Below are 274,369 nucleotides of genomic sequence, written 5' to 3' on the forward strand. Positions count from 1 at the left end.
AGTTTGTAAGTTTAGTCAGGTATCTCAAGGACTAAACTGAGGAGAGGAGGTGGAAACCGGGAAGAGGAGAAGCTAAAAAACATTTTGTTCTGCCTCCAGATGGGAAAACATTAACTTTAACTCCAGGTATCATGCACTGACAGATAGGGCTGCCGGCATAATTTGCAGTTTAAAAAACGTAAATTCGGCTCTAACAGTTATCCAAGAGTGTCTTTCTGCGGCCCCTAGCAACTTGTGCCTGTGCCACTGGTCCATGCAAGCTGTGCCCTGTACTTTGCATTGGGCTGCACTAAAGACAATCGATTAGTACAGGAAATGACAATGCCTTGCATAAATGGTCCATAAGCAAGGGGTTTTCCAGGCAATGCTCCCTCTAATCACTTGAGCATGCACAACATTTTTAACACACATGGAATTTTGTATAAAAACATATTATGTAGTAATGATAAGAACCCACATCTGTCTGCACAAAATCATTTTACCGATCATAAAACCTGTTTTAGAAGTCTGCTCTCACTCTGTTATAATCATGTGAAAACCTACCAGATCATGTGAAAAGTTGGGGACCTTTTTAGAAAACCTGACTGACTGCATTTCATTTAAATGCCATCAATTGTAGTTTGTGCAACCCAGCAATTTGCATTGATTCAAACTGTTGCATATTAATTGAGCAGGAATAGTAACCTTAGAGTAACCTTTGTATAGCACATTATAGTGGTAGCAATGCCATTGCTAGGGGGGTTTCCAGTCACTCTGAAACCACAGGGCCTCAAAAATCTTTGTTTATTTGTTTACATTTAAAAAATGAACATTTCCCACAGGCCCTAAGTGTTTCGTGACCTTAAGGCACTTGGTCATGGGCTTGCAATAGGCTTGCTATATTAGTGGGGCCCCGTGGTTTCTTTCAGAGTTCCCTCGGAAACCCCTCAACAACGTTAATGCTATTGGTTTATTCCGACTCCAAAGCTGAGGGTCTGAGTCTGTGCACCTGGACTACTGCTATATTGGTTAGTGTATTTACATCAGTTATTTGTGGCACCCTTTCTATTTGTGATTTCTATCTATCACATTATAGTGGTCATTTAACATACCACTGAGTGCAAGTGCCTCCTGAAGCCAGTCAGTCTGGGGTGTCCCGAGCCCACCACCATGCAAATGTCAAACTCAACGTTACCACGCCCCCCCAAGTATATGGCCAAAATTGTGGGTTGGGGGGAGCAGGCCTGGGTCATTGGAGCTGGCCAGGTTTTTTTTTTATACCGGGGTCCAGCTGGCCCAGTTCGACCCTGCCTGATGCTCCCTAACTTGCGCTTCTGATGTGCAAATTAGGTGGGGTGGGGGTTGTCGTCCGCCTTTCTTGGATTAAATGCTGCCTAACGCAAACAAAGATTAATTTAAGGTGTATGCCACAAGTCTTTGAGCTCAGAGACCTGTAATATGCTTATAAAGAATAATCAGGTCCCATGCAAGAAAACAATCCCAATCTTGACAGTCTACCCTGATAGTTTATATCCTAAATCCCTCTAACCAGTTTAGTTGCACATCTCCAGCTCATTTATATCCCCTTACCAGGGACCTGGTTAGGAAGTGTCACAGTCTGCAGCAAGTTCAGGATCTGCAGCAAGTTCAGGACCAAGGAGAGCATCAGCACACCAAGCGGGCTGGCATTCTAGGAGCAATAAAAGTCAGGTCCCAGGGTGCAAGCAGCAAATTTAAATAGGCATGGTGCCAAGTAGAAAAAAAATATGACACTGGGCAATTTTTTGCACTTGAATTTTGTATATATGAGATGAATCTTTGCATTTCGTCTTTTGGAAGCTTTTGATGCAATTTTCATCTGCTCATTCACAAAATATGTGTATTATTTCTATTTTTCCTAAACATTTCCCTCATCTCTTGCTGTTCTATATGATTACAGAATGATTTGCACTGCTTTATAATATCAAATTAAAATGTGCTCATTAAAAGTGAGCTCTTTTTTCTTACACCAGAGCTTGCACAAGGATTTAAAGGTTAAACTAGTTGAATCTGCTGGAATAACATTTGAACTAAGAAAACTGTGCTAAAACACTCTAAATGTAAAAAGTAAAAAAAAATTATAATGTGTAGTTGAAACATGGGTTAAAGGGGAGTTTTTTATTTGCAGAGTGAGTATTAAAAGTCTGAAAAGATTCAGCTCTGTGGTTGCTCTCTCGGGTTTTCAGCTATTCGTTCACTGACAACCAGAGTGGCTCGGCTGCACATGGGAATACTATTAAGTAATAATAATAATAATGTTGGGAAAATGGCTTTATAGGAAGAATTTACTGTACCCGAATGAAAGGTGAAATTCACAGTAAGTGGCTAAACATGCTGATTAAAATGAGAACGGCTAGGAATTCTGGAAGTTGTACTGTTGCTATAGCTACAAACTGACAGCTACAGTGGGAGATTCCTTCTAAGCCCACTGAAATGTTGTCTTTAACAGAGGGCTCATAAAATCTTCTTGGGCTAACTAGCGATAGGTCATAGGTTTTCAGATCCCTTTATCTCAGAGGGAGTCCCTGCATATAGTGCCTCTTCAATACCCTGTATAGCAACACTATATTATTTACTGTAAATTGAAATGTACATTTGTGCAGCACAGCTTGTGTATTACAGTGTTAAAAGCAAACACAGCAATGGAGGATGGTGCTTAAAAAACAGATATATGTTGGGAGACAGTGGTTTTTAGTGATATAGTAAACTGCTTATGAATAACAGGAGTAGAGCCTTATGTAACAGTACAAATCAATAACAATGCAGCAATATGTGTTATGCAGTACTGGTGCCAATCCACAGCCTCTGGCATCTTAACTTCTTGATGGAAATACAGTATATAGTATAGTATATATGTATATATATATATATTCACTACAATAATTGCTACAAATTAGTGTTCCCTGTACTGGAATCAGCCACTGGGGTTATGCTCGTTATAACCTCACTACTCCCCTCTCTGGTCTGTCATAATTCTTGTCTATCTAGTGGAGCTTTAGAACCTTAAGCCCTAACCCTGCAGTGACCATTCCTTACTCACAGGGGGGAGCGCAATGCCCTGAGTTATGGAAAGACATAAATATAATATAACTATTTGTGTGATATAATTATCACAGGCTGCTAACTTACAGTAAGTTGCCAAAAAAGACCCTGGATAATTGTAATTTGCCTGGAGTTAAACGGGTAAAAGTTTTAGGACGGTACTAGGATGTAGAAAAGGGTGGAAAAGTAAGAGGGAATTTGAACTGAAAGCAATAAGGTAGAGTAAGTAAAACCAGAGTCAGAAGTTAGGTTGGACTGATTACCATGATGGCGGTATTGCAACTGCTGAGTCAAATCATGGCCCACACTGCCAAGCACAGTTATTAATGGATCTAGGAACAACTGGTCACTCACCTCCTTCCTTCCCAGTAAGATGCTAGCAGGTTGCATGCAGAGGCAGTTGGGAAGGAAGATGACAAGGAGCTAGCATGGGGCATGAACATAGGAAGGTGGAGGATGAGTTTTATAGGTGAAAAACACCCAGAAAATTATTCAGGGTTGTTTTATAACCCAGATTTTGATTTGGATAGTCTTAGGTGGAAATGTGTGGCTGTAATATGAATAGTTGTGCCAAATGATGTCAGTTCAGTCAACACTACAGTGGGAACACAAAAATATTGTCCTGTAAATGCACGGTGTGACTACAGAGAGGGTTTAGCCTTTTACAAATACATGAGGGGTACACAGAATCCCTGTCTTATCAGCACTGGCAGACAGGGTTCCACTAGCTCATCAGGAACAAGAAAGAGGTATGTTGGCAGCAAGTGCATGTTGGAGCATTTTGTTTAAGCACAAGTGCTTAAAGGCCAAAGGGTCCCAAGCCCAGGGAATTTTGAAAAAAATGGAGAACATTTAATAAATTAAATGTTTGCATGGCTTGAGAGTTTCTCTAACCTGGTAAAAAACAAGTTTTTTTAATTCGATTTTAAGATTTCTCTGTCAGGGAGAGCAGTGTTAGGTTGGCTTTCAAAAATCTATGCTCAGCTATGGAACACCTGGACATAATCAGGAAAACATGTAACAAAGAGGTCCAATAGGACACTTTTAGAAAATCTCAACCGAGAACCTTTGACTATCCTCCTTGGCAAGGCTACCAAAGAAGAAGGTTGGAAACTTTCGGCTGATCATCTTTCCTATCTAAAGGGGGTCTGCAAATGATGATATAGACTAAGAACAGGCAAGGGTTTCCTATGTCTAATTTGATGATGCAGTAAGGCAATTAGGACCTTGTTAGCAAAGTTTGACATTGGGAATTTCGTTTTGTCAGTACACCCCCAACTGCTTACTCTGAGCTGCTTGCCCATAGCCTGCTCTATATTATGCACCCACTTTGAAGCCTTTCATTAATTCTTGGAGCAGGTGCTTAGAGAGGAAGCTGGAAAAAAAGGTACATTATTTGGATGACTTCCTTTGCACAAGGGGAACCAACTTGTGTGGTGTGAACTTACAGGTTTTGCTAGCAGTGTTACAATGCATTGTGATATAAAAACAGATGTGGTTGTATCGATCAATATGGTCATAGACTGACAGAAAGGGGGCCTTGATATCACTGTAAACACTGTAAACAGACTTCCCAGCACTGATATGGCTTAGTCAAAGCCTACTGTTTTTTAAAGTAAGGTGTTCAAATTTAACTACAGATGCAAGAAGATTCTCCAGTTTATCTTGATTAGTTTACTTCTCACTAAGGCTCATTTATCTGCTCTGGGCAGATTTGTAGAGCAACTCATGGCAACTTTGTTCTCATATTCTACCAGCTGCAGGTTGAAGAAAAGTTAATCGCTCAATCTTGGGGTCACTGTCCAGGTGAATATTTGACTGTTTTTGGTAAATAAGCCTCAGTAACTCAGCAATCTATATAAAATGATATTCTAATGACGTTCTGCTGTTGGAATCAGTGTTCCACATGTGTAAGCATTCAGTTTCTAATGGCAGTTAGTAACGTAAGTGACCTAACAAGGGCAATGAAATATACATTCAAATAGCATTTGCTCAGAAGTAGCTGAAATAGATATAATTTTAGACATTTAAGTCATCCGCTCTCCTGCTATCGCCACAGATGTAGGCTAAAAAGTTACCATGATGCCCAACCAAATTTGGGCATCAAATCTGCTGTAGGGCAGGCAAATGTGCTCAAGTCTGTGCTAGGGCAAGCAGCTGGAGGAAGTTCTTTTCTTTGGTTCTTCAAACACAACTCTTTGAGAGCATTTAAAGTGGTCTCCCTATTGCTTTTAAGGTGATACAACTTTTATAACGTAAATCCTCATTTTGCTCTCTTTTTACAAAATTATGGAGAATCACAGATTTTCCTAGACAAAGGAATGCCATTGACTCAAAAGTAGTCACAATGCATAACCAACAGGCTTAGGAAAAAACATTGTAAAGGAGCAACTTAAGATTTTGCCTCTTATAGTGCCTCTCATATTTTGTTTAAAGTACTGGGTAACAATTAGATCCTTGACATGACCCAATATTTCAGTGATAATACAGAGCGGTGTTAGTTCTGGGGGGCATGCTCCTCCTTTTCTCAGCATACAGTAGTATAGCTAGTAACTTGGTAACACGTCTGCCTCCTGCATAGGGAATAAAAACTTGTACTGCTCATTCTTCTGCAATCCTTGGTTTCCCATCCCTTTGAAAAAAAATTGAATTCTGTAAAGTTCTTGATGCAACACCTGCTAGGATCTTAACTTGAGAAACCATTGGCTCAGCTTAAAATTTCTATTCAAGTGTCTGGGGGTAATCAAATTACTTTACGCATGAAAAATGACTCAAATATTGACTGGACTAAGTATTTTCCCCTTTCCATAATTATTCTAAGTTGGAATGGATCATTTGAAATAAATATACCTGCCGAATCAATGCCTTTCAAGGAAAAAAGACAAGCAGAATGTATTAATTATGAATAATTTTCAATGCTTTGCTGGCTCTGTGTATTAGTAGATGTTCTCCATAAATACATGTATAATGCAAAGCTCCATTTATATTTCAGCCATGTATTTCCATCAGTGAAATGTAAGAACACTCATACTGGCATATTTCAAGATAGCTACAATGAATGATTCATTTAACAAGAGAAAGACATTTGATTTATCAGAAGGGCATGGGTGTTTCCTGTATATTTAAACAGTAGGTCACCTTGCATAGAGATCCCTCAGAGACCACCTGGCAGTAAAAGGGTTAATTAAAATCAAGTAACAGTGCTAATGAACTGAGCTTGGTTAACTCCAGTTTAGTGGAAATAACAAAGCAAAAAAAAAAAACCGTAGCATCTGCCTCCCTGTTTTATTCCTGCATGAAAGATCTTATAATGTATCCAATGCCGATGTCTATTTTTAACCACCATCCTATTGCATGCTTCCCCCAGCGTCTGTCTTCCCATCCATGTGTCTGTGCCTTATAGCACTTTCTCTTAGTGCATTGCCTTGGATCATATAATATGAATGCTCCTTAGCAGCAGCTTACCAGCTTGCAACACATATTCTGTCACTGTGGGTATAGGCAGGAGATTTTAGGTCTTTCGTTTCTGTTTCTTTCCATCTATCCCTCTCTTTCTGATCTTTTCTGCCTCTTCCTGAAATCTCCCACATTGCTATCCTTTTCCCTTCTTGCTTGCCTAATTTGCCATTCACTCTTTCTTCTGCCTTGTGCCTCTATTCTTCCTTTTCCCTGTGTCCCTACTCCCTGCCTGCCTGTTTTATCTGCCTGATTTCTCTCACTCTCCCTCTTTCTTCATTTCGGTACAGTAGCATTCTTTTCATAAACAAGCACAGAGCCCTCTCTGTGCTTTTTCTCTGTGCCCCTGTTTCCTCTTCCACTTTAATCAATAGACACACCAGCATGAGAGTTGCTCAGATGAATGACTCCTTGTGAATCTCAGCCTAGACTTCTCTTTCTGCGACTGTGCTGCACAGAGCTTGAAATCCTTCTCTACTACCCTTTCTAATATTCCTCTCCCAGAGGCAAGGACTCTGTCATGTTGTCCGGTGGAATATGCCAGTTTGTGGGTCTCAGAATACACCTTCTTACCATCCTCTTCCTGATTCTCTTGCGAGGAATCCAGGCTGAAGGTAAGACAATCTATGGCATCAATGTAAATACTCAGATTACCTTATCGTTTATCTGCTTTACAATGGACGAACTGTGTCTAATTGTCTAGAATTTGCCCTATTTAAGATTGATACTGCATTTCATAATATGGTATTGCGCGGCAATCAGTTAGTGCTGGTTCTATTTTTATACAGAGAGGCTTAGAATGTATGTGCATGTTTGAGTTAACTCTGCATAGCACTGTATTTCTCAAAGACGTAGTAACATTTCATTTGTCTAGGGAAATAAGTGTTTTCTTATAGTGTAGATTCTGACATCAGATTCAGATAATGGGTCATGGCAGAGTTTGTTCGTATTCACTTAAGGATTGTTTTATTGTGACCTCAACACAATAAGGCAGAGCAAGAAACAATATCTGATCCCCATGCACCTGGAGCACTATTGGAGCCAAAAACGCAACGACTATGAAAGTTAATCTTTCAGCACAATTCAGTGGTTAGTCTTGTTGGCATGGGCACTGCTGTGGTGTTTTGGTTATTTGATCTGTTCTTCTGTAACATGTGAAGACAAAACCTTACGGATAATTGTTGGTCATATCTCCCTCCATGAGGACATTCTAGTGCACATGTCTCTGTTGAAACACTGCTTGAAATGAATGTCCAGCTATGAGAACATGTTCTTATAGAGATGGTTGGTACCTAATGAAAGGGTAGTATAGAAAAAAATGCACAAGCATTAAGAGTTGTGTCTATATTTTTGTTTGTAGAACATTTTTATTGCCTCTACCGACAATTTATCCACTTTTGTACTGAAGTGGGTTATTAAATAGATTATACCCCCCCTTCAATGAATCTCAGCAATTTTGTATGGAAGTAAGTCAGTTAGTATAGTATTGCCCCATTCTGTTCTACAGAGAAAAGCTATAGAGCCAAATGCTATCACACTGCATGTCGATCTCTGATGGTCTGTATAACAAGTGGCACTGGATTTATATGGATTTATAACTCCATTATTTTATAATGGATTTGTAAAGATCTGTAAAGCATTATACCCTGCGGGGGTGAGATACACATGTGACAGTGGGGATATTAAATTGCAATCTGCACTGCTCTTTTGATAAAGTTAATATGTGATAAATAAGCTTATGCAGATACTTTAAAAAGTGGATTCCTACGATGTAGTACAATGCTATACCCAAGTTCAGAACTGCATATTAACACTAGCAATAAAAGCTGCCACAAACAGATAAATAACTTTCAATCAGATTGCACATAATTTATTTGCCAAAGGTTACAGCAGACAAACTTTTTTTGTTGCAACATTTCATTTGTTTTAGTGGCTAGTTGTATGCTTCTGATTAGCATTCTGCTTTCTAGGCTTTAACTATGGACCTATTGGGTCTACAGACCCTTATGAACTGTTGGTTTATCTGGCATCATCCTAAAAAAATGAGTTCCATTAGGAAATGTGCGGCTTCTCATATGTTACCAGCAGAGCTCTGTGTCTCTACTGAAAGCAAGGTGCAAGATCTGTAGTACTGTGATTGTTAGTTTAACAAGAACTACATGAAAATGTATTGCCGAGTGCTTTCAGAAGTAAATGGAGCAACATGCCAAAACATCAGTGTTTGTACACTCTACGTTTATTAATTGCACAAACATTTCTGGCCCATTTGGCTTTAACCTAACAATGTTGAAATATAAAACAAAGACCTTTTCAATCTGGTTACGTTAGCAGATAAATCTCTTCTTTGTGAAGAAAGGCAACTGGCATCCATTCTAGCCACAGGCTGTAATGTTAATAAGGGGCATTGATTTCCTGTGAAAGTTATCAATTTGATATATTAAAATGGATTGCTGGGAGGATGCAGAAGGATTAACTGATGTGTGACATTCTCATGCTGGCTGTCTTCACTGCTTCCTACTATCCAGATAGGCTGGCTCTGAAAACAACCCAGTGGTTAAGTTACTATTCAATACATGGTAAAAGTCATACAATCAAACGGATAAAACCTGCACCCAACTAAGTATAACTATAAGTAATGAGTTAAATCCAATACTACTCTGACCAACAATAAAGTGCACTCACTGTAACCACCCTTTGGTCACTTTGCCATTGAAGGTTCAAGCCGGCTTTGTTTTATGTGTTTTTGTTTTACTTATTATGCAATAAACTGTTATTTGGCTGATGATACAGTTAAATATTAGGGATGGGCTAATTTGACCCATTTTGTTTTGCCGAAAAATTTGCCGGCGGTGAAATGTCATTAAAGTCTATGGGCGTCAACATTTTTTTTTTTACCGCATGGTGCCATACAAGTCTATGGGCATCATTTCTGCGGCGAAACAAGGTGAAAGAATTCGCCCATCCCTATTAAATATTATAAACAGGTGCAATCTGGAAAGAAAGTAGAGGTTAAAGTATATGGATGATATTGTAAATTAAGAAATGCGGTGGAACAAGAAGTTAGGTACAACCTCACAGGGTATAAAAGATTCCTACACTTTAGGATGGAACTGCTTTGTGGCAGGTTGTTGTTTCTCCTACTTAATGTAACTGACTGTGTCGCAGTGTGACCTGGATTTTACTATTGAGTGCTGTTCTTAGATCTACCAGGCAGCTGTTATCTTGTGTTAGGGAGCTGCTATCTGGTTACCTTCCCATTGTTCTGTTGTTTGGCTGCTGGGGGGGGGTGATATCACTCCAACTTGCAGTACAGAGTGATTGAAGTTTATCAGAGCACAAGTCACATGATTGGGGGCAGCTGGAAACTGACAAAATGTCTAGCCCCATGTCAGATTTCAAAATTAAATATAAAAAAATATGTTTTCTCTTTTGAGAATTGGATTTCAGTGCAGAAGTCTGCTGGAGCAGCACTTTTAACTGATGCGTTTTAACCATGTCATGCAGTATTGGGGCCACTGCAATTTCATTTTAGGGTTCCTGAGCCTTGGGAAGATGAATTTTTACAAATCAGTGAAGGTCCAAAGTTGCAAAGTCTCTTTCCTTTTTTACTGTGGCCCTGGATCTAAACATAGAGTATCATTGTACACTGTAGTCACTCAGCATTCATGATGCCCATATGTACTCAATAAAACCAGAGATGATATGGAGCTTGGGTTCAGCCAATAAAGACTTTGGTTCTGCAACCAATCAATTAATGGGCACTCATAAAGCTTTCATACCATTGAAAACATTGTTGAGATAATCTTATTTGTTGCTCAAACAACAGATTTTCTAATATGCAGAATAGCAATTTTATGTTTTATATTGACACTGATAATATATCACCAGAATAGATCTCACTAACCTTTTGATAGTTATCATGAAGAGAAGATATTTTCTACATAGTACTTTAAACCAGTATTAGGCCATTTGCATGTTAGCGTTTTATATGTTAATGCTTGCTCTCGTGGTATGGACCTAAATGCTGCTAATGGGGTGTCTATGTGCTAATTCACACTGTCATAATTGTGTTTCAGTATACAAAAGTAAGTGGTACACCTATAAAGTACAAGCAGTCACTTTGGACATAAAGATTCACAAGAGTCGCAGTTCAAAAAGAAAGTCAAGGCCAAAGGTCTTTGATGTGAAAAATTCGAGAAAACAAAGGAAAAATCTACCTGCATAAATGCACTATACCAATGCTATAGGCAAATGTTACAGGTCTTTGAGACTTTAATCTTCCAGACACCTGTATGCAGAGCCAGGGCCACCATCAGAAATCGCAGGGCCCCATAGGAAAAAATTTCCTGGGCCCCCTGGGCTGCGCCCACCACAAGCCCCACCTACAGGTCCGCCCTCCCCACCCCACAGGTCCACCCCCCACACACACTAAAAAAAACAAAAATATTGGTGGTCAGGGCCCCCCCATTGAAAAAAACATTTGTGGTCAGGGCCCCCCATTAAAAATATTGGTGGCTAGGACCCCACATGGGGAAAAAATTGGTGGCCAGGACCCCCCCACAAGTTATAAGAAAATTGGTGGCCAGGGTCCCCCTTAAACATCCATGTAAAAAAACTTGCACACCCAGAAGTTTAAAAAAAGTTTGATGCCCAGGGCCCTGCCATTTTACACTTACTTCATTAGTGTGGCCCACCTGCTGTCAGTGAGCTGCCAACTACAGAAGGGAGGAGGGGAGCACAGGTGGCTGCATCTTCTTCCAGTGACAAAAGTCCTGGTAAAGCAGCCTGGTGATTGGATGAGCTGGAGGAGAAGTTCAAACCTCAGCTATCCAATCCCTGAGCAGCTCAACCAGGACTTAAACTCAGTGGCCAATAAGGGGAAGTAATGGACAGAAGATACCTCCCCTTGTGCTCCCGCCCTGCCTTCCCGAAGTCAGCAGCTCTCAGAAAGCGGGGGGGTCCGGCTAATCAAGAAAGTGCGACGTGGCAGGGCCCCCCTTACCCTCGGGGCCCCCTACAACTCTTCCCCCTGTCCCCCCCCCTGATGGCTGCCCTGAGCACAGCATTTGCAATGAAGCCTTAATGGGAATGGAGGATGTCAGAGGTTTTAAAGTAAATAATCAAGTAGTTAATTAAAGGAAGATAATATTAACCTATTATGGGTTTTGATAACAATATCCTTTGTGAAAGTTTGGTGTGCTCTGCCAAAACAAATAAAAAACAAAATTGTGCAGCCAGCAAAGCTGAATAGTATCTAGAATGGCGTAATTGAGAATATAACTTGCACCCTTGTCTAAGCTATTAGCACTGATGGAAAAGCGTTCAATTGGTCCATTACAATGTGTGCAAAGTAAAAAAACCCTCATACTGCCAGTGTAAGTGTTTTAAAAAATTGAGTAGATCTTGCTTTTGATAGATAGTTTACATTGTTTGTATAACTAAAAGGCAGGGTTGTATCATCATTATCATTGTTTATCATATGCAAACCACATTTTCAGGCTGAAAAGTGCCAGTGTAGTCTATGAAGTGTGCCCAGGACAAGCTAATGATCACAGCCACCTAGCGTTCGTGCACATGACAGAGAATGATGGAGTGTGATTGGAAAGTGAAACACACCTGCATCTGATCTTCCAGGACCCTGAACTTGTAGTAGGGAGATAGAACAGGTACATGTCTAGCACCTCCTAACGTTGTGCCATAGACACGTGCCTCTTATTCCTAGTTTTGGCTCTGCTTCCAGTGGTGGCACTTGCAGGTGAAGGGATTCAAGAAGCTAGCCATTCCTAATGTGAGCAATTGTGTCCATGCCCTAGGAAATGAATTTGTGCCCATGGGCCAATGTTTACTGATAGTAGTTCCTGTACCCTAGTCTATTAAAGGGGAGAATGCACATAGTTAGTTCTCTTTATACTCCACTCCAGATGGGGGTTGATAATGCCTTAGTAAAGTCAGGGACAAGGGAACCTGTGAGTGAGATAAAGTAAGTGGCAGGTGGCATCTGTTATAAAACACTCTATGAGTGTAAAGTAGTAAGGGCAGCTTTGTTCTGCACCAAGGAAGCTTAGTTCAGGTTTATTCCCTGGGTAACACCAGATTGTGACTAAAGTTGGTAGGATTCCCTTGGAGCTAAGCGCCCTTTGAGAAATCAGGTACATTGGAAGCAAACACCTGTGCTGTGAGTAATACCCATTGTAAACTCGGTGTATGATACAAAATTGTGCCACAAATATTTGGTGTACAAAGGAATTACTAGGGATGCACTGAATCCAGGATTCGGTTCAGGATTCGGCCAGGATTCGGCCTTTTTTCAGCAGGATTCGGATTTGGCCGAATCCTTCTGCCTGGCCGAACCGAATTCGAATCCTAATTTGCATATGTAAATTAGGGGCAGGGAGGGAAATTGCATGAATTCAGTGCATCCCTAGGAATTGCCTTCTCTTTTATTAGTTATTCTTCCTGTTCCTAATTAAGGACCACTGGTGCCCAAGTGTGAAAGTGAATGTGTTGAGAGTTATAATTCACCCTGGAGATCCTTCTACCATTACTAAGTTCAAAGCCCAGCTGAGTAATGAGACACATGTAGCAGTGCTCTACCCTTGAAAGGTAAATGCTAAATTTTAAAGGCTATATACAGTGCCAAAAGAAGTAAAATTCACTGGTGGAAATGTGGATGATTATGCCCCAGACCTACCTGGTTTGGAAGGTAGTCCAAACCAAAAAATGCAGTAGACACTCATAGATCCCACAAACAGGTGTATGAATAAAAAAAAAATATTTTATTACAAAAATAGAGGGTTTGCAAAATGCACCTAATTATCAGCTTGATTAAGTTTGTTTGTGCACAAAATGCATAAGGCTTTTTGCATACCATATGGTTTTATAATAAAGCAAACTTTAATTTTTTTCATACACCTGTTCATGGAATCTGTGTGTGTCTACTGCATTTTTTGATTTGGACTACCGCCCTGAGTTACATGCTTCCAGCTACAACTGTTGCTCTACAAAGTCTGTCTGCAGTGTGCGCAAAGGAAAGGACACACCTAGTTGCAGTCTCCTGAAAACAAATTTGTTCACATACAGTATAATGCCTTTTGTGTAAAAGTTTTTTGGACAACCTATAGGGCTCATTTATGGCCACTGGTACAAGTACTTCTGAGCTCAGTTGGACACAAGGCTGTGCTCGTATTGACACTATTCGTTGTGTCCAAACACATGTCTTACACCTCTGTATTGTTATGATGAACACTCGTCCATTGTGAAAATTGTGCACAAGCGCACTCCTAATTAGGGGTCTATTTATCATGTGTATAAAAAGTGGAGTGACACATCACCGATGATGTTGCTTGTAGCAAGCAATCAATATCTGCTTTTGTTTACTAACTGTTGTAATCTAATAGTATTAACAGAAGGAGATATATGAAAACCTGCAACAGCTAGCCACAGGTTGCACACGTCTTGTACAAACCTATTTTTAACCTGATTCTAACTGTTTCTATCTGATCCCCTAAAACTAATGAAACCACAGCCAGCCCCCATAATAACTTCTTAAACTGCTCTTTATAACTGAACCTTTTAATGTGACACCTAACCACTCGTTATATAGCTCCTTCCTCCCTCCTTTTGTTCCTTTAATCACCATGTATAATTCATCTGCTACAAGCTTTTAGAACCACAAGAATAATCTTCCTTAATTCTTTAAGCAAACACTCACTTAATCTCTCCTTAAACATTTTTAACAACCTTTCAAGTCAACCCTGGACTACTGAAATCCCATTTCTTGATGCTGCTTATCTGGCTTCTTGCTTAGATCTGTTTATCTTTCATATATCTTTTACTGGAATTGGTTATCCATAATTCTTTGGATCTGGGTAATGTATATATCTTAGTTGGGATCAAGTGCAAGGTACTGTTTTATTATTACAGAGAAAAAGGAATTAATTTTTAAAAATTAGAATTATTTGATTAAAATGGAGTGTATGGGAGATAGGCTTCCTGTAATTGGTAGCTTTCTGGATAACAGGTTTCTGGATAATGGATTCTACACCATTTATATAAGACTATTTACATGAAATTATGAAGCCTTTTGCTGAAATGCTGGTCCATTTAAGACTAAAGGATATTTTCAATAGGCGCATAATTCTTAGCAATCTTTGACCAATTTGTGGTACTTGAAATGATGAGGAAGAGGTGAACTCTTTCCAAATGAGTCTGTCATTTCCTATATTCATTGCTATAAAAGGTCGAACTTGTCAGCAGGTCCTGATAAAAGAGCCTATTATATTGCCCCATGGGCATTGAAAAGCAGGTTTTGGATCACCCATGCTAGTAGTTATGGTTGAAGAAAATTCCAGCATGAAATGATGAGCTCACGTGCATTTGTGAAAAGAAGTACAGTATATCCACAATAAAGGACGATGAGGATCAAAGTGTGTTGTTTACCTGGGGCACTGTGGCTACATATATTTTTCATCACTAGCTATATTGCTGCATGCATGATTTCAGATTGTTTCTCTGCAAATACTTATTTTAACATCTGCCATAAAAGTCAGTTTTGAAGACTGACAGTGATATAGTAAGGAACATTCTCTTCGTGTCAGCCATTGAACTCTAGTTATTTTAAAATCCCTCTTGGCCTCATGAGGGCATCGCTAACCAATTTACACGTTTTCTGGCTGCTCGGCTACGATATACAGCTTGAGCTTTGTTGTATCTACTTGATACAATACACTGTTCATTCCTAAAAGTGCATCTATACACTTAAACTCAATATTACCACAGTTCAGTTATAACAACATAATCATTGGGGTATAAAAAAACTTTATCGGATGCATATGGCGTGTGAAATTTTTCCACAATAACTCCTTCTCACTGCAGACTAAAGAAGCAAGAGAAACAAGCAAGAGAAACAAGGAGGAGAAGGGTAATATATATGTAATTAAGTCCCCCATCCTTCATTTGAAATGCCTCTGCTCTCATATATAATAAAGGATGACTTCAGCATATAGAAAGGAATAAAGTCAAAGACAGTGTGGGAATAATGTATTCCCCTTTTCATTTTGATTTTTTAATGAATAATATTGATGCTCTTAAAAGTTTCACATCACATGGGCATTAATACATGATGCAGGTACTAGAAGTTACTAGGCCAGCGGCTGTCAAGTGTTTGTGCTGGGCTGCTAAAAGCATGTAATGGAAGCACATAACAAGTAGCTTGAGAGAGTAAAACATTATATTACTGACATCTATTTGCAGGTTATTGTATTGTATATAGACTCTGAAGTCTTGTATTAGCAACAATTCTTAAACTTAATTAAAGACTAAGAGGTGTGTTGTCAGATACTTACTGCACAGCTACATAGACACCAGTGCATTCTTTAGTTCACAGTCAGATATTGCAGAGTAGCTATGCAAGATATGGATTTTAAAAACAGGATCTCCTTCCTCTCAGTGCCATGCAAGAGCACCAAGGTGTTCGTCCTCGTTTAAAAACAGCAGCTTTGCCAATGATTTCCTTGTGATGGGTGAATTTAAATACCTTCCCTCTAGTAGTGATAAGACTAAAGCTAAATTGAAAAAGATGCTTGGATGAGAGCTGAAATGTTTTTAAGATTACTCCAGGTCCAGTTGCTTTAGTCCAGTGATCCCCAACTATTGGTTCACGAGCAACATGTTGTTCACTACCCCCTTGGATGTTGCTTCCACTGGTCTCAAAGCAGGTGCTTATTTCTGAATTCCAGGCTTGGAGGCACAATTCAGTTGCATAAAAACAGGCATACTGCCAAACACAGCTTCCTTCAGACCACCTATCCATATTGGGGCTACTAAATAGACAATCATGGGAACGATATAGTAGTAAAACAAAACAGAGGCGCCAAAAGGATAAAAATAGCTAAAAGCACTTAAAAACCCAATGGGTAATTCAGAGGAGGTAGTAATGAACTTATCTCCTCCAAGCAGACACCAACGAAAGTGGTAATTTTCAATAATAGTTTATTCACAAAACAGCAATACTGTTTTGTGAATAAACTATTATTGAAAATTACCACTTTCGTTGGTGTCTGCTTGGAGGAGGTAAGTTCATTACTACCTCCTCTGAATTACCCATTGGGTTTTTAAGTGCTTTTAGCTATTTTTATCCTTTTGGCGCCTCTGTTTTGTTTTACTACCATATTGAGTCCACCCCGAGTGGAGGGGTATCATCCCCTTTTTCTTCTTCTACAGAGAGCGACGTTTTATTCCTGAGTGGGGTCAGGATAATCTCCCCACCTGCCTATACAGTGGTTGCCTATCGGTAACCCTTGTTTGTGAGTATTAACTTGTTTACTCTACCATTACTCCCTGTAAAAAAATATTACACTATTGGGGCTCTTGGTGTTCCTTTTTGTCTCCAATCATGGGAACGTCTTTCATGTTTGTGTTGCTCCGCAACTCTTTTAATGGGTAAAAAAGTTGGAGACCCTTGCTTAGGACATATCATTAGTACATATAGCATAGTATGATGACCTGGAAAAATGAAAAGCTTTATAGACATAGGGGCAGATTTATCAAAGGTCAAGGTGAATTTTTAAATTAAAAAAATTCAAATTTCAAGCTATTTTTTGTGTACTTCGACTAGGGAATAGTCCAAATTCGATTTGAATTTGGAAAAAAAAACGAAAATTGAATATCGAAATTTATCATGTACTGTCTCTTTAAAAATTCAACTTCGACCATTCACCATCTAAAACCTGACGAAATTCTGTTTTAGCCTATGGGGGACCTCCCAGAACCTATTTGGATTCAATTGGATTCGTACGAATCGAAGTAATAGTGCATTTAAATCGTAAAATAGAAGTTTTTCCCAAAATAAACTTCAATTTGTACAATTTGAATACGCTATTACTTTGATTCGTGCGATTCGAATTCGGCCGAATATTAACCTATTTGAAAACTGACCTATTCGACCAAAAAAAAAACAACTTAATTTCGGTTGGTCTTTTTGAATTTGAATTTCGAAGTTTTTCAAATTCAAAATTTGACCCTTGATACATATGCCCCATTATCTCATTTATTAGGATTTCTGGCTGTGCTGATATAATTCATCCATATTTTCCTTACATTCAATTTTCTCACCAAAACCTGCACCTCAGCAGGTTCTAGGTGTATATTTGGTGGTGAGATTTTTGATTTCTATGATTTTCCTTTTAAACAAATACTTTAGAAAAGTGGCTTGGGCAATTAACGCAATGGCGATAAAAAATGAGATCATGAATTTTTGTGCAATTTATGAGAATCATAGAAACCTGATCCAGACTTGATAAATCAACCCATAAGGTCTAGCTAAAGGGTATACAATCCTTTTTGAAAATGCTGTACTGTCGCATTCAGTAGATTTGCTCCATTGGAAACGTGCCGCATGGTGGGTAAAAACATGGCAATTTGGATCTGAATTTTGCCCTTTGCACATTGCTATTCATTTATAAATCAATCATTTGAGACTGAAGGAATATGTGTATACCACTGAATTTATACTTACTTGTGTAGTGAAATGTCTGCGTGTGTATACAAACATTGCAAATTCCATTTATCACAGAAGGAAGTCACTCTATTTGAGACAGCTGCAAGATACAAGGTCAAGCAACTCAATCACAGTAAATTTGTACCTGAAATAATAGTAGGGTAGGTTTGTGATACACAGTATTTTTACATGCATCACATTTTCAAGTAGTAGCTATAGTCAAAATAAACAAGAAACCCAAATATGCATACATTTACTTATTTCAAATAAAGTACATTCATTCACATAATCTGTATCAAATTCACATTTACTAAACAACAACATAATTAGTTTTATATTGCTAAGGATTTAACCAAATCTGAATCCTGCAAAAGCACTGAGATTTGGCTGAATCCTGGATTGGGTTTATTGCTTGGCATTTTTGGGAATGTTTATTAGTTATCTAAAAACATTATTTTATTGAAACTTTGGGGGACTTCTGGCATGTGTTAACCTTGAATATGTAACCATTGAACCAGACTGCCATTTGGATAAAGCCCTACAACATGTAAGTATTGGCTATATTATCATCTGTTATGTGTAATAACTACAATATTTGGTAGTTAATAGCATATAACTTTGTGGTTTATTTTATATGAGTTCATTAATTTAAGTAGCCAGTATTTGAGTGGGAGGTTCAGACAGATTCCCAGGTATTTGAAAATGGTTAAGAATAGGACATTGAAAGTATTACAGAAATCCAAAAAAATAAGAATGAGGTCTCCCAATAATATATGTTATTATGACATTCAATTGGTTTACAAAATAGAAGATAAAAAAAGGTCCCATGATAAACAGCATGCAGAAAAATTTTTCTTTATATATGATGACCACTGAAAACAAATTTTTTTACTCTAATAACTTTGAACATACTCAAAATTCGAATATGCAGTTATTTAAGAAAAAATGTCAACCTCTAATATTCGATCAAATCGTCCCGAATAGGCTTGGGTGAATTTGACCAACTTCGTTTTGCCCAAAATATCCTGCTGCCCATTAAAGTCTATGGGCATCAAAATGTTTTGACGCTCGATGCCATACAAGTCTATGGGTGCCCATCCCTAGTCCCAACCTGAAAATGTTTTCCTCCAAAAAAAGGTAAAGCAATTAACATAAAAAAGGTAGGCAATTAACATATTAAAATAGTTCAATAGACCTCTGCCATTGACTTGTAAATTAACTCGCCAGGTTTTAGGTGGCAAATATTCAAATTAGAACTGTTTCCAAGGTCGAGGTGTGATAAATCTCACATGCAAATTTACATTCGAATGGGAGATTAAAATCTGAATGTGTGAATTTTAACACCAAAAAAAAAATTCGAATTTGAGTTTACTATTCAACCCTTAATACATCTGCCCCTTTATGTGGGAGATACTGATCACATTGTAATAATTCGGAGTAAAATTCTCTCTATATATGATGACCACTGAAAACAAGACTGTTCCATTATCTGTGTTTAAAAATATCTAACCATTAATTTAACCCACATCTACTTTAAATGCTCAAGTACTTTTCATGAATTTTAAGTTTTCTTTATTTAGGTACAAATAAATACCAAACATGAATTCCCTTTGGGAAATTAAAAAAGAAAAACCTATTCAACCCTTAATACATCTGCCCCTTTATGTGGGAGATACTGATCACATTGTAATAATTCGGAGTAAAATTCTCTCTATATATGATGACCACTGAAAACAAGACTGTTCCATTATCTGTGTTTAAAAATATCTAATCATTAATTTAACCCACATCTACTTTAAATGCCCAAGTACTTTTCATGAATTTTAAGTTTTCTTTATTTAGGTACAAATAAATACCAAACATGAATTCCCTTTGGGAAATTAAAAAAGAAAAACCTGTAAATACCATTTTTAACCTTTGACTTATTAAATGTGGGAGATACTGATCACATTGTAATAAAACTTCACTTTTTGCCATTGTGCAGACCATATTGATCAATAAACTATTTCTATGCAAAACTGAATATTGTAGAAAATTTTACTTTTACTAGAATTGTTTGAAGGAGAAATACAAACATTAATTAACTTGCTGGCAAGAGTCTACAGAACCATACAAACATGCGAACTGTAAAATTGTAACAGCTGCCAGTAATACCTAAACATGGTGTGAGCTGCATCTCACAAAGTAGTATGTCCATATGGTCACCACCATGTCACAACTGTCTAACTGGTTTATTAGACAAATTAGACAATTTTAGGATTCTTGAATTACTAAAAATAATTACATCTTCCATAATAATAGTTACAAACAGGCAATTAATAATGTTCATAAATGACCTGGGGAGGCCAATGTACTTTTTTATTGACATTTTTTCAAAAACCGATTGAGAAAAAATGTGTTAAATTAAACTTGATTGTGTTTTTTTTCTCCATTTTAGACTTTCATTTGAATTAGATAAGCCCAAACACATTGGGGTGATTTAGAAACACTGGGCAAATTGGTACCTGGGCAGTATCCAATCACATGATTGCTTTCAGAGTTCAACCTGCAGCTGGCGGAAAAAAGTCACTGATTGGTTGCTATGGGTTACTGCCCAGGAGCAAATTTGCACATTGTTTATAATTAGCCCCATTAAGTCATGGTAAGAGAACTTGATCAAAAAGAAAATTATATTGTTCTAGTCAGTTTTTAAAGTTGGACTTCTTACAAGATTTTAGCTGTAATTTTTTCCACTGGAATGTTCAAGATTTTCTTTTATTAACAACTCTTGAAAATTCAAACTCTGATAGAAATAAAGTTCATATTTTTTGCTGTAATTTTCTTACATCACAGAATAAAGTAATCTCAAAAGTTCCTCATTTTGCCTTATGGTGACTGCTCTGTGTCATTATTATACTTAACAAAATTTCTTATCAGAAACTAACGGGGTTAGTAAGTGCGACTTTATCTAAATATTTTCTGCTACAAACTTTGATCAAATCTGCTCGGGTTTTTAACACTTATTTATTACATTTTCCGGAAAACTTGATTTTTTCATCCGATTTTCAAGATTTTTTCAAAATTTTACCTGAAAACTCCAAATACTTTGAAAATTATTGGGACACTTTCCCATTGACTTGTATGCAACCTCGACAGGTCTGAGATGCCAGATTTTCAGATTCAGACTTTTTCATCCTCAGGGTTTAATAAATTCTGAAAAATTTGAGATTTTTTAAAAGTCCAGTTTAATAATGAATTTTTTTCATGAGGAGTTTAGTAAATAATCAGCTTGAAAAAGGAACTAAAATGTTCTGAAAGCTTGCTATGATTATATTAGTTAGCCAATAAAGGTATCGCCTTTATACCACTTTTGTTATTTTTTAATTTCAAAAGGGATGCCCAGTAACATTTTTACTGGCTAACGCTGTACAGCAACTTCAAGGGGCGCATTTACTTAGTTCGAATGAAGGAATAGAATTTAAAAAACGTTGAATTTCTAATGTTTTTTTGGCTACTTCGACCATCGAATGGGCTACTTTGACTACGACTTCGACTTCGAATCGAACGATTCGAACTAAAAATCGTTCGACTATTCAACCATTCGATAGTTGAAGTACTGTCTCTTTAAAAAAAAACTTCGACCCCCTAGTTCGCCACCTAAAACCTACCAAAGTCAATGTTAGCCTATGGGGAAGGTCCCCATAGGCTTTCTAAATATTTTTTGTCAAAGAAAAATCATTCGATCGATGGATTAAAATCGAACGATTCGAAGGATTTAATCATTCAATCAAACGATTTTCCGTTCGATCAAAGTTTTTGTGGTAAATCCTTCGACTTCGATATTCGACGTCGAAGGATTTCCATTCGGCAGTCGAATATCGAGGGTTAATTAGCCCTTGATATTCGACCATAAGTAAATTTGCCCCAAACTGTAAATAACCCCCAATTTATTAAACCACAATTTTTTCAGGTTTGGCTTTTTGATACCAAAAATCAAAAAAACTTTCATGGGATTTATGATATGACAAAAGTGCAAAATTCCGAATGTGAAAATACTTCAGCCCAAACCTGTCGATGTCCCTTTTACATCTGGAAGATCTTTGTTTGAGTCAAAGGTTTTTGGGTTTTTTTTCTGTTGGCTTTTCTGCAACATATGAAGAGTTAGTTATTGTGTGACAAGTCAAAAAGTTGTGTTTTTTGCGACTTTTCTCTTTCGTGCTTTTTCAGTTCGGATCTTTTAATAAACTTCATGACATTTGTGATTTTAGAGAAAGTGAGTTCAGTCTCTAAAACCACTAAAATGAGACTGTTGATATGAAGGCCTTCACAGACGCACCAAATCCACAATTTCCACAATTTTGAACACAGAATCCACTACAAACTAATGCAAACCCTAATATGCATATGCAAACTGACAAAATTATAGAAAAAATTTACTTCTGCTCTAAAGTCACCTAATAATTTAAAAAGATGTAATAATTAGGGTATAGCTGAATCCAGGATTCTGTGCATCCTTTTGGGATACCAAGTACTTTGATATAATATCGTATCCTAACATTTTCCATATATATATCCTCTGTGTAGCCCTCACTGCCTACAACAGTCAAACATCAATTTGCATTTTGGATATTTGGGTAACGGATCCAATGGATAACTATATACTATACAGAACACAACAGTAACATGGAAGAATTGCCAATGCTATAATAATTACAGAATAAATAGTGGAAATCTTACTTAAAAACATCCTTAGATTCCTTACTAACATTGGCTGTTGCAGTACTGAAATGCGTTGATATATACCTTTAATTATCTTTTCACATGAGCTTTGTTCAATGTCACACAGCATTTAGGTTTGGTCGCCTGTGGTTTAACTACATGAAATGTAAGATTAAATTACTAGGATGATTCCAGCTGCCTGTTGGCTTGACTGGAATCCTAATGCATCCAACTGAACATTCTAGAACACAAAAATAACATTTTTAGTGAATTTTAATTGTGAAAAAGGAGTCAAACAAAATACCTTGTGCATTTAGCTATGTACATAAAAAGATATATTAATAATGACAGTCATTATTTGCAAACTGCACGAACAGTCATGCATTGTCTTGTTTGTTTATATATTTGCAATATTGATCTATTTTAGTGATGAGCAAATCTGTCCCTTTTCACTTTTGCTAAAAAATTCCCAAAACTGCTGAAAAATTTGCAAAACAGCAAAAATTTTTGAAATAGGCAACAATTTTTTTTGTATGTACGTCATTTTTTCTTACCCCAAATGCATTAGTCAATGGGTGTTTTTTCTTGCAGGGACGTTTTTGAAACATAATTTGCAGATGGTGAAATGCAGAATTTCACAGACAATCCATGCCTGGTGAAAAAATGTGCTCATCACTAATATGTTTGTTAAATGGGAGAAGTGGTGATAAATATCAGTAAAAGCCCCAGCAAGCCACGCAGCATATTGTAGCAAAACAGTGAAAAATTCGCAAACAGCGCCGGTGTCTCGTTTTTGACGCTGGCGCCCGTTTTTGACGCCGGTGTCCATTTTCTTTTGACGCCGGTGAATTTTCGCTGCGGTTTCACAAATTTAATCGCAGGCGGCGAATCTCGGGAATTCGCGCCTGGCGAATAAATTCGCCCATCACTACTCATTTAAGATGACTAGGGTAAATTCCCAAAACAGGAAAAAAACTTTGCACCTTGCCCAGTAGGTTCTACAGTGACACAGAAAGGATTGTGCTTCACTTCAAAAGAAGTCTGCCTGCGTTCATCAACTTTGCATTCAAACTGGGCAGTAGGTGGGTGACACAAGGGTGCCCCCTGGAATGCCTTAATGACAAACATGAATAGGGCTTACATGTTCCTCAGCTGCACTTTGCAATATGGCCCCAGGTACAAATGTTCTTGCATGAAATTTAAGGGATGCCATTTTAAATTGTTTAGTGCTGAACCCATGCACACAGAGCAATGGTAAATGAGGCCCTTTGTCAGTGAATGGGATACAAATTATATTTTCTAGCAATGAGCTGCAGTTGTATAACTGACTAACTGTAAAATATACTCATATAGAAATTGTATTTTAGGAGCTTTGAGTGTCTTCTATTTTTTCTTTGGCTTTCAGCAAAAAAAAATCCAAAATTGTTCTTTTTTACAAATATATAATAGAAAAAGTTATTAAAAGTAAACAAATAAAATGCATACAGCACATACTAGAATGTGGTTCATGTTTGGTTCCTACAAATCTCTCAGTAGCATTCCACAATTCCACATAGACAGATATAGCATTATAATTGTTGTGTTTCTCGTGAGCTACTTTGATCTAGAAATGATGTTGAGAAACTAAATTTTTCTTATCAATGTTGTGTTTGCAATGTCCTAATTAAATGTGCTAAGCGTTATCCTCCATTCTCTTAACAAGGGACCTACATTAATTGAAAACAGACGAATTATCCTCCCAAGACACATATGCAATGGTCTAAGTTTATTATTATTACAATTTTTTTTTGCTGGGGCTGTTGTGTATAATAGATTTAAATTAATTCCTTAAGGGTCAGTAAATGTTAGATATATATATTTTTCCTGTTAATTCTCAAAACTATGCCACAGCTCAGCATAAGTCAAACTCTATTTTTACCTGAAATGCTTTACTTTTATCTTTTGGATTTTCATTTCTTTTTGTCTCTTCTGGAATAAAGAACAATACATTTATGCAGTTTTATTTTTCCTGAGTCAAAGCTATCGGCTGAACAATTTTACATAAATTAATTTTACATTGTCTTTGAACAAAAGCAGAGAATACAGTATCAACAAAGTTATTCCCAGTCATAAAGAAAATATATGGAAAGAGTAATGAAAGTAGAGATTGTTTCCATTTTTTTCATTGTACAATTGGACTGGGCCAGTGAGGCACCTGGAGAAACCCCAGTAGGCTCAGCCAACCCAGGGCTGCATCCTGTCTGGGACTGGGGTTCAGGGAATAAATTTGCAGCAGCCGTGGTGACAGGTGCAGTGGGAGCAGTTTGTGACGTGGGTGGCAGAGGCTTATGAGCTGGGGTAGGGCCTTAAAATGGTGACCACCGGTATGCTCAGCATACCCTAGTCCCACACCAATGATCTATAATGACATGGTATCTCTTTAACAGGTAGCTTCTGTATAAATCCATTTTCAATAACACACAAAGTATTCCATTCTAATTTTGCAGACTATTAAAATACATCTGTTTATTGAATTATTCAGAAGAATTGGTGGCCAGATTGCTATTTAATATCTAGAAGCACTTTTCTTTTCAACTTGTTTATTAATGACCTGGAGAAGGGCATTGAAAGTACTGTTACTATTTTTGCTGATGATACTAAATTGTGCAGAACTATAAGTTCCATGCAGGATGCTGATACTTTGCAGAGTGATTTGACTAGAGTGGAAAACTGGTCAGCAAACTGGAACATGAGGTTAAAGGGGTTATTTACTAAACTCAGAATGCAAAAATCACGAAAAATTTGTGTTGTTTTTTTTTTTATAAAATTGGACTTATAAGAAAATCAAGAATTGTTCAGAATTTATTAAACCCCGAGGATGGAAAAGTCTGAATCTGAAAATTTGGCATCTCAGACCTGTCAAGGTTGCATATAAGTCAATGGGAGATGTCCCAATGATTTTTTGATGTGCGTTGGGTTTTGTGAAATACCCCAAAGTATTCAGAGTTTTCGAGTGACAATTGCGAAAAAATCATGAAAATCTGATGAAAAAAACTGTAAAAATCATGAAAATTAAATTTTTTCCCACAAAGCAAATTGTTGGGAAAATGTAATAATAAATAAGCGTTAAAACCCCTATTTGATCGGAGTTTGTAGCAGAAAATATTGAGATAAATTCAGACTTTGATAAATAACCCCCTAAATGGTAATGTGTTGGGGGTTTCCTTAATTGAGACTGTTCTGGGGATTTTTGTAGATAACAAGTTGTCAAATTCCAGGCAGTGTCATTCTGTGGCTACTAAATCAAATAAAGTACTGTCTTGCATAAAAGAGAGCATTAACTCAAGGAATGAAAACATAATTTTGCATCTTTATAGGTCCCCGGTAACGCCTCACGGTGAGTATGCAGTGCAGTTTTTGGGCTCCAGTACTTAAGAGTGATATAAATGAGCTGAAGAGAGTGAAGAGACTAATCAGGTAGAAGGGATGGAAGATTTAAATTATGAGGGTTGACTGTCAAGGTTGGGGTTGTTCTTTCTGGAAAAAAATGACACTAGTGATTACTCTTTAAAAATACATTAAAGTGCATTATAGACAGATAATTTTTTCCCATGTATCGAATCACCACACCAGAGGCTACCCCTTTAGACTATAAAAGCAGAACTTTCATTTGAAGCAGCATACATATTTCTTCACAATGCGGTCAGTGAGTTTGGGGAATGCCCTGTTGGGTGATGTTGTGATGGCAAATTTGATTAATGCCTTAAAGTAGCTTAGATTATTTCTTGGACAAGGATAATATTATAGGCTATGGCGATAATAAAATATACAATTATATATTTAGTTTCAGTGAGTGTATGGAGGGGTTGGTGTGAATGTGTGTATGTATGTGCACTAGGTTTCATTTGGAGGGGTTGAACTTGATGGGCTTACAACCCAACGTAATTGTAATTGTACCTGCCCACATGCATAATGCCAACTGTAAAGTTTAAAGGAGGAGAATAAGTAATAGTCAGATTTAGGGATGTAGCGAACCGCCGATAATGTGTTCGCGAACGCCGTTCGCGAACACCGGCAAAAAATGCGAACAGTTCGCGAACAGTTCGCGAACTTCGAACATCCGAAAATCGTTCGATTCGAACGATCGAAGGATTTTAATCGTTCGATCGAACGATTTTCGTTCGAATCGAACGATCGAAGCCATTCGATCGAATGATTTCATTCAATCCAATGGCTTCGATCGTTCGATTCGAACGAAAATCCTTCGATTTTAGCGATCGAATGGTCGAATGGTCGAACGATTTTGACGCGAACGCCTATTGGCGAACGTCGCGCGACGTTCGCGAACTTGCGGCGGACGCGAACAGCCGATGTTCGCGCGAACAAGTTCGCCGGCGAACAGTCCGCGACATCCCTAGTCAGATTCTGTTTACACAGTTAAGGCTAGGGCTCCAGTGAAAGCAAATCTCAAGGTTACAAATATACTCTTGACAAGTCTTTGCTTCGTACTTCAAGGCAACAGATTGGGAAAGGGAAAAGGTCTACATGCACAAGCTGCAGTCCATACAGAATGGGCTTGGTAAGTTGGTTAGTCAATCATTGTACTTAATGAATCCATAAAGATATATATCCTTATTTGTATGCTATTGTATAGTGTTACTAATTTTTCTGTTGAGTATAACATGTTGCTGCTGTCATAGAACAACTTTTACACTCATTATCAGTATAACTTCCTTTTATTGCGTAATAGCTCCATGGGCTGCACAGTCAGTAAAAATCTCCTTAGATGTTTTTGGGAATTAAAATACTTCCAGAGGGCAATGGGAGTGGGAAAAGTAAGTTGTGGCTCAATAGGGAAGAGTCACAGAGAATTGCCTTAATTAGAAACACGTTCATAGGTATACATATTACGTAGAATTATACATACACCTTGAACACTTTTCCTGCAACAAGTCATTTCAGTAGACTTTAATGGAATTGTAGAATCTATGTTACCCAGCATGCTGGAACTTTTATCTGACAACATAGATAATAATTTCCAATACAACAATACAAATGGAAAATAAAATAATGAAATGTAATGAATAGTTTTAAAAAAATGAATCAATAGTTCAACAAATTAAAGATTAAAGTTTATATATACAGTAACCTTTAAAATACACATATGTTTATACAGGCATGGGATACCTTATCAAAAAACCTGTTCTCCACAAAGCTTTAAATTACAAGAAGGCTATCTCCCATAGAGTCAATTTTAAGCAAATAATTCTCATTCGTAAAAAAATTATTCTATTTTCTCTATAATAATAAAACAGCACCCTGTACTTAATGGTAACTACTAAACTCTGCTTGAATCCATACTGATGGCAAAACAATCCTATTGGGTTTATTTAATGTTTAAATGATTTTTAGTAGACTTAGGGGGTTTATTTACTAAACTCCAAATGCAAAAATCACGAAAAACTCATGATTTTTTTATAAAATCAGACTTTTAAAAAATTACAAATTTTTGGAATTTGTTAAACCCCTTGGATGGAAAAGCCAGAATCTGAAAATCAAGCATCTCAGACCTGTTGATGTTGCATATAAGTGAATGGGAGAAGTCCCAATGATTTTTTGATGTGCGCTGGCTTTCGTGCAATACCCTGGAGTTTTCTTAGTTTTCAGGTAAAATCTGAGTTTTTGGGTGAAAAATCAGAAAAAATCATGAAAATCTGTTTTTTTCCCGCAAAGGAAATTTTTGGGAAAATGTAACAATAAATAAGCACAAAAAAAACCAAGCGGATTTGATCTGAGTTTGTATCAGAAAATATTGAGATTAATTCGGACTTTGATAAATAAGCCCCTTAAGGTATAGTGATCCAAATAGATGCCTTATCTGTAAAACCCCAGGTCCCAAGCATTCCATTTGTATAAAACATTACATTTGCTCCATATTTCTATGAATGTATACAGCTACTTTAATAAGATCAGTACTGTCTTTTTATAAGCTTTTAAATTAAAGGAACTAGTTGTCTAGTTCCCACTACTATGCATACATTCAAATAAGTAGAAAATAATGATATTGTTAAGATGTTGTGCTTTGTTTCATCATGAATAGAACATAGGCATGGTATATTTAGTTTTATGCTCGCCCACTTATTATTTGTGTTACATGTATAACTAATCCATAGTTTTATAAAATCATATGACATTCAGTTTGTATTGTCCATTTTACTTTGGTGCTGCTACATGCTATAGATAGATATAGATATATGATAGATATTTTTTATATCATTGTGGTACTGTAAATGAAATAATAACTAACCAAGCATAGTATATAAAAGAGTTAAATTCAATGGTTTACATGATATATCTTTACCATAAAGCACATTCTTCAGTAAATACACAAACAGCTGCATTGCTAGTTTATAATATATGGTAATTATGAATATTACATTAATTATAAGATAAAATAGGACAATGTAATTATTACACTGAAAGCACTGTATTGAGTTTTTGTGTAAGAGGAGGGAATTAAATATTATATACCATTTTATCAATCAAAATAAAATAATACCAGAGTTGGCTTGGATTGCCTAATGCATTCAGTCTCCATAGCAACTGATAAGATTTCCATACAGTATGTGCTTTTTATGTGGTTGTTGTTCACCTGATAAGCATATGACAAATCAAAGTCATGCATCGTAAATAGGGAACTGAAAACCAGATGAGGATCATTTTTTAGAGCAAAAATCATATGAAAACGAGTCTATAGAAAATAGATCAAAGACCAGAATATCTATAAATGCTCATCAATTGTGGCTTGTATATATAATGGGGGATTTTACCAACTGAATGTAAGGCATTTTGAAGAACAGTACATAATAAAAACTACTTTGAAGATTTTGATTTTTCATACAAAAATAAAAATAAAAGTATAGACTTCAAAAGTATTTGAAGTCTATGGACAACATATTGTAAAAAAACTTAAAAATGTAAACTTAAAATTGTATAAAACTTAAAGGAAAACTGTACCCTGAATAATATAGGTCTCTATAAAAATATATTGCTTATAAGAGCTCATATAGACAAATGTAAAATCCAGCTTCATGTAAATAAATCATTTTCATAATAATATACTTTAGTTGTATGTGCCATTGGGTAATACTAAATAGAAAATTGCCATCTTAATAATTAAGGGATGCCCCCTGAACACTGACAAACCATACATGTTAGATCACATGAGCCAATTAAAGGACAAAGTTCTATCTTTTGCTTCCACAGTTGTGTCACGACCGGCACCCAATAGCAGAACAAGTGCCAAGCACCCTGGTCTCGGCTCGGCTTCACCAGAAGTGTGACCACCGTTGGGCTTCGGGAGGAGCCCTCAGCTTACTTGGGTGCCACCTGGACTTAATGAGAGGTGCAAGGCGAGATGTTCTGGCTGGCAAAGGGGCACGGCTGTTAGCAGAGTCTTTTGGGCCAAAGGTCACGGTACAAATGGAGCAGGCAAGAGAATCGTCAGACAGGCAGGGTCGAGGCAGGCAGATATCAAGAATCGTCAGGCAGGCTAGGGTCAAACCGGGTTGTCAATCAAGGGGTTAAGCAGGAAGAGTTGTCGTAGGCAGGCAAGGGTCAGGATACAGAATGCAGAATAGTCAGGAACAGGCTGGGTCAAACACGGGTAATCAAACAGACTAGATACAGAACAGATCAGACGCACAAGGCTGAGGAACCACTAGAAACAAGTTCTATCACGGGCACTGGCTGGGGGTCAGAATGGGCCTTAAATACACTAGATTTTCACGCCAAAACGTGCGCCAATGCACGCTGGCGTAATCACGCCAGCGCACCTGTACCTTTAAGAGGCGCGCAGGCGGGCGACTCCGATGGCGCGGCGGGCGACCCCGCCGCACAGGTAATATTATTACAAGTTGTTACAGTTAGAGCTGCATTATTTATGGCCAGGTGATCTCTGAAGCAGCACACAGACATTACAAAATGTTGGTTCAAGGCAAGAGATGTAAAAGGACAATATTTACTTAAATATATATTCCAGTTTAGTAACTATCTGTTTCTTAAGTATTCATTTTGGGGGTAAAGTTTTCCTTTAACACCTTTATTTTTACAATATATACCTTTGTAGTCAATAATATAGGGAATAATGTATCATCCACTGTAAAATATAGGTTTTATTAATTGTAACCAGCATTGTATTATCCATAAAAGCTGTAGGATGAGTATTTTTATATTGGTAAAGGAACTACAAGGTCATTTTTCACAATATTATATTTTAAACTAAGGGATACATTATTATTAAATTATTTTCCTTAGTGTGGTATATGCAATAGCAAAGACAGGGTTACAAAAGCTAGTATTACAGATGATTCAAAGTTATTAGTGGCTGACAGACCTAAATGCATAATATTCACCAGTAGCAACTTCCAGAGACCAAAAGGGTTATGCCTTGAATAGAAAGAAGGATTTCCTTGTTATTTAAAGGTAAATGCCAATATAACATTATTTTGTTGCCATAATAAATTATTGTTCCAAGGAATACTGAATGCCAACTAAAAATTTCTAATCTTTAAACCCCAACTCTTTCTCTGAGATGTATTTATTATAAATTGCTTTAACATATCTGACTGCAATCGTTTGTTTTTTGTTCAAGGTATTCTATCTTGGAAACAAATAATTCTACAAAACATTCACATTCACCAGAAAAAATTATAATATCTATAGTATTTGCATAGAAATAGCAGATGGCCTACTTTAGGCTCTCTTTTGCCAACTGTTATCATACTTCTGTTGACTTTACAAGAACAGAATAGTCTAGTCAGTGCTTTTTAACTGTATTCATGATGTTTTGGGGTAAAATACTGTAGTCCTGTGCCCAGTGAAAGGGTCATGGAGTTAAATATTTGCAGGTGTTTCAGAACAGTATCTCTCCAAAAAATCTGCAACTATCTACATTAAAAGATGATAGCAGTTTAGACAAAGGTGGTGGGTTGTATGACCTATATTTGACATTGCTAAGGACTAGGAGCAGTTAAGGCTTGTGTTTAAAAAAAGTTGAGTATAGTATAGTTGAGTAGTTTAAAAAAAACTGTATAAACTCTGCATTTCTAGTTATGCTTTCTTACTATTTTTACGATTATAATTAAAAATGCTAAATGTGCATCAATTAATTAGGAGGGTTTATGCATAGCCATAGGTGTTACATATGTTGTGCCATAAATTTGAATTAAATTGAGTGTCCTCAAGGACAGACAAAAAGAGTTCATAGAGGATCTGAGTTGATATTGCAATAAGATTGATTCTGCCCAGAACCCTCCAGCATTTCAGGGCATGTTACCCTTTTTAACATGAGTTTAATAGATAAGCTTATGCTGAATATACTTTTTGCCCTTTGAGTAGGATTCGCCAATCAACAAAAAACAATTAATCATGGGTTCAGTACATCCCTGATATATTAATTCCACCACAGTGCAACATTGTGTATCAATAGCTATCTGTATGCCAAGACAAGAATATCTTGGGAGCTCAATTAAAATTATAGCCTCACTGTTACCATTAGAGCAATTTGCATACAATACAATTATACTAGTATGCATTGGATAGTAATAACAATTAGAATGTAGGAGCATTGTTGAATAAATAGCTTGAATACAAAACAGAGTTGACACTGCTACTCCAGGAGAACTAAATTAACATTTCCATATAAATATTGTTGCATATACACGTGTTTTTCCCAACAAGAGCCTGTCCCTTGGTATAAAAGTCCTGCACTAATTGGAATACAGGAATTTCACAATTTGCATTTCAGTTTTTTATTTGTACAGTATGCTAACATTCATTTAACTATACCAGTGTTATTCATTTAATGTACGTATGGGTTATAGTATTAAAATAGCAGGCACCTTTTTGATGGATTTAAGGCAAAACTGTTTTATATTCCATAGGTGTGACATTTTTCTGCGTCTTATTTAACCTTGTTGTGACAATAAAGGAGATTTTGGAGTGAGCTGTCTCTTTAGCTGAAGTGTCTTCAACATTAGATGGGTGAATGGAACTATTCATTTATCTGGTCAAGTTAAATGAGGGAAGACTGTCATCAATACACTCAAGCCTCATTAATCATGAAAACTGTAGTGGCACAGACTTCGAAGATTGAACAACTTGCACCATTTATTTTTTGTCTTGGTATAAGGAAATGAAGGCTGCCTACTATCTAAACACAAGTCATTTTTAAACTGGTCACCTTCCTGCTACAGTATCTTAGTGTGATACATTGTTCATGATATGTTAATAGTGGTTATATTGTCTTGTAAAGGTGTGGAAAATACAAACTTTACTTTTACTAAGCCTTTTACTGTTGCAAGGTGTGACATGGAAGTGGAATTGAAAAAAATATGACACATAAATGTCCCCATGTAACAAAATTTCTATTAATAACTCTTGAGCAAAGAGATGAAGCCAGATAATTTGTCTGACCACTTTGTACTTCACACAATGGATTCTACATGTTCATCCCCAGGCTGCAATAATGCAATGTTTAATTATTTGTCTCATGTAATAGGCATTAAAAAGAATCCATTGAGAACCAAAGTGGAAAAACACAAATGACAAAGCAACTCAGTGGCTTAAGCAACAGACATAGATACCATCTCTCCTGCCAAAGAAACAATTTAAATATATAATTGTAGGTCCTCTGTATTGTTATAGCCAGTAGTTTATCAGCATTGCATTTTCTCTTGCTATTAAGTTGACAATCTAGTTGTGCAAAGTCTATTTTTTTACACTGGCATAGCAAAGAGGATATGATTGTATTAGTAAATTCATTAAGAAAGAACTAAGCTACAGTCTGAGAATCAAAAGGAATGTGTAGGGACCAGGGTGCACAGATGGAGGAACAGGTGGAGATAAATACTGGGTATTTGTCACAATCGATACCCAAAATCCAGAACCAATGCTAGGCTCCCTGGTCTCGCCTTTTGCTTCCGCCTTTAACAGCCGCCTTTCACCTTGGGAGGAGCGCTCGGCTAAGTGAGTGCCGCCAGGTCTTATTAAGAGAGGAGCCAAGCTAAGGGGTTCTGGACGAGCAGAGGGACACGATCGTTAGCAAAGTCTTTTTGGGCAGAAGGTCACAGTTCAAGGAACAGACAAAAGCGTAGTCAAATCAGGCGGGGTCAGTGCGGGCAGAATACAAGCAAAGTCGGACAGGCAAGGGTCAAAACCAGAAGATCAAATCAGAAGAGTCAAACCAGGCACGGGTCGGATAACAAATTTCGGAATAGTCGGATAACAGGCAGAGGTCGGGATCACAGAAGTCAGCAAAGTCAGGCAGAGAGGGTCAAAACAGGAATCAGAATACAAACAGAACGCACCCAGGAACTCAGAAATGGAACCTAACAAACGGGCAATCAGAGGCCCCTTTAAATATTTGAATTTCACGCCGCTGTCGTGATGACGTCACGCAGCCGGCATGTAAAACAAGGAAGCCGTGCGCGCCATAGTGAAACCGGCACAGGAATTGGAAGGACTAGGGCTGCGGGTGTCCCCGCTAGACCACCAGGGTAAGCCCATACAGTATTGCAAAATGCCCCATCACTCCTCTTCGATGACGCTAACATTATGCCACATGATGTTGCCCAATTGTATACAATGGAATTAGAAAATAAATGATGTGTCATTACAAAGTCAATGCTTTCAGGGCTTTACATCACCATCACTCTCTGAGGGGGAGCCAAGATCTGTTATTCAGAATGCTCAGGACCTTCAGTTTTCCAGATAAGGGATCTTACCGTAATTTGGATCTATCTTCATACCTTAAATCTACTAGAAAATCATGTAAACATTAAGGTGCAGATATATCAAGGATCGAATTGAAAATTTGAATTCAAATTTTCGAATTCTTTTTATGGTTAAAACTCTCAAATAGACTAGGAAGTTATTCAAATTCAATTAGAGTTTTTTAAAAAAAATTCTCATTTGATTTTTGAGATTTATCATACTCTGGCCCTTTAATAATTTGAAATTGACTATTCGCCAACTAAAACCTGCTGAATTGCTGTTTAAGTCAATGGCAGAGGTCCAGGGATCAATTTGTAAATGTTTGCAGTCTTCTTGACATTCGAGTTTTTCTCCGAGAAAAAAATCAAATCGCGTTTGATCAAATTCATTTCAATTCAAGTAATACATTAGTTGAATTTCTAATTTATTGGAGTTTATGGGAATTTAAGAAAACTGGATTCGAAATTCGATCCTTGATAAATATGCCTCTAAGTAAACCCAGTAGTCTGGTTTTGCTTCCAATAAGGATTAATTATACAGTATAAGGTACTTTTTAAAAAAGGAAAAGAGAAAACGGAAATCATTTTTAAAAATTTTGATTATTAGGATAAAATGGAGTCTATGGGAGACAGCCATTCCAGAATTCAGAGCTTTCTGGATAATGAGTTTCCAGATAATGGGTCCCATACAGTACCTGTACTGATGTATGTTGCCTATATCTGCAACCTTGCTATGAGGTATAGATTGCCCTGCCACATTGATAAACCATACCACTGCTCTTTAGGTATTACAAATTAACTTTCAGTCTAAGAAATGTATCATGTGGATTCATCTCTTTTTGGATGGCTGGGCCACCTTCAGCACATCAATAAAGAAGCCAAGTGCCTTTCATTTACGTCTGTGCTGTTCCTAACATTTGCACTTCACTGGATCCAGCTTTTCCTATGTTCCAACATTAACTACTATGAAGGCAAGCATTGCACTGTAAAGTCCTGCAGGCACACATTTATTTATACTGTAGTTACCATTAGTTAATGCCTTCACAAGGGAAAGGGCTGAAGCAAATATATGTAGCAACAATTCCTTAGGTTTATGGCACATGGGTAATTTTATGCTGAGATGGAAGACAATACAGATCACAATGCCCATATTGTGAGCAGTGATTTTCCGGTCACCACAAGTTCTGTCATACATTTCTATGGGAAACAGTGACCGGTGACAAGGGACTTTGAACTCTGCTCTTTTCTGCCTGAGCACAGCTGTGATCAAAACATCCTCTATGTGATAGGCCTTAGTTGTTGGCCTGGTCTCAATCTATTCCAACAAAAATACTGATATGTTGCTGATTTAATTAGAGACAATTATACTGCACATAGAGCCCACTCTCAAACGAAAAAAGTGTGTGCAGTTCTATTGTGTTGCCTCTGAACACCAAGCAAAAGAGCTGCTCATGCAAGTCATATAATGGTGTTTAAACATTTTACATTACAGTTTTCCATTCACAAGCTGTCACACTAAAGAGGTTATGTAATAAAAGGCACTAAGTTTGCCCAGGAACAGTAACCCATAGCAACCAATCAGCAGGTAGCATTTACTGGTCACCTGTTTAAAAGAAAACATCTTATTGGTTGCTATGGGTTACTGCTCCTGGGCCAATTTAGCAATTTATGGGGGTAAATCTGCGGTGCAGATTCTATACAGCAGGGAAAAAAACATGCTTATAAATGAATACATCGACAGTGATATTTAAAACATGCCATAAACCAATCTTAATGATCGAAACAATTAACTTAATTCCACTTTACTTCACAGACAAACATTTACACACACACACACACTCACGTTGAAATGTTCATAGCATCCATTTCCGCCGTTCTGTGGGAATTGTAAAGTAGTTTAAAAGTTAAACATCATTGCAAATTAAATATATAGCCAAATAATTAGCTCCTTGCAAAATGATTACTGTTTAGTAATGCGTATCAGTCTCCGTTAAGTGATTAAGCGTTGCATACATGAGCACACTCAATACAGCTTTGAAAGTCTATAAATCTGAGTTTGAAACACTAAACAGTAAGAGGAAATAGCCAAATAAAGTCATTTTACATTTCATTCCACAGTAAAATCTCACTGTCTCCAGGGGCACAGGAGGTCACCGGGGTAATAAGAAGCTGTGTCGGAAATCCATCAAAATCTTTTGCAATTTATTTGATGAGAAATAAACAGGAAAGCAGTTAGGCTGGGTAGTCTGCGGAAACATTTGGTTAAGTTCTTTTTTTGCTTTAAAGAAAAGCCATACAAATGTATAACACATAAATATAAATTGGTTTAAAGATATATAGGATATAAGGCTTGAACTGTCATAGTGAATTATCCACAAGGCCACTGTTTAAAATGGTCTTGGCAGGGGTGTAACTTTTGAGGCCAGGGCTCCCCACACAAATTTCTTTCTACAAAAAAGTGATGAAAAACATGCAGAAAATATGACCTTGCACATGTTTTGGAAATGTATCATCCCTCATTGGTCATATAATATAAATAGAGGCAAACACAGTTCCCCAATTTTGTGGATGTTCATGTCTGCTTTTTTTCTGGATATTGGGGTTTTCAGACTATCACCCAGTAAAAAAAGCAAAAAACCCCAGTGGTTTTTGGGACATAGAAAAATTCGAAACTTTTTTTTTGACAAACTCCTATCTACTCTATTGCACTTTGCCTGGTTTGAGCTGGTGAAGTAAAGTCTGGCACAAGAGGTAACGTTCAGTAAAATCCGCAACTTAGTGAATTAGCGTAGTTACGTCCCTTCGCCAGATCGCAACTTCGTCTGGCGTAAGGGTGCGAGGTAGCGCACTAGCGAATTTATGCCAGCACCTGTTAGTAAATCTGCAAAGTGACAAAATGACGTCACGCTGGCGAATTTTCACTAGCATTAGCCAGTTCTCCCCCATGAGAGATATCCAGGAAGCTCCAACTTTATTAGAAGGCTACCTAGATAAGACAGTTCATATCTGTAGAGATTGCTCATTTTAGTTGGACACTATCAGAAATTGCATATGATGTATTTAGAAAATCTTTGGATATTGGGTTTTCTAATAATTTATCCCAAACCTGCACTTTGCTTGCTTGCAGGTAGGTGCAGGGGCAGTTTAGCGTTGTGCTGTATATATAATAAAACATGCAAAGTCAGCAAACAGAAAAAAACCCCCAGAAGATTAATCAATTTTTATCTATCTATTTATTATCCAATTTAATCTATTAGATATTGTTTTTCCTTAATCATCATTCTGACAGAAAGAAGAATAGAATTTTAGTTATGCTGTCCTAGTTTTTCTGATAATACTTTTCCCGTGTCACTGAAAGAATGTTTCAGTGTCATACCCATTTAAGACCTATTTAAACACACTGGCAGACAATTGTAAAGGTACACTGTGTGCCCAAGGCAAAAGATTAACATCACCATCATCTCGGCTATTTAATAAGCTGTTTTGACAATATGACTGTAATTTGTTCTCTCACTCTACTTCAGCCTTCTCTATTTTCCAAGCGAGCAGCACATATACCCTTTATAAAGTAATTGGAAACAACTGCATTACTTCTTTTAAAATTGATGCAGTGGCAAGGCATACAGGATTTTATAAGTGAGAAAATGGCAGTGCTACATAATTACAGACTTTTGCAGGGTTATTTGTTAATAGTTGTATCATCAACAACATATAACATATAATTGTCTACACCCAAATAATTTGACATATGATAACTTTGCAGAAATAGTGTTTAACGAGTGTTACAGTGCTGGGAATTGGTTTTACGAGATAATAGTACACTAGCTGACACAGCTTCCTATGTTTCCCTCTTACATTCACTTGGGTCATGTTGAGGATCTGATGCAGACCCAATGCTCCTATATTTAGAAAGACATGCCCCTTTCCACTGGCTGTTTGGGAATTCATTGGAGTCTGAGATAGCAATATATAGGACTGGACATGTGACCTATGTAGTTGTAAGTCAATAGAGAGAGTTCTCAGAGACAGTTATATTTATTATTATTTTTTTATTATATATTAGTATTATTTTTTTTTTACTTTAGATCTGTCATCAAGTTATAGTGAAACACTCATATCAATAATTGGAATGGTGTCCCTATCACTTCCAAAGCAGGCCCTTGTTATTTGTTTTTCTACAGTCTACACTAAGCCACCCTCATCGTAGCATTTTAAGAGGGCTCATTGATAGAAATGTGTCAGTATGACTTTAATAGGCTCAACAACCTGACCTTAATTACAGAACTCAACCTTTAGATCATGCTTTGTCATCACACATATATCAGTCTAGTGGGTCATAGAGTTTACAAGCATCCCTATCTGATCTCTCTTTTAAGGTATGCAAATTCAAAGAAAAAAGGAATGAGTAAGAAAATAGTCAGTATATTATGTCATACTTTTTCATTACATTATCTGTTAGTGTCCATGATGAATTTAGAGGCTGGCTGACAATTAACTGGGATCACTTTGCCAATTCTAATTACAAAAGTCTACAATAATCTAATCAGCAGCTGGCTTGTGTTGCATTTGGTTTCTTTCTCCAATTCCAATTTTCCCGCAATCAATCAGGGAAATTGTCTTACTTTATAAAGAGGATTGCCAAACAGAAAAGAGGAAAAAAAGATGAACCTTTCAGCAAAGTGATGTATAGGTGCTTTACTGCAATTCATTAAAATGTTGGGAAATGCAGGGAAGTTCAATGTGATTGCATTAACGTAATTAGTTATTGTTTGCTGCAGTTGGATCTCTTTTGTAGGCCTGGATCCAAGATTAATCATACAGCTATAATACAGTTACATCTGCCCTAAGTGCAGGTTAATTACAAAAAAAATCTCATGATCTCATGCATGTTGTGGAAAACAATTTGCTGGATCATACAGTGCCGATATCTAAACTTCTGCACAGTATAACCCAAGTAAGGTTGAACTGAATAACATTATTTCATTTTGTTTAGTGATGGGCGAATGTATTCGCCAGGTGTGAACTTGTGGCGAACTTGCCCATTTCGCCACCAAAGAATAAATTTGATAATTTGCAGCGAAAAAAATTTGACGTCGGCCATCGGTGTCAAAGTTTTTTCAATGCCGGCGTAAGCAAGATGCTTACTAAGACTTAACACCTTCTCATGTGAGCTGTGCTTTGCACCTTGCTCCAGATCTTTAATTCTAGTGCAAGGTGCAAACAGCAGTCCAGTTTGTAATACTGAAATATGAGCCTGGGAATTATGATTCTGTTAATGTAATGTCCTATCATTGGGTTTATGTATGGCTGTCTATAGAAGGTGCATGAGAATTTAGACAATAACAACATTTTGAATAATTTACATATTTTATATAAATATTATAAGTAAGTAAATAAATAAGTGCATAGAGAAACTGGCTTATGTATATATGCCAATAAAATTTTGTTTAAAGGAAACCGTTTTGTACATTTGTCTAATGGAAATATTGAGAGAAGGATGTGCAGTTATTCTGTGCTTGTTGCTTTTGTTTTACAAAATGGTTTTATTGATTGGTTTTACTGACATTAAAGGGGATGTTCATATTTAAATTATGATGCGGAGAGTAATATTCTGAGACAATTTGCAATTGCTTTTTGTTTTTTATTATTTGTGGTTTTTTTATCTTTTTATTCAGCAGCTCTCCAGTTTGCATTACCAGCAACCTGGTTGCTAGGGTCCAAATTACTCTATGCATTGATTTGACTAAGAGACTGGAATATGAATAGGAGAGTGCCTGTATATAAAGATGAGTAATAAAAAGTAGCCATGATAATAGGTTTCTAGCCTTACAGAGCATTTGTTTTTTAGATGAGCATTTGAAAGCTGACATGACATTCATGACATTCAAAAATGATAAATAATGAAAAGACCAATTGAGAAGTTGCTTAGAATTGGCCATTCTATAACATACAAAAAGTTAACTTAAAGGACAAGGAAAGGCAAAAAAATAAAATTCCATTTTTACTTTCTTTAATGAAAAAGAAATCTATCTCCAATATACTTTAATTAAAAAATGTGTACCGTTTTTTTAGAAACCTGACTGTATATAGTGAAATTCTCCCTTCATTTACTGCTGTGGATAGGAATTGTCAGACCAGGCCCGGACTGGCAATCTGTGGGTTCTGGCAAATGCCAGAGGGGCTGTTGTTAGATGCCATAGGCACTCACTATTTATTGGTCTGGTGAGGGGCTTTTTGGTCCTCTATGTGGGCTGTTTGGGCCTCTGTGTTCTTGAAAAGCCAATGCCTATTTTGATTCTCAGTCCAGACCTGTGTCAGACGGCCCCTAACTGCTGAGCAGGGAAACAATCATACTCATGAACAGCAGGGGGAGCCCCCGCCTTACTTATAAACCATGCAGAATTCAAGCAGCTTTGTTTCTGATGATCCCTAAGCAGCCCAGACCACACTGAGCATGTGCAGGGTCAGGCAAAGATATTTAACAAAGTAACAAGATGACAACCCCCTGTGGCCAACTTTGAAAGCATAAATCATTTGTTTGATGAGGCTTTGTGGTGCAGTAAGTTCATGCTTATGTTAATATACAAGGTACGGCATTTCTAGCCTTATTCTATTTTAGACTTTCCTTGTCCTTTAAAGGTGAGCCACCCCTTTAAAGATGGTAAATTAGAACGCCAGACAGAAGGGCAAGAGCACTACAGTGATCATAAAAACCTACTCCTTTGGGCCCATTCAAAGAGCCCATAGTGATGAGAGGCAGACAAAGTACAGGGTCAGTCCCATTGCTGTCTGTGCATGTTAGGGGAAGGGACAGGGAAGGGTGGTAGGGGTAGCCCACCTGCCCTTTATAAATACAGCATTACCAAAAGTTTTGGAGCACACAGATCTATTTTTTTTGTACTTTGCACCATGGCCTGCATGTAGTAAATTATCCCTTTAGGCTTCTATACAGGATAAACACAGGGAGAACAAGCCAGATAATTCTGGCAGGATGGTGGGATGGCGGTAATGTGGGGTGGCGGTAATGTGGGGTGAGCATTATGAGAGTGGAAGTCCATGCTTTGAAAAATAGTGCTTAGTGCTTCAAAACCAAAGCCTGAATATATACCAGGAAACATGAGAAGAGGCTGGCACAGGCCGAACCACACCAAGTAGAGAAGCCAGAGTCAGATTAAAAACTTACATTTTATTTTCCATAATTAAAATAACAAGGCCTGGTGCTTTTCGTGTCTACCAGGGACACTTAGTCATAGGCTGAGCTTATTTTCAGACCCAGAATATATACTAAGGAACAGCCTAGGCTCATGTAAAATACATGCACATATGAAGTTGAAAAGTAATGGACTCTGTTTGTTTTAAAAGGTTATGCAAAAAATTAATAGTGGGATTGCATTTAGTTTTTGCTTTAACTGAAAAGTTAAAAATACAGTTTAAACCTAGATACTAGCTGATGCTTTCAAGGATGCTGAGTGAATAACCTGGTGATAATGTGGACATATTGGCGTTTATGAGTACAGTGTGCCCATGTTCTGCAGAGCTGTCCATTTGTACAGTTTGAGGCCTGCTCAGAAACAGTATAAAAAGAGAAAGCATGGATTACAACAATTGGCTTTTTGTTGGTTGCAAAGTTTTTTTTCCATTAAACAAACATAGAGATGGTTCATAGCTTGGGGAAAAATGCTCTTAAAGGGATACTGTCATGGGAAAAAAAATTTTTTTCAAAATGAATCAGTTAATAGTGCTGCTCCAGCAGAATGCTGAAATCCATTTTTCAAAAGAGCAAACCGATTTTTTTATATTCAATTTTGAAATCTGACATGGGGCTAGACATATTGTCAATTTCCCAGCTGCCCCAAGTCATGTGACTTATGCTCTGATAAACTTCAATCACTCTTTACTGCTGTACTGCAAGTTGGAGTAATATCACCCCTCCCTCCCCCCCCAGCAGCCAAACAAAAGAACAATGGGAAGGTAACCAGATAGCAGCTCCCTAACGCAAGATAACAACTGCCTGTTAGATCTAAGAACAACACTCAATAGTAAAAACCCATTTCCCACTGAGACACATTCAGTTACATTGAGAAAGAAAAACAGCAGCCTGCCAAAGAGCATTTTTCTCCTAAAGTGCAGGCACAAGTCACATGACCAGGGGCAGCTGGGAAATTGACAAAATGTCTAGCCCCATATCAGATTTCAAAATTGAATATAAAAAAATCTGTTTGCTCTTTTGAGAAATGGATTTCAGTGCAGAAGTCTGCTGGAGTAGCACTATTAACTGATGTGTTTTGAAAAAAACATGTTTTCTGATGACAGGATCCCTTTAAGATCAGTCGATTCCAGTGGGCATAAAAAAAGAGTAATTTACATTTTGAATGCTTTGAAGAAATGATCTGTCATTATCAGAGAGCTTGGCTAGGATGCCAGTGTCCATGAATAGTTGATGTGTGATTTTGTGCTATGTGCTGTAGTAAATAGGAATCACTATTGGGTCCAATGGGAAATCTGTGCTACGCTACTAGTTTTTCTTTAGATAGTACTGATATTGTCTTGTCTTGCAAGAAGGGACTATTAATGTGACTGTAATACTCTTCTCCCAATAGGCTAGATAAAGCATGGGCTGTCTGCAGCCATAAAAGGATAGTACCACTAGAGAAGCAAAATATTCTATAATACATTTAAATATATTGTTCATTGTTATTTTACACGCAGTTAAATTTAATTTTAGGGTTTTTGGGGAAGTGTTACTTCCACTTAGTAAAAGATGGATGCTAGGTAAGTATTAATGTATACATGCAGAGAAGGAATCCTCAGCACAGTCAGCACAGAGCAGAAGTGGATACTTTATGGTCTGATAAAAGAAAATGAAAAGAAGACTTAGGCTCACGTATAAATAGGTAGGCATTTGGTATGCCTCGTGGAAGGGACAGGAATGGGCTACCTGGTTTCAGGTTGCCATTCAATCAAAGTTTATACAGCGTACTCTTTGTAATATTTGGGGAAAGTGTTCTTGTTATTAAAAATCCACCAAAATCTGGTGGATGTGTATAAACTATTTGCACAAATATACTTTAATATAATTGGTTTGAGATATTTCATGTGTTATGCTTTAGGTGGTTTCTCTTTCCCTGCCTAACTATTTATTTTGTCCTGCTGCAAACAATTCAACCATGTTGTAACTCCAAGGACTGGATGTATGTATGATACATATTCTCAAATAGCAAAATGGTGACTGCTTTGTTTAATGTTGCCAACCATATAACAATCTTTTTTAAAATAGTCCAATTTGTTATTCCTGCATGCAATTTGGATTGTGGGTCAAAGATTAAGATGGACACATTCAGCTTTGATGAAAATTTCTTTGAGGAAAGTGTTGCCAAATGGTGGAAAATGATCAAACTGTTTGGAAACCTTCTGGATTCCCCACTGATAGTATATTTTAGCATAAATTTTGAATGGGCAGTTACCAAGTAACAGGAAAACATATTTGGTATGTGTGACTGCTGTATGAAAAACACACTTATGTGGAAGCATCAATGTGCAAAACAGAGCAGTTCTACATTCATTCCATAGATCTCCACCATGTTGAAAAGCAGCTTTGGGGCTAAATCAAAAACTGATTTGAACTTAAAGTTGATAATCCAATGTGTCCCAGTCTGTGTTCTAGAACTAGACATGGTCTTATGAAAGACCCACTTTGCTCTATAGATGAATACACTGGGGAACAGAATTTAGCCCTTGGTAATAGATATATAAAACGCATTAATCTTTGTGTGTGTGTCTCTCTCTATGTGTATGGAATCTGATGATCAAATAATAATGAATATGTTATGTACATTTTTTTAAAAGGGGTGGTTCATCTTTAAGTTAACTTTTGGTATGTTATAGAAAGGTCAATTATAATAGACTTTTCAAATGGCCTTTATTTGTTTTTGAATTGTTTGCCTTCTTATGACTCTTTCCAGCTTTCAAAAAGGAGGGCATCGTTGACCCCTAGCGATGGGCGAATTTGCGCCTTTTCGCCGAAAAATTCACAAATTTTGTGCGAAATTTGCAAAACGGAGAAAAATTCATGAAACGGCGCCGGCGTCTAGTTTTTGACACCGGCATCCGTTTATAAATGCTGGCATCCATTTTTTTGACTCCGGTGAATTTTCGGCAGCGAATTTTCGTGGCCGTTTCCTGAATTTATTCGCCCTCGACAAATCGCGCAAATTTGCCGCGAATTCGCGCCTGGCGAATAAATTCGCCCATCACTATTGACCCCTTCTAAAAAAACAAATGCTCTGTAAGGCTACAAAGTTATTGTTATTGAAACTTTTTATAACTCATCTCTATTCAGGCCCTTCAGAACCTATTCAGGCCCCTATCCTATTCATATTGCAGTCTCATTAAAATCAATGCATGGTTGCTAGGGTCATTTGGACCCTAGCAAGCAACTTGCCGAAATGGCAAACCAGAGAGCTGCTGAATAACTCAGTAGTAAAAAATTAAAACCAAATGCAAATTGTCTCCAAATATCACACTTACGGGGTTATCAGAAGCCGAGTTGTTTTCAAGGATATTTTTCAGTCAAAAATCTATTTTGGGGTTTAAAGAAAATTGAAAACTTTGAGCTTTTTGGAAAAAAAAAATAGAATTTTTCAAGATTTATTATACCTCAAAACTGGAAATAGCTTGAATCTGAAAACATGCTAAAACATCTAAAACCTGCCAAGTCAATGGCAGAGGTCCATCAATTCTAGTATTCCAGTTTTTCACCCCGACTACACTGATTCGAGTTTTTTACATTCAAGTTTTTCTTACAGTAGAAACCATTACAGTTGTGAGTTCATTCAAGCTCATTTGAGGTCTAAAAAAGCTCTAAAATTCGACCTTTGATAAATAACTCCCTTAAAGTTAATTTAAGTGAGAGCCTAATTTGTATTGCAACTGGTTTATTTTACTACAAACTGGTTTAGCAGTTTTGTACATCAGCAGGAACATGTACACTCAAATTTTCTTGTAAATTATTGCATTTCATATTTTGAATAATAATGTATCTCATAGTGATGTGATGTTGCCTGCATGGTAAATATTTCAGAAATAAATTGTAGATTTTGTGGAAAAATGAATTTGTCCTTGGAAGTGCAAACGGGAGATAAACTGATTGTTATGGTAAATTCGAACTTTAACAAATTTATCTGCTTCTATTCTCAACATCTATCTCCAACACTCTGTCTATTATGTAAATTAAACATCTGCCTATTAGCTAGCGCTCTAATCACTCTCAGTAAATTTTGTGTGTACTATTAAAAGCAGGGTTGATAATTATAAATAGGCAAGGAAGGGATCCAAGCTAAATAGTACTATGAGCTGAAAGGTGACTTGTTATGGGAACAATTATGCAAAAATAGATTTAAGTAACAATTTGAGTTCTTTTAAAGGAGCAGGTGTTATTTGACAGAATTTCTTCACAGTGAAATAAATCAAATACACATTCCAATAAAATGAGAGTTCCCAAGCAAGGTGTTTGTTGTTATAATGTTACTCCTATTAATTCAGTGAAAAGGTTTGTGCCCAAAATATTTTGTGCATCATTAAGAAACATCAATATTTTTGTTCTTTCTTGAAAAAGGTGAAATTAAAAGTGCTTTCATTTTGCAACTTTATAGTTCTTCTGAGCAACTGCGGGAGGAAAAGAAAGCAGGTAAATTACAAGCAGCCAGACATTTTAGTATGCTCAGAATTTGGATCTTCATAACTTCAGTCGGCTAAAAATTATTTAAACAACTGTTTTTCTTTTATTGGACTTGGTTCAATTCAAGATGGATTTTAAACTTTATAACCTGAACTCCAGCAGATTTGATGACATGACCCATACAGGAAAAAGCACTAATGCTTTGGGAGAGTAGAGGGTGAGAAAATAAGATTAATATGACAATGGGTGCGATTGATAAAGCATCAAGTTATGTGTCAACTACAGTACGTACATGCTATTTGCTGGCTTTCATCCGCGTTAGAATTGGCTAATTATAATGCTTCAAAATATCTCAGTAAAGTCAGGAAATTGAGATGGTTATCAAAATAGAAGCAAAATATTGTTGATGTTGTAAAATGTCATTGAAATCCACTTATTTTAATCGCATTGCAGTGACTTCAACCATGTAATCCTTGCTGAGGAAATAAGGGGATTTTGCCAGGTCTAGGCTTGCAGTTTAATTTTAGTTTGGTGAAAGAGAATTTTACATTATATATACATATTATATTATATATAAACTAATAAATAGTATATTTAATATAATCAAGGCTATGTAAGAAGTTCTGTAGAAGACAAATTGGGATGAAACAAAGCTGAAGATTTATAAATAGTGATAATGATAAATTGGCCATATTTTCCATAAATGGTAGTAGAAGTTCACCTCTGAATTAACTTTTTGGGTATGATTTAGGCACTACAGCAAACTATAACATTCACAATCTGTGTTCCACTGTCAGAAGTGGCCGCTGAACAGTTTCTGGTTCAGCAAAAATTATATTAAATTCATGCAAAGGAAACATTTTTGTGCAGAGGCATACATTTTCACATTTCAGTAATTTTTAATTGAATTACCGGCTATGATTACATTCCAACAATAGGCCCCTGTGTTAATTGATTTTTGTGCAGCTGTATTTTTGTTAAAGCTTCCTGCAATCACAATGATACCTATGGTCCATACACCATATTTAATACCTCCCAAAACACAGTACACTCCTTGAACAGTTCCCTAGTCATTTCACATTTTTAACACAACACCTTCATGGATATGCTGCTCATAGGTCTTTATTTTTGTTGCTGAGGCCAGAACTTTCAAGATTGCTCTAACAACTCTGCATTTCATATGTTCTCAATACCCTGCTCTATTTCTAGGTTAATTTTGTATCAGTTTGATTGTCATTCCCCTTTGCTGTGCTTTTGGAATTGGAGCCTTAAAAACAGATTGGAATTGCTAATAATAAACTGTCTTCTTGCTGCTGTTCTGGGTCCAATATGAATGGCCCTAAATGAAAATTAATTAAAATGTGTATGTATATAATTGTGCAATGTGCTTTCAATAAAAGCATGAAAGTTTTTTAAAAGGTTGTGCCGGTCTGAATGAGACTGAGCAATTCATACATTGGCGTACAGACACTACCAGGACTGTTGTATATATGCAGTGTGTATATATATATATATATATATACATATATATATATATAAACATATCTATAAAGCAATATATGCCAGCACGTGATACATCATTAAACATTAAGTATGCAACAGTAATATTTTTTGATTGAGGTTCAGTTTGAGGTTAGGCTGAACCCATGCAAAAAAGCCACATCAGCATCTTATTAGTTATATCTTGCGAGAAACATCTGCCTAAGTATTTTCAGCTTGCATTATAACTACTCAGTTGGGAAGGCACGGAATAATAATTGAAAATGTGTTGATCTACAGCACTTACTGAACTCCATCCGGATCTTATAAGCATTTTGTAGGGGGATTAGATGGCAGCGCTAGAGGGGACTAAAACATAATCAGTAATTGATATCACAGAAGACATTTATGTGCTTGCATTTCCGACATTTTTCTGCTGCTGTCAGATCTTCCATTTTTATTACTTTGTGAATTCTAAATATAATATACCTTTTCAACTCCAAAATGTGCCAAACACTTTTTAGTATGATAAATTGTATATATTCCAATAGGAAGCAGAAATGTCCTTATGTGCACTTGAGAAAAGGCCCTTTAATGTATATAGTTTCTGTAAAACCTATCCAGCAATGCGGTAAAAACATTGGCAAACTTAGTGGACTTTGTTATTATTATATAAGTGGGCTAAACCAGCAATGCATGCAGCATCCCCATGTCAAGTATATTTGCCTTCAAAATTTGTTTGTGCAGTCTGTCCACCTTTCTGTATTATATGGTACCTGGTGTTTCAACCCCTTTTACTTTTAGATTGTAAGCTCTTTTTGGCAGGACCCTCTTCACCTCTTATATTGGTCCTGATAAATGTAATTCTGTATGCTCAGTTTATAAACCCATTGATTGTACTTATAAATACATTTTATTAATAATAATATTAATAAAAACTATACATTTTCTTGAAAAGAGGGCTAATTAGAACTGAGAGTAGATGTTCAGTAGCCGGTTAATCAATCAGATAGATAATGAGAAGTGATATACTAATGTATATTAGAAACACATATTTCTATGGGTATCTGTCAAATCACATTTGAGATACAATTATTTTTCCTTGCATCCAAGTTAGTTAATTACTATAACCATAGCAATGATAATTACATTGAAACTAAAGCAGGTTGGTTACTGCAGTCTTTAACAATAAACCGGAGACCATTAGTGTTTCATTTAAATTAATGGCTTAAGAAAAAAATAAATGGGGCAGATTGCAGAGGTTTATTAAGAAGATAATGTACATTTTTATAAGGCTTAGTATAGGTTTGCTGCAAGGTAGACAAATATTTAATCGACATCTATAAGCTATTAAGCATTTTATTTAGATTCATACTGCAGATTGCACTGGTTTCTGTGCAGTCATGCAGTATCTATCTAAGTTAATTACTAATTATTATAAATGTTTAAGATGTAGTGAGACAGCAAACATAACTTAGCATCTTCCAATTAGAGCTTGAAGCACATAAGAGAATGTGAAAAAAAAATCATAGGCCGTGTAAACATGTTTGTGCAGGTAACTAGAGCTATCCTCATCCTGGTTCATGTCCTTGTCTATATTATGTAGCAAAAACTGTCTAATGTTATTATTAATGTGTTTACAGTTGAATTTTATAGAGTTTAGAGTTTTAATAACTCACCCCCCCAAAAAAGAAAACCGTGATATATAGTGCCTCTAAATATACCTCCCACTCCAAGTTCCAACTTTACATCTGCACTTAGGAAAATAGACTGCATAGAGTGTAAATATTTATTTCGGTACATATGCCTAAGTTTAGGCACCCCCCAGTCACTGTATTCACTTATCTAATACCTGGGGACACAGTGATGGAGTAATGAGATGTGGGTCCCATAGGATACATCCACAGGTCCCCTTCTAGGCTACTTCTGGATCCAGATGTGTGCAGATCAAGTCACATGTCCACTTGAGCTCTCTACACTGGTATGGGTTCAGTGCATGTCAGTGACATCACTGGACCTGCATGCATCTAAGTGCACCTTGCCTGCCTTCATATGTGTGCCTGACCAGACCTAGCAGTACAAATAAAAATAAATATTAAAAGAAAAGATAATAGAAATAATAATTGAAAAAAAATTGAGATGGGCCCTTGGTCACACTGGGCCCCTAAGTTATAGCCTAGGGGAGTCTGTACATTAATCCATCCTTGGGTGCAAGTGCTTTTATGAGCAAAAAAATGCACCAGCCCAGGATTCTTCCAGCAAGCACCAGGGATTAATCCTCTTCCTGCTTCTTCTTTCTTTGCGAGGGGACACATGCACAGTTGAATGAAAAGCTGAACATTAATTAAGAAAAGCTGTCTTTTTCACTCTACTGCACATGCATCGGCCACAGGTTTTTGCAGAAAGAAGAAGAGGTGCTCACTGAGAAGAACTCCAGGCTGGGGCAGATTTCTGCTTAAAGGAGCACCGGCTCTGAGTATCAGGTAAGTCATTGCAATCACTTAATGGGAAAGCCTAACATTCCTTTTCCTTTAACACCAGTCTATTATTATGCACCACCTTAGGCCCGATGAAGCTCTAGTCCAGGGTCCCCCTACAGGCCCCCTGTCCCCTACTGCGACGCGCCATGTGGCGCCCCTTCACATGCATGAGCACATGGCGCCCCATCGGCAAAAACGAGCATCGGGAGAGGGGGTCTGGCACTGCGGGGGGGCCCATGAGGGTCAGGGCCCACCAGGTTTTTTCCCAGTGTCCCGTCGGGCCAGTCTGACACTGCATTGAACATAATGGGCCAGATTCAATTCAGTGAGAAAAAGTTTTATTACATAAAAACTAATGAAGAAGATTCAATTTGAGATGCAATTTAATTCAGAAAAACTTATCTCAATATTTATCATGTGAAAACTCTATTGAAGTCTATGGGAAAAAAACTGGAAATGAATTAGATGAAAAGATTTTTCTCCTCGAATAGAATTTTGTCAATGAGTTTTCACGTGACAAACCATGAGATAACTTTTTCTCAGGGAATTGAACCCGGCCCAATGTCATGAAAAGTGGCATGAAAACCACTGTTTTATGGCTTTCTTCAAGGTGATACCTCTTTTTATGCCAGAATTATTCACTCTGCTTCTCAAAAAAATGTGCCATTAAAATGATGACTATATGCTATGTAAGCCATCAGAATAATCAAAATCATAAGAAATGCACAGTATTGCATTGGGTTTCTCTTTTTTGGCTGAAATGTTTTATAGGCATGTGCACTGCACCCTTTCTGCTAAACTAAAAAAAAAAAAAAAAAGAGAAGTCTGTAACTGCTTCAGTATGAATTTTGATTTGCCTATAGGCTTACCCACAAATTAAAAGATTCATCTATAGCCACTGTATTGTGTAAAAGGGTTGACTAAGTAAATCCCATATAAAGGTTCTTCTGGGAGTCATTGAATTGATAGGATCATAGTATCTAATGTCTATTCTTGTCACACTGATAATGGACACCTTGGAAATCAGGGATATGATAAATACTTTCTCTGATTCCAAACCAGCAAAATGAGCATCAGCTTAAACTTTATTCCATGAAAAATGAAAAACTTTAAGCAAACCATGACTTTGTTCCAAAATTTCTATCAAAAATACATAGATCCGATGAGACATAATTATGCTTTCGAAAAATCAAACGGTTCTATGAAATTATTCCAAATCAGTCTGCATGGTCTACTGCATACAGTATCAGACAAATGCTATGTAAGCCAAAATACGTCTGCATTGTCAGCAAGCAGAATAATCTAAATCATAAGAAATGCACAAAGCTTTGTATTGGGTTTCTCTTTTCTTGCTGAAATGAATTACTGGATTAAAAAAAAAACCTGCATCCCCATTGATTATTATACATTGTGACTCTGAAGCAATCTTCTGACCAGCTAATTATTAAGCATCACACCATGCGTCCCCACAGAAAATGATGCTGCTGCTTCCCAAATTTGCAAATCAATTACCCCTTGACTTGTACGAGTGTAAGGCATAGCAGCAGCTGAGTTGTCATTATATATTCAATTACTAGAGGCGTGAGGATCTATTTAATGGAAATTCATATCATCGCAGCACAACTTGGCACAATTTTCCCCCATGTCCAGTTCAGGCAGTGCAGCGACCTCTGTTGAGCTGTCATTTGGACTCCGAGTGGCACTTAAGTATCTGGCAAATTTAACAATAATGGAAAAGCTCACCTCTGTGACATTTTGTCACTCTCTTGCAGATTTTTTTGACTATTGTCAATCATCCTCACACCAAATGTAAAACAATAACCTGCTGAAGTTCATTTGAAAGTGGTGTGAATCATATTTATAATTTACAAGGTAATATCACATATTCTTTTTTAAGATGAGCAACTTTTTTATGAAGCAAATTATGCTGTGCCTCCTGGAATGCTAACTAATAACTTTCACTCAGACCTATATACCTCCAGCTGGTCAGACTGCAATATTTAAGGAGCAGAGGGAGTAATCACTATGGACTTAGGAACCCAACCCCTTCCATCATATCTATCTATCACAGTTCCCCAGATACCCAGTGAATACAGCAAGATCATTATGTGTCAATTTCTGAAAACGAGTGATCAGGGATATCTGATGGGAGGGAGGCACTGTAGGGGCAAGTACTATGATCACATCTGCATCTCATTATAGCAATAATATACTGTAGCATTAAAGGGAAATTGCTGTCTGGAAACACTGTAATAGATAGACAGTAACTTAAAATGCTTTACAATGATGATTCCTTAAAGTAAACTATACCCCCGAAATGAGATAGCTACAGTAGATATTTTACATCATATTAAGCTGCATATTAAAGGATTTTGCCACACTGGAATATATATTTAAGTAAATATTGCCTTTTTGCATATTTTCCATTGAGCCCTGATTTTATGATATTCTTTGTGCTGTCTCAGAGATCACCTGCTAGTAAATAAAGCATTAGACAAGTTATTATACAATCCCTTATGTATTTATACATAGTTATCATATCCCCCCTTAGACACCTCTTCTCCAGCATGAACAAACCTAATTTGGCCAGTCTTTCCTTATAGCTGAAAAATAATAATTTAAAAAAAAAATAATAATTTTCTCCCCATGCATGTCAAACTTACTGGCCTATAATTGCTAGGCTGAGATCAATTGCTAGGCTGAGTAAGTGCCCCAATAGGCACGAAACGCGTTAGGTCTTATGTCCTAATAAATTTTTCTACTTTTTATGTTTGTTTCTTTATTATTGGAGATCCTCACATTCTTTTTGGACACAGTATTTTTGTACCTTGCACCTTGGGACTGAGGTGAACTGTGAGTGTTTTCTCCTTTATTCTTTACTACAATTTTGTATTTTTGATTCAACATTTATTTGTTGAGTGGTACCATAGATACTTGTTGCAATGTGGCAGTAGCACAAACCCTGTTTCTTTAATGAGATCATAATCACTTTTTAAATATAGGAATTAGTGATGGGAGAATATATTTGCCACGACAAAACAAAATTGTCACGCATCAAAATTATTTGGACACCCATTGACTTCAATGCATTTGGACAAAATAGAGGTGCATATAAAAATTGTCACTCGCGTCAACCTAGTGGTGTGACAAAATTATTTTGACCCTTTTTAAATGTAGGAATTACATCAACTTTCCTTGAATCCATAGGTACCATACCAGATGAAAGTGAGTCTCAGAAAATCAGAAAAATCAGAAATCAGAACCCAAGGTTGTATTACATTTGGCCCTGGTGCCTTGTACACATTAGTTTTTAGTATAGCTTTATGAACCATATCCTGATTCAGTCACTGACTAGATTGAGCTGAACCAACAGTGCAGCTGTTGGTGGGTCTGGGAACTCTGACTCTTATACACTGAAGAATATAACTGTTTTAGTACATTTGCCATTTCTGTATCTGTTACAACCATACTAGTAATGGAGCCACACTCTCAACCCACATATTTTTACTATTAATGTACTTAAAAAACTTTTTGGGGTTAGTCTTAACCTCTGCTGCAATGTGCTTCTCATTTCCAATCATTGCCTTCGGTTTTGCTGTTTTACAACATTTATTATAGTGTTTAAATTAGTTAAATGCAGCTTCTGTCCCCACAGACTTGTAGTTTTTAAATGCCTTTCTCATCATTCCTATTAGCTTCTTTACTTCAATATTAACCCTTTGCCTGCCAAGCACGTACGGCGTACGTGCTGGCAGGCAAATGCTCAGGCTGCCAAGAACGTACATTGTACGTTCTTTAGCAGCTGAGCGCTCTCTCTGCTTCGGCGGCTTTTGCCGCCTCCGCAGAGAGTGGGGAGAGAAGACAGCCCCCTAGGCAACGAGGCTGGGGGGCTGTCAAGTCGGATCTGCGACTCGATTGTCGCAGATCCGACTTCAAAGTAGCAGACGCATCGCATGGAGCGTCTGCTACTACACTCACCTTCTTCCTGCCTGCAGAGCCGCCCACGCACTTCCTGCTGCGCAGCAACTCTGCAGACACGCTGCCAGGACTCCTCCAAAGAAGACAGCGATTCTCCTGCTCCAAAAACGGTAAGTGCACGTTTTTTTACACACTTACCTGCACCTACACATACTTACAGTACATTTATGCATTTTAGTAAAGATTGGAATTTTTTAAAATTTTTTTTTTTTAATTTTAGCACACTTGGTCCCTTTTGTACAGTTATTTACACTTATTTACACTTATTTACATGTATTTGCACACTCAGATAACTTTTATTAGTGCACAAATATGTATACACAAACAGGTGTTTTTTTTTTTTTTACGAATTCATTATACTGTTATCTTTTGTTTTTTTTGCCTAAAAACGTGTTATTTTGGCAGCGTGACTATTGGATAATCGATTTCGGCCACTAATTACGCTGTCAGAACAATTATTTTGTTATTTCATTGATTTACGCTATTTTTGTGGTTTTATTGCAATTTTATCCCTGCATTATTGTTCCCTATGTATCTTTAGTATCGTTTTGCTGTTTGGTGCTTTGGTATAGAAAGATAGATTTTACTTAGTTTGATCCGCCAAAATATGTGCTTTCCAAAAATATATGGGTTTCTGGGGGTCTTTTTACAGTTTGGGGGTCTTACGGCACATAACGTACAGTTAGGGTTCTCTTTTCTGCAGCTTAGTTGGCTAGCGTGAAAATTCATAGTTACGTTTTTCATTTGGGGTCCATACACAACACATACTTTGGTAAATCTATACATATTGGGCATCAAACTATTTATTAGACCTCTGACGTCCATATTTAGAGAGATTTTTCTTTGTACGTAAAACATTGTGTCCGATAAATGCGGCAAACTGCAACATTTTTAGGCGATTTTCAGAAATGTTGTAAAAACCTATATGTTTAGAAAAGCTTTGCAGTTTGGTAGTTTCGTGTAGAAAGACGTCGTTATCTTTGTTGGAATCGGCAGAATGTGTACTTTCCAAAAATGTATGGTTTTGGGGGGTCATTGCTGTTAGGAGGGTCTTGAGGCAAATAATATGAAGTCAAGGGTCTATGTTCACAGAAGGCGAATGGGCAGCGGAGAAAACTCATATTCACTATTTTTATTTGGGGTCCGCACATGCCAGCTGCCTTGGTATATCTATGCATATTGGGCATCAAACTGTTCAGTAGACCCTTGGCATCAATATTTATGGTGTTTTACAATTGTATGTAAGAAATTGGGTGAGATAAATGCGGCCAATTGCAATATTTTTAGGCGATTTTCAGAAATGTAAAAACAGTTGCTTTTATCGCCAAATTTAGGAAAGGCTTGCGACTTGGTACTTTGGAGTACAAAGACATGCATACCCAATTTGGATTCGCAGGAATGTGTACTTTCCAAAAATATATGGTTTTATGGGGTGAACGCACTTTTTTCTACCTTTGCCCCCCCCAAAACAATGTAAATGTGTTGATTTTGCAGTACCTGAAATGACAGACCATATGGGGGTCTTTGTTTTGGGGCCCCTATACGCCACGTGCTTGGGTACACCTATACATATTGGGCATCAAACTGTTCAGAGGACCCCAGGCTTTCATATTTGGGGTGATTTGTCTTGATACCTAAAAGTATGTGGGTAATACAATGCTGCAGGGTCGACATTTTGAAGTCATTTTTGGAAATGTCCCCAAAATCACCAAATTTAGGAATGGTTTGCGGCTTGGTACTTTGGAGTACAAAGACATGCATACCCAATTTAGATCCGTGGGAATGTGTACTTTCCGAAAATATATGGTTTTCTGGGGTGAACTTACTTTTTTCTACATTTTCCCCCCTCAAAACAATGTAAATGTGTTGATTTTGCAGTACCTGAAATGACAGACCATATGGGGGTCTTCGTTTTGGGGCCCCTATACGCCACGTGCTTGGGTACACCTATACATATTGGGCATCAAACTGTTCAGAGGACCCCAGGCTTTCATATTTGGGGTGATTTGTCTTGATACCTAAAAGTATGTGGGTAATACGATGCTGCAGGGTCGAAATTTTGAAGTCATTTTTGGAAATGTCCCCAAAATCACCAAATTTAGGAATGGTTTGCGGCTTGGTACTTTGGAGTACAAAGACATGCATACCCAATTTAGATCCGTGGGAATGTGTACTTTCCGAAAATATATGGTTTTCTGGGGTGAACTTACTTTTTTCTACATTTGCCCCCCTCAAAACAATGTAAATGTGTTGATTTTGCAGTACCTGAAATGACAGACCATATGGGGGTCTTCGTTTTGGGGCCCCTATACGCCACGTGCTTGGGTACACCTATACATATTGGGCATCAAACTGTTCAGAGGACCCCAGGCTTTCATATTTGGGGTGATTTGTCTTGATACCTAAAAGTATGTGGGTAATACGATGCTGCAGGGTCGAAATTTTGAAGTCATTTTTGGAAATGTCCCCAAAATCACCAAATTTAGGAATGGTTTGCGGCTTGGTACTTTGGAGTACAAAGACATGCATACCCAATTTAGATCCGTGGGAATGTGTACTTTCCGAAAATATATGGTTTTCTGGGGTGAACTTACTTTTTTCTACATTTGCCCCCCTCAAAACAATGTAAATGTGTTGATTTTGCAGTACCTGAAATGACAGACCATATGGGGGTCTTCGTTTTGGGGCCCCTATACGCCACGTGCTTGGGTACACCTATACATATTGGGCATCAAACTGTTCAGAGGACCCCAGGCTTTCATATTTGGGGTGATTTGTCTTGATACCTAAAAGTATGTGGGTAATACGATGCTGCAGGGTCGAAATTTTGAAGTCATTTTTGGAAATGTCCCCAAAATCACCAAATTTAGGAATGGTTTGCGGCTTGGTACTTTGTAGTAGAAAGACATGCATACCCAATTTAGATTCGTGGGAATGTGTACTTTCCGAAAATATATGGTTTTCTGGGGTGAACTTACTTTTTGCTACCTTTGCCCCCCCCAAAACGATGTAAATGTGTTGATTTTGCAGTACCTGAAATGACAGAACATACAAGGGGGGGTCTTCCTTTTAGGGCCCCTATATGCCACGTGCTTGGGTACACCTATACATATTGGGCATCAAACTGTTCAGAGGACCCTAGGCTTTCATATTTGGGATGATTTCTCTTGATACCTAAAAGTATGTGGGTAATACGATGCTGCAGAGTAGATATTTTGAGGTGATTTTTGGAAATGTCACCTAAATCACCAAATTTAGGAATGATTTGCGGCTTGGTACTTTGGCGTAGAAAGACATGCATACCCAATTTGGATTCGTTGGAATGTGTACTTTCCGAAAATATATGGTTTTCTGGGGTGAACTTACTGTTTTCTACTTTTGCCCCCCCCAAATCGATGTAAATGTGTTGATTTTGCAGTACCTGAAATGACAGACTATATGGGGGTCTTCATTTTAGGGCCCCTATATGCCACATGCTTGGGTACACCTATACATATTGGGCATCAAACTGTTCAGAGGACCCTAGGCTTTCATATTTGGGGTGATTTGTCTTGATACCTAAAAGTATGTGTGTAATACGATGCTGCAGGGTAGATATTTTGAGGTGATTTTTGGAAATGTCACCTAAATCACCAAATTTAGGAATGATTTGCGGCTTGGTACTTTGGCGTAGAAAGACATGCATACCCAATTTGGATTCGTTGGAATGTGTACTTTCCGAAAATATATGGTTTTCTGGGGTGAACTTACTGTTTTCTACTTTTGCCCCCCCCAAATCGATGTAAATGTGTTGATTTTGCAGTACCTGAAATGACAGACTATATGGGGGTCTTCATTTTAGGGCCCCTATATGCCACATGCTTGGGTGCACCTATACATATTGGGCATCAAACTGTTCAGAGGACCCTAGGCTTTCATATTTGGGGTGATTTGTCTTGATACCTAAAAGTATGTGTGTAATAAGATGCTGCAGGGTAGATATTTTGAGGTGATTTTTGGAAATGTCACCTAAATCACCAAATTTAGGAATGATTTGCGGCTTGGTACTTTGGCGTAGAAAGACATGCATACCCAATTTGGATTCGTTGGAATGTGTACTTTCCGAAAATATATGGTTTTCTGGGGTGAACTTACTGTTTTCTACTTTTGCCCCCCCCAAATCGATGTAAATGTGTTGATTTTGCAGTACCTGAAATGACAGACTATATGGGGGTCTTCCTTTTGGGGCCCCTGTATGCCACGTGCTTGGGTACACCTATACATATCGGGCATCAAACTGTTCAGAGGACCCTAGGCTTTCATATTTGGGGTGATTTGTCTTGATACCTAAAAGTATGTGGGTAATACGATGCTGCAGGGTAGATATTTTGAGGTGATTTTTGGAAATGTCACCTAAAGCACCAAATTTAGGAATGGTTTGCGGCTTGGTACTTTGGCGTAGAAAGACATGCATACCCAATTTGGATTCGTTGGAATGTGTACTTTCCGAAAATATATGGTTTTCTGGGGTGAACTTACTGTTTTCTACTTTTGCCCCCCCCCTAACGATGTAAATGTGTTGATTTTGCAGTACCTGAAATGACAGACTATATGGGGGTCTTCCTTTTGGGGCCCCTGTATGCCACGTGCTTGGGTACACCTATACATATTGGGCATCAAACTGTTCAGAGGACCCTAGGCTTTCATATTTGGGGTGATTTCTCTTGATACCTAAAAGTATGTGGGTAATACGATGCTGCAGGGTAGATATTTTGAGGTGATTTTTGGAAATGTCACCAAAATCACCAAATTTAGGAATGATTTGCGGCTTGGTACTTTGGCGTAGAAAGACATGCATACCCAATTTGAATTCGTGGGAATGTGTACTTTCCGAAAATATATGGTTTTCTGGGGTGAACTTACTGTTTTCTACTTTTGCCCCCCCAAAACAATGTAAATGTGTTGATTTTGCAGTACCTGAAATGTCAGACTATATGGGGGTCTTCCTTTTAGGGCCCCTATATGCCACATGCTTGGGTACACCTATACATATTGGGCATCAAACTGTTCAGAGGACCCCAGGCTTTCATATTTGGGGTGATTTGTCTTGATACCTAAAAGTATGTGGGTAATACGATGCTGCAGGTTCGAAATTTTGAAGTCATTTTTGGAAATGTCCCCAAAATCACCAAATTTAGGAATGGTTTGCGGCTTGGTACTTTGGAGTACAAAGACATGCATACCCAATTTAGATCCGTGGGAATGTGTACTTTCCGAAAATATATGGTTTTCTGGGGTGAACTTACTTTTTTCTACATTTGCCCCCCTCAAAACAATGTAAATGTGTTGATTTTGCAGTACCTGAAATGACAGACCATATGGGGGTCTTCGTTTTGGGGCCCCTATACGCCACGTGCTTGGGTACACCTATACATATTGGGCATCAAACTGTTCAGAGGACCCCAGGCTTTCATATTTGGGGTGATTTGTCTTGATACCTAAAAGTATGTGGGTAATACGATGCTGCAGGGTCGAAATTTTGAAGTCATTTTTGGAAATGTCCCCAAAATCACCAAATTTAGGAATGATTTGCGGCTTGGTACTTTGGCGTAGAAAGACATGCATACCCAATTTAGATTCAGGGGAATGTGTACTTTCCGAAAATATATGGTTTTCTGGGGTGAACGTACTGTTTTCTACCTTTGCCGCCCCCCAAAACGATGTAAATGTGTTGATTTTGCAGTATCTGAAATTACAGAACAAACGGGGGGTCTTCCTTTTGGGGCCTCCTATGCCACGTGCTTGGGTACATCTATTCATATTGGGCATCAAACTGTTCAGTGGACCCAGGATTTTATATTTGGGGTGTTTTACATTGATACCTAATGATGTGTGGGAGATATGTTGCTGTAGAGTGGAAGCTTTGAGGTCATTTTTCAAAAAATTCACCAATTTCTATAAAACACTATAACTTTAGGAAACAATTGCAACTTGGTGGTTTGGAGTACAAAGATATTTCTACCCATTTTTGATTCACCAGAATCTGTTCTTTCTAGTAATGGGTAGTTTTCTTGGGTAAACCTACTGTTAGTGGAATGTTTGGCCTTGAAATCAAAAGTATGCCGTTTGGGGAGTGTTGCTTTGGAAATTTGGTTGTGTACTGCTTGTAGATTTTGAGCTATACAAGTGAGAAATCTCCATAAAACTATATATATTTGGTATTGTCGCGTTCAGGAGACATAGACCTTTCTAAATCAGCTGTGTTCTCGTACGTAAAATGAATGATGTTTCTGATATATGTGATTGTTCTTCGTGCAACATGATTTTTTTCATTTTATTTGACACTTAGAATCCAATATTTTTTTAGAGAAGTAGAATTACACCAAAATTCTTGCATATTGTGAAAGTTCAGGTTGTCCTGAAAAAAACAATATATTGTTTTCCTGGGTTAACTAAAAGACCACCCCAGGAAAGGCCCTTAAAGTGAAAGAGTGCAAAATATCTAAAAACTGCTTGGCAGTAGATGTTCGCATCTAGGACAAAACGGCTGGCAGGGAAAGGGTTAAGCAACATAGGGTTTTTCTTTACTTCTTAAGGGAATAAATAGAGATCACTAGATCTAGTATAGCATGCAAAATTTATAAACTTGGTCCCATTAACTGTCTTGGCAGTACTGTTGCTCCAATCTATACCTGGTGATTAAAATCCCCCATTATCATTACTCTCTTCAAACTAGCAGCCTTTTCTATTTGCATCAGGAGCTTTACCTCCTCCTCTTTACTTACATTAGGGGGTCTATACCCTACTCCTACAATTGTTTTCTAATTTCACCTTCTTTATATTAGCTTTTAAATCCTGCCTAACAAACAAACATACACCTCCTTCTTTTCTATTGCCTTTGTCCCTCCGAAACAAAGTATAGCCACTGATATTCAGGGCCCAGTGATGCAACTCATTAAGCCATGTTTTGGTAACACCAATCACATCATATTTTCCCTTCAGCACCAGCACCTCCATCTCTCTCATTTTACCAGTCAGACTTCTTGCATTTGAAAACATACATTTAACACTGGAACCAGCGTGAGCATTTTGTAAATACAATAGTATAAAAAAAACATGCGCACACTCAGGCCCGTCAACAATTACCGCTGGTGCCCAAAGCCTAAGGGAGACGGCACTCCCAATGGACCAATGTATGGAAACAAAAGGCTGGCACACGGAGCGAATTAAACCGGGGTCCTACTCCTGGTATGTTTATTGCGTCAAACAACGTTTCGGGAACGCCCTCCGAAACGTTGTTTGACGCAATACACATACCAGGGGAAGGACCCCGGTTTAATTCGCTCCGTGTGCTAGCCTTTTGTTTCCATACATTTTGTAAATACAACATGTGGTCCTCCCTGTCCTTAACAGTACCCTTAACCAAATCTCCTCCCTCATGTTCCCTTCCTATGTCCACTGCCTCATCTTACCTAACTTCCACAGAATCCTTTACTGCACCCCCCACACACCTAGTTTAAAATCACCTCCAACCCTCTAGCCATCTTCTTCCCCAAAGCAGCTGCACCATCATTATTGAGGTGCAGCCCATCCCTGGCAAAGAGCCTGTAGCCGATTGAGAAACCAGCCCAGTTCTCCAAAAACCCAAAGCTTTCCTCCCTACACCAGTTTCTCAGCCATGCATTAATCTCCCTAAGCTCCCACTTTCAGGACACAGGTAATAACTTTACGAAAATTACCTTGGAAGTCCTTGCCCTTAAATTTTCACCTAGTTTTTCAAAATCATTCTTGAGACTGTTTGTCATGAAGGGTTACTTACATTAGATTACCCTATCCACCTTTGTAATAATTGAATCCCCTATAACTAAAACCTGCCTTTCCTACCTTGCGATCCCCCCACTGTCCAAATTAGAGACACTGCCTCCCAGGGTGCTCTGACAGTTAGCCTGCTTCATACATGGCAGTTCGGAGTGGTCCTTTCCAGCATCTTCACCCAAAATGGTGAATCTGTTGCTTTGGACCAGCCCCCTCTACCCTTCCATCCCCTACTTCCCCTCTTGACTGTCACAAACCAATCTCCCTCATTTGCCTACATTGCCCCTTCTCTACCCCCACTACACTGATCCCTGATAATGGTTGCTCTGTGAGCCCCCTTTCCTCCCCCACATTTGATGAAAGTTCCCCCCTTAGAGTCTGCAGTTCAGATTCCAAGATGAAAACCCACCTGCATCTCTCACAAAATACTGCATGGAACTGCTGCTCCAACACCAAATGCATGTGACAAGACACACACTGAGTGATTCCAGCAAACCCACTTGCACTCATATTTCCACTGGGTACTTACAGTCTCCCAAGTGCAATTCCTCAAAAATACATTTTTAGTTTTAAACACCTTTAGGTTTTTTAATGCTGCTAAACACTTCTTTCAACCCTTGGAACAATCAAGTTACATAGTTACATAGTTACATAGTTAAATTGGGTTGAAAAAAGACAAAGTCCATCAAGTTCAACCCCTCCAAATGAAAACCCAGCATCCATACATACACCCCTCTCTACTTTTAGTGAATAAAAAGTAGTGGATTAAAGTGAATTAAATGACATTTGGCCAGATACCTGAATGGCAGTTAGAAAAATATTTTCTCTTCCAATTTGCTGGTTGGCTGAGGAGCTCCCCTAGGCTGTTAGCAGATCAAATTGTCATTGCTGTCACACCAAATTCAATCTCATGGGACTTCACACCTTTCTGTCCAAATTGCAGAAGCTTGAGTTGCAAACACACCAAGGAATGGCCACACAATTGTCCATATATATATTCTATCATTTTCAAGTGCGGTAAAATGTGTTGCTTGTCTATTAAAGTATAAATAAACAATAATATTTATAGATAATAACTATTGTAATAGTAATTATTCTAAAGCAATGTTTAAAGTTACAGTTTGATTCAACTGAATAAAAAAAGCTATGTACTGCGATGAAATGAGATGAGGTACTTCCAGGTCACATTTGGGCACTTAATATTTTTTTTCCCTGAACATTCAGATTCAAACCCTAATTTAGCATTTTATGCATTTTTAATGCCAGAGTATTTTACTTTGTACTGTGTCTATGATTTTTTTGTTACCTGAAAAAACAAAGTTCCCTTCACCCGCATGATCAAATATTAACAGTAAAAAATGTTCAGATAAACATTCTGCTTTGAAAATTGGACCTTGCCCCCAAGGTCTCCGCTGAGCTTAGCTGAGCTCTGCTTGTGTGGAACATCTTAATTTGATTTCTGGTGCAGTTTTACAATGGCTTTTCAGCACAGTTCAGGCACACTTACAAGAAAAGACAAATCAGGCATTAATGCTTAGCTTGGTGCTTTCAAGGAGAAATTTTAGTTTGTGGCAATAATTAACTCGCTTTTTGCTAAACTTCTACTTACTGAATTCCTTTCAGCCCTAAAAGTCACATTAGTGCTTATTAAAAAAAAAAGAGCTTATTAAAACTTCCACATTAGATGGTACATAATGCCTTGTGGTGCTTTGACTTTAAATGAAGGAAGAATAAATTAATTTTATTCATTTATGAAAGAACTTTTTTACTTTTGTGTAGCAGTACTGGAACATCATTGTGATGGTGATTCCTACTGGAAGTATGGCACATGCATGTGACAAAGGCACAGACCTCATGAGAGAACAGGTACCAAGCTCTGCTAAATTAGGCATAGAGGACTAGTTTCAGACATATCAGGTCAGGGACATAAATCTAATAACTTTGAACACAAACATAAAAAAAAATAGAAAAAGTAATTACAAAGTCTGCATGCAAACTGACTATACAGGAATTCATACAATAAGAGTGTACATTGTCATTGAATATGTTGGGTTGGGTCTTTCCTACCATTTTAAAATGGAATTAGCATCGGACTGGAGGTGCCCAGGGCCCACCGGGCCTGCAGCTTCAGGGGCCCCCCAAACCATCTCCCGGGCCCCCCAGCCTCAAAGTCCTCTTAGAACGCCCCCGCACAGGTGTTCCTTTTTCCTGAACGTATTCATGACGGAGGTCTAAGGGGGGGTAAGGAGAGGGAGTGCTGGGAGCTGGTCTGGGCTGTCGGGCCTAAAAGACCCTGCCCACCGTTTTTTTTTTCCAGTGTTCCGCTGGGCCCAGTCCGACCCTAAGTGGAATAATAGTGATGAGCAAAATTTTTCGCCATGAATTTGGGACGATTTTGCATTTTGGCATCTGTGAATACTTTCACGAAAACTGCTACAAAATTTGGACTTAAAAAGACAATTACATTCAATGAATTGGTGCTGAAAATGTAGCCATGAAAAAAGTTGCAGTGAAAAACGCCAATTGACTTCAATGTGTTTTGCAAATTTTTGCAATTTTGAAAATTTTCATGGGGCAAATTAAGATTCACTCATCACTATGGAGTAGTTCTAAGGACAGTGGCACACCATTTGTTTTCTCCACATTCTTAGAAACACCATTGGCATGCCAGCACACACAGAGTGGATTTTGGTGAGGAAACACCATTCATATACAAACTCACTCTCATTTACTGGGGCCTCCATGTTCTGTGACGGTTTGAACAGTGGAAGGTTACTAAAAATATTTATGCACATTTAGAATGTGCTGTTTGTTGTTTGGAGGAATCAGATTGGGAAATTCCAATGAATAAGTGTGGGTTGTTGATAAACATTTTTCCAGCAAAGGTTTCAGGGTGTCAGCATTTTGATCACTGCTGTGTTATTTGTACAACTCCCAATACTATTTTGCATGGAACAGTTCCATTTGTGGGCAAAAAGGGGCAAAGCTTATGGCAAAATGGACTGGTTTGAGGCAGGTTGGGCACATGGCAGTAAGGAGGCATGGTCAAAGGTCATTGGGGTTGAAATATCACTATTTCCAATACATTATATTGAGTAATATCGAAATTCCCATTTGGTTTGGTGAGGTAAAAAAAATCATTCCTATAAAATATACAATTTATATTGACCTTGTTTGCAGGTATATTTCATTGGCTGATGTTTTTTTGAGGCTTGCAATCTAGTAGCACACAATTCATTGCATAATGAGTGATTTGCTAGTAGCTGATACTACTGTTTTTGCTAAGTTTTAGCATGTAGGATGGTACATGTTTGGTCTATTTAACCCACAACCACTCTCCTGTTTCATCATGGACACAACCTCATTATGCTCAGTGCTCTTCTCTGTGATCTCTGCATTTCACTATTTTTCTTATTGACATTACATATACATTTTAGACACCTGCTATTAAATCCCCTCCAGAATTGATTTAACCAGTCATGTTGCTATAAATTGAACATTCTTTGATTTTTAAAACTTATTTGCAACAGTTTATTATTACAGAACAGCTTTACCATGTTGAATAGGAATTAATAAATGTGTAAAATCCTTTCTAATACCCGTTAATTCTTACTTAATTACTTTGAAATGCGGCTCATTTTTCAATTTCATTATTTTGCCTGCCCATAATAGAGAAGCTGTTACCTGGATTAAATTAGTAGCGCATTTTGAACTAGAAGAATAGAGCAACTGGTTGTGCCAGTTGGTTGTTATTTGCCAGGAAATTATATGTTTTAATTAGTGTAGAAAACCCTTTTATAATAACCTTTTACCATGTTAACCTCCCTTGCCTTTCTCTCTCTCTCTCTCTCTCTCTCTCTATAAATTAATTACTTAAAAGCCATTTAAAAACTGCAGTGGCAGTAAATTGTAGTTGTAAGTTAATGGAAGCAGCATCCACTAGGATGTCTCTAAATATACATTACAAGCAGCACTCTTCCTGTGGGGTATGCTGGCACATTAAGTTAGAAGTTTTGGACGTAAGTTCCCATGAATTTAATAAGCTTTGCAGGTTGAAATTATTTATCATCCAAGTGAAATTAAAACAGTAGGAGGAGGTAGTGTGAAATGTTTGCATTATTTAGCAGGCTCAATAAGTTTCCATTCCCACTCATCCCATTTAATAATACAGTAAGCAACCCTAGTGACTCCAGCATGAAAAGTTGCTTGAAATGAAGCCCTCTTAATACACTGCAATAAATATCAGCCTTTGCAGACATTCTCGTTATTGATCACTGTGGAAATATACAGATGAGTGATGATAAATTTTTGATTGCAGTCTTTATTCCTCCCTAATCTCAGAACGATTATTTGTGCCACTAATTTATAACAGGTAGTGGAAATTGGTTTGTTCCATTACACTGTAAATCTATAAATGCAAGGTTCTAGTGTAAGGACGCTCTTATTGTAAGGTAGTTGCTATTACAAGGTTGTTATTCAGAAATGTAAGGGTCTGGAAGATCTCAGTTATGAAGTAAAGCTGGCCAAGGTGGCAATGTTTACACTGGAGAAGAGCTGATTATTGGGTAATGATAAATATTTCTAAATATAGGAAAATATATAAAGGAAATACTTTCCATACAAATGTGTTTTAACAGTGAGCTGTAAAGCAAAATTCTCTCCATGGACCAGTAGTACTGGCTAGTGATGGGCGAATTTATTCGCCAGGCGCAAATTCGAGGCGAATTTCCCGCATTTTGCCACTGGCGAATAAATTCGCGAAATTGCGGCAAAAATTCGCCGGCGAAAATTATATATTTTATATATTTGACGCCGAAGACAATTTTGACTTTAATGGGCATCCGAATTGTCGCTGGTGTCAAAATATGTGTTTCACGAATTTTTCGCCGTTTCGTGAATTTCGCAGGAAATACACACATTTTTCAGCAAAACGGGAGAAATTCGCCCATCACTAGTACTGGCTGATACATTAGATAGAAAGGGTTGGATGCCTTTTTACCAAGAGAGAAAATACACTGTTACTGAAATTAACTCTTAGGGGCACATTTACTATTGGTCGAATATCGAGGGTTAATTAACCCTCGATATTCGACCCTCGAAGTTAAATCCTTCAACTTCGAATATCGAAGTCAAAGGATTTAGCGCAATTCGAACGATTCGAAGGATTTTAATCCATCGATTGAACGATTTTCCTTCTATCCCAAATTACTAAGAAAGCCTATAGGGACCTTCCCCATAGGCTAACATTGGTGCTCGGTAGGTTTTAGGTGGCGAAGTAGGTGGTCAAAGTTTTTTTTAAAGAGACAGTACTGTGACTATCGAATAGTCGAACAATTTTTAGTTCGAATCGTTCGATTCGAAGTCGAAGTAGCCAAAAAAATACTTCGAAATTCTAAGTATTTTTTATTCTAATCCTTCACTCTAGCTAAGTAAATGTGCCCCTTAGTATAGGCATGGGATCTTTTAGCTAAAAACCCTTTATCCAGAAATCTCCCAATTATGGAAAGGCCATCTACCATAGACTCCATTTTAATCAAATAATTAAATTTTTTCTCCATGATAATAAAACAGTAGCTTATACTTGATCCTAACCAAGATAAAATGAATTCGTATTGGAAGCAAAAAGTCTATTGGTTTTAATTAATGTTTAAATATTTTTTTTGTAAACAAATGTAATTATGTAATAAAAGGCACTACGTTTGCCCAGGAGCAGAAACTCATAGCACCCAATCAGCAGGTAGCATATACCGGTCACCTGTTTTAACGCAAACATCTTATTTTATGTTGCACGTGAAAAAAAATTTGACGCCCATAGACTTTAATGAATTTTTACAGTTTTGCGAATTTTCGGCAAAGCAAAACTTCATTCATCCATCACTAGTTGCTATGGGTTACTGCTCCTGGGTAAATTTAGTGCCTTTTATTAAATATGGAGATTAATGTATAAAGATCCAAATTGCTGAAAGACTCCTTATCCAGAATACCCGAGGTCCCAAGCATCCTGGATAACAGGTCCCATACCTGTACAAAGTTGATCCAGGGACTGATTCAATTGCCAGAATTTCTCTCCCTCTAAGGAAAATTGCAGAGGATTCAGGTGGGGGTTTTCACCTTCTTCTGGGTCAACGAGAAGTCTGGTAGATTTCATTTAGACCAAAAGGTTAAACTTGTTTGGTGTGTGGTTTTTTTTTTTACCTAAATGACCATGTTACTATGCAATCTGTGCATAAATGTTGCTGAAGACAATGTTTAATCTGAAGTATTTAATCCAGGAAAAGCCTTTACTCAGCAGCAGTACTCTGTCACTGAAGAAACATTGTAGTGGGTCATTGAAGCATTTTTTCGGAGCAGAGCTCATGGATTTAAGAGGAAATCAATCCACAGATGTGTGTAACACAACTCTAGGTGATTAACAGTTACAATCAGGAGTACTAGCTAAAGGACCATTTTAGGGAGATGCTCAATAACAAATAACAAACCATAAGGACTGGAAAATACTATAGGGCAAATTCACTAATGGGCGAATTTTCACCTGTGAAGGCTTTGTCAGGTGCAAATTTGCGAAAGTTGCGTCTCGGCACCCGAACGCTGGTGAAGTTCCGCTAGAGTTAATTTGTCAGCGCAAGCATTTCATAGCGAACTTTCACTAACGTTTGTTTCTGCCTTGCGAAACTTTTTTATTACACTTCCGTTCAGGTCAATTTGAATAGGGCAGGTACATATACTGTAGGTCTTATTAGAGATGTTGGTGCAAATGCTTAAAGATCCTCTGATGTCCTAGACATGAGCCCACCCTAAAACAAATGTGGCATTCCCTTAAAATGGTTAAAAATATTATATTATATATCGTTATGGAAAATTTGTAACGATCATTCACCTGAGTGAAAATTCACCTGGTGATAGGGTGTGAGACTTCGTTAGCAATGAACTCTTTCACTAGAGAACTGTCCTCTATTGGCAAATTGGCAATGTCCACTTCGCCCTTTAGTAAATCTGCCCCTATACCTCAACTTAAAAGTTTTCTATTATGTTATAATTAGAAAATGTAGGTACCATTTATGTCTCTGCTCCCTGTAATTCCAAGTGCTTCATTAAGGTCCTCCAGGGGCACGTAGAATGCCATTCTTACACTATATAAACCTTTTTGGGATAAAATTCAGGCTAGTTATATTAAGGGGCAGATTTATCAAGGGTCGAGTTTCGAATCGAAAAAACTGCGAAATTCGAATTCAAAAAGACCAACCGAAATTAAGTCGAAGTTTTTTTTGGGTCGAATGGGTCCATTTTCAATTGAATAGGTCTGTATTCGGCCGAATTTGAATAGAAAAAAAACCCTTAGATTTTTCCACAAATTGACTCCAAATAGGTTCTAGGAGGTCCCCCATAGGCTAAAACAAGCAAGCAATTCAGCAGGTTTTAGATGGCGAAGTTGAATTTTTAAAGAGACAGTATATGATAAATGCTAAATTTCGATATTCGAATTTTCTAACTTTCTGCAAATTCGAATCAAATTTGGACTATTGCCTAGTTGAAGTACACAAAAATAGCAAGAAATTCGAATTTTTTCAATTCCGAAAATTCACCTCGACCTTTGATAAATCTGCCCCTAAAAGTGAGTTTTTACCCTATGGACTCTCATTTAGCTACCAGTAGAGAAGATTCCAAGATCAATAAATATCAAGCCCTCTGAACTTGTTAGTATTAATTAAATTTACCATTTTTAACTGAAATTACATAGCAATAATTATATCACAAATTAACAAAATTAAATCACATAAAGGAACATTGCAATTCAAGATTGTTGTCACAAAAGAACACATCAGGTAATATTCATGGACCATAGCACTTTATATGCATGCACTGTCCTTTATGTCTATGATCAGCTGGTATAGATTGTAGTAATAACCATTAACAGGCCTTCACCTGTGTTTATTGTCCATTACTGCCTTGTAACAATGTGCTTGTTCATAGTCTATCAAAAGCATTATACAGCTCCATCATGTTAGAAATGTGCCCTTGCGGGCCTTTCGAAAAGTAGAATAGCTCAGTGCTGACAGTGGATTTCTGCCCAGTATCAGTTTGTTCTGCTCAAGCAAATCTAAAAGTGGCGAAAGCTTTCCATTTCCAATGGGTTAGTGCTTGGTTCAAATAATATTGCAAAAGCCCCAGTGAAAAAATACTAGATATTAACGCTTCGTGCTGTGAATACAAGCTATGCTGCTTCAGTTGACTTCTTTAGTATCTCGACGGGCTTTACTTGCCAAAGTTTTGTATTGGAGTTTTTTGTGGTGTTTACAATTAACAAATCTGGAATTTTTAGATGTTAAGAGTAATAAAACACATTTTAAGAAAAAAAATATGGTTCGTGGAAAAAACAGAAATCCAAATGTTGGTAAATTGGCCCCTTAGTGTCAGTTATGAAAGGTGTGTCTGGGGGCTCTAGGCAACTCAAAGTTGGTGAGAGAACTTAACAGCCCTCTTTGAACTGGATAGGAGTAAGAGTTAAAATATTATAGTTTGGCCATACTGTGCCACAGTAACGTATACAGGAAGGACAGGGAACAGAGAACACAGTCATGGAACAGGCTGGGTCAGTACCAATCAGGCAGTGCAGTACAGAATCGGGAACCAGGAGCATAGTCAGGACACAGGCCATGGTCCAAAACCAAGCAGTAACGTAGCACAAAGTCAGAATCCAAGAGAATGGTCAGGAACAGAGGAAATAAACAAACACACATGTGCAGCGTGCGTCAATTCCGGATTCGGTGCATACGTCAGAACGAGAACAGGGGCAACATCATTTTGCCAGCAACTTTAGCTTTTCTATACATAAATAGGGTTTTAACATGCCAGAAGAGTAACCTCTAACATGAACTCTACTCTCCTTAAAAGGTTATTCTCTGTGACTCCCAATGCTACTTCCTGAAGTCTGTATTTTAAACGTGTATTAAAAATTGTTGATAGTCCCTTACCATTTTACTCTTTTGACCTTTAAAAGGGGGCAGCTTTGGGAGATTCTTCTGAGCATCCTTGATTGCTGTAGGATGTTACACGCTGTCTTACTGCCATCTGTAAATTTTCTAGCAGCTCTATGTTCTACCACAGTTGTGGTTGGTAAAAAAGCCAGAATCTAAGGGACAGATTTCTGCATTTACAATTCAAGTTTTTTCCTAACTGCCAGTTGATCCAGAGGAAGGCAAAAAAATCTGAAGCCTCTCCAATTTGCCTCAGAGGGGGAAAAATTCTTATTGACTCCAAGATGGCAATCGGACTAGTCCCTGGATCAACTTGTACTATCAGCTATCTTTTATAACTCTAATGTATCAGCCTGTACAACTGATTCAGGGAGAGAATTCCACATCTTCACAGCTCTCACTGTAAAAAAACAGAATATTTAGGTGGAACCTCCTTTCTTCTAATCATATTGGGTGACCTAGTGTCAGCTGGTAAATAAAGCATTAGCGAGATTATTATGTGATCCCCTAATATATTTATACATAGTTATCATATCCCCCCTTAAGTGCCTCTTCTCCAGTGTGAACATCCCCAATTTGGCCAGTCTTTCCTCATAGCTTAGATTTTCCATACCTTTTACTAGCTTAGTTGCCCTTCTCTGAACCCTCTCTAATTCAATTATATCCAGTTTGAGGGCTGGAGACTAAAACTGCATGGCATATTTTAGATGGCTTTCTTTTTTCTTGATTGCTAGCATATTTATGAAAACAACTCAAATTAGAAAAACTTGACCACATTAATTTGTTCCATTCATTTTTTTGCATGCTTATAAATAAACAAGCTTGACTGATGAATATACACCTCCCATTGACAAGCTTACATGTTTTTATTGCCAATGCTTTTGAATTTTCAAGATTATTTCTTATCCATTTTGAAAATTCAAGTTCGAAACTCAAATTTGAAAAGAATTAAATTGTACATTTTTTTCTCAATTTTCTTAAATCTCAGAAATAACTACAATCTCAGTTTTGAATAAATAGGTCCCTTAGTACCTAAATATGATAGCACAAGTTTTGGAATCAGCAGAATATCAAAGCCAGAGGACATCCAACAAGGAGTAGCACACTCAGAAGCTTTCTACCCCCAGTTCCATCCCTGTAAAACCTTGTACTGCAGTATCAGTATATTTAATTGTTCTTTGCCATGTCTTCATGATAATAAGAATTACGGGTTATTTTATTCCTCAATTAATATGCATTTAATATATATTATATAAATTATATATTGATTATTTTTTACTAGTATCTTTGGGTTCTTTTTTATACCATGTTGTTACATACTTATTGTAGATTAATCGCAATGTTCTAATTATTTAGATTAAGATAATAATAATTATTATTATTATTATTATCAAACTTTTTTACACCTTAGCTAGAAACATTTATTTTGGGAGCAAATTAAATAAATCAGCTGATGTCAATAGATATGAAATATGAAGGTGCTGTAAAAGAATTGGCTTCACACTACAAGGTCATACTTCCACCTCATTACAGACTCTATCACAGCAACAATATTTTGATTCCAAGTAAGATGTCTGGCATATGGTGGGGCACTTGAAGCAGTTAATTACAGTCCATTACACAGAAGCAAATGTTTTCATCTCATTATTCCACCTACTGTAGAAGGTGGGACATTCACACATTGTTTTGTCTCTGTGACTTTCAAAATAGGAGTAGTGGTGACAATATAATACTGTCTAGTGAGGAGAGGGAAAACAGTGGCAAAAACCCTACTTTGTTTATATGGCCTAACCAGCTGCAGTATAAACCCCAGTGGGCAAGCTTTAGCGTATAGGATATTCCATGAAAGTTGAAATTTGACTCCCGTTCCAGAATTCCATCCACAAAATATATATACTTATCTGGGCAATCATTGCCAATTGTAGCAGAGTCTTTACATCAACTACAATATGAACCATCTCCAAAAATTGAACACATAAATGTGAAAATCTACTACTTAAAAATAACCATAATCCACGATTATGTGACAGCTTTAACAAGCTACCATAATTGCAACAGATACGGCATTCCTACTCACTACTTTGAGAACCAACTTCAGCTCCTTCCATGCTGAAAGGCACGAAGTTTGCAAGTCTGAAACACTAAAATAGATGCAAAAATGCACTCCTGTGCTATTCATAGAGGTACTCATGGCCATGCATGCTTCTAAAAACTTGCAACAAGCCCCAATGCACACTTTTAGCTTTCTCTGATAAATTGTGTTCATGAATGCTTAGGACACCTTAAATTTTTGCCAGCCTGAACCTGATTGTAATTCCAGGATTTCAGTAGTGGGTAGCACCATGGATGCAATGGACTTCTGCTTAGCCAGTTTATATTGCTTAACCAGAGCTGCATTTTAAAATGAGTAATAATCCGTTTATAGGGTATTCTATGAATATTCTCCTACTTGATCCTCTGTTCCTGACCATTCTCTTGGATTCTGACTTTGTGCTACTGTTTGGTTTTGGACCATGGCCTGTGTCCTGACTATGCTCCTGGTTCCCGATTCTGTACTGCACTGCCTGATTGGTACTGTGGAAATTCTGGAGGCTACTTGAGGTAAAAGACAAAGTTTATTTGACACAAACTCAGAGGTTTCTGAATTCACAAAGAGTCAGAACCCTGAAAGAGGGAATCAGAGTTTTATAGACTTAGGAACTTATAACATGAGAATGTACAGGAGTAAAAGAGAATTAACGGTGGGAGATCATAGAGATATCTCTTCACAGCACAGAAAAAAACAAGAAGAATGTGGGTCTGCCTCAAGGCCAGGGTACTAGTAACCAAGGCTAGCTTGAGAACAGAATCCATTCAGGTCAGAGGGGCTTTCGAGGGAATCGGCATACTCAGAATTTTATTCTCTTTCAATTTGAAGTAAGATATGTTTATGGTCCATTCAAAAGTTGACTGTAAATTAAAAGCTTGAAAGAGTGACTTTTTTCACACAGTTTGTTAAATTATTGACATTTTTAGGTAAATCTGATAAATGAGGTCAGTGCAAATGTAACCTATGTTCACTTAGGGGCAGATTTATCAAGGGTCGAATTGAAAATTAGAATATTTAAATTAGAATTTTGAGTTTATTTTAGTGTAATTCGACTAGGGAATAGTCCAAATTCGATTTGAGTTAAAAAAAAATGTGAAATTCAAATTTCAAAATGTATCATGTACTGTCCCTTTAAGAATTCAAATTCGACTATTCTCCATCTAAAACCTGCCGAATTGGTGTGTTAGCCTATGGGGGACCTCCGACAACCAACTTGGAGTCATTTGGTGGACTTTTGAAAATCGAATTTTTTTTTAAAAAAAACCTCAAATTGAAATCAATCGAATTCGATTCTAATTTGATTCGAGTTTGTTGGTCGATCCTATTCATCTGAATTTAAAATTGTTTATTTTTTTAATAAATTTCGATTGGTCATTTTCTTTCTTCTACTACCATGAACTCGAAATTCGACCCTTGATAAATCTGTCCCTTACACTCATTCAGATTGGAACTAAAGTGAAAAGTATTTTTTAGTTTAATATCGTAAAATGAAATATTATTCTAGATTTTCCATGTCACTACTAGTTTTGGTCTAAGTAATAAAATGTCATGTAAATAATCTACTTTGTGAATAGTCACAGCCCAGGACATTCATCTTTAACGTAATAAGTTGGGCTTTTGTTGAAACAGATGCTTTGGCCTGATTGGTCTAGTGTTAATAGATATTATACATTTACATCTGAAAAGACCATAATGCATTGGCTGTTACCACAGTGATATGTCATTGATTATCAGGAAAAATAAATGCCTGGATTAATTGCTATTGGATTGCGAATACAAACTAAATAGGACTAATGTTGGTAACAAAAGGCCAGACAGCAATACATTTGATGATTAACAAATAATAAAAGGGGGCATTTTATGTAGAAAGTGTGGCACTGCCTGTCCTATTGTCCCATTTGTCATTGTTCACAGAAGGGCAAATGCACCTAATACATAATGCATCTCTCAAGAAAACGGGCACTTGGGTCATTTGTCTTGGGCCTAGCATGAGCAGTCATGCTTCTCTCTTCCCCATTTATCAGGATGGACATTATTCTATACCTTTGAAGATGTGATGTATGACACAAATCACCAAGCAGAACAATATACAAAGTATATCAGTAGATTTGTCTATCTTTAATTTAAAGCACAACCTACTTTTTCTGTTTCTATCCAAAACTGAAGGCCGAAATGAGGGAATTGATCAAGGTTCTGAATACTTGGTGCATGACAATTTTCTGACGATAATATGAATGAATTTAGGCAATGTGTAAAACCACCCTTCCTATGATGGGTAAAATAATGTAATCAAATATATTTCAAAATGAAATGGAACATGCTTTTCATCAATAATAATGAAACATATCTATCAAAACTACAGTACCCTTATTATATTTTCATATACTGTACATTTAAAGCTTATACATTAACTAATGCAGTGGCTTAAATAGATATTACTTGGCACTACAGCAAATTAATTTTAGGGACCCCAACATATCCAGAGGTTGTCCTTTTTTACCAATATAAGTTGAAATTACTCATTAATTAGGGCCTCGTGGTTCCCTATACCTCCTGGGTCCCCCTGCAGGGTCTACTTCCTCTTTAGCAAATTCAATTTAGGACCCTCAAAAATTGATAACTGGGCCTTTTCTACCAAGATAAATTAAAATGTATCTTTAATTAGGACCTCTCTGGGCCTCCTACACTGCTGGGCCTCCTGCTTCCTCTGTAGTTTTGCTCCTGCACTAATGGACTAATGAAAGAGTAGCCTGTGGCAAAACAACATGGTGAGACAGTAATTTCTAAATGATGAGCATAGAAGTCACCTTATTATGTTCAGCAAACAAAGTTATAAATGCACAATGGTTTTCATTATATTGTGCTAATGATTCTAATGTACAGGCCTATTGCTCATTCTTTAACAGAAATCAAAAGTGAATAAAAAAGTAAAAGATATCTTGTTGGCAAAACAAGTAAAGCCTACCCAGTATAACGTGGAGTTCAGTTGCACATACCCTTAGACCTTCAGAAAGAAGCGAGAACCAGAAGTCGAATGGAGCAGGCACTCATGAGATACTAAGTAGTCAGGTGTAGTAGAGAAACAGAGCACTTTTTTACACATTAGCAAGTAACACTTTACTGTTGCACTTAATCATAGGCTCTACATGATTATGTGTATGTTATGATATAAGAATGTGCACTACTATTTGTATATGAGCAGCTGAAATGCTTTGGTATGGTTTAGCTATTTAAAGAACATTGTACAAAAAAAGAACCTTTTTGTTTGTGGAAAAATGCAATTGGAACATTTTCTCTCTTAGATACAGTTCTGTATATCTTGTGTTCTCTAATAGCTATCTGCACAGACATTAAACTACCATCATAGAAATGAGTCTGTTGAGAAATGACAATTTTTCTGTTATTCTGCTATGCCGTTTGTGTGGAAGGTCATGCTGCAACTGTTATTTACTGTACTTGCAAAGACCAGACTGCCTCTCTTACACAAATGACTGAGCTCTTATGGACTAAGATGGATCGCTCTGTTTGCAATCAATCGAAGGCTAGGAAAGTGGGCTGATGATTTTGAGATGTGTGAAATACTGATGTCCATGAAAAGGGCAGCTTTTTGAGGGGCTGTTCCAGCAGCACATTGGAGGGTCATGTATAAAGTTTGCGCAGTGTATATTTATTCGCAAATGGTTGGAATGCCCATACTTTTTACCGAAAGCTAAAATATTGCACTGCTGTGCCCGTCTTTCTGTTTTTTGGAAATTCGCACTGTGAATAAATTTGTGCAAATGGCTTGCAAATGAGGCGTGAGTGCACCCAGTGTGCGAGGTTGTTGTGCGTGAAACTAGTGTTGACGGTAACTTTAATTCGCAATTTGCAAATATTTTCTCCGCCACCAAAGTTGTGGCGTAACTCAAACGCAGAGTATTCGCAATTTGCATTTTTTGCCATTTAAAAAGCTCTTATGGACCTTTGCAGCGGGAAAAAAAATTGCATTTCTGTTTGCACATTAAGTACAACACTCTTATCCTGCTTTATAAATATATCCATGCGCAGGGCAAATATTTTCATTGTACGAATCATTCTACCCTGCACAAAGTTTCTAAATGAGCCCCATTGTGTATTTTTGTCATTACCCTTATTTCAGGGGTTGTTTTCAACAATTAGTTCAAATGCACGACCCTAGAGCAGTAATAGCCTACCAGTGGCTTGTGAGAACCATGACCCATTTGATGTTGCTCTCAGGAACCTCAAAGCAGGTGCACATTTTGAATTACTGGCTTAAAGGCAAGTTTTTAATGCACAAAAATGTGTGCACTACCAAACAGAGTTTTTTTACAGGCTGCCAATCCACATGGAGCTACCAAAATAGCCAATTAATGCACATATTTGGCACTCCCTGTGAGCTTATTTCATGCTTTCATGCAAATCTAAATAATCAGTCTGTGGTGGCAGGTTTATAAAAGATAGAATTGGGAATTCTGCTTGTTTCCTGCAGATTCTCCATTCGATCTGTGAATTGAAAAAAAAAATGAATTAAACAAAACTGTAATTGTCTAAGCCTTCTGGAATTCATTATTTCCGATATTAAACTCATTGGAGCATGGAAGCACTATCCCAGCTGATCGATCTGAAGTCAGATCAGAGTCCTTCTTGGTCTAATCTATTTTGATTGGATTTTTTACTTGGTTTAATAAACCCCAACATCATAATGGATCTTTTGGAATCGATAGTAATATGTATATTAAATGTAGCTATCAAACAGTGGCAACCCAGATAATCAATGGTAAGCATGACATTAGTGTGCATCACCCTTACCGGTCATTCACTGTGCTGGGAGAAATAAAAAGTTTCTGAGCATGGCCCTCCATCTAAAGCTATGCTAAGCTAAGATAAGCTATATCTACAGTACATTCTGACCTAGTATTGTATTTAGAGTCCAGAGCCCTAAACAGCCTCTGAGTTGAGACCTCAATCACATTATATGAGTCCTTGTTTTTTTAAATGGGTCAACAGATATTCATAGGCGCATATTGTCATTGGCTGGGGGCCTGCATTTTACCCATATGATCCGGTATTTGTTGACTTATATGTAATTTTTGGAATTGCCTAATTGAAGGACTTGATTTGGAGCAGCTATTTACATCTTTTACATTTTTTTATGGGAAAGACAAATTGTTGCTAAATTAAGGGGTATTTATATATACATATATATTTATTTTTTCTGGCTGTTTTTATTCGTATTTATACTTGATTTGCATATGTTTTATTTCTGTTTCCCTTTTTAATTGTATTTAGTGATTTTTAAGTGTCTGGCTGACCAGTTGTTTATGCGATTGCAGATAATTATTAATTGTAAAGGGCAATAAATCAATTGTATTTAATAGGATTATCGGGCTCTTTTTAACTTATTAGAGAGAAAAAACTAGCTATTTTCAATTCATTGCTGAAGTAACAGAAGGATTGTTTCTATAGTAACCCTGAATCAATGTTTTTACAATAAAAAAAAAGTAATTGGTTATAATACATAGTATTTTTAACTGATTTCAAAGGTGAACTAAAATCTCTGCATCAGGATTATAATGTTGTCAGCAGCTGACAAAAATTACAATATCACAGCTCAGGGGTGAAGGGAACAAAAACATATGCTGCATTACTAGTCTAGGACAGAATTCTTTATCTTGACCTCCTCTGGCCCTTTGCCTGTTGTCTTGTGAGTTAAGTACTGATATGAGATTGGAAGTCAGTTGGCACCGTGCTGCTATTATGTTCTATACACTGACTAAAGACATAGAAGAGGGGGTAGAAAACTCCATTAAAGCTTAATACGTTTGCTTGCCCAGTGAGGATTGAATTGGATATGTTTTGCTGTGCCTGGTGCAAGCAAGCATGTGTCATTCTACTGAAGATTCCACTAAGGCCTCCTTGCTGTATTTGAAGCACAAAGATGCTTCTAGCTACAGTATTAGTGAGGAGGATAGATAGATAGATAGATAGATAGATAGAAACATTGCATTCCTCAAGAGATATACAAAAAGCCTGCAGAAATAATACTGAAGAATTGAAGATGCATGTGTAGTTGTCTAGATATCATCTTTAGAGAGTAAAATATTTTCTTTCTTTTTTTTTAATTGTAGTAGTTTTCATCAACTGTAGTTAATGCAGCTGCCATATTGGCCCTGTCATTGGTGGGCCCCAGGGGAAACACTTATCTGATTGTAGTAAAAGAGAAGAAGCACAAACACTATTTCAGCACTGTGACCCTCTTGTGTATCGTTCTGTCATGCAGGTGTCTACTGAATAAATAGAAGTAGCATTAATAACAAATATAGATTTCATCGTTCAAACCAGACTCCGGAAGCTCCAAACTGTTGTTGTTTTTACATTTCACCCGATTTACACATGCCCATGTTTTTTAATATGATAGTAATATTATTACAAATTCCCTTTCCCACATTTACAAAAGTACTAACTTAAAGTAAAATCGCTCATAATGTAAAAGTTATTTTAATCCATTGAGCCATTATACCTGATAAAATTGGGGTCAGAAAAAAAATCCCCTTTAGCTGATATCAGAGATGACACTCGAAGCAGGTGGGCTCCAGAAACACTACCCCATCAATTATTAAGATCAGCTTTCTGCAGTATATATATATATATATATATATATATATATATATATATATATATATATATATATATATATATATATATATATATATATATATATATATATATATATATATATATATATAGTAATGTGTGCTGCAGCTGTGCCATGATAACCCACGCAACATGGCCCATTTTGGGCCAGCCCTGCTCAATGGGCGCAAGTGAACAGGCATAGCGTGTGAGTAAAAGTAGGTTATTCTATTTCTCTGTAGCAACAAGATGATGGGATAAATACATTGCCTATTCATTTCCATTTTAATTATGAAGAAGAGTAGTGGTAGAAAAGTACTAGTTCATTATAGTTTTATTTTAATGTTTTTCCTCAGCTGTGAACATTATTCATAGATATTATTTAGTACTAGAGAAGGTGCCATACAGAACATATAGAGGTATTGCAAACATATGCCAAAAATCCTTTCTCTTTTAGAAGAGCAGAGACACTGACCAATTTGGGCCCAATACCTATTTGTTTTCTCATATAAACTCCTGATAGTATATCTTGAGGGATAGTTAAACAGAGATTTTGGGTATCCACTTCCTTGATACCCCTAGATTTTAAATGTCTAAACCTTGTTATAAGCTAAGATGGGGGAAACGTTGCCAAATGTCAAGGCTGCTCAAAACCAGTGCTCAAAAGCAGTTCAGTGGTTTAAAATCTTCAAGCAATGGTTTTCTTTGGTTCAGTCTTGTGTCTTTGGTTCAGTCTTCCTTTTGAAGACTGAACCAAAGAAAACCATTGCATGAAGATTTTAAACCACTGAACTGCTTTTGAGCACTGGTTTTGAGCAGCCTTGATGTGTTGAATTTAAATAAAGTGCAAATGTAACCTGAGCCAAACAAGAAAATGTATTTAAAAATGTGTATTCATTTGATGTTCCATTTAACCATATTATGTTCAGGCCAGGCTCCGTAACAGAATCAACAAAACGCCTTTGCGTGTCTAAGAATTTCCCTATGCAGAAATAATCTGATATCGTCCATTACTGTGAATGAAACTGCCTATGTACACTCATTCATCGCTCTGGCAGTAATTGCCAATTCGTAGCCTGTATTCAACTCATTTATCTGTTTTTAACGCTATTTTACACTTTAGATTACACTACAGCTGAATGGAATGAACATTTCAAAAACCATAGGAAGGAATGGTGCCATTCAAAGCCAATGCCAGTTCCATTACGGGCTATAGCTTTCAGGTGTCAAAGTTAGTACTAAGTGCATAGTCCCTGAGCACAGTTACAGAAACCTATGTACAGTGCAAGGGTCATAGGTCTGATTCTGGCCAGGGTCAACAGATACAATATTTTATGTTAAAAAAAAAAAACATATAGACCACATGGTAGTAGGCCTAAGGTGTATTACCATGTGGTCTGTGTGTATTTTTTCTTTTTAATATGGAATATTGAATAAATGTTGAATTTTTGTTACAGGAAAAATGGTGTTATGGCACTGGTCCCCAACCAGTGGCTCAAGAGCAACATGTTGCTCTCAGTGACCTCAAAGCTGGTGTTTATTTTTTAATTCCAGACTTGAAGGCAAGTTTTGATTGCATAAAAAACATGTGTACTGTCAAATAGAGCCTCCTGTAGACTGCCAGTCCACATAGAGGCTACCAAACAGCCAATTGCAGCACCTCCCTGAACTTTTTATGCTTGTGTTGCTTCCCAACACTTTTTATATTTGAATGTGGCTCACAGGTAGAAAAGGCGGGGGGGCCCTGTGTTATGAAATATCTTTTTTGATTCTCTTAAAATTGACCTTAGAATGGAAGCTCCCCTGGAGTAGGGGCTGTATCTGAAAAGCACTAATCTCACATGGATTGTTTGTTATTGACATTTTTGTAAAAGGATAGTAAATAATACAAATAGGAGTTGCACACACTAACACCCATTGTAAGTGTGTCCAGCTTCTATTTGTATTTTGATAATGACATGCTAGATGCCAGTGAGTGCCACCATCTAAGAAGTTTATACATGCTCTTGTGGGTAATGAGACCCATGACGGTCCAGTTGTCCTACAGAATAGCATAAGGAGGAGGATTGCTTACAACATGCAATTTTCTCAAAGCAGTGTGTATGTAAAATGTCAGCTACTTGTACGTTCCCTAAAAATATCTTCTTTCGTTTAAATATCATCAGATATAAGAATTATTTTCATAATGTAAGAATCATTAGTCTTACTTTATATGGGAACTGGCGATATTTCTAATCAAGGGTAGGGATGAAGAATAATGATGGGCAAATAAATTCGGCAGACATGAATTTTCGCAAATTTCCGCGTTTCATTGCAAGTGAATTCATTTGCAAAACTGTGGCGACAATTCGTCTGGGACAAAATCTGCCATGTCAAAAAAGATTTACGGGCATCAAAATAGTCACGCGTATAAAAATTGTTGCGTGTCAAAATTATTCAGACACCAGTTGGCTTGAATGCATTTGGACCAAATAGTTGCACGTAAAAAAATTGTCACTCGTCAAAATTATTTTGGTGCAGGGCGCATTCAAAAAGCTTTCTTTTGGAAACATACATTCAAGACACAGTATAATAATAGCAGTATAAGAATGTTTGTCGCTTATATTATAACTGTTACTGAGCATTTTGTGTGCCATTCCATAAACAGCTAATTTTTCTCCATGTTCCCCATTTCTCTCTGAACATTACCGTAGACGAAGCAAAAGGGCAAAGCAATAATTTAAATTGTCACCTTTATCTCGTTCTTGCTCTAACATTGCAGAGAGGACACCAAATCTGCTTAATGCACAGGGAAATTCATTACGAAATATATGACTTATTTCCCTACAAGCCAAAGGTGACATTGCTAGCCTTCACATGATTCTCCCTGATAACAAATCTAATCTGTTTGTCCCTTCTCCTCGGGGTCCTATTGAAAGCAATGTAACGCAGTAGCTAGCATTGATAATTAAGGATATCTGTCTGCCCGTGAGTCTGGAATGAAACAGGATGCACTCGGTATGAATTATACCATAAATTATCTTCCGTTAAGGTTATCTTCAAGGAGAAAGTCAAGAGGCGACTCCAATTAATCACTGGCAGAGGAATAACTGTTGCATGTGTATCAAAACTGGGAGAACTTGTAACTTCACTTTGAAGATATATTCATAGATTTACTATCTTGGTATTCAGTAAGGAAAATTACCATGTGATCATTTTTCTATTTATGTGCCATACTTAATTTCATATTAATAACCTACTTTCCTTAATATGTTCATTTTAAGTAATCAGGTCATATTCTTAAGCCACTTAGAGCCACTTTATTGAATATTCCTACCTAGGGCCTCAAGCCGCCTCTGAGGTCCAATGTAAGTAGTAATTTTTATGCACCTCTCAATAAAATAATAATGAACAATAACAATGATAAGCCCCCAAGCAACTAGCTTGCTAGGCCCCTTCGGTCTTTTGCTGGTTATAATCCTACATTTGAAATGCCTCATAAAAGGATGCTTTTATTTATGATTTAAAAATGGCTTTGCCTCTTTAGTGAGAATATATAAACTAGCCATAACTATAAGGCTATTGGCTTACTCCGTAAAATAATATAGGTCTTTATTACTTAATGTGTAGGGCTCATTTACAACCTCAAGTGCAGTGATCAAATCACAATTGCAAGTGAAACTATATGGAAGTGCATGGAGAACATTTTGATGTGAGAACCCTTAATGAATGGGGTTTTACATGCAACTGACCCATGTGAGTTACCTGGGCTCATTTACATCTACAAGCAATAAATTCTTGGATTTATTTGGCAGTCACTAGAAGCTGCAGTTCTCAACTAGCTATTTTCAGGGTCGTAAAGTGAAATACATTGTAAATATATAAAAACTATATTATAAAAAATATATATTAAAAAACAAAATTGGTCTTTCAAATATAATAAAATCATGATTTCATTCATACAGTCTATATCACAGTGTGGAGTTTGCAAATTGCTGCCAAGCATGAATTTAACACTGCACAATTTTTTTAGCAGAGTAAATGGTCTAAGGTGTTTGTGTTATTATTGGCAGTAGATATTATCTATTAGCTGCATAACCCACGAGCACAAAGAGCAGTCATTGGCTATTGCCCCCCCCCACTCAGTGATAAGAACCTTCCCAAAGCTAAAGTCGTGTGTGCTTGAATAGCTCAGTGTATTGATTTCTACGAAATAAATAGTATAAACACTTTAGGGTGATTTAGAAGGCAGAGCTTTGTGCACAGTGCATAATTCAGATGCAAATGTACATTTATTGTACCCACAGTGCAACCTTTTTTCCTGAATTCCAGTTTTATTGTGCACCACACACTTGTGCTTGTTTCACCAATGTGGTTGCAAATTAAATCCATTTTTGTGAACTGCACACAAGCATCACTTACAGCAAAAGTGTTTGATTAACTGGACACAAGTTTGTTGGCAGAACCTATTGAAGGATCTCTGGAAGTAACACCTCAAGGTATGCAGAGCACTTTTCCTGAAATGTTTACAAATAATTAAAGCAGGAGCTGAACAGGAGCTGTACATCTCTGCAAGGTGTTAAGGACTGTGTATGGGTCATAAGAACAAGTTTGGTACCTGTTATCCAGAATGCTGAAGACCTGGCAGTTTCCTGATAAGGGATCTTTCCATAATTTGCTTTAATTTTGCTTAATATAATTTAGACATTAAATAAACCTAATAAGATTATTTTGCTTCCAATATGGATTCATGTAGCGTAGTTACCATTAAGTAGAATCATATTTTAAAAATGGGATTCTTAAAATAATGGAGTCTATGGCAGATAGTCTTTCTAGATAACAGGTTTCTGGATAACAGATTAGGGGTGAGATTTATCAACGGTCGAATTTTCGAATTCATGGGAGTTTTTTTCAAAACTCCCATGAACTCAAAATTCAAACAATTGAAATCTATTTAAAAAAAACACATTTTCAAAACTTGGGTGAATAAGATCGACCCGAAAACTTGAATCGAATTCAAAAAAACTTGAATGTGAAAAAGGCTGCACATTGATCCCAGGACGTCTCCCATTGACTAAAACAGCAGTTCGTAAAGGGCCAGAGTATGATAAATCTCGAAAATCCCCATTTGCCCATAAAAAAATTCGAAAAAATGTAAATTTTTAATTTGACCCTTAATAAATCTGCCCATAAATGTACATTTTTATGGCACTTTGCATTTGACTTGCATTTGTAAATGAGCTTTTTTTCTTGTTAAGGCATCTGGTGTGCCTGTGAACCAGAGCAGTGAGTGACTGATCAGCAGCTCTCTTGGTAGAAAATTCCACAGCCACACGGCCCTTTCAGTAAATAACACTTAGCTGATCTCTCCTTAACTTCATGCTCAGTGGATACATGCTAGCCATCTGCTCCAGCCTAATGCAAAACAGTTTGCTAAACACATTTTTGAATTGACCTTGCATTTTTACAGGTTGATTATATCTCTGATGCATGACTTGTCACCTAAGCAATTTTGAATTACCATTTGTTTCCTTGTAGTTTAGCCATATCATTCATCTAGTTTCACTTCTCCAAGTAGTCCCAAATTGTGATAACTTTTGTACCATATCGTTCTGATTAGTATTTAACTTAACAGCTAACTTAAAGGGGATGTCAACTCAAAAAATAATGTTTTGCCTGATAAAAGAAAACATAGGTCTAAGCAACTTTGAAATATACATTCATTACAAATTGTCTGTGGTTTCTAAGTTATTTGTAAATTGCCTTTGAAAGCAGTGTTTGTCTGTCCCTTTCTATGCTCTGCCCTGATGACTAAGGTTTGGACTACACGGGCGTTTTCGGCACGATCCGAGGCGCTCCAATAAAACGCATCAAATCACATGCGATGGAAATCAGGTAAGAGAAATGTCGGATGAAGTCACAGCATTGATCCGACGCGACACGACTGTCGGATGCTGACGCAGCATCTGCATCCGACAGTCGTGTCGGATCAACACTGCAACTTCCTCCAACAATGCATTCACTTACCCTATTTCCGTTGCATGCGATTTGACGCCAGCGTTTTGTCGCAGCCAAAAATATCTGTGTAGTCCTACTCTTAAGACTGCTGAAACAATGTAAGACAAGCCAGCTGATTAACAGACCTTTGCTGGGGAACTATAGTAACAACCTGGAGTTAACTAGGCAAATGCTGCACTCACCAAATAACTCTCAAGTCGTGAGCTCCACATCCCCTGCTGCACAATATACCTCACTTCTTGCGGATGTGATTGCTGGGGGGAGCACCCTGATCAGCGCCCACAGTCGGAGGTGGACCTCAGTTGGCAGGAGCTGCAGGGCCCACCGGGTTTTCTCCCGGTACCCCACCAGCCCTATCTGACACTGATTGGAAAGTCGTTTCAGACGTCTGTCTTGGAATTCCAATACTATGCCCCCCATTGTTTTGAATATTTTTTAATAAAATAAATAATTGTGCTGGCATCCAAAGCTGCTCCTTACATTTCCCCATAGTTTACAGGCTGTTTATTTTCTGAAATAAATGAACAACTCCACATGGGGAATCCATCTCAAAGGAGGGGGAATCTCAAGGATTCCCACAGCAGCCAGCTCTAGAGCAGCACACTTGCACCTTCAGAACCAGGCACAGACATCAAGTTGCCGCCAACCAACTGAAATGCAAATCCTATTTTGAAAATTTTCATTGCAATTACATTGCGTCTAATTGCAAGTGCAGCCACATGTTGGAAACAATCAGGCCAGTTGCATCTCCTCCTCACACCTGCCATGATAGCACTGGAGCCATGGGAAAATGCTGGGTTGTGGTTACAAAAACATGGTAGTTTGCATCACTGCAATTGTGGTTGAAAATGACTCTTCTTGTCCTTATTCCTTTTAACTATTGTGGCCTTCATTACCAGTGACTATAACTGGCATATAAGGGAGGGGAATCTATAAAAACAGAATATTTTACATACCTACATTCTGTTTACAGTAATACGTGGTGTGTATTGCAGTACAATAGCAAAACCATATGTAGTCACATTTACAAATGTGTAAAAAACGAAAATGCATAGAACTTCTTTATTCCAAGTGGCCATAAAGTATGAATTAGTGCAACAATGTGTTTGCTGTCCCACAGTAAATGACTGAATCTAACAGGATTCATGGCTAACTTGATATTGCTCTGTACTAGAGACACAGAGCAACAATATTCGGTACCATAATTCTCTATAATTCCCTTTATTATTCAGTATTAGTTATCCATTATAGTTACACCATTAAATAAATAAATGATTGCCTCTGCACAGTTACAGTACATAATAATACTCAGTATTTACTAGTTCTGTCATCTTATGGGAAGGTTATTTGTTTAATTTAATATAGCTCTGGGCTTGTCTAAGTAAAGTTCCTCTGGGTTTGTTTGTATTTCTGAAATGGCCTGGTCTGAAATGCACAGGTTGAGACAAATGAAAACCTTGATTCAGGTGGCAATTTGTCAGGGCTGGCAAAAAAAGTCACTCTTGGAAACAGGTTTACAGGATTTTAAAATGTTTGATCTCCCAGTTTAGAGAGCATTTTAGTGCTTTATAAATTAGCAAGATGACTGCGAGGTGGGATGTGTCAATCCTGCGCTAACAGCACTGGTAGTGTAACAATATGGAAATCAGTAACTTCTGAGGGGTCAAGAGACACTAAGATATTTTCAATGCCCTGAAAAAAAGTTATTGCTCCACAGATAAGGATTATAAATCTTTTTTCTGGACACCTGTTACCCAGAAAGCTCTGAATTACAGGAATGCCATCTCATATAGACTCCATTTTAATACAGGTATGGGACCTATTATCCATAATAAACTCAATATGCTGGTTTGGCTTCTAATAAGCTGGGATCAAGTATAAAGAATTGTTTTATTATTACAGATAAAAATTTGTATTATATGATTATAATGGAGTCTATGGGAGACGGTCTTTCCGTAATTCTGAACTTTCTGGATAACGGGTTTCCGGATAATGGATCCTATACCTGTTTAATAACTTCGATTTTTAAAACTGATTCTCTTTTTGTAATGATAAAACAGTACCTTGTGCTAACTTCTAACTAAGATATAATTAATCCTTATTGGAAGCAAAACAATCCAATGGTGTAACCATCCAGTAATCATCTTTATCTTCTTCTGTAAAGAGTTACAATGCATGTAGACCAGTGCTGTCCAACTGGGGGCCTGCAGGAACCCCCTTGTGTGACCCCCCACATGAAAGTCTGCCTGCTGTGACTGCTTACCTTGTGTACGATTTAAAAGGTATCAGTACTGAGATTAACTGGCTCCTACATGTTTAAAACCTCAAATTTAAAATGTAAACTTCTGTGTGACTCCTGCTGTGTTCTGCCTTCCCTACTCTCCCTGCGTGTGCTATACTCTGCCTTCCTCGTGCTCCCTGTGTGTGCCATAAAGAAAATAACTAAATAATGCCAAATAGACTACATTTGCAAATGGAATGTCAGCAAATATAAGAGGAATTTACTACATCTGTAAGACAAGATTGGGTTTTGGAGTCTTATGTGGCAATGCTGAAACACAAATGTTTACGTGCCTGAACAGCAAGGCTGTTACAATATTGTTTATTCAGCACAAGCCCAGGTATCTGTCTGTCCCAAAAGGCCAGGAATTTCTATGAGAAAAGGACCTGTGTTCCTATATTTACTGAAGCAGTTGCAACTAGAAATATGCCTGAAAGGGAAAACTGACAGGGGATATACATCATCAGTAAAAATAGTGCTGCTTAGTTTCCATTATATATAAAGGAAATAATGGTATTGATGGGAGTAACTACAGAGGAGGCAGACCCTGTGGCTGCAGGGGGCCCAGGAGGTATAGGGGCCCCATGATGCCCAAATCATGCTCAATTTCAACATCCATTAGTACACCAGGACAACCTCTGGATATGTTGGGGGCCCTAAAATTAATTTGCTGTGTCTTTCAGCAACGTGGGAGAAATTCGCTCCATCGCTATACAAATCGTATTTTTTCTTTAAAGGTTTGCAAATGCAAAGGGATTACAAAAACAGCAAAATATCCCTAGCAAAATACAGATAGAAGCCTTACAATATGTTATTTTACACATCTTTTGAGTTGTCAGACATATTTTAACTATTGGGTAAGCAACATTATGAAATTGAAATGGTTGGTAAAGAAGTAAACTGTCCCAAGATACTACATATACTACATATATATGAAACATTGTAAGTAAGAGTGAGGTTATAACTTTTAGAGCAGTACTGCTGCTCATTAAATGCCCTATAGCCTTTATTGTCTTGTTTCATGTTGAGCAGTATCGAAGATGGACACAAAATTGTTTCTGCTAAAATTGCTTTGTAGAAAAACATAGGAAGGTAATGTCTAAATTAATGATGTAGAGAAGGGAGAGAGAGCAAACTTAATAGACAATATTGAGCACACAATAATATTTACAGAGGCCCACATACAATCTATTCTTGCAAAAGCAGAGGCATGCTTCCAGAACTGGGCCATGATTTTTTTTATATAATATACACATACATGATATATATGGGATAATATAAACATTTCAAAAATTTTTAGTGTACATATAGTTCTATATATATTGAATAATCGAGTTCACTAATAAAGGAGTGAATGAAACTCTGCCACTGTTTTATTGTAATCACATAAACTGTGCCTTATTTCTAGTTAAGACGTTTGAGTCTTAAAAGGGACAATGGGGTTCTCTACCCTATAAGACTATAGGGCCTAAAGCAAATTTTTCCCTTTCATTGGAAAGGATGAAAGTGAGTCTGAGAAAATCAGTCCAAATAGAGTCCAGTCAGTCCAGTCTAAAACGAAACTAAGCTCTTTTAGAACCCAAGGGTGTATTCCATCTGGTCCAGAAATAAAGCCATGGAGACAAAATGTCCCTTGTGCCATTAACTTTAGGGGTACACTGCGTCAATCCTCATCTCAAGGCAGTAAAAAGGAATACTATTGAGCTTAAAGCAGCTCTGAATTTTTTAAATCAATGCAGAGGGGCTGCTATAGGAAAAGCAGATTCTAAGTTTAAATTTTGTTCCTATAATATATGAACCTGGTCTGGGCTCCAAGTATATTCACATCATCTGAATAAACAACCACATTTCCTCCATGTTCCTCAGAACCAGAAAATCCATTATTTGCCATGTCTGTGTCTGAACTCTGTACTCATTTCTTTTTTGAAGAGGTACCTATGGGTTATCAAGGAGATAAGCTGCGTTTGAGAATCTCTCTCATGCAAGTGACTGCGACAGGATTAATCTGACCTTAAAGAAAACGTTAGTAGATAATGAGATCCCTTTGAAACAGTGAATCTGCTACTAAATGATAGTATTTGGCTTTTATCAAATGTTAAGCAAAATAATGAAGGAAAAAGCCTTCATGCTCCATTATAATTAGTTCATTCATACAGGAGGAACCTGATTTTCCATATCTGAGTTTCTTTAATCATTTCATGTAATGAACAATACTTAGCAAAGTACGATTTAAAAGTGCATAATTACATATGATTTAGACTTTCTTGAAGTATTTGGACAAGTGGCATAGCCAAAGTACATCCTGTCCTGCTAAAGTGAATGGTGTCTGTGATCCAACCAGTTTGAAGTAGATCCTGTATCCTATACATATAATGAGTTAAAAATGTTGATTTGAAAGTCTTCTGTTGGTAAGTCCTAGACACGTTGCAAGGAAAATCTGGCAGGTGTAAGATATTACAATCACCCAGTAACATTTTGGCTTTTTTAGGTTTTATATATATAACATCTAGAGGAATCAAACTGTACAACCGTGAAATAGCTTTTGACTTTTTTTCATTTTTTTTATTCAGTATGGTGCAGGTAGTAATGCTTTCTTTTTAAATTGCATGTGAAAAATTCACATATAGTTATACTCTTTTCTAAACTTCTTTCCTTCTCCCTTGGGTTTTTCTGAAAATAAAGAAGTTATTCTCTTTGTTTTTTACAACTGTTATATAGGTAAATGGCAACATAAAATCTTCAAAATATTTTAGAAATGATGAACCTATAACAAATACTTCAGATGATATGTTCTGGGCACTCGTTTATAGGGAATAAAATATTTATTTGACCTTTTCATGTTCATGCAGTACAAAGGGAGTGCTTCAAACAACACAGACAGAGCTGGACTGGACCGGCAGGACACCAGGAAAAAACCCGGTGGGCCCGCGGCTCTTGTGGGCCCCGGTGGCCCATATCCGCACCCACATCTGCGATAGGAAGGCTCCCGGAAAAACAATGCGTGCAAGTGTAAATACATGGGGGCAAATTCACTAAGAATCGTAGTTGCGCCAGGTGCAATTTCGCCGCACTTCGCCACACTTCGCCAGGCGTAGTTTTGCCAGCACTCCCCAAATTCAATAAAATCCGAAGTTGCGCACAGGGGTAGCGTAAGGTTGCGAAGTTGCTCTAGCGTTGATTTACTAAGCGAAGCAAAGTTACGCTACCGATGGTTAATTTGCATACAGCGCCAAATTCAAATTTCAATGGAGGATTACGCAGAATCACTACAAATGTCTGGGAAACCTTCAAAACATCAAATAAAATGTTTTTTTTTGCCCTACACATGTGCCCACTGTATAGTTAAGTTGCCATGAGTTAGGAAATGTAGGGGGGAAGGAGGGGAGCCCCAAAAATTTTTTCGATCTTTTTCAGCCTATCACCCATAATATAGAAAAAACGCCAGCGTTTTTTGGGACTTAGAAAGAATTTGACCTTTTTTTGAAGCAATCCCTATCTACTCTATTGCGCTTCGCCTGGTCTGAGGGGGCGAAGGAAGTCTAGCGTAAAAGGTAGTGTTCAGTACACTGCGCGCCTTAGTGAATTTGCGTAGTTACGTCCGTAGCGAAAATTCGCCAGGCGTAAGGGTGCGAAGTAACACTAGCGAATTTACGCCAGCGTTCGTTAGTGAATTTGTGAAGTAACGAAAATGCCCAACGCTAGCGAATTGACGCTAGCGGTAGGCGCTTTGGTGCATAGTGAATTTGGGTCATGGCACGCTGTTGCAGCATTGGGGGGGGCGGAGGGGAGCCCTGGGGCCCCCAGTTGGACCCTAAACACAGACCTTTATCAAAGCCACAGACAAATGTTCATAGTTTTTGGACTAATTGCACACATGGAAATAGAATCAATTACATATGTAATAACTGTAGAAATCCCATACTTTCCTAATAATGACAATGTTCCAGCACAATCTATTGTGCTTCTACTGCGTATAGACCACAAATCTCAAACAAACAACGCTTTTTCAGTAGAAAGAGAGATAGATGATATATAGATAGATTACATATATATTTCCAAGGAAGCAGGTTTGAGAGTAGTGTCAGTGTGTTCCTTTTTCTATTACCTGTAAATTGTGTTTGCAGCCATCCACAACACAGCCTGACAATGTGGACAAGCTAAATACACAGGCACTGTTACCATATTTCTTTTCTGTCAGCACATTTTTCCTTATCATCCTCTCTGTATTGCAAAATTTCTGGGTAGAAAGTAGTCTAGAATGTATTATCAGTGTATTCTGTTTAAAAAAAACATTTTTTACTGGTAAGTGGGTAAAAAATGCACTTGTATTGGGGAAATTAGTCAGACTGCCCTTTATGGGTAACGCATTCAGAAATTCTGTCCCATTTAAAAATAAGTACAATAGTGAAGATAATAATAAATGTAATATTCCACTAAATGACCTTTCCAAATAATGAATACTTAGGAGACTAAAGTAGAGGAACATGCAGGTCTGAAGAAGAGCATTTAACTTTAAGTACTGCTCTCTGAAGAATAATGAATTGCTAAGAGGAGAGTTTCATGGAAATTGTGCTTTTTTTTGAGAATTTATATTTTATTGCTGTTCCAGTAACCAGCCTCACTCGACATTTTCTCTGTAATGGGAAAAGCACAAAATCATATCATATATATGATGGAAATTTATCAAGGGACAAACATATTTGTCATCCTTTAAAATGACTCAATATTGCACAAATACAGACTATTACATATGTTATTATAGAGAATCCTATGCTCAATGATAAAAATGTCCCCTGATTATCCAAACTTTCCTACAGTCAGCTGAATGAAAAACACTGGTGATTGATAAATGGGCCCTGTATTTGAATCAGAACAATGGCAATCAAAGCCGACGACAGAGTTGGGTGTCTGCCTCACCAGTTTGTACAAAATAGACAATTTTTTCATCTTGCTCTGCCTGCATCTTCTGTATGTAAAATTGAAAGGAACTTACTAATTAATCATCCCGCCTTTCATACGGATTTTGCTATCCCACACATATGAAAAATCAATGGAAAATCTAAAGTGGTTCTCCTAAGCTCTATAGAATATATTGATCTTGCTTAGCATAAATTTCTTGTTATATATCAAGAATGATATATTATCTCCATTAGTGTCTTTTCTTAGTTACAGTTGGGGAACAATATAAACAATGTGTTGTTACTTTAGCTTATATGAATAAACATGTGAGATTACCCCAGACTATTTAATCAATGCCAAAAAAAGCCATGAAAACCACTGTGTGACGTAGCAGAAGAAGACAATCTACAAGTGTATGGCAATGACACTATGGTTTTTTTAATAGGTCACTTTCTATATGAAAGTGTTCTCATTATAGGAAATGTCTGCAAAAGTGCTTGTTTTCATAGTAACAATTTAATTTTATTCCATGCAAAGTGAAGCCTTCTACAATCAGAAGGTATTTACTTGTCTCATGCCATACACACAGCACTGCCTAGATGCCAAAAATGAGAGTTTTGATTCTCCCATAAGGCATCAAGGACGGAGACATACAAAATCACTCCTTTATGTGCCATTGACCAACTATGCATCCAGAACCACTGGTTTTATAGCACAGATACAGCCTAGTGGTTCAGGGCCAAATATCCAAACTTGCAGACAGCCTGTTTCGATCTTGTTAGATATCATCAATGCAAGATATTGGAACATGGCTTGAAGAGTAGCAAAATAGAAAACCGAACCTGGTTAGGACTAAAAGGACTAAAAGGAGCCAAAAAGCCCTTCACAATCAATTACATGCAAAGTGAAGCCTTCTGAAATAAGAAGGTATTTACTTGTCTCGTGCCATATTTGATCAACCATAAGAGGCCTATTTATCAAAGGTCAAAATTTACTGATTTTAGAGGTTTTTGAAACAATGATTAATCTCCATTTCCATATTTTTCAGACAAGTATTGGAGAAAAAAACAAGAAAACTCCTAAAAGTCCAATTTACTTGGCGCAGTTTTGTATTAGAGTTTTCATGGTTTTTACACTTAATAAATCTCAAAGTTTTAGCATTTTACAGAAATGCAAAAAAAATGACTGTTTAGAGAGAAATCCGAATCTTAGTCAGTCGACCCCTAGGTATTATAATGTTAATCTGATTATATCACTGTATGTAGCACAGTTCATACAGTGCTACATACAGTGACACAGTGCATGTGCCCTTCCAGCAGTTTGTATGAGGTGTGAACAGGTAAACAACGCCAGTACTTTCCGTCTGTGTCTAAAGTGTGAATGATCCAGGGCTTTACAAGTGTGAACAGTACAGTGCTTTAGGGGTGTGAACAATAGAGGTATTATAGGTGTGAACAATGTAAGGGGGATTACATAGAAGATAATGTAGTTTGCTACAAAAATGTTGCGCAACAAAAAAGTTTTGCTCATCACTACATTTAGGGGCAGATTTACTAAGGGTCGAATATCGAGGGTTAATTAACCCTCGATATTCGACTAGGAACCAAAAATCGTTCGACTTCGAATATCGAAGTCGAACGATTTAGCGCTAATCCTACGATCGAACGATCGAAGGATTATTCGATCGAACGATTAAATCCTTCGAATCGAACGATTCGAAGGATTTTAATACAACGATCGAAGGAATATCCTTCGATCAAAAAAACACAGGCAAGCCTATGGGGACCTTTCCCATAGGCTAACATTGACTTCGGTAGCTTTTAGCTGCCGAACTAGGGGGTCGAAGTTTTTCTTAAAGAGACAGTACTTCGATTCGTAGTCGAAGTCGTAGTCGAAGGTCGAACTAGCCCATTCGATGGTCGAAGTAGCCCAAAAAACACTTCGAAATTCGAAGTTTTTTTAATTCGAATCCTTCACTCGAGCTTTGTAAATGTGCCCCTTAATATAGCACAGGTGATCTTTAGCTTTTGGCAGGGGAGTGTTGGCTTGGATGACATGATTATGTAACTAATTGATGAACATGTTTCTACTGGTTATATGTAAAGAAAATTTGTAATGAAGGTATCCTTTTTCTACTTTTTGGTTCTGCTTTAAATTTCTGGTCTTAATCAGAGATGATTAGTAATCTGTTATGTTTACTGGAAAATTACGATGTAGATACTTTAAAAAAACCTACAGTAACTGATGTAGCCTTTTATACATTACTATATTAAGTTCTGTTGCGAAAAAGCAGAAGCAAAAGTGTGGGTAGCTATAACAATAATCTGACTTAGAATTCTTGGTTCATCTATCTGAAACCTTGTCCAAGGGGCATTTCTAATAACAGCTTAGGAGTAAATCCATGCATGGCAGTGTGGGTGGCTTTTTCAAAGCATCCAGAAATATGATTGATGAAATGAATTTCAGCAGACATTGAGGGGTGCATAGTGTGTAACTAAAGTTAAGTGTTGCAAATAAGCTTTTGGCAGATTCAACATTTTTATCCACTGCTCTCTTTTGATCTGTCTTTCATCTATCATCCATCTATTGCTTCCAAAATACATTGGCTAAACATGGCTTAATATCACACTCACATTATCTCTGTGAAACTTCACTAAATTAAACCAATATTTTGAATCGCTGTAGCATTGTGAACATTATGTATATTATACCCAGTGACCAAACCTCAGCTTTCATGCTAGCGACATGCCACTTAACCAATATACTGAATTTGTCATCTGTTCAGCTCCTTGTATATTACCACAAGTGTTGATCTGAATTTACTTTGATCACTAAACTCTGTAGAAACCAGACGGTAACCCACTTTCTAACCCTCTGATTATATCATGTTGGTAAATATCAAGTAATGTCTTTCTCAAGGCAAATCTACATGCGTATGAGCAGTGAAAATGCCACCAGCGTCATAAAAAGATGTTTTAAAATAAATAGCAGTTTTCCTGGTCAAGTGTTTAATAAGACATGGTTCACTGGGTAGATAACCCAAATCATGTGCATGAAGGTTTGAAGCCTAGCAAGACCCCTTATATAATTATACAGTATGGGGCCTATTTATCAACATGTGTAAAAAGTTAAAAAACACAGAAAACTTTGGAAAGTAAAAGCAGTTGAGGTTCTATAGAAGTCAATGAGTGCTGCACTGAGCCAATTATACCATATTTAATCCATTCAGTCTTTGAGGTGTTCAGGGTTTTTTCTAGCAATTGCCCAACAATTTTTTAGAGATTTCTGAAGTTCATATTTTTCTGTGGATCGTTTTTCATTCATGCTTTTTTTTCTATTCAGATCTTTTAATAACTTTCATGGCATTTATGTTTTTTTGAGAAAATTATTTTTTTCATGGTTTCAACGACCTCTAAAACTGCACAAATGCAAATATAGATAAATGGGCCTCCCCATCTTAAATTCTATTATGGCCTCTCATGCTGCAGTGGTGTAAACAATAAAAACTCCAATCCTTGTCTACAGTGACAGCTTTAGTTCATGAGCACATGTGTAACTTTTGTTGAGGTTCATCAGATGTCTGGTATTTCAAAAGGTTTCCCTTCCTCTCTATAGTAATAAGAATATGAAGTAGTGCATGAATGCCTTTAAAGGGATACTGTCATGGGAAAAAAAAAAATCCAAAATGAATCAGTTAATAGTGCTGCTCCAGCAGAATTCTGCACTGAAATCCATTTCTCAAAAGAGCAAACGATTTTTTTATATTCAATTTTGAAATCTGACATGGGGCTAGACATATTGTCAATTTCCTAGCTGCCCCAAGTCATGTGACTTGTGCTCTGATAAACTTCAGTCACTCTTTACTGCTGTACTGCAAGTTGGATTGATATCACCCCCCTCCCTTCCCCCCCCCCACCAGCAGCCAAACAAAAGAACAATGGGAAGGTAACCAGATAACAGCTCCCTAACACAAGATAACAGCTGCCTGGTAGATCTAAGAACAACACTCAATAGTAAAAACCAATGTCCCACTGAGACACATTCAGTTACATTGAGAAGAAAAACAGCAGCCTGCCAGAAAGCATTTCTCTCCAAGGGGCAAATTCACTAACATTCGTAGTTTCGCCAAGCGCAACTTCGCCGTGCTTCGCCGCACTTCGCCAGGCGTAGTTTCGTCAGCGCTCCGCAAATTCACTAAAATCCGAAGTTGCGCTCAGGGGTAGCGTAAGGTTGCGAAGTTGCGCTAGCGTTGATTCGCTAAGTAAAGCGAAGGAAGTCTGATTCGCTAAGACCTGGTGAAGGAAGTCTAGCGTAAAACGCTACCGTTTACGCTAGACTTCCTTCGCCAGGTCTGAGGTGGCGAAGGAAGTCTAGCGTAAACGGTAGCGTTCAGTACACTGCGCAAGTTAGTGAATTTGCGTAGTTACATTGCTAGCGAAAATTCGCCTGGCGTAAGGGTGCGAAGTAACACTAGCGAAACTACGCCAGCGTTCGTTAGTGAATTTGCGCAGTAACGAAAATGCCAAACGCTAGCGAATTAACGCTAGCGTTCGGCGCTTCGGCGCTTAGTGAATTTGCCCCCTAGAGTGCAGGCACAAATCACATGACCAGGGGCAGCTGGGAAATTGACAAAATGTCTAGCCCCATGTCAGATTTCAAAATTGAATAAAAAAAAATTTGCTCTTTTGAGAAATGGATTTCAGTGCAGAATTCTGCTGGAGTAGCACTATTAACTGATGCGTTTGAAAAAAACATGTTTTCCGATGATCTAGTGTTAAAGTCTGTTTACTGTAAGTGTGGCATTGTGCTGAGTCCTTAGTGACTTATTTATCGAAATTCAAACTTGTAAATTTTAAAGATTATTTTAAAATTCAAAAAAAATTCAAAACTTACCAAACTTGGATGGGTGCTTGCTTATTAAATAAAATAACACATGGTCAACTAAGAATGTGAAAATAGTTGAATGCAGAGAATTTGTATTTTTAACATCTTTTTCGATGGATCTACCAACTCAAAACATTTCTCTTGAAAATATTGCTTAACTTTTGCATAGGATAACTCCATTGACTTCTATATGAACTTGGCAGCTGTTTTGCACTAAATAAGTCTCTAAAATGTGAGCTTTGGAAACTAACATTTAAATTTGTGCATTTTTAGTGAAACAAATTGCAGTAAAAATTGGAATTCACACAACGATGAATCAGCCAGGACAAAATATTCAATATGAGTTTTACTGGAGTTGAGAGTCAGTAGATTTGAGATGAATACAAATTTACTACAAATAAATACACATTCAAGTTTATTAAGTTTACAATTTTACTTGAATTTTAAAAGACTTCACAAATTTGAATGGAACCAAATACATGCCCTTAAAGTTATATATATAGCCCTAGGTACCACATTTTCATTTCAGATGAAACATTATTTAGATTTCATGCATCTCTAGATTTTCTGAGCTACAACATAAAGTATAACTGCAGAAAGTCGTGAATATTCATATACTGGTCCCAACTATCCTATGCCACAATATTAGCAGGCAACTTGCTATTTTTGGAAAGAATGGGTAAGGAGGGAACTGTAACACAGACCTACAAGCGGAACCATGTAAGAATAACAATACCACTAGGCGGTGTCAGTTCCATGCCTTTATATGGACCATGTTACTTTGATCACTCAATTTTGGACATGTATCGTTGTATTTGCTTTTTTAAAAAGCAAATAATAAATAAAAGCAAAAAATAAATAATTAATAATTTTGTATCAAACATGTATTGTCCCTATATGGATTCCACTCTGTAGGTATATTTGCTAAAAGTAGAAAATCCTCAAAGGCACAATTACAGCCCACCATGATTCAGGATTCATATGTATGAGTGTTTTAATAAAAATCCAAGTTTATTGAGTTTTCCACTAAAATCATTGCGCTAGTACAAATAGATAAAGCAGGCAGGGAGAACATGGCTTGACGCGTTTCATGACTGTGTTGGTCACTTCCTCAGAAGCTCGGCTTGGCAATATTTGCTAGAAGTGGTTACTTAATGGTTGCTCAAAGGTGCAGACAGCATCACTGTTATCTTATGAAAGCCTATATATTCTTTTTCCTATAGACCAGATAAGGAGTAGCCAAGTTACATCAGTTACCATTTTAGGTATAGCATTAAAAAGACAAGATGGGAAGCTGTTTCTCTCCTCTAAGTTAAGTCTTTTTTTTTTTTTGGATTTCTATCAAGATAACCCATATGAACGGAATGGTTTGGAACCCTCTATATAACACTTTACATTTTATATTTCTAGGCATATGCAAAGGGTGCCTTTGAACTTAAGACTGGCCATGGATAATATTAGCAGCTTTGTTTGGTCAGTAACAATTCACAAATATAGTATAAATAATTTATTAACAAGATGCTACAAAGCATGCTGTTTAACAAGCTAGACAACATTCTGTCACCGAGATAAAGAATGCTTTACATTGATAACAAAACAGACTTGCTGTATGGCATAATCTGTGTTTATTACTCGCAGAATAGGACTCATCAATACATCAGAATATACTGTTGCTGTTTAAAGATGTAACAACAATAACAAATTTACATTTTACAACAATATTCTCTTGCTGGAATAGTCCATTGGTAATACTGTTTGCCAAGAATTCTATTATTACCACTGCAATCATGAGAGTATATTGAAAACATCTTGGCATTCCATCAATAAAATGGGAATCCCAGACCTCAAATCATTTTGCAGCTTCATCAGCATTAACTGCTGCTAAAGTCCTTATCAGGGAGAAGAAATCTTCCCACTGTACCAGATAGCAAAGCTTGATAAATTACCTCTCTACATCTCGCAGGCTGTGAGTATATGAAATCTGCTTCTTAATCACATATTTTCAGAAACTTGGCATTTGACAAATGATGTTGTCTCTATTTCCCTATCAAAGAATTTAACATATTTTAATAATCCAGAAAAAAATTTGTTTTCTTTGTGACTATAATTATATCTTCGGATTGCTTTGAAAATGCCATTTTTTCATTAGGCATATAACCCCAGGAGTAAATGTAAGATGTTTCTGAAATCAATATGTATATGAAATATTACACAAGTAATGTAACGAATGAGTAATACATTACTTATTGTTTCAATGAATTTCAGTAGATTATAAAGGGTTTAAATAAAAAGCTAAATACCATAAGAATTGTGTGAATCTGCTGTAAAAATATTGGCTGATATCTTCTCTGTGAAAAATACTTTTTACCCAGAAATGCAAACTCATGTCTTTTATATTACAAACTAGAAAAAGCAAAAACCACAATGAAAGGAATTTCATCCCCATGTGAGGTGCATTCACTGAAATAAATTGTGTTATTCAACAGGATATAAAAACATTTTATACATTCAATACATATTTTTGGAAATGTTATAAATCTGTGAAATATTAAAAATTGTTTCATTTGAAAAAAAATACAAAACTGCCTTCCTTATACCTTTTATATCCAGTGGTAGAGTGTAAAATCATTCTATTTAGTGTCCTGCTAATTCATTATCCTGTAAACAATTAAATACCGTACAGCTGTATTTATTAAAATAATTATAAGAACATGTATCGGATTTATTATGATTGATTTGCTGGATTAGGGTTTGTTTGGTAATTTGAAGCACTGTGTTTATGATCAGCCAACATATTTAAGTGAATTGCGAATACAATTGTTTCGTTATGCTTAGGTTTATGCTGGATTAGTTACACTTTGAAATATCGGCCTTGATATATAATTTGCAAATATTATAGACACAAGCCCATAGGTAATTCCAGGTGACTGAATTTACAATATCTTAAACATCGGAACAGAAAAAAAAAGAAGGAAATCATTAGGAAAACTATAACTTCTACTTGCAGGTATACGTGGGTTGTTCTTATTTTTTGTGTTTATTAAAGTAAAGCAATATCCCCAAAATAAACACTTAAAGGGGTTTTTCACCTTTGTGTTAACTTTTAGTATGACGTGGAGAGTGATATTCTGAGACAATTTGCATTTGGTTTTAATTTTTTATTATTTGTGTTTTTGAGTTATTTAGCTTTAAAATCAGCAGCTCTCCATTTAGCAGTTAGTCTGGTTGCGAGGGTGCAAATTACCCTGGCAACCATGCATTGATTTGAATAATAGACTGGAATATGAATAGGAGAGGGCCTGAATATAAAGATGAGTAATAAAAAGTGGCAATTACATTACATTTGTAGCCTTACAGAGCATTTACTTTTTAAATAGGGGTCAGTGACCCCTATTTGAAAGCTGAGAAGAGTCAGAAAAAAAGGCAAATCATTAATAAACTATAAAAATTAAATAATGAAGACTTATTGAAAAGTTGCTTAGAAGTGGTCATTCTATAGCATTCTAAAAGTTAACTTAAATGTGAACCACCTCTTTAAACAACAGATAGTTTATATATATATATATATATATATATATCAGCAAATATTGCCCTTTTACATCTTTTACCTTAAACCGCCATTTTATGATATTCTCTGTGCTGTCTTAGAGATCACCTGGCCAGAAATACTGCAGCTCTAACTGTTACAGAAAGAAGTGTGAGCGTAAAAGACAGTACTTTGTCCATTAATTGGCTCATGTGACCTAATATGTATATGTGCCCTTGTTTGTGTGCACTGGGGGTTAAAATGGCAACTTTCTATTTAGGATTAACCAATGGCTAGTGATGGGTGAATTTGGGGCAGTCCGTTTTTGTAGAAAGTGCGCCACCTCCAAAAAAAAACAGACACCGGCGTCCATTTTTTTTTTACGCCGGTGAATTTTCACGCCAGTTTTGCGAATTTATTCGCCTAGCGGCGAATTGCGGGAATTCACAGCGAATTTGCATCTGGCGAATAAAATCGCCCATCACTACCAATGGCACATACTACAAAAATGTATATTTGTATAACTATGTACTGTAATTGCTAAATCAACAGTTATAAAATGTTTGTTGTATTACCTGTGCACACCCTACATTTATTATTTAGTCTGAAGGACCCTTATATTTCCCAGACATAACTAAACATAAATAGAGATTAACCCAGTACACTCAACAATTACAATGAATTACAAGTCTTAGGTTTGCCTATAACTAGTTTCACATACAACCAACTGGATGTTTGTTTTAAACAGTTGGCCAGTAAATGCCATCTTCTAAATGGTTGCTTTGGGACACTAGACAAGTTCCAAACTTAAGACCAATATTTACTTTACCCTTGTTATGCTTTACTTGCTGGTACAATATGCACTGGATGGCAAAGACATTTAGCAAAGACACAGATAAAGTGCAAGCTCCTATGGCCTTGCACCTCATATTACTATTGCTATGACCATGGCAGGGTTACCTGTGGCTTTGTTCATGATCAGGTGTTGTTATAAAGAAGATTCCCTGAAGTTCATATTTTATAACTGAATAGTGCTGTGAATATCCACAAAGAGGCTTTTCTTTCCATGGAGGCATAGATGGGAGATTCAGAGACTTTTAATTACCCCACTATAAACCATGGCCACCCAACTCCCCCTAAACACCCCCATACCACACACACACACAAACACAGCCTGGATAATGTGTCATACTTTCCTGTACCATGCTGGACTATTATTCTAAAGCTATCAAAACAAAGAGTGTTTTGAACCCAAAAGGATTACTTCATGCTAATGCTGTCCCTAATCCAGTTTTATACAGACTTTGATCCACAGAAATAAAAAAATAGTAATAAGAAAACTCTCAATCTTGCTAAAGTGAATCAAATTGCTACAAACTGCACAAATCAGGCATCTCATACAAATACTTTGTTGAGAAGGTACAGGGCTAATCAGATCAGCAAATCTGCACATCCCCAATGAAATATTGGCTTTTCATTCAATTCCCTTTCAGAAGCTGATGTTCCAGAAATTGCAGTTTTAAATGTGCCAACATCAGGCTGTATGTTGTTTAATTCCAATGCGTTCAATTAATTGTAATACCTCTGGAATGATTAAACATGTGTTCTTATTGAAAAGTTTGCACTTTCAATTTGCTTTGCACATTTTTACATGATACAACACCAATTCATCAGATGCCTGTGATATACTATATACTGATTGTTAGTTCGAGGTTTTTAAAAAGCACATTAGTGGACATTATGGTGCCTGTTTATAAATCTATTTAAAAAAATACACCACGTATCTGACCACTCCATCTGATATGAGCATTGGAGCATAAAATCCAGCTGATTTATAAAGCTGTTTGATACATTTTGTCAAAATGTAGCTGACTGTAAAATTCCCATGTAAAAATAGACGTTAGCTTTATAAATTGGCTTTTATACCACTTTTTTGTTACGGAATTTCTTCTCCACCTGAACTTGTCCCATTGATTTGTATAGGTTATACAGTATATCAATTTGTAATGAATTCTGGATTTTAAAAATGACCAGTGTAAAATGACTCATACTGTAAGCACATATACTAAGCGATGGCTATAATCTTTCACTAAACACTTACAGTATAGTGAACAGTATTTAGTTTGCAGTGTGATGGCTCAGCTGTAGTTTAATTAAAAAAGCCTTTAGCAAAATTCAGCCCATTTTCTTCAATGAAATTATACAACAATAAATAACATTGTATGATACAGAGTATGTGTCTGAAATTTCTGTTGCCAAAAGGCATGCTGCAGAACTGAAGAAGCTAAGTAGAAAAATCATTATTATTATTGATTGTATCAATGGATTGGGTCTCACTCTCTCTTACTTGTTAAGATCATTTACTTTCAGTAAACAATAACAGATTTGTTTAAACTTGAGCTTAAATAGCTAATAATTCTTATCCTTTGGATTTACGAAGGGAAAACAAATATATTAATAATGTCATGTTGTCATATAAAATTTTCTACATCAGGGGTGCCCAAAGGGTAGATCAGGATTTACCAGTAGACCATTAGCTGGTGATCAGTAGATCTCAAGACACTGTCAACAAACAGTTTGTCTAAATCACTGTCCTATTTCATGCTTTTCATTCAGATAATTAATATGTTACATTCCATTGAAATAGTTGTTTGTTAAATATAGCAATATAACGTCTCTCAAATCAGTATAATATTTAAGTAATATTTTCTGGGGGAACAGAATGCTAACAATGCTTTTATGGATAAGGGACAACATCACTAAAAGTAGACCTCTCATTAGTAAAGTATGGGCACTCCTGGTCTACATCATACTGCAACTAAATACTGAACTGAATAACTTTTTTATTTATTTTTGTAATTGCTGTTTATGAAATCATTTCTGTTATTGTTCCTTTAAAACTGGCCAGTAGAGACAACCCCCTAAGTAATAAGCATGCTAACTAATGCCATTATGGTAAATATGCACAGTTCTTGATCGATGGCCACTAGCATTTACATGTTTTTCTGTATAGATAAAGGGCAATCTACCTTGGGAACACTGGCTATCCCTCATGAGAACTGGACATGCCACCTTTAGCTGTACAAGGGTGTAAATATAGATGGAGTACCTAGTGCTCCATTCAGAAATGTGATGGTATAACATACATAAGCAGTAAAATATCAGCTTGTGTTCTACTTCCTTTAAAAAAATGCGGAACCCTTCATGTCACGTGCATTTTGTTTGCTTTGCAGCTGCCTTTTGCCTTTGAGCTGTGTTTGGGCTTCTTCCAAATGAAGGTGTTAAATGAGCTTCTAAGTGCATATACATAATTTACATAATTAAAATGAATGTAATACAGCAGACATGCCAAAAACATTATGAGAACCTGAACAACACCATATAATAAGCATATGATTTGCAATATGCATTCCTTTCATACATATAAAGAATTTTAAAGCAGCCATGTTTACACAGCTTTAGAAGTGGGCTCAGACAAAACCTCATATTGGCTGCTAAACACATGCCCCATTGTATCTATCAAGAGATTAGCAACGACAATGGTTGGCTTTTGCACAGCTTTATGTAAGATGCCAGTTTTGAAGATAACCCTGTTTGCTGACTCACTGAGCATGTTATTATCATAGAGTATGGAGCAAATATATTATGGATGGTGCTGCAAGAACTATTTTTAATTGTTTTAACTGTAGGCATAAATATCATGTATCCTTAAAATTTTGGTTGGTGTTCACAACTTGCTGTATCTGACAGCAAAACATAAGGTACAATGTGAAGGCAGTGGCTCCCCATAAAATTCTAATGGTCTGTTCTACAAACACATTTATAATAATTTAAAACCTGGATCCCATAGTGTTGCCTGGCAGCCAAAACTACAATCATCACTATGTACTGAACTATTGTAACCATATTGTACCACTATTGTATAACAACAGGGAATGTAGTTATAGGGTAGCCATCTTCCAGAAAATGCTCCCAAAATCTTTAAATGTTACCTTATTAGTGAGACCTTTAAATGTAAGGTATGTGCCATATGTTTTCAAGCCTAGCAACTTCTCTGACTGGTATCTTCTCCTGAGACGTGTTTAATAAATTAATACTTTGTGAATACTTAGTAAACGTTCCCTAGGCTTCACATAGAAAACGGCTGGAAATTGATGGAGAATATAGTGAAGGCACAAAAATCAAACAATTTTCAGACATGGTTTTAATGTGCTGATGGATCATGAGGAAAACCTAATAGCAACTATCATTCCTTTCATGGATTAACATATTTTTCTTACAGTTTTCTGTAGATTATTATATTGTTTTCATTACCTTTGATGAGATAATTATTTTATAACCAATCTGCTTCTAGATTTCATCAGCAGTCTATGCACATACATAGCATATGATTACCTACATTTAGTGAAATGCATTAAATGGCAATGTCTTGTATCTGTTTTACATGATCATTAAAACATATGTTCTAATGGCAAGACCAAGCTGACACAATAACAGAGAGTAAATATTATTGTCTGTTAAACTATTATACTTAGATTATAAATATTGAACACTGTGGCAAATGTGTGGATTTTATGTAGTTGTTACGAGCATACAAAGATACAATTGATGTGCTGTATTATTTGTTGTAAAAATCTCACCACCACCATCAGCAAGGTTATAATATAAGGTCTTAATTAAAATAAATGTCTTACTGGTAGAGGATCCATTATCGGAAACCTGTTATCTAGAAAGTTCCGAATAACTGGAAGGGCACCTCCCATAGACTCCAGTTTAATCAAATAATTCAGATTTTTAATAATTATTTCCATTTTCTCTAAAACAGTACCTTGAAATTATTCCAACTAAGATATAATTAATCCTTATTGGGGCAAACAATCCTATTTGATTTATTTCATGTTTAAATTATATTTTAGTAGACATGTTGGTGATCCAAATTACACGAAAGATCCCTTATTCGGAGAACCCAACGTCCCAAGCATTTGGCATTACAGATCTCTTACCTATACTAACAATTTTCTGATTAACAAAGATTTCCTTTAACTGATGCAGACAATAATATTTCGTACTGCATATTCATTCTAATGCCGGTTCATTAAAATTTATGATATGATGTTATTTCCTACCCAGCTACAGACCTTATACCTGCATAGCATTTTGGATAATATACCTTGTACCAGGCTTACTGGTGACCTTTTTTAGTGAATTCACCTAAAATTGCAAAAGCCAGCTTGACTAATATCCAATCATTCTGTATAACTCTACTTGGCACATGATGGACCGTTTAATAGATATTACATTACCTTAAAGAGAAATTATTACCTGAAATAATCTTAACCAGCTCTATAACTACCAGTAACCTTTACTACTCTCTGCTGATTGCCACAAGTTTACATAGTAGTACATAAATGTCTCATGAATGGCAAAATCCAATAATTCAGAAATATGCTGACTATTTTATGTGATTTACAGATATAAATATAACACAGAAGCCTTCACCAACAAGTCTAGTGGAGCTGGTTCCCCATGAACTTGTCAACAATAAGATCAGCAAAGAGAATTCCCAGCTAAAAGAAACTGTATCTCAAAGCATCCCTCCATCTGCGGAATTAATTGACCCAGAAAGGCAAACTAGGTTATTCCACAAAGAGGTATCTGAAGTGTCAAGCACTGCCCCAAACTTTTCTGGCACACAGACTCTGCCAACAAGAAAAAAACCACCATCCTTAAAGCAACTGAACACAGCAAGGAAACGTCTGAGACCATATTCCACCTCTTTTGTTTCTGAAAGACTAGCTGAGACAAGTGGGAGTTTTTCCTTACCCACGGAAAAGGTCCAAGGAGTGAAGGATATTTTGTCAGAGACCAGAGAAGCAAGAGAACATATTCCAGAGTTTTCATTATGGGTTAACAGAAGACACAGTGGCACAATTTCCCAGTTCCCTATTCAGTTAACACCATACACATCTCAACCTGCAGTTCCTCACAACTCTGAATCCTTGAAATTGGCCTCATCTGATATAAACACTTCTCTGCAGGCAGATGAACCTTCCAGAACACATCATGCAGACAATGATTTGAACACAGGAGAGGAAAACCAAGAGACAACAACGTCTACAATTATAACGACAACAGTTATAACCACAGACCAAAATCCAGGTAAAAAATATTTCATGACTAATTTAACTTTACAGCTACTAGATCATTTTCTAGACATTATCAAGTAAGAATACTATGTTGACACCTTATGAGAATGCAAAAAAAATACTTTTGGCCAAATCATATGGTATGGTGTCTTGGTGAAGTTGGTTGCCCTCCAGTTGTTGCCAAACAAGAATTATTTTCTCCTCCATTTGCAGTTATTTGAAGGACTTCTATGGTTGCTCTACATTGACTGTGGTTCAAAAATAATTGGATAACCATAGGATGCAGCTACCATATCTATATATGGCAACCTTTCTTGCAATATACCTTTGTGTATTTGTCTTATTGTGTAATGTATTCATGCTGTTTTCTATGCAGTTTCTAACAAAGGTTTGTATACAGTTCAATGCAGTATGAATTTCCACGAGCCGGAAGCATACATTGACTCAACAGATTACCCGCCGCTTCCTTCTCAAAACTATTTGGAGTGTACTTACAATATCACTGTGTACATGGGCTACGGAGTTGAGCTACAGGTAGGAACCTTCTTTGTTTTTTATTTTTAGTATCTTTTCAGCTATAATCTAATCTACAATGCTGGACTCTCGGAAAACAACAATAGGTCTCATGGGCCTCCATTTAAAGAATTGCACTCTTCTTTTGCTAATCACTGGCTTTTAACTGAAAACATGCCTGCAGGCTGTTTTAACTGATCAGCTATTGATCTTCTGATCCATTATTACTTTCTACTAAGCCCATATATAACCATAATAAAATAATTGATTTTGGCTTTTATGTCAACCATTTTTCATGAACAAAATGCATTTGGAAGATCAGTCTACATCTATCCTTGTAAGTATCCTTGTTAGTTTATATTGTACTGTAGATTTTTTGGATTCATTACTTAAACTTGTTTCTTGGTAATATTCCATACAGAGATTTTTTTTAAGTCACAATAAATAATTTGGCAGTTTGGAACAGGACATGATTGCTTTAAAATTATTAAAACCTATGCCTAGTCCCACATATTATCTCTGCAGCTGGCAGTTTTTCCACATCAAAAGTCTCCATTGAGCATCTTACCAATAAGATGTTTGAAAATAAGTAAAAGTTTCAACCTTGTGGTTTGAACTGATAGTAAATGGTCGCTTAAACTGTTCTTTTAATGTATATTGGTGCTGTTTCATTTTTTCTAAAAAGCAGTTTTGTATAACCAAAGGGGAATATTTATCCAGGCGAAGTGTGATATTAAACAATGTGATAAATGAATGGACCCCCATAGACCCCCTGTGAAAAGTTTGACATATTTTAATCCCCCCAAATATTTATATATTATCCTTAAACCACTGCATATGGGATTGTGTTCCCTTCATATGTTGTTCTCATCTGCCCCATAACCTCTCATGTATGTAAACCAGTTTTGAGATACATATGCATTGCATCTACTAAATACAATAGATATACAACTTAAGGCATGGGTGAATTTGACCTGTTTTGTTTTGCCAAAAATTCACCGCTGCCGAAATGTCGCCGACTTCCATTATAGTCTTAATGGGCATCAAAAAATTTTTGACGCATGCCAAATTTTTTTGACGCACGCCATTTTATTTGACGAGCAACGCCATACAAGTCTATGTCCATCCCTAAGACAGGGAGGAGAGTAAAGCATAAAACTATATAAAGTTATTTTCTAGAAATCCTTTTTTTCTATATTTTATTTTGCATCGTTTGACATTCATGTATTTTGAGTGAAAACCACAGACTGATACATGCACTCCATACATTGAAAACCGACAGATGTTTAATAGATGACTTTCAGAAAAACAGCCTGCAGCCTAACATTAATGAATTAGTATGGGGGCACATGGAACAGAATATTCTGCTTTTTACTATCATCTCTTTCTCCTTGTTGCATCTCTGACTGATCACCCCTTTCAAACTATTCCCAGCCACAACTAGCCTGAAGTAAAATTACTATTTAACTGGCAAATCCAAGACAACCCAACATAAACCACAAGGGAAATAATGTTTGAACTCTTTATGCAACAGAATGTTTTAGGCAAAGCACATTTGAATGGAAGTGCAACACAGAACATGCTTTTGCCTGATGCCCAATTGTAATTGTAAAGTCTTGCTTTGAATTATTTAACATATTTTTTACAGAGCAAATATAATGAAGCCATTAAAGATTCTGACTAATGCTTTGATAACTAACAAAAGATAAATGAACCATCTTTGCATTGTGCTGACATATATTTGGTATCTGGGGAAACATTCTGTGAAAACTTAGTTTTATTCTAGAGGCTCTTTTAGGAGGAAAACCATAAAGGGAACACAATACTATTATTAAAAAAAATCACTAAACTGTAGAGGGTGCATATTAATTCATTGCACACGTTTTATTTAGATGTTTTTGAGAAATTGTCTATTTGTATAATTCCACAATCATTTTTTATTGCTTTAGGGAACAGTTCAGAGTAAATGTAAACACTGGATAAATAGAGAGGCTGTATAAAATGTTTCTAATATAGCCAGTTAGCCAAAAATTGAATGTATAAAGGCTGGAGTGAGCAATTGTCTAACATAACAGGACAGAACACTACTTCCTGCTTTTCAGCTCTTTAACTCTGAGTTAGTCAGCGACTTTAAGGGGGGCCACATGGGACATAACTGTTCAGTGAGTTTGCACATGATGCTTTCCCACAGAATTACGCTTTACCTAACATCCACACTCTTGACTCTTGACTCTTAATTGTGAATGAATTGCCACCCGTTTTTTTTCCAAAACACATCAGTTAATAGTGCTGCTATTACAGAATTCTGCACTGAAATCTATTTCTCAAAAGAGCAAACATATTTTTTTATATTCAGTTTTGAAATCTGACATGGGGCTAGACATATTGTCAGTTTCCCAGCTGCCCCAGTCATGTGACTTGTACCTGCACTTTAGGATGGAACTATTTTCTGGCAGGCTGTAATTTCTCCTACTTAATGTAACTGAATCAGTCTCAGTGGGACTTGGCTTTTACTATTGAGTGCTGTTCTTAGATCTTCCAGGGAGCTGTTATCTTGTGTTAGGTAGCTACTATCTGGTTACCTTCCCATTGTTCTGTTGTTAGGCTGCTGGGGGGGGAGGGGATGATATCACTCCAACTTGCAGTACAGCAGTAAAGAGTGACTGAAGTTTATCAGAGCACAAGTCACATGACTGGGGGCAGCTGGGAAACTGACAATATGGGGCACATTTACTAAGCTCGAGTGAAGGATTCGAAGTTAAAAAACTTTGAATTTCGAAGGTTTTTTTTGGGTACTTCGACCATCAAGTAGGCTACTTCGACCTTCAACTACAACTTCGACTTTGAATCGAACGATTCGAACTAAAAATCGTTCGACTATTCGACCATTCGATAGTCGAAGTACTGTCTCTTTAAAAAAAACTTCGACTACCTACTTCGGCACTTTAAACTTATCGAGCATCAATGTTAGCCTATGGGGACCTTCCCCATAAGCTTTCTTTGTTTTTTTGATCAAAGGAAAATCCTTTGATCGATGGATTAAAATCCTTCGAATCGTTTTAAGGATTTAATCATTCGATCGAACGATTTTTCCTTCGATTGCTCGATCGAAGTATTTGCGGTAAATCCATTGACTCCAATATTCAAAGTCGAAGGATTTTACTTCGATGGTCGAATATCGAGGGTTAATATTCGACCCTTAGTAAATGTGCCCCCAAGTCTAGCCCCATGTCAGATTTCAAAATTGAATATAACAAAATCTGTTTGCTCTTTTGAAAAATGGATTTCAGTGCAGAATTCTGCTGGTGCAGCACTATTAACTGATGCGTTTAAAAAAAAAACTACATGTTTTCCATGACAGTATCCCTTTAACTTACGCTATTACCAAATATCTAATGTTAATTCTGGAGTAGTTTTCCATGCAGGACTTTTCCACTCTCCCCCAGCAGTGGAACAAAGAGACTGTTCCCTTCTGTTTCAGTATTAAAGCACTAGCCTCAATATTTTAAAGTAATCCATAAACTGCAATATATATATATATATATATATATATACACACTAGTGAAAATACCACACTCATGCTGACATATTTCATCAGTAATAACTGGCTGATTCCAGTATGTATCGTTAGTTCCAGTGTGCCACAAACAACATTGTTTGCAATAGCAAAAAGGAAGCACATAATAATAAATTACATATATTTTAAAAACATTCACGCTATATAATGTTTTCCCTGCATCATGAATAGTAGGCAATTTAATGTCTAATGCAGATCTAAGTTATGTCATTTTTTGTACTCAAAAATCAATAGTTTAGTAACTGGACTCAGAAACTCTTATCACATAACTAAGCATAGAAAAACTCACTCACTTTTTATTCTTTCCCCATGGGATTTTTAGAAGCGTACTTATCAATAGGTTCTGTGGTGAGCTTTAATTTCACATTATGATAAATCTGCCCCCAACTGTACAGTAACCTCATAAAGAATAGTTGGTGTGTGTACCTTAATACATGATAGTTAGGATCTACTCATATCACACTGGTCGAGTTATTTGTCATCTTAGGAAGTACTGAATTGGATAATCAGTAGAACAGAGTAATATAATATTCTGTGCTTTACTGCTTGGTTTTCCAGTTCCAGCATTCCTCCTTCCAACCTCTTCCTGCTACTATTACCATTAAAAATAACTGACTCTCTTGAGGACATGCTTAGTGAAAGACATAAAGAGTGACTTTTAACATGCACTGTGACCTGCCTGATTGTGGTATTATAATGAGGTATGGATGTGAGACACAGTGCAAAGGAGATAAAGCTCTGCAACAAGCTGTTCGCAACCAAGCATAGCTTGAAATCAAATCTACGTGGGGAATTTAGCTTCTGGCTTGAACCAGGCTCTTTTCCAGTCCTGATATTAGCTATCAGATCTGCTTTTATAAAGATAACACACTCTGCACAGTCACAAAACTGAATATCATTAGTCACATAAAATCAATTTGCATCCAGTTTCAACTCAATAGTGGTGAATGAGGAAATGTTTCTTAGTGTTCGAATAAGTTGCAGCATTCTGTAACTCTTTTTAACAATGACAGTTGGACTGCATGGAAGTCACTGACCCATGGAACTCCAGTAAGCAGTGTATAAGTACTCTGATCTTTTATCTGTAAAATCAAAATATTGGGCAAGTCTTGTAAATGCTTTCTAAAGTCCATGAAAAGCCATGATTTTGCAATTAACTTTTTAATTTATTAACATTTTCTTAGAGCTAGAAACCAAACAAGATCACTTCCAGTCATATGCAATTATCAAGTGATCACTGTCCTTTCGGGAACTTTTCACACTGTCCTTTCGGGAACTTTTCGGGTAACAGGGGTTAGCTTCTGCCTCAGGCAGCTGAACGATTCCAATATAAATAAGCTATGATCATGAGCCATACTTATCATCTATATCCTGTTAATAGCTTTGAAAGTCTGCTTATTTTATTTCACAATTCCTGATACAGGTATGCACATTTATTTACTCCTAGCTATACCTAGTACAGACAGGCTATTCAATAATTCCATTAGTAGCCCACTGCATCCTAAATAATACATCAAGCCTTCAGGTCTTGTTACAGCTTGTTTTTAGTGACAGGCACAACATGACATCCAGATTATCAGAAAAAAAATCATTATGCTTGAGTGTTGTGTTGCTAAAGTATTTGCATATGCAATCGTGCAACATATTATCAAGATGGACATAAGCAATACTAAGAATGAACATGTGTATTTTGTCACCTAACATGACGTTGAGCCTTTACCAATTATGACCTTTTGTTATAACCACTGGGGTAACCCATAGCAAACAATTAGATATTTGTTTTCATTGTACCACCTGAAGCTGGCTAAAAAATGAATCACAGATTGGTTTCTATGAGTTACTGCCGCCCAGGTGCAAATTTGCCCAGTGATTATAAATGAGCCCAAACCTGTCTATTGCTGAATCCTGCATGACTTCTAAAATTCACTTCCAACCCACAGTCACTGACCATCACTATCTGAGTGCAAGTTCAGAGGATTCTAAAAACCTTTTTGAGTAATTTACTAAATCTTTTTTTTTTTTAAGATAAATAGCATCTAATCCAATAACAATCAATTATATAGCAAGTAATCACAGCAAATAAGATCAAAACAGAAAAACTAAGATTGCCAAGACATTATATCAAAACATGCCACAATGTAGTGCCCTCCGTTTGTCTGCATATCTCATTTCAACCACTCCACACTTTATTAGAGGAGGTCAGATATGTTTTAGGTACTGCTACCTTTATCTGTCACTTCTCTGCCTTTCATGATTCCTCCAAATAATAAGCAGAGTGGTTACAATCCCATCTCTGTGTATTTCTCTGTCTCTCTCACAGACACCATATTCGTCATTCTTTTCTCCATCACAAATGTTTCAATATCAGATCAAAGGATGTATTTTCAGCATTTAAATCTTGTACATTTTTAGAGCATTAAATGCCCTCTAATTTGGCAATTTGAACTCAAGCATCTGAAAAAGAAAGGTGTAAAAATGGAAAAATAAAACAAAAGACAGAAAGATCCAGAGAAACTTGACAAATATCCAGGCAGGGCACCCAAATTGCTAAAGGCTATACTGTAGATGATCTAGTTTTCAAGGAAAGGGCATATTAAATAGAGTTTTTATCCTTGGAACAGTGGCCCTCATAGGGGCCCTCATAGAGAAGACATGGTCACTAAATGAGAGATATGCAGCAAATCATTCTATGGGCAGCATAACATTTTGTAATTGACGTATATAAATAAAAGTACAGATGGCATGATACACAGTGACTGTAGATAAAGAAGGTTTTCCAATTAGTATAGGAAGGGTAGATTTAATGAAAGGGCTCTCAGGAGGAGGTGACAACTAAAAGTACTAAAACTTGACTTTTTAAAGAAAAAATTAAACTACAGCTTGGATTATTAAACATTTAGCTAGCAGTTTTTGCATTAGATTTATTCTATCCAATGAGATGCAGCACTGATGGCTAATGTTGTTTACAGAGAGTTTTAATGGATTGAAGCTTGATGTACTAAAGCAAGTGCATTAGACTAGACTGTGTGACGATGGAAGAAATGATGGATGAGATATTAAAATAAATGTTTGCCTACATGAATCAAGCAATTCACGTAGGAGGAATGACATCCATGATAAATTAAATAAAATTAATATTTATCTAATTAGTAGCTTCTTAACCCATAACAATCTTACCTGAGATAAAGCCAAACTAGAAAAACCTTTATAATCTGCCATATCAATACATGATTTGCTAATTAAAACCATTCACGGAATCACCACCCCATTTTTAAGGGCTAAAAAGGATCTGTTGAGTGATAATATTCATCTTATCAAAGAATTGATGCTAAAATCACAGGCAAATTGATTGTGAGAGTTTAGTGTGCCATTAGATGTACAGTAGATTCCTGGATGGTATCTCCCTTGCACAGAAATTCTAAGAAATGTCATGCCATCTGCACTGCGGGGCAATTATGTACTGTATATTTGTAATAGGCTTCACTTGAAACACGTGTAAATCTGTGTTGGAATTGGGTTTAGGGTCATGGAAGTCTCATATAGTTTATATATACATATAACCCCTGTACTCACAGGACTTTCTTTCAGGTAATATTCAGCCTCCTGGCTTCCTCACTCTCTTCACAATACTCTCTGGGGCAAATTCACTAAGATTCGTAGCTGTGTCAGGCGCAACTTTGCCGCACTTTGCCGCACTTTGCCGCACTTCGCCCGGCGTAGTTTCGCCAGCGCTCCGCAAATTGACTAAAATCAGAAGTTGCGCAAAGGGGTAGCGTGAGGTTGCGAAGTTGCGCTAGAGTTGATTCGCTAAGCGAAGCAAAGTTACGCTAGCGATGGTTAATTTGCATGCGGCGCCAAATTCAGATTTCAATGGAGGAATACGTAGAATCACTACAAATGCCTGGGAAACCTTCAAAACATCAAATAAAATTTTTGTTTTGCCCTACACATGTGCCCACTGTATAGTTAAGTTGCCATGAGTTAGGAAATGTAGGGGGGAAGGAGGGGAGCCCCAAAAATTTTTTCGATCTTTTTGAGCCTATCACCCATAATATAGAAAAAACGCAAGCGTTTTTTGGGACTTAGTAAAAATTTGACCTTTTTTTGAAGCAATCCCTATCTACTCTATTGCGCTTCACCTGGTCTGAGGTGGCGAAGGAAGTCTAGTGTAAAAGTTAGCATTCAGTATACTGCGCGCGTTAGTGAATTTGCGTAGTTACATCTGTAGCGAAAATTCACCAGGCGTAAGGGTACGAAGTAACACTAGCGAATTTACGCCAGCGTTCATTAGTGAATTTGCGAAGTAATGAAAATGCCCAACGTTAGCCAAATGACGCTAGCGTTAGGCGTTTCGGCGCTTAGTGAATTTGGGTCTCTGTGAAGGTCGCAGGCTCCCTCTGCTTCTTGCAATAACAGGCAGCACTCCCAGCTCCTCTGGGAGTTCCTCACACAGCCAGGTCTCCTACCTGCTGTGCAATCTTGAGAGACACATTCTCCCATTCTAATTAAGTTTAAATAGTCTTTCCACAGGACAGCTTTCCTGTGGAAGGTGAACTCCAATCTCTGGACTGGATCTGCGGAATGGAGTCCCTGGCTACTAAAGTCTTTAAACAGACGGCTGATTCTCTGTTTAATAACTCCCTTCCTGGAGCCTATTTCAGTACCTGGGGAGAAATCAAAGGCTAGAGTGACCTTTTTCCACCTTTTCCTAGTCACTCTACCAATATATATATATATATATTAATAAGGATTCCTTTCCTGTTAATCATTAATGAATGTGATGTATTTATGTAACCCAAATCCTTTTTCCACTGCTATACCTGATTATAGCCATGAACTCAAGGGGCCATCTTCTCATGCTTCTATCATCAGCCAAACTCATACATCTCCTGTGTCCTGATTATTTATGTTCTATAGCTTATTGCCCATGGTGCACCAGTCAAAATAGCTTATAACACCATGCACTAGAATATTATTTAGTTGTTCAGAATGTGTCCCACACACAGACACACACACAAGAAATAATTAAAAACATTGATTGGGAAATGAAAGATGCTAGCTTGCTAATGAATCACATTATTCCATAATATATATCTGATAATTTAGTATTTTCATTACAACGAGAGCAATAAAACAAAACATGGCATTCTCTTTATAACATGGCTCAGTGATTTCTGATATTGAGTTCTTGATTACAGAGATGATTTGTAATGCTAATTACATACTGAAGAATATGGTCTGCCATTAATATTGATATCATTTAAAAGTAATTATTGCTATCTCTTTTGTTTGGCTCTATAAAGCTTTAAGGGGACAGCACTGTGCAGCGTAAACACCCATGGACAAAAACAAACACTGTGGATGTTCAACAATTGACAACTGTTCAATTGTTAGAAAGCTAAAATGTTAGAATCATTTCTTTAAAACACATCTTTAAATCGAGTTTTAGGGGCAAATTCATCAAGGGTCGAATATCGAGGGTTAATTAACCCTCGATATTCGACTGGGAATGAAAATCCTTCGACTTCGATATTCGAAGTCGAAGGATTTTGCGCAAATACTGCGATCGAACGATCGAAGGAATAATCGTTCGATTGAACGATTGAACAATTAAATCCTTCGAATCGAATGATTCGAAGGATTTTAATCTAACGATCGAAGGATTATCCTTTGACCAAAAAAACTTAGCCAAGCCTATGGGGACCTTCCCCATAGGCTAACATTGGGAACTAGGGGGTCGAAGTTTTTTCTTAAAGAGACAGTACTTCGACTATCGAATGGTCGAATAGTCGAACAATTTTTAGTTCGAATCCTTCGATTTGAAGTCGTAGTCGAAGGTCGAAGTAGCCCATTCGATGGTCGAAGTAGCCAAAAAAACACTTTGAAATTCGAAGTTTTTTTTCTTCTATTCCTTCACTCGAAGTTAATGAATTGGCCCCTTAGTATTTTGTATAGCAGTTTAATTTTAGAGAGAGAGAGAGAGAGAGAGAGAGAGAGAGAGAGAGAGAGAGAGCATCATGATCACGAGGAACTTAACCAACCTGCACTAAATGTACATAACCAGAATACACCTGTTACTGCACCGTCGCCTAATCTGATTGTCTCTCAATGCATTAATATCTGACAGCCATGTTCTCTACTACATGAAACATCTTCCCTATATACCTTAAGTACCATATAAGTACTTCAAAACAAAACACTCATTGGTATTCCATGGGGATTCGTGAATATCACAACAATTCCATAATTACAAATTCTACCATACAAAGATACATACTGTATACTCCATAGCATACATTACACTTGTCATGATCCTGTGCCAAATCACACACCCACTCTTAATATAGAAAAGTGAATCATACAGTGCTTCAAGGCACATGGACACCTCGAGCAATCAAATGGCTGTAATATATTAATACTGAAGTACAAGTGTCAGATTTATCTTCTTGCACAATCTAGATTTTGACTCATCGCCTCTCTCCATTGGTACATAGCTTAAAACAATGTTGCAAATACTTGGCCATCTTTCAGTGACAACCTATGTATAGACTTCACAGGAATAGGTTTAGGGCAAGGGCAAAAATCAGGAAAGGAAAAGAAGGGAGGGCATGACCACAACTGGATTGGGGTTATTTAAAGGGTTATCAAGGTTATTTAAGGTCAAATGTTAGAGTTATTGTACCTCAAATGAACTTGAATGAATTCACAATGCAAATGGTTTCTCATCTAAGAAAAAACCCGAATGGAAAAACTTGAATCGCTCGAATGATTCGAGTTTTCAGGCAAAACCCTCCAAAAAAAACCTCGAAGGCTATTAACATCTTCAAATGGTTCAAAGGACCTCTGCCATTGACTCCTACATGACTACTTGACAGGTTTTAGATGGTGTATTTTCGGATTCAAGCTATTTCCAGGCTTTTTTTTTTTTTTTTTTTAAAAAAGCAAGGTTTTTTTAACCCAAATTGTGAGTTTTGACAAAAAAAAACACAACTTGAAAACACAAATTTTCGTGGCAAACTCAACTGGAACTTTAATAAAGCTGCCCCCTAAAGATGCCTCTGATCATATGATACCCTAAAATAACATACAGATCTATAGCAAACAGGACAGTGATAGGATTTAATTTAACCCATAAGGTGCAATCATCTTGACTTTCTTGAATATTATCTAGCAAGCCTTGTTCTGTAACAAGAATTGATCTCTATTATACCTTTGTGACAAGAGCAGAACATAGTCAATAATCATATGTTTTACCATAGGCAGTGTACCATTTAACCTTATACATATAAAGCAAGATATTGTATAGTATTTGCATATATAATGTATAGTAAATACAGTGTAGAATCATGAGAGAGACCATAACAGATTAACACAAGCTTATTAACAGAAATAATGTTAAAACAAATGAACTAAAAACAGCTTAGCTTGCTCAGTGCCATCACAGGACAATAGGTCAGTAGAGCCTTGCACAGCTCAGGGCCCTAAGGGCTGAATGCAGTCTCACAAATTGACATCTGTATCAGATTTGATAAACTTGTAATCTGTTAAAACTTTGATAAAACCCACAAACAAACTGCTTGGAATCCTTCCGAGTTACCCAGTTTGTATTTTGTCTGCTGCTGGTAATAAGTTGCCTTCCAATTACCCTGGACCCACAATTATTGCATTATATACAGGGAAACCTCCAGTATGGGATTTCTATTAATGCCAATGGGAAGCGATCTACAGTGAGTAGTGGGTGTTGTAATTGTGATTTCTAATCACACTCAAATTAGAAAACATCACCTGTGCATACATTTAAACTGTAACAACTTTGTATATTTGGTGTGATCATTTTATCATTTTACCTGCCCCATTAATACACTTGAAGGGAAATGGCTAGAGTATATATTTTCCACGTATTCTTGTATAAAGTATCTTGTTAAATGTTGAGAACCTACTGGAGCAATGAAAATAGATTTTATTTCTGCAGTGAAAATATCATTTCTGTTTATTAAGCACCTTTGCTGCCCAAGAATCCTGTCAGTGATGGACTATATGCATTTATATTGAATATTTCTACTCCAATTCTTATTGCAAGGCCCTGCATTGAGAGTATTGGTATGTAAACCATTAAAATATCATTTCAGTATAAGTATATGGATCTATTATGCAATGACCCATTAAGCAGTAACCTCCAAAATACAGACATGTCATTTTTCATAGGACCCTATTTAAATAAACTATTCGGTTCAAAGGCCATGTAGGTTAACAGAAGCTGGACAGTTATATATACAACTACAACAACGACTATTACTATATGCTTTCCAATCTAGAATAGGTATAGAACCTGTTATCTAGAATGCTCAGGACCTGGGATTTTCTGGACAATGGGTCTGTTTTGCATAATTTGGATCTCCTTACCTTTGAGGGCAGATTGATTAAGGTTCGAATTATAAATTTGAATTCAAATTAAAATTTTCGGGTTAGATTATTGGTCAAAACTTTAATTAAAATTCAATATTTATTATACCTGGACCATGGGAACAACTTAAATTTGACTATTCATCACCTAAAACCTGCCAAGCAGCGGTGGAACTACCGGGGGAGCAGGGGGTGCGAGCGGGCCAGGGGCCGCACCCCCTCAGGGCCCCCCGGCAGTCTGTTCGCCGCTGAAAATGCGGCCAAATGCGGCTGTATGGAGGGGGCGTGCCGGCTGCACGTCACGCACCAGGGCCCGCCCCCCCTCTAGGATCGCTACTGCTGCCAAGTTCATGTAGAAGTCAATGGCAGAGGTCCATAGACAAAAATAGCAGCACACTGTTAAGTTGCAAAAAGTGCTCAAGTGCATAATTTATTTAGCCCACAGCATACAAAGGCCTTTGTATGCTGTGGGCTAAATAAATTATGCACTTGATCACTTTTTGCAACTTAACAGTGTGCTGCTATTTTTGTCTATGGATTGATGTGACCCGAGGACAGGATTGGGTCTTCTAGTTCAGCACTAGGGATGTCGCGGACTGTTCGCCCGCGAACTAGTTCGCGCGAACATCGGGTGTTCGCGTCCGCCGAATGTTCGCGAACGTCGCGCGACGTTCGCCAATTTGGGTTCGCCTTAGCTGGCGCTTATTTTTGACCTCTCACCCCAGACCAGCAGATACATGGCAGCCAATCAGGAAGCTCTCCCTCCTGGACCACCCCCACACCCCCTGGACCACTCCCCTTCCATATATAAACTGAAGCCCTGCAGCGTTTTTTCATTCTGCCTGTGTGTGCTTGGAAGAGCTAGTGTAGGGAGAGAGCTGTTAGTGATTTGAGGGACAGTTGATAGTAACTTTGCTGGCTAGTAATCTACTTGATACTGCTCTGTATTGTAGGGACAGAACTCTGCAGGGATTTGAGGGACATTTTAGGTTAGGTAGCTTTGCTGGCTAGTAATCTACCTTCTACTGCAGTGCTCTGTATGTAGCTGCTGTGGGCACTGCTGCTGATCTCTCATCTGCTGACTGCTGCCTGTAACCCAATAGTCCTTGTAAGGACTGCTTTTATTTTCTTTTTTGTTTTTTTACTTTGCTACTATAAGAGCCCAGTGCTATTAGTCTAGCTGTGTTGGGGAGTGGGACTGGTGTGCTGCTCCTAGTAGTTCAGCACCAACCAGAGTAATTTTTTTTTTTAATATATATATATTTTTTTTATTTTACTTATCTCACTGTTCTTTAACGTGTCCAGTGCTGTTTGCTGTTCTTCATAGTAGTGCACCAATAGTAGTGCACTTGCAGGCATTATTTGCCCAGTGTGTTCTTCAAACAACTGCCACCTAGCTGTGTGAGCTTGTTCACATTCTGTCTAAATATCAATAATAATACCGTCTCCAGAAACACCACCTGAGTGACGTTTTTCAAGCAGCAATAATATATTCCGTATCCACTGCTGTAGTGTATACGTTGACCTTGCAGGCATTGTTTCAATTTGTTTGCCCAGTGTGTTCTTCATTTTCAAACAACGGCCACCTAGCTGTGTGAGCTTGTTCACATTCTGTCTAAATATCAATAATAATACCGTCTCCAGAAACACCACCTGAGTGACGTTTTTCAAGCAGCAATAATATATTCCGTATCCACTGCTGTAGTGTATACGTTGACCTTGCAGGCATTGTTTCAATTTGTTTGCCCAGTGTGTTCTTCATTTTCAAACAACGGCCACCTAGCTGTGTGAGCTTGTTCACATTCTGTCTAAATATCAATAATAATACCGTCTCCAGAAACATCACCAGAGTGACGTAGTGTGATTTCTGCCCTTTACAGCACAAAACGCAGCGCTGTGTCAACAATGTATTTTTCAGAAACATTTTTGCCCTTGATCCCCCTCTGGCATGCCACTGTCCAGGTCGTTGCACCCTTTAAACAACTTTAAAATAATTTTTCTGGCCAGAAATGTCTTTTCTAGCTTTTAAAATTCGCCTTCCCATTGAAGTCTATGGGGTTCGCGTCGTTCGCGAACCGTTCGCATTTTTGTCCGGAAGTTCGCGAACATGTTCGCGAACATTTTTTCCGACGTTCGCTACATCCCTATTCAGCACCTGGCACTTCAACTGTGTTTGTCTGAGAGGTGAGCGCTCCAATTTTTGTGAATGGCAGAGGTCCAGTGATGCATTTGAAGATGTTAAAGGAAAACTATACCCCCCAAACAATGTAGGTCTCTAAGATATTGCATAAAACAGCTCATATGTAAAACTCTGCTTCATGTAAATAAACCATTTTCATAATAATATATTTTTTTAGTAGTATGTGCCATTGGGAAATCATAAATAGAAAATTGGCATTTTAAAAATAAGTGCTGCCCCCTGGGATCGTACGATTCACTGTGCACACAAACATACAAAACAAACCATACATGATAGGTCACATGGGCCAATTAACAGACAGAGTTCTGTCTTTTGCTTCCACAATTCTTCCTGTTACAGCTATTAGAGCTGCAGTATTTCTGGTCAGGTGATCTCTGAGGCAGCACACAGACCATCACGAAATGGGGGTTCAAAGCAAGAGATGTAAAAGGGTAATATATATACCAGTTTTGGTAAGATTCTTTAACATTCCACTTAATATGATATAAACTATCTGTTGCTTAAATATTCATTTTTGCAAAGTGATTTGTCTAAACTGGAAAACTGGGCAGCAAACTGGAAAATGAGGTTCAATGTTGATAAATGCAAGGTTATGCACTTTGGCAAAAATAATATAAATGCAAGTTATACACTAAATGGCAATGTGTCTAGGGGTCTTTGTAGATAACACGTTGGCTAATTCTGGGCAGTGTCATTCTGTGGCTACTAAAGCAAATAAAGTTCTGTCTTGCATAAAAAAGGGCATTAACTCAAGGGATGAAAACATAATTATGCCTCTTTATAGGTCCCTGGTAAGGCCTCATCTGGAGTATGCAGTTCAGTTTTGGACTCCAGTCCTTAAGAGGGATATAAATGAGCTGGAGAGAGTGCAGAGACGTGCAACTAAATTGGTTAGAGGGATGGAAGACTTAAATTATGAGGGTAGACTGTCAAGATTGGGGTTGTTTTCTGTGGAAAAAAGGCGCTTGCAAGGGGACATGATTACACTTTACAAGTACATTAGAGGACATTATAGACAAATAGCAGGGGACCTTTTTACCCATAAAGTGGATCACCGTACCAGAGGCCACCCCTTTAGACTAGAAGAAAAGAACTTTCATTTGAAGCAACGTAGAGGGTTCTTCACAGTCAGGACAGTGAGGTTGTGGAATGCACTGCCAGGTGATGTTGTGATGGCTGATTCAGTTAATGCCTTTAAGAATGGCTTGGATGATTTTTTGGACAGACATAATATCAAAGGCTATTGTGATACTAAACTCTATAGTTAGTATAGGTATGGGTATATAGAATTTTAATTAAAAGTAGGGAGGGGTGTGTGTATGGATGCTGGGTTTTCATTTGGAGGGGTTGAACTTGATGAACTTTGTCTTTTTTCAACCCAATTTAAGTATGTACAGTATGTAACTATGTAATTTTAGGGGTATAGTTTTCCTTTAATATCCTTCCAGACATTCAAGGTTTTTTTTCGAATAAAAACCTTGATTCGAGTGTTGTCTAATTCGATTTGAATTTCATTCAAGTTTTTGGGTTGTGATATGAGTTTTAGATAAAGAGTTTTTTTCTTAAATAAGATACTATTCAAATTTTGAGGTCATTTGAGTTCAAGGTTAAAAAAACATTCAACCTTTGATATCAGCCCCATGGTGTACAAAATCATTAAAACATTAATGTAACCCATTAGGATTGTTTTGCAATAAATATTATATATATTTTAGTTTAGATCAAGTACAAGGTAATGTTTTATTATTACAGAGAGAAAGGAAATCATTTTTAAAATCTGAATTATTTGATTAAAATGAAGCTTTGTGGATACTAGGTATTCCAAACCTGTATAAGTTAGATATTGCATATGCAGATGAAACATTAATAACTACAAAAAGGCAGATACCAACGATAAAGTATTTCTGTATAAAATCTCAACTTAATAACCTTGTTCCGATGCCTCTGACTGAAGCATAATTTTGTGTACTTTACTCTAGCAGATCACTTGATCAGTATTCCTCTCCCATCACTTACTGTATATTTTAAACCAAGAAATCAAGACACGCCATCTGAGAGCTGGGGCGTAGAGACATATTTTGTGTATCCGAGGCTGTCACCCGTGATGTGACTATCTATAGATGTCATAAGTGATGATGATAAATGCAGACAATTTTTAGCTTCTTGGATATAATAAGCAAAAAGCATGGTTTACTGGAGGCCTATATTGTGCTTCGAGAAAAACAGAAATATTGCCAGCTTATTGCCAGCTCCATCATGCTACAGAGCAAAAATATAAAAGACTTAATCCTGTGGATAAGTACTTGGGTTTAATGTGGCTGCGTAATAATGATTTCAGTTAGAATGATGTCAGGGATCAGAGTAGGCCTGTAGGGTAACAGAATACAGCGTATGATTGAAATCTTTACTTTTCTCAATATAGAATTGATACAGCCACTGGGGTTCCCTGCTAAGTTTTCACAAACACAAACTCTGGGAGTACGTACACTGTACTTGTAGTCTGCTGATTCTATATCCCAGCAGCACTTCCTTTACTCCCAGCAGCACTTTCTCTCTCCCTCTTCCTTCCTGTCAGCTCACAGAGGGCCTCCCCCTGCTAGCACAGAATCAACACAGAAGAGAGACAAGTGTACACAGCTCTCCTACAGTTCTATAACACACCTGTCCTATGCTAGCTAAACCTTCCTTGCTCACTCTGGGCTGACATGGTTCTTCTTCACAGGTGCTCTCTGGTGGAGATTCCTCCCGTGATACATACCTGGCTTTGTGTCCTGCCTCCTTTTATACCCTTCTAGTCCCATCCTTTTAGAACTTCCCATGTGTTTCAAGTTTTTTCTATCTCCTTCTCTTGGCCAAACACTATTATTACAACTAACATCTACTTAACTCAATACTATTATCAAGTGGCAGAAACTAGTTGTTATTTTCCCACAATAACTTTGGTGAACCCCTTTCACCCCCTTACATGCTTGTCTTTCTTCAACTACTTTATACTCAATTCCCCCTCTGCCTTTGTTAGCAGCTAATGAAAATCTTAAAATAAATAAAAATAAAACTTAACATGGATTGATAAATTTGCCTCTATGGTTCCTTAATAGGATTAGGATGGAGTTACACTAGTTTCGGGGAATGCCCCAATGTGGCTTTGCCTACAGTTGTGTTTACTGGGGTATTATATCTTGCAAAAAAAGTTGTGCTAAATTCACTAAAAATCTACATAACTGATAAACTCAGTGCAACTTCGGATTTTAGTGAATTTGCGTATCGCTGGCGGAAATCGGCCTGGCGAAGTGCGGCGAAGCGGACGCTGGTGCAACTACAAATCTTAGTGAATTTGCCCCATACTGTTTATACCCCAAGCCCTTCTTGACACAATTCACTTTCAACCTTTCCTTTGAAGGACAATTTCCAATGATCCAAAATATATAAAATTGTTAGTTTTTTTTATGTTTTGCTTGCTTAACTGTCCCTCAGAATTCTCATTCCATTTTTTCCGAAGTTGCACTGAGTTTATCAGTTATGTAGATTTTTAGTGAATTTAGCACAACTTTTTTTGCAAGATATAATACCCCAGTAAACACAACTGTAGGCAAAGCCACATTGGGGCATTCCCCGAAACTAGTGTAACTCCATCCTAATCCTATTAAGGAACCATAGAGGCAAATTTATCAATCCATGTTAAGTTTTATTTTTATTTATTTTAAGATTTTCATTAGCTGCTAACAAAGGCAGAGGGGGAATTGAGTATAAAGTAGTTGAAGAAAGACAAGCATGTAAGGGGGTGAAAGGGGTTCACCAAAGTTATTGTGGGAAAATAACAACTAGTTTCTGCCACTTGATAGTAGTATTGAGTTAAGTAGATGTTAGTTGTAATAATAGTGTTTGGCCAAGAGAAGGAGATAGAAAAAACTTGAAACACATGGGAAGTTCTAAAAGGATGGGACTAGAAGGGTATAAAAGGAGGCAGGACACAAAGCCAGGTATGTATCACGGGAGGAATCTCCACCAGAGAGCACCTGTGAAGAAGAACCATGTCAGCCCAGAGTGAGCAAGGAAGGTTTAGCTAGCATAGGACAGGTGTGTTATAGAACTGTAGGAGAGCTGTGTACACTTGTCTCTCTTCTGTGTTGATTCTGTGCTAGCAGGGGGAAGCCCTCTGTGAGCTGACAGGAAGGAAGAGGGAGAGAGAAAGTGCTGCTGGGAGTAAAGGAAGTGCTGCTGGGATATAGAATCAGCAGACTACAAGTACAGTGTACGTACTCCCAGAGTTTGTGTTTGTGAAAACTTAGCAGGGAACCCCAGTGGCAGAAAAAGCGTGCTCTCTTTAGGGTGCGGAAGGAAAGTGGGTCCTTGTCAGGGCTCTGAAGAGCAAAGCATGCTCTTCTCAGGGCACGGAAAACCAAAGAGAGTCCTTCTCAGGACTTTGAAGCAACTGCCACATAAGTGGGGATTCCCTTCAGCAGTTCAGAGATCATTAGCTGTGTTATTTGGCTGGCAGGCTACCTGTATCACTGCAATTTAAAGGTCCTGCCAAATAAACACATCAACCGTTCCACTGTGTATGTGTATTGCGGATCAGAGAAGTTCAACCGGGACTTAAACTTAGTGACCAATAAGGGGAAGTAATGGACAGAAGATACCTCCCCTTGTGCTCCCGCCCTGCCTTCCCGAAGTCAGCAGCTCTCAGAAAGCAGGGGGGCCCGGCTAATCAAGAAAGTGCTGCGTGGCCGGGCCCCCCTTACCCTCGGGCCCCCTACAACTCTCACCCCTGTCCCCCCTGATGGCTGCCCTGCTCCTTTAGCGTCACACACAACTAAATGTGTGCTAGATCTCATGCAGTAGCAGAAGAGGGCTATAGAACTTTAAAACAATGAGATAATTCAGGTTAGTGAAAACGGTCAGCTAATGGCCCCAGGAGTGAGTAGGAGTAGCTTCCCTGCTGTTGCCCTGGCAAGTAGGGTGACAATGTGAATGGCCAGGGTAGTGTAGTCTCTGGAAATATTTAGCAAGACCAAGGAAATGTTGGGACCCATTAGAGTGTCCGGCAAGTCTGGTGTTGTGGGTTCAGCCATGTAGAGGAAACATGGTGACAGGTTCCCTAGAGTGCTTTTGGGGGCTGGTGGAAAGGATGGGAGAGAGAACACTGTATAGGTTGTAATTAACCAGCTGAAATGTTGTACCTGACCTACCTTGTGAATGCTTGATTGTAAAATCTGTGTGAAGATTGTGAAAAATATCGTCTGTCAAGCATGATTGTGCTAACACCTGTAAAATGATGGTGATTTTACAACCCCTGGCATTTTGTTCTATTTCCTGGAATTGAGTGAGGGTTCAGGCAATCACAGGGAATTACTGCCTACATTAGCATGAGTGAGGAAAGGTGAGGTATGGGTGGAAAGTGGCTGCCAATAAGCTATGAATGTAGAATGGATACAGAATACATAGAATATATAGATTGCAAAATCATATATCTTAGTTACCCTACCACCATTATTTATTCTTGTTTGTCTTATTGTACTAAAAAATATAAAAGCTCTATTTTTACTTGTTCCAGTGCTTGCAAAGCATTGACTGATATCATAGATATCTCATTTCAGCGAAAACTCCAAATCTGCTTGCAGTATATATCGACTTTAAAAGTCTACCGATGCTTCCCATTAAAAAAGAAAGGAACCTTATAGCCTAGAGTCGCACAACGAAAATCTCATTATTTTCAGCACTGCTCCAATTAATAAAATTGTGTCTCATCTGCTGGTTACTAATAATAACCAACTTGGACTTCATAAAGTCTTCCTCAATTGCAAAACAAAGACAAACATACAAATTGAGCATTAAAATCTTATAATATCAGTAATAAAATACGATATAATACAGCTTTTCTTTTTCATTTGCATGCAAATAACTGGTTGTTCCATTGGCGGATTTGCACTTCAAAGCATCTCTGCCACTGTCTGTCAACTGTTCTTTTATGTCCTTCAAGATCCTTGTTTTTCAGTTCCTCAGTTTGAGCCTTAACATAAGAAAGCAACAATTACATCTTAATATTTCCAAGGATCTTCCTCTGCACTACACCCATTCTTTCCACTAGTTTAGGCTTTTGAGAATTTCATGCTAAAAACAGGATTATAAATTTGTTTACTGTTGGCAAGGGCAGTAGGTAAATACAAGTTTATCGTTGGCTGAGTGATCATGGATTTATGTTAATCAAAGCTGTAGAACTGTCAGATACTACAGTATACAAATACAAATGCGGGCATTTGTGGGAAATTTCTAAAACAGGTATGGGATTCTTTATCTGGAAACCTGTTATTCAAAAAGCTCCGAATTACATAAATACAGTCTCCCATAGACTCCATTTTATCCTTTTTCTCTGTAATAATAAAACAGTACCTTGTACTCGATCCCAAATAAGATATAATTATTCTGTAGCAAAACCAGAGTTTATTTAATATTTAAATGATTTTCTAGTAGACAAAGTGATACTGACACTAAAACTTTTCTTTTGAAAATACTAATCTACATTAAAAGTTGCCTATAGGTCATGTTGATCATTTTTTGCTGATAAGTAATTTTTGCTTTTGTAAGTAATTGTTATTTGAAGTTCCTAAACCTGACTGTTTTGTCAACCTGATTGTCCCTTCTTAACTTGTCAATTAGGGTTTCCAATGCTAACGGACTCCTGCTGCACAAATATGGCAGCCCCTTCATAGAGGAACAGGGTAGTAAGAAAGATAATATAAGAGCATCAGGCAAATATTTTTATGGCAAAATTAGAAATAGCATTAAGAGACAATGTTAAGATGGATAATAAAAAGGCTATTTTCTGATGTCAGTATCTCTTTAAATGACATTTACCAGCCTTAAGGTATGGAGATATAAATTATTGGAAGACCAGTTATCCTTAAAATCTCAGGTCCCGAGCATTCTGGATAACAGATCCCATAACTGTAAGAGCTTTTTTTTCCCGTAAGTTAAAACTTGAAAAAAAATATGAAACGGAAAAAAATTTAAAATTAAGAGGTAAGATGGAGATCCGAATTACGGAAAAATCTCTTATCTGGTAAACCCCAGGTACTGAGCATTCTGGATAACAGGTCCCATATCTGTATACCAAAGTCTCTTATACACCTTTAGGGCAATGTAGAGGGCTGCACTGTGTATTGGATTGTGACAGAAGATATAGTTATTGATGGACGTACAGTAACATTTAGAACTGTGTTTAAAATGATATGTCATCTTGGGAGTGTATTTATCAAAGGCTGACAGTAGATTTTTTCACAATTCAGCTGTGCAAAACGCCACAATTTATGTTAACGTCTACATGATTTTCAGAGTTTACACACTGATAAATATACCACCAAAAAACTCTAATACTAGATATCTGCTGAGCTTCCTTCTGGCGAACTGTAGTGAACTACCTTAAGCAATGTCTGAAAAACAGTATTTCACAAACTATCCTTTAGGAGAGTTTTGCCAGATCCAGATTTGAGGATATTAATGCTTAAAAAAGGTAGTTTAATGCCTGAGCACAAAGCATCAGATTTCTATCTAACAACAATATAGTGCCCTACATCCTGGCCTTTTAAGTGGCGTTCCCTGAAGACAGGTTTCAGAAACACTGATGTAATCACTAATAGTATGTTATTGTATTGTATAATGCTAAACAATGTGTTTTAGCTGTACTGCATAGCCCACCTGGGAGTGATATGATAGCAGCTATGAAGCCATTCTTTTTATCTTTCTCTCCCTCAGACAAAAAAACAGAGATTTGATTTTGTCCCTTCTGTATAGTCAGTTAACAAAAAGGTTGGGGACTTCACATGTACTGGTTGCCAGCTTTCCACTCAGAAATACATTATCAATATTTGCTGTATGTATACTTTAGTTACTGAAGATTCAAATAATAAAAAAACAGCATGTTATCCTTTGTTGTGTTTAGAATGAAACCACAAATTATGTTTTTGCTATATATCAATACCTATACATGTTCACATACTTAGAATCCCAATTATAATATTGGGATTTTTCTAGTGTTACAGAGAATCAACAAAATGCAATTTACATATTAATTTGTGTCCCTTATGTTTCTTAATTAAATAAAAAGATATCATGCCACTGAAGTACTAGTAGTGGAATAAAAAATCAGTATTTATCAGTCTCCTCCTGCATATAATCCCTGTGCCCTGTTCCTTCCCATCCCCACAGCACCAATGAAATCAAAGATAGACTATGTCCCTGATTGGTCCAGCAGCTACCTTCAGCTCACTGTAGGCGGTGGTGAGTTCACTAAAAGTATGTTTAGCACAAGCCCTATTCACCGAACTGATGTCAAACAATGGGATGTGCTGCCCCTTAGTGAATTGTTTTGGCACAGACACACTTATATGAAAAAAAGACACTTCCAGTAACAAAACAAGCGTTAACTGAAGGTGTAAATTAAAACTAGGGAGAAAGGCAACAGGAAATGTATGAGACAATAATTGGATGGTGCGAATATATAGAGAGTTGATAAGATAATGGCAGCAGAGTAGCAAAAGAATCAGATACTGCGGATTGATGATTACATAATAGCTGCTCAGTGACATGTAGACAGAAAAGAATCTCTGGATAGAATCCACACTTCTCTTTGACAAAGCAAACTCTTATGTGCTTCTCATCCAGAAATCTGCAACTCCTACAAACCTCTTGGCTGAGTACATTGCGAGTTTATGGACCCAACAAATGGAGATCCACTTATCTTGAGTTCATGTCTTATTTGTAAAGTAATTGTCCAGGTTCAGAAGCAGAAATAAATGTAATAAACAGGATGCAGGGGCTACAGGGGCTAAATATTAAGCACTTATTCACAGTACGTGGTTTTGAAAAAAAAAAGAAATGAGTTCTGTTAGTGTTAGTTTCATTGAAACTACAGTGCTCCTCTGACATGCTGTCTGTCTGAATGCGAGCCAGTGTTGGCTACTGGCTAGTGATGAACAAATTATTTCACCAGGCATGAATTTGCAGAGAAATTTCGCATTTCACCATTTGTGAAATTTTTGCAAAGCTGGAGCTAGATTCGTCTAAACATTAAAGTCACCAAGACAAAAAAAAGTCACTGAGACAAAAAAAAAAGTCGCTGCAACAAAAACCACCCGTTGACTTTAATGCATTTGGAGTGATCAAAAACAATTGCGCCCGTAAAAAAATAGTCGCCGGTCACCTATTGACTTCATTTCGTTTTGGTCATTTTTTGCCATTTAGCTCATTTTTCAGCAAAGCAAAAACGGGACAGATTTACTCATCACTAGTGTTGGCATTATAAAAAGGACGGCATTAATATACTGTATATTTGTCAAAAGAATTGAACTGGGTGCTAGCAAATTTAGAAATGTAATTGAATTGGCAAAAAGAGAGCACTAAAATCCATGTTTCAAATTATATAGCAGGAGAAATGTACGATGGGCAGTGACCTACCTTGGCTAAAGAACAGACCAGCTTTAACATTCTTTCCTATAAATGTTAGAGGAAATATACTGTACATTACATGTACATGAAAAACAATTTGTTCCTCATGTTATATGACCTTATGCAGTTTATATTTATCTTTGATATGATTTAAAGGGGTGGTTCACTTTTCAGTTAACTTGTGGGGGCACATTTACTTAGCTCGAGTGAAGGATTCAAATGAAAAATACTTCGAATTTCGAAGTATTTTTTTGACTATTCGACCATTCGATAGTCAAAGTACTGTCTCTTTAAAAAAAACTTTGACTAGCTACTTCGCCACCTAAAACCTACTGAGCACCAATGTTAGCCTATGGGGAGGTCCCCATAGGCTTTCTAGGCAATTTGTGATCGAAGGAAAATCGTTCGATCGATGGATTAAAATCATTCAAATCGAATTCGAACGAAATTCGGTAAATCCTTCGACTTTGATATTCGAAGTTGAAGGATTTTACTTCGATGGTCGAATATCAAGGGTTAATTAACCTTCGATATTCGACCCATAGTAAATGTGCCCCTTAGTATGTTATAGAATGGCTAATTCTAAGCAACTTTCAATTGGCCTTCATTTTTTCTTTTTTTAATTGTTTTTGCATTATTTGCCTTCTTCTTCTGGCTCTTTGCAGCTTTCAAATGGGGCTCACTGACCCCATCTAAAAACAAAAGCTCTGTAATGCTACAAATGTATTTTTATGTAATACTCATTTTTCTTTTTAGGCCCTTTCCTATTTATATTCCAGTCTCTTATTCAAATCAATGCTCGTTGCTAGGGTAATTTGAACACTAGCAACCAGATTGCAGAAATTTCAAACCGGAGAGCTGTTGAATAAAAAGCTAAATAACTCAAAAACCACAAACAATAAAAAATGAAAACCAATTGCAAATAGTCTTAGAATATCACTCTCTACATTATACTAACAATTCATTTAAAGGTGAACAACCCCTTTAAAGTTGAGAAACAGTTAAGATAAGACACCCTTTATTTTCATTTCTGCTTTCACAAACTACAATATATTCTGCTTATTGATCCTCTTAAGTAAAAATAATCCAATTGTTTAAGAAATCTTAGCATTCGGGATTAATTTGTAGCACTAGGCATGTCCAACATAAAAGCCTGGCAAGATACATATTTAGCAAGAAAATTCCATTAAAGCTGTTAACTTAATAACCCAGCAGGAATTTGCAAAATATTTAAAAATTATATCTGTTCAACGTACGTCATTAATAGAGCTATATATTATTTAAATTAACTGCTACTATTTCCACTTCTTATAACAGAACTCATATTGTAGATGTTTGAATCTCAGTTGAATATTCCCATGTGAACAACTTAATTTTTTTTTTTTTCACCACCACTAATTAGCAACCTAATTAAGTTATTATGCAGCAAGATAAATGAAGGCAGGTGCTAAAACATTAAAATGCAATATTATACTTCAGATACGCCGTAGCTCATTTTGACAGTGGTAATTGATTTACAGCTTTCATTTGAATACTTAACAGGCCTGCATTTCACCTCTGCAATTACTATCAATGGCTGATATATAACCTGCATTACAGAAAGATAAAACCCTTTTTTATGTTAGAAAGGCCTGCAGCCTATTAATGCCAAAATAGAAGAACAGAAAACATATTAATTCATTAATACTCAACTGTAAAGAAACGGAATACCTTGGAGTGCATTTCAATAAAGCTGCAAAGACTTGTAAGATCCTCTTAATAACATTATATCAATATACTGGAATATATTTAGGCAAGTATAATCTGAAAATCCTATGCATTGTCAATAATTATAAAGGGTTTCCGTCTATTGATTCCATTACAGAGGGTATCAAAGTCATTTGTATTCTGAAAACTTTTTGGAATTTTCTCTCTGATGCCAAATCTCTATGTCCTCCATGTTACTGGGGGAAATTTACTAAAGGTCGAAGTGGCTAACGCTAGCGAAAATTTGCCAGCGTGATGTCATTTTGGCACTTTGCCGATTTACTAACGGGAGCTGGCGTAAATTCTCTAACTAATTCACTAACTTTTTACTGAACGTTACCTCTTGCAACGCAGTCAACTACATCGCCCCCTCCCCGTGCGTGAAGAAGCACCCATGTGCATAAGTGGAAGAGCACACGCACCAAGGATGCACGCATGTGTGGAAGAACACACATGCCGAGGATATAAGAATTGCTGCCATAGGTGGAGGACACAAGGGGTAGAGGAAAGCATCAGAAGAAGTACGTGCCTGGTGCCCCTCCACCTTGGCGCCATAGGCACGTGTATCTTCTTCCTACACCTATTTCTGGCACTGAGGTGGTGACCTGCTTCACATCATACATGGCAAATGTATGTAAGAATGAGCAATGCACTGGAACATTTAAAAAATATGAGGGGCATCTGTTTGACAGTTCTGTTCACTTTTGGCTACCAGCTGGAGAAGGCTTCTGTCTCATTATAGCAACGTAAACATATCCAAGCAGGTGCGATAGTAACTCAAGAAAAATGTTAATTTGTTGAATAGAAAGTAAATGTTAAAACATTAATATAATTTAATCACCTTTCCGTCTGTAACTTACTTTTAGATGACAGATATATTGGAGCACAGGCCAAATAAATATGAATTTTATGTCCATATATCTGCAGATATGAGAATTACTATGATAATAACATAATAATGCTATTGCTATTATTTTTTTCACTTCCCAGAATCTGGTCTTCTCCCAAGGGAGCTGCAGATTGTCTTTAACATATTTCTTCACAATGCTGTTAATAGTATTGCCTTTTCTACAGCTTATTATAGAGGTAATTGTGCATGCCAGTCTTCTGCACTGTGGCTGATTGAAAATTACCATCATTATGGTGCATTATTCCATCACAAGATTTGCTAGGCACTTTTGTCCCTTAGTCTAGGAGACCTGCTGTTTTGTTCTTTACACTTTTGAATTTTTGCCTGTCTAATTGGGTTTGAAAAACAATCATCCCGTTTTTTAAGCCAACTAAAAGTGCCAACATTGTGATGATACAGCAAGGATATGCAATGCTATAAGAATGTATATACACTATGAATACCCAGAATGTAAAATTAAAGTACAATTATGCATAAAACAATGTTCAAATAAACATTTATGCCAAAAGTTGCCATTATGACTCAAAACATATGATTATTAATCATGTCTGCAAGTACAATTGTAACAACATCCAAAAAATGCTGCCGGGGTCTTCAGAATGGCTTGATGCCTAATATGGATAGGATTACTGAACTATCAAGAATGTAGAAACCAGTTAATGTACCTTTTGCATATAAATCTTAAATGGTGACACTTCAGCTTTTGCAAACACAACACACAGTCTGGGGTTTATGGGTTATAAAGCATATATTTTTTAGAAAGTTCACATTCTGAGAAACTGAAAATGTCAAAATACTGTATGTCTGTATGCCAAACTACATTTTTGTAAAATATCTGAAATTGTCTTAAAGCTTAAAGTTGCCATATACAAAGTCAAAACATCATAAAAAACGAATGCAAGTGGTCTTTTGTTTGCATAGAGTACATATAATTACAATTGCAATTAATTAAGGCAATAAGAAATTGATCACACAGTGGGACCAATGTCACAATCCCAGTTCCACTAGTCTCACTGCACAAGTGATATGCATTTTATAAACAAAATAAAGAAATGAACACAATAAGCTACATTTAATTATGTAATTAATGCTAGTCAAACTATGCAATAAACACTTTTAAGGGCAAAAGTATGCTTTATATGTGTGTGTACTTGTCAGATTGCATGCTGTATGTGTATATACTGTGTGCTTTGAATATGCAAAAGTCTCTCCACCAAAAAGTTTGTGTGTGTTTGTGTTAAATGAAGTGAATTCATGTGTGTTCATGACTGAGTCACTAACCTGGAGGTTACACAGGAGGGTTGTTGGAACAGGAGGAGGGACACCATGCCCAAGATTACAGGTGGCAGCATTAAATATTGGCTTTGGTAAAAGTGGCAACAACAGCCTTTGATTTTTACATATGGGTGAGAAATAAAGCAGAAATTTGTCATTGTATGTAAAACCCATTGATCTGCTTCTGCCCCCCAGAAGTGCTTCAGAGAATACAATCTATGGTCTGTAACCTTAAAGGATTCATTGATATTAACTATGCCCCTTTTTCATATTGATGCCTTGCAATATAAATAAATACATTGCATTTGGCTGGTATTGCCTGTAGTTCCTTATGTTGGCTGATCATGGCACAAGATGAAAATGTAGGTTGCCAGAAACAGCCAGACAGTGCCAATTCTTTATCTCATCTGTCCAGGCACAAACCCTAGGGAGCTATTCCTGTTACACCAAATTTAATTGCATCCCTTATCATCATATCCCAAATGTAGTCAGATCCCACCTCCTGTATTGTTGACTTTTTACATGTTAGGATATTGTAACAAAAAAGGAAGAATAGCAAAGGCCAGTCAGCCTGGGAAATAAGTGCAACAAACTGGAATATGAGCTGGTAACATCTTCATAGAAACTACTGGCAAGAAAGAAAAAAGAAAATAATTATACATTCTCCCCTATTTATCAAACAATAAAAAAATGTCCATTACGTGATCCATTACAAATATTCTTATGGTGAATAGAATCAATAATACATTCATTTTCTACTGTTTTGTTAGAAAAAAAAATAACCTCAGCATAATGTGTGGCATTGCTAATAACATTTATAAACCAGGACATTATGGGTGTTGTAAACTTTTTACCCCTTGGCCCCTTTTGTCTGGTTGAATAAACTTTAATTGATTTAAAAATGCATTAATCATCAAAAGAAGTGAAGGCTAAAGACTTTCAAGAGTACGATTGTGCTTTAAACATTTTGGATAATCTCTCCCAGAGGAACAGAGTTCACATTAACAACATTTGTGTTTTTTCCCTTTCTTCAGCTTTTTTTGTGTTGTTTTATCATCACTACTCTGTGCTTTTTTTTATAAAATGGATTAAAAAAAAATAAAACCCAAAAGCCAGCTTAAAAGGCAATGTTTTAGATAATGGCTCCCACGGGATGAGCTTATACTGCAATAATTAATACAAACGTGCGTTGCAATTTCTACTGCCAATTTATTGAGTCTGATGAAGATTATAATGAATAAAGCTGTGAACTGCCATTTCCACTTACTGAATTTCGCATGAGGGTCTATTAAAAATCCATGCAATGAGAATATATACCATTTCTTCTCCATTACAAACAATGTAATTAAATGTGTTGAACAGCTTGTGAGGGTTGAACTGTATTAATGTAAACAGAGAAAAACGCAGCACCAAAATAAGTTATGAAATAAAACTGATATGACTATAAATGTTGTTGGCCTCATTGTATCTGTAATGACAGGTTCCAATGGGGTCCAAAATGTAAAAGTATATAAGTATATACATGTATATACCCTTGGTACCCTTAAAAACACAGACCCAAGGGAGATGGGGGATGCATCTAAACATACATTTTAAAGCTAAATAGCCCCACAGTCACCTAAATACCTATATTGCACTCTGGCTGCATGCTACTTTATGTTCAAAGATATTGATACCTGGAAGTACATGGTAACAACTATCACATGAACTTTGCTCAAGAAGAAGCGGAGGAACTGAACACAGGGGCTGAATAAAATGACTTTTAGAGGGTCAATTTTTATTATATAAAAAAACTAAAGTTAATTTAACATACCCATGAATTAGTAAAAGATATTGTTGAACAAAGCCCCTTCTATCTGCGTGAGTAGGCATGTCCTGACTTTTATTTGATTGAATGTCCCTCCAGTAGATCACCACCTGTTTAGTAATGGGCTGGGAGTGTTTTTGTATGACCACGCTCATGTGTCATTGAGTGGGGAGAAGAGTCTAATCAGCAATGTTAGAAGAATAAATTGCCTTCCCTGTGGTCATGTTGGGGTAATTAATAGATACAACTGGAAACAAGTTCTCCCTGACCCCTTCCCCGCAGCCACAGGACTTGAGCACAACCCCTTATTTGTCAGGTGTACCCCAAAACCTGAACAGTAAATGATTTTGTTTTTAACAGTTAGCTTTCCCAAAAATAGTGAATCAAACTCTTGATTACAGCTGGGATTAAGTGCTCTCTGTGGGATATTAAACACAATGCCCTTTTGCCAGTAAAAAATACAAGGAGAATTTAAATAACTCCATTTCTCTACCAACCTCAGGTACAGCAGATTTAGCCCTAATTTAGCACCTGGTTATAGAAGCTAATTGCTGATTGTTTCACCTTCTAGACAACTGTGTGTATCCCATATGTTTTTTGGTCAACAGGTTCACTTAATATGGTGTTATTATAATTTTTTCTTTCTTTGTAAATAAGCACATTTCTTTTAACAAAATCATCATGTACTAAAATTCACATCTTGGCCTTTAAAGTAACTTTTTTGTGCCTGAACTCTGAAATGTTCGTTTTGTGTGTGCAAAAGTATTTGGACCAGATTCTGTAGAGGTGATACTTGTGAATTTAAATATATCAATTCAACATGCAGAACTTAAGGGTGGTATTATTCAATTCATTTTTCTTTGTAGACAGTGCAGGTATTATGTCCTGCTTGTATTATGAGCCACGATGAATATCAGGAATAGAGGCAAACAAAATGGCACCTCTATAATGCTTGACAGTTTTACAACAGGAATTTACAAGGAAAACATAAACTCGCTGACATTTCACATACAATTGCCAACAGGATGAATGATTGAGAGGTGCAACATTACTTCGGTGGCATTTATCTGTGCTCTAAGTTTTATGCTTTGCCTGCTTTTCCTTTTTTTTAGTTAATTGCCTCCATTTTAAGGAGCAGGGACAAAACCAGGAGCACAACCAATTTGGCGAGAACCATTTACATTCTATGCTCATGACGTGAGCAATTTCTAACTGTGTACTGCTATTATTATCTCCTTAGAACAAAGAGTGGGTGATAATTTGTCATACATTCTTAATAAAGACTTGGATAATGGGCAATGAAATTGCAAACTAGTAAAGTATATGTCTTAGTCAAAGTATAGGGATATAATACTTTCCTAGCTGGCACCTTTTGCCACTTAACTTAATAAGACTGGGGTTAATTGCCTGAATACATTGTTTGATGTAATCCTAAACTTAAATGTTCTTATTTAATTAATTTTTTTTCTTAAGATTGCTTTTGTATGAGTATTTACTGTGTAGATTACAGAAGGAGGACACGAGGCAGTATAGTTTTATGGTGTAATTTGCTGTGGGATGTAAAACAGGATACTGTTTTATACCGTTATGATCAATAGCTGAAAAGCATTTAATTGAGATGACAAACAAAATATCGGGTTTATGTTATGTTTACAAGAAAAGCAATACAAAAATATTTTCAACTATTTTAAGTATAATGTTTATTCAATGGCATGTTAATCACAAGAACACTTTAAACCCTTAAAATTGTGTTACTCTATAGAGCTGTTCTAGAATTTACAATATACTGTGCATCACGGTGTTTGCTGGGCATCTCCAGTGCAATCCATTCTGCTCATGGAAATGGGAGTGTGGCAAGGTATATGAAAGAGCACCCAGATTATACAGTGTATACTACATTATATAGGATATGTAGAAGGACAATTTGTAAATTCATCAGAATCATTGAAATACCCAAAGAGCAGAACATTTTGAGACAAGCAGAGTTTCTAATGCACTAAGCATATTGTCACTGTCCCACTCACTGTCTCCTACAACCTTGCATGAAAAGATGGAACAATGTGCTTCATTCTTGTTTTTTTTTGTGTGTTTTAGGTTTCTGTAAAATGTCCTCACAATACATACACCCATGGGCACATTTACTAAGGGTCGAAGTGAATTCGAAGTGAATATTCGAATTGAAAAACTTCGAATTTTGAAGTAATTTTTGGGTACATCGAATAGGCCAAATTCGACTTTGAAGTGAAAATGCTTTGGCTATTCGACCATTCGATAATCGAAGTACTGTCTCTTTAAAAAAACTTCGACTTCGACACTTCGCCACCTTAAACCTGCCGAATTGCTATGTTAGCCTATGGGGACCTCCTAGAACATATTACATAACAAGTTTTTTGAAGTTGAAGTGAAATCTTACGATCGTACAATTAAATCGTTTGAATCATTCTATTCCAAGTACGATCGTGGTACGATCGTAGTACGATCTTAAAAATCGAATGTCGAGCTAGCCTATTCGATGGTCGAATTACAAAGTTTTTTGCACTTCGAAATTCGACCCTTGATAAATCTGTCCCCTAATATATTAGGAAAATAAGAATAAAGATTCACTTTAACATGTCCCTATGGTCATCTTGAAATGACCATCTTGTATTATCTAAATGCTTTTTCTTCAAAATGTATTTATACTTAGTTTAACTGGTTCATTATGGTCCTGGGACCAAGTCCTTTCTTGGTTCCCCTCCTGCATCTCAAACTGGGCAGTGGCTCTTGTTTGGGGTACATCTTGTAAATCCATAGCCCCCTCCTTATATAGAGCTTCACTATGGATAGTGGTCAAAACTACTTTGTAGTAAAAAGTTCTAAATACACCAAACAGTTAATACTTGTGATTATAAAGCAAATGTCTCTAGGGAGCACCCCGGTAATAAACTCACTGTGTGCTGCACATGCAAAACTGCTCCAGATAGCATCAAAAAGCTGATGATAAAATGGAGAAAGTGGCTGGAGGGCTACGAAACACTTCAATCGTAATGGTTCTTGTACATTTTTGGCAATCTTTTGTATTGATTTTTAGTGGAAGAATAATGTATTGGATTTTATATACTCTACTCCATCCATGTGGTGCTCCATGCTACACACATGAATATTCAATACTTGTGATTATCCCAGAAAAATAATTATCATCACTATGACACACAGAGATCAGTTACACTTTACAATACTTAAGTGGTTAACACAGTTCAAGTATTAAATCAATTTGGGAAAAAATATTCATGTTGCTCCAATAAATGTCAGTTATGTGGTATCCCTTCCTATGCATGCCAAGGCACTTTGACATGTTATAGTAATCAATCATCACAGGAAGGTGCTGTAAATTAAAATAGTACAATACTCTGTAATTTCATGACACAATGAAATAACTTTTCTCTAGCTTTAATTATTATTATTATTATTATTATTATTATTATCATTATTATATGCTAGATATTATTTCATATTAAATGGGGAAATATATACATACGCTAATGGAACATGTTTTTCCTTTAATTATCTAGGTAAAAAGTGTAAACCTTTCTGTAGGAGAACAGCTAGCCATTCGAGGAGAAGGAGAGGAGGGACTAGTTGTTTTAGCAAATGAAACACTTCTGGTTGAAGGTCAGGTGATACGGAGCCCAACAAACAGTCTATCGGTTCACTTCAGGACATTTCAGGATGATACTATGGGGACCTTCCAACTACATTACCAAAGTAAGGTTTGTTCCGGGAACATACACCTTTAGCACATTGTACTGTTATGGGTTTTTTTATGTTTTTCTTCGTATTGTCTCCTTAAGTGCTAAAAGTTATCAACATAAGTATATTCGTATAGAAATACTCTTATTGTGATTGAAAGGCTGCTATATTTTCAGCAGGCCTAGCTCTGCATATTGTACCTGGTGTAAAGCTGACTGGAAATCTGCAAACAAGCACATCTTTACTTGATTTGGAAGCATTGAGCTGGGCAAACAATTGGATCACAATGCTGGGAATGCAGACAGTAGAAGTGAGGACTGCATCGACAAGCCAATGAGGTCCTTGCCCCAACAGGGGTTTTAAATCTGCCAAATCAATATCTGCCTGATTTTCTGCAGCAGTTTCTCCAAACTAAAGTCCTAATTAAAACTGAAATACAGAGACCCTTTCCAGCCTTGTTTGAGTATGGCTATTTCCACAAGAAATGCTTCAGGCAAGACATTTAGCCTATAGCCTGCCCTCCAACTAGATTCATCTTGGTTATGGACAGTGCTGCAAGAGGGCACTATAGTTAGAAAAATAAATCGCTCTCTATTTTCCTGTTGAAAACTCTCATCATTGAACCTCTTTAAAGGTTTTAGAGAATTTGCCTTCCCCCAACTGCTATAACTTGTAGCTCAGTCTAATTAACATTCAAAAGTGTAGCTTTAATATCAGTGAGGTTATCGCAGAACAATAAAAGAAAAAACTCATGCTGTCATGACATTTGCCAAATACCTGTATGGAGTTGCATTTATTTTAATATACCCCTGCACAATAGTGAGGCATGGGTCCCAACCTGTCAACCCAACCTTTTTTCCTGTGAGCCACATTCAGATGTAAAAAGAGTTGGGGAGCAACATGAGCATAAACAATGTTCCTGGGTGGTGCCAAGTAAGTGCTCTGATTGGACAATTGGTAGCCTCTATGTGGACTGGCAGCTAGAAGAGATTCTGTTTGGTAGTTCATCTGTTTTTTATGCAACCAAAACTTGCCTCCAAACCAGAAATTCAAACTTGCTTTGAGGCTTCTAGGAGCAAATCCAAGGGGTTGGTGAGCAACAGCATGAACATATGAGCCCCTGGTTGGTGACCACTGCTCTAGAGATTGGTATAGGGTGGGGCATATGGTATAGGAGTATTAAAGAGCAAAAGTACAGTTAAAGTCTGAATCGAACAGCTCAAATTTACAAGGTACAGTAGCGCATACCTTTCCACCAACTTAACTGTTAATATAGTCAAAAGCAAATCAAATGAAACTCTGGCATCCTTTGGTGCAGCTTCATGTTTGAGGTTTTTTTTAATAATTTTTTCCTCTACATCTTGTTTACTGTTTAAGTCAAGTCATACTTTAATATAATTTGGCTTTTGGGGGTATGTTTCCCAGCAGTTAATCTGAAGTCCCGATATTATTCTTTATACTAATTTTATATTGAAATGTGGGGAAACATTAGCATCTTTATACCCTTGATGCCGATTTATTTCTCCTTTATTTTCTTTAGCTTTCATATTTTAGGACTCTTACGTTCTCTATTGTTATAATGTCTTCTTTACCACAAGTACCATCGTTGAACTGTCCAATGAAAAATGTGTAGAACATTAATGCAAAATGTGCAGAACATTACCTGACATTATATATTAAAGTCAAGGAATTGCATCTTGTTTCCAGCTTTTGCCTATGTGGGAATGATTAGAATTGTGGCTCACAGCAGCTGCAGTGCTGCAAGCTTGACATCTCTAAGAAGGTTATTTTACATTTGCTGACAATATATTCTGGGAAAATTACATTTTTTTTTTCAGTGAAAAATATGATGGTGTAACCCAAGGGAACAAAATAAAGACAATGAATATGTACTGAGGTACCGAAAGATTTTTAAGAGAAACTCTAATGAGCTGTGGCATTTAGCAACAATTATATGGTTCTATGGTTTTTAGATCCCAATATCAGTTTCATGTTTCATGAGGCCAGAGTAAAGGTGATCTACCTCATAGGAAACAAATAATTTTATTTTGGAAATATTTAATTTAATTTATTTAAAGTTGGGTTATTGGTAACAAACGCTTTGAATACTGACTGTGTAATATGGGCCACTAATATTAACAATCTGCATTATCTAACACTTATGACACAGTTGTAATGTTTGTAAACAATAAACAAATTAAATTGTTTATACACTGTAGAATATGGTCAGGAAATGTGGCTGTTAACAATCAACAGCTACTTAGGTCCTTCATTGGAATTCATTTGAGCACAAGTCACATTCATAAAAGATATATTAGGCATTCCAAATTATGAGCTATATTGATAGGGGTGAACTCAACAATTAATATGCTGGGTCTAGGTTCACCTGCCCCAGACCTTTGAGGGACATTGCAGAAATTAGGCCTGTAAGCAACAGAAGCACCTAGAAGTGAGTACAAAGGGTAGCAATTGAATTAAAAATGCTATAGTTTGTGTTATTGAGTTCATTAAGCCCAGAAATATAAAACTGTGCTACAGGAATCAATATCAATCTGAACTATTATTACTGAATATAAAAGGACAATAAATATAATAAAAGGTCAATTTTACAGTTGTTGAACAAGCTGCAAATTGACAGTGGAAGTAGAACAATGAATACAGCAATTTGATTGGTTGCCATGGGTTACTGCCCAGTGTTGATAAATGACCCCCAGTGAGTTTAAAGAGATTAAGGTGTGAACAAAAATATCATGGATACAAAGCTGGATAAAATAGGTGAGCAAACTTATAAATCATGTATTAATTCTGCCATTGTAGAGCCGTTAAGAATTTTAAGGTGTTTTCTTTTTTACTGTTTGATGGTATAATCTGTTCTAATTTTAAGACATATATTCAGGCATTCTTAGAATACAAATCATTTTTTGTTATTTAGTAAATGATAGGGTTCCTTATGCAAAAAGCCTTTTAAATGTCAGAGGCCAACACATTTTTTTCTTGCTTTTGCTTGCATCTACCCTGAGGAAGTCAACTTCATCACAAGATATTGTCCATTGATCTCATAAACTTCTTTATGGAGCTGTGCAGCAATAAACCTTAGTGTTGTGTTTCTTCAGGCACATCTTGGATCTAGGGAAACTTGAAGTGTTATTTGCTTATACATCCTTTCCTCCCTGGTGTGCTAAGCCTAAATCTTAAAGCTGCCAAATTATGTTGTCACAGTCATTCTAGTTCCTATAAACTGCCTTTCCTTTCACTAGTTTTCATGCTGAGCTGCAGCTTTCCCCGAAGGCCTGATTATGGAGATGTGACTGTAATGGATCTTCATGCTGGTGGAAAAGCTGATTTCCATTGTAATATGGGATATGAACTGCAGGGCTCCGAAAATCTTACGTGCGTCAATGCTTCTAAACCACACTGGAGCAACAAAGAACCAATCTGCATTGGTAGGTCCCGCCTTGTTCCCCATGTGAGTGCAAGGTTATTATTTTGTAGGCAACCTATAGAAATATTATGTTTGTGTTTACTCTTTAAATAGTGGCTGTGCACAACAGTGGGTGGGTCAAAGCTAGTACTGAATTGTATGAAAAACTTTTTGCAAACCCAAAAATTCTGTTGAGGGTGAAGGACATTGCAGAATGTAGACCAAATGTTCCATCTATCTAATATCAACTTGCAGTGCCTTACTGGCATGGTCAGTATCCCTTCATCATCACCCCTCATCAGATTGTTAAGTATAAATGTATCTCTCCGTAAAAGTATCATTAATCAAAACACTACATGGGACAGCTTTCTTTAACCACAGTATACCACTTTATGTTGAACTTTTTGTCTGCAGCACCTTGTGGAGGCAGAGTGCAAAATGCTACAGTTGGAAGAGTACTTTCACCAAATTACCCCAGTAACTACAGCAACAACCTCTTCTGTGCTTGGACAATTGATGCCTTATCAGGGCAAAAACTGCATCTTCACTTTGAGAAGTTTATCCTGAGCCACAAAGACAGGTGAGAATTAGGTAGGCAAAAAAAAGAAAATAAATATGGGATTTGTGTAAAATAGTTGTCCCCAGACAAAATGAAAAAAGCAAATACTACGGAATTGAATATCTGAACAGATTGGTTGGTCAACAGGTGTTGCATGCATCCTTAAGAAGCAAGATTCCATCTGTGAGTTATGAGAGTGGTGTAAATTGTAGCCATTGTGAATAACCCCTATTTTTTTTTTCAAAAGGTTTAAATCAGTCAGTAGATAATTGTCTGCACTTTTGTGTCCCCTTGCTGTACAATGCTAACTTGTGTGGGCAATAAACTCTTCTTCTAAATATAATTTCTTGTTTTTCTACTTTAATCAGGTCCTGCCAATCAATTAACCATTGTAAAAATGTTAGGATGCTCAATCTGTAAAAATGTTTGCTTTACAACAATGCATAGCATTTGTAGTATATATGAATGGGTTTTTACATTTTGAGCTGTGCTATAGGATTATGTGCACCATTGCAAGAATATGATAACATCAGCCACACTCGGATAATTGATCAGGGCATGGAGGTTACCTAAAAATGCATATGTAGACTCTTATTCTAGCCAAGCAGAAAATGAACCACCTCTGTGTGACAAAATGATGTGATATATTTGGTTAAGTATTACTAATCAAATCTGACTTGACACGACTTGCATTCCTCTGGTCAGATAAGCAGCAACTGTGATAAATGAATCATCAAGCATGTTTATTTGTGTTTTGTAGCCATTTTTAGATTGTTTTCTATGGAAAGAATGAACCACACTGAACAAATGGTTCATGATAATAAGCTCTTTCTGCTACATCTTTAATTACATACAACTGTGTCTGAAACTCCAGAATATCTTTACTTATATTTATCTAATATCTTATGAAACCCTTTATATTAGAAAACAACATAAAAATTAACATTCTTGTACTGCACAGACTTCTCTCCACCATTAGTCACCTGGACTGTTACAGTGGCATTGACACCTGGTCTGTAGGTATTTAGTTTGCTTCTCTGTGTCCCCAAAAACTGAAATGCATTTGTGCACCATTCATCATAAAAGGCAGGATGGATGCATAGTCAATCATGTGGAAGTGCAAGACCATGTTTCTTAATAAATTGCTCTCCAGTGTGTCCATTTTCAAGCACATAAATGAACGCTAAAGTATTTGCAGCATACATAAGGGGGAACGGTAATGAAAAATCACAATCGATGTTTAAAATGCCTTTTTTGCTAAATAATTTGCTGGTGAATAACATCGCTGAGCATTGGTTAGTGTTAACACCTGCTTTGGAGTTCTGTTAAATATTTTGTCGCAAAAAATATTGCAACATTTTATTACATACACTGCAAAAGCCATTTGGTCACATTTTGCGAAGATTTTTGGCTCTAACAAAACATATTACATTCCTCCAATGTTTTAATAAGATATCCCTTCAATTTTTATACTCAGTTTATACCAAGCTGCCAAATTCAGATCACTTCCAGTATAACTGCCCCAGATGCAAATGGTAATTAACACATTCGCAAGCACCGTATTGCTCCTCTTTATATGGCGTTTTGAGCAGTTTCAGTTTTTGATACATTTAGGTTGCATTTTAACCCAAGGTGGCAGTCAGTTTATTTGCTTCATATCTAATTGTCTATTTGTGTCTCTAAATCAGTACAAAGGCCTGCATGAATAATGCTTAATACATTAAGGGGCAGATTTATCAAAGGTCGAAGTGAAAATTTGAATTTTTGTGTACTTCGACTAGGGAATAGTCCAAATGTGATTCGAATTTGAAAAAAAACGAAAATTTAAATATCGAAATTTATCATGTACTGTCTCTTTAAAAATTAAACTTCGACCATTCACCATCTAACACCTGCCGAATTGCTGTTTTAGCCTATGGGGGACCTCCTAGAACCTATTTGGAGTCAATTACTGGACTTGGGAAAAACTTTGATTTGAATTTGATCGAATGCGCTATTACTTTGTTTCATACTATTCTGACATATGACTATAACTGACATATTTGATCGAAAATGGAGCTATTTGGCTAAAAAACAAACTAACATTTTTTTTCAAATAAATTTCGGTTGATCTTTTTGAATTTTGAAGTTTTTTCAATTCGAAATTTGACCCTTGATAAATCTGCCCCATAGTGGCCATTATCAGTATACAGATGCATGCTGACTAAATAAGCCCTCCTGCAGTGCTGTGCTTAATTTTGACAGACTGATGTATGATATGCTTTACTGTCACGTATAGTTGCTAGACTGTATGAGCCTGGCATGTCACACTAGTGTTTAGAGGCTGTATGCAACCCTTTCTATCCTTTCAATCCTCTTCTGAGGTCCCTACACCCTTCTCAAACACCAACATTTACCACAGTTCTGTATTAGATATTTCACAATCAAGTTTTCAGGTCGGAATTTACTTTTTAGGGATGTAAAAACGCCAAAGCAATTCTAGTAACCTACAATAGAGTTTTTTTATTAATATTAAAGAACAGGGAAAGTCCAAAGTGAATAAAATCACTACGTTTTTTTCTCCAAACAAGCACTCGGCCCAGGAAAAAACATAGCACAGCACATTGTTGCTATCTTACTTATTTTTCCGAAAAGGGCATACTTGGACTCGTGCATGTGCTGTAATCCAAAACTTTTTGCCAAGTCTAAGTCTACCAATGGACAAATTGGAAAGGTAGGAAAGGGGACACTCCATTACTTTTTTCCCTGGGCTGACATCCTGGCTGCTTTTTTTTTTCTTACTATATAAATATATTGTAATACATATATTATATCTTCTCTCTTATTTATGTGTTCCTTCTTGGAATATCAGTGGCTCCCCTATCAAGTTTTACCCTTTATTTAACCCTCCTTATCATTTGAGTTCAGCATGCAAAATTTCAGTTCTGCAACAGCAGAGCTGAGAGAGATGTAAAATGTCTCTATACAGGTATTTGTAGAAAGAACAATAAATCTTCAGGAAAACTAGTTTAAAAAATAAGAAAAAAGTGTCCTCCTTTAACTTTTAATGGCACCACAGGAGCTCAGATTCTTCTTTTCTCCTTTCCTCTGTAGGCTAGCTGTTTACAGCAATGGAAAAGTGCTCTTTGATTCTGCCAAAACAGAGACAGTGCCATTTGAAGGGCTGATCAGTGAAGGATCGTGTGTAAGAATCGAATTCTCTACAGATGAGACAAACAATGCACCTGGGTTCAACATTCGCTTTGAAGGTAAGTTGAACATGTTGTACTGGAAGGCTCAGAGCCAGAATGCTCTTCTTTGGAACCTTCTTTGTTTTGACTTACCAGTTTTGATGTCGTATTACCAGTTTTTATCATTAGGTAACATGACTGTGACATTTTTAAAGGACTGTGAGTAATGTCAAAACTTTCTTTATAAGTGAGAAACTGAGGTACTTTCCTTAGAGGCACACCTCTTTAGAGAAGATTACCGTAAGTAAAAATAGCTTTAAGCTGAACCCTTGTTTACTTTCTAAAAGTTAATAAACTGTCCAACACTCAGCTATTCAATTCTTGGGCATAACATTGGATCAGCAAAAGCTGTTATTTATGAGATAAAATGAATTTGAATTACGTATATAGCATATAGTACATACAATGTACCCCCATACAGTTATAAGAAGATTTTGTAGGGTGTGCATTATCCTGTATAATGTAGTTAGGTTTAGGCTGTTTGAGCTGCTATGGCTCCTAAGAGTGTTATAAGTATTCATTTTTTCCCTGGATTCTGGCCCAGCCTATTAGTATGTGTTTCTGCAGGGATGCAAGTAGTGCTTTCCAACATAGAAACTCATAAGAGGGGTTGCTTCTCCCTGGTTCTATGACCCAGTCATAAGCTTCCCTTTAGGGAAACAGCTAGAAGAGTGTTAAATTATGTCGCATAATATATATATATATATATAATCAAATATAAAAACAATAAATGATCAAATAAATATATTCTTATATAATAGGGATGCACCAAATCCAGGATTCGGTTCGGGATTCAGCCTTTTTCAGCAGGATTCAGATTCGGCCGAATCCTTCTGCCCGGCCACACATGCAAACGTGTGACTTTTTGTCACAAAACAAGGAAGTAAAAATGTTTTCCCCTTCCCACCCCTAATTTGCATATGCTAATTAGGGTTCGGTTTTGGTATTCGGCCGAATCTTTCACAAAGGATTCGGGGGTTCCAAAATAGTGGATTCAGTGCATCCCTATTATATATTCTCGCTCGTCTACCCATATGATTATCTATAAATGATTCTCGCCCATGATGAGTAAGTCTTGGATTTAAATAAATACTTACTCAAATCGAGCCTGGCCCCTAAATTCCCCCTGGGCCTGACCTAAACCATTCAGATTCACTCAGGATATTAACCCGACAACTTAATTTGAGGTATACATTAATACAGAGTAATATAATACCAGGTATTAAATAATGTGGAGGGAACAATTAGCAATACAGCAAGTGACCATTTAACTATTTGTTCTTCCATGGGGCTGATCCAGTGGCATCCAATCATCATTTTTGTTTTAGCATAACTATGTCACTATTAGGGATGGGCGAATTTTTTCGCCTTGTCTTGCCAAAAAAATGACGCCCATAGACTTGTATGGCGGCGTGCGTAAAAAAAAACGCTCGTCAAAATAATTTCGCCACACAACAAAAAATTTTTGACGCCCATAGACTTTAATGGGCGTCTGCGACATTTAGCCGGCGACGAATTTTTGGTGAAATGAAACGGGTTAAATTCGCCCATCCCTAGTCACTATTTCCATCCAAATAAGGTACATCTACTGTGTTAGCACGGTGTCCAGAATGGTATTGGTGCTGTGGTTTTTGAAACTATATATGCCTTTCTTACTTGTGACACGAGAGAATATATGTATTCCTTGTTCTGTGTAAACATTCTACAACCCTAACATAATGGCATACACAAAAAGCTTTTTAATTCATTATATTTTTAACTATAACGGTTTTACATATGAAAATCCTTGCTGGGAAGATATTCAGAAAACTCAACACAGCCAGGGGTATAAACCTCAGAAATAGGCATAGTGCTTATAAAGAGCATTAAAAAACTAATAAATAATAATGTGCAGTTTTAAGCCCTTATTGCCCACTGCAGACTCAACCCACACGTACAAAATTCAAAACAAAAATTAGCATGTGATATATTTAGACTCTCCTTGGCCCCAATAGATTAATTATACTGATAGTTGGATGCAGTTCTTGGCACACTTCAGATCTGCAGATGGGGAGCATAAAACCCATCCCTGTAAAAAGCTAAGCAATTAATAAGAATTTAATCTGGCTTTCCATCTGAGTCTGTATACAGTATATCATGTCATATGGAGAGCAAGAGTGTCTGAACTTCAGCTATTTTTTTCTCACTGAGGTTACCAGTGTCTGTAGAACATACTTGAGCTATCCTGTAGATACTTAACCTTCTCAGCAAAAGCAACCTGATGTGTATGAATATTTGATAAGACAGAATTTCTCTGCTATTGTTATTACATTACTGGAAAGATGAAAGCTTTAAGTTACATTCATAATAGAAAACATATATTTAATATTACAAACGTAATACTTTCACATCATTTGAAGAATAATACATGGAAAATGATTCCACTTTAAGGGCACAGCTTTGTGTAATCCCTATAGGATTAATATTATTACAGCTCAAAAACTGTTTATGGCCAGCTCCTAACTTGCATCAATTACTACTGTGTGCATGTACCCTACATTAGATTTACTACACACCCATATACAACCAAAGTTGGCTGTAAATGGGTGTGTATTAACCCTTTGGATTATGTTTTTTTTCCTGTGCAGAGTGCCTAAACTGCTCCTTATAAATAATAAGGAAAAAGAAACTGAATGTGTAAAAGATTTATTGTTGTTGGCGATGGGCGAATTTTTTCGGCTTGTTTCGCCATGAAAATGACGCCCATAGACTTGAACAGCGTCTCGTGTCCAAAAAAAATTCACTGCCCAACAAAACTTTAATGGGCGTCAGTGACATTACGCCTGCGGCAAATTTTTGGCAAAGTGAAACGGGACAAATTCGCCCATCCCTTATTGTTGTGCATAAATGTGTACAGTTTGGGGTATTAAATGGAAATTAAATATACTAAGAAAAAGGGAAAGAACCCATAATTCAAACCATTAACATAATGCATGCAATAATCATATATTAAATCACTAAAATAACTTACTTGTTGATACAGATATGGTATCCATTATCCAGAAAGATGTTATCCAGAAAGCTCTCAATTACGGGCAGGCCATCTCTCATAGACTCCATTTTATCCAAATAATTCAAATTTTTCAAAATGTTTTTCTTTCTCTGTAATAATAAAACCTTGTACTTGATCCAAAGTTTGTCCAAATATTTAATTTATCCTTATTGGAAGCAAATACAGCCAATTGGGTTTATTTAACATTTACATAAATTTTTAGTACATTTAGGGGCAGATTTACTAAGTTCAAGTGAATTTTCGAAGTACAAAAAGTTTGAATTTCAAAGTAATTTTTTGGATACTACGACCATTGAATAGGATACTACGACTTCGAATTTACTTCGACTTCGATTCAAAGTAAAAATCATTCGAATATTCGACCATTCGATAATCAAAGTACTGTCTCTTTAAAAAAACTTCGACTTCAATACTTCGCAAACTTAAACCTGCCAAAGTGCTATGTTAGCCTATGGGGACCTTCCAGAGCAATTTTGTAAGTTTTATATATTCGAGGGAAAATCTTACTATCATACGATAAAATCGTTCTAATTGTACGATTCGAAGTACGATCGGAGTATGATCATACGATCGTACTACGATTGTAATACGATCGGACGATGAATAAAATCCTCCGACTTTGAATTCGAATGTCGGCAGGCCCGGATTTGTGGCGGGGCCACATAGGCCCGGGCCTAGGGCGGCACATTTTTGGGGGTGGCATGCCACCCAGCCACCTGTGCTCCCCAGTGCTTCGGCGATTTCGCGCCATCGTGTGGTAGTGAGGGCGGGCGCTAGAACGCGCCCACCCAGCGAATCCGGCGCTGAATGTCGGAGGATTCTATGCGATGGTCGAATTTTGAAGTATTTTCCACTTTGAAATTTGACCCTTGATAAATCTGCCCCTTAAGGTATAAAAATTACAGAAAGATCCATTATCCAGAAAGCCCCGAGCAATATAGATAACAGGTCCCATTCATGTATAGTACAACCTCCCCTAAAATAATATTTAATGGCAACGTGTCCCCAATATTTACTGACAAAATGTACATGTATATATTCACAGGTAAATAACAATAAAACAACTGTGCCCATGTATTTTTAAGTGCAGCAGATATATATATTATATATCAATATTAAAGAGATTTAACATCAAGTTAACACAGCTTTACTTTCTTCTAAATAATATTGGATTGATTCTCCAAGTTTGGACCTAAACACAAATGGCTCAGAAAAACAAAAATACAAAATATTATCTACACACGTGTGTCTGGTATGGAATGTAGCAGGAATAATCTACAAATTGTAGTACAAGTTGATAAAGGGACTGGTCCAATTGCCATCTTGGAGTCAGAAAGGGATTTTTCCCCCTCTGAGGTAAATTGAAGGCTTCAAAAGGAGTTGTTTGCCTTCCTCTGGATCAACTAGCAGTTAGGCAGGTTATATATAGAGATTTAAAAGTTTGAACTTGATGGACGTGTGTCTTTTTTCAACCTAACTCACTATGTTACTATATGCCTATAGAGAAAAGTTATTTCTTAAGATATGTAAAATATATTTGTTATCAATGTGAGTGGTTACAATTCATGGACAAGAATAAAGTTTGTTGATCACAAATTAAACCACTGAAATGATTATTAAAATCTTTACTGTCACTGTTGATAATTAAAATTGTCAAATAATGCACTTGTGAACTGGGACTCCTACACTTCTTGATTGCAATCAGGCTTAGATCAGAAATCTATATTTAAAATGTGTACTGTGTTAAGCTGATTATCTGAATAGCTACCGCATTCTAATGTAATTATGCTAGTGTATATATCAACACAATCCATCCAGCCAAACAAATTCACATTCCTAACTCTGCCATTAACAAACACTATGCTTTAATTAAGCTTTTTGTTTATTTAATTTCTTATTCCTAATGTGCTCTTGGCTTTGGATATCTATTTTCCCTTTACAACTATTTCAACCTTTTGTTTTATATAATTTAGTTGCCGATCTCTGAACTCCATAATACTTTTTTGCTGAACTAGGGCTCAGGAGATACCTACATTTTCATATTCAGGATTATAATTACAATTGCTCTGTCTATAACTTTCCCTGTACTTTCTCCATATATCTATTCTTTAAAATTTCACTGAATACTTTTCAGTTTTGGACCTCATTTGACCTACCGCATGTACAATTTTGACTAAACTTCCTCTTTTGAGAATAATAAAGAATATCATCTTCCAAGTTTTAGGAACTCCAATATGTGCCCAATTTAGTTATTACATTAATTTGTAATAAACACCTGAAAATAGACTAATAAAATATTCCATTTAGCATCTGGGTATATTTATTTTAATATTGTGTATTACATATACTTGAGCCTTAGACAGATATGTTACAATATCAGTTAGTTATATTTATGAGTAAACCAAGTAAAGAGTAAACAAATAATATTATAAAATAGATTTACAAAAATATATAAACCATCTTAATAGAGACCCAGTAATGCCAAACTACAATAATGTTGACTTCTCCCATAGGCAGCAAAGGCAATCTGCCTAAGTAATCTCTCTTAATGGTGCTAAAATTAGTTGATAACCCATCAAGAGAAAATACATAAGGACTGATGCTAGACATCCATTGGTAATATAAACAAAAGATCCATTGGCTGTTGGGGGACAGGAAGAAAATAGGGTCTCATGCGGGCTTGATTTATGTAGGCATTAATTAAAGCTGAAAAACCATCTCAAGTATTAATTACCAATAATTAATATTTCCACTTTCAAAATATTTTCAGCTTTCGAAAGAGGGCATTGCTATGAACCGTACATCCAGAATGGTAACTTTACGACAACAGACCTTACGTACAGCATGGGAACAGTGATTGAATTTACTTGTGACCCTGGTCACTCTTTGGAGCAAGGGCCATCTATCATAGAGTGTATCAACATGAAAGATCCCTACTGGAATGACACAGAACCAGTTTGCAGAGGTGCAGTATATGAACCTTAAAATGTGCCAATTTTATTTGTTGCTCTGCATAGAACATAATGACATAACATCTTAAGTGGCTAAATACTGTATATCAATAAGCATTAGCATGATCACAAAAAGTTATATTTACTTTTTTATAAACTTGATGGAATGTACTTAGAGATATAAAGGCATAAAATATTAATTGGCAAAGATGTTTCATGATTTTTTTTTATAGTTTTAGCATGCAGTTTACTATAGTTTTTCTTCTTTTGTTTTCATTTTGTTGTTGCATTTTTGGTGTGTTGTAATTTTAAATCAACTGGTTAAGTATCAACAGTATATAGAGTTGTGAATGAGGAAGAACCTGAACATAAGACATCTTGCTACATGGAACTGAAATAATAATAATAATAATAATAATAATAATAATAATAATAATAATTGTTATCTTGTTGTTAGGAGGAAATCAAAGAAACTAAATGAGACATTACATCTCTATAGGAAGGTTTACATTGCAGGTCGTGAATAAAGCAGTGGACCTACTGAGTGAAACTTGCTTTGTACTTATTACTACTATATATATAATATTTTCAAATTCTACTAAACTAAGGTCAAAACCCTGTAACTTGCACAAAAGTGAACTCTTAGGTTTGAGGCACATGGGGTATTCTTATAATGGATATTTTTGTCTTTAAGAATTGCTGTTATTAAAGAATATATAAACAATTATGGCCTTCAATTTTACTATACATTTTTATAATATATTTTTTAATATATATTTACCAAAATCACGGCAATTACCATGAACTTTTCACACCGGAAATTGCATAGTGTGCTATAAACCTTAATGTTACCCACACCAACATGTAAATAAAAAGGCAAAAAGCTATCAAAAGAATAATGGTATAATCAGTGCTGTAATGGGTAGGGATAAGATAAGATGCTATAATTTCTGTGAAATAACATCCCGTCAGTGGGGATGCAAAAGTATTGAATCCTGGATTTTTTTTTATGTACCAACATATACCGACACTTTCTTTTACTCCTCTCCTGACTTAAACTTTAAGGGAAAAATATAAAAATGCAAACACTGCAGGTTACACCTGAATTAGGTGAAAGAAGAAAAGGGAGGAATGAAAGTATAAAGATTATGGTGAATAAAGATTATGGTGAATAAAAATAAGAGAGGGGGGATAACAGGGTAAAATGGTAGGAGAGTTAAGGTGGCCATAGACGCACCAATAATATCGTACAAGTACAATATTCAGTGCATGTATGGTGGCAGATGAGCTGATATCAGCAGAAGACTTGGATATCGGTCAGCTTGCTGATTGGGCCAGCCTGGAAATTTTTGATTGGGCACTTTTGAAGACGCCCGAACTTTTGTCTGTGATACTACTGAACAGTCAGATATGGAGAGAATTCTATTGTTTCTACCTGTATATCTGATGATTCACCTCTGGTGCGTCTGCATTGAAAAAAAATGGCTGCAGGAAAGATTGTAATTTTTACATTTATGGCTACCTTTAGGAAGGGAAACATCAAAACAGAGAGGTTAAAAAGTGCAAGGAAAAAGAGCATAAAGAAGATAAAGGGAGAGGTGCAATTGTGTTATACAGATGAGGAAGATGGAGGCATCAGAGAGTTATAGGGGCAAATTCACTAACAGGCGAAAATTCGCCTGGACAATGCTAATTTACGAAGATCCGAAGTTGCACACAGGATATCGAGCATTTCGCCCTTTAGTGAATCTGCCCCATAGAGAGCAGGAGAAAAGAAGAAAATAGAGGAAGCAAAAAGAGAGAAAATTAATGTAGCGAACACAAGGGAAAGGTGAATTAGTAGCAGATTGAAGAATGGTTAGAGGATATATTAAATAATGTGGGGTAATACAGAATAAGATAGAGATGTGCTGCATTATCAAACAAAATATGCAGGCAGGCAGCTTGTTCGCGCTATTGCCAAAAAGTCGTATGCACTATTTAATTTTAGGGATTCTACAATTCTTCAAACTGTTCAGAAGATGGATATAGCAAAACAGAAATAGCAATCTAATATAGTAATATAAATAATATAAATATATAGGGGGTTATTTACTAAATTCCAAATGCAAAAATCACGAAAAATTTGTGATATTTTTTTTATAAAATCAGACTTTTAAAAAAAATCACAAATTTTTCGGATTTTATTAAACCCCGAGGATGAAAAAGTCAGAATCTGAAAATCCGGCATCTCAGACCTGTCAAGGTTGCATATAAGTCAATGGGAGAAGTTCCAAAGAAGCAATACCACAAAGTTTTCGAGTCAAATTCGTGAAAATCGGATGAAAAAATCCTAAAAAATCTCGAAAAACTGATTTTTTTCCTGCAAAGCAATTTTTGGGAAAATGTAATAATAAATAAGCAGAAAATATTGAGATAAATTCGGACTTTGATAAATAACCTCCATAATGTAATATAAATAATTACAACTTATTACAAAGTTTCTAGGAATGGGACATTCTTTAACATACTAAAAGTTAACTAATGGTGAACGATCCATTTAAGATCTTTATTATAACGAATTCATATATCACAATTATATTTGTGACAAATTTGTGATACATTTCTTTAAAATAACAGTTTAAAATTCTTAGCTTTTTTTTCTCTTGCCCATTTTCTTTTTTCAGATTTTAGAAGGAACAGACACTGTTACTTCACAGTCTGTAACTCCTCTTCCATCTGGTTTGTCAAATTTAATTGACCAGATGTTTTTTTTTGTTTTTTTTTAAATGTCAGGGGAGAAGCCAAGCTATAAAAGATAGATTTCACATGTTTCTCTCTTGCCCTTTACAATCAAGGTGACTTAAACAGAAAGAAAGAATGCTTTTAATTGCATAATATTTATTTACACATCAGTTATATCTTCACAGGGGCTGTAGGTTTTCTTGCACAGAGCTATTCAGATGCATTGGTGTAGGTCAAATTTAAAGATTTTGTTTGCAAACTGTTGTGGTTGCATAGATGGTTTTTTTTTAAGTTGATTATTTTCATTGTAATTAAACATTTTTTTAAAGCGTGAGTATTCAAGTTTCCAGTAGGCAGCCGTTCCATGCACCCCTTTGCTGATTTAAAAGGGGAACCATTTAATAAATCTGCTATTGGGTTTTTCTTCATTTTGTTGTTTATAGCACATGTTTGTCTCAGATGGTTCATCATGCCTCATCAGATTACTCCATTAAAACAGATCATTGTGACATCTTTCTTCATTGAGATGAATATTGCTACATTTTTAGACATGGTGCCATGTGATGTCAAAAGAAAGTTTGCTCCATCTGTATATCTGTATATACTGCTGCTATTTCTGTAGCAAGCCTACTCTGACTAAATGGAAGCTTTTACTGCCATACATGGGTCCACTTACAAATGAAACCAGATAATTCTGATTTATTCCATAAATTCCAATCTAATGAATTCAACAAAGGTATAATCATAACAGTTAGTAATACTATAACAGCTGAGGATTGAATGAAGGTCTATTCAAAATGTTTTTAATATAGTCAAGAATTACAAATGCTCACATTTTGGTTAAACTTATCCTTCACTGCTGCAGCACTGTTTCTTTTCTTTTGCTATTCCCCCACTGTAGGCCCCACACAATACACAAAACACAACAATTATTCCAGTGTGCTGTGGGTGACCTTGTATATAGTCTCATTATGTGTACATTTTTATTGTTCTAGCCATGTGTGGTGGTGAGCTATCAACACCTGCAGGAGTCATTTTGTCTCCAAACTGGCCTGATCTCTACACAGAAGGAGAAGACTGTATATGGAGAATACATGTTGGGGATGACAGAAGAATATTCCTTGATATTCAGTTGTGAGTACTTTAAGGTTGTTGTTTAGAACATAAACTTAATAATCAACTCAATTCATATTTATTATGAAAATGAAAGTTGTAAATGTAGCACTCAAGAAATTACCCTACTGAAACCTGTGAGATGACTAGATGTTTGCATCTAAGGATATAATAAATGTATTAGGTATAATGGCACAGTCAAACAAACTTTTCAGGGAAATTTTATTTGAATGGTTTAATTGTCGTTCAAGTTACATCTACGTTTAATGCATCAAGTCTTTGTCCTGTTTAGTTGTAACTTGGTCTCTAAATGTTATATATCTGTCCTCTGGAGGCAGCACCCTTCTGCAACGTCGTCTATCCCATCAAATAAGGGTGCTTGATGTTATTAGTAAAGCAAAAAAAAGTAGTACAATCAATTATGAATTTAAAAAATACTTAAACACTCATAAATAGGGGGTTGTATGTGTACATGTCTGTCATAGGCTAAAAGGCTCTAACTTTCTTGAACAACATCTGAATCTGTAAACTCTCCTGCCATTTCCTATTTACAGCCTGCAAAAAAGAAACTAAGGGGAATTATTTACAAAACATTGTTGTTGTATTGTGTATTATTTTGTCATTTCCACTTTCAGTTGATTTTGGAAATATTTTGTCAGAGGAGTGTCCCAATAGTGTTATAATAAAACAGTAAATCCCTTGATTTCAATAGCATTTCAAAAACTATATCCAAGTTATAAACATTTACTACACTATTGATTTTTTCTGCCATCATTAATTTTCTGGTGTAGTTTCCCAAAGGATATAATAAGATTTGCCTAGTTCTAATATGTGAACAGATTTTAGTGATAGATTTCAAAGAGAATGGCAAAATTTTTTTAAATATAAAAAATACTCAGTTAACATTTTTGGGAACATTATGGGGCCGACTCACTAAGGGTCGAATATCGAGGTTTAATTAACCCTCGATATTCGACTAGGAATTAAAATCTTTTAGCGCAGATAGTTCGATCGAACGATCGAAGGATAATTCCTGCGATCGGACGATAAAATCCTTCGAATCTAACGATTCAAAGGATTTTAATCCAACGATCGAAGGAATATCCTTAGATCAAAAAAAGTTAGCCAAGCCTATGGGGACCTTCCCCATAGGCTAACATTAACTTCGGTAGCTTTTAGATGGCGAACTAGGGGGTCGAAGTTTTTTTTTAAAGAGACAGTACTTCGACTATCGAATGGTCAAATAGTCGAACGATTTTTACTTCGAATCCTTCGATTCGAAGTCGTAGTCGTAGTCGAAGGTCAAAGTAGCCCATTCGATGGTCGAAGTAGCCCAAAAAAAACTTCGAAATTCGAAGTTTTTTACCTTCGAATCCTTCACTCGAAGTTAGTGAATCGGCCCCTATATATCTCTGTGTGGCAAATTTACTTATAGTCGAATATCGAGGGTTAATTAACCCTCGATATTCGACTGTCGAAGTTAAATCCTTCGACATCGAAGTCGAAGGATTTACCACAATTCGTTCGATTTTTTAATCCATCGATCGAACGATTTTTCTTCGACCAAAAAAAGATTGCAAAGCCTATGGGGACCTTCCCCATAGGCTAACATTGACTTCGGTAGGTTTTAGGTGGCGAACTAGGGGGTCAAAGTTTTTTTTTAAAGAGACAGTACTTCGACTATGGAATGATCGAATGGTCGAATAGTCAAACGATTTTTAGTTTGAATCGTTCAATTCGAAGTCGTAGTCGAAGGTCAAAGTAGCCCATTCGATGGTCGAAGTAGCCAAAAAAAACATTCGAAATTCGAAGTTTTTTTTCTTCTATTCCGTCACTCGAGTTAAGTAAATGGGCCCCTGTGTGTGTGTGTGTAAAGTTGGAAAAACTGGAAACATTTTCAAACTGTGGCCATTTTTTCCATCTCTGACTGTTTAAATAGCCCCACTAGTTCTGTAGGTGAACTGAGAAAATGAATAAGAGATAAGGTCTAAAATAAAAAAGTAGCATGTCAGTGTGAAAGGCCACTTAGTGCTCTAATAGATCAAATAAGGGTAACCTAGTAGTTCTAAAATGCATACTGTAGTTACATGACCTAGTATGCCTTAGCATTATGCCTTAGCACCTGTGCTCAGAGATGCCTGCACTGATGGATTGCAGCTCCCTTGCCTCTTGTACTTTTATATTTATGTTAACCCATATGAATATTGATTACATCAACAAAACTTCCAAGGGGCACTAAAGTGTGTCAACTTACCCATTAAACTCTGTAAATTCAAGAATATAGTGAAACAGTGCAAGGCCTAGCTCACCAGGAACCCTAGGCAACCCAGCCAGCCAACTGCCCCCCCCATGCAAATTAACATGGGCATTCATTGCACAGGGGGATCGCATGGGGTACGCACAACAATGACATGGTGGGGAACAGGTAACAGTGATGTGTGGGTGGTGGGGCGGACAAGGGCCCTGAGTAGGGGTAGGCAGATAGAAGAGGTAAATGGTGCCCTCGCACCATTTTGTCCTTTTCTGCCTATTTCCGGCCCTGCAGCGAAAGGAAGTTTACTTACAGCACATGATTAAAGTATAAAATTATTATCTTTAGAAATAAGTCAAATCAACTGGACTTGCTGTGTTTTTCCTTGAAGATGTTTCACTAGTCATCCAACTGGCTCAATTTAAAATAAGTTATTCTGAGTTGAGAAAGCCAGTTGGATGACTGGTGAAATGTCTTCAAGGAAAAATCACAGCAAGTCCAGTTGATTAGACTTATTTCTACAGACATACCATGACCTGGATGAATGAGAATCTTCATGGACTTATAATATTATTATTAGGTAGTCAATGTATCTAGAAATTTGCATAAATTGCATCTATGTACCGAGACATACGAACAGTGTAAATACTATCCAACCAGTTGTAGAGAAAAATGCTTAAAGGAGAACTATCGTTAAAATGAGAATTTTATATAAGCTTCATAATACTGAATACTGTAAGAAATGTTCTAAAAAAAATGGTGTACTGTTTCTGAAATAATCAAGTTTATCTTCACATCATAACTCTCTGCATCTGTTTTTCTTCATTCTGTCATCTTGCAGGTGTTGGGTTTCAGATTATGATTGACCGATCCAATATATCTTTTAGGAGGACACCACTTTCTAGCAGATGTGTTAGAGCTTACTCAAAAAATGGACTTCAGGACAAACAAAATCTAACAAAATAATTGACTTTGGCACAAACCCTGCATGTAGAGTGGGAGTATTTCTGGTGATTTTAAAACAGTAAGCTCTAATACATCTTCCAGGCAAAAGGAGCCCCCCAAAGACTGCAGTAGACCTAACTGTCATTCAGAATCAGACTCCCAACTTCGGCATGAAGAGATGAATGGGGAGATCAAAGATTAACTTTATTATTTCAGAAATGGGTCAGAACTTGTTATTTAGAAAGTTTCTTATTTCAGTATGATGAAGCTTAGATTAAATTTTAATTTTTGCGATAGTTCTCCTTTAACAGAGGCCAAGCTAGCTGCCAGTAGCCAAAACCCTGTGACACAAAGCCACACATTCCTCTGTTTTATATGGTTGCATTAGTACTATGAAAAAAAATAAACTCCAGATATTTTGTTGAACAAATAAATGGGTGAAATACATTTAGCGGCACCTTACAGGTTAAAAGCAGCATAAATTCTTGAATGTTATTAATGTAAACACACATCCTGCATTAAATAAACTAAAACGTGCTTTCCAGTATATGCAGTCAGCTTTAATACTGTATAAATTACCCTGGCCCTATTTTCTCTTTATTGGTAGGCATTAAAGTGTAAGGCTATTTTTATTACAAGCTCTCGTCATTATTCCAGGCCAAGGTACATCCTTGAAATTATTCGGCCCAGGAAATATTATTCAGTCAGTTTATTAAAAATATGGGGTTTTTTTTACTCTTATTACTATCCTGGAATGATACAAATGAGGAAATGCATGTACATCTCTGACTGAATCATGGCAGAATAACCACCAATTACACAAGCACCAACTGTTGTGGGGTAGGAACCATAAACAAAGCAGAACATATAAAAAAAATATGTGCGGCGGATTTCAGGAACTCTTTTTATTTATCTTTTGGCTGCAACAATGCTATAAGCCGTGATAAAAATGTTTTCTACTTTCAACAGCTCCAAAGAGCTGAAGAAGAGCGAAGAAGTGAGGCAGAATTGCTGCTTTAATGGCTGTGAACCTTTCTTTTGTCTAAAGGGATACGGATACATAATGCCTCATTCTGTTGTACAGGAGCTAAGCCAGCAAATCTGCATCAGAGCACAAGCTGGAAAGTGCGGCTAAAGACAAGCACAAGTGCAAAACAATGAAAATAAAAATAAATTGTGCAGCTGAGAAGATTTAGCATAGGAGAAAATCTGTTTTAACATTTCTCTCCTCTGAGATATAAAGCCTAGGCACTTGCTGGAAACAGAAATATCTAAGGGGAATAAGGGGATTTACAACTGCACAGAAAGTGTGAAGGACAAAATAAACTACGGGAAACCCCAAATGTGTATTGTCAGGTGAAATTTATATCTCCAGTTTTCTCCATCACTCTCAGGGGTAGAGTTGGTCCCTTACAGTTCAAGTACAGCTGCTGGCTATCAGACAAAAATGTTCTGTAGAAATAAGAACATCAGTAGCTAAGTTTTAATTTTGTCTACTATATAGTCTTCCCTACACAACTGAAAATATTTTAAAACTACTAGTTTGTAGGTGTTCTGTGTTGCTTTTAGGGGGGCCCAATGTACTGCACATCAGATTCTTTAAAGCAAAGATTCCCCTGCTAAGGGGAGACAAAGCAGTGGATGGAGGCCTCCAGCAAATAGACCAACTGGAGTGAAAGTTGTGGTGTAACTATAGTAGAGTTTAGAGTGTTTTTACAATTTATATGCTGTAACTGTATTTGTGTTAAGGGGAGGTTTAGCAACATTGAAACCATAGCCACTGCCTTACTAAACTGCCAAACAGTGAGATCAATGTGAATATACAATATACAATAGGCCATAGTTCTAGTAGTAGAAAAGTATAGCACAGATATTGATATTCAGAAAAATAATATATTAAATAGTAGTAAATAAAGCAGCAGCACTCCGGTATTTTTGAAAAATTTGCAAAACTATGGCATTTGAGTAAAGTTTTGCAAATTTTTCAAAAATACCAGAGTGCTGCTGCTTTATTTGCTACATGTATACTTTGCCCTGGCAGGGGGTACGGCTTGCACCCGGGGCTGCAAGGAGCCTAATCCGCTTTTGAAGCACACTTTATCTACATATATTAAATAGTAGGACAACATTATGGTCAACACTTGTGACTTTTCTCAAGGGAAAATAAATCAAGGGTCACATGAGGTTACCAAAAGCTTAGGCTAATAATCAATAACATGGTTTTCTGATTATCAAGAACTGTGCTATACTTTTGTATTACTATGGACTATTGATATTGGCACGCAGGCAGTTAAATATGGGTGTGTGTGTATGTCATATACAGACTTGCAAAAAAAAGGACATGTTTATTTATAGTTAGTGCATAAGAACTACAATTTCAGCCCCACTTTTGAGCCTTTATCAGGTTATATATGTTGGAAAATATATACAGTATATAATTTTTGTATGTATGAAGAACCAGAACTCCATCTTTCACCATAATTATTTATATAACATCCAAACATTTCAGTCATCCTTGGAACCTTCATCAAGGACAGTGATAAAAGTTCCAAGAAAGAACTGTATATACTCAAGTATAAGCCGACCCGAGTATAAGCCGAGGTACCTAATTTTACCTACAAAAACTGGGAAAATGTATTGACTCGAGTATAAGCCTAGGGTGAGTGGGTTAAAGAAAACTGGTACATTTCACAAGTCTAAGCCAAGGCAGTTTGTCAGCAATGGAGAATGGGTTGAAGTATCTTGTACACACACATTACACATATTTATGCTGCCTCAGTCTACCTATGTATATCCATCAGTGAAGAGATAGTGTGTGCCATATAGGGGTAGCAGTAATTAGACATGGTACATAGCTCCTAACACAAAATGGAGGCTTTAAAGGAGAAAGAAAGGCTGGAGACACTTGGGGGTGCCAAACGTTAGGCATCCCCAAGTGATTGTAGTAACTTACCAAGCATCCCCAAGTGATTGTAGCGACATACACGGCCAGCAGTAATTATCGTAGGCATGGTACACAGCTCCTAACACAAAATGGAGGCTTTAAATGAGAAGGAAAGGCTGGAGACACTTGGGGTGCCAAACGTTAGGCACCCCCAAGTGATTTTAGTGACTTAACAAAAACCCAGGGCGGGCCTATAGGAGTGAGCACCACTGAGAAAGCTACGGTACTTCTGTCTTCACGCAGCTGCGCATTTCCCTGTACTGGCGCATGCACATTTGAACGAAAAACTCGACTTTACAGTTAAAGTTCGGCTTTTCGTTCTAATGCGCATGCGCAGCTGCGTGAAGACGGAAGTACCGGTAGCTTTCTCCGTGGTGCTCACTCCTAGGAGCTGTGTATCATGCCTACGGTAATTACTGCTGCCCCTGTATGTCACGTCACAGCTCCATTCACACACCCATTTGTTCTCCTGAAGCACAGCCTCTCTGTTTTGCGTACTGACTCGAGTATAAGCCGAGTTAGAGTTTTTCAGCACATTTTTGGTGCTGAAAAACTTGGCTTATACTCGAGTATATACGGGATGTGGAATACAGCATTTTATACAATAAATCATGGTAAATGATATGCCTGAAGTGCTAGTCCATCTTCATACATCTGATTCAACATTGACCTTGCACCCAAAAGTTGCATATAAGCCAAAAAGGTTTAAAAAAAAATGTACCGAAAAGGATCCACTGGGTAGAATATTCAATAGAGATTGCTACTTTTTTACAAGGCAGAGAGCAGCAATTTGCAACACCATCAATATTGACTCAGGAAATCTTATGTTGTACTAGACAGGCTACAACCAAGCTACCAAAATCAGACAACTAAGCAATATACTATTTGTGCTAGACATTATGGGGCAGATTTATCAAGGGTCAAATTTCGGGTTCATGTGAGGTATTTAAAACTCCATAAACTCCCATGAACTCGAAATTTGACCAATTACAATTTATTAAAAAAATCGAATTTGGCAAACTTGGGTGAATAGGATCGACCCAAAAATTTGAATTGAATTCTAATTGATTTCGATTTGAATTTTTTTCTCCGAAAAAAAAATTGAATGTCAGGAAGGCTGCAAACAACTCCAAATTGATCCCATGACATCGTCCATAGACTTAAACAACAGGTTTAAGGTGGCGAATAGTCGAATTTGAGTTCTTAAAGGGACAGTGTATGATAAATCTAGAAAATCTAATTCAAATTTTTAAAAAAGCTCAAATCGAATTTAAACAGTTTCCTAGTTGAATTTCACTGTTTTGGCCATGAAAAATCTAATTTTCACTTCGAACCCTTGATAAATTTGCCCCTATCATTTACTAATACAGGAAATCCATAATAACCAATCACCAATTATCAATTTATCAGTCTGCTGCAGGTAAAATACTAAAAGCAGATGACTGATTGGTTGCTATGGATTACTGCACTGAGAAAAAACGTTGTCAACATATATCTACATTTTTACCACAGATGTGAGTGCCCGTTGTTTTGTGTGTTACCCGGTAGACTTCTAGAATAGGTATGTAACTGAAAAGCATAAGTAGGGATGGGCAAATTCTTTTGCCTTGTTTCGCCGTGGAAATGACGCCCATAGACTTGTATAGCGGCGTGCGTCAAAAAAAAAAGATGCGTGTCAAAAAAATTTGGACGCCCATAGACTAAAATGGGCATCAAAGACATTTTGCCGGGGGCGGATTTTTGGCGAAACGAAACGGGTCAAATTCGCCCGTCCCTAAGCATAAGGTTTCTTTGAAGAAATGTGTTACATTCTGTTGCATTTCTGCAAACACAGTATGAATACCCAATAAACATCAGTTCAGCTGTGGTTTCTGATATACTCATCACTGTTATATTTAATGCTCCAAACACTCCAGGACCACAGTATACACCTAACCTGAGACTTTAATTAAACTGTCCATTAACTTCACTTGCAGTTTTTGAACCCACTAGTCATGACTGTCAGGGCTTTGCAATGAGTTGTTGTACAGTTTGCATATTTAGCTACAGAATAATTAATTAAAAGCTGTGTGTGAAGACAAAAGCACTCTAGAAAATATTGAGCCCCATGGGCATTCTAAAAAGATTATTTGTCAGCATTACATGATGTCTACTGAAGGACTTTCAGGCTGTGCAGGTTACACAATTACATTTCTATAGATTTTTGATTAGCTTGATTACCATTGTCTGCTCTGCAAATCTCTAAATGAATAGGGTCATTTAAACCAGCAAAAAGGAAAGGTTGGATCCAGTGCTTCATTGAGAATACAGTCATGGTGATTCCAATGCATAGAGTTATAGAGCCCTACAAAAGGATGTTCCTTTGCACTGAAGGCTACTAATAAATAGTAATAAATATACCCCCAGAATGAATACTTAACCAACTGATAGTTTATATCAAATGTCTGGTCAAGGTTTTTACAGGGAAACTTACATTTCTAATGGAAAAATAAATTCTCAAATTTTTAGAGATTTATTATAATCCAAAGCTGCTAAAAATCCGTATCCATCTCAAACCTGTCAAGGTCATGTAGAAGCCAATGGCAGTTGTTTTTTGACACAGTGATGCGGCTGTAGATAATACGATAAAGTCAGTGTGTTGTGTTTTCACATAGACAATTTGATCAATAATTCGATAATTTGGACCATCAATTGCACGATACAAATCTACACTCGATTTTGTCACATCGTTTTTTCACTACGAATTTTTGAAGAAAAATGATTGATCAATGAGTTCAATTTATGGAAGGTAGCTCGGTCACCTTTTTTTAATAAAATGTTTTGATTAATTTGGGTTTTAGTAAATAACCCCCTTAGTGGCCTATAAAAGAATCTTGATAGATATCAGTAAATATTGCCCTTTTACATCTCGTACACTGAGCCACCATTTCCTGATAGTCTGTGTGCTCCCTCAAAGACCATCTGACTAGAAATAATGCAGCACAACCAAAATATTCTTAATAGTGGGAAACATACAGTATCAGGCCAATCAAAGGCCAAAGAACAACAGGATAAGCCCACAGAAAACTAGAAATTTATTCCTCAGTGATCCACCAGTAGCTTTAGTAAATCAGACTCTTCCACAGACCAATGGAGTAGCCATCTCCACCTCAGTAACATGAAATAACAAAAAAGTCTGGAGAGTCTTTGCAAGTGTGTAGTTTTATTATCGCACAAAGCCCACAGAACCAAAGGGCAAAATCCAAATTTAAAAATTACTTCTTAAAAATACATACAGTATGTACAGACCCCACAGTACTCCTCCTTAGGCAGAGTACTATAGAGTCTGAACTTAAATATTTTTAAGATATAATTGTGAAAAAATACTTTTTTATTTCTATGAAATTTTGAGCTACAGAAAAAAAAATTGATGCTTCAGAAATAATGCAGCTCTAACGGTAAGAGGAAGACGTGTGGAAGCAGAAGACAGAACTTTGTCCATTAATTGGCTCATGTGACTGTAGCATGTATGAGTGCCTTTAGTTTGTTTGTATGCACCGTGAAGTGTACAATCCCAGGGGGTGGCCTTACTTTTTAAAATGGCAATTTTCTATTTAGGATTACCCAATGGCACATACTGCAAGGAAAGTATATTTTTATGAATATGGTTTATTTAGATCAAGCAGGGTTTTACATATGGGCTGTTTTATGCAATGTATGTTTATAGAGACCTACATATTGGGGTATAGTTTTCCTTTGAGTAAAAATGATCAGGTCTAGCTATCAGCCTTGTTTTCAGACATAAAAATAGCAGGTTTTTTTGCTTTTCCAAAGCAAATGCCTGGTTTTACCATTTAAAAGGTGGTTGTGCTGTGTTGATTTAGGCATAGCATTTGTGAATGTACTGTGTGATCCATATAAATAATATATGGGTAGCCCTGACATGACCTCTCTCCCATTTTCCTTGGTTATGCACTCAAGTCACGGTGATACTATTGCTCTTCACTTAACACCACCTCCTTTAGATGCACACAGAAAGCAAGTTTTCATATTGATTGTGATAAAATATTTCATGTAAGCTGCATGCAAACATTCTGTCTATTTTTCAGTGTACCATATTGCAACTAAGCTGAAACTTAATTTACGGAGGTACAATTCTCTGCCTCAGTCCAGAGTGCTGTCAATGTAAGCACAAAATCTAACCAGACTTTTTTAAAGGTTTTGTAGATCATTTAACCCTGAAACAGCAGTATTTTCCAAAACATGACATTGCTGCATTTTAAAATGAGATTTGCAGTGAACAAGTCCTCATTTCCACGCCATTTAAAAAAAGAAAAAAGAATCAAAGGTCGAATTTTATAGCTTTGTGAGGTTTTTTTTATACCTTAAATGAACTTACAAGTGGATTTTGTTCCTATTTAAGAAAAAAGTTGAAGCAGTGAATTTGAGTTGAACAGCCTGAAAACAAATCAATCAGGTTTTCCAACATCATATCATGAAGGATATTCACATCTTTAAAGGACAAGGATAAAAAATAAAATAAAATCCAATTTTTACTTTCTTTAATGAAAAAGAAACCTATCTCCAATATACTTTAATTAAAAAATGTGTTTTTTTATAAGAAACCTGACTGTACGCAGTGAAATTCTCCCTTCATTTACTGCTGTGGACAGGAATTGTCAGATGGTCCCTTACTGCTGAGCAGGGAAACAATCGTACTTATGAACAGCAGGGGGAGCCCCCGCCTTACTTACTAGCCATGCAGAATTGAAGCAGCTTTGTTTATGACGATCCCTAAGCAGCCCACACTGAGCATGTGCAGGGTCAGGTGACAGATGACAGCCCCGTGGCCAAATTTGAAAGCATAAATCATTTGTTTGATTAGGCTTTGTGGTGCAGTAAGTTCATTCTTATGTTTAGTATACAAAATACAGCATTTCTAGCCTTATTCTATTTTAGACTTTCCTTGTCCTTTAAATGGTTCAAGGGACCTCTGCCATTGACTTCTACATGACCTCAACGGATTTTAGCTGGAGCATTTTTGGATTCGAGCTATTTCCAGCTTTGGGGGATAATAAATCTCGAAAAATTTATGTTTTCTTTACAAAAACTCAAAAAAAAATCCTTTTTTTTCAACCTGAAAATTCGAGCTTTGACTGAAAAATACCCTTGTAAAATCAATTTTTTTATTTAAATATAACTCGACATCTAATAAAAATGCCCCTTAATATTAAAATATTTTTGATGGATTGTGAGTGTTGCAGATGAAGAGCTGTGCATGCTTTGAGCAAATTTTAGAGATATATTCCTGTAGTTATCTTTTTCCTTTCTTTGACAATTATATGTTCATTCTCCTCATTATAAACTTCATGTCTAGACCCCTGGTGGTCTATTATAATAGGCTTATTACCTTGGCTGGAGACTTTAGGATGAGAAAAGAATGATTGTGGAGAAGACCTTGTACAAAAGTGGTGACTGAAACACATGGTTTGCCATTGCCATTAATATTTATACTATTCAAATGAAAGGGAAATACTTTTAAAAGTACAGGGATCGAGTAGGTTTAAGGCAGACTGAGGCTGGACAAACATAAAGAAAGGAGAATGCAATAATAAACAAATTAAAAAAAAGTGCAATTTAGCATGAATTCAATGCTATGTATGTAGGCTGTGCTTAAAATAACATTGATTCTTAATTTTCCCCTTTTTAAAGATAGATACCTAATTACTTTGGACAATACTAATGGTACTAATACTAATACAGAATGGTAATGTGTGCCTACTATGGTGCCTGCAGATTCAACAACCGTGTGCTTCTCTTTTCTAGGTTGAACCTGAGTAACAATGACATTCTGACCATTTATGATGGAGATGAGATCACATCAAAGATTTTGGGACAGTTTGTTGGAAACAGCGGCCCGCAGAAACTATACTCCTCCTCCCCTGACATGTCAATCCAGTTCCACTCGGACCCTGCTGGGCTGATCTTTGGAAAAGGACAAGGATTTATCATAAACTATATAGGTGGCCTATAAATTAGTTATTCTACTAAATAAACCTTTGCAAGGAGGAAAATGTATAGCTAAGGTTATACTTTTTGTGCAGAGCTATGTGGCATGAGCAGCTGAAGTCTTTTTTTTTTAATAATATGATAACTGATATATCTAGCCTTTCACTAGCACACACTTTTCCCCCTTTCTACACCTACTGATGTGAAACCAGCTCTAATATGCCATAAACAATTTGAGGAAAAATACATTCATGAAACTGGTATTACTTTGAAAGCCTTCTTCTAGATAGAATTATTGAGTATTGCGTACTAAATTTAAGCAAGGCTGGTTCCCTTCTACCCCTTATTTGACACCACTGGAATCTAGCTGTCATTGTGCCCATGGGGTGGATTGCAGTCTGAACATGCACATGTAATTTTCTTTGGGTCATAATGTTCCCAATGTGTGCAGACACAGGTGGATTCTATTTCTGTCAATATGCAGACATATGGGGTGGAAGGTGGCAGAATCATGGGTTTCTCCATGAGAAGAAAACTGCTGCGTGTGCCATTGGCCCTTTGCATTGTTTCTGTTTATAAATTTCTGCTTTTCCTGTAACATTTAATTGATCTCCATGCAAGGATTTAGTACGTAACAGGATCAGGTTTCAACAGGTTTTTTAAACTGCTGCTTACCTGCTTGCTAGGGTTGATAACTCTAGGAACCAGACAGCATTATTTTCTTAACTTGTTGGACTTCATATGCTCACATGTTTCATACTCTTCCAATCAATATGTTTGTCCCAGGTGCAGGTATTGTAGATTATACATTGTAAATGGTGTGTTGTGTTTTTAAAATATAAAACTGCTATGGAAGGTGTATATGTTATTTTAGCAGAAGGCTGACATGACAGAATTGTGGTTAGTGTTACTCAAAGGTTGTGCTTGTTCTTTAAACCCTTTTAAGTGGCAACTGTAGTGGCTGGGATCAACACCACACCTTTCTAAGCAATGCATTTGAACCCAGAAACATCGAATTTTGGGTATTGGTACATACATGTCAGTTTTTAAAAGGGGATGGAGGTATTGGTGCTGGCCACTTCCTTTGCCAGTGCAAGTATCTCATAAATAAATGATGATGCCAATACCTGAAGTTCAAATACTGGGGTGTCCCCAATTTAACATTGGGGACACCCAATTACAAAGAGTTCAGGTATTGGCATCATCATTTATTTATGGTCAGTGCCATAGATTTTACAATTTACAACACTTAAAAGGTTAAAGGAGATCAATTTTGTGTACTTTTTCCATGCATGTCTATGTATACATATGGCTGCCTCCATGACACCTAAAGGTCATTTTTAACTGATAGCAATCTCTTTTTAGCAGAACAGTTCATTCTGTGAGCGCTTATTGGCAGAAGGCAGGCTAAAACCATTCTGAACTGACTCATACAGCAGTCCTGGCTTTTGAATTGTTAAAGGGGAACTATCGAGAAAATGAAAATTTAATAAAAGCTTCCTCGTACTAAAATAAAAAACTTCCTCGGTTAAATTAATTAAATAAAAATAATTCTGCATTGTTTCTGAAATAATCAAGTCGGTATTCACTATCCCTCTCTCAGCATCTGTTTCCCTTCATTCTGTCTTCATGCAGCAGTTCAGTGTCAATTGAATGATCCAATATATCTTATGGGGGGGGGCCTCCCTTTCTTAGCAGATGTATTCGAGGTCACTCAAAAAACTGATTCCAGTACAAAAGAAACCTAAAAAAATAACTGTCATTTTCACAAAAGATGCATGTAGAGAGAGGCAGGATTTCTCATGATTTTAATAGATTGAGCTCTAATACATCTTCTAGGCAAAAGGAACCCCCCTATAAGAATATTGGATCATTCATCTGACACCCAACTCCTGAATGAAGACAGAATGAAGAGACACAGATGCCGAGAGAGGAATTGTGAAGATAAACTTGATTATTTCAGAATTTTTAATTGATTGTATTTAGAAAGTTTCTTATTTCAGTATGATGAAGCTAATATTACATTTTCATAGTTCCCCTTTAAGGTGCCTTCAAGCACTCAGTAGTTTAAATCCCTAAACACATTGCTTGTCCCTTTTTATGATACCTGTCATGGCGGTCCTCATATATAAAATAAATACACATAAATTAATACTCAATTATTATTCATATACTTTTAATTTGATTATAAACATTGACTTAAAAAACAGAATGCAATTAGCACAAAAAAAGTAGGTATTATGCTATTGTGATTGTGAAGATTATCTTGCTATGGTCTATGTTCTATCTATCTATATAAAATAAAGGTGAATGCATTATTTCATTATTTAGTTAGCTACAATGTGTATCTTGTAAGTGATAACATTGTAATGGCAATTGTAGATAATTAGTTGAAGGAGAATGAGACTGGTTCCATAAACCACTCTTTTAGATTAAACTACTGAATGTAGTTCTTTAAATATTCCCTTAAAGGAACAGTTCAGTGTAAAAATAAAAACTGGGTAAATAGATAGGCTGTGCAAAATAAAAAAAAGTTTCTAATATAGTTAGCCAAAAATGTATATTCTATAAAGGCTGGAGTGACTGGATGTCTAACATAATAGCCAGAAAACACTTTTCAGCTCTCTAACTCTGAGTTAGTCAGTGACTTTACGGGGGGGGGGCACATGGGACATAACTGTTTAGTGAGTTTGCAATTGATCCTTAGCATGCAGCTCAGATTCAAAAGAAATGTTTATGACCCATGTGGCCCTCCCTCAAGTCACTGATTGGTTACTGCCCGATAACCAATCAGTGGAAACCAAGAGAACTGCAAAGCAGGAAGTAGTCTTCTGGCCTTATGCTAGACATTCAGTCACTCCAGCCTTTATAGATTACATTTTTTGCTAAATAACTATATTAGAAACATTTTTTTATTTTGTACAGCCTATCTATTTACCCAGTTTTTATTTTTATACTGAACTATTCCTTTAAACCCCATAGAAGTTAATATTTTGCAATGTATTCAATCAAAGTTGAATGGTTATTTAAAACAGTGTACTTCAAGATATTTCAGTACAATGTGTTTCCTTTCCTGTTTGAAAAATTTTGTAATCCACCTTTTAAATTTGTTTAGCTGTGGTTCAGTGAATTTAATTAAGATACATAAGTAAAATTAAAGTTGATTTAAACATGTTTAAAGTCATTGTTAACCTTCTCCTTTCAAAAGATTTCTCTTTCTCTCTTAAACACTTGAGTAGTTGGGGGTAAGGCAGCTGTGTAATGTCAAGTAACGTTTGCTTTGTGTGTGAGCATTATAAAACTCACAGGGAGCTCAGCTGATAAAAAGTACAGTCACAAAGCGCACCAGGTTTCCAGATCTAAACACTAATCCCCATATGTAATAAAAGGCAAAAAGTTTTCCCAGGAGCAGTAATCCATACCAACCAATAAGATGTTTACTTATCAACAGGTGACCAGTAAATGCTATCTGCATTGATGGGTTAATGCTCCTGATCAAACCTAATCCCATTACAAATGGGGATTAGTGTATTTTATAACATAAAGGTGCATTATCCCATAGCAACTAATAACAATGTTTGCTTTTAAACAGGTGACCAGGAAATGCTACCTGCCAATTGGTTGCTCTGAATTGCTCCTGGGCAATCATACTGCCTTTTACTACAAAACCCCATTAGTTAGAAATATACCCCTTATTATATGCATTCCCAAGTGTCAAGGTTTTGTGCATAATTGGACAAGGTAGTCCCTGCAATTCATAGCAGCCAATTACATCTTAAATCAACAGTAAAAGAGTGCAAGGTAATTAATACACCAGTAAAAAGGAGAAATGCCTTTATTGCCAGACACTTAAAGGAGAAACAAACCCTTGATTAAAAAAAACCCTACCCCCCTACCCTACATAGACATCCTCCCCCCCAGCGTAGCTGCCCACCCCCCGGGCAAATGCCACTATCTCTTAACTTACCGCTCCATACAGATTCTGTCCAGAGGAGTTCACAGGCGCCATCTTCAGCCATCTTCAGGCGCTTCAGCAATTTTTGTGAGTTTCAGTGCATGCGCAGAAAATTGCTCCAACTGCACAATTCGCCAGTCTCATTCCTAGGATTACTGAAGAGTAGAATAAAGCGCCCGTGAACTCCAGTGAACAGAATCTGCATGGAGGGCTAAGTAAAGAGTTAGGGGCATTTGCCCGGGGGGCAGCTAGGCTGGGGGGAGGGGGGGTCTATGTGGGGTAGTGTTTTTTTTATTAAGGGTTTGTTTCTCCTTTAAGCTTAGTAATGAAGGGGATACAGTAATATAACTGTCGTCATACTGTATAAATTAAGTAGAATTGTCCTGCCACAGCTCTATATAACTAACCATAAGCCACCATTAGCCAATGATAGTTATTTTTTACTTAAATGTAACAAACTCAGAAATGCCAAAAACAGTCAAAGAAAAAAAATAAGTCTATAAGAACAAAGATTTCAACATAAATGGAATTAACTTTAAAGTTTATGGTATAATAGTCTGTGGCTGTACAAAAACCTGCACATATGTCATAGAAGGAACTGACTACACATACATAAATGTTGTGGAACATTGTTATATACGTGGATGAGCAAACTGAGCTGATCCATCTAATCAGTTTGACCCCTACATATATGTACCTGAAAAACAGACTAGTCCAATTTCAAAACAAACAATACAGAATTATTATTCATTTAGGTATTTAATTTTGGTGAATCAACCATGGTTCAATTGCATAAGGGTTTGAGAAACAAATTTATATTTTCGGGGTCCTCCTGTTCATATAGCATTAAATTTAAGATTAACATCAAAACATTGATACAAGATGCATAGGGTAGAGATGAATAAATGAACCAGTCACCAAATGTATGTGTTTGGCAAAAACTACATTCCAAAATATTTGACGTCTGTTCAACCATTTTTTACAGCTGTACCTGAAATTAACCAAAATGCTTTATTGTTATGTGTTTTCCCCACAATGAAATGTTTCAAAGGCTAGCTAAGCATTTACTGATATCTTTGGTAAAAAAAAAAGAAAAATAACAATGTAACATCACAAATTAGACCTTTACTATATTATAAGAATGTGAATATGCCCAAAAGCAGAGGATCATTAAAAATACATTTATGGGAGTATACAGTACGTATTTAAAGGGATACTGTCATGGGAAAAAAAAAATTCAAACCGATTTTTCCATTTTGACATCTGACCTGGGGCTAGACATATTATCAATTTCCCAGCTGCCCCAAGTCATGCGACTTGTGCTCTGATAAACTTCAATCACTTTTTACTGCTGAAGTGATATCACCCCCTCCCTTTTTCCCCCCAGCAGCCAAACAAAAGAACAATGGGAAGGTAACCAGATAGCAGCTCCCTAACACAAGATAACAGCTGCCTGGTAGATCTAAGAACAGTACTCAATAGTAAAAACCCATGTCCCACTGAGACTCCTTCAGTTACACTGAGAAGGAAAAACAGCAGCCTGCCAGAAAGCATTTCTCTCCTAAAGTGCAGGCACAAGTCACATGACTGGGGGCAGCTGGGAAATTGACAAAATTTCTAGCCCCATGTCAGATTTCAAAATTGAATATAAAAAAATCTGTTTGCTCTTTTGAGAAATGGATTTCAGTGCAGAATTCTGTTGGAGTAGCACTATTAACTGTTGCGTTTTGAAAAAAAACATGTTTTCCAATGACAGGATCCCTTTAATCAGCTATCAACTGCTGCTATACTAAGGGCAAGGCCAGACGTGGCGTTTTTGCTGCGTTTTTACGTTGCTTTTTTAAAAAAGAACAGCCTGGCGTAAATACGCATAAACTGCACTACCACTGAATCTAATGGAAAACGCACTATGGCAATTCACACAGGGCGCTTGCAAGCTGAAATCCGCCACAGAACTACCAAATCAATAGACTCTATGCGACCTGAACGTCTGAAACCACACTTTGCGTAAATACACAGATTATTTTAAATATGGCGTCCAAATTCTCAATGAGAACAATGAAAACAATGAGAAGTGAATGTTGGGAAAAGAATCCTATGTGCTGAAAAACGCATGAAAAACGCATGTTGACGGTCGCATGTGGTTTCAATGGTGTATTTACACCTGGCTGTTCTTTTTTAAAAACGCAACGTAAAAATGCCACTTCTGGCCTTGCCCTAAGTGGCTAGATAAAACAGGAAGAGAAACCTTTCCAAAATACTTCTCTTGTCTTTCACTTTCACTCTTGTTGTTTTCACCCTGTTCCTTCATCAAACACTCTGACCTAGTCAGCAGTGACGTAACTATCAGGAGTGCAGGGGGTGTGATCTCACCTGAGCCTGCACAATGGGGCCCTTGGGGTCCACTAGAGCCACAATAAAGCTTATTTCAGTTGGCAGGGCTGGAAAGTTTTTGACACATATGTCGGGAGGACAATTCTTCACCTAGACACGGCCATGGCTAGTTCTGCTACTGCTAAGCAGCCATTTGCAATGCCACATATTATGGAAGAGAAAGCATACCTATTTAAATCTGAGACCATAAAATGAATCCATGCATTCTGATTATTCTTTGACATTTTCTGAATTATTTTGGAGAATGTTTCATATAATGGGCCAGATTCAAGTCAGTGAGAAAAAAGGTTTATCACGTGAAAACTCATGGACGTGATTCAATTCAGAAAAACATATCTCACAGTTTATCAGGTGAAAACTCTATTGAAGGCTATGGGAAGAAACTGGAACTGAATTTGAAGAAAAGTTATTTCTCCTGAATTGAATCTTATCCATGAGATTTTACGTGATAAACCACAAGATCGTTTTTTCTCACTGAATTCTCTTTATTCAGCTGTGTATTTGCAAATGCCTTTGTCAATGGTTAGCCACTAATATTCATAGAGTTTTAAAACTTGTATTCATTCTCCTATCTCTAGCATTATCTCTTACTTGCCAGTGTATTTGAGATCACAAAGGAGTTGGAGGGGAAACAGAATATTCTAAACCGGGAGATTTCATTGTGTACAGATTAAGAAACATGAATCTCCGGTACACTGTATCTTATCTAGAAGCATATGGAATTAGCTGAAAAACCACAAGCTGGATATTTCTGAGTTAATTAAATGTGAGAAAAAGTAATGGAAATAATGTTCACGCTTACAATCTACTAATCAATGGGTGTTAATTAACTGTTATTACAGATTTAAGGATAATGTAAATTAAATTAATTAGTCTTAATTATGTCACAGTCCGTGTCCATTATACTATAGTGCGTGACGTATGAAAGTATGGAATAGTTTCGGGACACAATATTACAGAAGTCTTTTACATAAACAAATCATTTTATATTAAACTGATGAGATGGTCCCTGGTGCAGAATGGAGGCAAACATTTCTTTTCTCTGACATTTAGAGGTGTCCAGAAACGACTCTTGCTCAGACCTACCTGAGATTCAAAATGGATGGAAAACCACATCCCACACAGACTTGGTCAGAGGGGCCAAGATCACCTATCAGTGTGACCCGGGTTATGATATTGTGGGAAGTGAAACCCTGACCTGCCAATGGGATCTTAGCTGGAGCAGTGATCCCCCATTTTGTGAGAAAAGTAAGTGTTTACTACGATACGGCACCCTGCAAAGTATTTCTTTTAAACCAAGATATGTTATACTGAGGAAATATCAGTTTTTCCCAGTGTAGTTTAATTTTACTTTTTAAATGAAACAAAATTTTATTCTAGTGACAGGGTAGCTCATTTAGAAATACAGACACACCAACCAGTCAGATCTTTTTCATATATATATATATATATATATATATATATATATATATATATATATAAAACCTTTTTGATTTTCCATAAGACCCGTGAGTGCGACTTCTGCGGACTAATATAATATTGATATTTTGAGGACTGCACCCAGGGATCCTTTTTTTCGTGAGTGCTGGCATCCATTACAAGATATATATATATAACATTGTATTCAAGAAATCCGGCACTCCCATGTAAAAATTCTCATTTATTTTCAAGGATGTAGTATATTTATATATATATATATATATATATATATATATGTGTGTGTGTGTGTGTGTGTGTGTGTGTGTGTGTGTCTGTGTACCTCTGCTACTTGTAGGCAAAGTAAAGAACAAAGAGATCTAATGATATTTTGGCCATACACCACTTCACACTCATATATTTATGTTTATTGGAAAAACGCTTGCTTTTGGTAGATACATGCATTGATAGGCTAGGAATTCTTGATTTAATAATGATTGAAGGAAAAACATGGCAATTATAGTCAACTATTAAGATGGTGGAATCTTTACTCGTGACTCCAGTTCTATGCCACCTTTGATCAATTCCCTTTCTGTTATAGTCATGTACTGCACTGATCCTGGAGAGGTGGAGCACTCCACTCGTTTAATCTCGGATCCAGTTCTGCTCATTGGAACCACTATTCAATATACCTGCAACACAGGCTTTGTGCTAGAAGGAAGCTCTCTACTAACCTGCTACAGCAGAGAGACTGGGACACCCATCTGGACATCAAGAATCCCACACTGTGTCTGTAAGTAATCTCCTGTGTATAAATTAGAATCAAAAATACTTTATGTCTCAGATATTCCAAATATACCTGCTAATAATATACAGGACATAGAAAACTTTGATGAAGTATCTTAAACAGAGTAACACATAGCAGTTCCACACATAAAACATTTATAAGGTACACATTATTAGCAAAACATTATATCAATATTATTATACCAAACAGCACTCTATTAAGCCAGGGCTTCTCCCAAATAACGAGTTTTGCACTGTTGAGTGGTCCTATGAAGAAGCGTTTGTTGCTATGGATCTGTATGTTTAAGACCAAAACATGAATCCACAATATCAAACAGTTATATTTTAAAATAATTGTTTTTGGTTAAAGTATTTCATAAATGCAAGCCTGGAGGTCTACTGGTACATATGTATATATGACTATGTATGAATATTTTTATTTGTGGGCAAAGCACTGTACAGCAAGACAATAAAGTAGTAGTAACAATTAAGGGACCACTGCAATAATAAATAACAATAAACAATAAGTGCATTATTAGAAATACAATTCACATAAATATAAAACATAAGTGATCGGTGTTAAGGAGACAAAGGGATAGAGGACCCTGCCCTATAGGGCTTACAGTCTAAAAGGAAAGGGGTATAAGGTGCTGTAGGTTATCGTATGTGACACTGCCATATAAGTGCCAATTCCCAGTTCAAGTGTTATCCAGGTGCTCCCAGAGGTAGTCTTTGGGGGGGAATGTAATTAAAAGTCGCAAGCGTTATTTAAAATGGCGCCTTTGCAAATATTTATCACTGCTCACAATATAAAATCAGTTGCTGGTGAATATTACATTATGCATTTTCACTAAGCAAAGGTTCAGCGTTAACCTGCTCTGGCGTTTTGGTTGCAAAAAAGGTTTTGTGATTATAAAATTTCATTACATCCACTGCGAACGTTCACAAAAACGATTTGTTTGCGATGACGTTGTTGAGGTCTTTTATCAATCAAAAAGGACACAAACATGATCGTTCGAAGTCGAAGGATTTACCGCATTTCCTTCGTTTGTACGATGGAAGGAAAAATCGCTCAATCGAACGATTAAATCCTTCGAATCGAATGGTTCGAAGGATTTTAATTCATCGATCAAACGATTTTCTTTCGATCAAAAAACCTAGGAAAGCCTATGGGGACCTTCCCCATAGGCTAACATTGATGCTCGGTAGGTTTTAGTTGGCGAAGTAGGGGGAAGAAGTTTTTCTTAAAGAGACAGTACTTCGACTATCGAATGGTCGAATAGTCGAGCGATTTTTAGTACGAATCGTTCATTTCGAAGTCGAAGGTCGAAGTAGCCAATTCGATGGTCGAAGTAGCCAAAAAAACGTTCGAAATTCGAAGTATTTTTTATTCTATTCATTCACTCGAGCTATGTAAATGTGCCCCTTAATCTCTGTGATAACATTTTGAAATAAATTGAAATTGTTACCTTGCTACATCAGCAATAAAAAAATATTTTTGATACATCTTCCTGCATTGGAGGACAGCATGGTTGACATCCAAGCTTTACATGGTACAGTAAATTCTCAATTATGCAGGGGAAATAGAACACAGGAACACAGTCACCCCCATAAAAATAAAGTGGCAAAATACAAAACACAGAAGGGAGTATATGTACTGTGAAATCGTAAAACAGGTTTCATTGTGTCTTTTTATGAAGTTCTGTATACCATGTTTCATATTCCGTAATTACATCAGGTTGTTTGCTATTAGAGAACCAGCTGTTGATGACTTGGAGCAGGCACATGTATCTCTATCTTCTTTTGGAGGTGACCCAAAGCTATGCACTGCTAAACTGTTTTCTGGGTTATAGTCAGAACTAGTACTGACTCCCACCATTTATCCCCATTTCCTGATCAGGCAACACAAAACCTTCTAATAGGAGTCATTAAAGAATTAACATGATATTACCCCAAACACACACACCAGCAAACAAGGAGAGGAAAAGAAAGCACTACTAAACATAGACGGTGTAGTTTGCTAACAGCTAGTATATCTTAACATCAACTCAGGCACAGGACAGCTGACCTTTTATAATTATTATTCCAGAGTCTGGTGACTTTAGAAACCAGAGTTTTTTGAAGCAGTTACTGATAAAAGCTTTGCTCACAGCTAATTTATATGTATACAAGAGAGACGCTGAATGATATGACATACACTTTTTTTAGACTGCCACTGAGAAGTATTACAATACCGGTCCTCTCCCAGTGGTGGGAGTACAGGCTTTTCATGGACTTTAAAAACATGTCATTTACGGGTCATATTTTCTCTTCAAGGCAATAAAAAAAAAGGTATTTGACTACAGGGAACTGAGAACATAATGTGCTTTTATGTCTAAAGGATATCATTTGTGTGCCCCTGATTAAAGGCTGTCACAGGGCTGCAAATTCTAATTAAAACAAACGATAGTACATAGAGTGCAAAATGATTGTTTCCCTCTCAGTGACTCATCAATGTTCTTCCTCTGTCATACCAGCAGATCTATTGAACACATTGATTGCAGCTGTCAAAATATGTTTGTTGCGTCAAAGAGATAGTCAAGAAATCAATAATAGGAAACAGCCACATAATTACAGTCTGATGCTATGTCAAAGAGTCAGCAAATGTGACTTTTTCCATACTTTCATTTATTGCCTGTTTTTTATTCTTTTAAATTGTAGGTTTTGCTCAACTACATTTTTTATCCCGGTAGCACAGTTTCATTTTGTTTCCAATAAACCTCCGCAGTGACTCTGGGTTGCTTCCTTTACCCCTTTAGTTTTTACTGGCATGAATATTATCAAATGGAAACACTGTAGTTTCCAGGCCAGCCTATTCATGTGCTTTTATTGGCCTCTACCCCATTGACAGAAGACCCCCATCACAAATACAGTTGGGACCAGGTCCACAGCTTCCTGTACAAAATATATTTTACTATATGTTTATATGACAATATAAGTCAATTAAGTCAGTTGGTAATTGACAATACCTACCAATGCTAATTTGAAAAAAAAGCTATATTATTCCTTTATTAGCTAATAAGAAAATATGGACAACTGCTGGGGTGTGACATATTGACAGTTTAAACTGAATTCTTTGTTCTGCACCCCCACTGGAGGCAAGTTGCAGATAAATCTTTCTCATTTTTCATTCACATGAAAGAAATCATCTGTGGCTGTGTTGTTTAATATTGCTTCCCTGTTACACATACTCCATGGGAAAAAGGAATTTTTTTAGACAAGTTATATTCCCAGAGAAGAGAAGGACAACTGGTACCAGCTCTGGAAATTGTACTACATACAAATATGCTGACAAAACTGCTTTGAAGTTGTTTAGGGAGAAAAAAACAAAGAAGAGAGACCCAAAAAACCAAACAGCATACACAGGAAAACTATACCCCTTTTGTCTCTATAAAAAAATATATTTCATAAAACAGCTCAAATGTGAAACTAGGCTTCATCTAAATAATGCTTTTCTGCAAATAAAGACACAAGGGATTTCCCTGTTTGAATTGCCGTGTGTGCCAGTGTATTTCTACTATTTCATCTAAATAAACCATTTTCATAAAAAATATACTTTTTTTAGTAGTATGTGGCATTTAGTAATCCAAAATAGAAAATTGCCATTTTAAATACAAAGGGCCATCCCCTGGGAAAATACGGTTGCACACAATCAAACCAGGGGCACATATACATGTCACGTCACATGAGCCAATGAATGGACAAAGTTGTCTTTTATTCCCATACCTCTGCCTGCTGAAGCTAAAGCTGCAGTATTTCTAGTCATGTGATCACCAACACATCCCATCACAAAATGGTGGCTCAATGTAAAAGTGGTAAAAGGGCAATATTTACTGATATATATATATATATAAGCTGCGGGCTAATAAAGCCTGCACTCTCATTGGGGGTAACGGTAGATTTTCCTTATAAAATGACCACCCACCAGCGCTAAGACACCCACAAGGGGGTGAGATCCTGATTCAAGTGGCCATGTTGGGGCACACATTTGCACATAATGAGTGAATGCCGCAACTTACTTACATACATTATGTGCATGGGCGTAACATCAGAAGCTCATTATGTGGGAGCGTCCTAGCATTGGCTAGGCTAATTTGTTTTTTTTAAAACTACTGATACCTTCCCCCCCCCTTTTGATGAGGGTAAATATTTTAGGGCAACAGGTGCCCTTTAATATGATCGAAACTATCTTTTGGTTAAGTATTCATAATGGGGGTATAGGTCTCCTTTATAGTTACATTATACGAATAAAAGCTATTTGGTAGGTTAATCTTTGTATTTGTGCTTCCGAGCCTTAAACTGTGAGTGGTTGTCTCCACCTACTGGCTGAAGCTGAAATGAATCTCAGAAACTAAATAGAGGTCCAGCATAAACTGCATTCTATGAAATATTCATGCAAAGCAAAATACATTAAATGATTTGTTTTGTATGTTTAGGCTAAGAAAAATAGTAACTTGATTTAACTGCACAAATATAAAGAAGAAATAGTGCTCAACAAAGAGTAAGGGTAGAAATTATTCGCCTTAGGAGTCAGCAAATTATTTTCTGCTGATACTTAGGACATGCTCTGGGCTGCTGTCAGTTACCTGAGTCTAGGGGCAAAATCACAATACACAGTATTTATATAAAATAAAATCATGCTACAAAACTGATTAGTAATTGAAAAGTTCACATTATGTGGTAGCAAAAAAAAAACAGTGCATTCTGCAATACCTTTGATTATAAACAGCACTATAGCCTTGGTTTCCATGACAGATATAACCTACTTTTTGATGATTTCTCTGACCCCCCTAAGCTTAGCTTCTCCACAGCAGTGCCACTGGTAACATGCAAGATAGGAAGCTGTTGTATACAGAATTGAAGGCATGTCTTATTAATGTTATAGGAATGCTGAATCTTGCAGCTTCTATAGTATGGTTAGGATATAAAATACAGCATTTCAAGGCACTCTTTGGTAGGCTTTAGTTCTCCTTTAAACCTTGTCTATAAACATCAACAAACCTGAATGAATAGAAAGATGTTGTGATTAAGATTAAGGTTATGAGTTTTGCTTTTGTTTATATCTCAAACAAATCCTATATCTTTACAGCGGAGGAGTCCCTTGCCTGTGATAACCCAGGATTGCCTGAAAATGGCTACCAAATTCTCTACAAGAGGCTCTATCTGCCTGGGGAATCGCTCACATTCATGTGTTATGAGGGTTTTGAGCTGATGGGAGAAGTTACCATTAAATGCATCCTTGGCCAGCCATCCCAGTGGAGTGGGCCTCTGCCTATGTGTAAAGGTATTGATCAAATAAAAAGGATACAGGTTCCTATACATTATTAGACGTATTACAGTGTATATGATAACTAATCAATTCCATTGGTGGATCAAAGGTCTACAGATACCAAGAAACTTTGATTGACCATAAATGCTGGTATTCTCCCAGGACTGGGATGTATACCTTGCAGATTACACAAACACTTCCTCTGATTCCATTAACTGTCTGAAATGTATCATAAATGCTCTCTCTTTTCATCTCTTCCATTGTGATACATCTGTTAAATAATTTGCAGTATTTATAGTGGGAGGCATTTTTCAAACAATGCACTATATTGGCAGTAGTAACATAACCAAAATTCTTTATTTGTGTAATGACATGACAGTTGGTGGCTCATGTGACTTAAAGGAGAATTCAACCCTAAAGTAAAAAAAAAACCCTACCCCCTACCCTACATAAACCCCTCCTCCCCCTAGCCCAGCTGCTCCCCCGGGCAAATGCCCTTAACTCTTTACTTACCCCTCAGTGCAGATTCAGTCCAGTGGAGTTCACAGCAGCCATCTTCCAATGCTTTGCTTTGGCAATTTCCGTAACTTTCGGGCACATGCTCAGGTGTTGCAAACCAGAAAACTGCTCCAACTGCACATGTGCCGATACGGTACTTACTTCCCAAACATTACCGAAGAGAAGGATATCGCTGCCGTGAACTCCGCTGGACAAAATCTGCACGGAGGGGTAAGTAAAGAGTTACAGGAATTTGCCCAGGGTATCAGCTAGTCTGGGGGGAGGGGAGGAGGAGGGGGGTCTATGTAGGGTAGGGGGGTAGGGTTTTTTAACTTTAGGGTTGAATTCTCCTTTAAAGGTGTTGTTCACCTTCAAATGAACGTTTAGTATGATGTAGACACTGATAATTTGAAATTGTTTTATTTTGTGTTATTTTTAGTTTTTCAATTATTTAGCTTTTTGTTCAGCAGCTCTCCAGTTTGGAATTTCAGCAGCTATTTGGTTGCTTTGGTGTTGGATAACTTAGCAACCAGGCAGTGGTTTGAATGAGAGACTGGAATATGAATAGAAGAAACCTGAATAGAAAGATAAGGAATAAAATGTAAGAATAATAATAAAATTGGAAGCTCATAGAGCAATAGTTTTTTTAGCTGCCGGTGTCAGTGACCCCCATTTAGAAAGATGCAGAAGAGGAAGTAAAATAATAAGAAAAACTATAAGAAATAAATAATGAAGACTAACTGCAAAGTTGCTAGGAATAGGTCATTCTATAAGGTGAACCGCCCCTTTAACATTTTCTAGTTTAGAAGCATAAGAGAGTAGAGTGTGTTTTCTGAACTTTGAGGTCCCCTTTTAGCCTCAACAAGGAAGTCCAGGCAGCTTGAGTTGTAATATTTTCATATCGTTTGCCACATTTATGCCACACCTGTTTTGTTTTTATTTTACCTGAGGGTAAAAATACAATATTATTTTCCTCCTACTATGAATAAGAAGCAATGCGTTTTCTCCAGGCCTACCTCACATTCATTCTGAAATATGCGGCACACCGTTAAGATTAGCAAGCAACCTTTTACAATCAAGTTTCTCATAAATCAGCCTCTCCCCTTCTGCTCTGCTTCTCTCCTGATCTAGTGATAATGCATTTCATGGCAAAATAATGAGGTGAAAGCTATTACACTAATATAGTTTTCAGTATATCAGAGAGATTTGTATATATATATCAGGTTTTCCTGTTCATTCCTGATGGAGCCGGTCATATTGCATGGGTAATGGAGGGTTACATCATGTAGAAATGCATTTTAGTATGGTTTTTTTTGCATCAGCCTTTCGACGTAATTGAGTCTACCGAGCACTTTATGGAGTGTTTATACTGAGTAATAGGAGGAGTTTCAAGTCATCAAACTCTATTACTGCCTAATGTGACTATTCTGTCTGCATCTTAGATGCAAGTAGATTGGACTTAAAGAAGGAACAGCCACATTAATCAGCAATGGGTTGATGAATGACAGCCAGTGTAATAGTGAAATCGCCATGACTCCACAACAGAATAGCAGCCCGCTTTTTATCAGCATTAAGAACTATAGTAAATCTCAGCCTGGAATTTAAAGTATTTGAAAAACAGAAGTTGGTTGCAGTTGCAATTGTTTAACTTGAATTGTGTTTAAAAATGTTTTTTTCTCCTCACTCAGCCACTCAGGATCGCTTTGAGCATGCATTACAAGGTAATCTAATTCCATTCTTTTTGCAAAACTATTCCTTTTTAACTCTGTCATCATGATTGATATGTACTGACTGGCTTTTCATGGCAAAATAAAACTCCCACAAATGTTTTTCTTTTTTTTTAATTTTATTAACTCAAAAATGGGCGTTTTCAACAAATGTTTTCTTTTGATTATAGGCATGACATGGGTTACACTCAGACCCATGTGCATACAGTTCAGGTCCATAAATCTTTAGACAGAGACAACTTTTTTCTAATTTTGGTTCTATACATTACCACAATGAATTTTAAATAAAACAACTCAGATGCAGTTGAACTGCAGACTTTCAGCTTTAATTCAGTGGGTTGAACAAACAAATTGCATAAAAATGTGAGGAACTAAAGCCTTTTTTTAACACAATCACTTCATTTCAGGGGCTCAAAAGCAATTGGACAATTGACTCAAAGACTATTTCATGGGCAGGTGTGGGCAATTCCTTTGTTATGTCATTATCAATGAAGCAGATAAAAGCCCTGGAGTTGATTTGAGGAGGGTGCTTGTATGTGGAAGATTTTGCTGTGAACAGACAACATGTGGTCAAAAGAGCTCTCCATGCAGGTGAAACAAGCCATCCTTAAGCTGCAAAAACAGAAAAAACCCATCTGAGAAATTACTACAATATTAGGAGTGGCAAAATCTACAGTTTGGTACGTCCTGAGAAAGAAAGTACTGGTGAACTCAGCAAAGCAAAAAGACCTGGACGTCCACGGAAGACAACAGTGGTGGATGATCCCAGAATCATTTCCATGGTGAAGAGAAACCCCTTGGCAACAGCCAAACAAGTGAAAAAAACTCTGCAGGGGGTAGGCGTATTGATATCCAAGTCTACCATAAAGAGAAGACTGCATGAAAGTAAATACAGAGGGTGCAATGTAAGGTGCAAGCCACTCATAAGCATCAAGAATAGAAAGGCTTCATTGGACTCTGCTTAAAAACATATAAAAAAGCCAGTACAGTTCTGGAAAAACATTCTTTGGACATATGAAACCAAGATCAACCTCTACCAGAATGATGGCAAGAAAAAAGTATGGAGAAGACGTGGAACAGCTCATGATCCAAAGCATAGCACATCATCTATAAAACATGGTGGAGGCAGTGTGATGGCTTGGGCGTGCATGGCTGCCAGTGGCACTGGCAAACAAGGGAAAGTTGTGCTCACCACTATTTTTTAAAATCATTAGGCGGGGGTGCAATGAGGGTGTGACCACAAAATACATATAGTCAACTACAAGAGGTCCTCTGCACTCAACCCATTATCAATATATTTAAGACAGAGACATTTTGTGCATACTGCTACTAAAAAATGCCTTACCCTTTAAACAACACAGGGATTGTTTGTCCATATATTGCAATATATTTAAGCTGGCCAACTACGTCAAAGTCATCCCATATCTGGCCAGTCCTACGCTTCATTTTCATCTGATTCATTAAGAATTCAATTGCTTCATTATACATTTTACAGTGGCACTGAGACACTAGTGTTTATCAATGATGTGACACAGGACAGAAGCAGTCAAATGAATTCTGAGGTGTTCATAGACACTGTCTGCTCAAATCCAGCTAAATTCAGTCAAATTGATTGGGAGGCGTTTCATAATACAGATGGACAATGAGGCAAAACATACAGCCAAAGCAACCCAGGAGTTTATTAAAGCAAAGAAGTGGAATAATTTTGAATGGCCAAGTCAGTCACCTGATCTGAACCCAATTGAGCATGCATTTCACTTGTTGAAGACTAAACTTCAACAGAAAGGCCCACAAACAAACAGCAAGTGAAAGCCACTTCACTAAAGGCCTGGCAGAGCATTAAAAAGGAAAAAACCCAGAATCTGATGATGTCCATGGCTATCATTGCCAGCAAAGGGTTTTCAACCAAGTATTAAAAAAGGCTTTAGCTCCTCACATTTCACAATCTTTTTGTTCAACTCACTGAATTAAAGCTGACAGTCTGCAGTTCAACTGCATCTGAGTTGTTTCATTTAAAATTCATTGTGGTAATGCACAGAACCAAAATTAGAAAAAAGTTGTTTCTGTCCAAAGGTTTATGGACCTAACTGTGTATTTAAAATAGTGCAATACCATTTGAGAACATAAAACGCATTAGGCAGTAGTGGTTCTTAAACAGTAATCCATTCAATATCAATAATATGTATTTGTAGTACTTACAAAACAAAAGCAGTGATTTGCTTCCTCCTTGGGTATCCTCATGGACTAGCCTCTGTGGATCTAGACCTGCAATGGCTAATCCTTCATTGAGGCAGATTTATTAAAGGGTGAATTGTCACCAGTCAATGCTTCACACACTTCACCAGGCGTAAATTCGTTACACTATGCTAATTCACTAAAGTGCGAAGTTGCGTCCTGTGCGCCGAACGCTGACGACTTTTTGCTACCGATACTTCTTCCATGTGAGCATTTCATAGCGAAGATTCGATAGCTAGTGATTTTAGGCCAATTTCAATCGGGCGGGTACATTAAATTTGTACGGACATCTTTATTAGAGATGATGGTGCAAATGCTTGGCCACTTTTTATTATAAATGTCCAAGGAACCTTAATAAAGACAAAAGAGATCATCTAATGCCCTAGACATGAGCCCACTGTAAAATTAATGTTCCATGGCCCTCAAATGTCTGGGGAAAAATGTTTACCCAAAAAAGTTTGTTATGAATTTTGCAGGCAATCTCGCTTAAAAAAAAGGAAAAGTCGCCAGCGTTTTTTCAACTTTAATGCATTTTCTGCAGACAGGATATGATGGAAGTGACATAAGATCTATTTTATTTTTAGCAGTTCGCTGGTCTAAGGTGGTGAAGTCAACTGTGGCGAAAGAGGTAACATTCAGTAAAATCCGCACTTTAGTGAATTTGCGGAGCAACGACCATTGGCCTGAGCAAAAAGTTGCCTGGTGATAGAGTGTGAACGAATGCTAGCGACGGTCTCTTTCGCTAGCGAATTGTCGTCTGCGACCTGGCGATGTCCCTGTGGATGTGATTTCTGGCGAAAATTCACTAGCGTTAGCAACTTCGCCCTTTAGTAAATCTGCCCAATAGAATCCACACATCAATTTGGAAAACTCACAATTATGGGAAGGCCATTTACCTTAGACTCTATTTTAAATAATTATCAAATAATTATTTATCAAATAATTAATTTTCTCTGTAATAATAAAGCAGTAGCCAGTACTTGATTCTACCTACAATATAATTTATCCTTATTGAAAGAAAAAATCCTATAGGCTGTAATTAATGCTTAAATTATTTTTAGAAGACTTAAGACATGGTGATTCAAATTATGGAAAGACTCCTTATCTGGAAACCCAAGCATTCTGGATAACAAGTCCAATACCTGTACTGAGAAAAACAAAAAACAAATTTTTATACTGAAGATTAGTTGAACAAAACTCTGGAACCAGAATTCCAGAAATAAGCACAACAATTTTACATTTAGTCTTTGAATGTTAGCACAAAGGTAGATTCATGTAGGGCTGAAATATTTATCATTTTTGAGGTTCAACATGTTCAACACAAGTTCAATTTATAGGGCTTGTGCTGAAAATATTTTTTTGACTATTTTTGGTAATCACAAGGCAATCTAGTTATCCGAATTGTCCCTTAAAATGTGAATACAACGATACCGTTGGGTAGTTAGTATTCAGATAAAATGAACTATAGACAAAACCTGAAGCAGAGGAAAGGGAGATGTTAAAATACAATGATTAGAACAGAATGGAATTATAGAAGAGAGCAATGGTGTGAGGATTACTCACCCTGGTGGCCTAGTGGGCCGGTGGGGACGCCTGCTGCGCTCTCTGCGGGGATGCCCGCCACGCCGGTCTTCCTCCTCTGATGCACCGGTTCCTAAGGGTGCGTGCGGCGCGCCTCCTCCCAGTTTATAGGCGCAGTCGCGCTGGCGTAATAACACCTGCGCGCAAGGGCACGAAATTTTCACATATTTAAAGGGACAAATTGTATTTTATCATTGCCCGTTATAGGTTTTCTCCTAGTGAGTTCTTGGTGGTTCTGTGCTGTTAAGCTTCTGAATTCTGTGATCTGATTACCTTTTGTGACCCCTGCTGGTTCAGAACCCTTCGCTTGGCACCCCCCTTATTTAAGACCTGGTGGCATCCAATTAGCCGAGGGCTCCTCCCGAGGTGAAAGGCGGCTGTTAAAGGCGGAAGCAAGTGCAGAGAACAGGGTGCTTAGCGTTGGTTCTGAATTTAGGGTGCCGACCGTGACAAATGGTTTGACATTGAGGGGGTTATTTATTAAGGATCGAGTTTTGTTTTCCACTAAAATTTGAGTTTTCGAGTTTATTGTTTGTGGTCAAAATTCACATTTTCAGGTTAAGAAATAAATCAAATCTGAAAATACACCATCTAAAACCTATCAAGGTCATGTAGGAGTCGATGGCAGAGGTTCCTTGAACCATTTGATGTTAATAGCCTTCATGAGGTTAGAGTTTTTTCTGAGGGTTTGCCTGAAAACTCGATCAGTTTGAGTTGATTTCTGCAGAAAACTCAATTAATCTGAGTTTTTGGTTTTTTAACCCTGAACTCAATGATTCTTGTTTTTCCCATTAGAGTTTTTTTTTAATTAGAAACCATTCCAGTTGTGAGTTCATTCAAGGTATATAAAACTCTAAAATTCAAACTTTGATGAATAACCCCCTTAGTTGTTTATATAATAATACCATTAAGTTACCTATTCTGAAGGTCACAAAGTGATAAAACTAGGTGAATATTATACTGAGCAGTAATTGCATAACCAAAAGTCTTATTCTTTCCTAGTGGCAGAAGCAGCGGCAGAGACCTCTTTAGAAGGTGGAAACATGGCACTGGCTATATTCATCCCCGTTGTGATCATTTCTGTCCTGCTTGGAGGAGCTTACATTTACATAACAAGGTATGCCAATTAGGTATGGTACAGCTTTGCTCTATTTTAGAATCTAGCTCTGGATATATTATTATGAAAGGCATCCAGCAACGCTGCTGTGAGACTGCTTCATGGCGGGATGCCAGAGCACTGTAAGGATCTAACTGCCTCACTAGTAGTGCCTAGGACTGTTCCTTGTCTCTGGAGAATACAGAATGCTATTTCTTCTGCTGAAAAGTCTGTTTCATTTAACACAGCAGATGAAAATAACAGGGCAATGCACTGTAAGCAATTTCTGAAATGTAGGGGAAGAAAAGTAAAATGTAATCATTATCCCTCCTTTGATATGAATCCCCAGATATAGTGCTGGGCTTCTCATACAGTTCATCTTTGTCTCCTCAAGTCAACCCTTTCCCAAATGTCATGTTTCCCTAGTTCATCCGCCATGGAAAATGGTAAAGAATCAGTTGTGCACATTGCCAAATCAGAACTGAAGTGTATTGAAATATAATAACACAAATAATAAAGTGCTTACTATCTGGATAGTTCACAAACAAAAATGCGAACAAATTCACAAACAAAAATACAAATCTAATTACAACTAAACGTAAAAGAAAATTTGGTAAAATTTTGGTAAATAAAGGCACCTAACACATCTACAGATCCAAGCAGAACCTTATCATCCAACAAGAGGAAACAATGATACAGTATCTTGCAAAAGTATTCAGATATGTATGTGGAAAGCCCTAGTTTTATGCATTCCAGGTAATAAAGTAGGGGATAGTACTGGATGCGGGATTCTCTACACATCTATAGGCTAGAGCCCCCCTGTCCCCTGGGCCTGCTCACGACCCATGGAGTCTGCTTCCTCTATAGTTTAAATTGAAATCCTAAGCAAAAAGGAATATATTGGTTATATGTGTAGTGTGGAAGAAAAACAGCAAGAGGAAGGTATGTCAACTGTGATTGCCCACGTTATAGTAAACAAACAAATATTTTGTGTTCTCATTGCAATCTAACCATAATAAAGAGAACAGAATCATTATATCTGTAACAGATCCCATGGCCATATCGCACAGCCTTTCTTTGCCCCATTCTTGAAATGGTTTTAATAAATTGCTTGCAAATAGCAATAGACCCAATTTCCACAAGATTTTTTTTCAAATATTGTCCAGTGTGCTTGGTACCAGTCAGTTGCTGCTATTGGCTCAACATTATCCTGGCATAGCATCCAGTCTACATGTTCTTTGCATTAGTTCTTGTTTGTGTACTCTATTTACTGTATATGGCTGAAATTACAATAAAATTCACTTGACTTGACTTGTGCCTAATTTATCAGAGCAGGCTGGACAGACACATAGGAGCTCAGTTGTTATTAGCGTGTATTGGCACAAATACCTTGGGGAATGGCATCAATGCAAGTGTAATATTACTTACTGGCGGGGACGCCTTCGCGTGGCATCTCCTAATGACGTGCGCTTCTTTGTTTGATGTGAGCACTGCATCTGACGTCATCGTGCATGGGGTGAAATTCTAATATTTAAAGGGACCAGGCACAATTGTTCACTGCCCAACATAGTTCTATTTTCCAATAGTTACAGGGTGCAATTTTCAAGTGATCTATTCCTGACCTTGTCTAGTTTGCTGCCTGCCCTGACCCTTGCCTGTGTACTGACTATTCTCTTGGATCCTGCTTTGTACTGCGGTATTGGTGTGTTTGACCAAGCCTCTGACCTCAACTATACTCTCGTCTCCTGTAATTGTACTGCTTCTCCTAATTGGTATTGACCTGTCCCTTGACCACACTCCTTGTTCTCCGTTCCTGCTGCAAACTTAAAGGGGAAGGAAACCTAGTCGGCGCAAACCCCCCACCCCCCTCCCGTTGTTGCCCACCCTCCCTCCTCCCCCCTGGCCTACCCGTCCCGCTGGGCAAATGCCCCTAACTTGTTACTTACCCTTCAGCGCAGGTCCAGTCCAGGGAGTTCACCGACGACATCTTCTTCCACGCAATCTTCTTCCTGCTGTGAACGGCGTTTTGGCGCATGCGCAGTAGGATCGTTTCGCTGGTACGAATCTACTGCGCATGCGCCAAAAGTCAAGCGCATGCGCAGTAGATCGTACCGGCGAAATGATCCTACTGCGCATGCGCCGTTCAAAGTAGGAAGAAGATCGCGTGGAAGAAGATGTCGTCGGTGAACTCCCTGGACTGGACCTGCGCTGAAGGGTAAGTAACAAGTTAGGGGCATTTGTCCAGCGGGACGGGTAGGCCAGGAGGGAGGAGGGAGGGTGGGCAACAAACGGGAGGGGGGGTGGGGGGTTTGCGCCGACTAGGTTTCCTTCCCCTTTAAGGTTCCCTTGTCTGCCCAGAACTCTCTCCTTGGTCCTCTCACATTAAGACCTGGTGACATCCAAGTAGCGGAGGACTCCTGCCAAAGTGAAAAGCGGCTATTATAGGCGGAAGAGTGCGCTGTGCATGGAACCTTGGGGTTTGTTCTGGGTTTGGGATTCCACACATAACAGCAAGTAATGAGTCTTCTGATGTTTGGCATAATATTTGTGGCCTGACTTACAAATGAGTGCTAGGAAGTCAGGTTGATGCATGTTTCTGTAGCACAAAGCAGGCAGCAGTTCAAATTTAGACCTAGAAAACTGTTTTTAAAAAAAAAAAGTGATATTCCCAGGAATGAGTTAATAGATATACAGAGATACAGTATATAGACAGAGATATTTAGAAAGTGGTGGTATCCTATTACAACTTTTGAGAAAAGCGCTGGGCCTAGTAATGACCTAGCTGACAACATTGAAACAAAGGTTTAAGTCATACTTAATCTACCCAACGGGATGGCCTTACTCTCAATAACCATGATTCCATTACTATCCAGGAACGTGGCAGCAACTCTACATGTACAGTATGTGCTTTTTACTGTACTGGAACGTGTGCTCCATGTAAAACTTTGACTCAAATGCAATAATTTCTCGTGTTGTCATTTGCAGACTTCTGTGACTTCTAGCAGCTGTGTTTCTTTGTTTTGATTTATTTCCATTGGTTGCATTGCCTGTTCTTATTGCCCTCCATTTTAAATATTAGCACTTTGTTATAATAATCATTTTAATAATACTTATTCCTGCAGGCAAAGTTTTCTTATTTAAAGTAATAATGTTTGTTCTTTGCTTTGCGCTCTGCGATTTTGTAATCGTCTCATTGTGCTGCCGCACTGTCCCCTGCTTTGCTCGTTTCCTTTATCCGAAAGTCATGTATTCATTATGTATGGATGGAAAATATTTGGAATGCTGCAAAACAGATGCCTTAGGGAGTCAATAAAACATATGGCTGACAAACAGCAGCCTTATGACTATTTTGATTAATCACTATCTGGGTTTCTTTGCTGGGAGCTTAACCGGTATGTGACAGGTGGAAGTGATTAATCTGGTGAGTGTATTTACATTCCCTAAATGAATTAAGTTATTCCCTATACATAAAAGATCAAGCAGTAGTCACCCTACATAAGGAATCGTTGTAGCACTATGAAAAGTTTGTTTAACTAAAAGATTTTACTAAAGAAATATTTTTGACGTTTATTTCTGCTAAATTTGGTGGCAGATTGAAAGAAGGAAGGGGGGATGTTATATATTGATTGTTGATGTAAGACCAGTAGATGGCGGTGTTACACTGAGATGTGTCATTCTACTCTGCTGATAATTGTTTCCCTAGCATCTGCCTCTCTGCTATTTAGCCATGCTTTCCTCCTGAGTAAAGTTTATTCTACTCCTAGCTGCTGTGAACATTTTCTGTACTACTACAGGGTCAAGAACTTAATAGGGGAGGTATCTGAATTTGTGCTGATTGCCATAAGAAGGGCGCGGGCTGAGGTCCTGTGATGCCCAGAGTAATCTTATTCCTGAATTCCAAACTGAAGAACAAAAAGCTAAACAAAAGGAATAAAAGATGAAGATACAAAAATGCAATTTGAAGGTGAACTACCAGTTCAATGATAGGAAACATGTAGGGGTTTGACAAGCGCAAGAGTGGAGAATAATACAGTTAACTAGGAACACACACACACCAGGGGAGAAGCTGAGTGAAAAACAGAGAGCCAATGAAAATACACCGGTACTGTCTCTCGCTTTAGATATGATGGACAAAGGATGGAGGGGATGAGTTGAGAGAGCTGAAACATCTCAGTGGGGAATAGTGGGAACGGTTAACTATGCCACTGGTATAGCAGCTGAGAATGGCCTGGGTGACTTACAACAGTTTAGAAAGTCTATTATAAAAGGTATGATGTGCTTGGGGATACATTTATATAAATAAGTATAATGTTTCAGGGCTATTGCTGTGTTGGCTTCTCTTAGAGCTATTTTCATTATATGGAGACAGGTCCCATTTAATGTACAATGAACAAGAGATAAAAAACGATTGGCTACCCTAATGAAGTCATTCTTTTAGGCCCCTCTCCCTGTCATTTATCTGTTTTAAAAATGGCGCACAGTTACCCTCCTTAGGGCTTGAGAAACGGCGAGAGTAAGCCTGAAATGTTGCCTGGTTGTTTGACCTAATAAATAGTTTTCACTTTTTGCAACAAAGAGGTGCTGCAGTGGTATTTTTTCCTGTATGTTACATAGTTAAATCGGGTTGAAAAAAGAAAAAGTCCATCAAGTTCAACCCCTCCAAATGAAAACCCAGCATTCATTCACCCCTCCCTACTCTCAGATAAATTCTATATACCCATATCTATACTAACTATAGTGTTTAGTATCACAATAGCCTTTGATATTAAGGGGCACATTTACTATTGGTCGAATATTCGACCGTCAAAGTAAAATCCTTCGACTTTGAATATCGAAGGATTTACCGCAATTTGTTCGTTCAAACGATTGTAGGAAAAATCAATTTTAATCCATCGATCGAACGATTTTCCTTCTATCCCAAATTGCCTAGAAAGCCTATGGGGACCTTCCCCATAGGCTAACATTGGTGCTCGGTAGGTTTTAGGTGGCGAAGTAGGTGGTCAAATTTTTTTTAAAGAGACAGTACTTCGACTATCGAATGGTCAAATAGTCAAACGATTTTTAGTTCGAATCGTTCAATTCGAAGTCGAAGTCGTAGTCGAAGGTCGAAGTAGCCAATTCGATGGTCGAAGTATTTTTTATTCCAATCCTTCACTCGAGCTAAGTAAATGTGCCCCTAAGTCTGTCCAAGAAATCATCCAAGCCACTATTAAAGGCATTAACAGAATCAGCCATCACAATCACAGTGCATTCCACAACCTCACTGTCCTCGCGGTGAAGAACCCCCTACGTTGCTTCAAATGAAAGTTCTTTTCTTCTAGTCTAAAGGGGTGGCCTCTGGTACGGTGATTCACTTTATGGGTAAAAAGGTCCCCTGCCATTTGTCTATAATGTCCTCTAATGTACTTGTAAAGTGTAATCATGTCCCCTCGCAAGCGCCTTTTTTCCCAGAGAAAACAGCCCCAACCTTGACAATCTACCCTCATAATTTAAGTCTTCCATCCCTCTAACCAATTTAGTTGCACGTCTCTGCACTCTCTCCAGCTCATTTATATCCCTCTTAACGACTGGAGTCCCAAACTGCACTGTCTACTCTAGATAAGGCCTTACCAGGGACCTATAAAGAGGCATAATTATGTTTTCATCCCTTGAGTTAATGCCCTTTTTTATGCAAGATTTAGTAGCCACATAATAACACTGCCCAGAATTAGACAACTTGTTATCTATAAAAACCCCAAGATCCTTCTCATTTAATGAAACTCCCAACACACTGCCATTTAGTGTATAACTTGCATTTATATTATTTTTGCCAAAGTGCATAACCTTGCATTTATTAACATTGAACCTCATTTTCCAGTTTGCTGCCCAGTTTCCCAATTTAGACAAATCACTCTGCAAAGTGACAGCATCCTGCATGGAACCTATTGTTTTGCACAATTTAGTATCATCTGCAAAAATAGAAACAGTACATTTTTAATGCCTATCTCCAGGTCATTAATAAACAAGTTGAAAAGCAAGGGACCTAGTACAGAGACCTGCAGTACTCCATTAGAAAATGTTCCATTTACCACCACTCTTTGTAGTCTATCTTTTAGCCAGTTCTCTATCCAGGTACAAATACTATGTTCCAGGCTAACATTCCTTGATTTAACCAGTAACCCATACCTCCCAACATGCATGGCAAATTTTTGACCACGCCCATTTTTGTGTCCACACCTTCTGTTACAGCATACCTCCCAACTGCTTAAGCAAAGTCTAAGTAAATCACATTCACTGCCATCCTAGAATCAAGGTCCCTACTTACCTTCTCATAAAAAGAAATTAAGTTAGTCTGGCAAGATCTATTACGTATAAAACCATGCTGGCAAAAACTCATAATATTATGATTTGCTTTATTAATCCTTCAAAAAGCTTTCCTACCACTGACATCAGACTAACTGGCCTATAGTTTTGAGGCTGAAAACGGGATCCCTTTTTGAATAGCTGCACCACATTAGCAATTCGCTAGTCTCTCTGCACTATGCCAGACCTCAAAGAATCCTGAAAAATTAAGTAAAGAGGTTTTGCAATCACAGAGCTAAGTTCGCTAAGTACCCTGGGATGAATACCATCTGGCCCCGGACCTTTGTTTATCTTAACATTAACGTTTAGTCTCTTTTGAATTTCCTCATGAGTGAACCATGAATCATTAGTTGTATTACTAGAATTACTTCATTAACTGGTTCCTCATTTGTGGAGACGGACAAAAAATATGTGTTCAGAATCTGTACTTTTTTTTGTTTTCATCAACCAGCTGACCCCCTTCTGATATTAAAGGTCCCACCCCGGCCCTTCCTGCTTTATTTTTTTACTATTAACATATTGAAAAAATAATTTTGGGTTCTTTTTACTGCTTGCTGCAATATCCTTTTCCATATCAATTTTAGCTTGCCTTATGGCTTCTTTGCATGATTTATTGGCCTCCTTGTACCTTATAAATGATTCGGCTGTACCAGCTAACTCAAAAGCCTTAAAAGCACATCTTTTCTTACCCACCTCAACACCAACACTTCTATTGAACCAAAAAGTTTTTGCTTTGCAACAACGTTTCTTGCTTACAAGGGGAATATGTATATTTATCAAGCAGCATTTTAAAGACTTCCCATTTGTGTTCTGTGTATAACCCTGTGAAAAATGTGATGTCTATGCAAACCCCTGGCAAAGGGTTTCCAGACTGCTTTGCCCCCAACCTATAAGATAAGGTGGTTGAAACACACACAACATTGACTACCCTTTAGTCTGAGTGACATATTAGAAGATTTAGAATGGCAATTTGGAACTACTATGGATCACCTCATCATAATCAATCTCGCCCCAGTAGAAAGTTGTGCATGTAAGATTCAATCTACATCCTGGCTCATCTTGTCTATGATATATCTGTATCTCTGAATGTATGAATGTGATGGAGAAACCTACCCAGCAGTTTTATATTTTGGAAGTGCATTGGGAACACCTTGTTATGCCCCAAACACACCCTGTTAAACCCCTGATTACACTCCCAGCTCTGCCCAGTGCAACTTGTTTCCATAACAGAGACTCAGCCTCTATATTATTGGGGTCACAAAGATACAGGGCAGAAGTTCTAGAGCACTAAGGGGCACAACGCTCTCACACTTCAACCCCAGGTCTGGCTGGGGTTGAAAAAAAAATTCTAGGCTAAAAAATACAGCGAAGGTGCAAACTGCAGCATCAGAAGAAGCAAGCCAGCCCTGTCTGCAGCTGTATGTACAGGGCCTGCAGTCTCCAATGAGGGCTTGGGATCATAGACAAGCCCCTATGTGTCACGAGAATTCAATACAGGTAGATAAGACACAATGCATGAGTTCTTGCCAAAGATATGAGGTCATTTCATATCCCAGTTCATCACTGAAGTACTGCTTGATTTATATCCCAATTTTTTTTCTCCAGGTAAAATAATAATGTGTAATATTAGCACTGCTTGCAGTTGATTCCCATAGAAGTCAGTGGGGTGATTTTAGGCGTTTTAGACTCACATACACAAATATGCCCCATAATTCACATTTCTCATAATGTATAAAAATGGCATACAGTAAATATGTGTTGTTAGGAAAACAGTTTATTTCTAGATATACTTGTTTAGAAATGCTATCGTGGATGCTCACAGCTATTGTTTATAGAAACTGCCATTTGTACAGTTACACATTTGTGTCATTAGCTCACATTTTTATTCCTTGTTGTAACTTTCAATTTGAGAAGCCACTATACCACACTGAGTTGGTTGATACCTTATGGAAAATAATCTTTAGAGAATTACCCTGTAACACATAAGCTGAATATTTAACCACAGAGCCTCAAAAATTGTACTTACCCATCAGTCTGACAACAGTTTTGGCAACAAAGATGATGTTCCCGACCATTGCTAAAATAACAATTTTGCTGCAAAATGTTACTGCAGCATGTAGAACACATCATGTACCACTAGATGGCACTAGAAGTTAAATAAAAGTTCAGGATAGGAACGAGGGCTCGTTTATTTCTGGGTTGGAGCTAATTCTGGTACAAACTATAATAAGTCCATAACTGCATCCCTTATCATGATGTGTGTTTAGCAGTTGAATCTACCCATAACATTAAGAGCAGTATCCAGTCAGATCTTTGCAAGTTAATTTTTTCCTGAGAATTCCTGGGTTCATTTATATTTTATTTCTGGCCCCTGCCCTCATTTCTGATCACATTTATTGGCTGCTTGCCCTGATAAATGCTTATCTTTGGGTGCTGTTGTTTGCTCCCTGCCTTGACCTCTGACTCAAACTAACCTAACCTCTACAACCATAGAACCTCCGCTAAGTTGGACTGCACATCTCTATTTATATCTAGCCGCCTGGTAGGGATTTGGCAATAGCCAAAATCAGTTCTGTCCGAATTCTGTGGTACGGAGGGCCATAAGTTTTCTGGCCTATATAGTTGAGCGCCGATAATGGAAGCCAGTGTTAACCACTCCCTGTTTTTTAAACCACACCCACTTTAAACCACACCCATGTTACCTCAAGACCATGTCCACACCAAAAAACCAAATGGTTGGTGCTCACTGCAGGGATATCACTCATCACTCAGATGTGAAAAAAGTTGTCATATTAAGCCCTTAATACCCTTAAATCCATATGCCTCATCCTCCCCTGTTGATCACACAGATCCCCCCCCCACACCACATGATTAAACACCTTAGGGGCCCCTAACAACAATTTTCAAATGCTAACAAACCCCCAGAACAAACCCCTACTAGGCTTATGTTTCATAAGCAGAGTATGGCACACACAGGTAGAGTATGGAACACAGAGGGAGCATAGGGAACGCAGCGTATGGCACACACAGGAAGCATAAAACAGGCAGTGTATGGCACACACATGTGGAGCATAGGGCAGACAAAGTATTGCACACATAGGGAGCATATGGCAGGCATAGTATGGCAAAAAAGAAGTTTTTGTACAGCACCAATCAATTTAAAATGCCTTTATTCGTACATTTTATGGCAAACAGCCTGGTCTGCGACATTTCAGGCCCTCAGGCCTTTTATCAAGCTTTTATCAATGGTACGTGCACCTTATATTGCTTTTATATTGAGGAATCCAGCTGACTCAAGCATATAGACATAGTATGGCACACACAGGGAGCATAGGGCAGGCAGAATACAGCAGGAAATAGAGAAACCTATCAGGACAACTCTAAGATGAACATTTCATACTGTGCTACATACAGTGACACAATGTATGAGTGTGAACAATGTGGGTAGTTTCAGTCTGGGTCTGAAGTGTGAACAGTACAGATCTTTAGGGGTGTGAACAATACAGGCGCTTACTGTCTGAATTTGAGTGTGTAAACAATTAATCTCAGTAATGATAATTTTTAAAAGCTTGCACATGGTAAGTAGACACAACACGCAGACTTTCATGTGGGGGCCACACAAGGGGGGGGGTTTCGGGCCACCAGTTGAACAGCACTGGCCTAAATAAAAGAAAGTTATTTTAGGTAGAGAGGAAAGGTGTGGAACTGATTGGCAATCTACCTATAAGAGTCCATGGGGCACATTTACTAAAGGGCGAAATGACAAATGCTGGCGATGATTCGCCAGCGTGACGTCATTTTGTTACTTCGGCGATTTACTAACGGCCACAGACACTAGCATTGCTTCGCACTCTAATGACACGCAAATTTTTCAATCTGACGAATGGACGTAAAAGATTTTTTACTAAATGTTACCTCTATCGCCAGACTTTTCTTCGCCAGCTTAGACCAGCAATACTTCCTCAATTTTTAGTGCAAAATTTTTCTAAGTCCCAAAAAACGCTGGCGTCTTTTTTCAGAGTGATAGCCTGCAAAGGTCCGTAAATTTATTTTTTGAGTAGCCACGTTCCCCCCTCCATTTCCTAACATATGGAGCATAAACTATACAGTGGGCTCATGTGTAGGGCATTATAACAACTCTATTTTATTTATTAAGGTTCCCTGGACTTGTGTAATTGAATGTATTTGCTGCAACATATACGTCCATGTAACTTTATAATTTCCCGCCGTATGCAAATTGGGCAACGCTTGTGCATCTTCGCTTTGATTGCCGAAGTAACGCTACCGAAAATTCACCAGTGTTTGGCGCCCTGGACGCAACTTTGCATTGGCATTGTCCTAGCGAATTTACACCTGGCAAAGTGTTGCGATGGCTACGAAGCCATCGCTGACGAATTTTCACCGCTTAGGGAATTTGCCCCATGATATTCGTGACATGAAGGCACAAGTAGTCAGACTAAACCTTTCTATCTTTAAGGGGTTATTTATTAAAAGTCAAGTTGTGTTTTTTCAAAGAATTCAAGTTTTTCGAGGTTAGATTCATTAAAAAAACTCAAATTTTTCAGGAAAAAAAAATTAAATTTTCAAAATGTATTATTACGAATCCAAAAATACTGTTTTTTGCCTTCATGATTTTGGTAGTCTTATGCAGGTTTTCACTCAAAAACTCGATAAATTCAAGGTATTCAAGGGTTTTTTTTAGCCTATAAACTCGTTAAATTCGAGGTATAAGAGTTTTTTCCCGATTGCATTCAATTGAGTTTTTTCCATTTTTTCATAAATAAGCAAACATTCAAGTTTGTTTAAATTGTGAGTTAATTTGAGGTAGAAAAAACTCACAACCCTCACAAAATCTTTAGTAACCTTAAATAAATAACCTTCTTTGTGTAAAGTCTCTAATGAACAGTGGCTGTCATTTCTACACTTGCCCTCCAAAATGTTACAACAACTGCAGTTTTTTTAATGGCACCATATATGCAAAAATATATTATGTGCACAATCATGTTTGCACTGCAGAGCCATTAAAAATCATAACGCAGCAATTCCCCAGGTTTCTCTCCCTCTGTCCTTCTGCAGTGCAGAGAGAAGGGTTTGATAAGTTGCAGCATTACATTCACAGTGACAGTGACTTGCTTGGCTGGCAGGGGCAGCTCCTTTACACATACCTAATACTGTGTGTAACCAATATCTTTCTCTCCTGCCATTAAAGGCACTCATCACATTAACAACCTAACATTTTAAGTTCACTATGTAATGGCACTACAGGCATCTAAACTAATTTTGCGTAAGGACCAGTTTATGTGTATAGACCCTACACACACAGAACATTCAGGTTTCAGTATGTACCAGGCATGCATTGTGCACCTCCGAATTGAACATGCAGTAACCATAGGTGTAAAAAGGGGTGGAGCCTATGCTGGAGTCATAACAGAGCTTCCTGTACTAAAGCTTTGCTCTCTCTACACTGGTCATCTTTGGAGAGGGGGCCTTCTATAATTTCCTTCATGAGCAGTAGAAAAGTGAAGGTGGCTTTATTTTTTTTTTAGAAGGATTTAGTATTACTTGTCAGTACTATATAGAAATACAGGAGACTTGAATGGTGCGTTCAACTCAGCACAGTGCAACCTACTACAGTGAATGCTGTACATGATAAACTCAATTTTACAGCTGATTACATCAGCCTGAAGTGTCAAAAAAGCTTACTGTTTTATTTTTACACCCACAACTGCAGTTTATTTGTGCATAATGCACATCATTCATAGAAAGATTTTTTTACTGTTTTATTATCCCCTACCTTTGTAATCATTCAAAAGATTCTTACAGTTATGGGATCTGTAATCTGGAAACCCTTTATCCCGAAGGCTCCAAATTAAAGAAAGGCTTTCTCCCATAAGCTCCATTTTAAAAAATGATTTCCATTTTTCTCTGAAATAACAAACAGTACTTTGTACTTGATGGTAACTAAGTTGCATGAATCCATATTGTTGGCAAAACAAATCCTAACTATCCAGAAAACCCAAGGTCTCAAGCATTCTGGATAACATACAACAATAAGAGGTTTACTGTCAAACTGTGTGGTCAAGAGATATTAGAATGTACAACAATAACAATGAGCAGTAATCAAATGGCAGCTATTAAATAAGGGTTGCTTCCCATCTTCACCCCTCCACAATTAGACCAATTTCTCTGGCAAATAGACTTTCCCACCCTATCACCACAGGAAGTAGCCTTCTTACACAGCCCTATTAAACAGCAAGAGGTCCTGGAAGCCATAAATGGGCTACCCAAAACCCAAGGGCCTCATGGGTTGCCTTCTTCATTTGTCAAAGCCCAAGAAGATGTACTACTTAACAAACTTTGCACTACATTAGCTGATGCAATAGAGATGGGCACCCTACTGTACCTCCATCATTCTATTCCGCATTTATGGAAATATTAAAAGAGGGAAAATACCCTTAGAAATCGGGCTCGCACCGCCCCATATCCCCAATAAACACAGACTTGAAAATGTTTGCAAACATCCTTGCCACTAGATTAGTAAAAGTGGTCACCACCATAATCCATCCCGACCAGCCAAGATTTATGCCCCAAAAATCAACTGCTATAAATCATAGAAGACTCCACACACATCTTCAAATTAATCACAACAATAAAGGCTCTAGAGTAGTGGTATTCATCGACTCTATTAAAGCATTTGACTCAATAGAGTGGCAATACCTATGGGCAGCAATGTGCAAATTTGGGTCTGGCCCAAACTTTATTAAATGGGTCCAATTGCTATATAAAACTCCCTCAGCCCAAATTAGAGTAAACAATGTCAACTCAAATGCCTTTCCACTGTCCCGGGGGTACATGACACAGATGCCCCCTCTCTCCCCTTTTGCTTGCAATTGCTATAGAGCCCTTATCAGCAACACTACAAGGCTTTCGCCTAGGTGCCCTAGAGGAAAAATTTACCCTCTATGCTGATGACTTACTGCTGTTCCTTAGGGATTCTAACCAATCATTTGAAAATGTCCTGCACACATTTGATTACTTTCGAGACTTCTTTGGGCAAGCTATAAATCGGGAGAAATCTGTGATCATGCCACTAGATCCTCTCCCAAGCCAGGTTGACACTGTCAAAGGGTTGAAATGCGTCACAAGTTTCAAATACCTGGGCATTAATGTACCCACTGATGTTAAGTCCCTTATGGCAAATAATGTAGAACCCATCCTGATACGCTTCAAACAAGCCCTCACAACCTGGACTAAACTCCCTGTGACCATATGGGGATGGGTAAATAGATATATAAAATTGTTTACTTACGGAAATGTTTTACATACTACTGAACTCACCAGTCCAGATCCCACTCTCATTCTTTAAAAGAGTCACCTCCTTGCTTATTTTCTTCCTCTGGCCCGACAACATGCCTAGATTCTCTTGGACATCCTTAACTGCCCCCCATATGCCACCCCCAATTTTGAGAAGACCTTATGGGATCCCAAGGGAGGCAAACTAAGCTCCAAGCTCTACAGGTCACTTATCACCTGCCTCCCAGCCCCATTTGATAAAGCCCAACAAAAGTGGCAGACCGTTGTCCCATCATTGGAACTAGATGACTGGGAGAGGCCATGGACGGCCTTTACGATTTTTTGATTTCTAACAGGGACCGCCTCATACAGTTTAAGTTCCCCCACCAGCTATACCTCAAATAATATATCTTAAAAAAGTTGGCAGAGCTGCTAAAACCAGGTGCCCTAAGTGTCGGCATTCAGAAGCCACATTTCACCACATAGTGTGGGATTGCCCATCGGTTTCCCAGTACTGGACAGAAGTGGTGGGCTATCAGGAGCACCTGGCATTCCCTGGGGCCTGCTCACCAGAAGTATGCTTGCTGGTAATAGTAGAAGGCGTACTCCCCCTAGCTAAGACCAGAATCCTTATCAAACCTGTTTTATTCTATGCCAAAAAAGCCCTGGTCATGAAGTGGATGGCTGTCACTGATAGAAAATGCTTTGGTAAATATAAAATTGGCAAATAAAGCAAAGGGGTGTCCCACTAAATTTGAGAAAATATGGTCCCCTTGACTGGAACTAGACCCAGAACAAGAACCCTGAATGTGCAATGTATACAACTACCTTAGCTCCTCTTGCATGACTATCCCCACCAATTATCTTGTATGCAATAACTATGTGTAACTTATGCTGTTGATTTGAGCAGTAGACATTACTATGTATGTTTTAAATTATGTTTGCTTGTTGTATTGCAACTTCTTATCCCCAACCCCTTCCCTCCACTTCCTTTTGAAACTCAATAAACACAAGCTTTCAAAAGAAAAAAAATAAGGGTTGCTTCCCTACAGACTTCGATTGGAAAGGTTGCCTTGTATCAGTAACTACTAGTCAAAAACATACACTTGCATTTTCAGGCAATAATAGTAATAGTGCAACCACTTCATATCAGTGCAAACTGGACTGTGATGACATTATTCTGATCACAATACTTGTTTTAGAGATCAAGATGCTATATGTGTCCTAACCATGCCAATATACACTAATATGTTCACTGAAAATGTGTATTTGTTTCCCCTTCAGATGCAGATACTATTCCAGTCTACGTCTTCCCCTTATGTACTCACATCCTTACAGCCAGATAACAGTAGAGACAGAATTTGACAATCCAATTTATGAGACTGGGGTAAGTAGGCTTTTACTATTCATTTGTCTTGGGAATAATGTGATTTAAGGAAAAGGAAAGGATATAATGATTTTCTCCCATGAGGCTCCTATCATAGGATTTAGAGCTATGAAGGCAAATGTTTTAAGTATGCCCCGTATGCCAAGATTCCTGGATTGTCCAAGGTCACGTTGTTATTCAAACCAGGATTTCTAGTCCCCGAGGTCACAGAAATATCACATAACCTCTAGGGAATCTTGTCCTACTTTGTGTCAAGTATTTGCAGTTTTTATTGTTGCTTCTTTTTGTTAAAGCCACATGACCCTATATGTCATTAAGCCAATATTTTCTTCAAGCAGACCTTTAAAGCTAGTTGTTACATGCTGTTGCATCAGAAGCAACCCACTAGCACTGATAATATGTGCAGATATACCCATATTATCACTGAAATCCATTTCTCAAAAGAGCAAACAGATTTTTTTATATTCAATTTTAAAATCTGACATGGGGCTATACATTTTGTCAATTTCCCAGCTGCCCCTGGTCATGTGACTTGTGTCTGTACTTTAGGAGAATAATGCTTTCTGGCAGGCTGCTGTTTTTCCTTCTCAATGTAACAGAATGTGTCTCAGTGGGACCTGGGTTTTTACTATTGAGTGTTGTTCTTAGATCTACCAGACAGTTGTTATCTTGTGTTAGGGAGCTGCTATCTTGTTACCTTCCCATTGTTCTTTTGTTTGGCTGCTGGGGGGGAAAATGGAGGGGGTTGATATCACTCCAACTTGCAGTACAGCAGTAAAGAGTGATTGAAGTTTATCAGAGCACAAGTCACATGACTTGGGGCAGCTGGGAAATTGACAATATGTCTAGCCCCATGTCAGATTTCAAAATTGAATATATATAAAATCTGTTTGCTCTTTTGAGAAATGGAATTGGAGTGCAGAATTCTGCTGGAGCAGCACTATTAACTGATTCATTTTGAAAAAAAATTATTTTCCCATGACAGTATCACTTTAAGGAACGGTATTTAAGAAATGATTTATCAAAGTATTTTCGCATGCGCTAATAGACATATTGCTAGCGTTAATTCTACCACAAGGCAGTATTTTAATCAGAATACAATATTTATAGAAAATAAATAATCCTAACGCATAATTCACAAACATCTTTAAGCAATAAAAGCATAAAATAGTGCGATAATTACTGTGAAATTTAACACCTCCCAGGAATAGGCGTTACTAAAAAAATCAGATGGATTAATAGAGGAAGATGTAGTGAGGAGCTGTAGAGCAGCAATTAAAAGCCTTTATGACGAACAGGAGCCTTACCTACAGCCACTAACACATTTTCATGATACCTTGTGCAGGTCCAGAATGCAGTACATTATGTCATGGAATTATATCAAGTTTCCCAGGAAAAGGAATGACTGGATTACTGTAAAAAGAGACTTCTACTCTGTCAGTGGCATCCCGTATGTCTTAGGTGCTATAGAGTGCACTAATAACATGTGACTATATCAAATGGCTTAAAATAACGCACAAAATACCACATGCTACAAAATACCGCACACAATTCGGTGAAAATGAACGAAAGAAAATTGCTTCTTAAGTCAGACAAGTGAATTTTTAGTGAATCAATTGTTAATTCTAAAAATATAAGGAGTGATGCCATTTTTAAGGCATGCTATAAATAGCACTCACTTTTTTGACCTTTTGTGAATCGGCCCCTAAGTCTCTTACACTGACATATCTCCTACAGTATAATTTTTTTTTTTTAATTGAGGTTTATTTATTGTATTTTAAAAAAAACTTGCCAATAAATTCCAATACATTTAGGGAGACATTTACTAAACTTTGGTTGGGCTTTTTGTGACAAAACTCAAATTGTAATTTTATTTTTTAACAAAACTCTCATTTTTCAAGATTTAGTAAAGCCCAATGCAGCAAAAAAGCCCAAATCTGAAAATCCTCCACCTCAGACCTGCCGATGTTGTGTATAAGTCAATGGCAGTGGTTCCTATCCTATTTTGACATTTCTGTGGTCTGTGCTGGAATTAGAAAATTTCTTGTTTTAAGGAAAAACCCTGAAAAAAAATCATACAATTTTTTTACCCAAACTGATTAAATCAAGCTTTTTAATAATAAATAAGGTAAAATTGGGTATGGTAGTTTGGTTGTGCTTTTTTTATTTAAAAAATGAGATAAATTTGGATTTTGATAAATAACCCTCTTAATATCTGGACCAAAAAAACTTACCTAGCCTCCATAACTACCTAAAGATGTAAAAGGCTTATCTTTGCTACTAATGGGGTAAAGCAGGTATATGACCTGCTGATACTTTATGCATTAGCAACATAATATACTGTAACTATACAGTCATATGAAAAAGTTTGGGAACCCCTCTTAATTCTTTGGAGCTTTGTTTATCATTGGCTAAGCTTTCAAAGTAGCAACTTCCTTTTAATATGGAACATGCCTTATGGAAACAGTAGTATTTCAGCAGTGACATAAAGTTTATTGGATTAACAGAAAATATGCAATATGCATCATAACAAAATTAGGCATGCATCAATTTGGGTACCGCAACAATGATATTACATCAATACTTAGTTGAGCCTCCTTCTTTTGCAAATGTAACAGCCTCTAGACACCTCCTATAGCCTTTGATGAGTGTCTGGATTCTGGATGGCTGTATTTTTGACCATTCGTCCATACAAAATCTTTCCAGTTCAGTTCAATTTGATGGCTGCCGAGCATGGACAGCTTTCTTCAAATCATCCCATAAATTTTCCATGCTATTCAAGTCAGGGACTGTGATGGCCATTCCAGAATATTGTACTTCTCCCTCTACATAAATGCTTTTGTAGAATTCGAAGTGTGTTTAGGGTCATTATCTTGTTGGAATATCCAACCCCTGCATAACTTCAACTTTGTGACTGATGCTTGAACATTATCCTGAAGAATTTGTTGATATTAGGTTGAATTCATCTGACTCTGGATTTTAACAAGGGCCCGAGTCCCTGAACTAGCCACACAGCCCCACAGCATGATGGAACCTTCACCAAATTTGACAATAGGTAGCATGTATTTTTCTTGGAATGTGGTGTTCTTCTTCCGACATGCAAATCGCTTTTTGTTGTGACCAAATAATTCCAGTAATGACTGTGGTTTGTCTAAATGAGCTTTTGCATACAACAAGCGACTCTGTTTGTAGCGTGAGTGCAGAAAGGGCTTCTTTCTCATCACCCTGCCATACAGATGTTCTTTGTGCAAATTGTGCTGAATTGTAGAATGATGTACAGATACACCATCTGCAGCAAGATGTTCGTGCAGGTCTTTGGAGAGGATCTTTGGGTTTGTCTGTAACATTTCTTACAATCATCCACATATGCCACTACTGTATTTTTCTTGGACTGCCAGACCTGGGTTTTACAGCAACTGTACCTTTGGCCTTCCATTTCCTGATTACATTCCTTACAGTTGAAACTGACAGTTTAAACCTCTGAGATAGCTTTTTGTAGTCTTCCCTAAACCATGATACTGAACAATCTTTGTTTTCAGAGTTGCTTTGAGGATCCCATGCAGTCACTCTTCAGGAGAGAGTCAAACAGAAGTACAACTTGCAATTGGCCACCTTAAATACGGTTTCTCATGATTGGACCTATCTATGAAGTTTAAGGCTTAACGAGCTAATACAACCAATGTGGTGTTGTCAGTAATCAGTATTGAGCAGTTATATGGATTCAAATTAGCAAAACTACAAGGGTACCCACATTTTTGCACAGCCAGTTTTTCGCATTTGATTTAATTTCATACAACTGAATACTTCTTCACGAAAAATCTTTGTTCAGAAAACACCCCAGTACTCAGATGTTCCTGGGAAATGAAAGACATAGCACTGTTATCTTTTTTCAAAGTGGAATAGATTATTATGCAGGCTGAGGGGCTCCAAAACTTTTTCAGATGACTGTATATATGAAGTACCTCCTTTTGTAAAATATAAGGATATTATATGTCACAAGTTCCGAGTTCCATGACCATTCAAAGGTCAGGTTATACAGGTCATTGAGCTCTGAGGTCACTTCCAATATCCTAATATTTTACATAAAATAATGGTTTCAGTGAGTATGCAAACTTTGTCTGTATTGACACCATTTATTAAAGAAACTAACACCCAGTTTGAACTTCCATATAGTTGAGCAACAGACAGTAGCATTAGGGTCCCTGCAGGGGGTTGCATCAGAAGGCAAACTGACAGCAAATTTGATGCCAACACCATTTTTAACAGAAGGGACGCAGAACACGCTTTGAAGATCTTATACACAATACGCACCTGATTTGCCCCCCCCCCCCCACAGAAAAGCATTGCATTGGTTTTGAGATATTACACATGCATTACATGCAATAGCAATTAAACTTTATGGGGAACACACTCCATTGTGGGTAAAATGCATGGTGAATAGCATCCACAAACTGCACTTTATTTACTGTGTCTCATAACTAAATATTCTTTAGCGTAGTGTAGTGATTATATAGTGGTTATAAAGATATTTGTTTAGTGACAATCAACATTAAAATAAATGTTAATCCTATGACACTTTAGTGATGGACATTTTATTGGGCATTTCTCTCATTTGAAACTGTTATACTAGGGAACTATGGTATAACCATATCACTTATTAATATATAATTGTCTTCCAATACTCTATATGGGTATATATACTGTACATCTATGTACAGTATGCTGTACAGTATGTATGGACATGTTCTAAACTTTGGCTCCATAAGTTCTGTCACAATCAGTTGTTTTTACCTAATGGGCTATTTTTCACATTTGGGGTGCTTTTCCAGGGCAATTTAATTATTTGCCACAGTGTTAAAACCAAACATAAAAAAGCAGGTACATTTTGCTTTATGACACAGCTTCTAGACATGTTTTATAGCAGAGCACACAGGCAAACAATCGCAAGAGCAGAATCCGTCATTCTGTCACTCTCAGGCATTCTATTGTTTACAGCACAGACGCAACACATAAGCACAAACGCAAATGACATAATAATAGATGCAACTGTCATGAAAGGGAAAAACCTGGCCAAAATAATTTTAAATCTTTGTCTAAGCAAAAGAACAGCACATATAACACAGGGTAGAAGTTGTAATATTTCAAGCTTTTTGCATTTCAATTTATGACTGCTTTATTTCTGTCAAATTGAAAAGGAGTTTACACTGTTTACAGTAGATGTGCTGTGAACACTGTGTAGTGGTCAGTTGTGATTGTGAATATAGTGTCAGTCTCTGGACATAGTATATTGGTTGGTTATCCCACACAATACACATGGATTTGAAGGCTCATTTAAGAAAAACAGATCCAGTATTAAGTACAAAAATTGGGCAGAATGGCATCCATTATATCATTGTATGCATAGCATTTGCATGTATATCTCTTCTTTTTGCATCTACTCTTGGCAGACAAGGAGCAACACACTTGGGTACAAGAGAAACCTGTACCTAACACCATCCTTAATAGTATATACTGTACATCAGTCCCTTTGTGTGCTGTGCCTATTGAAGCTTAGTGTTGTGCCTATTGAAGCTTAGTGTTGGATTATATACAATTATTTCCAGACTGCATACAGGGAGTTTGTGTAGAATTTACTGCAGGCCAGCAATTCTTGTGAGCTGGGGTTCTGTGGCCTTACCATTATGTTGCAGCAGTAGGCTGAATAATGCTCTGTCTATGGTGCTGAAAACTCATCTTATGCTCTCTGCTTCTCTATTGTGTTGGTTGGTCCCAGCTGTAGCTGCATGTGCAACTCAGTAAGGGGGTTATGCCCTAAAAAACACTAAGTTTGCCCAAGGGAAGTAAATTATAGCAACCGCTCAGCAGGAAGCATTTACTGGTCACCTGTTTAAAAACAAACATCTTATTGGTTGCTATTACTTATTGCACTTAGGCAAACTTAAGGGGATTATTTACTATACTCTGGTCAAGCTTTTTGGGGCTATACTCAAATTTTTCAGGCTTTTTTCAAAAACGTACATTTTCGAGATTTATTCAAACCCAGTTCTTCAAAAAGCCAGTATCCAAAAATCCACCTTCTCAGACCTGCCGAGGTTGTGTATAATTCAATGGCAGAGATTCCTATCCTATTTTGAAGTTTCTGTGGTCTGAGCTGGAATTAGCCTGAATTTCCGACCATTGCAGGCAAAGATATGAAAAGTTCAGGCTTTTTGGGAAAAAGCCAGAAAAAATTGTACTATTCGTGTTCTCGCTTGATTTTATAGAGTTTTTACCCAAACCGATTAAATCAAGCTTTTTTTAATAATAAATAAGGTGAAATTGGGTATGTTTGTTTGGTTGAGGTTTTTTTATTTAAAATTTTTTGATATTTTAGTAAAAAACCCCTGTGTTTTTTGTTACATATGGGGGTAAGGGTCATCTACATCTGGAAGGCAGTGTGCAAAGTACAAAATAATGTAGCAGTAAATATTGATTAGTAGGATTAAACCACAAAAGCAGAGTGTCAAATTTAAAGTACTATCCATTCTGTTTTAAAGTTGCCAGAAGTCATCACTTCCTGCACATGCTTCTACATTCTGCAAGACGTAGAAGGGGACATCCTTCATTGTACATTACTACCCCTCAACTCCTGTTCTTTAAATGGGGTTTTACTTACATTGCTCATTGCACGTCTAGATATTAACTACATCTTCTAGCTCTTATACAAACTCTACATTGTTTTAAATTGCTTCTGTGTTTTTTCTGATAAATCTCTATTCACGCTGGGGTGTCACACTATAGTTTTTAAACATTTCATTTCAAGTATACCGTATTTTAAAATGCATTTCAAAAGACCCTGCACCCTGTAAGAGATTGTGGAAACCACAATCCTTTTCATAAAATGCATTTGTTTCCCAGACCCAAAATATGTCACTTTGAGTCAAAATGATTTATTAAATGTATTGTGCTCTTCTCTTCTTATAGTCAATGCTCTGTAGTCTGTGTGATTTAGCAATACAGCAAGTCATCAATCTCTTTAAATTACTGTCAATAATAAAGTCAATATATATATTGTAAATAAATGGACTTTCTTGCACGTTTGTAGGATTCCCTGAACAAAACAGTTACTTTTCAATACTAAACATGAAATCAAGTTAAAGGAACAGTAACACCAAAAAATTAGTGTTTTAGGGTCAGGCCACAATGGGCGTTTTGTGGAGATTTGGTCGCCTGGCAACTAATAGCCTTGTTTTTGTGGTGACTAATCTCCCCAAATGCCCTCCCTGACTCTCCGCAGGCTAAAATGAAAAAAACGCTGGCGCTAATCACACGCGGCGATTTGTTTTCCGAAGTCACCCGAAGTTTCCTCGTGAGGCAACTTCGGAAATGAAATGCCGTGTGTGATTAGTGCTGGCATTTTTTTCATTTTAAGCCGGCGCAGAGTCAGGGAAGGCATTTGGGGAAAAATGAGGCGATTAGTCACCAGGCGACCAAATCTCCTCAAAACGCCCAGTGTAGACTTACCGTTAAAGTAATGAAAATATCATGTATCATTGCCCTGCACTGGTAAAACTGATGTGTTTGCTTCAGAAACACTACTATAGTTCATATAAACAAGCTGCTGTGTAGCAATGGCAGAAATTGAAAAAATGCTATATGGCACAGGTTAAATATTGGATAACAGATAACACTATTATGAGCTTATCTGCTATCTGCTGTGTACCTGGAGCCTGTGTAACCGGATAACTAAAATTATTTTAATATGCCTATTGGGATCCAAGGATTTGGAAGATATGTTACATGCAATAACACTAAATCTAAAGAATGTAGAAGTATTGATAAGGTTTTGAAGAATCATTTAGCTGCTTCAGTTCCCCAAATATAATAGGATCTATCCCGTAGTGTAAATTTCTATTCATATTCATAAACAATTCACAACGATAAAGAATTCTTAGCTAATTTGTTACCTTTTTTTCAGGAGACGAGAGAATATGAAGTTTCAATATAGAAGCTTTCAGTCTCGCAAAAAGAAACCTTCAAGATGCAAGACGTCAGTACAAAAACACTATAGAGACTACTTGGAGTTGGACTGAACCTTTTTAGACCATTAGTTGTATTTTCTTTTGACTCTTTATTGCAGCTATCCATCTCTGTATTTATAACATTGCATTCAAACAGGTTTGGTAACAGGAAAATCTTATGTTTGTTCAAATGCTAACATGTGTGTATAAAATATTTGGGCAAGGCTTGGGATAAGTACAAGGTTATTTTACAAAAAGGTCTGCAGTTGCAATAATGGCATAGCCACTCACCATACATAGTAATGTATCTTCACTACTGAGAGAGACAATGCATCGATGTATTCGATGAAATGGTGAATTTGTTAGACTAAAATCCTTCATTTTTTTTTAAAATATTTTATTTTGCATCCATTCTAGTTGCAAGATTAACAGGATTTTAGACAGTTCTTGATGCACATTATATGAGCATGTTCCATGCATAGAAGTGCCTATAGAGTAGATCAGTTAATCTGTTAATGAAAACTTGGGCACACAATGGCAGATGATCTTCCTTGATCTGCTGGAAGTTTTGATGGGCATTAATGCTGAAATGCTTTGTTCTGAAGACGGGGACTCTTCAAAACAACGTATCCTGGCAATTTTTAATATCCCAGTGTCTTGGTGATAGTATATTGTAACTAAAACCTCAGTGGTTTTGGAAAGGTAAATCACTAATCACTAAGTTAAGCTTTGATTATGTTGGTGGCTAGAATCCTAATCTAAGGGACTAACCCCTACCCTTATAAGTAATAAAAGGCACTTAGCTTGTCCAGGTGCGGTACCCTAAAGCAACCATCAAGATGTTTGCTTATAAAATTTGCACCATTTATTAAGGAGGTGCAAATTATATAGCAAAGCAGTACTAGATTCAGCAATACTGATTCCACCATATTCTTTTTTAGCATCGATGATGTAGGGGTAAATCTAGAAAAGTCCTTGTAAACTGCAATGGGTATTGATTATGGGAAATATCTTATTTAACAATCTAATTACACTGGAGTAATATTTTGTGTTTGCTTTGTAATTATTCATGCTACCTTTGGATTAACCTAAGTTTAACATGTAGGGGTCAAACATGGACTGTTTATTAAGACATATTCTAGACTGCCCTTATTGCAAATGTCTAACCTTTTAATGACTAAATCCTTGATTTGCATAGTGACTGAAGCTTTTATGGATCTCAGTGCCATAAACCGCTAGATTACAAAAAGTGAATACAATGAGATATTGATTTCTGTATATAATATTGTGTAGCCATCAAGCTTCACTAATCTTCTTTTACAAAGGCTCCAAATTATAGGCAATGCCTTGGTTTAAAAAAGCATCCACTAAGCTAAGCTAAGTCTATTTGCTTGATAATTTATTCATATATTTAAGATTTGGCAAATGTGGAGCAAAGCCACACAATAACCATGAATAGATGCATATGCACAGGTGCAAACAAAACAATTCCTTTATGTTGCATTTTAATACAAACTGTAATTCATAGATTTTGTTTTCTAAATAAAAACTTAAGAATGTACAGTACTGTTTTATACAGTTGTCAAATGCATTTGCATTTCATTTTCCAGAATATTACCCTTCAATAATATGTGTGCCGTTTTTTCAACACTTGACTGAGCACAAAAAGAAAAGGCCAGGTTTAATATTGTATAGAAAGTCATATGTACATACTGTCGGTTGCTCTGAAAACAACATCTTCTCTGGAAAAAAACACATTTTAACTTCATAATACATGAACAACCTGAATTAGTATCTTTAATGATGATGATGATACTGCTTATAAATACCATCTCATTCGTGATTTTTTTCTACTTCTTTTAAGCAACTTCTCACAAGCAAGCAAGTGCTAGATCAAACATTAACAAAGTGTCTGATCTCAATCTCATATACATATATATTTGTTTAGGTAAAAGATCTTCTTATTTTGTAACATCTATTAGAAGTCCAGTGGAAAGCAAGGATTGGTGGTAAACAATTCTTATTTCCACTTTAAAGGAAATATGTTTTGATATAGTTAGGAAAGATGGGATAATTATAACTAGGGATGCCAGTTATGGTGCTGGTATGGCCTTTCAAAGCAATATATCTACGACTGGAAAAATCCATTAACCATGATGTGTTGGAGGAAATTGAATCAACTGACATTGGATTTACTGAATTAAACATAACCCCTTGATACAATATAGTTCTTATAGTATTGTAACATATGAAATGGAATCATAATCCCTAAAATTGGATTATTTCCCATTCATTTTCTAAATAATTATTTAAGGGCCTAGCTTGCTGTTAGAACAGAACTTTTTTTGCAGAGACAATGCAACTAAAAGAGATGCTCTTGGTATCTGCCTAGGTAACTCTTCTCTATGTATATGAAAATAAATGGAAGATAATCCTAAAAAAAAATATATATTCATTTTTTTTTCAGTAGTGATTTGATTAAATCATGTTTCTAATTCTATAGACAGCATCAACCATTCTTGGTGAAAATTACGTGAGTTATGGTTCTGGATAGATACTGCTTTCGGGAAAGAACAAATATTATACATTTTTCCAGCTGTCAGTGTTACTGTACAGATAGGAAAGTGAAGTATTTCACTCATGGACTCTTGCTAAAACCCTTTGTCAACGTCCTGTCAAATCCAGAGAATATTTTCAGGTGATTGTGGTCAAGTCAATTCATTCCTTCTCTGTTTCCTCACGGGAAGAAGGCTTTGTAGATCTCTTTGTACACTGTATTACTATTGCGAAGATTTAGTCCCTGGCAGCAGAGACTTTTGCTAGCAAAATAATTTTATGCCTGCAACTGATCTCTGCATGGATGAATCAGCTCTCCATTAAAGAGCCCAGAAAGGACAATGGATTCTTTTAAAATGATGTGACTTTTTTCCTTTTTGATGTATTCTGTCTTAGCCATTAAAAAAAATACTGGCCAATATTTTAACAGATTACATTTGTTTTGGAGGATATAAAGTGCATTGTACTTTAACCTTGAATATTTAAAGATTTCTTTTAATAAAAAATGTGCCAAATTCAGACTACTTGATGTTTCATTGTTGAAGATTCGTTTACGGTATTGTAAAATACGTGTATAAAATGTTTGGGTAAATACAGTGTCTACGGTTTATTAACCTAAACTAACAGATTAGACATGTGCTTTCATTAATGTAACTGTGCTTTATCAATTTTTGCTGTAAAGTGATACATTTGCAGCTATGAGGGATAGTAAACATTATAAGACAGTTCTTTCAAAATAACTACAGCTATAGGAACTATTATGTAGAAACGCATTATCCGAAAAGCTCAGAATTACGGGAAGGCCATCTCCCATAGACTCCATTTTAAAGAAAATAATACAGTCTTTTTCTCTTTAATAGCAGTGTATTGTATTTAATACTAAATACATGCATAGATCTATACTGGTGTCAAATCAATTCTGTTGGTTTAATGTGATGATTACATTTTTTAGTGGAATTAAGGTATGGTGATCCAAATTACAGAATAAACCCTTATTTGGATAATCTCCCCATGATTTTCAGATAATAGATCCTATACCTGTATTTGGATTAAAGCATTGACATCGCCCCTGAAATAATATTTAAAAGGAATGCCTGCTACCTTCCAACATCTTCTGCCAGACAGTGCATTATATAGTGCACAGTGATTTAGGTAGTTCCCACGTGTCCTCAGTGTTGGAGTGCATAGTGTATTAGTAGCCCAAGTGTTTACTACAGTTTATATAAAATTGATATTTGTTCATTTGCAAACTGTGTGTTTTATTATTTCCTAGTGGAACCCCCTGAGGTGTGTTCCTCAGTGTTCACTATGTGGAGGTATTGCGCTGTAATTGCCAGTACTTTTCATATGCAAAAGGGACTCAGGGCCCCTGGATTGCCAAGGGTAAGTTGCTATTTAAAGAGACTGTAACCAAATAAGTGTTATACACACATACTCAATGCAATGTACAGAGCGTACCTTACATATCCAACAGACTGCAACTGTTACTGTGATTACCATCCCCAGCATCTGTTCCCAAGAACTCCTTAATACTCAGATCAATCAAGACATATAATAAGGGAAAACGTAAAATGGTAAATTTATATATCCAACTGTCCAGTGTCCAATAACAATCTAGTTTGGTCCTCTTAGAGACCTTTATGAAGATTATACAGGTCTTGATCTTGGTAAATGTCTCTCTGGGGCTCGAAACATCTATTCATACAATTAATTTTACATATTACAAAGTCCCATAAGTGCCGATATAAATTTCTTCACCATATATATATCACACTTAAAGCCATCTCTTTTTGCAGACTGGCTTGGAGCTTACAATAAACTCTATGTTTAAAGGGCATCTTGTGTCTTGGAAAATCAGTTGCCAGAGACCACTGGAGGTAAAAGACAAAGTTTATTTGACATGAGCTCCATGGATTCTGAACTCACAATGAGTCAGAACCCTGAACAAAGGCGTCACAGAGGTTTTATAGACTTGGGAACATGACATATGCACACAGAAATGAAGGTGATTTTCTGGTGAGAGAGCAAAGAGATATTGCTCTACAGCACAAAAAAAACCAAAGAACTGCTCTTAAAAGGTGGTTCTGCCTCAAGGTCAGGGTACTAGTGACAAAGCTAACTTGAGAACAGAATCTATTTAAGGCAGGGGGCTCCCAAGTGAATCTGTATACACAGAATTGTATTTTATCTCTGAAAAATGAATGTCCAAACAAAAAATAAAAAAATTCAGTTTTGTTGGTAGTTTGCACACTCATATGTCCTTTGTTCAGTGTTGGCTGGGGTGGGGTGGAAGGGACTATCATACCTCATGGCATGCGTCAACAACCCTGTAATCTAAATACAGCCTTATTGCTTATATTTTTGCTCTTACGTTACAAACCACTTGTCTTACCCATCTTTTTATTTTTTTAAATCAGGCAAATTACAGTAACCCATTACAGTTTCTGTGATCTACCTATTGAGGGTCGAATAATTCCTCTTCATAGTATTGTTGCAATACTATTAGTACTACAGGTATAGGAGCCATTATTTGGAAACCTGTTATCCAGAGAGCTCCAAATTACAGAAAGGTGGTCTCCCATAGACTCCATGATTTCATTTTTCTCTGTAATAATAAAACAGCACCTTGTACTTGATCCAAACTAAGATATGATTAATCGTTATTGAAAGCTAAATCAGCGGATTGGGTTTAATTTAAAGGTATGAAGATCCAAATTATGAAAAGATACGTTATCCGGAAAATCCAAACTCCCGAGCATTCTGGATAACAGGTCCCATGCTACTCGCTGTGGGGTAGTGCGATGGGGCAAAACATGACCAATATTTGTAAATAAGCTTCACTCTTTTTCTGCCGGGCAATGACCAGGTTTAAAATATGTTAAATCATGATTGTCTCTGTAATATTACATAAAAAATTAGTTTATTATTTGGACTACAAACTTTTGACATTTACCATTTTGACATTTAAATTGTTGCCTTTTATCTAATTAAACAAGCCCACAATACAAACTCTTTTCCATTGTGCAAGTTTTGATCAGCACATATTTACAATTTATGAACTCACAAAAGCATTATGTGTGTGTTTTAGCCATTGCACAGGTAAATGATAAAAGTCATTATTGTGCAGCCAATAACTTGCCACTTTCAAGCAGGTCTTAAAAAATAAGTGCTGTGCACAATTAAAATTTGCAACTGGATAGCTGTTTAATAATAAGTATATGACATTGTGAAATGTATATACTAATTCAAAAAAATTTTCATGAGTAGTTTAATTATCTATAAGTGCAACAACATTTACCTTCCCACAAAATGTAAATGTGGGCTAATTTAATAGTTTGTGTAGACTGTGTGCAGTATAGATGCACTTTTGCCTTACCACAAGCATTTGCCTGTGCCTAAGTAAAATATTTATGGTAAATATAAAAGCCAGTTAATTTATACATAGCCTGGAGCATACTATAACAGCTAAGATGGAAAAGAGAGTCTGTTTTCTACTGTATTTTCCTACCTCACTATCCTTGATACACTTTCAAAAACCAGTGTAAACACTGTTCAGCAAACAATTTGGCCTCACCCTGATTCTTCAAGGACACTGGGAATCTGCTTTGTTTGAAAAAGATGGAGTTATTGATTATATGTCTTAGCTGGCATTTGAAAGGATTAATCCATGGAAAAATCTTAATACGTTCACTTTATGACAGATAGCGATAACTCTCACATATCTAGGGCTGGATTTTGCTTGGAAAATGCTGCAATATTGAGTTTATCATTTTTAAACAGCTGGAAGAAAATCTATAAGATACTAGAGCGATCCCATTTAATTGTATGATAGTACTTTAAATCATTGTAGCATAAAGGCAGGTGAAGTAATTATCTTCTACAAAGGGTCAACAAAATTGCCTGGGTCAGATTCGGTGAGTTGTTTTGCACCCAGGCCAAAGCAATATTTCAATGGAGCAAACTGGTGGTCTGGGCACGTAAGATAAGCACTTAGGATTTAAAAAATTGCAGGCTACATTTAATTGGGTTTAAAGTAGACAGTATCGGTGGAGTTAGACCTTGGCTGTAAAAAAGCAATGCAACAGGATGAATCAGCAAAATATTGTACTTGATGATAGCGATGTGTGGGCCAACCTGATACCCGCGGGACCCGCAGGTCGGACGAGTTTGGGTCGACCTCGCAGTGCTCCTCGCGGGTGCGGGTTGAGCTCTTCTCCTGCTCTCCCCGCCCACCACCTTCAAATGCCGGCATATGACTTCCAGGTTCTGGTTTTATAATGTCGCGACTGCTCGCCCCGCCTCTTTAGTGACGTCAACGTGATGTCATCTGCGGGGTGGGTCTATAAAAGGACCCCCGGAAGCGGGTGCAGGTGGGCGCGGGTATTAGCAGGGCGGATAAGGGTCGGGTGCGGGTCAGGGAAACCCTGACCCGCACATCACTACTTGAAAATAGAGATTTGTGGGCAAAAAATGTGAATTTAACAATTAACAAAGTGCTGGTAAACTGTAAAATCCCAAATATGTTGCACAGCTGTGTACTTTACCTATAAGGGCAATACTCTACATTTCCTCCACCTTAATGTGTCCTTGGGTAATGGATAATGAAAGGTCTAAGCTGTCAAGGTCAGTTGCAGGGTCAGACACCAGGAAAGAACTTGGTGAGCCCCACAGGCCCAGACCCACTCCCTGCTTAGAACATTGCCACTCTCAATACCTCCCACTCTGACCCCATCTGGTTGCTGGCCCAACCTTCCTCCCTGGCCCTGGTTGCTGCAGAGTGAAGAAAAAGGTGCGTGCATGGGGCTGGGGGGGGGGTTGCAGCTGGGATGGGGGGACAGGAGGGGAGTTGTGGCTGGGCGGCCCAGGAGGTAGTGTGGTGGCTCCTGAAGAATTAACCTTACTTTAAAAATACATCTTTAAGATACTTCATGTAATTGATAAAATCCATGATTGTGTTAATTAATGTTTATTGTGTGTTAATACGGACCATGCATACTGAGCCTTATAAATACACATCTTATTATTCACCCAGGAGCCCCCTGACTTAAATGGATTATTATATACTTTATTATTTCCACAGTTTTTTTTATTATTTGTTTTTATTTATGACATGAGAAACATTGCGTTACAATTGTACACATTTTGTACACATTTTTCAGAATTTAACCAAGTTTTTTAGTTATAACAAGTATATAAAAAATGAATATTGTATTGAATCATTTTTCACTTTCTTTTTCCTGACTAACTTGGGGCGGGGTAGTTAGGGTGGGAGGGGATTTTGGGTTCCTTGAGAATCTGCTAAATGAAAGTCTAGGGCAGGAAGGTGCTCTGAGATCCAGGGTGACCATATTTTTAAAAAACATTTTGGGCAACCTCTCTGCAAATATAACAATTGGTATAGAGGGACAGCATCATTGACCATTTGTTTTTTTTGGGGGGTGAGCTGATTTCCACCTCATAGCAATGAGTCTTTTTGCTTGTATAAAAGGAAATCAAGCAGAGTCTGTTTGGCTATTGTAGGGGCAGTTTCTTCATACACAGTTTAATTTAGTAATAAAAAACTATACCATAAAAATCCTGACCAAATCACTCTAAGTCATAGAATGTTTATTTAACATTATAAACATGTACATGTGCAAAGTACATAGTAGCAAAGTGGTTGAGGTTGAGGTAGATAAGCATGTTCATTTTTCAACCTCCACTAAAACAGGTATGAGATCTACTACCCGGAAACATGGTATCCAGAAAGCTCCGAATTATCAATTATGGGAAGGCCATCTCCCATAGAATCCATTTTAATTAAATTACTGTAAGTCAAGTTTTTAAAAATGATTTCCTTTTTCTCTGTAATAGTAAAACATTACATTGTACTTTATCCCAACTAGGATATACAGTGATTAATCCTTTTTTCGAATCTAAACAATCCTATTGGGTGTAGATCATAGTTAAATGATTTTTTGGAAGACAGATCTAATAATGGAAAGACCTTATCCAGAAAACCCCAGGTCCCAGACCTGTATTTAAATTTTGGTGAGGCCTCTAATATCCTACTGCCTTATACAGACTTTAATAACTCAAACTATAAGGCATTTTAATTGAAGGGTAAAAGTTGAGTTCCTGAGAGATGAACAGCTCTTTGTTCACTTGCATAGGGTTTTTAGGGAAATATTCTTCAAAAGGTGAACTCCCTTTGATAAGTGAAAAGAATTCTGAGACCATCCCCTTTAGTGAAGAATGAATTCTATTTTTAACTCTTTGATACATATGCTGCTATTGCTGTAGTAATTGTACATGCAGCTTATTACAATACAGTTCATATTGTGTTCATTATATTTTATTTTAAGGAAAAGGATTCCTTTTCAGTGGATTAACCAATGGAATGACATACACAAGCTGTTTAGAAGTTCCAGCGTAACTGAAATATAAAAAGAGCACCAGCTACACGTGGTATATGGCCATCTCTCAAAAGCAATACCAACGAATCCCATCATATAGTAGAGTTGCCATCTGTTCTGTTTTGACCAGAACAGTTTAGTTTTAGTTGGGGTCACAAAGGCCTGTTCAGGTTTCAGCCTTTTGAAACCTGAACAATGATCTAGATTAGTGATGGGTGAATCTTTCCTGTTATGCTTCCCCGAAAAATTAGCGAATTCAAAGGCATTGAGGTCAATGGGCATTAAAATAATTTTGACGCGCAACAATTTTGACACTACTTTTTTGTTTTTATGTGAGACTCTTTTGTCCAAATGCATTAAAGTCAATGGGCATCTGAAAAATAGTGATGCGCGCCAATTTTTATGCGCATGGCAATTTTGATGCCATGCGCATCAAAAAACCCAGTGGGCCCTGGCTCTCGTGGGCCCCCAACGGTCCAGACCCAATCTCTGCTTGAAGCATTACTGCTCTCCCGACATCCCTCCCTGACCCCAGAAGCTGCCCAACCTCCCTCCCTGGCCCCGGTCTTGTTGAGTGAGGGAAAAGGTACTTTTGAGGGGGCAGAGGGGGGTCACAGCTGGAATGGGGGGCTGGAGGGGGGTTGAGACTGGAAGGACCAGAGGGGACTTTGTGGCTGGGGTGCCCCCAGTCCAACGCTGACCTCAGATGTCTCAACCCCACCCATATGAGGCACAAACATGCCCCAAAATGTCATAACCGAACTTCCCTGTGCCACTGCTCCACCCCGATGACATCATCCTGCCCCCTTGTTTGGTTTTTGTGGCAGTCAAAGGCGGCAACCCTGTCATACAGTTATTCTTAAACAATGAGCCATTGCTCTGTAGTGCATCATCACAGTGAGCTTGAATAACTGAGTCAGTCAGCTTGCAGCACATAATAATGGAGAGATAACATGAGGGAAGGGCGAAAAAAGTGTATCCAGTATTGTAAGCTGGTGAGCAGTAAGGTATACTTACCAATACTAACAGGGGGTCCAGGTGCTCAAGCCCCAGACCTTCAGCTTTGGGAGGTGAAAGCATACATTCTTGATTCAGCATACATTCATTTGGCACAAAAGACTGGACTTCACTTCAAAATGTGAGGCAAGTAAAATATTTTTATTTTATTTAGTTATTACGCAAAACGGGGTGGTCTTACGTGTTTTGTGCCTTGTACACTTAGTCATAGGCTAGGGATTGCAGCACACACATACTACATACTTGAAGTCCCAGTATTTTATATATATATGTTAAAGGGATACTGTCATGGGAAAAAGATTTTTTCAAAATGAATCAGTTAATAGTGCTGATCCAGCAGAATTCTGCACTGAATTCCATTTCTCAACAGAGCAAACAGATTTTTTTTATATTTAATTTTGAAATCTGACATGGGGCTAGACATATTGTCAATTTCCCAAATTGTCAAACATTCTACAGAATAAATATAGCATTCTAGCTTGCACTATTGCAGCTAATCTATTGGCAATAAAATGCCTCTATAGCTTTCCTTCTCCTTTCAGTGCAGAATTCTGCTGGAGCAACACTATTAACTGATGCATTTTGAAAAAAACATGTTTTCCGATGACAGGATCCCTTTAACTACAGCATAAAAAAATTAAGTCACCAAAGAGTTAATACATGGTTTGGAGGAATTTTAATGCAAAACCAAACTCTATTTTGGAGTAAAAAGTCAATTTAACGGGTTGTTAAATCCCAAAGAAGCAACCCTAATGCAATGTCACACAAAAATGAATCATTAATTGCTGTTGCTTGCTGTTACCACTTCACAAATTAGCAGCTATACCGTATCTTTCCGAAACAGTTACTTATGATGAAATCCCCCACTTTTAGTTTAATCATTACAAGAGCTGAGCATCAGAACATGCCTATGAGTGAGTGGCAAGTGACATTTTAACTCCTACGTCTTGAGGAGGAAAGAAGGAGTTTCTGTCACACAGGGGAATCAGTTTTAGTAAAGGACAACTTGTTCTTATAATTACCCCCCCCCCCAACCCAACCCCCAAATAAAGCTGAAGGTACTTAAGTAACAGAATGAAACTTTCACCCAGTGATATGTAGTCAATACACCACAATATACACTGCAGCTAGTTTCTTCATGTGAACAGGACTGGAATAGGAACAAGATTAAATAATGGATAAGGATGCTAAATGAAACTCTGATTACATAGTCGTAATACAAGTGCAAATTTAAGTGACAGTGCTAAGTAATATATTATGTACATTCTACAAAAAAGAGAGGGGATTGATCAATGCACATTCCCCCTGATAATATATTATGTACATTCTACAAAAAAGAGAGGGGATTGATCAATCCACAATTCTGATCATGGCAAATCAGCGCGTAGAATTTACTTGTCACCTGTTTAAATGCAAGTATCTTATTGGTTGCCATTGGTTACTGCTCCCAGGCAAACAGTGCCTTAATTTACATACAGGGGTTAGTATGTTATAGAATGGCTAATTATAAGAAATTTTTCAATTGGTCTTCATTTTTATCTTTTATAGTTTTTTTTTAAATTACTTGCCTTCTTATTCTGACTCCTGCTTTAACAAATGGGTCACCTACCCCATCTAAAAAACAAATACTCTGTAAGGCTCATCTCTGTATTCGGGGCCCTCCTATTCATATTCTAGTCTCTCTTTTAAATCAGTGCATTGCTGTTAGGGTAATTTGGGCAGTTTGCAAATTGCAAACTGGAGAGCTAATGAATAAAAACATCACTGAACATCATACTAAAAGTCCATTTAAATAGTTCCTAATATGCCACAGCTGCTGATAAGAAATGTATCAACTAATGTAGCAAATTGTAACAGTTCAGAATCTGCACCTGGATTGCTGAGCTACCAAACTGAAACACCAGGAACTTAAATTTTTGAAAAATGTTCCAAAAAGAAACAAAATGGAAAGAGAAAATCAAAGCAAGCAAAACACTGGCATAGTTGATGTTCCACAGTTGATGTGGGTTATTTTTTCAATTTTCTTATCTGTTTTGATCAATTAAACTACATTTACAAATAATATTGATCCAACATCTGTTACCCAGACTCTTCAACAGATTAGTGGAGAAGCCATCTCCACAGCCGTATCATGGATCATGAAGAAAACTGGAGAGTCTTTAAATCTGAAAAAAAAGTTAGTTTTTTATTGATGCACTACATGTTTCGGATCCCAAAGGTCCTTCCTCTAGTGCAAGTAACTTGCACCAGAAGAAGGACCTTTGGGGTCTGAAACATGTAGTGCGTCAATAAAAAAATGACACTTTTTTTCACATTTAAAGACTCTCCAGTTTTCTTCATGATCCATAAGACTACAATAGCCAGCATGCAATGGGACTGACTTGTTTAGAAGTCAGGAGTTACCAGAATTTGGGCTCTACCCCAGTCTCCCGTACGTCAAGCATTCTTGCATTTTCCGATGACTTTCCTCAATTTCAGACAATTTTGGGGTAATAATTTGCTGGCCACGAAAATGTCTAGAGGTTGACCAGTTTTACCAATATTTATTAAAGTATTGTCATGTATTATGGCCTTATGGAGCCCCTTTACTTCATGGGCCCTCCCTTTGTAGTTATGTCCCTGCGATGGGTGAATCGGCCCCATTTTGCTTCATGGAAAAATTTGCGAAAGAAGTGAAAATTTGAAAAAGGTGTATTTTCACATATATTCATTTATTTATTTTCTCACTGCACATATTGGGCTATTTTTGGGCTACTTTTGAAGTGCCTCTTGGCTAGTTTTGGGTTGGTTTTGCAGCTGGCTTGGGCTGGTTTTGAAAATGAGAGCTGGCAACCCTGCAGCAGACTTGTTTTTGTTCTTTTCTTATCCATTATTATGCATTACCACCATAATGCATTTTCTCTGGCCTTTTCTCTGTCACTATTTATCTCCTGTGGAAATTGTGCATTCTTCAACACCAGGTAGAAAGGCGGGAAAAGTGGCAAAGTCATTTTAGGCTCCCTTTACTTGTACTGGTTTATTAGCGCAGAAACGTAGTAGCGCATATTATAAGTTACACAGGCAGCACCAGTATAGCGAGAGGAAAACATCCTCTGCCCATGAAATATATTATGATGATGGAATTTTTATTGATTCGTTTAAAGTCGGCATCTTCCTTACTCACACAGATCAATAATTATTGATCCCAAATCCATGTTATGTCTTATGTAGTCTGCTTAAACTTGCCGAAACTTCCTCTAGGTGGCGCTGTAGATGGAGGTCTTTCTACTCCCAGTGCCAGCTCATCGCCACATTGTTCCATTCCCAGAGCTGGGCATTCTGGGTGTTGTAGTTTTCTTTCTTCTTGTTCTCGCAAATGTTACGCACCTTAAAGACGTCTGTCTGATTCCAATTAGAGTTATTGTCAATCTCGTTACCTTAGCTCGCCGGCACAGACAGATTCATGCGACCGAACTCAATACAGGAAAAAGAAAACAGAAACTGCTCAGAATAAACGGAACTACATCTCCCGGCTTCCCTTGCAGCAGCTCGGAGCCAAGGCTGGATGGAAAGGCTCTGTGTGAGCCGGAGATAATGCAGCAGGTTGGTTAGGGGATTTTTTACTGCAATATACGTACGTATTTAAATGAGTGTATTGAAAAGCGAATGACAGGGTGAGACATGCCAAGAGTGAGAAGATCTGCTCCCCAGCACAGAACATTCTGATAGAAGGTACAGTAACTGCCAGCTTTCCAGGGAAAATTAAAATGCATGTTATTTCCAATGCTGTCACTGCTGGGAAATCTGAATTTACTGCTTGTGTGGAGCTGAGATGCAGAACTGTCCCCTTATCATTCTGTGTGTATGGATTGCATGTTGGGCCTTTGCAGACATAGAAAGTAAACAGAAGGACTCATCATTTCTTTAATAGAGATGATCATACAGGGGTCGCCGGTTGTGCCTTTTATGATGATTTGGCAGCTGCATCTGAGCATAGGAAGCTACTGACACACATCTGCAGCCTTTCCATTAAACTAACACTTGAGGGGGGAAAGCTCTACTATAATACTATATATTCTATTGGGCAAACTGCTCTCCATGGGTTCATTTAGAAGCACTGCAGTTGGCATTACACACATACTTTCTAGGTTACATAATAAGACTAAGGCATGGGCTGAATCCGCATGGGCAATTTGCTTGTGGTATGCTGATGCCATGCCGGTGGGTGGGTGATTAAGTGTAATACATATGCTAAGCAGGTAGAGCAATTGCAGCAGAGGCTTCATTCAACCTGGTCCTCCTCAAAAGTCCTTATCTGTTAGGAATTGCATTGGTTTGGGCCTGTGGATATTAAATCTTACCCCCCCCCCCACATATATGTAATGTGATGTATTGCTGCGACAAGGCTGATTTAACGGAAAATGCATGCGTTCCGTCTATGTGATAGTTGCCACATCACAGATGTAATGACTCTCCCAGGAATAGCAGCTATGAACACTTGTATAGTAATGCAGCATGGGCCTCTTACCCAAGGAATCTACTGGCTGCTTATTACCCTGTCGGGTAATTTAAGGAGAAAGGGTTGTGCCAAACCAGATGCTTATTCGTGAATTGATGTAGAGATGTAAATTGTACTTTATAATCCAGCAACCGGTATTTTTCTCTGCAAAGTATATAATTTGGTTTAACTTGTGGTGTGGAAGAAGGCACCTTCCAAGCAAATGTTTCTAATTGTTTTTAACGGTATTGAGGCCTCTGTTAAATATATTTATGGCCATGAAATTTTCCTTGCCCATATCCCGTAGCCATATATATATATTATTTTGCCATGGTTGGAACTTGGAGAATGTTGGCCTGGAACATAGTATTTGTACCTGGATAGGGAACTGGCTAAAATATAGACTACAAAGAGTGGTGGTAAATGGAACATATACTAATTGGACCAGTGTTGTTAGTGGAGTACCGCAGGGCTCTGTATTAGGTCCCTTGCTTTTCAACTTGTTTATTAATGACCTGGAGGTGGGCATTGAAAGTACTATTTCTATTTTTGCAGATGATACTAAATTGTGCAGAACTATAGGTTCCATGCAGGATGCTGCCACTTTGCAGAGGGATTTGTCTAAGTTGGGAAACTGGGCAGCAAACTGGAAAATGAGGTTCAGTGTTGATAAATGCATGGTTATGCACTTTGGCAAAAATAATATGAATGCAAGTTATACACTAAATGGCAGTGTGTTGGGAGTTTCCTTAATTGAGAAGGATCTTGGGGTTTTTGTAGATAATTGTCTAATTCTGGGCAGTGTCATTCTGTGGCTATTAAAACAAATAAAGTTCTGTCTTGCATAAAAAAGGGCATTAACTCAAGGGATGAAAACATAATTATGCCTCTTTATAGGTCCCTGGTGAGGCCTCATCTGGAGTATGCAGTGCAGTTTTGGACTCCAGTCCTTAAGAGGGATATAAATGAGCTGGAGAGAGTGCAGAGACGTGCAACTAGATTGGTTAGAGGGGTGGAAAACTTAAATTATGAGGGTAGACTGTCAAGGTTGGGGTTGTTTTCTCTGGAAAAAAGGCGCTTGCGACGGGACATGATTACACTTTACAAGTACAATAGAGGACATTCTAGACAAATTGCAAGGGACCTTTATACCCATAAAGTGTATCACCGCACCAGAGGCCACCCCTTTAGACTAGAAGAAAAGAGCTTTAATTTGAAGCAACGCAGGTGGTTCTTCACAGTCAGGACAGTGAGGTTGTGGAATGCACTGCCGGGTGATGTTGTGATGGCTGATTCAGTTAATGCCTTTAAGAATGGCTTGGATGATTTCTTGGACAGACATAATATCAAAGGCTATTGTGATACTAAACTCTATAGTTAGTATAGGTATGGTTATATAGAATTTATGTGAAAGTAGGGAGGGGTGTGTATGGATGCTCGGTTTTCATTTGGAGGGGTTGAACTTGATGGACTTTGTCTTTTTTCAACCCAATTTAACTATGTAACTAACTATGTAACTATATGTATGTACATGAAGCTCTTTGATTGGCTCCGTTGTTTTCTTTGGTAGTTTGAACCTGTTTTTCTAATTCCTTCATATTTCAATATCTCTGCTATACCGTAGGTTTTGCTGGTACTGTATATGTCAACTTGGTGCACTATTATTATTATTATACTTTTATTTTGTTTGTTTTACACAAATATTGCTGCACAAGCAATCTGTACTTCACACAAATGTATCTTTAAAGGGGATGATTGCTTTTATTTTGACTTTTTTAGTATTGTATAGTTTTTTTTTAATCATCCTCACAGATTTACTACAAGGGTTCCGATTTAATTGTTTTCTTATTTTAATGGAAAAACTTTGTTTCAGGACCATACCTATTGGTCTTGCATTCTAACATCCAAACTGCTGCCTGGTTGCTAGGGTAATTAAACCATAGCAACCGGATAGCAGTTATAATTCCAGGTCTGAGAAAAATGTAATTGCTTAGAAACATACAAAATAAAAAATAAGACTAACTGCACATTGTATTAAAACACTTTTGTCTGCATCATACTAAAAAGTTCATTTTGAAGTGAATTATTCATTTTAAAGCATTTGGTGGCTTTGTTAATTCTGCTTGAATCATTTCTTCTTTTTTTTTTAAAGAAAATAAACCATATAGCCATATTAAAACTCATGCAGACGCAGCAGACGCTGTAGCATAGTTGTCACCAAAACAGACCTCCCCACATCAGAAGGAATCTTTACTAATATCAGTCAGTTAACATGTGACGGTTATCAGATACAAAGTATCATTTTATAGATGTCATAAGCATTTTATAAAACTTTTTTTCTCATCATCTTACTATTTGTAGCTTTGAAGTTTTGCGTGTTTGTATCTTTTAAAAATCTTTACATCTATAGCCAGCTTTACACTGCTTTCAATAGCAATACATATACAAATAACCATAGAAAATGTATAATGAATGTATATTGTAAAGTTGTTTACAATTATATTTTCTGTTATTAGGCAAAACATTATTTTTTTGAATTTGGATTGACATTCCCTTTAATGATCTCATAAAGTTTAAAGATTTAACCCTATTTTGTGTTTTTTTTTTTTTTGTTTTTGTTTTTAATAGAAAGGTTAGTTTGAATTGTTATAAACAGAAATGTATTATATTTTATTACAGGTATGGGACGTATTATCCAGAATGCTTGCTACCTGGGGTTTTTTGAATGAGGGGTCTTTCTGTAATTTGGATCACCATACCATAGTCTGCTAAAAAATCATTAAACATTAAATAAACCCAATAGGATTGTTTTTCCCCCAATAAGGATTTATATCTTAGTTGGGATCTTGTTTTATTATTAGAGCGACAAATGACATGGTTATTAAAATCTTGAATTGTTTTATTTACATGGATTCTCTGGAAGATGGCCTTCCGGTAATTTGGAGCTTTCTGGATAACGGGTTTCCAGATAACTGATCCTATACCCCTACAGTGAAGTTGTGGTTCATTTCATCCCACCTCATAATCTGATTGGTTGGTTGCTGTATAGGTGAAAGTGATGGGATCATCCACCAATTGGCAGCATAGTAAATGAAGTGTAAATATAGTCAATAAAGTGTGCAAAAACATATATATAAGCACATTATTCTTAATTTCACTAATACCTAGTGACCCTTAGCTAAGTGCTCTTTGATAGCAAGAACCCTTTCCCTTGTGTGTGTGTGTCTCTCTCTCTTTCTCTCTCTCTCTCTCTCTCTCTCTCTCTCTCTCTCTCTCTGATGGATTTTTCCTTTAATGGATATGATTATGAGAAATTGAAGACGACAGGGATTTTTTTATCTGCTGCTTGTGAAAGCAGGGCATTAAAAATTAAAACTTGCTTGCACCAACACACATCAAGATCATCATCAAATGCTCACATATATAAAAAAATTAAAATCTAACTGGAAATCCAAACTGCTCAATTCACCTTTAGCTGCATTTTATATATTCTGCTGAATAGCTGCATCTTCCACTGAGAAATGTATCAACTCATATATCAAATTTGTATATCGGTTTACAAAGTCAACGATCTGGTCTATTGGGTTGCTAGAGGGAAACATGATATGGAAAATTAAACGAATTCAGTTTTTAAACTTATATTATAGAGAAAAAGTATAATATTGATAAAAGAATTCATTTGTAATGTAACCCTTATGCGTAAATCTGAATTTCCAGGTAGGTCGTGTACCAGTAACTAAGCTGCATGAATCCATATTGGTAGCAAAACAATCCTATTGGGTTTATTTCATGTTTAAAGGATATGGTGATACAAATTTATGGAAAGATTTCTTATCTGGAAAACCCCAGTTTTCCCGATACTGAGCAGTCGTTAAAAAAAAAAAAATACACAATTCAATTTTATTCAGAAATAACTGTCCTTGGTGCTTTGATAAGATATGTATTTTTCAGTTCACCAAGTTTGAGTGAGTAGTGTAAAATGAAAGCTCTCTCTCCTTCAAGCATCCTTTTTTGCAGAATTGCAGCCTTAAAATTTTCTTCAGAAGACCGTGAAATTAGTATTACTGATATATATTTGCTATGCAAATAAGGCCTGTGGGCGGGGATAAGTGTGTGTGGGGGGTACTTTTTCAGGGATATCTTTGCAATAAGGTTTATTTGAGAAATAAAAACCGGTTTTTAACAATTCTCTCGCTGAGAAATAAACAGCAGAAATCTACCTCTTGTGTACCCTATAAAGATCAACGTGTTATAGGCAAGAGTATGTTGTTAGTGGTTGCATGTCTGAGAACATCATTAAACTGATATTAATGATGGTGTTTTTTCAGGCTAAGCAAAATGAAAAAGGCTCTGCTATCAACAGGCCAATGGGTACCACTAAGTGACATATTTTTGTCCACTGTTAAAGTTGACTTAACACAACCTAAACACTGATGCAAAGCTTCCCTCTTGTTGGCACACACATTCTCTAACTACTTATGCACAAATGCTGCCCATTAAATATTTGCATCTGTAACCCTGCTACCCCCTCTGCAAGTGGAGTGATATCCCCTTTTTTTCAAAAGTACCCCCCAAACTGTGTGAATCCAATGAAGCATTGATGCATTTACAAAGCTGTAAGTTCTGGCTTCTGTAAGAACCACATCCAGTCATTCATGTTACTGTAGCATGGATGAACTATAGCAGAGCATTATTTAGTACTTTGTCATATTGTTATGAAACCCAGGTGATCAAGACATCGTTATAATCAATAAAAACACGGTAGATAGCCATACAAAAGTTTAAACATTGTACATGCTGAAGTGCTGATAGTCTATCGGATCATAAGTGGTGGGAGAGGAAATGCTGGAATCAGTAAGCTTACCCTACGTTTTTACAGGGTTAAGCCCACGGACAATTTGGCTATCCTCTCTACAGTGGACACTAAGTCTGCTTCCCATATCGTATTGCTATCAATTCAAAAAACTATTTGGTTTGAGCAGTTCCTCTTGTTCCTGTATCAATGCACCCCAACATAAACATTCTGTCATTGGGCATGGCATTTGCACTCCAGTGTCACCCTCAATCTGTTTGTAGAAGGGCTAGAACATGTGGTATAGTCCCTGTTATACACACGCACATATATATATATATATATATATATATATATATATATATATATATATATATATATATATATATATATATATATATATATATATATATATATATATATATATATATATATATGTATATGTATATTTTATATGTATATTTTATATATATATATATATATATATATATATATATATATATATATATATATATATAAAAAATAAGCATAGCAAATAATACTGTGTATGGTTTGTAAGTGCAATTTTCTTATCTATGCTGGTTTACATGTTTATTGGACTTTTCAAGCATACATAAAAACGGTCCCATACAATAACAGGAACTTTTATGAATATTTTTGAAACTAAGTATTTTAAAAGAACAGTTCAGTGAAAAAAATGAAAACTGGGTAAATAGTTAGGCAGTGAAAAATAAAAAATGTTTCTAATACAGTTAGTTAGTCAAAAATGTAATGTATAAAGGCTGGAGTGGCTGGATGTCTAACAGAACAGAACACTACTTCCTGCTTTGCAGCTCTCTAACTCTGAGTTAGTCAGCGATTTTAAGGGGGCCAAATGGGACATAAGTGTTCAATGAGTTTGCAATTGATCCTTGGCATGCAGCTCAGATACAAAAGCAAACAGTTATGACCCATATGGGCCCCCCTCAAGTCACTGATTGGTTCCTGCCTAGTAACCAATCAGTGGAAACCAAGAGAGCTGCTAAGTAGGAAGTGGTGTTCACTCCATCCTTTTTACATTAATTTTTTGGCAAACTAACTATATTGAACATTTTTTTATTTTGCAAAGGCTATCTATTTACCCAGATTTTATTTTTATACTGAACAATTCCTTTAAAGCTTTCATACATTTTGGTTGTTCTGCAATAAAATCTTGTGCTTTACTGGGGTTTTGTTTGCACATTGGTATTATGGTATTTGTGTTCCTCCTGAGAAGAAGAAAACGTCTGCTAAGAAGGGCTGCTACATGCTTCAGCATTAAATATTTGTAATCACAGCAGCTGGTCCTGAGTGGGCGTATCAGGGAAACAGCAGTTATACTTACAGGAGTATTTTGTCAATTCTACCATTTGAGATTAAGCAAAACTTAAAATGACATTAAGAAATTATATGCAAAGCAGACTCCGTTAGATTTTGGTTGCATGACAATGTTAAATAAAAGTGCTTTCTTTCCTTCCTTATCCTCAAGGACCTATCCAATTAAATTTGATAATTGTATTTCTCGGCAAAACAATTTATTTTTAACAGATTTATTTTTTTATGGAGAGGGAGACACCAGCTGAGGAGCCAAAATTAACTTTGTATACTCAAGAAAAATCAGGAAAATTGTCTAATCTCACATACATAATTATGTTTTAAACTGTGTAATATAAACCAATTTCGGGATCTTTCTTTTTAACATTAAAAAAAATTCCACTACTGATAAATTATTTTTGATTTGGTTTATTGTAAATTAAATCTAGGTATGGAATCTGTTATCCGGAAACCCTTTATCCAGAAAACTCCAAATTACAGAAAGGGTGTCTGCCATAGACCAAATAATAGATCCAAATAATTGAATTTTTCAAAAATGATTTTCTTTTTCTCTCTGTAGTAATAAAACAGTAGCGTTTACTTGATCCAAATTAACATATAATGAATCCTTATTGGAAGCAAAAACAGCCTATTGGGTTTATTTAATGTTTACATGATTTTCTAGTAGACTTATGAAGATCCAAATTACGGATCCATTCCTGAATTTATACGCTACAAGTACTTATATAGAGTTGATAGTGTATGTTTTACTGTAACTGAGGAGATTAGATGGCACCAAAAAAATTGGTGGTTGTATAAAAGACCGAAAATTTTTATACGTGTGTAAATTCCAAGAAGATCCTCTTCTTAATTACACAAAGGAGACCTATTGTGTGAAAAACAAGAATGTGCCACTGCATTGTACTCCTCTAAATATAAAAGGAATGTGCTTAAAAAAAAAGTAGTGTTTCATGTTGATTAATTGAACATTCCCTACTAGTCCCTCTCATCTGTTCCACTTCCTTCGGGCTGAATTCTCTGGATGTCCAGGGGTGCCGTCCGTGACTTGCTTGTGTGAAGACAGGGCTGTAATTGGCAATCCCTCCACTAGTGATGTGTGGGCTGGCCCAATACCAGTGAGTTTACCCGCTGGTTCGGGCCGACCCTGCACTCTTCTTCGCGGGTGGCAGGCGGGTTGAGCTCTTCTCGTGCTCTCCCCACCCACCACGTAAAATGCAGACTTCCGGGTTCGTCTTATATAGACAAACCTTGTATATAGGTATGGGGTCTGTTCTCCGGAAACCCGCTAACCAGAAATCTCCAAATTATGGAACGGCCACCTCCCCATGACTCCAATTCATCCAAATAACATATAATTAATCCCTGGCAGCAAAGCAAGCCTATTGGCTTTATTTAATATTTACATGATTTTCTAGTAGAAAGATCTAAATTACGGAAAGATCCCTTATCTGGGCATTGAGCATTCTGGATAACAGGTTCCATACCTGTACTAGGAATAAGAACAACAATATCACAAAAAATACTGTCTCTATTTTCTCAGTATTGTTGCATGGATTGGAAGGAATCTGGCAGGCCTTTATGGGCCATTAATACAAAAAAAAGGAAAATGCAACTTGACACGACATACCGTTTACTTTTGTCTTGTACATTTAGGCTAGTGCCACACGGGGGCTGAAATCGTCCTTCGGAAATATGTAGACCAGAAATCAGTCCCTACATTCTTCTGTTCGTTGTGTCAGCTCCGGTGAGAATATACTTGTTTTGGCACAAAAATGCAATGTCTTCAAACAGCCAAGTGTGCGACACAACTGTTCCTTTTATGATCAGAAGAGGAAACTACTGCCCACTTAAGGGTTGATTTTTGGCCTGCATACGTCAGTTCGATGACCGCCCCGTGTGGTACTAGCCTTAAAGCTATTTTCCTTAATGGCAATGGTGCACGTGGAAATCAATTGCCTGTGATAACTCTCCTGTACCACGTGCTACTAATCTTCTGCAAATGCTTTCCTGTTGGCAATAATGTAAATTGCAGATGGGAAAATATATATGTTGCTTCTTTATTGTGAAGTCGCTTGATGTTGCCCAAAGAGGCAACTTTGGCTAAAAACGGACGAGAACGGGTATTTATTGCAGTTTGTTTACCGTCCTGTTTTCTAAAAAAAAGCTCCACTTGAACTATTATATTTAATAGAGCCATGATTAATACATATTCATAAACTGAGCCCAAAAGCCCTACCAGTAAAACTATACAGGTATATTTGTATCACTTATGCTGGGAGATAATCCAATAATGTGTGACCACTATTGTTATAGCTATGGGATTTATTATCTGGAAACCCGTCAACCAGAAGCTCAGAAATGCAGCTGTGCCATTTTCCATAAAGCACATTTTAACACATAACGAATAAAACAGTATCTTTTACTTGATAATGTCTGAGAAAGCATAAATCCATGTTGGTGACAAAACAGTACCGTAGGTGTAAATACGTTTTTTTTATAACTGTAAGAAAAGATGATGCAAATAACTGAGACTTTTTTTGGAAAAGCACAGATCTAATGAATTCCAAACATGAACATGCTGTATTAGTGTAATGGAATTTATGCTATACAGGGGAGGCTTCACCTAAAACATGAGCATTGAGGAACTGTATGACCCCTAACTGATTACAATTAGAATATAGTTCTACATTCCCACAATGCCCTGCAGTTTCCTATGCCTGGCAGCAGCCTTGGCTATGAAATATTTTAATCAGTTTGTAATCAGAGAGATCTGCAGTGCATTGTTATTAGCCTCGGAAGCAGGCTAATGGTTAAACACTCTCTATTCATTCATTTTGGTTAGTACAGCTAATTAGGTTCTGGTTTTGTGATGTGTTTTGTGATGTGTTTCCTATTCTTCCATGGGGGGGGGTGATTGTCTCCTTGGAGTTTTCACAGAGTTAAGTCATTTTTATTTCTCTGCTGCATTGAGCCGCATTTGAAAGAGGCACTGCATACAGGATGGTGTTTGTACTGACCCTGATTCTCTCTCTCTCATTCTGCGCTTGAACTGTGGCGAGATTAGTCCTTAGAACATTTTTTGTGTTTGTCATTGGCAGAGACACAGTTGTGTGATCCATTTAGCCACTGTGTATACACAGGTTGAAAGGGTGTTCTCGGTTCTAACAGAAAGTGCATTTTGGTGCAGTCGTTTTCTGAGCGTGAGAACGGCTCAGCACCATCACAAGCTGGAAGAATATCTGATACAAGTCGGACAAAATTACATCAGTATGGATCAGAGTATAGTAACCGCTCTTCTCTTATTATCAAGTGATCTTGTGTTTGTTAAGGTGGTTATATGAGATGTGCTCTGTCAAAATGAGATAAATATGACTAATGAAGCACCTGCATTCTCCTGAATATAAGTTATATTACATCACTGTGCATCTGATATTTCAAATCCTATAGGAACCTTGATACATGTCAGATGCACTGATTAAGACTTGACTGCAGGCGCTTTGTGGGCATTAAATATCTTCTCAGAATGTGCACATCTGGGATCAGATCTAACACTGACATCAATGTAGTACTATTTTGGTTGCCAAATGCACTTTATGGCTTACCGTACTGGAGATCATGGGTTACACTCCACACCCCTAGCAATCAAAGACAAGCCCTTGCATACAGTCGTGTGTAAAAGTGTGTGAACCCATAAAATCATCTGATTTTATAAAAAGTCCTAAAAGTAGATGGAGAATAACATATCTGCATCTGGCAAAAGTAAGTGAATCCTTAGGATTATCATATAATTTGAAGGTGAAATCAGAGTCTGGTGTTTTCCGTCAATGGGATGACTGGTGTGAGTTAGAGAGCCTTTTTTATTTAAAGGGGATCCAGCAAAGCCTGATCACGCATACAACACATTTGTGGATGTGTATCATGACTCTAACAAAGCAGGTGTCTGAGGACCTCAGAAAAAGAGTTGTTGGTGCCCATTAAGATGGAAAAGGTTACAAGATTATCGCTAAAGAGTATGGACTCCACCAATCAACAGTCAGATTGTGTCCAAATGGAGGAAATTCAAGACTGCTACCCAGAAGTGGTCGACCGTAAAAGATAACTCCAGCTACAAGGTGTCTAATAGTCCAAGAGGTTACAAAGGAACCCAGGGTAATTTCTAAGCAACTGAAGGTCTGTCTCCCATTGCCAAATATTAATGTTCAGGAGTCCACCATCAGAATAACACTAAGCAGGAATGGTGTGTATGGCAGGGTAGCAAGGAGAAAAACCGTATTCTCTAACAAAAATATTGCTGACGTCTACAGTTTGCTTAAGATCATGTGAATAAACCAGAAGGATACTGGAAGAAGGTTTGTGGACCGATAAAGCCAAAATAGAACTTTTTGGCTTAAATGATGAGTTTTACATTTGGAGAAAGAAAAACACTGCATTCCAGCAATAAGAACCTTATCCCATCTGTGAAACATCGTGGTGTGAGTGTTTTGATTTGGACCTGTTTTGCTCCACTTGGGCCTGGACAGCTTGCCATCACTGATGGAATAATGAATTCTGAACTATACCAGAGAATTCTAAAGGAATATCTCATCTGTCCGTGAAATGGATCTCAAGAGACCATGAATAAAGTAAATGTTCTGGAATGGCCAAGTCTGAAATCAATTTGAAATGTTATGGAAAGACTTTAAGGGAGCAGTTCATGTGAGGAAGCCCACCAACATCCATGAACTGAAGCTGTTCTGTATGGAGGAATGGGCTAAAATTCCTCCAAGTCAATGTGCAGGAGGACTGTTTAACAGTTACCCCAAACTTTTAGTTGCAGTCATTGCTGCACATGGGGGTCTAAGAGGACAATCTACTTACTTTTTCCACACGCAGATATATTATTGGATCTTTTTTTTTTTTTTCTTCAGTAAATCCACATGACCAAGTATAATAATTTTGTGTTTCCTTTGTTTAACTAGATTTTCTTTATCTACTTTTAGAACATTTTGAAAATCAGATCATGTTTTAGGTCGACTTTGACACTTTGTCACCTTAAACCTGCCGAATTGCTATGTTAGCCTATGGGGACCTCCTAGAACCTATAGGCAAAATTTGGCTAAGTTTTAAAAAGTCTTAAGTATTTTTTTTGAAAATCGTTCGATCGATTAAATCGTTCGAATCGATCAATTCGAACGATTTCTATGATAGATGGAAAGATTTAAATTCGACTGAAAACGGCCAAAAAAATTCAAAAAGAAAAGTTTGACTTATCGAATTTGGCCTATTTGATGGTCAATTTTGAAGTTTTTTAACTTCGAAATTCAACCCTTGATAAATGTGCCCCTAAATAATACATCAGTAGTAAGATTCAGTTGTAGTTCATTTGACCAGGGCCTTACATATACCCTCTTCAGAAAGCCCATCGATAAAAATGTACTTCTTCATTATGGAAGCTGCCACCCATCTACTATGAAGCGATCCCTCCCTATCTTCCAATTTTGCAGGGTGATTAGTAATAATTCCTCAGAACAACAAACTGAACTACAATTGTGTGAGATGCGGACTCGCTTTAAGGACCGTGGCTATCCAGATAAGGTAGTTGACAATGCCCTTGTGACAGCACGGAATAGGTCAAGTGATGTAAGTAAGGCTAAGAAAACGTAACCGAGACTTGGGGGGGGGGACTTCTGGCCCCCCCAATGATGTGTTCTAAAAGAGGCACGAATCTAAGGGATTTGCTTGTCAAGCGTGACCCAATTGATTGTTACTCAAAGAATCCTAGTGGTTGGTTACGTGAATTGAAGTTAGGCTGCTTTTGTTGTCCGTGCTGTACTTCATGCAGATACATGTCTCCAGGTACATCTTTTCTTCATCCCCAAACTGGCAAACGCCTATCGATTAGATATCACATCACTTGTACTACCACTCGTGGTTTATTTAATCACCTGCCCCTGCGGTCTTGCATATGTGGGGAAAACAGACCAGACCGTGAGATTGCGGATGGACGGACATCGGTCTGCCATCAGCACAGCATTTAGAGATGGGGTAACTAATAAACCTGTTGCCAAACACTTTCTGGAAATGAGCCACAGATTACCCACATTTAAATATATAGCTATAGACCACATTCCGCCACTGAAACGCGGGGTTGATAGGTCCAAAAAATTACTTCAACGAGAAGCATTCTGGATACTTTAGCCCCTTTAGGCTTAAATGAGCATTGCTCTTATCTGTGCTTCCTTGAGCAGCGCTAACTGACTGGTCACAATGTTGCAAATTTCATATCCCTTTTGTATCAGTTCTCTGCATATGTTTAAATTGTTTTTACAATCTGCACATACTTGCCACAATGTTTATATATTTTCTCTACTCTTTCGGTGCAGGTGTTTCCTTATTCACATGATTATGTGGGCGTGCACAAAGGGGTGAGTGTCATGTTTTTAGGCATTTAAACACTGATGTTGTGAACAGGGTCTTGATAAAGGTCTTAGAGATAGACCGAAACGTTGACCGGTTCCTGTTTTAATTCTATTTAATAAACGTGAAGTTTTAAGTGAAAAATCCTGGTGTGCACCTTTCTCAGTGGAATATGGATAATGCAGCTTTTTTAGGGTAGCACCCAGGTACGTGATTTATTTTTGAAGTTACTAATGGATGGTGTGCGCTAGGACTTTGAATATATATACAGTATATATAATTTTTTCCTGGAGTGCCTGCACCTCTGACAGTAGTTGATTGGAGGTGCTTGATCAATGTTTATGATATAGGTAATAGAGGATCCGCACTCTCATTTTCAAAGTATAACAGCTTTTATTTATCACATCACAATCCAACGTTTCGGTCCCTCCTGGGGACCTTTCTCAAGGATCTTGAGAAAGGTCCCCAGGAGGGACCGAAACGTCTGATTGTGATGTGATAAATAAAAGCTGTTATACTTTGAAAATGAGAGTGCGGATCCTCTATTACCTATATATATATATATATATATATATATATATATATATATATATATATATATATATATATATATATATATATATATATATATATATATATATATAATATGTCCAAGGTACCTGCACTCCAACCACTTAGATTTTTCCACGGGTGCTTGGTCAAAGTAGTATTGTATAATCGTTAAAGGATGGACCAGCACTCCAGTTTCAATAAATAATGGTGCTTTTATTCACATCGTGCATCCAACGTTTCGGCCCGCATTGGGGCCTTTATCAAGGATAAAAGTGCTTGTGATGATAAAACAATTTATATACCCACAATACCCTCCAAAATGGGTGTCATCATGACATCATCAAGTTGTGCCATAAGCATTTAGTGCAATTAAATTCACATGATCAAAACATATGATTAAAAATACATAGCTGAAAAGTACATATTAAAAAATACATACTAAAAAATACATATTTAAAAGTACCTTATAATTTTGTGCCGCTAGGTGTCATCAAATTATAGTGATACAATTTCCTTCACCAAATTGCAATGATACAAAACGCTGTGTATTTAATCCCAAAAAAAGGTTAAAAGAACTGTTACAAATTGCTTATGTTGATTCCAGAAACCGCAAATACACTGTAACAGCACCTATAAATAGAAACAAATTTTATCTCAACCATTTGAAACATATGTGTCAATCTTATCAGGACTATGTCTAGTATTTAGATACATATTGTCTATTTTTGTATAATGAAAATCATAAGGTGCTGTTTAGTACAAAGGGAGAAAAAAGCCAATTTAGACTAAAAAACATCCTAAAGATTGTTGCCCATTAAGACCCTTCGGTACCACACAATCCAACTCGTGGATCCAGAACGCTTCCCTTCTTAGTAATGTGTTATCATAATCCCCCCCTCTCACTTTCCTGGGGATCTGCTCAATTGGCATGCATCTGAACGATGCTGGACTATGCCTAGCCTCTGCCCAATGTTTTGCCACGGGTTGCTGTGTGATATCCTGCTTTTTATTTTTATTTTTCTCCATTCTGTCCGGATCCATTGCTGCCCTAATGCTCGACCTATGCATTGCCATTCTTTCCTTAAATTGTCTGGTAGTTTTTCCACAATAAATGAACCCACAGGGACACTTAATGATATATACCACCATAGTGGCATCACAAGACATCCTCTGTCTGATGGTATATTTTTTACCCGTATGGGGGTGGGTAAAGAACGAACCCAGAATCAGTGCACTGCATAATATGCAGCCTTTACATTTATATACCCCTGGTTTTTGGAGTAAAAAGTGCTGAACTTGGGCTTTCTGGTATTTATTTACCGGATCCGAAGGGCTCAATATCTCCTTCAGATTGCTCCCTCGCTTGTAGCTGAATTTTGGTTTAGAGGGCACCTTTTTGGCAAGGGTCTCATCCGTAGTTAGAATCGGCCAATTCTTTGTGACACTTTGTTTAACCGCTGTACTGTGTGGCCCATAGCGACTCACATAATATAGATCTTTGCCGCTACCCTTATTTTTATCTTTGCATTTCGACCCCTGTTCCTGCAGTACATCCTCACGATTAAGTGAAATGGCCCATTCCTTTGTGTCTAACAACAATTTTTCTGGGTAACCCCTATCCAAAAACTTTTTACACATATTGGTGAGGTCTTCCTCCCTCTTGGTTTGATCACTATCAATGCGCACCACCCTTAGCATCTGTGACTTGGGTAACGAATTAAGTAGATGCCTCGGGTGGTTGCTATGGTAGTGAACCAATGTGTTTCTATCCGTTGGCTTTAAATAAATACATGTTTTTAATTCTTCAGCATCTTTGTATATTTTCACATCCAAAAAATCAATTTCCTGTACATCATGTTTGACTGTAAATTTTACTGGACTATCCAGACAATTTAGACGTTCCACAAATGTATGCAAATGCTCTGCTGGTCCCAGCCATAAGAAAAAGACATCATCTATGTAGCGTCTATAGAATGCCCCATATTTTCTAAACAGCAAATCGCCCAATATATGATCCATCTCGAATTTATACATATACGCATTCGCATAGGCTGGGGCCACTTTCGACCCCATTGCAGTACCTGTGCGCTGTATATAGTAGCTATTTTCAAATTTGAAGTAATTTTTATCCAAGATGAACCGGAGTAAGTCCAACATAAACTCAATGGGTGGACCTGAATATGAAGAATTGCCGGTGACCAATTCCCGCACAGCCTCCACACCTGCATCATGTGGGATGCAGGTGTAGAGGCTCTGTACATCCATTGTCACCAATATTATGTCTTTATTTGGAAAATTGATGCTCCGTATCATTTTTAAAAAATCATTAGTATCTTTCAAATAGCTACATATATTTTGTATACACGGTTGCAATAAATAATCCACAAATGCTGCAATGCCCTCATTTAGAGAGCCATTCGAGGAAATTATTGGACGGCCTGGCGGCTTTTGCAAACTTTTGTGGATTTTAGGCAACGTGTATATCATAGGTCTGATCGGATGTTTCGGCAGAAAATATTCAAACATATGTCTCGTGATCCACCCACTATTCACAGCAAATTCCAAAATGTTATTAAGTTCTTTATACAACTGTTCCGTGGGGTCAGAGGGTAATTTCTCATATTTGCTTACGTCAGATAGTTGGGACAAAAGTTCATGTTTATAGTCCACATAATTCATAACAACAATTCCCCCTCCTTTATCAGCAGTCTTTATGATAATAACCTTATTTTGTTTCAAGGACTTAATGGCTTCTTTTTCTGCTACAGTCAGATTGCCGCTTAATTTTCGCTGTGTACTATAATAGGAGGACATGTCCACGTTTAACATACGATTAAAAGTCTTGATGGATGCATTGGCACTCACTGGGTCGTATGTACTTTTAGGTCTAAATTTACTCAAGGTAGAGACTATCCCCTCCGGGGTGCCTGCATGCCTGTCAATCATATTTGTATCGTGGGGAGCTGCCATAGTGCTTGCTTCCATAACACTAGTGTTATGGAAGCAAGCACTATGGCAGCTCCCCACGATACAAATATGATTGACAGGCATGCAGGCACCCCGGAGGGGATAGTCTCTACCTTGAGTAAATTTAGACCTAAAAGTACATACGACCCAGTGAGTGCCAATGCATCCATCAAGACTTTTAATCGTATGTTAAACGTGGACATGTCCTCCTATTATAGTACACAGCGAAAATTAAGGGGCAATCTGACTGTAGCAGAAAAAGAAGCCATTAAGTCCTTGAAACAAAATAAGGATATTATCATAAAGACTGCTGATAAAGGAGGGGGAATTGTTGTTATGAATTATGTGGACTATAAACATGAACTTTTGTCCCAACTATCTGACGTAAGCAAATATGAGAAATTACCCTCTGACCCCACGGAACAGTTGTATAAAGAACTTAATAACATTTTGGAATTTGCTGTGAATAGTGGGTGGATCACGAGACATATGTTTGAATATTTTCTGCCGAAACATCCGATCAGACCTATGATATACACGTTGCCTAAAATCCACAAAAGTTTGCAAAAGCTGCCAGGCCGTCCAATAATTTCCTCGAATGGCTCTCTAAATGAGGGCATTGCAGCATTTGTGGATTATTTATTGCAACCGTGTATACAAAATATATGTAGCTATTTGAAAGATACTAATGATTTTTTAAAAATGATACGGAGCATCAATTTTCCAAATAAAGACATAATATTGGTGACAATGGATGTACAGAGCCTCTACACCTGCATCCCACATGATGCAGGTGTGGAGGCTGTGCGGGAATTGGTCACCGGCAATTCTTCATATTCAGGTCCACCCATTGAGTTTATGTTGGACTTACTCCGGTTCATCTTGGATAAAAATTACTTCAAATTTGAAAATAGCTACTATATACAGCGCACAGGTACTGCAATGGGGTCGAAAGTGGCCCCAGCCTATGCGAATGCGTATATGTATAAATTCGAGATGGATCATATATTGGGCGATTTGCTGTTTAGAAAATATGGGGCATTCTATAGACGCTACATAGATGATGTCTTTTTCTTATGGCTGGGACCAGCAGAGCATTTGCATACATTTGTGGAACGTCTAAATTGTCTGGATAGTCCAGTAAAATTTACAGTCAAACATGATGTACAGGAAATTGATTTTTTGGATGTGAAAATATACAAAGATGCTGAAGAATTAAAAACATGTATTTATTTAAAGCCAACGGATAGAAACACATTGGTTCACTACCATAGCAACCACCCGAGGCATCTACTTAATTCGTTACCCAAGTCACAGATGCTAAGGGTGGTGCGCATTGATAGTGATCAAACCAAGAGGGAGGAAGACCTCACCAATATGTGTAAAAAGTTTTTGGATAGGGGTTACCCAGAAAAATTGTTGTTAGACACAAAGGAATGGGCCATTTCACTTAATCGTGAGGATGTACTGCAGGAACAGGGGTCGAAATGCAAAGATAAAAATAAGGGTAGCGGCAAAGATCTATATTATGTGAGTCGCTATGGGCCACACAGTACAGCGGTTAAACAAAGTGTCACAAAGAATTGGCCGATTCTAACTACGGATGAGACCCTTGCCAAAAAGGTGCCCTCTAAACCAAAATTCAGCTACAAGCGAGGGAGCAATCTGAAGGAGATATTGAGCCCTTCGGATCCGGTAAATAAATACCAGAAAGCCCAAGTTCAGCACTTTTTACTCCAAAAACCAGGGGTATATAAATGTAAAGGCTGCATATTATGCAGTGCACTGATTCTGGGTTCGTTCTTTACCCACCCCCATACGGGTAAAAAATATACCATCAGACAGAGGATGTCTTGTGATGCCACTATGGTGGTATATATCATTAAGTGTCCCTGTGGGTTCATTTATTGTGGAAAAACTACCAGACAATTTAAGGAAAGAATGGCAATGCATAGGTCGAGCATTAGGGCAGCAATGGATCCGGACAGAATGGAGAAAAATAAAAATAAAAAGCAGGATATCACACAGCAACCCGTGGCAAAACATTGGGCAGAGGCTAGGCATAGTCCAGCATCGTTCAGATGCATGCCAATTGAGCAGATCCCCAGGAAAGTGAGAGGGGGGGATTATGATAACACATTACTAAGAAGGGAAGCGTTCTGGATCCACGAGTTGGATTGTGTGGTACCGAAGGGTCTTAATGGGCAACAATCTTTAGGATGTTTTTTAGTCTAAATTGGCTTTTTTCTCCCTTTGTACTAAACAGCACCTTATGATTTTCATTATACAAAAATAGACAATATGTATCTAAATACTAGACATAGTCCTGATAAGATTGACACATATGTTTCAAATGGTTGAGATAAAATTTGTTTCTATTTATAGGTGCTGTTACAGTGTATTTGCGGTTTCTGGAATCAACATAAGCAATTTGTAACAGTTCTTTTAACCTTTTTTTGGGATTAAATACACAGCGTTTTGTATCATTGCAATTTGGTGAAGGAAATTGTATCACTATAATTTGATGACACCTAGCGGCACAAAATTATAAGGTACTTTTAAATATGTATTTTTTAGTATGTATTTTTTAATATGTACTTTTCAGCTATGTATTTTTAATCATATGTTTTGATCATGTGAATTTAATTGCACTAAATGCTTATGGCACAACTTGATGATGTCATGATGACACCCATTTTGGAGGGTATTGTGGGTATATAAATTGTTTTATCATCACAAGCACTTTTATCCTTGATAAAGGCCCCAATGCGGGCCGAAACGTTGGATGCACGATGTGAATAAAAGCACCATTATTTATTGAAACTGGAGTGCTGGTCCATCCTTTAACGATTATATATATATATATATATATATATATATATATATATATATATATATATATATATATATATATATATATATATATATATATATATATATATATATATATATATATATATATATATATATATATATATATATACACACATATATACACATATATACACATATATACACACATATACACATATACACATATACACACATACATATACATGTTAGGCATGGATATTAACTACATGCCTATAAACCATTAACCTATAAGTCTGTTGTTCCATGCCCACCATGGGATACTATTATATAAACCGAACTGTACTTTACCTTACAATTTAACTATCCTAATTAAATATTAAACAGTTATGAACCATCAATGTGCTACCTCTGTAATTTGCCATCTACAAAACCACAACAGGTATTTAAGAAAAAAACTAAGAGGAAAACAGAGAATTTGTGACTTGTGGGCAAGGCATTAGAAATGGACATGAATAGGCAGCAGGGTTTAAGAAAGCAGTACCTAATTCTCAATTGTACAGATGAACAGATAGATATGCCCAACCATCAATCTCTATGTAAATTTACATACAATACAGATAATATTCAACCTCTGTCTTTTCCCATCATGTCTTTTCTTATTTATTATCATTCTTTAACTGTGTAGCATTTTGTTTATTCCCCACCTTTAGTGGAGTCCCTCTGTGTTGCCAGTTGTGGTACACCAAACATAATGCTGAATGTCCTGGGGAGTTATTGTCAGGCCTATAATTGTTGACAGTTGTCTGTGTTGCTGCTTTCCTTTTAGCAAATAGAGATGAGATGTTGAACAGTTTTGATTTTTTTTTGTTTGTTCTTGCTGCCTACTAAATAATTTATGTTGAAATTATATGCGGTCTTAAGGGAAGCATTGATCTCAGGCTTTGTCTGATGGGTTGGATGAGTAGATTTGTAGGAAGGTTAATAATTCTTCTGTTTTTACTTTCTGACTCAATAAGAGGCTTCACAAAAATGTTACAAAGGTTGCTTGGGTTTCCTCTATAATAGTTTTGATGAATTGATAATGTATTATTATACCATTAACTTTACTTTTTAATCTCTACATTTTTATATATCCATATTTTAGCTCAAAAATACAATAATGCTGCTCGTCTGCTTTTAAATGTTTAATAGCTGATGTGAAATACTGGTGTCCAGGCACATGAGCTAGGCAAACACATAACTGTGATGACATTGGATTTTGTGGTACAAAAAACTGAATTGTAGTTGCCATTACATTTACAATTTACTTAATATAACTTATCGTTTTCTTTTTATATATTATATACTGTACATATTTGTTTGTGAGGGGGCAGGGAATTGCACCAGACTTGCTGATTTATTAAGGATCAGGCAGAATGTGTCCAGCAGGACATATCATGTTATGCATGTGCAATATGGCATGCATGAAATAGAATTAAAACTTATAATTTTGTATCCTCTTTGAATATTTATTGATTATAGAAGATATAGACTAATTGCATAATCATTTAGAGGAGCAGTGTTCCATATCTCATTTGAGCACTCTGGAGAGTGATTGCAACTTATTCAGCATTCCTTCCCGATTATCTCCTCATGCAGAACATTGTTTCATAAGTGTGGAAATGGAATTGATCAGGAACAATTTATTGGCAGTTGGTAAGGCTGGAATTTTAGATTGTTCGCAAAATAAAAGAGGCATTGAGATTAAAAATGTCATTACCTATAATACTAAACGTGATTTCTGTGGACCATCTATGTTCATGTATGTTGGGAACTTGTAAGTGGAGTCCTAAGTATTCGGAAGTACCGTAAGTAAAAGGAGATATTCTGTCACAGGAAAACGTGATTTTCAAAACGCATCGGTTAATAGTGCTGCTCCAGGAGACTTCTGCACTGGAATCTGTTTTTCAAAAGAGCAAACATATTTTTTTGTATTTATTTATGAAATGTAACATGGGGCTAGACATGCTGTTTGTTTCCGAGATGCCCTCATTCATGTGACTTGTGCTCTGATAAACTTCATTCACTCTTTTCTGCTGCACTGCAAGTTAGAGTGATATCACCCCTCCCTTTCTTCCCCAGCTGTCCATCAGCAGAGCAATGGGAATATAATAAGATATCAGCTCACTGACACAAGGTAACAGCTCTATGGTAAATATACACTTAGTAGTAAAAATCCAAGTCTGACTCTGACTCCTTCAGTTACATTGATGGAAAGCAGTTCCATCATGAAGTGCTAGCTCTTAATGAGAGCACAGGATAAGGCAAATCACATGAAATGGCTGTCTGCACACCAATATTACAACTAAAAAAAATACACTTGTTGGTTCTGGAAAAATTTTTTATATGGTAGAGTCACAGTGAATTATTTGTAGTAAATCATAACCAAATTCCTTTAACCATTTTGTGGATAAGCCTCACCATGACCACAGTGATAGCAATTGCTTTCCTTAATAAGTATGAATAATTTGTTCTTTTTGCTAAAGGAGCAATGCTGCATATTTACATTTCACACCAAATACCCTAAAGGTGAGGCTTTAGAGCTGTCAGGTTTTCATTTTTTGGATCCCTTATTTAATTTTATTCATTTTAAAAGGTTAATGGCTTGAGAGGCAGATGAAGGGTTAATGGACTATATAAATGTATAATGTATGCATTAGCATCAGGGTGTAAGTGACAATCCGTAGCCAGTCATACATATACCAATCACAATACTGGATACGCCTCCCTATATGAAGACATACAGACACTGGAATAACTAAAGGGGAGCCCAGACTGTGGAACCCAGACATAGGCTGTGTAATAAAAGTCCTTTATCAAATTAAACATGAAACCCAAATTATTTTTTTTTACTAACGGTATTGAAATATATCGGCTGTAATCATATATTGCCTGCCCTGCCTCTATGGGGCAAATTCACGAAGATTCGTAGTTGCGCCAGGCGTAACTTCGCCGCACTTCGCCACACTTCGCCAGGCGTAGTTTCGCCAGCGCTTCGCAAATTCACTAAAATCCGAAGTTGCGCTCAGGGGTAGCGTAAGGTTGCGAAGTTGCGCTAGCGTTGCTTCGCTAAGTAAAGCGAAGTTACACTAGTGAAGGCTAATTTGCATACGGCGCCAAATTCAAATTTCAATGGAGGAATACGTATCAGCACTACAAATGGCTAGAAAAGCTTCAAAACATTAAATAAAAATTTTATTTTGCCCTACACATGTGCCACTGTCTAGGTAAGTTGCCATGAGTCAGGAAATGTAGGGGGGAAGGAGGGGAGCCCCAAAAAAATTTTTGATCTTTTTCAGCCTATCACCCATAATGTAGAAAACACGCCAGTGTTTTTTGGGACTTAGAAAAAATTTTGACTTTTTTTGAAGCAATCCCTATCTACTCTATTGCGCTTCGCCTGGTCTGAGGTGGCGAAGAAAGTCTAGCGTAAAAGGTAGCGTTCAGTACACTGCGCGCGTTAGTGAATTTGCGTAGTTACGTCGCTAGCGAAACTTCGCCAGGCGTAAGGGTGCGAAGTAACACTAGCGAAACTACGCCAGCGTTCGTTAGTGAATTTTCGCAGTAACGAAAATGCCAAACGCTAGCGAAGTAACGCTAGCGTTCGGCGCTTCGGCGCTTAGTGAATTTGCCCCTATGTCTTTGTTCGTTTAACAAATCTGTCACTATTACTAGTGAGAATTAGAAATTAACATTATCCCAAATAAGTTAAGGATATTTTATTTATCTCGTGGGGTAGGATGGTCAGACTGGTGACATTTTTTACTTGCAATTTAGGATTTCTGCCTAATGTATGCATCTCTGAAAAAAACCATACTTAAAGTAGAAGGAAAGGTACTTAAGCAGTTTATTGTCAATAGATTAGCCACAATAGTGCAAGATATAACACTATATTTATTCTGTAGAATGCTTTACCATACCTGAGTAAACAGCTCGAGAAGCTCTCTGTTTGTTTAGGATAAGAGCTGCCATATTCACTTGGTGTGACATCACATCCGGCCTGAGTTTCCCTGTTCAGTTATAGCTCTGGGCTCAGATTACAGCAGGGAGGTGAGAGGAGCAATCTGAGCATGCTCAAGCCCTAGCCCTGGAGGTTTATGCTGAAAACAAGAAGTCCATGTGTACACAGTGCTATGCAATATGTTGGCGCTATATTAATACATGTTAATAATAATAATACACAATAGAAGGAAAGAAATGCTGTGTTTCTTTTGACAGAGGACTCGGAGCAGCATTACTTTGAGGGTTTACTGGTGTATTTATATAGACCTTTCTGATAAAGCTAACTTAATTTTAGCCTTTCCTAGGACATTCCATATTGTTCCATTTATTAGTCAATGTAGTCACTGAGCATGTATGCTAGCAAGGTGACCACAAGCTCTTTCAGTTAGGCCAATGTTGTACAGAATGTATTTCAGTTGGCAATGAAAGTCCCAACTCCTGTCAGTGGCTGCATGTCATTTTACATCAATGGAAACTGCCTGTTCCCTCATAAAAGGTGGTTTTCAGCCCCAGCCGTGCAATTATGATTTTTGTTTGGACTGAAAAAAAAACCCCATCACTGGTCGTGACAGATACATTACCTGTGACATTGGCTTGAAGGCTGAAAGAGACAGAGCTGTTCTATTATGCAAATTGAGGAAAAATTAATTTGCATGATAAAGTGCTTGCTTGTTATGTGTAGAATCAAAAGCAGCAGCTTTGTTTCTCTGCCTTTACATTCCCTGTAAACTAGTGCCTCACAGCTGGCTGTACACTGTACCTGGTAGCTTTGCAAAGATGCAAATTGTCTGTGTGTTTCTTTATGAGCGGCATGTTCTATCGGCATGAAATGTGTTACCACGTCTGAATTATTCCTTCATCGACCTGCAGTGCAATTGTTTGTCTATCTAGAAAATGTGTATTGATTACATGGTATAAGGAACAGTGTAGGACATTGCATTCCTGAAATAGCAGTACGTTACGTTGTTAAAACAACCTTTTTATTTATGCGAAACAATCGTACTCAAGAGCAGCATAAAAATGCAGGACACAGAATAATATGTTGTCAAAGAGTCGTGTGAATATATAACGTAACCGATAATGCTCTGTAGCAAGGACACCTTTTTGGGTATCAGCTGAGCTTACTTTCCAACATTCCCGGTCAGAAACTGTCTAAAACAGTTCCTCTAGGCCTGGCATCTCCCAGCTTTCTACCTGTGAGCAACATTCATATTTCAAAACAATTGGGGAGCAACACAATCATGAAAAATGTTCTGGGTGGAACAAAATAGGGGCTCTGATTGGCTATTTGGTAGCCCCTATGTGGACTGGTAGCTTGTGAGCAACATATTGCTGGTTGGGGATCGCTGCTTCGGGCCATTACTAAATCATTCTAACTTTCACCTGATTTATCCTATTACTAATCAAGCTTCTTTAGCTACAAAAGTCAGAGCTGTCCCATGCCATGAGTAGAAGAAAGTATACAGTATCAGACTGCACAGTTTACACTTGTCAAACGCTTTTACAGATTAGGATTTAACTTGATCTGCTACACATAAAGCCAAATCCTAACCGAGACCAGACCAAAAATCTATCCTATTAAGGACAGTTTTTGTGGAGCATATAATTAAAAAATGTCTTGGACATTAATAGACATATTTCAAATACTCCAAAGGTGAAAGTGACTTGTTTAGCGTGAGAGTAATAATATTAGAGCTGTGGATGAAATGGGTCTTGCTAAGAAGCAGGTTCAGCTGTGCTTGTGGTAAAGGAAGTATTAGTACAAAGAGTATAAAGGAGACTAAAGTAGATTTTGTAAATAGAGGGTAGAAGAAGAACTTAGCAGCCTGATGTTACTATACAGGTATGGGATCTGTTATCCGGAAACCCGTCATCCATAAAGTTCCGAATTAGACTCCATTATAATCAAATAATCCACATTTTTAAAAAGGATTACCTTTTTCTCTGTATTAATAAAACAGTAGCTTGTACTTGATCCAAACTAAGATATAATTAATCCCCATTGGTAGCAAAACCAGCCTATTTGGTTTATTTAATGTTTACATGATTTTCTAGTAGACTTAATGTATGAAGATCTAAATTATGGAAAGATCTGTTATCTGGAACACCCCAGGTCCCGAGCATTCTGGATAAAGGGTCCCATACCTGTACAATGAAACCTCCAATTTTACATCCCCATTCCATTTGTTTGTGGTTCCACCTATATAATTTATATTGTATTTCCCTTATTTGAAATATTCCAAGATTTTGTTTCTGGTCCCCTAAAAAAACATACTGTAATATTAACTTAACAGCCAATGTGACTGATACAGCTAAAAAAAATTATAAATATACAGGTATGGGACCTGTTATCCAGAATGCGCAGGACCTCGGGTTTTCCAGATAACGGATCATTCTGTAATTTGAATATTCATGCCTTAAAGGGATACTGTCATGGGAAAACATGTTTTTTTTCAAAACGCCTCGGTTAATAGTGCTGCTCCAGCAGAATTCTTCACTGAAATCCATTCAAAGAGCAAACAGATTTTTTTATATTCAATTTTGAAATCTGACATGGGGCTAGACATATTGTCAATTCCCCAGCTGCCTCCAGCTAGGAAAAAAACATGTTTTTCCACGACAGTATCCCTATAAGTCTAATTGAAAATAATTTAAACATTAAATAAGCACAATAGGTTGTTTTTTCCTATAAGGATTAATTATCTTATTTGAGATCGAAGACAAGGTGCTGTTTTATTATCAGAGATCGTTTTTTAAAAACTTGGGTTATTTGGATAAAATGGAGACTACCTTTCCATAATTCGGAGCTTTCTGGATAACAAGTTTTTCTGGATAATATACAGGTATGGGATCCGTTATCTGGAAACCCATTTTTCAGAAAGCTCTGAATTAAGTGAAGGACATCTCCCATAGGGGTAAATTTATCAAAGAGTGAAGTTCCGCCACTAGAGTGAAATTCCGCAGCTCTCAATTCATTTCTATGGGATTTTGAAAGGCGTATTTATCAATGGGTGAAGTGAAAGCTTATAAAAATCCCATAGAAATGAATGGAGAGTGGCGGAATTTCACTCTAGTGGGGGAACTTCACTATTAACTTCACTCTTTGATAAATATACTCCCTAGACTCCATTTTATCCAAATAACCCAAGTTTTTTTTTAAAAAAAAAAATTCTCTGTAATAATAAAACAGTACCTTGTCCTTGATGTAATTAATCCTTATTGTAAGCAAAACCAGCCTATTGGACTTATTTAGTATTTACTTGATTTTGTAAGACTTAAGGTATGAAGATCCAAATTATGGAAAGATCTGTTATCCGCTACTCTGGTTTCCCTCCACACTCCAAAAACCTATCAGGACACTAGTGATACAGTATGAACATATGGTTGTAAATTTACCCTGCTTTTGATCCATTAATATCCAGGCAAATAAACATTCACCTCTGAATTTCAAATTCTTATTGGTCGTAGTTCTTCCCACACCATGTTCACTATTGGTAGCCTCTGTCCTGAGGTTTTATCAAGGTAAGTGGCAAAGTAAAGTGTTAATTTTGCTAAAGGCAGACGTGGGTCGTGAGGACTCTGTGGGTAGGTGCAGAGATGTAAAAGAACAATTTATAGCCACATAAATCAGCTTGAGTGTGTGATTTCCACTACTAGCAGAAAAGCAGCCGTCTGGGAGATTTACTTATTTATGTTACCACTGATATTTTGTTACATTTTTAAAGTACAAGTAAAACCATAAAACAAGTGGATAGTCATTTTTTTTTTTTCGTTTGTCTTATTTCTAACAATAAGTTAGAAATCTTTTAAATGTAGATTTCAAGCTCAATTCAGACTGTGGACTGGGAAAAAGGGTAGTGGGGTTCTTAATGAGTTAACAAGGCTGCGATACAGTAAACTGTTACAGACTAAAGACATAAATCATACATTTTTTGCAGTTTGTCTGAAACTGGCTCATTTACCACAGGGCAAGACCAAGTGCTAGATATGTAGCAAGGGGCCTATGCATAAAGCAGTGCTCTGCTTCACATGTACCTTCCCCTAAAAGTAGACCAGTAACCTATTTCTCTGCTTATACAGGTATAGGATGTGTTATCCAGAAACCTGTTATCCAGAATACCCCGAATTATGGGAAGGCCATTTCCCATAGACTAGAATTTCAATTAAATGCTTTAAAAAAATGTTTACATTATTTTCTTTTTCTTGTAACAATAAAACAACATTAGACTTATGGTAGATAGATCAAAATTATGGAAAGATCCCGTATCCTGGAAGACCCAGGCCCCCCGAGCATTCTGGATAAAAGGTCCTATACCTGTAATCGGTTGCAGCTTTGTACGCTGTATAGAATGATCTATAACTAAATGTGAAGCTTTAAAACAAGTCTTTATTTTAGAGGAAACTAAGTGGGTTGATGTATGTCATAAAAAAAATGCTGCCTCCCACTAAATGTGGGTGAAAGAAAAGATAACTGAGGTTTTGTTAGGCTTTTTTATGCTTTTTCTCAATGCGTTGTAAAATACCAGTGCACTTTATCTCCACAAGGTAATATTTTCAGTTTTGTATTGTTTTTAGGCTGCACACATATGCTGAAGTCTCCAGTTAGAGGAGGGGAGCTTTTGTCCATAGAGATGACTACATGCCAAGCCAAGAAAGGAAACATAGTACCAACAAGTTGTGCACTAGTATGTAAAGACTCCAAGAAAAAGAAATAGCGGTAAGAGTCTTTCTTTCTCTTCTTGCATATTCTGTTCCTGTTCTATCACTGTAATTTAGCAATTTTATACTTGGGTTATTTCATTTCAGTAGTTTTTTTCTTTCTTCCATGTAGCTGGAGATACATAGAATGCATGCAGTTGGTTCAGGCGACCACCAAATGGTAAACCTGTTGACCTGGAATCCCTATTTCAAGAAAACGTTTGCCCGGTCCAAGTAAACCACAACAACCAACCAGATGTTGCTTTTAAACAGATGACCAGCAAATACTATTCATTGATTGGTTGCTGTTGGTGATTAGACCTGTAACAAGCTTTGCACCTTTTATTACATACTCCACAAGACTATTGGACTTTCATGAATGCAGTGCAATGTCTTTTTATATTTACATGTGCAGTGCAGCATGCAAAGTACAATTTTGGGTCATGTTTTCAGTGCAGCGTTGGAGGGTTGCACTACATCAATAGGCACATGATTACATGAGGCGGTTGTCAGGGTCAGACTGGACATGGGGGGCCCACCGGGTTACTATACTGGCCCCCCTCCCTGTGCGCATGTACAAACTTTTTAGGCGTGTGTGCGCAAACCCTGGTGCGCATGCGCAATACATAGATTCATTTTTATTTGGGGGTCCCGAGAGTTCGGGGGAGGGGGCTGGACCGACGGGGGCCCATGGGAGCCTGGGCCCACCGGGTTTTTTCCTGGCGTTCCTGCCTGCCCAGTCCGATGCTGGCGGTGGGAAAGAGGCAACCGCCGAAATGCAACTGGAGCGGATGTAGATGCAATTACTGTAACGTGACAACTACTTCTAAAATTGTCTGATCACAGCTGCACTTGGGGGGTTACCTGGTGTCTGTTCTGATTTTTTGTTATGGGATGATAAGCACTTTAAATCTTGAAACCTGCCAGTGAATTAATGCATGCTTAGGCAAGGCTAAAACTGCAGGCTTAGGCATTAATGCTACTTAGAAGAATGCAAAAATTTAAGCAGTATATCCTCCATTATACAAGTCAATAGTGGTAATAAAAAACAAGATATGTTGAATTGCTTATTCTGGTGTATTTTATATGTTCTAGTCATTAGGCTGTGTGTGCCTCCTTTGGTATACTTATGGATATACTGTTCGTATAGCATTTATAATGGTGTTTCTGCCTTGAGGCAGCATTTCACGAGGATAGTGAAATAGAACACTGGTTTTCTATTGGCCACTAGTGATAGTTAAATCTGACCCGTTTCACCTGAAAATGCATTGGGAGACAATTTTTTTTGAACCGCAACAAATTTTCACCCATTGGAGTCTATGGGGTATATTTATCAAAGAGTGAAGTTAGAGATGGCCACAGTCCTCTACAGCCACTCTCCATTCATTTCTATGGCATTTTTAAAAGAGTATTTATCAATGGGTGAAAGTGAAAGTTCATCCCGTAGAAATGAATGTTTCACTCTTTGATAAATATACCCCAATGAGCGTCATTTTCGCAATCTTGGTGAAAATTTTCGATCGTAACTATTGACGTCGAGGCTGAATTATTTGATTCAAATGGAGTCTATGGGAGTTTCCTGGATAACGGGTTTCCGGATAATGGATCTCATATCACATCAGACATCACTGTAGCTCTCTGCAGAGTAATTGGTGTTTAGTAAGTGACAGGTGGGTGTCAGAATTTTCTAATCCTTTAATCCACCACTGTGCCATGTGGGTGAAGACAATTGCCATTGTGATGAATGGGAGATTTCATAACACAAGTCCATGGTTAAATATATATATATATATATATTAGATGTGGCACATTATGTTCCCCTTTTAGTTGACTGCTTGTATGTATAACTTAAAGGCACAGTGGTAGCGTCCTTTTTCCACACTTGCAGTAGTTTCCATTTAAATGTCTACATGGCCTTCAGAATTCTGTAGCACTGTGTAGTAATATAGAGTATTCGGTTACTTCTGTAGAAGCAGTAGGTAATAAACCATTGTTAAAACTTGCAGCATAATTTGTGGAAATTCATTTTTTACAACATTGGGTTGTTGCTTTGGTGTCAAATATATATATTTATATATTTTTTTTCTCTTTGTCTTTTTGTTTGCAAGTATTTGATATTCATTTTATAATTGCCGGGACATTTGAGTGTCTGCTTGTGTGGGCTGATGTGAGAGACAGGCGCTTGTAAATCTACAAACAAATTGGTTGTTAATAATGCATTTTATTGTAATTATCATGCATACAAGTGGATAGAAGGGCTGTATTTTATTTTAATGTGTTCTCTTTGTGCTAGCTCAGTAGGAAACCCATATATCATTTAATACTGTGTAATTCAGAATTGAGTAATAAAGATGGAATTCGCAAGATTTAATTGTTTAACATCTATGCTGTAAGTCTCTAAATATATACAGTGCAAGCTGGTTGTAAATGGAACAAAATCTTATCATAGATGTAGTGTTATTATTTCTTTGTTTTAATATTAAAGGCATACTATGATGAAAAAATGCTCGTTGCTTAATTGTGTCTGTTTGCCAGTACAACGGATGCATTTGCTGGCCAAAATTGTATGTGTGGGTGTTAAAGTGCAGAAGTTCATGTATAACTCCTCCGCTCCTAATGGAATAATATGAGCATTTAGTGGGCAGCGCTTGATGGGTGTATATAGGAAGATCATTTGAAAGTATGAGGTTTTAAGAGGAAGAAAGATGTTATTTTTTTTATTGGGTTCAACATCCATGATTGTGCAGGAGAAAGATTTCGTTAATTGTCAATCAATTAACTGGAAACATTGAAATGCAGGAGCCAGTTCTGTCGGGCAAGACAGCGGGCTCATTTATAAACAACAACCAATCGGTGATTAGATATTTTTCAGCCAGCTGCAGGTACAACAATGAAAGCAAACTTCCAATTGGTTGCCATGGGTTACTGCCCAGGTGCTAATTTGTCCAGAATTTAGAAATGAGCTCCAGTGAGAGGATTCTTGCATTTGTTAATTCTTGCATTTATGCAACATATTTATACTCTTAATAGGGTTGGCAGTTCCTTGATGGACAAAGACCTTGTGGATCTTTAAATTTACCTGTTGCAAGCAATGCCATACAGTGGCAGGAAAGACTAACAAGGAATCTGTCTTGTATTAAAAGGGGTCTCGATTGACTACAGTAATTATTTCCCTTTACAAAGTACTGGTAGGGCACCATCTTATACATGTAGTACTCAAAAGAAGAACTAGGAAGCTGATTAGGTGTATGGAAGCTTTCAGAAACTTTTGGATTATATACTCTGATGAGGCACTTAAAGGGGTTGATCATCTTTAAATTAATGTTTAGTATGATGTAGAAACTGATATTCTGGGACAATTTGCAATTAGTTTTCATTTTTTATTATTTGTGTTTTTTATTATTTAGCTTTTTATTCAGCAGCTCTCCGGTTTGCTGTTTCAGCAATCCAGTTGGTAGGGTCCAAATTACTCTAGCATCCAGGCATTCATTTTAATGAGAGACTGGAATATGAATAGAGGAGGGCCTGAATAGAAAAATTAGTAATCAAAAGTAGCAATAACTTTGTAGCCTTACAAAACATTTGTTTTTAGATGAGGTCAGTGACCCCCATTTGAAAGCTGGAAAGCTTCAGAAGAAAAAGGCAAATAATTTAAAAAAAAAAAAAGCTATAAAAAAAAATAAATGAAGGCCAATTGGAAAGTTGGGAAGAATTGGCCATTCTATAACATACTAAAAGATAACTTAAAGGAAACCCCGCTTTAACAGGCATATGATCACTTTGTATAAATATATAAGGAGACCATATACTGTAAGTAGCTCTCAAATGGCTGTTTCAGCAGTAGCTGGTTACAGAAGACAAAATGACATACCGAGAGATTAGAAGAAAGGAGGTTCTATCTAGTGGAAACTTGTTTTTGTTACATCAAAACCTCTGAAGCTGTAGAATTCTCTCCCTCTGATCCCACTGTAGGAAGTAAGAAAATTAAACAACATAAACTTAACAATAGTTGACGCAGGGGCAGGGACGTTCCGCCAATGAGGCGAGTTGAGCAACTCGCCTCAGACAGCAGCGCCAGATAGGTTTCCAGGGGCCGCAAAAAGACAATCCTGGTACCTTTAAGTGCCGAATATCCGGTTTTGAATTGCGCTCTTTGCACTAGTGTTCCAGCCGGCGAGGGGAGGCTGCAATTGAGCGCATAACCAATTGCCATATTAGAGTCCGGAAGGAATTTTTCCCAGGCAACAAAAACTGTATGCTGTGGGCAGACTTTTATACACACATTATGCAGCATACTACTTCTATTTCATTATACCCTCATACACTGTATTAATCACTGTTTATTGTACAATGTTAACGCCACTTTAAGCAGGCTTTTTACAGCTGAGGGTAAATGATGTGAATAACCGTCCAACCTATTATTTATTAGAAGCTGAATCATGAAACTAAAGAGCATAATAAAACATTTTTCCTCTTAAGATTTCCTCTTGTAATGAAAAAGTGTTTCTTCCTTAAGGAAAAAGTGAAATAAACTGTCAGTATTGTTTACTTTCAACAGATCTAGTCAGCCTGCAGTCTTCTTCAGAATGACCTCTCCTCAGTGGATAGCAGTAAAACCGGTGATGACACATTGCTACGTCCTGTACAAAACCCGACCCCGGAAATCTGTATGGTCCCACGTCTTCCTATGCATTTTTAGAGATCAGCACCAAACACTCTCTAGCCACTAACACACTGCTTAGATGTCTAAAGAGAACAGGCAGAATCATGTTGTCTTGTTCACCAACTCATCCATATTAACCCGCATGGTGTGGGCCCTTCCTAGAACTTCCAGTCCTTTTTGCATTGCACCATCTTACAAACCTGACCGCGGCTGGATAAAGATGTCTGCAGAGTGGCTGATTGATTGGAGCTGTTTGCTGAATGGACTACGTGACTTGATAGCTGGTTGCATCCAAGCTGTGCGTGACTGCAACTCCCTTGCACTAACCACAGTGATCTGCCTCTTGCTGCTGTTTGCATGGTACTGTTACCGAGTTGGTAAGGACCAACCCCGTTCTCCCTTTGCCACTGTGAATTTACTTATCCAGAGTTCAGAAGCCAAAGGCTTGCAGAACGGGTTTGCTTACTGCCACTCGCGTGAGTGTGTACGCTGCACCCATAACGATGGACTGAATCAAAAACTTTATCACAATCTGCAGGAATACGCCAAGCGGTACTCTTGGTCTGGCATGGGCAGAATCCACAAGGGCATTCGAGAACAAGGTCGGTATTTAAATAACAGGCCATCAATACAAAAACCAGAAGTCTTCTTCCTTCCTGATTTACCCACCTTGCCCTATTTTCCACGGGATGCCCAAAAGCATGACGTGGAACTGCTAGAGCAGAACTTTGCCACAATACTTAGTGAATTTGAAGCAATCTACAAAGCCTTTTCAAACTGCAGCCTTCCCCAGGGTTGGAAAATAAACAGCACACCAAGTGGGGAATGGTTCACCTTTTATTTAGTCAACCAAGGTGTGACCATCCCTGCCAATTGCAAGAAATGCCCACGGACGTATCGTTTGCTTGGGAACCTCCGCACCTTCATTAGCAACAATGTGTTTGGGAATGCTTGTATATCTGTCCTAACTCCAGGAACCGTCATCACAGAACATTATGGGCCAACTAACATTAGGATAAGATGCCATCTGGGTAAGTTTCTTTTTTTCTTCTCCATGAATGAGAAAAGTATAAGGATTTTAGAAGAGAGTTCCATAAACATGTGAAGGCACCACAGGCTTTTGCAACTAAATATATAATATATCACCCTTTATGGCAGTCTCTGAATATACTTTAGAAGGTTGTATTTTACTGTATAATTATTGCTGTTGTGTCCTATATATCGTGGAAAATGCCTCCCCAATGTTAGCAAGGGTCTGTGACTGCATAAAATGGCTATTTCCCCTCCACAGTTGTCATTATTTCTTTGCCTTTCCTCAGACAAGCAAGAAGCTCCCCACAGAGCACCTTAACACCCATTATCTTCACTCTTCAATCCTACACCCGCTATCCACTCTCTAGGTTCATTATAGGTTTTATTGCCCACATTGCTTCCTTTCTTAACTGGAAGTCTCACCAATTTCCCTTCTAGTTTATTCTTTTTCCTACACAACTGCAGCCACATTTTTGTTCTCGTACATTGTTATGTCTGGTCATAAGAAGTCTGTTTGAGAAGAGTTCATAAATGGAGGTGTCCTTTATTTTTCCCCAAGTGCTAAAGCTCTAAGGAGCACAAGAGCAAATCCCTTATTGTTCATCCTAACAAGCACTTGCACCCCAGGAAAACTGCACAATCCAATGAGAGGGACAGAGCACAGTGTCAGAAGGCGAGCCCTGTCCTTATCACCTGTCATAGGGTCAGGGCCCCATTGTGGCCTGCACCTCCTGCCGCTCCCTTGCTTGTCCATCTGAATGACTCTCAAGTTAAGGAATAGATAGGGGGATTGAACGAGGGACACCTACATACCTCCCTCTGCACACTGTTTTTGAATAGAGCATTGCTTAGTGAAGACCGTTCTCAATTCATGGGGCTAGCCTCATTTCGTTGCGCTCTGCAGTGACCTGTGGCCATAGTGCACAAGCAGAACATAGTGCAAAAAAAAAAAAAAAAAAAGGCTGATCATGACCTCTTTACACTTCGCACACTGCGGTCTACAACATATATGGCCCTTTATAATTTTTGATTTGTTAGTGTTTACCACAGGGCTGTGGAGTTGTTGATTGAAAGAAGTGAAGTACAGAACATACAAGGCATGTTATCATTGTCAAAGCTCAAAAATATAAACTGCATCCGTTGGTAATTCTAAACCATTATCAAATTTAAACTCCATAAACCAAAAAAAATTGGAAAACCTAAAACAACTTGTATATTAATTGAACCTGGTCTAAAGCTGTAGAATAGCTGTTAAATACAATCCACAATTAACTAAAGTATTGTCCTTAGAAACAGAATTGCTTCTGCCATATCCTCCTTCAGAGAAGCTCTTCATCCTTTTCCCCTTCTCTCCCATCAGAGTATTGGTTCCTGCCCTCCTGCTCTCCCATTTTTTCTCTTAGCTTTGGTTTGGACCATATGTCACTATATATATTTACGCAGGGGCGTAACTATAGAGGAAGCAGACCCTGTGGCTGCAGGGGGGCCCAGGAGGTATAGGGGCCCCATGAGGCCCTAATTCATATACAATTTCAATAAATATTGGAGAAACAAGTCAACCTCTAAACATTTTGGGGGCCTGAAAAATAATTTGCTGTGGGGCCCAGTAATATCTAGTTACGCCACTGTATTTACGCCTCTTTTCTACTTTTACCTTCAGTTAAACCTTCCTGTACATAGATGTACTATAATTCTCTGTTCTCTCCTTTCCTAATCCTACTCTATCCATGTGTTTGCTCTCTCATTTCTTTATCTTCATCCCAATCATTTTCTTCTTCACCCCAATGTTTTTTAATCTCCTACCTTCTCTTCCTCTCATTAGAATATTATAAATCCAGTTCCTATTCCATGTGTCTATCCCTGTCAATCCATGATTTAACAGTTCATCAGCACCGAGTGTAAATTTGAAATGTTCTGCTGAATCCTGCCTGTGAACAGGCTCCCAGCATATAGAAAATGTGTTGCATTGCCTGACCTGAATTTTAATTGCTAGTGAATGGTGCAAAATAATATTCTACTGCTGCAAAGTAGTCTTTTACTTTTTCTGGGGGTTTTGGGTTTATTTTTTGATGTTTTATCTGAGGTTTTCTGACAAACTCATGTATTTCAGCTACTGATTGTTGCATAAAAAAGTAACGTTTCTGATCTCAAGCTGCCCTCCATCAGTTGCTGCGTTATAGGGAAGGAATGTACCACAAGATAATTAGGAAATGAGTGTGGGACCTTGTTGCAGTCCTTGCATGATCTGTATTTGCCATGGGGACCTGGCCATAATTGGTGCAGGTTCCCAGGAGTTTTACATCTTTACCAGTGGTGTAGCAGCTTGACTTCATGAACGATTTGAATGACTTCATAAACAATCCTTTGATATCCATGTACAGGTAGTATAGCTACAGTTCCATGGGCCTCAAACATCTGCATGACATATGCATATGCTCAACCCAGGAACATTGGGATCTCAGGAGATGGACTTGCAGCCATGAGTTTGTCCATGTTCTCTTAATAATTGTCTCACCTTTTCAAATGGTTCTCAATTTTACCTTCATTTCTATATGTTTAGTGTGAAGCACACAGACAATTCAAACTGGTTGGTTGTGTGCTTGTTATTTTGTAGGCACTGATAACTCATCACTGGTTAGTTTACTTACAAATTAAGAGGATTATCTCCTTGAAATCTACATTTTATTTTTTACACGTTTTAAAAGGTGCTACCAATTTCCATTTCAGGATCAAACCAGCTCTGTCCAAACTAATCATGACCTTAGGAAATTGTGTTTTAGACGTGATGAGATATCTTGTTCAAATGAGCAATCAACATCAATGTCATCAGCTGGGGACACTGTGTGAAGGTTAATAGAGCAAGGTTTGCAATCAATATTTACAATGAACAATGAGTGTTCACATTAGAAAGTTCATCTCCGTGCAAACCTTTTGCCTCATTATGTTCATTGGTTTTTATAATTAATTAACTTGCCTTTGGCTTGTATGCATGTCATAGGTGATAATTAGAAACACTAACCTGTTTTGTTTTTTTTTCTTTTTTGTCGGGACCCAACCATGAGGCAGTATATTATAAAATGGAATATATACAGTTATAAATGCATCACTAATATATACTAATGTCTGCCTTAAATGGCAAATGTGTTAACTATAAAGTTGGTCATGCATGATCCAATAATATCTGCTGATTCAGCTCCTCCAGCTTATAGACTTGGATCTGGGACAAACACTTGACCTGCCTAACCAGTATCTATTTGCCAGTATGACCAGCAAAATAATCTAAAAATATACAGATATGGGACCTGTTATCCAGAATGCTTAGGACCTGGGATTTTTCCGGATAAGTGATCTTTCTGTAATGTGGATCTTCATAACGCAAGTCTACTAGAAAATCATTTAAATATTTAATTAAACCCAAAAGGCTAGTTTTTACCTCCAATAAGGATTAAGTTGATCTTAGTTGGGATCAAGTACAAGGTTCTGTTATTGCAGAGAAAAGGGTAATCATTTTTAAAAAATTTGATTATTTGGATAAAATGAAGTCTCCACATAACGCATAGCTTTCTGGATAACTGGTTTCCCAAAAACAGATCCCTTACCTGTACCAGACTGTGTATCAAATGCTCTCTTAACTCAACTTGAGTTGTAAACACTTTTTCAGTGAACAGTTGTGTTTAAAACCATGCAAATAATTCACTGATTTCTCTATATTGATATTCCTCCAATGGCTTGCCTAACACCATGTCACTCACAGCCTAACTGTTTGTAGATCACTCATTGCCTGAATGTTTCCATCTTACACTATTTTCACTGTTGCAAGAGTTACATAAATCTAAGGACTGAAATTGCATGCCTTGGGCTAGTAGTGATCACTTGAATGGCCTAGTAAATGCAAATTAGACAATCCTTCTTTTTTGGCCATGTAGGCCTACTAGGTTGTGTGACAAGGTGTGACATATCAAGCTATACTGGCTTTTTGTTATCCCCTTAATTAATTTTCTGTTCAAATATGTAAACATTTTTAATGTAATTTAAAGGGAAATTAATGTAATTCATTTTAAGGGGGTTGTCCCCAAAGAATGAACAAAAACAAATACATTTGTTTTGCTTGATGAAAGAAAATGTAATTCCAATAAATAATTTTTTTAGTTGTAATATTAGTGTGTAGGCAGCCATCTCAGGTCATTGTGCCTGATCCTGTGTTTGCAGAAAGAACCAGCACTTCACAATGAAACTACTTTTAGATAAGCTATTGTTTCTCCTACTCCATAGCGTTACTGAATGAGTCGCAACTTGGATTTTTACTATTGACTGCTATTCTTATATTTACCTCTAGATGGGGCATGGGAGCATTTTTAGGTGTCAGGGAACTGTTATCCGGTTAAAGCTGGCCATAGACTCAAAGATCCGCTCGTTTGGCGACAACGCCAAACGAGCGGATCTTTCCCCGATATGCCACTAACGGCTATATTGGGGGTAATTCGAACGATCTAATTTGATGCGCCAAGGGGCTCCGACGGGTCGGTCGGTTAAAAATCAAACCTTCCCGATCGATATCGTGGCCAGATATCGATCGGGAAGACCCGTCGGAAGTCCCCATACACGGGCAGATAAGCTGTCAAATTGGTCCAAACGACCGATATCGGCAGCTTTATCTGCCCGTGTATGGCCACCATAACTCTTATTCTGTTGATGGGCTGCTGGGGGGAAAGGTAGGGGGGTGATATCACTCCAATTTGCAGTGCAGCAGTAAAAGAGTGGTTGAAGTTTATTAGAGCACATGACTGAGGGCACCTGCAAAACTGACAACATGTCTAGCCCCATGCCAGTTTTCAAAATTACATATAGAAAAATCTGTTTGCTCTTTTGAAAAACAGATTTTAATGCAGGATTCTGCTGAATGAGCATTATTAACTGATATATTTTGTAAAAAAAAACATGTTTTATCATGACCGTATCCTTTTAACCTTGCAGCCTCATTGTGAGTTTTACATGATCCCTGGTACATAATTCCTAGTCGTATCACCCAAATAACTATGGATGGGTGGCTTTGGTTTTAGAGTAGTAGTAGTACATATTCCTGCTTTCATTTCATTTACTGCCATACTATTCTCTTTCATATTGCTTGCTATTGCATGTCATACAATCTAAAACTAATCAGTGATGCTTCATCAAATGGTCAGCTCTCCTTGTTTCTGTAAGTGATTGCCTATCACAACACTTTATGAATTTTTTAATGAACACACCGCTTGAAAGGCCATATACTGAATAATTAAACAAAGCATGTATTTGTAATACACCAACAAATTTGTTAAAAGGCAAAAAACTGATGGTGAAGAGCATCAAATAGTCTTTCCACACTAATCAGATTAAATGCTTATTTTTCTTCTTTTTCTTGCAGACACTTACCTTTTTTCTATTTCTAATACGATTTTTGTCTCTTTTTTTTTTTAATAATGTATAGTGATTGAAGCTTTATGGCACTATTTTTCCTAAGGGCTATTCCACACGGGGAGATAGTGACGCGTTTGCGGTCGCGGCGACAAAGCGCCGCGACCGGCGCAGGCGACAGTTTTGTATGGGCGCCTATGTAAAAACGCCTGTGCTAACCACACGAGGCAATGCGCTTTTCAACAGTCGCCTGAAAATGCCTCGCCAGGCTTTTTCAGGCGACTGTTGAAAAGCGCATCGCCTCGTGTGGTTAGCACAGGCGTTTTTACATAGGCGCCCATACAAAACTGTCGCCTGCGCCGGTCGCGGCGACCGCAAACGCGTCGCTATCTCCCCGTGTGGACTAGCCCTTAAGGATTATTACTTTAGCCAAGGAAAAGCAGCCATTTATGAGTATGTGGAACGTTATAAATAAAAAGGTTTGTCAAGGGTCACCATGAGCTGAAAATGACATTCATTATAGCCTTGTGAACCTTAGCAATTGGATGGAGTCAGCCAGTCTAGTTGATGACAGTGGTCTGTGAAGGTGCACTGAATCATACCAGCTTTAGAAATCAGACCGAGAATGACACCAACATTTATCACATGGAAATCAGACGCAATTTATATGCCACACAGTTTGTCAAGTCTAGTTTTTAGCTGCTTACCTTTAAAAACATAGCTAGCTGTGATACATGAAAATCATACATAATGCAGGTGATTCGGTTTTGTAGAATTTAAATCACGTTAAGTGTTCATGCTACTAGGATAAGATAAATAGTAGGATGGAAATAGTTGACGGTGCTTAAAGGGGAAGTAACGTAAAATAGAATAAGGCTAGAAATGCTGTATTTTTATACTAAACATAAACATGAACTTACTGCACCACAAGCCTAAAAAACAAATGATTTATGCTTTCAAAGTTGGCCACGGGGTCACCATCTTGTAAATTTGTTAAACATCTTTGCAAGACTGTGCACATGCTCAGTGTGGTCTGGGCTGCTTAGGGATCGTTATAAATGATCAAAACAGTCAAATAATTTCTGCCAGAAGCCTATACACCAAGACTAATTAATAATCACTGCTCTACAGGGAAACAAAGCTGCTCGAGTTCTGTATGGCTAGGAAGTAAGGCTGGGGCTCCCCCTGCTGTTAATAAGTATGACTGTTTCCCTGCAGAGCAGTTAGGGAACTTCTGACAATTACTATCCACAGCAGTCGGAGCAGGTAAATGAAGGGGGAATTTCACAGTCAGGTTTCTTGTATAAACGATACACATTTTTTAATTAAAGTATATTGGAGATAGGTTTCTTTTCCATTAAAGAAAGTAAAAATGGGATTTTATTTTTTTGCCTTTACGTGCCCTTTAACCTTTTTCACTTCACATTATCCAGAACGTTTGTTATTTAGTGTCTCTTTATCTCCATCTTACTGCATCATATATTTTGTGTAGTAATGCCATCTCACACTTCCATCAAAGTTAGCCTTGTATCCACTCTTTGAGGTATCATGTCCATGTTGCCTAAAAATAATGCTGCCATTATATGGGCAAAGTACAGTAGTAACTAATTATTTGTAACCAAAGGTCTAAGAATCCCAGGCAACTGTGAGCTGGTGGTTGGTGGAGAACCCCAATGCTGGGCAGAAGGACACTGCCTTCTATTTGATGATTCCTTCCTGCACACTGCTTTTCATGAAGGTAGGTTGATTGTTCTTTGCAGGGTTACCTTTTAGCTTTGTTTATTTATGCAGACCTGACTAGTATGTCTTCTCTATAACAGGCAAGATGAAGTCTAAATCATAGGTTTTATCCACAGGAATCCAAACTGTTTTTAGTTTTTGTTTGATGAGACTATGCAGCTTATCCTGAAAACAAAGGCTTTTTGTTCACAGAGGCTGAAAATGTAATGATGAGTTGTGAACATTTAGGGGCCTGTTTACTAATATTCTGACTTTTTTCTTCTAAAAAAATTGTTTTTTTATTTAATACAAAACATGTCCAAATAGAGAAAGCCAGGGGTCCCATAGAAGTCAAAGATCATTTTGCACTTTTTTCGTTCCTACTTTTGATAGCATTCATGATTTAATGGTGGTTTTCAAAAAACTGTAATACCACTAAAATTTGAACTCAGGCTCTTATTGTTATATAAGTTTTTATTCCCGCAAATATTCATGCTGGATCTCCTTGCACCTCTAATTATGGCTGCACATTCCTCAACCCTAACTATGTGTTGGATTATCAAGCCTTCCCGCATTGACAGAGAAAATAAAGAGAATTTCAGAAGCATCTGCTGCAGCCATGCCAAATCTGCAGTTAGACTTTTAAGATGACCGCAAGCTGGCCTACGTTTGGGATGTTGGCACAGAATGGCCACAAGTTGATTGGTAAATTGTAATTATGGACTTCTGGTCTTAGCCCTGATTTGAATGTTGGCCAGTTACCTGTTAATGAAGGTAGACCTGCACCTCAAAAGCCAAAACCTTGCAAAAATCATGTTTTTCGGTAGACAAAATTATGGGGAAATAATTGGGGGAGGGGGGGGTCCTGAGTTAAAATTGTTTTTGACTTCTGTGTGTGTGTGTGTGTGTGTGTGTGTGTGTGTACCTGAGTACTTGATTTTCTGTGTTAGAACATTTTTTCTTTTCACATTTAGTGAGTACACTTTAATCTTCCTAAGCCTGAACCTAGCCTGAGAAATCAACTCCATCCTTCAAATATCACATTGAATCTTATTTAACACTGCTCTTGCTGGGGAAAAATGGAAAGCCGAGCCCCTTGAAGTATGGAAAGTGTAAATCAAAGAGACACATGCGTTTGGTGGACTCTTACATTAGCGACTTCTACTTATCTGAAACATTTTTGGTGTCTGACTGTGTTGCCATTTCTTTCTATTTTGATAGGTTCAGCTGAGGAAGGCCCCAGAGTGATCTTCATGGTTGATTTGTGGCACCCTAATGTGGCAGCTGCTGAGCGCCAAGCACTGGATTCCATATTTGCTCCTGGGCGCTGAGTCCGCAACGCCACTACTGCAACTGAACATCTATGCTCATGGAAAATTGCCTCAAAGAAAAGCTTGTCTCTAACAAAAACAAAAAAAAAACAAAAAACATCCTGTGTATATGAGCTATATCTTATGTTATCTATTTAACCATTGGCTTCTCCATAGGTTTTCTTTGAAGGATTGGCAATGAAAGGAAGCAGAATGCACCAACCAACTTTTTCTCTAGCACGAAAGAGCGTTGAAACTTTACTCCACCGAGGAGTGCACTAAATATGGTGGCTAAAGACTCAAAGCACCATAATGAGTAAACAGCACAAACCAACCATCAGCTTAAAGTTGTATTAAAGAGATAAAATGCAGGTGAAACAGGCAGGAAAACTGAGGCATTCAGGGAATGGCTGGAACACACAACGCTCACTTTTGTTCTTCCCCTACCAGGGTTTATAAAGTAGTGTATTATCTCATATCGCAGCTAATGCCATGATTTCCATTTTCTACTAGAATGCAGCATTACTATAGTATGTGTCATGTTGCAACTGTATATTTACCAAGCTCTGAAATAAATGGTTCAGAAGTGACAGAAAGCAATGCGTCATTGACATGAACAACGGGATGCCTTTTATCACGTTCATGCGTGAGACAGGCCAGTCATACAGGATTATCTGCTAGTTCACAAAGTCATATTAGGGGCGGTTCCACCTTGATTTATCGCGAGTCATATTGATGAGGTTTTACCAAGATCAATCATGGCTAGAATAAAAAATATCCAAGGTCTTTTCTAAGCAAGGTTCTCTATGTGCAAGGACACTGAACTACAATCAAAGTAGCCATGTCTTTTGAAAGCAGTTATTAAAGCTAAAAGTCACCTTAAAAAAAGTACTTTCTTCACTGGTCCAGCTTTCTAAAGAGACTTCTTTTATGAATTGATATCTAGGAATACTTCTTAAATGGTCTTTAGATTTACCTTAAGATGCAGAAGAGCTCACCGTGTATGTGTGGGCTTTGGAAGGGCTTGGTTAAGAATCATTTTTAAGGAATTTCAGAGATCTGATATCTTTGTCTGACCAAAGTGTATTTTTTTTCTTTTGATTTGTTTTAGATAATAAAAGGAACATTTCCAATTTGTCTGTCCAGTGTTCCAGCTCCAGATTTAAGGATCTTTTGTTTTTTGGTGGTTGTAAAGCAGCCATTTTGTCTACGTGTGGAAACGACTCCCTTTTGTTGTCTTGTACTTTCACAGTGCAACAGACTCCATTTTGTTCAGTAATAAAATAAAAAATGTGTCTACAAGATATGATGTATATTTTTGGTACTTTGTTCTGTTTTTTTTTTTTTTTTTTTTAGATATGAAGGTGAGAATTGCTTAAATGATTATGAGCGTACATTTGATAGTAAGTAATATTGGGGGGTTGGTATTCAAATCTCAATCATCCATAGCAACCAATCAGGAAGCATTTACTGGTCACCTGTTTAATATCAGACATCATATTGGTTACTACGGGTTACTGCACCTGGTCAGACTTTTTGTGCCTTTTAATACGTAGTGGGGTTAGTAGGTTTAGTTCTCTGTATTTCTGATATCAAATATCCAAACCGTTTAGTAAATCTAGCCTGTAGACCTTTTTATTTTCTGGGATTATTCTTAAAAGAGAACTCAAAGAGCACAACAGAAGACTTTTCAAATCAACAGACACACATGAGCCATAATTTAAAAAGAAACTGTCTAGAATTTTCCATTTTTCCTCTTTGTATTAATTTCATAGGAAGTTGAAATAATATAATTTATAATCATCAGCACCACTGTCTAAGTGAATATTACACTAATTCTGTCTCTCTGTGCTGGCGTTGGTTATGTTGAAAGAGCTCAAATACATCCAAGCCAACCCAAAATGGCTTATGATGAACCCAATACGTCCTCCATTCTTAACAGGGGACGTTTACTTTGGCCAGTTTTTGCGCAATGCATTCTGCTCTTCTTGCACTACCACAGGTCTCAATGTTCTGTTTTAGAGTGCTGAGACAAACCACTTGCCCCACAAATAGGGTGCTCACTGTGTTCCTCAGTGCTGTATTATGATGGCAGTGGGAGGACTCCCACCAGAACTTAACCCCCCACGGTCTGGCCTGCCTCCCCCTGCTCACTAGAATTGTGTCCCCTGTAGAAATACTGACCGCTCATGTAGAGTCAGCGGAGCTCACAGGCGCCATCTTCTGCACTTTAGTATTCTTCGAATAGTGAGCACCATATTGGCGCATGCGCAGTTGGAGGAATCTTCGCAAAACAGCTGCGCATGCACCGTAATTGAAGGGAAGAAGACCCAAAGATTACTGAAGGGCCGGAAGATAGCACACATGAGCTCCTCTCCGCTGACTCTGCATGAGTGGTCAGTATTTCTACAGTGGACACAATTCTGGGGTAACATTGAGCAGGAGGGGGGCCAGCAGGGACTTCTGACTGTGGGGGGTTTAGTTCTCCTTTAAGTAGCATGTCATACAGATGTGCAAGTTTAGGAGTAGCAGAAGGCACTTGGTGTGGAGTGCAGCATTCCCCAAGGTGCAAGTTTGTGTTGAGTGAGCACAAGTGGTGATGTCTTGTGGCCCAAGGGGGTAATATATTTTTCCTTTAAGATACAGTTATACATTTCACATTCACTGAGTGATCAGACTGATTAACTTCCATTGCTGAAGTGCACTCACAAGTGTGAACATATCATTTAGCTCTTGCCTTCTTTATTCTAGTCTCTGAGAAACTGTCACTAACTTTCAGTCTCTATAACCCTCAGTAGCTCTCGGGCAAAACCTACAGTATTTTACAGTGGATAAACTGGATTATTACTGCACTAATCAGGTGACTAATGCCACAATACATTTATGGCTTATTGGTGCCCCAGATGATCCGATTCGATGAAGTTGACCAGCAAGCACTGGTGAGTCTTTTCACTGATATATCATTTGGTTTTTTTGTTTTTTTATAATGTTCAGTCACCTGCCTCAGGTAAGAACTGTGTGATAGGATGGATAATTTAAAATGAAATAAAAAAAAAAAGACCATGTCTATTAAAAATGCTCTTTTATTCCTGAAATAGTACTAGACAATCACCACCAGAATCTCAAAATCTAAGATTGGTCTGCTAAAAAGAAATGCTGATTATACTACAGCATTGAAGCAAAATGGTAGGTTACACCCACGATGGTTCCTTTGCTTTGCTGCTCTCCGTCTTCTCTCCTCAGGAGCCATGTTGCAAGCAGTTTCCTCAGAAAGTTCTAGAGATTGACAGGCTGTCTGCAAGTTTGGCTCTTAATTATTAGGCTGTATCTGTGCTATTAAACAGAGACATTAAAGAGTGATTTGCATGACTCTGCCCATAATTCCATATGTGAGAGTTAAAGCAGTGCTATATGTATGAGGCATGTAAATACCTTCAGTTTTCAGAAGTCGCCTCTCACTATTAACATATGAAGAATGCTTGATTTTGATCACTGGTACACATCGCAATTTACATTTAAACCCTTCCTTTTGTGGGTTGGACTTTCGTGTGTGGGTAACTTGAATCGAGTTTGGATAATTTCCTAGTCGAATTTGAGAGTTTTGACCATAAGAAAAAATTTGAAAATTCGAATTTTCAATTCGACCCTTAATAAATCTGCCCCTATGAGTTGAATTGTCAGATATGCAGGTAGAAACAATAGAATTCTACCTCTAGATAACAATTCGGCATTAACATTTTGCCAATGTTCAGCACATTCAAAGACACCTGATAAAAAATTTTCCATTCTCTCCGATCGACTACTACTGATATCCAAGACTTTTGCCAATATTGTTTGCCTTGTCAAATCCGCAACAAATAATGTACAAAATAAAGTTTGGTGAGTGTGAGGCATGGATGAGATTGCAGTCTCATGAAAGGGAATAGCTGGCAACCTAGACTAGAGGAAAAGAACTTTCATTTGTATCAGTGTAGGTGGTTCTTCAAAGTAATGACAGTGAGGTTGTAGAATGCCCTACTGGATATATGTTGTGAGGGATGATTCTATTGATGTTTGGATGACTTCTTGGTTCATTTTTGTATGTATTTATATAT

General features: G+C 37.3%; 2 protein-coding genes across 5 annotated transcripts; both read left to right on the forward strand.

The window, feature by feature from the left end:
• The first annotated feature begins 6,370 nt into the window (after window positions 1–6,370).
• sez6l.L (seizure related 6 homolog-like L homeolog) lies at window positions 6,371–217,177 on the forward strand. Its single transcript, XM_041566129.1, has 17 exons — window positions 6,371–7,130; window positions 106,629–107,315; window positions 107,703–107,836; window positions 140,729–140,921; window positions 144,164–144,349; window positions 144,742–144,907; window positions 147,980–148,134; window positions 153,939–154,133; window positions 157,839–157,977; window positions 169,902–170,098; window positions 177,487–177,681; window positions 178,451–178,642; window positions 183,764–183,958; window positions 186,130–186,162; window positions 190,987–191,101; window positions 206,000–206,102; window positions 214,060–217,177. Exons 1-17 carry the CDS (start codon window positions 7,037–7,039, stop codon window positions 214,087–214,089), a joined length of 3,009 nt encoding a protein of 1,002 aa, XP_041422063.1. The 5' UTR covers window positions 6,371–7,036; the 3' UTR covers window positions 214,090–217,177.
• Window positions 217,178–227,401: 10,224 nt separating this feature from the next.
• On the forward strand, window positions 227,402–271,579 carry asphd2.L (aspartate beta-hydroxylase domain containing 2 L homeolog). Of its 4 annotated transcripts, none has more exons than XM_018261196.2 (6): window positions 227,402–227,781; window positions 241,055–241,096; window positions 256,038–256,179; window positions 260,719–261,854; window positions 268,871–268,984; window positions 270,187–271,579. In XM_018261196.2, the coding sequence occupies exons 4-6, from the start codon at window positions 260,903–260,905 to the stop codon at window positions 270,294–270,296; spliced, it is 1,176 nt and encodes a 391-aa protein (XP_018116685.1). In that variant the 5' UTR covers window positions 227,402–227,781; window positions 241,055–241,096; window positions 256,038–256,179; window positions 260,719–260,902; the 3' UTR covers window positions 270,297–271,579. The 4 variants fall into 4 exon arrangements, with proteins under 4 accessions (XP_018116685.1, XP_041422076.1, XP_018116679.1 ...); XM_041566142.1 differs by lacking the exon at window positions 241,055–241,096 and adding an exon at window positions 256,294–256,341; XM_018261190.2 differs by lacking the exon at window positions 241,055–241,096.
• Window positions 271,580–274,369: the final 2,790 nt, after the last annotated feature.

Source organism: Xenopus laevis, chromosome 1L (genome assembly GCF_017654675.1).
Source record: "Xenopus laevis strain J_2021 chromosome 1L, Xenopus_laevis_v10.1, whole genome shotgun sequence".
NCBI lineage: Eukaryota > Metazoa > Chordata > Amphibia > Anura > Pipidae > Xenopus > Xenopus laevis.

Coding starts and splice junctions, on each gene's coding strand:
- sez6l.L (XM_041566129.1), top strand. CDS start 7,037: ATGTTGTCCGGTGGAATATGCCAGTTTGTGGGTCTCAGAATACACCTT. Junction 107,316..107,702: donor AACCACAGACCAAAATCCAG/GTAAAAAATATT, acceptor GTTTGTATACAG/TTCAATGCAGTATGAATTTC. Junction 186,163..190,986: donor CTTTGAGCATGCATTACAAG/GTAATCTAATTC, acceptor ATTCTTTCCTAG/TGGCAGAAGCAGCGGCAGAG.
- asphd2.L (XM_018261196.2), top strand. CDS start 260,903: ATGTCTAAAGAGAACAGGCAGAATCATGTTGTCTTGTTCACCAACTCA. Junction 261,855..268,870: donor TAGGATAAGATGCCATCTGG/GTAAGTTTCTTT, acceptor TTGTAACCAAAG/GTCTAAGAATCCCAGGCAAC. Junction 268,985..270,186: donor GCACACTGCTTTTCATGAAG/GTAGGTTGATTG, acceptor CTATTTTGATAG/GTTCAGCTGAGGAAGGCCCC.